Source organism: Hippopotamus amphibius, chromosome 13, assembly GCF_030028045.1.
Source record: "Hippopotamus amphibius kiboko isolate mHipAmp2 chromosome 13, mHipAmp2.hap2, whole genome shotgun sequence".
Classification (NCBI taxonomy): domain Eukaryota; kingdom Metazoa; phylum Chordata; class Mammalia; order Artiodactyla; family Hippopotamidae; genus Hippopotamus; species Hippopotamus amphibius.
This window is the reverse complement of record NC_080198.1, coordinates 6,738,170-7,003,257: the sequence shown is the minus strand read 5'-3', so window position 1 is coordinate 7,003,257 and position 265,088 is coordinate 6,738,170. Positions and strand designations below refer to the sequence as shown.

At 49.0% G+C, this 265,088-nt stretch overlaps 15 protein-coding genes across 69 annotated transcripts; 10 read left to right on the top strand and 5 right to left on the bottom strand.

Annotated features, from left to right (window-relative positions):
* The first annotated feature begins 25,873 nt into the window (after positions 1-25,873).
* MTMR14 (myotubularin related protein 14) lies at positions 25,874-69,200 on the top strand. Of its 7 annotated transcripts, none has more exons than XM_057705891.1 (19): positions 25,874-26,171; positions 27,945-28,093; positions 33,377-33,485; positions 39,163-39,238; positions 39,544-39,604; positions 41,132-41,251; positions 42,236-42,309; positions 46,804-46,874; positions 47,472-47,546; positions 52,198-52,264; positions 53,142-53,227; positions 53,500-53,576; positions 53,835-53,871; positions 56,295-56,365; positions 57,054-57,112; positions 57,281-57,419; positions 58,119-58,298; positions 65,518-65,673; positions 68,603-69,200. In XM_057705891.1, the coding sequence occupies exons 1-19, from the start codon at positions 26,016-26,018 to the stop codon at positions 68,784-68,786; spliced, it is 1,947 nt and encodes a 648-aa protein (XP_057561874.1). In that variant the 5' UTR covers positions 25,874-26,015; the 3' UTR covers positions 68,787-69,200. The 7 variants fall into 7 exon arrangements, with proteins under 7 accessions (XP_057561874.1, XP_057561873.1, XP_057561878.1 ...); XM_057705890.1 differs by having other exon boundaries at positions 41,129-41,251; XM_057705895.1 differs by having other exon boundaries at positions 41,129-41,251; positions 65,559-65,673; positions 68,603-68,740.
* A 1,773-nt stretch (positions 69,201-70,973) lies between these two features.
* On the top strand, positions 70,974-90,315 carry CPNE9 (copine family member 9). Of its 2 annotated transcripts, XM_057705579.1 has the most exons (21): positions 70,974-71,091; positions 71,617-71,657; positions 71,776-71,822; positions 71,916-72,019; positions 72,481-72,517; positions 72,739-72,741; positions 73,303-73,379; positions 77,011-77,074; positions 77,191-77,294; positions 77,492-77,596; positions 79,130-79,171; positions 79,498-79,573; positions 79,682-79,735; positions 80,141-80,202; positions 80,930-80,976; positions 81,922-82,103; positions 82,343-82,470; positions 86,841-86,943; positions 87,669-87,726; positions 88,104-88,177; positions 89,931-90,315. In XM_057705579.1, exons 1-21 carry the CDS (start codon positions 71,024-71,026, stop codon positions 90,114-90,116), a joined length of 1,662 nt encoding a protein of 553 aa, XP_057561562.1. In that variant the 5' UTR covers positions 70,974-71,023; the 3' UTR covers positions 90,117-90,315. The 2 variants fall into 2 exon arrangements, with proteins under 2 accessions (XP_057561562.1, XP_057561561.1); XM_057705578.1 differs by lacking the exons at positions 70,974-71,091; positions 71,617-71,657; positions 71,776-71,822; positions 77,011-77,074 and having other exon boundaries at positions 71,999-72,017; positions 72,686-72,741.
* Positions 90,316-92,480: 2,165 nt separating this feature from the next.
* On the top strand, positions 92,481-108,249 carry BRPF1 (bromodomain and PHD finger containing 1). 11 transcript variants are annotated; one of them, XM_057705575.1, is made up of 14 exons: positions 92,482-92,891; positions 94,762-95,370; positions 98,831-99,790; positions 100,689-100,851; positions 101,401-101,532; positions 101,928-102,056; positions 103,065-103,374; positions 103,703-104,023; positions 104,329-104,613; positions 105,108-105,255; positions 105,824-105,960; positions 106,063-106,181; positions 106,517-106,671; positions 107,400-108,249. In XM_057705575.1, the coding sequence occupies exons 2-14, from the start codon at positions 94,772-94,774 to the stop codon at positions 107,581-107,583; spliced, it is 3,642 nt and encodes a 1,213-aa protein (XP_057561558.1). In that variant the 5' UTR covers positions 92,482-92,891; positions 94,762-94,771; the 3' UTR covers positions 107,584-108,249. The 11 variants fall into 11 exon arrangements, with proteins under 11 accessions (XP_057561551.1, XP_057561554.1, XP_057561553.1 ...); XM_057705574.1 differs by having other exon boundaries at positions 103,700-104,023; XM_057705573.1 differs by having other exon boundaries at positions 101,928-102,074.
* Positions 108,250-110,153: 1,904 nt separating this feature from the next.
* OGG1 (8-oxoguanine DNA glycosylase) lies at positions 110,154-138,978 on the top strand. 8 transcript variants are annotated; one of them, XR_009048875.1, is made up of 9 exons: positions 110,154-110,538; positions 110,851-111,098; positions 111,666-111,845; positions 113,306-113,487; positions 114,283-114,433; positions 121,228-121,333; positions 122,813-122,998; positions 125,577-127,545; positions 138,585-138,978. XR_009048875.1 is itself a non-coding variant. In XM_057706933.1 (7 exons), the coding sequence occupies exons 1-7, from the start codon at positions 110,432-110,434 to the stop codon at positions 114,957-114,959; spliced, it is 1,008 nt and encodes a 335-aa protein (XP_057562916.1). In that variant the 5' UTR covers positions 110,154-110,431; the 3' UTR covers positions 114,960-115,168. The 8 variants fall into 8 exon arrangements, 3 of the variants coding, with proteins under 3 accessions (XP_057562916.1, XP_057562917.1, XP_057562918.1); XR_009048874.1 differs by lacking the exons at positions 125,577-127,545; positions 138,585-138,978 and adding exons at positions 114,568-114,617; positions 114,870-114,961 and having other exon boundaries at positions 114,314-114,433; positions 122,813-122,823; XR_009048873.1 differs by lacking the exons at positions 125,577-127,545; positions 138,585-138,978 and adding exons at positions 114,568-114,617; positions 114,870-114,961 and having other exon boundaries at positions 122,813-122,823.
* Positions 115,145-125,381, bottom strand: CAMK1 (calcium/calmodulin dependent protein kinase I). Of its 2 annotated transcripts, XM_057706930.1 has the most exons (12): positions 125,246-125,381; positions 123,068-123,182; positions 121,178-121,309; positions 119,853-119,927; positions 119,606-119,744; positions 118,737-118,863; positions 118,567-118,642; positions 117,781-117,893; positions 117,131-117,209; positions 116,948-117,035; positions 115,534-115,651; positions 115,145-115,425 (listed from the first exon to the last, which is right to left on the bottom strand). In XM_057706930.1, the coding sequence occupies exons 2-12, from the start codon at positions 123,148-123,150 to the stop codon at positions 115,343-115,345; spliced, it is 1,113 nt and encodes a 370-aa protein (XP_057562913.1). In that variant the 5' UTR covers positions 123,151-123,182; positions 125,246-125,381; the 3' UTR covers positions 115,145-115,342. The 2 variants fall into 2 exon arrangements, with proteins under 2 accessions (XP_057562913.1, XP_057562912.1); XM_057706929.1 differs by having other exon boundaries at positions 115,145-115,651.
* On the bottom strand, positions 136,715-146,734 carry TADA3 (transcriptional adaptor 3). Its single transcript, XM_057706928.1, has 10 exons — positions 146,386-146,734; positions 146,209-146,266; positions 145,127-145,360; positions 143,140-143,390; positions 142,915-143,020; positions 141,488-141,629; positions 141,293-141,396; positions 139,996-140,105; positions 138,973-139,158; positions 136,715-137,280 (listed from the first exon to the last, which is right to left on the bottom strand). Exons 3-10 carry the CDS (start codon positions 145,331-145,333, stop codon positions 137,088-137,090), a joined length of 1,299 nt encoding a protein of 432 aa, XP_057562911.1. The 5' UTR covers positions 145,334-145,360; positions 146,209-146,266; positions 146,386-146,734; the 3' UTR covers positions 136,715-137,087.
* A 235-nt stretch (positions 146,735-146,969) lies between these two features.
* On the top strand, positions 146,970-156,677 carry ARPC4 (actin related protein 2/3 complex subunit 4). The gene is made up of 6 exons (XM_057706940.1): positions 146,970-147,123; positions 149,586-149,704; positions 150,966-151,077; positions 152,435-152,530; positions 153,510-153,680; positions 155,786-156,677. The coding sequence occupies exons 1-6, from the start codon at positions 147,121-147,123 to the stop codon at positions 155,789-155,791; spliced, it is 507 nt and encodes a 168-aa protein (XP_057562923.1). The 5' UTR covers positions 146,970-147,120; the 3' UTR covers positions 155,792-156,677.
* A 2,783-nt stretch (positions 156,678-159,460) lies between these two features.
* TTLL3 (tubulin tyrosine ligase like 3) lies at positions 159,461-181,506 on the top strand. Its single transcript, XM_057706941.1, is given in 16 exon segments — positions 159,461-159,730; positions 159,903-159,994; positions 161,620-161,788; positions 161,923-162,020; positions 163,075-163,203; positions 163,913-164,027; positions 164,840-164,938; positions 166,158-166,353; positions 169,392-169,540; positions 172,628-172,871; positions 173,885-174,320; positions 178,647-178,791; positions 179,784-180,024; positions 180,217-180,328; positions 180,331-180,454; positions 180,457-181,506. Coding segments are annotated over 15 exon segments (2,397 nt in total). The 5' UTR covers positions 159,461-159,730; positions 159,903-159,946; the 3' UTR covers positions 180,549-181,506.
* Positions 181,507-182,497: 991 nt separating this feature from the next.
* RPUSD3 (RNA pseudouridine synthase D3) lies at positions 182,498-189,064 on the bottom strand. Its single transcript, XM_057706932.1, has 9 exons — positions 188,925-189,064; positions 188,467-188,606; positions 187,557-187,601; positions 187,329-187,428; positions 186,502-186,609; positions 186,337-186,421; positions 185,980-186,103; positions 183,692-183,831; positions 182,498-182,918 (listed from the first exon to the last, which is right to left on the bottom strand). The coding sequence occupies exons 1-9, from the start codon at positions 189,023-189,025 to the stop codon at positions 182,727-182,729; spliced, it is 1,035 nt and encodes a 344-aa protein (XP_057562915.1). The 5' UTR covers positions 189,026-189,064; the 3' UTR covers positions 182,498-182,726.
* Positions 189,065-192,750: 3,686 nt separating this feature from the next.
* CIDEC (cell death inducing DFFA like effector c) lies at positions 192,751-201,815 on the bottom strand. 2 transcript variants are annotated; one of them, XM_057706937.1, is made up of 6 exons: positions 201,686-201,815; positions 200,323-200,400; positions 199,332-199,485; positions 196,296-196,454; positions 196,024-196,211; positions 192,751-193,278 (listed from the first exon to the last, which is right to left on the bottom strand). In XM_057706937.1, exons 2-6 carry the CDS (start codon positions 200,361-200,363, stop codon positions 193,116-193,118), a joined length of 705 nt encoding a protein of 234 aa, XP_057562920.1. In that variant the 5' UTR covers positions 200,364-200,400; positions 201,686-201,815; the 3' UTR covers positions 192,751-193,115. The 2 variants fall into 2 exon arrangements, with proteins under 2 accessions (XP_057562920.1, XP_057562919.1); XM_057706936.1 differs by lacking the exon at positions 201,686-201,815 and adding an exon at positions 200,675-200,936.
* Positions 201,816-206,463: 4,648 nt separating this feature from the next.
* On the top strand, positions 206,464-209,443 carry JAGN1 (jagunal homolog 1). Of its 2 annotated transcripts, none has more exons than XM_057706939.1 (2): positions 206,464-206,757; positions 208,365-209,443. In XM_057706939.1, exon 2 carries the CDS (start codon positions 208,456-208,458, stop codon positions 208,951-208,953), a length of 498 nt encoding a protein of 165 aa, XP_057562922.1. In that variant the 5' UTR covers positions 206,464-206,757; positions 208,365-208,455; the 3' UTR covers positions 208,954-209,443. The 2 variants fall into 2 exon arrangements, with proteins under 2 accessions (XP_057562922.1, XP_057562921.1); XM_057706938.1 differs by having other exon boundaries at positions 206,469-206,757; positions 208,491-209,443.
* A 4,983-nt stretch (positions 209,444-214,426) lies between these two features.
* Positions 214,427-227,087, top strand: IL17RE (interleukin 17 receptor E). Of its 6 annotated transcripts, none has more exons than XR_009048704.1 (16): positions 214,427-214,854; positions 215,202-215,217; positions 215,777-215,899; positions 217,347-217,444; positions 217,702-217,861; positions 217,956-218,095; positions 218,998-219,066; positions 219,959-220,025; positions 220,985-221,160; positions 221,242-221,289; positions 221,372-221,420; positions 221,580-221,728; positions 223,626-223,694; positions 224,537-224,588; positions 224,679-224,767; positions 225,252-225,390. XR_009048704.1 is itself a non-coding variant. In XM_057704915.1 (16 exons), the coding sequence occupies exons 1-16, from the start codon at positions 214,723-214,725 to the stop codon at positions 225,806-225,808; spliced, it is 1,941 nt and encodes a 646-aa protein (XP_057560898.1). In that variant the 5' UTR covers positions 214,427-214,722; the 3' UTR covers positions 225,809-227,087. The 6 variants fall into 6 exon arrangements, 5 of the variants coding, with proteins under 5 accessions (XP_057560898.1, XP_057560897.1, XP_057560901.1 ...); XM_057704915.1 differs by having other exon boundaries at positions 218,019-218,095; positions 224,669-224,767; positions 225,252-227,087; XM_057704914.1 differs by having other exon boundaries at positions 224,669-224,767; positions 225,252-227,087.
* A 77-nt stretch (positions 227,088-227,164) lies between these two features.
* Positions 227,165-239,026, top strand: IL17RC (interleukin 17 receptor C). 19 transcript variants are annotated; one of them, XM_057704897.1, is made up of 19 exons: positions 227,166-227,534; positions 227,830-227,851; positions 228,051-228,203; positions 228,488-228,562; positions 228,653-228,762; positions 229,860-229,971; positions 230,282-230,326; positions 231,922-232,061; positions 232,286-232,345; positions 234,348-234,402; positions 234,491-234,672; positions 234,768-234,818; positions 235,763-235,808; positions 235,968-236,089; positions 236,356-236,418; positions 236,927-236,975; positions 238,028-238,123; positions 238,240-238,278; positions 238,374-239,026. In XM_057704897.1, the coding sequence occupies exons 1-19, from the start codon at positions 227,430-227,432 to the stop codon at positions 239,000-239,002; spliced, it is 2,154 nt and encodes a 717-aa protein (XP_057560880.1). In that variant the 5' UTR covers positions 227,166-227,429; the 3' UTR covers positions 239,003-239,026. The 19 variants fall into 19 exon arrangements, with proteins under 19 accessions (XP_057560892.1, XP_057560880.1, XP_057560888.1 ...); XM_057704893.1 differs by having other exon boundaries at positions 227,279-227,534; positions 236,359-236,418; XM_057704909.1 differs by lacking the exon at positions 227,830-227,851 and having other exon boundaries at positions 227,165-227,534; positions 228,653-228,751.
* A 32-nt stretch (positions 239,027-239,058) lies between these two features.
* CRELD1 (cysteine rich with EGF like domains 1) lies at positions 239,059-247,816 on the top strand. 5 transcript variants are annotated; one of them, XM_057704920.1, is made up of 11 exons: positions 239,059-239,306; positions 239,827-240,019; positions 240,255-240,337; positions 243,134-243,244; positions 243,546-243,637; positions 244,290-244,466; positions 244,550-244,645; positions 245,635-245,718; positions 245,903-245,998; positions 246,206-246,340; positions 247,139-247,816. In XM_057704920.1, exons 2-11 carry the CDS (start codon positions 239,846-239,848, stop codon positions 247,351-247,353), a joined length of 1,263 nt encoding a protein of 420 aa, XP_057560903.1. In that variant the 5' UTR covers positions 239,059-239,306; positions 239,827-239,845; the 3' UTR covers positions 247,354-247,816. The 5 variants fall into 5 exon arrangements, with proteins under 5 accessions (XP_057560903.1, XP_057560905.1, XP_057560904.1 ...); XM_057704922.1 differs by lacking the exon at positions 239,059-239,306 and having other exon boundaries at positions 239,327-240,019; positions 245,805-245,998; positions 247,060-247,176; XM_057704921.1 differs by lacking the exon at positions 239,059-239,306 and having other exon boundaries at positions 239,329-240,019; positions 245,805-245,998; positions 247,139-247,272.
* Positions 247,817-248,730: 914 nt separating this feature from the next.
* On the bottom strand, positions 248,731-252,439 carry PRRT3 (proline rich transmembrane protein 3). The gene is made up of 3 exons (XM_057706719.1): positions 251,443-252,439; positions 251,077-251,232; positions 248,731-250,478 (listed from the first exon to the last, which is right to left on the bottom strand). Exons 1-3 carry the CDS (start codon positions 252,437-252,439, stop codon positions 248,731-248,733), a joined length of 2,901 nt encoding a protein of 966 aa, XP_057562702.1.
* Positions 252,440-265,088: the final 12,649 nt, after the last annotated feature.

Sequence of the window (265,088 nt, the reverse complement as noted above, 5' to 3'; positions counted from 1 at the left end):
CCGGGGGGGTGCCCCAGCTGGAGCAGTACGCCCCCTCCGCTGGAAAGACTTCTAAGCCGGGGGGCCCTCCCCTCTTGCAGCCTGAGCTGTGGGGTCGTGGGTCCACGCAAAGCCCTTGCTCCCGAGTGACCTCAGGTACAGCGTACCGCAGTGCCTCGAGTTGTACCTTTACGTTTCCAAGTCCTTTGGGTCTTGGAGGCGTTGAAGGTTCCCAGAGTCTCCTAGGAAACTGCCAACACCTCTGGGAGAGGGAACCCCCTAAACTGTCAGCAGCCCATGCCCGCGGTTCGTTGGCCGCCAGTGTGTGGAACTGGGCCTGAAGAACAGGACCCAGGGTGAGTATGGCGAACAGCAGACAAGGAGGCTGGGAACGTGTTGGATTCTCTCCCGACACTCTCCCAGTGCCTGGCCTGAAGTGGACACATCATGAGGGTGTGTTAAAGAACAAAGCCTCCAAGTCCAGGCTCGCGGTTAGGCCTAAGAACACGAGGGGGGGACTCCAAGGGAGCCAGTGCAGGCTATTTCTTCCCTGCAGTGAAATACCTTTTGGCTTAGGATCTGCCAAGATGATCTGAGTTGGCATCCAGAAAACTCTGACTACTGCTTATTATCTCGGTGACCTAGCACTTGCTCTCTGAACCTCTGTTTCCCCATCTGTAAAGTGGGCAGAGTAAGCTCCACTTCACAGGTGTTGAAGAGTGGTGAAATAATCTCTGTTAGTAGGTTCCAAATGCTGGACCATACACAGGGATCAGTCTGATGAAATTTAGATCTATCTACAAAAAAATAATAATTATCATCATTTGAGGTTGCCACCTGTCTATTTTCCAGGGGGAGAGGGACTGTTGTTTTTTTTTTTTGGTTTTTAGTTTTTGTTTTTCTGAGATGCTGTACTTCCTGCCTTCTTGATGTAAAAAAATCCATTTTTTAAAGAAATGGTGATGATAGTTAATGGCAGTTGTTGGGGTTTTTTTCTTTTTCTGTGTCCTTATTTGGCATAATAAGAAATAGACCATCTTATTTCCTTCCCAAATTAAAAAAAAAAAATTATGTGTGGTCCCCCACAATTTGGGAACCACAGACCCATGTGAAGTCATCTCACTGGAGACAGTTTGCTCAATCAGTTTGGTTTCCCCTTCTGTTGGTTCCTTGAAGAGGCATCCAGGTTGTCTCCTGAGAACCCTAAGATCCCAGAAGCACAAGCTGCTAGGGGCTGTGAAGAGAGTCTCATTCTACACCTTCTCCCACTTGATAGGTGGAGAACAGAGGCCAGAGGGATTGGTTTGTACACAGAGGTGAGTCCATCCTGCCAACTGAACTGATCAACCTGATTGATTAATTTTTTCATCCACGCAATAAATATGTGATAGGCTCCTGCATTGTGCTAGCACAGCACTATGCTAGGCCCTGGGAGAAGTTGGTGGGTAAAACAGATGTGGTCTCTGCCCTCCTGGAGCTCACAGCTTTATGGGGAGACAGAAGGTGCTGGGAGGAAGGGGGAGGGAGCTCAACCTCAAAGGGCACCTCAAAGTCTCCTTCCGTGGGTGCTCCTGATGTGGGTACTGTTCTGAATATAAGTTACTGGAGCCAGAAGCTCCATCTTTTCTCCTTATTCTGCCGTGAATTATTGATTTTTTTTTTCTATCCTGCTGAGCCAAGCTAGGCGCTCCAGAAAAAAAAATCACAGAAGTCCACTTACTACTCTCTCTCCAGGCAAGAACTCAGAGTTCTTCCTAAGATGGGCACCCAGCTCTTCACTGGTCGGTCTATTCTAGCTCTGCAGAGCAATGACACCCTGGAGAGAGCTGCCTGCCACCCACACCACTTCTGACATCAGTACTTTGTCTTTAAAGAAACTTCTTTCCCCCTCACTCAGGCCCTGGATTTAGTGAGACTGGCCCTACTCTTCTCTGGAGCGGGGCAAATGATCAGGCCTGGACAATGAGCGTACTCCATTGTTCTAGACACAATGATTGGCTTGGGGTGGGCCCATAAGCCAATCCAGATAGTTGAGAATGATATCCACGTCATTTGTTGCAGTTTCCAAGGAAGAGATTATTCCCCTTCTACTGAGTTTGTTGAGCTGGGGCTTCAGCTTCAACCACAGAGGGGCAGCTTTTGATACCCCAAGCGGAGAGATTGTCTAAGAATAAAATGAACAGAGAGAGAAGCTAAGAAATGGAGAGACAGTTCTGGTAACATAGTTTGAGCACCTGGATCCGTCCATGCCTGAAGACCTGCTTCTGGATTGTTCTGTTAGGTAAACCAATGAATTCAGTTTTTGCTGAAGGCAGTTTGATTTGGATTTTTGTCACTTCCAATCGAAATAGTCCCAAATAATTTACCTACATCTTCCCCAAGAAGGGGTGGTATACTGGACTATTTATATTGTAGAAAAATGCCTGAAAGAGTGAGCTACTCCTGACATATTGGAACCAAAAGACAAGAATTTGAGGTGAGTCTCTGCCACTGTGTGACCCAGGATGATCATGCCACTCCTCACAGCCTTGTTTTCTTCATTTAGAAAATAGAGAAAAACAACTCCGTCCTACAGATGTTATGCAGATTAGGAGAGAGGATGCGTGGAAAAGAGCTTTATAAACTGAAAATGGCTTTATAAATGTGTTATTGTCATTAAATGTTAATACGTGTCTTGCTCAGGGAGTAGAAGTAACAGTACTATTGGAAAGGCACTCACAGAGCTATAAGTTGCTGGGACAGTATGTCGTCTCATTTTCTAGACTAACCTTGGAGTAGTTACAGAAAAGAAGTCTGAGAACTCTCCACAGGAAGACAGAACGGAACAGTTGTAGGCTCAAGTTGGGGACTATACACCATGAGGCAAAGATGATCCTGGACTGAGCACCTGGATGACAGAAGCCCCCAGGGCACTTCCAGCCAATATCCTAGCAGAGAAAGAGTTATGACTTGCCAGATACCCTTGTGCCTAAAGTAAGTGTTCAGTTACATTGAACAGTTATTCAGCTCTTACAACATTCTAGGTCCCCTGATCTTTGCTTTAGATATATTGTCTCCTTAATCTTCACAGTAACCCTGTGAGGTAGTGTTATGGGCTGAATTGTATCCCTCTCCCCTGCCCCCAAATCCATAGTTCAAGTCCTAACTTCCAGTACCTCAGAATGTGCCTGTTTGGAGATAGGGCCTTTAAAGAGGTGATGAAGGTAAAGTGAGGGGATATGGGTGGGTCTTATCCCTGGTATCCTGGTACCCTTATCGGAAGAGGAGATTAGGACAGAGACTAGATGATAACCATGGGGGACATAGCAAGAAAGCAGCCATCTTCTGAGAGGCCTCAGGAGAAACCAAACTTGCTGACACTTTCGTCTTGAACCTCTAGCCTCCAGAACTGTGAGAAAATAAATTTCTGTTGTTGAAGCCACCCAGCTTGTAGTATTTTATAATGGCAGCCCTAGCAAACTGATACAGATAGGTACTGTTTTACAAATGAGGACAATGAGGTGTGCCCCTTTTATAGACAAGGACACAGAAGATAAATGACTTCCCCAAAGTCACACCTCTACCAAGTGGACCAGCTGGTATTGATCCCTAGGTAGAGCCCACATTCTTATTTACCACGCCATAGGGACTTCCCTGGTTGTCCAGTGGCTAAGACTCGTCGCTCCCAATGCAGGGTGCCCGGGTTCGATCCCTGGTCAGGAAACTAGAGCGCACGTGCCACAACTAAGAGTTAGCATGCCGCAACTGAAAAAGATTCCACAGGCTACAACTAAAAGATCTCATATGCTGCAACTGAAGATTCTACATGCCGCAACAAAGACTGGCGATCCCGCGTGCTGCAACTAAGACTCGGGACAGCCAAATAAATAAATAAATAAATATTGTAAAAAAAATTACCATGCCATATAGATCATTCTGTAGAATGGATTAAATTCTTCTCAACCGCCCAGGTTTCCTTTTTATTTCCATAACATTTCGTTACTGGCATCAGACCCTCTGGGTTCAAGTCTTAGCTCTTCATTCCTTAGATCATAATCTGTGAGGATGCTACATTTAGGTTGTAGATGGTAATGTTCACTGTCCCATGGCAAAGCCCAGGAGAATAGGCCAACATGTCCTCAGAGAGACGGAAAGGTTCTTAATACTTTGGCAAAAGTTATGCCTGTCTTTCCATGGTTTTCTTAAATCCGCCTCTTTTCTTTACAATGGTTTGAATTAGTTTTCTGTCTCACGTCCCTGAAAGCGTTCTAACGAAGGCCGTTTCTTTCTCTTTCCTCCCTCAAACTCCCACTTTAAATCTTGCTCTTTGACTTGAGAATCAAGTCATTCATTCCTTCAACCACCCAGCTAATAAATATCAGCGGCACCTTGTTTGGCATGTCCTTTGCTAGGCAGTAGGGACACAAAGATGAGGAAGACATGGTCCCTGCCCTGAAAGAGCTCACTGTCTAGTGTAGGAACAAGGAAACAGATGGAGTAGAATTAGAATGACAGAGGTTCACTCAGAGATTATCAGAGCCATGTGAAGGGGCTTTCCGGAGCTGTGACCTTGAATGAGTCACTTCAAGTTTTGGAATCTCAGTTGTTTCATCTATAATGATGCCATCATTAAAAAATAAATAAATAATTTTAAAATCTCTGTCATGGATGATTAAATAATGTGCTTTGTACTTGAAGAAAACTAAAAGTATGAAGAATTGTTCATTCAATAACAAGATGCCTTCATACCATGTCTCTCCTGGGAAGTATCTGTTTTATTCAGGACTCTTGGGTTGCAAACGACAGAGACCCAATAAAAACTGACATAACTAGGAATAGGTTCCAGTAGGATCCAGCAGCTCATGTGATAGGGTTGGGAATCACAGTCTCCCCATGGACCCTGCTTTCCCATCCATGGTTGGCTCCCTGCTCAGGTAACATCTTCCCAAGCCACAGAAAGATGGGTTTGCTAACTTTATGGTCAGAGAATGCGGTCTGTCTGATACTCATATTTTGGAATTTGTGGAATATCTCTTTGAGGCCTAGTACATGGTTCATTTTCATAAATATGCTTTCAAACAATGTGCTTTCCCTGTTAATGAAAGGAATTTTTTTTCTGTGTTTATTAGCTCACACCTGTTAATTGCATTGTTTACATTTTGTAGATCATTACTCTTTTCTTTTCTGTCTGCTTGATCCATCCATTTCTGAGAAAAGTGTGTTAAAATTTCCCATTATGATTGACTGTGAAGGGAGATGAGAGAATTTTATGGAGTGATGGTAATGTTCTCTATCTTGTCTGGAGTTGAGGTTACACAGGTATATGCATTCATCGAAACTCAACAAATATACACTTAAGATTTGTGCATTTCGTTATATAAGTCCATTTCAAAAGAAAAAAGTGCAGATATTCAACCTTATTTAATGAAGTATTTAAGGAAAAAGGAACTGACTCTGCAATTTACTTTGAAATGCATACAAAATAAGATGGCTTAATAAATGGGTAGAAAGATGGAGAGTTTGATAGACGTGAAAAAGCAAATACAGAGTCAAAGTGTTATTGGTAGAATTAGACAGTAAGTATTTGGATGTATGCTCTCAGGTTCTTCCAGCTTGTGGTACATTTGAAATTTTTTATTTAAAAATGTTGGAGAGTAAAAATCTCCCATTACGATTGCTGATTTGCCAATTTCTCCTTGTGAATCTATTGATTTTTTGCTACGTCTATTGAGATTAAGTTATTAGATGCATACTAGCATTCTTTTAACTAGTATTTCCCTGATATACATTCTTTTATCTTTAGTCTTTCTGTCATTATGTTTTTGGAGCGTCTTTTGTAAAAAAAAAAAAAAAAGTTTCATTAAAAAAATTCAAAATGAATGTCTCTGTCTTACAATAAGTAAACATTGATCTGTTTACATTTACTGTGATTATTGATCAATTTGAACTTATTTCTACCATCTAATTCTGTTTTACATTTACTATCCTTTCCCTATGCATCTTTTTTCTCCTTTCAAGCCTTCTATTTTAATGGTTTAGTTTTCTTTTTTTTAAATATTTATCTATTTATTTACTTATTTTGACTGCACTGAGTTTTAGTTGTGGCACGTGGGGATCTTTTTTTTCTTTTTTTTCTTTTTCTTTTGTGGCATGCAAGATCCTTTAGTTGCTGCATGTGGGCTCTTTAGTTGAGGCATGCATGCAGGATCTAGTTCCCCAGCAAGCCCAGGCCCCCTGCGTTGGGAGCACAGAGTGTTACCCACTGGACCACCAGGCAAGTCCTTGGTTTAGTTTTCTTTATTCTTGGTTTTGCTTCTTCTGGTTTGGGAGATCCGTCATTTGTACTTTGTGAGACATTTCCCAGGAGAATCCTCTTGGTTTTCAATACCAGAACATCACACAGATTTCTTCTCTCTCAGTGCAACATTTTCTGGCCAATATTTAGATAAGAAAATTTTATATGCACATCCCTAAAACTCAGCACAATGTTTTAAACAAAACCTGGTGTAGAAAATAGCTTAAGCTATATTCCAACTACTGTTGGTAGAATATCAGAATTGTGTGTTTTGTAAATTGTGCCTGCACACCAGGGGTGTATATCTCAGATGTCATTGGTGCTAAGAGAGTTATCACAGCATCAGGCTATTGCACACAAAGCTGTCATTTGCTAACAGCAGTATCAATTGTTTGGTGGTTAGGAAGCAGTGGTTTTTGGTTTTGCTTTTTGAGTGTAGTAAAATATACATAACAAAGCTTACTCTTTAAACCATATTTAAGTGTACATTCAGTGGCATCAAGTACAGTCACAATGTGCAACCATCACCACTTCCATTTCCAAAACTTTTTCATCATCTCAAACAAACTCTGTACCTATTAAACAATAACTCCCTGTTTCTTCTGTGTCTGCTAGTCCCTGGTAACCTCTGTTCTACTTTCTGTCTATGAATTGGCCTATTCTAGGTACCTTATCTAAGTGGAATCATACAATATTTGTCCTTTTGTGTCTGGCTTATTTTACTTAGCATAATGTTTCCAAGGTTCATCCATGTTGTAGCATATATCAAAATTGTATTCTTTTTTAAGGTTACTACTTCATTGTATGTATATATTGTATTTTGTTTATCCACTTATCTATTGGTGGACATTTATATTGTTTCCACCTTTTGACTGTTAGGAATAATGCTGCTGTGAACATTGGTGTACAAATAACAATTTGAGTCTCCACTTTCAATTGTTTGGGCTATATACCTCAAAGTGAAATTTCTAGGTCATATGGTAATCCTATGTTTATCTTCTTGAGACACTACCAAACTGTTTTCCCAGCAGCTGCACCCTTTTACATATCCACCAGCAATGCTTAGTGTTCCAATTTCTCCACATCCTTGCCAACACTTGTTATTTTCTGTTTTGTTTTGCTTTGTTTTGTTAAATTGTCATCCTACTTGGTATGAAGTGGTTTTAATTTGCATTTCCCTAATGACTAAGGATGTTAAACATCTTTTCATGTGCTTATTGACCATTCATACATCTTCTTTGGAGAAATGTCTATTCACATTCTTTCCTCATTTTTGGATTGGGTTGCTTGTTTGTTGTTGAGTAGTAGGAGTTCTTTATGTTCTCAGAATATTAATCTCTTATCAGATATCTGATTTGTAAATATTTTCTCCCATTCAGTGCATTGTCCTTTCACTCTCTTGATAGTGTTCTTTGATGCACGAATGTTTTAAATTTTGATGAAGTCAGATTTATCATTTTTTTCTTTCGTTACCTGTGCTTTTGTGTCATATGTAAGAAATTATTGCCAAATACAATGACATGAAGCTTTTCCTCTGTGCTTTTTTTTTTCCTAACAGTTTTATAGTTTTAGTTCTTATGTTTAGGTCTTTGATCTATGTGAGTTAATTTTTGTATATGGAGTAAGATCAGAGTCCAACTTAATTCTTTTGCATGTGGCTATCCAGTTGTCCCAGTACCATTTATCGAAAAGACTGTCCTTTCCACCTTGTTGAAAATCAATTGACCATATATGTGAGGATTTATTTCTGGGCTTTCTAGCCTATAGTCTATTCTGTTGGTCTGTATGTCTATCTTTATGCTAGTACTACACTGAAGGAAACAGTGGTTTTAATCATATTAAATCTTAATAAAATAGACTGTTGCTTGTGTGCAGTTTTTCACTGTATTTTATTTATGTGTTAGGAAATTATTTGGGGTTTGGTGTTGACACATCATGCATTATAATTTTTCTCATTAAAAATAATGGTAACCACACTTCCTTCTGGTCTGTGTTTTCACACAGAACATCTGATTTCTAACACAGCTTAGTGATGTTAAGCAAGAGATTCCTGTATTTTATTTCTACCCTTTATTGGTTACCCCTACATTTTTCAACAGAAATATGTAACATAATATCTAAAGTGAATTAAGATTTCTATACTCCTCCTATGCGGAAGCGGATCTTAGAATGTTTTAACTTAGAATCATATTCTTCCATCTTTGTTGTTGTTGTTGCCTATGTATTTTTAGTTCTTTCTTCTAGTTAAAGCTCCCCAAAGTATAATTTTTTAAAGTCAGTTTTATCAAGGTATAGTTTATTTTTTCAATTTTTATTTTTGTGCATGCAGGATCTTAGTTTCTGGGCCCACACAAGGGATTGAACCACTGCAGTGGAAGAGCGGAGTCTTTTTTTTTTTTTTTGGCTGTGTTGGGTCTCCATTGCTGCTCAGAGGCTTTCTCTAGTTGTGGTGAGTGGGGGCTACTGTTCGTTGCGGTGCTCAGTCTTCTCATTGCGGTGCCTTCTCTTGTTGCATAGCATGGGCCCTAGAGCGTGCAGGCCTCAGTAGTTGTGGCACACGGGCTCAGTAGTTGTGGCTCTCGGGCTCTAGAGCACAGGCTCGGTAGCTGTGGTGCACAGGCTTAGTTGCTCCATGGACCAGGATCTTCCCAGACCAGGGCTCAGACCCATGTCCCCTGCATTGGCAGGCCGAGTCTTGACCACTGTGCCACCTGGGAAGTCCCAGGGGCAGGGTCTTAAACCGCTGGACTGCGGGAAACCTCAGAGGTATAATTTAGATACAATAAAATTCACTCATTTCAGTAGTGACAGACACATAGAGTTGTGCAACCGCTGCCACAATGAAAATACAGAACAGTTCCATCACCCCCCCTAATTCCCTACTCTCCCTCTGACGTTGACCCGTCACCATACCCTGAACCCTGGGCAACCACTCGTTTGTTTTCTTTTTTTTCCTTATTTGTTTGTTTGTTTGTTTACTTTTCATTTTATATTGGACTATAGTTGATTTACAATTTTGTGTTAGTTTCAGGCGTACGGCAAAGTGATTCAGTTACATGTATATATACATATGTCTATTCTTTTTCAAATTATTTGCCCACTTCGGTTATTACAGAATATTGAGCAGAGTTCCCTGTGCTATACAATAGGTCCTTGTTGGTTACCTATTTTAAATATAATAAGTATATGTCAATCCCAAACTCCCACCATTTGTTTGTTTTCTTTCCCTGTGAGTTTCGCCTTTTCATGCAGTATGTACCCTTTCCAGTCTTACTTCTTTAAGTTGGCATTATGCATTTGCAATTCTACCTCGTTGTTGGGTATATCAGTAGTTGGTTTCTTTTAGTTGCTGAGTAGGGATCCATTGTATAGATGAACCATAGTTTATCTGTTCACCAATTGAGGGCCATTTCGATTGTTTCCACATTTTGGCAATTATAAATAAGGCTACTCTAAACATTCACATATAGGCTTGTGTATGAATATAAGTTGTCACTTCTCTAAGGTAAGTACCTAGGAGGGAGATTGCTGAGTCATATGATAAGTATTTAATATTTAACTTTATAAGAAACTGACAAACAGTTTTCTAGAGTGGCTGTACCACACTGCATTCCCACCAGCAATGTGTGAGTGTTCTAGTTGCTCCTCATCTTCACTAGAACTTGGTTTTTTATTTTTTTTAATTTGAGCCATCCGAGTGGCTTTCAATTTACATTTCCCTAATGACTATTGAGGCTGAGCATGTTTTCGTGTACTTAGTTGCTTCTCTGGTGAAGTGTCTGTTCACATCTTTTGCCCGTTTTCTATTGGGCTGTTTGTTATCTCATTATAAAGTTTTGAGAGTTCTTCATATATTATGGATACCAATCCTTTATTAGATATGTGTTTTATGAATATTTCCTCCTAATTTGTGGCTCATCTTTTCATTCTTTTAACAGTATCTTTTGAAGAGCAAAAGTTCTTAATTTTGATGAAAGCCAGTTTATCGTTTTTTATTTTATGGGTTATATTTTTTGTATAATATCTAAGAAATTTGTGCTTGATCTAGGTAATAAAAATTTTCCTCTTAGTTTCCTTTCAGAAGTTTTATAGTTTTAATCTTTATACAGAAGTCTATAATCCATTTTGATTATAGTTAATTTTTCTTTATGATGAGAAGTTAGGGTTGAGGTTCATCTTTTGCATATGCATATCCAGTTGTCCTGACCCTATTTGTTGAAAAGACCATCTTTTCTCCTTTGAATAGCCTTTGCACCATTGTCAGAAATCAAGTGAATCACATTGAGATACCTCTTCACAATCACTAGGGTGGCTACAATTAAAAAGACAGATAATAACAAGTGTTGATGAGGATGGAGACATTGGAACCCTCATACATGGATAGTAGGAATACAAAATGGAGGGAACTCCTAGGCGGTCCAGTGGTTAGGACTCCACAATTCCACTACAGAGGGCACAGGTTGCATCCCTAGTTGGGGAACTAAGATCCCGCAAGCCGAGTAGTGTGGCAAAAAACAAAAAAGGAAAGCAACTTGGAAGTTTCTCAAAATGTTACACATAGTATTACCCTATGGCCCAGCAATTCCACTCACTTAGGAGAACAAACAGTGACTTGGTTACAGCCTCAGATCTGGGACACAGGCAGGCTATAAGAAGCAGAGGTGATTGCTCCTGGGAAACTCTCAAAGACTAGCAGATTGCGTAGGAACTCATTCCCACATTTGTTCTAACCTGACCATCTGGAGCTTTACATACCTTAAACACACATAGTTTAACTTAATTTGGGGGCAAGTGAGTGCTCTCCATATGTTCCAAGCTCAAGGTCTTCCTAAGAGAAATGAAAACATATGTACACACAAAAAACTTGTGCATGAATGTTTATAGTGGCACTATTCATATTTTTGGCACAGTAGCCAAAAAGGGGAAACAACCCAAATGGCCATCAGCTGATGACTAGATACATAAAATGTGGTGTTGCCATACAGTGAATACTACTCAGCCATAAAAAGGAATTAAGTAATAATACATGCTACAACATGAACAGACCTTGAAAACAGTATGCTAAGTGGAAAAAAGCCAGTCACAAAAGACCACATATTGTATGGTTCCTTTTATATGAAGTGTCCAGAATAGGCAAATCTAAGGAGAAAAGTAGATTAGTGGTTGCCTAAGGCTGGAGGAGTGGGAGAGTGAGGAGTGATGGTTAATGAGCATGGAGTTTCTTTTTGAGATGATGAAAATATTCTTTTTTTTTAAGAATTTGTAATTCTTTTTTAAATTTTTATTTATTTATATTTTTATTTTATTTTATTTTATTTATTTTTGGCTGCATTGGGTCTTTGTTGCTGTGCACAGTCTTTCTCTAGTTGCGGAGAGTGGGGGCTAATCTTACTGCCGCGTGCAGGCTTCTCATTGCAGTGGCTTCTCTTGTTGCAGAGCACAGGCTCTAGGTGCATGGGCTTCAATAGTTGTGGCACCTGCACTCAATAGTTGTGGCTCGCAGGCACTAGAGCACGGGCTCAATAGTTGTGGTGCATAGGCTTAGTTGCTCTGTGGTGTGTGGGGTCTTCCCAGACCAGGGCTCAAACCCATGTCCCCTGCATTGGCAGGTGGATTCTTAACCACTGTGCCACCAGGGAAGCCCCGAGATGATGAAAATATTGGTGGTTTGCACAACTCTGTGCATATACTAAAGCCATTGAATTGTATATGGGTGAATTTTATGGTATGTGAATTATATCTTAATAAAGATGCTTAAAAAATAAATTGGTCGTGTATGTTTGAATCTTTTTCTGGACTCTATTTTGTTCCATAGATCTGTGTGTATCCTTTCAACAATACCAGTTTACCTTGACTACTGTAGCTTCATAGTAAGGCTTGAAATTAGGTGGTACAAGTCCTCCAACTTTGTTCTTCTTCAAAATTATTTTGACTTTTCTAGTTCTTTTACTTTTCAATGTAATTCTTAGCATCAGATTATTGATGTCTACCAAAATTCCTGCTGGAATTTTGAAATGGATTGGATTGAATTTATAGAACTATTTAGGGATAATTGACATCTTAACAACATTGAATCTTCTAATCCATGAACAAGGTATATCTTGCCATTTTTCTGTTTTCTTTGATTTCTTTCATCAGTGTTTTGTAGTTTGCAGCATACAAATCTTGCACAACTTTTGTTAAATTTATACCTATTGTGTGTGGGGTTTTTTGGTGCTCATGTAAATGGTACTGTTTATTACATTTCCATTTCTGATTGCTCATTGCTACTGTATAGAAATACAGTTGGTTTTTGCACATTGACCATCTATCCAGTCACCTTGCTAAATTGCTTATTAAGTCTAGTAGTTGTATTTTTTTTTTGTAGATTTGTTGGGATTTCAACGACCATTGGGTCAAAGATGAAATCAAAAGGGAAATATTTTTTTAATCTTGAAAAAGATGAAATGGAAGCATGACATACCAAAATTATTAGATGCAGCAAAAGCAGTCCTAAGAGGGAGATTATAGTGATAAATGCCTACATTAAAGGTAAAGAAAGAGCTAAACAACCTAACTTCACACCTCAAGGAACTAGAAAAATGAGAAGCAACTAGCCCAGAGCTAACAGGAGGAAGGAGATGACAAAGATCAAAGTACGAGGGTGAGTCAGAAATTACCCGCACTCTGGCTATAGGATTTATTTTAATTAACTTTTAGAAAAGACAAATACATCATTTTTTTACATGACCTCCTTGCCTTTCAATATACTTTGTCCATCTATCAACAAGCTTTCATATTCCCTCATTAAAAAATGCTTTAGGCTAGGTTGCAAGCCATGAATGCACCACTGTCTTCACTTCTTCATCAGAAGTGAATCTTTGGGGACTCCCCTGGTGGCGCAGTGGTTAAGAATCCTCCTGCCAATGCAGGGGACACAGGTTCGATCCCTGGCCAGAAAAAATCCCACATGCCACGGAGCAACTAAGCCCGTGCACCACAACTACTGAGGCTGTACTCTAGAGCCCACAAGCGGCAACTATTGAGCCCTCGAGCCACAACTACTGAAGCCTGCTTGCCTAGAGCCTGTGCTCTGCAACAAGAAAAGCCACCGCAATGAGGAGCCCATGCACCGCAATGAAAAGTAGCCCCCGCTCACCGCAACTAGAGAGAGCCCACATGCAGCAACGAAAACCCAACGCAGCCAATAAGTAAATAAGTAAGTAAATAAATTTTTAAAAAATTAAAAAAAGAAAGAAGTAAATCTTCGTCCTTGTAGGGCTGCTTTCAGGGAACCAAACAGATGAAAGTCTGATGGAGCAAGATCAGGACTATAGGGAGGATGCTTTAACACTTCAAAACGAAGTTTTTGCAGAGTGTCAACAGTGTGGGCAGAAGTGTGTGGATGTGCATTGTCATGCAGGATCACAGTACCCTTGGGTAGCAGTCCTCTGCGTTTAATTTGAAGTTTAGATTTCAGCTCTTCAATAAGCATCTAACTGTAATGAGCACTGTTGATTGTTTAACCTTGGAGCCATGGCTGATTTGCAAATGATGTGCCACATAATCCACTGTCACCAGTCTCTTCAACACAATCATTTCACATGTATGTGGACGTGGACGGGTGTCCGGCTCCTTTTTGATGGCTGACACTCGTGTGACCTTCCTTGAACTTCTCTATCAATTCATACATATTTCTTTGCTACAAAACACTTTCTCCATACTGTGCATAAAGTCTTCAGTAAATAATGGCACCAGGTATACCCTCAGACCACAAAAAACGAATCACTGCACACTGCTCTTCTTTCGTGCAGATCACAAGTGGGGTATCCACTTTTGCTCACACCACAGTTACAAATGAACTGATGTAACATGTTCACACCTGCACAGCAGTGACTGGGGAGACAGTAGCCTTAAACAGAATAGTCTTAAACAGAAATGTGGCCAACAGAAGTTTTAATATAACTGGAGTGCGGATAATTTTTGACTCACTCTCGTAGAAATAAACCAAATAGAGAACAGAAAAACAATAGAAAAAAATCAATGAAACTAAGAGGGTTTTTTTTTTTGGAAAATATAAACAAAATTGACAAATCTTAGCTAAACTTACCAAGAGAAAAAGAGAGGACTCAAATAAATAAAATTAGAATGAAAGAGCAGATATTACAACTAATACTACAGAAATACAAAGGATCATAAGAGACTACTATGAACAATTATATGCCAACAAATTGGATAATCTAGAAATAATGGATAAATTCCTAGAAACAGACAACCTGCCAAGACTGAATGATGAAGAAATAGAAAACCTGAACAGACTGATAGTGAGTAAGGAGATTGAATAAGTAATCAAAAATGTCCCAACAAAGGAAAGCCCAGGACCAGGTGCCTTTATGGGTAAATTCTACCAAACATTTAAAGAAGAATCAATGCCCAACCTTTTGAAACTCTTCCAAAAAATTGAAAAACACTACCAAACTCATTATATGAGGAGGGTAGCATTACCCTAATACCAAAGCTAGATCAGGATACTACAAGAAAAGAAAATTACAGACCAATATCCCTGATGAATAGAGATGCAAATATTCTCAATAAAATGCTAGCAAACTGAGTTCAACAGCTCATGAAAAGGATCATATATCATGATCAAGAGGTATTTACCTCTGGGATGCAAGGATGGCTCAATATATTCAAACCAATAAGTATAATACATCATATTAATGGAATGAAAGATAAAAACCATATAATCATCTCAATAGATGCAGAAAAAACATTTGACAAAATTGAACACCCTTTCATTATGAAATCTCTCAACAGATTTGGTATAAAAGGAACATACCTCAACATTTGCCATATATGACAAATTCATAGCTAGCATAATACTCAGTGGTGAACGGTTGTAGCAAAGATTAAGGATTCTCAGATTAACTTTGTGACTCGACAGTGACAGCAAGGACCCAAGAACTTTCCATCTTTCCTCTCTGCAATCCATCTGCAATGTTCTTTATTATGGCCACAAGATGGCTGCAGCAGACGTGGCCGTGCCCAGAGTAAAGGAAGGGGGCTTTTCCTCTCATGCATCTCTTTCTGCTAGGGAGGAGACTCTTCCCCAGAGTCCCTTTGCAAACTTTCCCTCAGACCCCATTGGCCAGGACTCAGTAACCTGCCTACATCCACATTCTTTACAGTGGGAAGTGGGCTCTTCCAATGGTGAAGAAAGGGCAAGTTGGATTTGGAAATGTTTTTTCAGTAGGCAACATTTCCAAACATTTTTAGGAGTGTAGACTGGGAGAAAAGATAGTTTGTTACCAACTCAGTCTACCATATTGGCTGAAATTCAGTATTACTTTTATAATTAGAATAAAATAGGGCTAATTTACTTTTTAAAAACTCTGTCCCAAGAATACCAGCCATTTTACACGTGACCCCCTGCAAACTACCACTACTGCAGACCATGGTGTCCACCTTGACCTGTGAGTAGAGTCAGTCTTTAACTGAAGTGGGTTGAAACTTTCAGGTCATTAACCTCTTTTCAAAAAAATCAAAACTTCTATAAGCTTCTTTATAGCTGATACCTTACGAAAAAAAAGTGATAATTTATCTTAAAGAAAGATTGAGGTGTCAAAATAGTTATTTTTCTACTTAACAGCTATAGTTTGATTATGGATAAGGTAGACATTTCCAGTAAATGTGCTGTGATGAGTTCCCAGGCCTTGGTAACGTCACACTGCTTCTCTTCTGAATGTCCTTTCTACATCCTTATGTAGGATAATTCTTATCCCTATAAACAGCCAACGTTGGTTTTTCCTGAAGTGTCAAATATCATCCTGGCTTGAAAAGAAAAAAAAAAAAGGACCAAAGAGGTATAAACTATAAGAATGCCAAAGATAAAATTTGGTTTACTAATTTAAAAAGAAGGCGAAGGGGAAAGGCAAGAAGAAGAATCCCAGCCATTTTGACTAACCTCCCTGCCATCTTCTCTAGCAAGAAACCCAACCTGTTTAGAAAGCCCAGTAGGACTTCCCTGGTGGTCTGGTGGGTAAGACTCTGTGCTCCCAACGCAGGGGTCCTGGTTTGATCCCTGGTTGGGGAACTAGATCCCACATGCCACGACTAAGTGCTTGCATGCCTCAAATAAGAGTCCGTGGGCTGCACCTAGGACCTGCTGCAGCCGAAAGAAAGAAAGTCCAACTGATTTGAATATCATTTTGTGCAACAAGAAAAGGACAAAGAAAACCTTTGTTCTTTACTGCCATGTGTTTGCTCTTTATAATACGTATTGCCTTTAATTCTTTTGATGACCAATGAGATAGATGCCAGTGTCCCAATTTACAGATGAGGAACTGAGACTTAGAGAAGTGCCTTGCTCGGGAATTCCCTGGCAGTCCATTCACTGCTTTCATGGGTTCGGTCCCTGGTTGGGGAACTAAGATACCGCATGACACGGCCAGAAAAGAAAAAAAGAAGTGCCTTCCTCAAGGTTACACAACCTGGAAACCCAGCACAGCCAGGTCTGCCTGGCTTCAAAGTCCATACACTTTTCTTTGGAGAGTCTTCCTGCAGTCTCCCCATCCCAGTTATTTGTAAGCATAGACTCGAAGATCAGAAGTGTAATTTCCTGGACTTCAACTGGGCCAAAAAAAACCCATCTTGAAGTCAGAAATCATGAGAGTGGGGCTTGTTATTAAATAATCTACCAGACAGGCCCGTGATTAGCAATAGTGAAACTCTACCCAGAATCTCTCTGGGGATGCCATTTAGCAATATTAAACGGAGGGTGTAAATTAGTCTGGCTGAGGAGTTAATTCCCTCTCTGATTCAGGCAGCTGAGAGATGTCCACTGGGAACTCAGCCTCCTGCTTCAGATTTTCTGCAGATGAGATGCCAGAAGAGCAAACTCTCCCAGAGAGCATCTAAACTGCTTTTCCTCAGCACTCCACCCACTCGCTTGCTGTTTACCCTCTGACGGTGAACAGCAAAGCTCAAGGATCCACGTCAACTCCCAGGCCCTGCACAGTGCCTGGCACACAGTAGTACTCCACACAAACTTGGTTAATTAGTTGACTGATTAACAAATCACTGAAAGTACTAGCGTTCTCTTCCTACACTATTGGTGGGAATGGAAGTTGGTGTAGCCACTGTGGAAAACAGTATGGAGGTTCCTCAGAAAACTAAAAATATGGGACTTCCCCAGTGGTCCAGTGGTTAAAACTCCATGCTTCCACTGCAGGGGGCACCGTTTCAATCCCTGGTCAGGGAACTAAGGTCCCACATGCTGCATGGTGCAGCCAAAAAAAGAAAAGAAAACTAAAGATAGAATTACTATATAATCTAGCAATCTGGGCATATAATCAGACAAAAGTATAATTCAAAAAGATACATGCACTCCTATGTTCATAGCAGCACCATTCACAATAACCAAGAGTTGGAAACAACCTAAATGTCCATTGACAGATGAATGGGTAAAGAAGATGTGGTATATATATACAATGGAAAATATATACAATGGAATACTACTCAGGCATAAAAAAAGAACAAAATAACGCCATTTGCAGCAACATGGATGCAACTAGAGATTATCATACTAAATGAAGTAAGTCAGAAGGAGAAAGACAAATACCATATGATATCATTTATATGTGGAATCTAAAATATAACACAAATGAACTTATCTACAAAACAGATTCACAGACTTAGAGAAGAGACTTGTGGTCTGTGGGGTGGGGAGGGATGGAGTGGGAGTTTAGGGTTAGCAGATGTAAACTATTATACACGTATATAGAATGGATGAACAAGGTCCTCCTGTATACCACAGGGAACTATATTCAATATTCTGTATTAAACCATAATGGAGGGACTTCCCTGGTGGCGCAGTGGTTAAGAATCCCCCTGCCAGTGCAGGGGACACGGATTCAGTTTCGATCCCTGGGCTGGGAAGATCCCACACGCCACAGAGCAACTAAGCCCATGCCCCACAGCTACAGAGTCTGTGCTCTAGAGCCCATGAACCACAACTATTGAGCCCAAGTGCCACAACCACTGAAGCCCACGTGCCTAGAGCCTATGCTCCACAAGAGAAGCCACCACAATGAGAAACCCACACGTCGCAATGAAGAGTAGCCCTTGCTTGCCACAACTAGAGAAAGCCCGCATGCAGCAATGAAGACCCAATGCAGCCAATAAATAAATAAATAAATAAAATTTTAAAAATAGAAAAGAATATATATATAATTTAATCACTTTGCTGTACAGCAGAAATTAACACAACATTGTTAATCAACTATACTCCAATATAAAATAAATTTTTTTAAAAACCCACAACATTGTAAATCAACTATACTCCAATTAAAAGTAAATAGGCCTCCAAAAGTCTTCAAAATTCCAGAACAGCTTCACTGAAAGATTAACTGCAAAAGCTAATGAAAAATTAAAGACACAAGAGGTGTCTAAGAAAAAAGACTGTAAGACTGACATAACTCCTACTACTCCCCTCCAGCGTCATCTGAGTACTCACAGTCTACTAATTCTTAATCTGAATTGCCTTTCCACTCTGCAAAGACTACAAAACCAAACAATAGTCTTCCAAATTAGTGACCTTGTAACTGCAACAGCTCCAAGGCCAGAAATCTAAAACATACCCATTTTAGGGGTCCATCAACAAAACACCGGCCCAGAATTCTATGTCTCCTTTGCCATCAAGTGGGACACTGGGAGAATGTCCTTGAAAGTTTGTAAAATCCTTCCACACTAACTCAAATTCTCCCACATTTGCCCCTGAAGGAGGACCCCCACCTGGGCCACTCCCAGGGTTGATGAGACTCCAAGGGGTTCTCGGGTAAACTGCCACCTGTTATTTCCTTAAACAGCCAACGGGATGCTAAAATTAAAATTAATGTAAAACCTTGTCAGATTTTTGTAGGTACCAGGAGTGCACTCTCTACTTTAAACTCTACTTGCTCTGGAGCCTGTAGCTGGGATTCTGGGAAAACTGGCAGAAGCCTGAGAAAGGTGAGAATTCTTAGCATCTTTTCTGGATCTCTGTAGTGCCTGCTTGAGGAAGGAAGGTAAATTTTCATTGTTCTTTCCAAATCCAGGCTCTTGTGAATTTGCTTTGAGGATACCCATTGGTTATCAGTCCTTTCTTTCCCAGGGACAGCTCTTGCCTTCTTGTCTGTTTCATTCTGTGTCCTTAGATCTTGGTTCAGGTTTCTGTGTGCCTGGGGCATGCAGGTTGTCATTACTCACATGTGCAGGTTGGGGGCCCCAACATATGGCTGGGCCAGAAATGTGGGTCACAGCTAGGATCCTACTGACTGTTGCCAAAGTACATGAAAAATGTTGCCTGCCATATCAGTAAACGAAAGATGTAGCAGCCATCAAGCCAGCAGCCATGGCAGCCACCCCCACTTGTGCACCCTGAGAGGATTCAGGATGGGGAAAAGTGGGATACTGGCCTTAGATACTTATGGTGCAGATCAGAGGAATGATTTCAAGGAGCCCAGACTCTTGCATCTTCCCATAGGTAGAAAAGTACTAAATGCGTTAACTTGAGATGTCTGGTTTTCTTTAATTAACACGTGATCTTTTGATGTTCTGACTACCTAGCTTTTGTTACAAAACTCCTATATATCCTGGTTCCTCTCTTACCTCTTCAGAGCAGCCCCTCACACCTAGCAGAGAGGTGTGAGGGGCTACCTGACTTTCGGACTTAAGTCCTCAGAAATTCCACGGAATAAAACATAATTCTCAACTCTTAGGTTATGGTCTCTTTTTTTTTCAGTCAACATCAGCTCTCAAGGGAAGTGTCTAAGTCTTTGGCTACCTTTGGGAGTAGCTCTGGATCTTGGGATAGCAGTATCTTTTGCTGTCTCTCTGGGGACACCTCTTGCAACCATGGGATTGTTCAATACAGCCAGGAGTACTTACTATTTGTCCCAGATTAAGCCTGGCAAGATATTTGAAAGGATTTTTTTTTTTAAGTAGCTCTAGGGTTAGAAGTTGGCCAAATTGGAAGCTTATATTCAGAGTTGGTTAGGAACTTCTTTTTAGGGCCTCTCCCCTAAGCTAAAATGAACCCATGTATCCAGAGGAAGAAAAAAAAAATCCAAAAACAGCTCTAAATTTACAACATAGGAATTTTTGGATTTCCATCTTAGTTGAATGTCTTATCTCTGATATAAAGAAGCAGATGGGAAATAAAGTAGCTGGGTGGGTGGGTCAGCCTATGATGTCATTTGCGTTGCAACCAGATCTTAGAGAAATTAAAAACGACTGTCCATGATTTACAACAAGAACAGAAAAAAACCACCCATCCTTTTTACCAATCCCTAAACCTGCCTTATTCATTAGAGGAACTTACATTCTTTCTCCTGTCTTTGAGATTTAAGTATTCTTTTTGGTCTTCTCTATGCATTGAGGGCCATCAGTTGAAATGCACACTTCAAGGAAGTAACTCTTATCAGAAAGGGAAAGAAAGGGAAAGTCTATTTGGAAACTAGGCAAAGGAAAAATCTTAAGAGCCTTTCTCCTAAATACTACTAAAAAGTTTAAGCCGTCTGAATCTGAAGAAATGGTACTGATGAACCCAGTGACAGGGCAAGAGTGGAGATGCAGATGTAGAGAATGGACTTGAGGACATGGGGCTGGGGTGGCGGGTGGGGGACAAAGGGGAAGCTGGGATGAAGTGAGAGAGTAGCATAGACATAGATACACTACCAAATGTAAAATAGATAGCTAGTGGGAAGTTGCTGTATAGCAAAGGGAGATCAACTTGATGACGCTTTAGAGGGCCAGGACAGGGAGGGTGGGAGGGAGTCTTGGGAGGGAGGGGATATGGGGATATATGTATAAATACAGCTGATTCACTTTGGTGTACCTCAAAAACTGGTACAAGAGTGTAAAGCAATTATATTCCAATAAAGAGTTTATAAAAAAAAAAGTTTAAGCCCTCTGAACAGGTAATCTTTTCTTATTTTATCTGTCAGAAACACAGTTTGAATCCACACCCGTCTCATGGCTAAAATTTTAAATAAAAGTTATAAGATCTCTGTTTGCTTCTGTATGTTGATGTATATCTTTATATGTGTGTTATAGATGTGTGATATTTTTTCTACCTTCAGAGAAAAACCTGGTCTCTGTTCACCGATGCCAAATAGAAATACAGAGGCAGCTTTGGAGGAGTAGAAAGGAAAAGCTTTATTACTTTGCCAGGCAAAAGGGGAACACAGTGGCTAGCGCCTCAAGAACGGTGCCCCCCTCCCTGGGGAACAGGGAGAGGGCTTCTAGTCGGAGCTCGTGGTCAGGGGTGGGCAATAAGGATCAAGGCAGTAACAGTCCTGCATTCTTCCCATGGGCTGGGGGTGAGGTAGATAGAAGTCAGCATCATCAACCTTCAGGTCCAACTGGTCTGGGGTCTACATGCTTGTGGGCAGCATACCATCATTCATCATTAACTTCTCCCACCTGCAGAGGGTTTCAACTTCTGCAAAGTAGCTCAAAGATATTGTTGTATGGATTGTTGCTGGGGAAACAGGACCTGCCCCAAGGCTGCTTTTGACTGTTTCTCCCAGGTCTCTCGCGCCTTCCCCTCCCTTCATGAATGAACAACTGCTTGAATCTGCCCACTGGAACTCAGGGAAGGTCACGGAGGCTGAATGAAAGCTGTTACTCCTATAATCAAAGAAATAAGGGACACAGGAAAGCTTTGTGCCCGGGAGCCCCACTCGGTATCAATACCAGGGCCCTGCTCAGTATCAATGGTATTGCCAAAATTCATTTGTAAAGACTTCTATTTAATTGGCTTAAAGAAATTAAACATTTATATAAATCAAGTATATTCTCAGAAATATGGAAACATTTAAATGTCAGGGTAACATGATCTAGAATAATCTTGTGGGGGGGGGAAGCTAGTTTAAATTTGCTGACGTATTTAAAACAGGCATGTCTTTATAGTTATCTGCATTAAATACAACGCAGACATACAACTTTTATTCTACATAGGTTTACTAAAAGTCGAATAAACTCCTGTTATCTGTTTTAGAGTTTGTTAGCCAGAAAGATAACCAAAGATGATGGTTAGCTGTTTAATGTTTCATGAGATTTTCATGAATAATCCAAACATAATTGTTAAGAACAAGTAAATTAAATACATGTAAGTAAAAGTTTACAAATGAACTTTTTCTTTTCTTTCTTTCTTTTTTTTTTTTTTTTGGCCAAGCTGCGACGCTTACGGGATCTTAGTTCCCCTAGGGATTGAACCCCAGCCACGGCCTTGAAAGCACCAAGTCCTAACCACTGGACCTCCAGGGAAGTCCCTACAAATGAACTTTTCAACAAAAAGTATGCTTTATGGTATGTCCACTTAAAAATAGTTTCCAAAATCTTTTTGGCAACTTGAAACGCTAAAGTTATACCAAGATAAATTACATGATGGATATTCATTGAATATCTAGATCATTTTCAAATAGGATAAAGTGCTGAAACATTTTCTCATCATAGGTTTATCTGCTTTGGCTTCCTTTGCAGAGGAACTAAAGATACTTGGTTCTGTTAATAAATATGTTTTGTACCACATTGAAAAATTTTCTATGAGGAAGAATATACTTCCAGAAATTATGAAGTGTATTATAAATTTACCAGTCCACAAAATACTAGTGTAACAGATTATTTACTTCTTAGTTTTAAATAGGAATTAAGGATTTTAAGGGTAAGAATGCTACAACATATATATAATACATATATAATATGTTTTATATATATATAGCATATATATATGAAACTACTAGAAATAATATGGGGAACATCTCTATGTAAGGAATGTAGGATGTGTTTTTTGGTGAGAAAAGGTGACTTTTAAGCAATCACCTGGAAAGCAAAGATTTTGTGTCTTACCAAAATAATTTACTTTGTGTTATGTTTATCAGGTCTTTGATTAATTAAGAAAACCATGAATCTTTTGTTTTTTTAATGAAAATTTTTGTTTGTTTAGATCAAATAAAGTCAGACACGGAGCCCATTGTTGTTTTTTGGTTTGTTTGTTTCTATAAATTTATTTATTTATTTATTGGCTGCATTGGGTCATTGTTGCTGCTCACAGGCTTTCTGTAGTTGCGGTGAGCGGAGGCTACTCTTCATTGTGGTGCGCAGGCTCCTCATTTTGGTGGCTTCTCTTGTTGTGGAGCACAGGCTCTAGGCTCACGGGCTCAATAGTTGTGGCTCACGGGCTCTAGAGCGCAGGATCAATAGTTGTGGCACACGGGTTTAGTTGCTCCGCGGCATGTGGGATCTTCTTGGAGCAGGGCTCGAACTCGTGTCCCCTGCATTGGCAGGAGATTCTTAACCACTGCACCACCTAGGAAGTCCTGGAGCCCATTGTTGGTTGAACCAAACTAGCATGGTGTTATCAGCTACAAGAGGGCTTTTTCAGTTTTTCATTTTTCCATTTGCTTGACAATCCAGTGAAATTATTAAAATAAAACCTAACGTTTCTTTATCAAACCACAAAAAATTCATTACCCTATTCCATATTGTAACTGAAACTTATTTAACACTATCCATCCCCTTTCCCCAAATGTACAAAAATTTTAACTTATTGCCAAATGCTAAGCTTTATTTATGCAATACGTACTTAGATTATAACATTTTGGTCACTTGTGTTATCATACTTAAATTTGAAAAATTTTAACAACACGGCAAAAATATTGAAGAATGATGGGCATTAGAGGCCAATTATTTTAGATTATGCTTCTGATGAAGAGAAAGGGGAACTCTATGTGTAATTCCAAAAAATAAACACTTCTAATATGTTGCAGTTTTCAAGATTTTCGTTTTTATTTTTTGACTGAAAATGTTTTAGTCAAGTGTGTAACTTTCTGTACTTGCCTTTGAAGTAGTTACTTGTCACTTTGGTTAAATGGATTTTTTTTTTCATGGTTTGTAGCTTTATTGAATGTGCAACATTCCCTTTTGAAAGTCCATGGGATGTTTTCACTTTAGAGAATAATTTGCACATCCCGTTCGACACCAAGAAATGGGTAATTATTATATCACTTGGTGGTTATTTATCACAGTTTGAATGGAAATAAATTGCTTCAAAGTGAAATCATGCTATGTGGTTACCTGTCTACCCTATTAATCTTTTTTTTTTAAGAACTTTTATTGAGATACAGTTAACAGACAATAAACTGCATATATTTAGAATGTACAATTTGGTATTTTTTTCTTATTAGTAATGTATATATGGCAATATTTATTTGTTTTGACTGCTCTGGGTCTTAATTATGGCATGCAGGATCTCCCCTGAGGCACGCGGACTCCTAGTTGCGGCACGTGTGTGAGATCTAGTTCCCTGACCAGGGATTGAAACTGGGCCCTCATCAGTGAAAGCGCAGAGTCCTAACCACTGGAACTCCAAGGAATTCCCATCTTTTCCTTGTTCCTTATTCTTTATCCTGTAAAAGTGTTCTGCCTTCGGTCCCATTTTGTAGTTCTTTGGACCCTTGAGGACAAACACTGGTGGCTTCATGAAGTATTAAAGTATGTTTAACACCTAAATTCTCTTTCTTAATCATTTTTTAACAGTACTAATCCATGAGAAGATTAATACGGAAGTATTCACAGTTAAATAATGAGATGTGCTTTAAAATAATTCTGTTGGATGGGGAAAAGATTGATTAAACAAGATAGATTGATGTATGTTGATTATTATTGAAACAAGCTAATGAACACAGAAGGGTTCATTATACTATTCTCTCCATTTCTGTGAATGTTTGAAAAACTCCATTAAGAAAAAAAGCAAGGGGCTCCCTGGTGGCGAGGTGGTTAAGAATCCCCCTGCCAATGCAGGGGACACAGGTTTGACCCCTTTTTGGCGGCGGGTAAGATCCCACATGCCGGGGAGCAACTAAGCCCGTGTGCCACAACTACTGAGCCCACATGCCACAACTACTGAAGCCCGCACCTACGCCACCGCAATGAGAAGGCTGCCCATAGCAATGAAGAGTAGCTCCCACTCTCTGCAACTAGAGAAAGCCCTTGTGCAGCAACGGAGACCCAAAGCAGCCCACAAACGAACAAATAAATAAATAATTTTAATACAGCCAGTAAGTGAATTAATGAATTAATTTAAAAAAAGAAAACTAATATGGGGCTTTTTAATCACAGAATTTCAAGCCAGTCGCGACTGGTGGCTACTTCTTCAACAAAGCGGGTTGACTATTGCAGCACTGTAATCAGAGGGACAGGTGTGAGGAGCAATGCGCGCAAAGTGCCTTAGGGAAAGCTGTTTTATTATTACTTATTCTCATTACTATGATTGCCAACACTAATTACGTGCTCCTAAGAGTTCCCTCCTCCTCTCTCTGTAACGGTTTATTCCACCCTTCCGCTTGGTTCCTTCCTCCAGGTTCCCGCGCTGTCCCCCGCCCCCCCCCCGCAGCCCTAATGGTTTAGCCTGGCTTCTCAGGGGAAACCCCGTGGGGCGGAGCACAAGCTTTCTGTGAGTGGCCGCGGTCCTCTCCCTGGGGAGCACTTGGACCGCTCCTCGTCGGGAGTGGGCGGGTCATTGTGGGGCAGGGCGCAAGTCCGGGGCTCCGATTGGCCAGCGCAGGAGTAAACATCCGGCTGGGTGGGGCGGGGCCGGAAGTGGAAGGCGAAGGCGGCGGCTGAGGCGGCTCGGGAGGTGCTGGGTTCGGAGTCGGTGCCTTCAGGTGCCTTCAGGTGCCATGGGCCGGGCTGACCCGCGCTGAGGGGGACGTGGGACGCCGAAGGGGACGCGGTTTGGGCCATGGCCGGCGCTCGGGCCGCCGCCGCCGCCTCGGCGGGGTCCTCAGCTTCTTCGGGCAACCCGCAGCCACAGGAGCCAGGGCTCGGGGAGCTGCTGGAGGAGTTCTCCCGGACCCAGTACCGGGCCAAGGACTGCAGCGGGACGGGCGGCTCTAAGGTGAGTCCGGAGGGGCAATGAGCAGAAGGAGAAGGTCCCTGGCTTGGCAAGTTACTGAGGGAAGGCTGAGGTCGGGTCAGAGGACGGAGAGAGAGGGAAGTTCCAAGGGTCTAGACCCGGAGAGTAAGATTCCGGTGTAAAAACCGAAAAGGAGGAACTGGAGTCAGATTGAGCGAAGGAAGGACGACCTTTTGGTTTGAGAGAAAAGGGTTTGGAGGTCAAAGATCAGCGCTGAGTGGCCATGTTCAGAGATTAGAGAGGAGGAGCTGAGGAGGGTTATTCCCTTGCATTAGGTATGGGGACAGAACCCCTCAAGTCTAAATGTTGAAAAGTCTAGAGGATTTCTCCAGGTCAGAGATCAGAGTGAAGGGGCTAGAGGGGTGGGGCAGAATGGAGCCAAGACATGAACCGAGTTGCCTCCTTATACAGTCTCAGCATTACTTTAGAATTAGGCCTATCCCTTTCCTTCCACCATAGAGCAGAAAGGCAACTTATACTCCCTCTATTCCTTTTTTAAAAGCCAGTCTTAGTTTCTCTTTTTTCCTATCCTTGGTATTCCCTTCAGTCTCCTTATTGGCAGACCTGGAAGGCTTCCAGATTGGTCAGGCCATTCCCATCTTAGGCATTGTCTGGCAGTCTGAAGGGAATCTTGCTGACCCTACCATCTTTGATTCCCCATGTGGTTTTGGCAAGTTTAGCATCAGGTTTTCCAGTGGAATTCTGTTCCATCCTGGGCTGTGAAACTCTGGTTTGGCTTCAGGGGTCACCTGTGCTGGGACATACTGCAGTTGACATCTGCTAGTCTCTGGAGTAATGCGGGGAAGATTTTAGTAATAATTGGTCTTCCCCACTCTCCAAATGATCGAGTATTTTTCAGAACTGAGCCTGAGGACCACCTGTTTCAGCATCATCTGGGGTGTTTGTTAAAAATAAAGGTTCCTTGATCCCACCCAGTCCTACTGAGTTAGAATTTCTGAGGGTGTGTACCTGGAATTTGTATTTTTTAATAGGCCTCTTAATGATACTCATGTGCCTTGAAATTTGAGAATTTCTAATTCCTGTGAGTTTTTCCCTCCCCATTGGTCTTTGGGGTGCTAGAAGTTCAGGGGTTTTGCTGGGCCCCCCTTGCATCTTACACACCCCTGAAGATTATCAGGGTTGTAAAAAGTTATGCTTGACTTTCACTCCAGCTGGCTCTAAACTTCTGATGTTTTGCAGCCTTCTTGAGATGTTACAGGTTTTATGTCGTTCTTCTAGTGGGCCTTTCCCTGAACTGAGCAAAACAAGAGCAATTTTAAGGGAGCTGTTTTTCCTATTTAACAAGTAAATTGTGTGTAAGGAGACAGCTTTGTCTGCAGCTTTTACTCATTACATTAAGTAGAGCTTCTAGGTACTGCTCTATGGCTGGAGAATGGGGAAGAATCTGGAGCCAAAGGAAGATAATGGATTTGTGGCAGTTAAAATACCTAGAGCAAGGGTTCTTAATATTTTATGCATTGTGGACCCTTTGAGAATCTAACGAAAGGTGTAAGTGTCTCTTCAAATGCTTAACATATACACTTTTGCTGCACCATTGAGGGGTTCGGAGTCCCTCCCAAAGTTTACCTTACATGGGTTCGTGAACTACATGTTTAGGGCCTGTGACCTAGCAACATGTCTCCTCCTGGTATTGAATTATAATCACAGAGGCACGTGTGATTCCTCTCCAGGTCAGGAATTGCCTAATTCTCAGAACCCCAGAATCTTTGTTATGCTCCGATCTCCTCTGTGCAGGTTGAGCGCATTGAGAAGAGGTGTCTGGAGCTGTTTGGCCGAGACTACTGTTACAGCGTGATCCAAAATGTGAATGGGGATATCTGCGGCCACTACCCCCAACACATCGTGTTCCTGGAGTATGAGAGTTCTGAGAAGGAGAAAGACACGTGAGCATCATGTAACCGTAGCGTGCCCATGTGGGAAAGCCTTGACAGCTCATCCCCAGGGTCAGGAAAGTCTGCAGCTGAGCAGGGCAGACTCACATCTCCTAGGTGTTAAGCCTTTTTGGCATCTTTGTTTTCTTCAGGGTTTGACATCTTGCATGTGCAGAGTAGCACAGCATAGAAGGAGGGGTTGGGAGTCACAGCCCTGGACTCCTGTTTTACTCCTACCCTATACCTCTGTCCTGAGGCAGTTGACTTCACGCCTCACCTCTCTGAACCTCAGGGTTTTGTTTTATTTTTTTAAGAGAGTGAGTGGGAGGTATGCTTTGTTGACATGCTTAAGGGCACATACCGTATGTAGAGCTTAAGAGCCTGAGGTCAGTGTACGTGCTGGCTGCCCTGCTTGCTGGCTGTGTAACTAACTTGGGCAAGTTATTGAACCTCTTTGTTTCTTAGTTTCCTCATCAGTCTCTGCCTCTGTTTAGAAAAGTGGCTAGTGCAGTCCCTGCTGATTAACAGGACTATTCCAAGCTTGACATGTGTGCTGTAAGAATTAGAAATAAGAGCTGCCATTTATTGAGGGCCTACCAAGGCTTGAGTGCTTTCTGTGCGGTAACAGTTCACACGAGCACAGACACAGAGCACCCGGCACAGGATGCAGCCCATAGGCAGGCAGTAAAGGTAGCAGTTGTTTGACACTGATACATAATCACAGCACTAAAGCTCTAGGAAGTGCTTTATGTTTATCTCAAATTTGTTCTCCTAGGCTTCCTGCTTGCTGTTGATTTTAAGGGAATTCCAAGAGCTGTTGCCAACAATATCTGAAAGTCTGGCCCCATGGAAGCACTGTTGTTGTGAGTGCCAGAGTGGAGTTGCACTGCAAAGTGCCGTGGGCTGTCACTGCTCACATTGCACCCAGGAACTGGCTAGAGATTCTGAGTCTTGGGGTCCAGAGCCACTCAGTCAAAATCACAGCATAACAAGATAGCCGAGTGATTCGTACGCACTTGGAGGTTTGAGAAGCGCTGCTGTAGACAAACTGGGAAGGTGGATTCTGCCTGGTGAAGATGCCTTTCAGCTGGAGTTGGAAGGATGAGGGGTGTCACTGAAATGTCCTTAGTTAGGGACCAGCTTTGTTTAGGGACTTGATCATTAGGCCAAGAAGTGTGGGCCTGTGGGTGTTAGTGGTTATTGGGCTAGTACCCCCTGAGCACTCGTTGAAATCATAGATTCCAGGGCCCTGAATCAGAATTTCCAGAATCTGCATCTCAAAGAGCTCCTTAGATGAGTCTAACCTTTCTATAGCCTGAGAGCTTCAGGGAGCTAGAGAAGGCTTTCAAGCCAAGGAATTTCCTCCCATCTGTAAAATGGGAGTTCTGTAAGTGTGCCCTTTAATGAGGTCGTGGTGGGGTCCACTGAGAAAAAGGAATGTATTGGGAAAACGAATTGTATGTAGATCATAGCACTTGTATGCCTGCCGCTTCTTTCTGTCACCACCACGGCACTCCCACCTTGCCTCACCTTCAGGCCAGGGCAGGATATCTCTAACCACAAAGGAATTACGGAGTTTGTTTTTACTTTTCACTTCTTGCAAGGCCTTGAAGTGATACTGTGTGGGTGATGCCTGTTGAAGAGAAGGGAGTATGTGCATGTTTAGATGGGAAGAAGTAGAACTTTTTGCTTCTTTACATGCCTGGACTTGCTGTTCATGTGACACTAATTATACTGAGTTACACAGAGTAGAACTGGTTTCAGGAAGTGGTTTGGTCCTGTTAACCCACCTCCCCAGTTTAGCGCATCATCTAGGAATAGAAGCCTGGATGGAGATCTCTGAACAGCCAAGACATGTGTTTGTCAACAAGACAAACTGCTTCTGTGGGGCAGACTCCAGGGGTCTTGTTGGAGGCCCTACCAGAGAGATGAAGTCCCTACCTTTAGGTCTAGTGGGTAACACAGACCAGTAAATGAGAATGACAGTGTAACAAAGGCCAGAATTTGGGCAAGTACAGGTGAGGCACTGGGAGACAGTGGTTAAAATTCTGCATTTGCTAATTCCAGCTCGTGTGTGAGCGTGGGGTGGGGGGTGGGGGGTTCTCCCGTACCACTAATGTTCAGACACCAGCTGTGAGTTCTACAGTTCAACTCAGTTCTGACACTGTCCACCTGCAGATAGCATCAGATCCCATAGGTTAAGGGCTCCGTCCCACAAGACAGACATAAATACACAAGCCCACTTTCATTCATTCAAATATGAGTATCATGTGCCAGACACAGCCCAGTGCTTAGCACAGTAAGAGAAAGATCATAAGGCCAAGAGATAATAAAAATAAAAACAGGAACCACTGAGAACAGAAACTGAATATAAGCCATCAGCTAGCCTAACAAGAAAAAATGTGCCTTCTTCCACATGATAAGACTGCCCAGAGCCCCTAAGAGGGAAATGCTGGCATGTTCTCTCCCTCAGTTTTGTGGAGAGTTTGCTACATGGAAAGATTCAACCTGGGAGAATCAAATGCAGTTTCAAGGCATTTAGAGCTGCTGATGTGAGCTCTGTGAGTCAGTTAAAACAGATGGTGCTGACCACATCTGTGCAAATGGCCTGGGGCCACCAAAATGTGGTTAGAAGACTGCTGTGAGCAATATTGTGTGTGCTCTGTTTTACATTCTCTTGGCATCTGAGTTTAATTAGGCGATTGTTTTGTACTGAGGTGCCTTTTCATTTCATAGATAAAGTGAGTGAGGGGAAAGTGACAGAACTTGGTTTCCAGTGAGCCATGTTTTTCCTAGGGCCTGGCTGGCTGGTTGGCTCATGCCACCCTATAGGCACCTTGAAGAGGCAGTCTAGACTTCCTCCTTCCTTCAAAAAAGGAAAAAATCTTGATCATAAAAGTAATATCTTAGGTAGTCACTTCTCTGTTATTTGAATTGGTTATAGTAAGGATGTAATAATTTTGTGATTTAAAACAAAACATTTAATAAAAATGAAAAAAAAAAAAAACCATCTTAAATCATACCTTACAAAAAAATATGCCGTGGGAAGTGTAAGTCCTCTTCCTTTACCCCCTTTTTCTCTCTCCACCATCACCAAACTGTTGGTCCAGGCTTTTATTTGAAGACCGCTTTTTAACTTCAATTTCAAATCCTCACTTGATAGTAGTTATTTTTTTAAAGGTTAAATTTTATTTCATTACCCAAATTCTGTTTCCCAGGAACTGTTGTTGTTGTTTTTTTTAAATAAATTTATTTATGTATTGGCTGTGTTGGGTCTTTGTTGCTGCAAGCGGGCTTTCTTTAGTTGCAATGAGCAGGGGCTACTCTTTGTTGTCATGCACTGGCTCCTCATTGCGGGGTCTTCAAATAAAAGCCTGTACCAACAGTTTGGTGATGGTGGAGAGAGAAAAAGGGGATACAGGAAGAGGACTTACACTTCCCATGGCTTCTCCTGTTGCTGAGCAAGGGCTCTAGGCATATGGGCTTCAGTAGTTGCGGCACATGGGCTCAATAGTTGTGGCTCACAGGCTGTAAAGTGCAGGCTCAATAGTTGTGGTGCATGGGTTTAGTTGCTCTGTGGCATGTGGGATCTTCCTGGAGCAGGGATCAAACCCATGTCACCTGCATTGGCAGGCACATTCTTAACCACTGCGCCACCTAGGAGGCCACAGTAGTTATTTTAATTAGTAACTGGCTTGGGAATACATCTATGAAGGCTACAAAAAAATCAGTAGTGGGTTTTTTTTTTTGGTTTTGGAGTTTGTTTTTTTTGTTTTGTTTTGTTTTGTTTTTTTAGTATTTATTTATTTGGTTGCTCTGGGTCTTAGTTGTGGCAGGTGGAGTCCTTAGTTGTGGCTCGATGGCTATGTAGTTGCGGCACGTGGACTTATTAGTTGCAGCTTGCCAGCTCCTTAGTTGTGGCTTGCCAGCACCTTAGTTGTGGCATGCACATGGAACCTAGTTCCCTGACCAGGGATTGAACCCAGGCCCCCTGCATTGGGAGTGTGGAGTCTTATCCACTGCGCCACCAGGGAAGTCCCCATGAGCAGTGTTTTTAAAAGACTATTTTTATTGATGCCAACAGCATCCAGATATGCTTAGAAAGGTACCACAGATATGTAGGAGTCGCTGAACTTACTCATTTGGAAACAGTTATTTGTGTGCAGGTGCCATGCAGTGATGTGGGAGCACGCAGGACTGGACATTAGAAGGATTGAACACCCTCTTGGACTTGGCCTGGAAGCTCAGCCCTTGTAAGGAGGGAACTTGAGTGTCTTCCCTCCCTTCTTCTCCGTCATTCTGCATTATTCTGCATAGCGGGAATAGCTTCCCACTCTTGAACTTTCCTGCCTCCTGTTCCTCTTGCAACCAGAAGCTCTGACTGGCTGATGTGGAGCCTTTTGTTAAGAATTGATGGGTGGGGACTTCCATAGCGGTCCAGGGGTTAAGACTCTGCACTTCCACTGCAGGGGGTGTGGGTTCAAATCCTGGTCGAGGAACTGAGATCCTGCATGCCTTGCAGCTCAGCCAAGAAATTTAAAAAAAAAAAAAAAAAAAAAAAGGAAAGGAAAAAAAGAAAGAATTCATGGGTGAAGCTATGACAGTAGACCCTTATTTTAGGGGTTTGCTGATTTGGTCTCTAATATAAGTGTGACTTGCTTAAGCTCATTTCTAAATGTATTTTTTTCATGTTCTAGAATCTCCCTTACCAAACCCAGTGCATTAACTTCTGTGCTTCTCAAGGCCGCAAATAGCTTCCTTTTCACCACCTTTGCTGCAGCATTCCCCGCCCTGTTGGCTTTTTGAACTGTTAGAGGTAGTTGGAATGTTGGTGAGGTATCAGAGGCTCATAGCCCTGTGGAAAGTGAACCTTCATCTTATCCTGCCCTCTGAAAGATCACAAAAATGGCCCCGTGATTTCCAAAGGGTCCCCAACACATCTGTTGTCTTACTTTTGGAGTAAAAAACTGAACACCCTAGACATAATCAACATTCAGTTTGCTATATATGTTTCTGAATTTTAAATACCATGTCTTCAGAGTAGCTCACTTTGTTTTTTTTAATCTTCAAGGTTTTGAAATCAGGTTGACTTCAATTTTAGTATCTATAATACAGCATTTTTTTCTTTTCTTGAAAAGCTTAAAATGTCAATGATCTAGAGTTTAGGAATCTTAGCATTTATTAAATGTGAAATGAATACACACACGCATATGCACACGCACACACACACCCTTGTATGGGGTACACAGTACTCACGCAGAAGCAGCCTGACCTACCTCTCTTGCCTCGTGTTAGGTTTCAGAGCACCGTGCAGGTGAGCAAGTTGCAGGACCTCGTCAACCGCAGCAAGATGGCCAGGTGCAGAGGACGGTTTGTCTGCCCAGTGATCTTGTTCAAGGGCAAGGTAAGACCACGCTGTATACCTCACACTCTCTGAGACCATCTCATGGGGTGTCTGGCTTAATGCAAAGTGTACAGTCATCTTGTTCTTGGCTTTTGCCAGCCCAATTTGGGTGATTACTGGGTGCCTGGTGCAGTGGGAAGCAGGCCAGAGAAAGAGACCAATTCTGATACCACTTTTTTCGAGGGTGAGTCTAGGTGGGAAAGGGATAGTTGCAGCAGAGGACCCCACCTTGTGTCCTGGAGCCAGACTGCCTAAGTTCTGATCCTGACTTTTACTTCCTGCCTGTGCAAAGCCTCTGTTTCCTCCTCTAGAAAATGGGAGAAATAATCATGCTTATATCAGAAGTTTATGAATAGATTAGATCAGATGAGTTAATACATTGTTGTTTGTTCATTCTTTCAGTCATGTAATTTATTTATTGAACGTGTATCATGTTCAGACCTTAAGGTACATCAGCATATAAGGTAGACAAAAATCCTCACCCTTATCAAGCTTATATTCTAGTGACTGTTGTTAATTCGGCTCCCCAATATGGTCTCATTTCACCTCTTTTTATAATCCTTTGGTATATTTGATATTCCCATTTTGCAGATGAAATGCAGGTTCAAAGTGGTTAAATAACTTCCCCCAGTTTACGGTACACAACTGAAGCGCTCAGGTTTAAACCTACTGCAAAACACCCTCAAGTTACCACACTGCAGCTTAGGGGCGCGTAGTGTGGTGTGGGAGGAAGCAACTTAAGACGGGCAGCTGTGTGGACTGACAGATATGGCCTCATTAAGCGAGCTTTGGGGGAAGGGTGGGAGCGTGTTCCAGGCAGATGCTGGCATGGGGCGAGCATGAAGGCAGGTGCGAGAGAGGCTGGGAGACGCCCTGACGGGAGCGGAAGGTGTGTGGCAGAGCTGAGGATGGAGGAGACTGAACGCAGACGGCCAGATGCTGGCCACGGTGTTGACATTTGCCGGGAGAGCCACTGTGATTTCTGAGCAGGGAAATACAGGATGCAAATAGCATTTTGAGAAAGAATTATCCAGAACAAATACACTAACAGAGAGCCCGGAGGAGGGCAGAGGAGAAGGGGACTAGGCTCTCTATTCTATTTATCTAGGTACCTGAGTGCACTGTGGTCCTGGTGCCGCTGGGACTATGGTCCCGTCTCCCATCGCAGGCGAGGGCCAGGCAGGGCAGTGGGGAGGAGAGACCCGAGGCCTGTATCCATCCCTTTGTGCCTTTCTTTCCTAAAATGGGGGAAAGGTGAATGTGAAAGGGGAGGTAGGAAAGGAGACTTGGCTATAGGCTTTGGTGGGCAGGTTGATTTTAGGGGAAAGTATGCCTGGAAGTTAAGTTCCAGTAATTGATCATCTTAAAGCTATTTATTCCTCTTTCCCCTTTGGAAAGTTTCATGTTGCTTAAGCTCTGGGAACTCCAGTTTAGATAATTGGACTATAACACACTGCTCTGTGGGGGCATAGTGCTTGTCGCTAGAAATTACATAGGAAATACTCAAACCAGTGCTTCCCGTAGTGTGTTCCATAGAACAGTAGTTTAAGGAAATGCTTGTGCAAAACATTCGCTATCAAACAAGGGCGAGAGAGAGCATATACTAGATTCGCCCTGACCCCCCGACCTCCAGATTCAAGAGGTACATCGGTGAGTGTGCACTGATATAGGAAAGGCTCTGAGAATTCTGAAGCAGGGGGACCTGTGTAGCGTTGTCAGGTCTGCTCTTCCTCACTCTGCAGACCTTGAGGAAGGGACTTTCCAGAATGCACTTGGGAGATATTGGCAAGCCTGGGAGAAAGAGCCCCAAGGCAGCTGATTTCAGAGGGAGGGCGAAGAGTTGAAGGATTTTTTTTTTTTTTGCCATGCTGTGCGGCTTGTGGGATCTTAGTTCCCAACCAGGGATCGAACCCAAGCCATTGGCAGTGAGAACGTCGAGTGCTAACCACCAGACTGTCAGGGAATTCTGTGTGTGTGTGTGTGTGTGTGTGTGTGTGTGTGTGTGTGTGTGTGTGTGTGTGTGTGTGTGTGTGTGTGTGTGTGTGTGTGTGTGTGTGTGTTTTTTATTCTGAGGAGGCTTTGGCATTTAGATGTTCTGGAGGGCTTTGCCGTTAATCCAGCTTTCTTCTCCCTTTGCACCGTCTTGTCCAGGCGGTGTGATTCCGTGTTGTTCCCTGCAGCTTCCCCTGACTCAGTCCTATTCACTGGCTTAATCTGCTTTATTCCTATTGTGTTTGCAAGTCTGCTGTCTCCTCTCTGCAGTAATCCGTTTGAGGGCAGAGGCCTTGTCTTGCTGCTGTCCTCCCAGCGCCTAGCAAGTGCCTACCCAGCTTGTACTTCCAAGTTCAGTAGGAAGACATTGCTCTTGGGTAAAGCAGTAGTGGGCTCTGTGCTGGGTTCTAGGGGGACAGGACTAAAACAGTCCTGTCCCTGTGGAGCTCAGTGAGTAGGGAAGGCAGACCCATGAACTAGCAGTTGAGAGAGAGATGGGGAAGGGCAGGAGAGGGTCTTCTGTTGTGAGGTGGGGATCTTGTCCTCAGAGATGGGGCTCCCGGCAGGCCCTCGCCAGTGCAGTGCCGGCAGCATTTGCTACCAGCTCGGCCTGCTGGGCTGGGGAGGGGAGGTACGTTCAGGGGTGCCCACTTCTCTCTTCCTTCCAGACTCAGTCCATTGTGGCTCGTGCAGCTGAGGAACTAAATATCTGATTCTATTTCATTTGAATTAATTTCCATTTTATAGCTGAAGCAATGTAGAATATTTTTGGTTAAACACAACTTTATTTTGGGGCAGGACTACATTTGCCTTTAAGTGCTAAAAATAAAGCATTCTAGTTGAGATGTGCTGTAAGTATAAAATATGTATTGGATTTTGAAGACAGTCCAAAAAATAAAATATTAATAATTTAAAAAGTGATTATATGTTGACATAATATTTTGGATATATTGGCTTAAATAAGCTGTTTTAGTGAACTTTTCAAACTCAGTTCAAGCATTTAAGGGTAAGCTGTTCTCCCATGCCATTTTCTCCCCAACACTTGTATCTTGCTTTTAGGCAATTAAAATTGGAACAGGGCATCTTTCTCTGTTTCCTCCTTTATGAGATGGGGAGCAGAGGTCAGCTGCTTTTATTCTGTGTGCCAGAGTTGGTTACTATGGAGCCATATTCCTCTTGCAGAGTTAGAGGCCACTCGTAATTAGGTAAATGGAGAGCATTCAGAGTACATCCTGCTTTTTCAGTCAAGAGCTGAGCCTAAAGTACAGAAATGGCAGGTTGTGCATGGGAGCCGTGAAGCCAGGGAGCAAGGTCAGGTGTTAGACTCTGCTGTGGGGTACAGCTTCCCCCAGGTGCCAGCTCAGACACCTCAGCTCCATCGGTGCTTCACTTAGGGAGCTGGCCAGCTTGTCCATTCTCCTCCATCTGACGTGTCTTCTGGGCCAGGTGTAGCTGCCTCTGTTACCAAAAAGACAGGGACAGGTCGAAGGGATATAGGAGAACTGGGAGCAGAAGGGAGGATCTGAACCTTGGAAAGAACTCAGTGCTCAACAACTAAAGAAGGGATGCTTGTCCACTCTGAAAAGATTTAACAGAAATAATGCAAAGAAGAGTGAGATTTGGTGCCAGCAGCTTGGATAATGGGGAGCAGCTTGGATAATGGGGGAGGGTGGGCATGATAACACATGCCAGTCAAACCCAAACCATACGTGCCCCCTCCACCCCCCGTTGTCTTGCTCTCAGGAATCAAACCTCCCTTCTTATCATTGGAGTCTTGGGGGTTCTTAGCCTGAGGATTGACACTCCCCTGCTGCGGCTCCTAATCACTGGGCTGGTCTCTTCAGAGGAGGAGCTCTTTTTTTTTTTTCAAATTTTTGGCACACGGGCTTAGTTGCTCCGTGGCATGTGGGATCTTCCTGGAGCTGGGATCCAACCCGTGACCTCTGCATTGGCAGGCGGATTCTTAACCACTGCGCCACGTAGGAAGCCCAGAGGAGGAGCTCTTATCGGGGGCTGGAGATGGGTCCATGGATGGGCTTGAGAGCCCAGGATCCCCTGGAGATGTAGGTAAACTCCGGGGTGTACATTTTTATCTGGAGACATTTTTTCATTTTCATCAGATTTTCAAAATACTTTTGGACCCAGAAAAAGGGAAGCAGCCCCCGCAGAGTGAGTCCTGCTCAGGCAGGCCAGCAGGACTCTGCCTGAGCCCTTCTTCATGGGCTTCCAGGACAACCCTCCCTTGAATACATTCTTGCCTTCAGCTGCTCCAGACTGCCACTGCCTCAGAAAGCTGGGTCACGGCCTGCCAGTTCCCAGCATACCCCTTCCCTGTAGCAGCAAAACCATTTCTTCCCCGCCGTCTTACAGGTAATGAAGGAGACGCTCTCAGGCAGTATTCTGCAGTCCTCCAGGGACCCTCCTTACACTGGCAGGCTGTGTGACTCATTCAGAAATGCCTTGCCCACCCCTCTCTCTAGTGTAATCTCCCAGCCACCCTCACTGCCTCCCCCAGCCTGTAGCTAAACCCTGGGGTCACCAGATACCGCCTCCCATTCCTCCAACCCTCCTGGATCTCATCAAACACAATTTATAAAAATTCAGCCTTAAATTTAGATAGTGAAGTTCATGCCCATTGCCTGGCTTCTAGAATTCTAGCTCTTAAAATGCTCCTTCAGTGATGAGGGAAGAGTAAAATGGTAGTTAAGCACAGTTACAGCTCCTGCATTTCCTAGATACAGAGGAAAGAGAAGATAAAATTTCTTTAAAAAAAAAAAAAAAGCCCCAAACATTTCTCCTTTAATTGGCCCTCTTGCTCCAAAGGTTGCCCTCCCCTGTGCTAAACAGTTCCAGTGACGGTCGGTACGAAGGCTCTGGAGGGAGGTGGGCTCGATCAGATCCCACCTCACTCCTCACTGTGGGACCTTCGGTATCACTTCACCTCCCTGCACTGTCCCCCTTTTCGTCTGTGAAGCAGGAGCAGTGCGTGCCGCCTGCCACATCTACCTCATGGGCTTGTGGAAGTTCAGTGAGAAGGTGGTGTACACGTTTCAGTCCTGTGCTCACATGTACAAGTGATAACCTCCAGATCTTACCCAAGTACGTGCATGATGACCACTGAATCTACTCGTGACTGTTAGTGGCACTCTGGTGCCTCTCGTCTGAGAGAGAGAACCCCTTGACAGAAGCTGCAGGTTAAATTCTAGGCATACTTCGGAGTGACTGCTGTGAAGACTTTGGGTAGCACTCCTGCACCCATTTTGTTGACCTGGAATAATTAGAGGGGTCCCAGAGGTTCCCCTCACTGTGTGCACTTCAGAAAACCACCTGACTGTTGGTCAGAGGGTACAAACTTCCAGTTGTAAGATGAATAACTTCTGTGAATCTAATGAACAGCATGGCCATTATAGTTAACACTACTGTATCATATATGTGGAAGTTGCACATAGAGATGATCTTGAATGTTTTCAGCACAGAAAAGAAATGGTAATTATGTGACATGGTGCAGGTGTTCGGTAACGCTACGATGGTAATGATTTTGTACCATGTAAGTACATTAAATCAACATGTACACCTTAAACATATACAATGTCATATGTCAATTATATCTCAAGAAAGGCTGGGAAAAACAGAACCAAAAAAACTCCAGAAAACCATCTAACCCTGAAAATGTGTTCTCTCCCAGCACATATGCAGGTCAGCCACGCTGGCTGGCTGGGGGGAGCTGTATGGACGCACTGGCTACAACTACATTTTCTCAGGTGAGTGTTGAGCTGCACCCTCTGTGACTAAGAACAGGAGCCGAATCGTGGAGAGTAGCCACCGAGGCTGCAGTGGTGTAGGTGGAGGGGGTAGCAAGCTGGGGGGCAGGGGTTCAGGGGCCCTCCTTTTGTCACCTGAGGAGATGCTTGGGATGAAGAAGACTGCCAGGCGTGTGGGGCATAGGGTGCTGAGAGAGGCAGGAACTCGGTCCTTGGGGTGGAGTCCTTGGGGGCAAACTGGCTGGGAAGCCCCTGGGTGGAGTCCCTGCTGAGGCCTTGGTGCTGACCACAGGTTCCTCCCACAGGGGGTGCAGACGATGCCTGGGCAGATGTGGAGGACGTCACGGAGGAGGACTGTGCGCCTCGGTCAGTTCCAGGTGGTCATGGGTCTGGGCTTGGGTTGCGGGTGGGTGTCTGACTGGTGGTGGACGTTTCCCTACTGATGGTTGTTCATCATTAGTGGTTCAGGTGAGTGACCTGGCTCCCTTCCTCCTGCTGCCAAGTCCACGCCCCTGAAACAGGGGTGTTGAAGTCCGTCCCGTAGCTTCACCTGAAGCTGACTTTGTGAACTGCTTGAGCAGTCTGCCTGTATCCTGACTGCTCACTAGGACCCCAGAGAGCATGCCCCATTCCTGGAGTTCCTGGCACCGCAGGTCCAAGACACGGCCCAGACATCTGTGTGTCTTCAAGCCCCACAGTTTCCAGGGTGCTGATGTCGGGCCTGCCAGGCAATGCCCAGCACACCCAGCCTGAGGCACAAGGCAAGGGCTGAAGTCCCCACCTGGGAGTTGTGGGCACTAGAAGCTCCACAGCTGTGTGGCAGGTGCCGTAAGGAGCTTGATACAGAGGAGTGTTTTAGGCCCCCTTAACTGGAGGGAGGGGCTTGCTCCCACTCTTCCTACCTCCTTTCCAAATATTCTTAGAAAACGGCAGTAATGGATATCGTGGAAGAGCTCCTTTGCATGGTGTGTACCACATGGGAGTCTTTAACTGGTGTCAAGCGTCTCTGGAATGCACACCAGCACCCTAGTCAGATCAGCTGCCCCAAATCAGGGCTCAGTGCATGAAAAGGCATCTTGCTATGCCCGGCTTCTGCCCATTAGTTCCGAGAGCAGCGGCTCTGGCTTGTGCTCAAAAATGTTTGGCTCTTCCCTGAGATCGGATGACCTCTGCTCCAGCCAGCCCATCTTCCACGGTGCGCACTGTTCTTGGCAAGGAGTCTGCTGGCGACAGCAAAGCAGTGGGCATTAAAAAAAAAAATTAATGGTGACTGTTTACTCATTCTATCTACTTTTGCCTTTATCTGTGTGACTGATCAAAAGGCAGCCTGGGGATTAGGAAAATTTTATCTTTCTCCTTGCTTCAGAGGCCTTCTAAGCAGAGGGAATTCACTTGCTAGTATTTCACAATCAGTTGATAAAATAGTTCTAAAAAGTCCATCTTCCAATGAGAATTTCAGTCTGTTGTTTTGAGCAAGCCAATGGCTAAAAATGGTCGTAAATGGGGGAAAGGGAGGGGGGTGGAGAGAGATAAACTCTCATGGAAGCTCAGAGACTCTATCAGCCACCAGCCTGCTGCTTTTTAGAACTTGGAGATTATCTTGAGTCTTCTGGCTTAATGTCAGGCAGTGCCAAAAAACTCTTTTCCGCCCCAGCTGCAGATTGCTCCTCTTTGAAATGCGTCCCAGAGCTCAGGATAATCTCTTAGAAAGTCACCTTCCCTGCACCTTCCCTGAGACGGGTTGTCCTGTCTTGGCCCTCCCTCCGTCTTCTGGAGAAGGGAAACAGAAGTTCTTTTATAGAATCTAGACTTCTTGGACGTGTCCCCCACCCCCCAGACGTCTGTGGATGCACGTGCGGTGCAACTTCTCCCTCTGGCTCTTTGTTTCAGAAGTTCCGACACGCATCTTTTTGATAAGGTCAGAGGCTATGACATCAAGCTGCTCCGGTACCTGTCAGTCAAATACATCTGTGACCTGATGGTAGAGAACAAGAAGGTGAAGTTTGGCATGAAGTGAGTGCAGGGCACCCCCCTCGACATGGGTGGAGGCCGTGTGTTCACTGGCTCGTGGGGTCAGGGATGGCGCAGAGCAGTTACAAGGGCGCACTGGGCATCCTCTCCCAGTATCCTCACACAGCCCTCCCTGCAAGGAGGTTCTAGTGTTCCCCTCTTGCAGGGGAGAAACTGAAGCCAGAGAGGTTATGTCACTTGCTCGGGGTGGTGCAGAGAGCACCAGGGGAGCCGTGAATCTCTTAACATGTGCTCTGCTGCCACTACGCCATCTCTGGTAGATTAGAGTCTCTTTTTAAAAAAGTGGATCAAAAAAAAAATCAGTATTTACTCAATTTTTACGTCCTGTATGGACCAAATCTTCATACAATAAGACAAACTTAGAAAAAAATGGAAGCTGGTTAAGGTGATGAAATTTGGGGAATTTTTCCAAAGTGTTGCTTATTTTTTATAATATTGACTTTTAATTATGCCGAGTTTGCCTTAGAAAATAAGCCACACTGAGGCCAAGTTACAGCTCAGCTGTCTGCAGGCACTTGAATGTCCGCCTGCCCTTCCGTCGTCTGCCCCAGTAGTCCTGCATTTCTCAGATGCCGTTTGAGAGGATGGTGGAGGCGAGAGTCCACCTCAGAGCCCCTTTTGGACAGTGTCTCGGTTGCTTTGCTCTTTGCTCGGTGTGCCGGCCAGGTCAGGGAGGCTGTGCTGCCTTCATTTGTGAGGCTTAGACAGAAGGTTATTCTGCAGCTATAGGTCCCATTGTGGGTGCTGTGGTGTCAGGGCGAGTCAGCACTCTCACCTGGTGACTTAGGGTAGGTGTCAGAGGAGTTACATTTCTTAATTATTCAAAGTAAACGCCACTGAAGGGCTTCACTCCTAACTCTGAAGAGTAGTCTCTGTAGCAGGAGGATTGTTTGAGCTGTGGTGACGCTTGTGGGGGATGGTGTGCATGTGTTGTGATGCCGTAACACGTTGTGTCCTGTCTTGTAGTGTTACCTCCTCCGAGAAGGTGGACAAAGCCCAGCGCTATGCCGACTTCACTCTCCTCTCCATTCCGTATCCAGGTAGGGGCTCTTTCCAGGGTCTGGTCACGGGACAGGCGTCCCAGGACTGGGGCTCTTGAGGCCGTCTGCAGGCCCTCACCACTTAGGCATACAGTGCCCTGCAGCTTTCGGGCAGGAGCTGCTGCTGCTCAGCACAGGACAGAGGGGCTCCTGGGCCTCAGCTCTAGGCTGAGGGTAGGACACTGTGCTGGGAGGGCTTCCCCTGAGAGGGGTCCGGAGATGGAGTCCTGGCTCAGGTCTTCCCTCCTGCAGCCTTGAGTGAGTTACTTCACCTTGCCCAGCCTCAGGTGTCACTGGAACTTGGTGAGGCTTAGCTCAGGGTCTTGTTGTGTGGATTAGGTGAGGTCATGTTTGTCAGAGTGCTCTGTGCAGCTAACGTGCTGTTTCAGTGTGAAATGACATCGTTAGTCCTCCGTGTCAGCAGTCCGCTGTGCTGCACTGGCTGTTGCCGTGGTGAGGATGTAAGTGCTCTGTCCCCAGTTGCACATGGTTGGTGGCCTCACCACATCGCAGAGCACTGTGGTGAGCACACAGCTGGCTGCATTTGTCTCTGGCACAGACTGTATGCAACCTATGGCCAGGGCAGTGTTCTCTGACACTGTGTTGGCCCATTTGTCAGCATTTAAGCTTTCTTTCTGGCAACACCTGCTTGTTCACGGAGGTATTAGAGCCCTAACATCAGTGCCAAATTTTGTCAACAGATAGCAGGAAATGGACTCTTTCTCCTTGAAACCTCTCTCCTGCTCCTCAGCACTAGCACCTGCCTTCAGTCCTGTGCTGGATCTTGTCTCCTCATCTTGGAGCCATGTGGCCAATAGCGAGAGCAGGCTGGTGACCCCAGGATACTGTAGAGCCAGGAGGCCTTCTCATTAGAACCGCAGGTTCATCCAATGCCTGGTGGGCAGAGGGTATCCTCATCAGTGTGAGCTGGTGGTATCCAAACCACAACCCCTGTGGCCTGGCTCTCTTACTCTGGCCTCCATCAGGGTCTCTCCTCATTCTGCTCTGCCAGCTTAGCATTTGGTGGCATGTGGGGCTGGGCGTGTGTCCTAGTCCCAGCAATGTGTCCTTGAACAAGTCCCTTAGCCCTTTTGAGCATCAGTTTCATCCTGCATAAAATGAGGATAATGGTGCTTATTTCTGGGTGAAGTGCCAGGCCTGTCCCTGACAGGTGCTCGCCGACACTAGGCTAAGTGACGGGTGCGTGGGAGGAAAGGCTCACTTTGGTGATGCCATGGGCTCGGCAGCGTCGGGGTTGTGTCGAGACAGGGACGTCCCCTGGGGGGTCTGCACGGGAGCTTTGCTCAGGTAGCTCTCAAAAGCTGGTTTTCAGACCAGGCTCTCAACTCTCAGGAGATGCTTTGGGGGTCCCCAGACTGAAGTACTCTCTGCCAAATGAACGGGAAAGGTCTGAATTGGCTGAGGAAGCAGACGCTAGCTTTCTTTATTTGTATTCAGCTTCTCAGTAAAACTTGGTTTGGAAAAAATTGTTTTGTAGGACTTGCTTGGCAGTCCGGTGGTTAGGACTTGGAGCTTCCACTGCAGGGGACATGGGTTTGATCCCTGATCAGGGAACTTAGGATCCCACATTCCACATGACAGTGGCAAAAAAAAAAAAACCCCACCACACTTGGGGTAGCTTCTTAAAAGACTCCTGAAATATTAACACCCTTTGACCCAGTTATTCATTAGGCCATAATCCAGCCAGCTTGGGCCCGAAGATGTTCATCATGTCTGTTTATACCAGCCAAACACGGGGTAATGATTATGTAGATGATGGTACAGCCATCAGTGTAGAATGAGATATTACATAGTTATAGAAAAATGCTTTAAGTGCTAATGAGCAAGATACAAAATTAAATAGTACAGTCTCAACTACGTAAGAGAAAAAGTGCTTACACAAAAGGGTAAGAAAATAATATGCCAAAATAGTAGGATGATACCATCTATCTGTGAATGTTTTTCCCTGTTCTTCCCAAAATATTGTGTACTGCATCTGATAGTTGTGTGTGGTATTGAGGGTATGGGAGAAACACCTTTCACTTCCTGTGCTTATGTTCTTGAATTTCTTTACATGCCTGTGTTATTATACTTCATAACAAAATTGCCGTGATCCAGAACAAGTCCTGAAATGCACTTTGCTGCCATTTCAGGGGTCTCCCTTGAGCCCTCTGATGACTTTGAAGCCCAGACAGGAACTGTGGTGGTATCAGTTCTCTGTCAGACTAACTTAGGCTTAGACGAGCCCTTGAAAATGAGAAGTGTTCTGGGAGCACTTCCTCCAGGGCACCAAAATAGACAGGGCCGAAAACTCCCCAGCATGAGTCTAATTTGTTTCCCTTTTGAGTGAGCGGCTGTTCCCACTTCATTTTTGGTCCCATCCCTTTGCCTCTCAACAGGCTCAGAAGCCCATTCAGGTAATGAATGTCAAGGCATTGCCGTGGGTACCGAGGCTGTTTTAATTCTCTCCCATTTCTCACAGTCAGTTGCTCCTGCCTCATGTGCTGCTCAGAGCTCAGCCCGGAGCCTGCGGTGTGGATTCAAGTGCTCGAGTTTGAGAAAACAGAGCACTTCATGGGAGCTCTGAGGAGTGATTGCTATCTCTTCTAAACTTGGGCTTATAAGCTCAGGGCCTCTGTCTGATATTTATATTTATTCTCTCTCCCATTGAGGGACCCAAGAATAGCCTGCAGTGTTAGAGCTGAGGATTGTTTCCTGACTTCCCCGTTCGCAGTGAGGCTTGGAGGATTAGAATGCAGGAGTGTTGGGGGGCGGGGGGTGAGAGCCAAGCCTACAGAACACATGGGCTCAGTCTCAGACCTTCCTCCACAAAGAAACTTTTCCTTTCTTCCCTGGGGTGGCCCCAGACAGGAGCGTGGCCCAGGAATAGCTGGCGAGTTCTGTGTGAATGTTTATGGCCTGTGGCTACTTTGACAGAATTCAGGCAGCTGTTTCGTTGCTTTTGGGGACTTCACCAGATTTGGACCTGTGGTGCCGTGTGCTCTTCAGAGTTTGTGTTGGCCCTGGTGGAGGAACTGAGGGGAGTGCAAGCCTTGTTGTTCCCCCTGGGCCAAGCTGCAGGGATGCAGGAGCAGCGTGAGGATGGCAGCAGTATGCTGTCACCTGAGTGCCACTGTACCAGTGCTCTGCCAGGTGCTTTATACATATTATTTCATTTTGTCCTTAGCTACTTTACAAATGAGAAAATCAAGGCTTAGAGAAGAAGTTAGCTTGTTCGCAGTCACAGAGCTAAGTGAAAGGCTGAGGTTTGAAGCTGGGAACATTGCCAAGTCCCATTTCTCTCCACCCTTCCTTTCTCTGTTCCTGAGGTCTTACCCTGGTGGTGTATCTTATAGTTTTTCTAGTGAATGATACAGAAAGCACATCTTGGGGAGGTTTGTTGGAGATGGATGTGTCTCTCCAGCACCTGTCACGTTTTAGGCGCTGTCCATGGTCCTGTCTCTCATGTTCCGATATTCAGCCCTCTCGGAAAGCCTGCGAAGCTGATACAGGCAGGCCTCGTTTTACTGCTCTTCGCTTTGTTACTCTTCACTTGTTGCATTTTTTACAAATTGAACATTTGTGGCAACCCTTTGTCAAGTCTTTTGGAGCCATTTTTCCAGTATTTGTTCACTTCACGTCTCTGTGTCATTTTGATAGTTCTCACAATACTTCAGACTTTTTCATTTATTATATGACTGCATTTGTTATGGTGACTTGTGATCACTGATCTTTGATGTTACTACTCCAACTCACTGTAGGCTCAGATTATGGTGATCATTCTTTAGCAATGAAGTTTTTGTTTATTTTTGGTTTTTTGGTCGTTCTGCGTGGCTTGTAGGATCTTAGTACCCTGACCAGGGATCAAACCAGGGCCCACAGCAGTGTACTGAGTTCTAACCGCTGCCCTACCAGAGAATTCCCTAAAGTATTTTTTATTTAAGGTATTTTTAAAATTTAAGGTGTGTTGTTTTTTTAGACATAATGCTATCACACACTTAATAGACTATAAAATAGTGTAAACATAACTTTAAGGTGCATTGGGAAACCAAAAAATTCCTGTGGCTTGCTTTATTGCGGTGGTCTGGAACCAAACCCTCAATGTCTCTGAAGTATGCCTGTGTCAGGAGGGAGGGTGGTCCCCCGTAACTAGGTAAGTTGCTGAGAAGTGCTGCCAGGGCTCAAATTGTAAGCCATGCTTTCGTTCGCTGGCTGTTGGCACTTCAGGGAATGTGGGACAAAGGGACCTGAGATGAGAGGGAAGTGACCAGCAGCCAGTGAACACAGATGGAGAGCGATACAGAGGTGTGCAGGCAGGTGGTGCCTCATCGGGAAGGTCTGTGACGAGAAACACAAGGAGTGTCAGGCTCCTGCCCACCCGGTCCAGTCCCCACTTGTGTCAGCTCATGGCCACCTCTGTCTGCCAGCACCCAGGGGCGTCTCAGGACACGTGGCCAGGAAGGGTGGTGTCATAACTCTGCCCTTCTCTTCCAGGCTGTGAGTTTTTCAAGGAATATAAGGATCGGGATTACATTGCTGAAGGGCTCATTTTTAACTGGAAGCAGGTATGAGCAATGACATTCGTCAGCTTGGCTCTTCAGTTTCTTTGTGAAGGGAAACCAACTAGTAATCTTTTGGGGGAAAACAGCTACCCTTTTCCTTTCTTTTCTTTTCCCTGAATGAGTCCCATTATTTTTTTCCCTCTCTTCTCCTTGTATGTACGTGTTTAAATTCTCATCATATGTACTTTCCTCTCCCCCTTTAATTTCTCCCTTTCTTTAAAGGAGTTTTCAGGGACAAGGTAGGAAAAGGCCTTTTGCTCCACCATCTGTGTGAAGAGTGGCAGCTGCGTTCTGCTCCTCCTCAGTGGGTGGGAGCAGTCCAGGAGGTGTCGGAGGCAGAATATGGTTGATCACCTCTGTCTCAGCAGCAGACACTCAAATGGCCAGCTGAAAAGTTCTGCTTGGCAGCAATATCTGGTTCCTTTGATTTTTAAGCTGTCACTCCCAGGGTGGCACAGGCACCTGGCCCGGAGAAGGCGAGCACTGTGGGGGGACATCTGCCTGCCCATGGTAGCCACAGCTTCAGGGCCTTGACCTGCCCGGTCACCATGGCTTTTCCTGGTGCCCAGCCCAGCTCTCACGGTGTCTTTCTGTCCCCAGGACTACGTCGATGCCCCTCTGAGCATCCCCGACTTCCTGACTTGCTCTCTGAACATTGACTGGAGCCGGTATCAGGTGAGGGGACCCCTGGCAGGCACCTGAAGGCCTGGCTCATGACTTCTGACCTCTGACAGCCTAGGAAAGGAGAAGCTGTTATCTGTTTAACTCTCTCTCCTGATTTGCTCTTGGCCCAGAAAATCAAAGCTTTGAACATGACTCACTGAAAGATTTGCATCCACCAGGGGGTTCTGTTTCCAGAGGAGGACCTCACGGAGTTTGCCTTTCCAGCTCTGGGATTTAGTGACTTTTTCATTTTACCTTTTAAATGCATGTTCCATCAGAGAAAGTGCAGAGCTACCTGACCTGATTTGGTTATAGAAACCTTAAAATTATTCCCATTGTGCTTCTCTCCTCTTGTCGCCATCTGCCGTGGAAGGGGCCCCAGTCTTACTGGATGGCTCCATCTCTCTGCTGTGTTTAGCCCACTGCACAAGCCCACAACCGTTAGCAGTCTCCTGCCACTTGCCTCAGGCAGGACAAGTAGCCTCATTCTTCCTGCTGCTTCCCCACATCTGCTCCCTCTGCCTGGCTGGCCGTCCCAGCCTCCTCACGTCTGGCTAACTCTGCCGTCAGGATTTGGCTTGAGTGTCCGCTCCAAGAAGACTTCCCTGATGTACCTCCTCTCCCCATCCCTGGCCGGGGTTGGATGCTTGCATCTACGTTCCCATTAATCCCTGGACATGTCTATCTTGGAATTTTCTACTGAGCTGTAGTCACAGATTTATAGATCTGCTTCCCCATCTTCTGTAGACTGAGCACCGGGAGGTTAGGAAACCACAGCTTGTGCATCCCAGAACCGACACTGGCCCAGAGCCAGAGAGGCTGAGCCACTGAATACCTAGAAAACACCCTGTTTCCCTCTTTTCGTCTGCCCTCAGGCCTGGACAATTCCCTTCCAGCCTCAAGATCTCCCTCTATCCCAGAGACCTGGCCTACCTGTTAGGCAGCTTTGTGTTCCAGTCTGTAAAGGCAGAGACCATGCTTGTCCTGTTTTATATTGCATATCCAGCCCCTGGTCACAAGGTAGATGCTTCATAACTATTTGAGTAGTGGTGGCTCTTCCCTATGCAGGTGTTTTTCCAAGAGAGGGAGCCTTTGGAAGGAGAGTGGGCAAGTTGTTTGTTGTGTCCCAGAAGCCTGGCGGAGGCTGGGGGGCCCTGTCCCCTGCTCTCAAGTTCCAGGCTGCCCCTAGACAGGTGGTGTGGCCAGAGGAACCGGCAGCCTCCTGAATTTGCTGTGTGCAGAGCCCTTGAGGAGGCCCCACCCAGCCACCACCACTCTCCCTTCAGGCACCATTCTTTCCCCTTATGCAACAGACAGACTGGATCTGAGAACCACGTACTCACTAAATACCCTGCAACTGTAGCGCTGTGTTGCCAGTGTTGATGTTTCGATGCTGTCCAGGATGTTTGTCTCTGGGAGGGTCCCGTGCGTGGAAAGAGTTCTGCCTCGTGGATAGAGGCCCTGGGTGTGGGCTTGCTTGGCTTTTCTTACAGGGCTCTGTGGCCTTGAGCAAGTGACGTTACTTCCCTTTGGAAGTGGAGTTGACAGCACCTATTTCAGAGTTGTGACGAGGTTCAGCATGATCACTGCATGAAAGTGTTGTCTTAACTGAAATGCCAGACTGTTTTGACGACGACGATTGGGAAGGAGGCGCCTGGGTCACTGACTCAGGGCCATGAGCACTAGTAAAGCTCCGGGCGTGCGAGCAGAAGGGCAGGGCCCTCCTGTGCTGCCTGCCTCTCTGGTGTTGCTCAGCCAGTTGGTCTCCCTGGGCTCCTACCATCCTCTTCTTCAGCCAGGTATGGGCTCAGCCCTTTCTGCCCCTTCAGTACAGGGTCCTTCTCCTGCTCCAGGGCCATCCATCATCCATTCCCTTAGCTGATGGCTGGGCCGCCCAGGCCCAGGGCTCTGGGCCAGGCAATCCACACCTACATCCTTTTCCAGGTGTCCCATCATGCAAGCACCTCAAACTCAAGCTGCCCAGAATGGAATTGGTCACAACCCGCAGCACCCCCAGGCCTGCCACCATTTACCCAGATGCTCAGACTCCAAATGTGGGGGGCTCTTCTCCGCTACATCCATGGCTGGGTGCCATCAGTTCTCTAAGTCCCTGTGCCAGGAAATTCCCCAGCCCTTCTTGCCTCCGTTACTTATGTCACTGGCCTAATGCAGGCCCCCATCATCTCATGGCTGAGCGTGGAAGGGGCAGCTGACTGGGAATAGTGGACACAAAGCATGTGAATGGGGTCTGGCAGAGCGCAATGCTCAGATGATGGGGCGAGGTTCTCATTGTCACTCCTTCCCTGAGAGCTGCCACTGACTTTCTTGTTTCCCTCAGGATAAGTCCAAGGACGCTTACGTGGTCCACCCTGTTCCACATGGTCCAGGCTTGTTCTTGTGACTCACTGGCCGTCCCCTCCCTCTCCTCCAGCCACCTGGCTGCCCGTCCACCCTTAGGGAAGATGCTCTCCAGGTTTGCACATGCTGTTCTCTCTGCGACAAACACTTGTGTGCTTTCCCTCGCCTTTTCTTACACTCACGTCACCGTCTCCAAGAAGCCTTCTCTCAGGGTCCCCATGGATCAGGCTAGGCTCACCTCCCCAATTATGTGGTCCTGCAGCACCTTAGAGGGCTGCTTTTAGTCAGCACACCTGCAGCAGTTCACTTTGCCTTCCTTTCCCGGCAGCCCCAAAGGCTGGGGTCATTGTATTCACTGCTGTGTCGCAGGGCCAGGCCCACAGTGATGTTCACAGCAGTGCTCCCCAGTGCAGGGACAGCAGTGCAAGTGTCCGTGTTGCCGCCCTCCATGTAGCCAAATGGAATTCCATAGAGCTCTGCTCTTTCATTTTTTGCCCAAGACCCCTTCCAGTGGCTGCTGCTCCTCAAGCTGGCCCCTGACCACGAACAGGCAGTGAAAGAACATTCTACAGGTACCTCCTAGTCCCTAAGCACTAAGCCTTACAGATGCAGAGGTGCCAGAATGGCCTCCGTCCTCACTGGGCTCAATCTAGGAAAAGAGGCAACAGCATAACCAACGCCTGCATAGTAGGGTTATAGACGAGTGGCCACAGAAGACTCTGTAGAGAAGATAATGGGGCTGGGCCTTTGAAGGATGAGTAGGAGTTTGCCAGCCAGGGGAAGAGTGCTCCAGGCATAGAAACGTTAAGCCAGATGCGTGGTACTCAGCTCTGTACCCAAGGGCTTTTTCACGGCGCATGTAGAATGAGAAAGTCAGAGGTGAGCCTAGATGTTTTGTGCAATTCCCAGGTCCTCTTCGCATTCTGCACTCTTCTTAGACTTTTGTTTCTCGCTCTGGTGTCTGAGGAAATGTTCCTGCAGTGTGTGTGACCACAGGCCTGGGTCCAGACCCTAGCTCAGCTTAGCTGTGTGACCTTGGGCCTCTGCCAACCCAGTGCTCCCTAGGCTGTGGTTCCTGCCCCGGCCCTGGGCGCAGTGGCCAGCTGTGTCTGCTGCCGCTCCTTGGTCATTTGTGTCACCTTCGAACAGCTGCCGTTGTGGGGCCCTGCAGGCTTGTCCTTGGTCGCCTCCTGCCCTCTCCTGGCCGCTGCAGCCCTGCCCCCGCCCGCCTGACCTCCCTGCGCATCTGCTGCGTAGCTCGCAGCTCTCCTGCTTTTCCTCACCCACGGGAGTCACAGCACAGAGGAAATCTGTTGGCAGTGGTGTGTCTGACACGTTGAAGCAGATGAGTGGAGAGACCCCCGAGCTGCCGTGGGTAATAAGTTCATCAGTACGGCACTGCAGCGGCTTTCTCTGGAGCTGCTGAAAGTGGGTCAGGACTCTCCAGGGCCCGTGGGAGGGTCAGGTAAATGAGCCTGTTTTAAATTCCTGGGAAAACCATTCCAATTACAGGTGCTGTGTTCACCCTCCCCATGGGAGTGCTCTCGCTGGCATTCACCACCCTCCCTGCACAGCCCCAGACACTGAGAAGCAGTCGTGTTGAGAGACTGTCCGCCACCAGGGGGAGCGGGCCACAGAACTGGGTCAGGCCCCTCCGTGGAGTTCCGCATTCCACAGTGGACTGTTTCTCAGAGTGGCTAGTCTAGACCTTTTGCTTGGGCTAGAACAGAGGTTCCTATCCCTATGGCTTTTGCTTATTTTTGATCGCCCACCTCACAGAACTCTTGTTTTAAAAGATTTTTGTCTGCCAAACAGATTGCATCTGTTATTCATCAAAGGACAGTATGCAATGAGTAGCAATAAAAAACACATGAAACGTGATTGATGAGAAGGTTGATATTTTCCTTAGTTTCTATGATGTGATGGCTCTTTCCATTTGGTGACAGTGGCCACAGGCTCAAGGCTCTTTGTTGGCTCCTGTTAACTCCCTGGACAGCCATGCCCGGAGCCCAGGGCTCAGAGGGGCCTCACGTCTGGCTGCTGCTAGTGGCTGTGTAGCTGTGGGTTGCCCGGGCCTCTGCACGGCTTCCCTCACCCACACGTTGGGTGAGAGCACACTGAGAGAGGGGCCCATGGGTGAGGGTACAGGGAGAGGTGGGGAGTGAAGTCTGTGGCCTGTGACCATCAGCCTGGGGTACTTGTTGCCCCAGAATAACTCTTAGCATTTTATTTTAAAAATGCTTTAAATTCCCATTCTGAGTTAAATACCTATTCCTAGAATCCTTTTATTTTTCTTTTCCAACAGAGTTGGGATCTGGTGCAACAAACACAAAACTACCTGAAACTGCTGCTTTCCATAATTAACAGTGACGGTGAGTCTGCCTCTGCCTGCCTCAAGCCATTAGTTCCTATGGGTGTTCGCAGGTCTTGACGTTGCAAATGTGTGTTTTTTGGGACCTTTTGCTGTACGGAAGAAGGATTTGGGGGTTTCCTTGTCATTGGCAGATTTGTTCCATGTCCTCAAACCCTAGAAAACAAAATTATGAACTTGTCACCGTCGGAACCACACACAGGGTGTTTCTGTACTGGGTCAGCTGTCCTTTGAGCTTTGAGCATCAGCCTTTTGTATGGGGCCGCGGTAGCCTCTTTTGGTTCAGAAAGGTGAGAGAAAGTCAGTCCTGGCTTCTTCTTGGGCACACACAAAAGCCCGTGGAGGGCCTGTTCTCCTGGTGGTTCTCTAGACAGTGTGACTGCTTTGATTGGATGAGCCCATAACACTCAGTGTCCTAGGGTGGCTGAGTCTGACTCCTGCATATCAATCAGCACTTGTGTGGGGTTGCACTTGCTTGAATGAGTGGAAATGTATTCGTCTGTATAACCAAGGAGGCCCAAGAGCAGAGCCAAGTGCCAAATACCACAAAGAATCTCTCCTTGTCTCATGCCCACTGTTTAGTTAGCTTCATGGCCGGCAATCATTCCAGACTTGTTTCCTGCCATCTTAACTCCTCCAGGAGAGAAAGACAGCCTCTGTCCCAGAGCTCGCGCTCATTGCCTCAGTTTGGGTGAAGTGTCCATCCTTAAACCAGTCACTGTGACCAGGCTGGCAGGAACATCACGTGCGTGCCCCGGAGCTAAGCTGTGGTCCTGGGGGTCCTGGCTCTCCCCCCAGGCCAGGGCGGTGGCACATCCCCGTCTTATCAGCCTGTGTTTGCTTCCCTCCTGGGCCTCCTGTTCGGTGTTCCTGAGTAGATGACAGCGGACTGCTGGTACACTGTATCTCAGGCTGGGACCGGACGCCCCTCTTCATCTCTCTCCTGCGCCTTTCCTTGTGGGCTGTGAGTATGGATGGGCTGGGCCGTGGGGTCAGGGAGCATTCAGAGGCCCTTCCAAGATCTGCCGTTTGGGAGCGCTAGGACTGTCTCCAGAAAGCAGAGAGGATTTCGAGTGAGGGCCCTCAAGTGTCCAGAGCAGGTGCTGTGTTTAACCCTGCTCTTGGGGCTGTCGGGCAGCGTGGTTATCACTGGGGCTGTGGTTGTGATTCAGACCCTGAGGCCAGGAGAGGGTGTCATGGGGAGGCTTCATTCTGATCTGGGAACGTCTCTTCCAGGACGGGCTCATCCACACGTCCCTGAAGCCCGCTGAGATCCTCTACCTGACAGTGGCCTACGACTGGTTCCTCTTCGGGTGAGCCTTCGGGGAATGTCAGGTTGTGGGGTGGAAGCAGTGCCTTGGGAACCACGTTTTTGTGCGCGTGGGTGTGGTGGCTCCTGTGACAGGGTAGAAGGTGAAGGCAGTCCCACCCGCATGGAAAGACAGAAGGTGCTGGTCAGGCCCACCTGAGGCTGTGGTGCCAAAGCCATGGGCTGTCCCTGTGGCTCTGGTTCCCCTTCGTCCTCCTGTCTGGGCACTGCTCGCTTTGACCTCCTTGCCTTCTTGTTGCAGGCACATGTTGGTAGATCGACTCAGCAAAGGAGAGGAGGTGGGTACTGCTCACAGCCCGCGAGCACACATCAGGGCTCTGTGAGCTCGGGCTCTTTTACTCCCGAGAGGGACAGGATGATGGTCTGTTTGGTGTCCACACTTTGGGGGCTGTTCCTTGCCTGGTGTGTGCTGGGATTGGGCAGCCTGGTGGGGAGAAAAAACCAACACAGCAGCCCCCGTTCTGAGCCTCAGTCTCCCTTTCTCGTGGAGAAGACATTGATCTTCGTGTGTCAGTCCTCTTCCTCTCCTTCTGTGCCAGCCTTTTTATGGGTGACCTTGTTTTCTGCACTCAGCTCTGGAACCAATTTACAAGTCCTTTCCTGTTTCCCGCATCCTTACAGCTAAAACCCAGAAGCTCTTCCATGTCCTCCCTTCTCTCATCACATCCACTCAGCACCTTTTAAGCCCCTGGGCCATCCATGCAAGCAGGGTCCTGCCCACACCCACCACCAGCCCAGCCCCAGACCAGGCCCAGCCAGGGAGCCCTGGGTCCCCTTCCTGTCTGGGTGCTGTCCCTCCTTCCTCCTCTGCCATGTCCACACCTCATCCTTTTTGCTGCTTTTAGCAGTCTTTGTCTTTTTGATGCTCTTGTTTTCATCCTGTTATCCCTACACACAGGCCTGGAGTCAGACCTGAGTGTGAACCCTCGTTGTGCCACTTATTACCTGAGTGACCTTGGGTAATGTGATTAACCTTGAGTCTCCCCGTGTTGATCCTGCTGCCTCACAAAGAGAATGAGTCCAGGTGCCCAGTGTGGGAGCTGCACGCGGTGTTGGCTCCCCCTACCCCCCATTTTCCTGAAGCATCTTTCTCACCCTCCTGAGGCCACCTCTTTCTGGGCATCTTATCTTGCGCGTTCTTTTGTTCCACCCTCTTAGCTGCTCCTCTGCCCTTCCAAATCTCTTCTGAGCACTTATCGCATCTGCCAGGACTGCAGAGCTCATAAGCCTGTTCCTCAGAGGCCTCCGTGAACTCTGTGAGAGGCGGTGACTGTGGCACTGAAATCTGCACGTAAAGCCCCTTTGCAGCCTCTCATTTTGAGACTTGCGCGCACTGGCACTCCAGGGCCTGTCCCCCCCATGCTGTCTCCCCATCCCCGGACCAGGCCAAGTTCCACCTTCAGAGACTGGGCCCAGGGGGTTCTGGATTCAAACCCTGGCCATGTCTCCGCATAAACAAGGGGGTCTCCTCAGCTGGGAAGGTTGGCAGGATGTGGGTTTTTCTCTTAGCCCTCCCTTGCCTCTCCCCACACACTCTAGATGCTGATACTTAAAAAACATGCAAAAAGCTGGGGCCTGTTAAACAGCGCTCTGTACCCCTGCTTTGCCATTGAGGCTCTCAGAGCACATTAGCATATTAAAGACTAAAAAGTCTGTGGTGAAGACACCTATTTAATTTTATGTAACAGGGAATCCCCTGGTGGTCCAGTGCTTAGGGCTCTGTACTCAGGACTCCGTCTTTCGCTGCCAAAGGCCCAAGTTCAATCTCTGGTCAGAGAATTAAAATCCCACAAGCCTTGTGGGGATGGCCACAGGAAAAAAAAAGTTATGTAACAAAGTTTTCATACTGGCCTCACTTGGGCACTCTCACTCTTTTTTTATTTTTTGAGGAAATCTTAGGAGGCTCTGGGATACCCTGTAGATATTTCTCCAAGTGGGGGGTTGATGGCCCACACCTTTCAGAATCACTGCAGAAACTATGCATTGTGTGCACTTCACAGAGGCCTGCTGGATGAGGGCACTGGCTGCAAGGGAGAAGAGAGAATTTGCTCACGGAGATGGGGATGCGGATGCGGGGCCAGAACTCGGGAGCCTCCTCCTGCCTTTGCCTGCCTCAGGCTTCGTTGTGCCCCTTACAGTTTCTGAGCACTGCAGGCTGTGGGCCAGGCAGTGGCTGCCCCTCACCCCTGACTCTCCTGGGCAAGTTTCTGGGTATTTCCCACTACAGAATCTGATGCCTTGCTCTTCCATTGTGTTCCTGTTGTGTCCATTAATCTTGCCCAGAAATTCTCTCTCCCGGCTGTCCTTGCCTGTTAGCCTCTCTCCCTAGGGTTCTTAGGAGAGGCTGAGGGGGAGAAGCTGCTGTTCTCTTCATCCTTTTCCATAGCTTGAGAGCATGTGTGTGGAATTTGAAGATGGTTTGAAACATCACTGGCTTACCCTCTTGCGTTCCCAGGAAGGAAACACAGTCCCTTCCTTCCTTGCCCCAGCCCAGGCACACCTGCCCGACCTGCTAAGCCCTCTCCGCCACCCGTACTATTTCTGCACCAGAATATCCAGTAGGATCCCCAGAGCAGGGCTGCTGTCCAGCAGGGGTTGACAGGGTCACTAGCCGCCCTCTCCTGGGAGTTCTGCCACCTATATTCTTCTCCCTGTAGATGGCTGTCTTCTCATGTGTGCTGCTTTTTGGTCTGTTTCTCAGATTTTCTTCTTCTGCTTCAATTTTTTGAAGCATATCATCTCTGAGGAGTTCTCTGCTCTGAAGACACAGAGGTGAGGAGAGACCCGCTCTCCCTGGGAGCAAGGTGCTCTGAGAGGGCCACACGAGGGCAGGTGGGGTCTAGCTCGCTGTCTTATCGCTGCCCAGCTTCCCTGCATGCTTGGCAGACTGGCCTCCTGTCCCTGCCTTCCCTCTGAGGGCAGGTGGGGGTACCTGGGGCAAGCCAGTGGGTGAAGAGGCTCATCTTGTGACTAGAAGAGCAGGGCGCATTGCTGCAGGGACAAGCCAGCCCCAGGATAGGGGGACTCCTCACGCCCCATGCCACCGCCGAGGCAGAAGATTCTCCTACCTGAGCTGATGGCCACCTTCCCTGCACTGCTGCAGAGGTGTGTCTGCGCAGCACACCACCACAGAGCAGTCTGCCTCCAGCCTGGCAAACACAGGGGCCTTGCCGGGTAGTTGCTTTAGGACCCCTGAGAGAGTGGGTGTCTCTGCTGTGTTCCATTGCTTTCCAAATCTGAACCCCTAGTGTGTTGCAGCAGACTTGAACTCTGAGGGGCTATGCTGACAGGGAGGAGGCAGGCTTTGCTGACCTCCCAGAAGTGGGCCTGGCCTTTTTGCAACAGTTTAGGTAGGACCTGTTTCCAGTGAGTTGGAGCTTCTTTCCCAAGTGAGCAGCGTAGGGGGGACAAAGGAGACCCCAGCCCAGTCTGGAATCCCTGTTCTGGCTTCTGCTTATAGGAGGAAGAGTTTGCCAGCCCGGGACGCAGGCTTCACTGTGGAGGATCTCTGCATGCTGAGTGAGTCATGGGCCCAGCAGACGTTTCCCTGTGTATCTTTCTTATTATAGACCACATGGGAACTGTTTGTTCTAGAAACTTCTCTTTCCAGCTGTATGGTGAAGAAGAGGTGGGGGACCCCTGGGAGGAGAAGATAATGTGCTGACTGATGGCACTGGCTTCTTGCAGGACGGAAGGACCGTGGCAGCACCACCAGCCTTGGCAGTGACTTCTCTCTGGTCATGGAGAGCTCCCCAGGAGCTGCCGGGAGCTTCACCTATGAGACCGTGGAGCTGGTCCCTGCAGGAGCACAGACGCAGGCAGCTTGGTGAGGGCCAGGCTGGAACTAAGCTTGCTAACAGCTGTGAGCTCCAGGGAGCCGCAGGAACAAAGGGGCCCCCAACAGTAGGTCTGAGAGCTGAGCTCCATGCCCTGCTGTCTCTACTGGGCCTCAGAGGCCAGCCATCTGGTTGGTGAGGGGCACTGCCTTGGTGGCCCAAGGGCATAAAGGGCCAGGCTTCCCTGTAGGATGAAGGAAGAAGCTGCTGGGCTGCGCAGACTGGGGGACTGGTGTTAAAGGGACTTCCTGGGGGTGCTCCCTTGTATCATTTGCCTGGGAGTTGGGGAGCAAGCTTAGAAAAAAGGAGTGAATACAAAATGACGATTGGGAATTGGGAGCTTGTTTGAGGGTCAGCTGCTTTGAGAATCAGATGGCTTTCTCCCTGGACAAAGGGCTCAAGATTTTGTGTAACATTTGGAGGGAGGGGCAGTTACTAAAGTGTTAATTAAGAATCTGTTTCCAGCATGTGCACTGAGGACAGTAGGTCAGTGTTGTTTAGATGCCACAATCCCTTGGTGAAGAACCGTCTCTCACTGCCTGTGGCCGAGCCCAAGGGAGTGCTAATGCCCACTCCCATGTGGCGTTTTTCCACTGGCAGTAAAAAGTGGCCTCTGAAATTCAGTACAAGTGGGCAGAGGGTTTGCCTGAGGTGGCCGCTTAGCCAGCAGCCCTGTCTTTCCCCTGCAGGAGGAAGAGCCACTCATCCTCTCCACAGAGTGTGCTCTGGAACCGGCCGCAGCCCTCGGAGGACCGCCTGCCTTCCCACCAGGGGCTGGTGGAAGCTAAGTCCTCCAGCTCCTCGTCCTCGAACCATTCTGACAACTTTTTCAGGCTGGGTAGCAGTCCCCTGGAGGTCCCCAAGCCCAGGTGAGGAACTCCAAAGTCCTAATGGTGGGGTGGCTAGCCCTTCCTTGTTAATAAGGCTGGAGAGTTCCAGGGCCTGCGGCCTGGTGAGCAGGAGGCCAGCGGAGAGTGACAGGCTTGCAGGCTCATGCACTGTTTGGAGGATGGGTTAGTGTTTAGACACAGAGCTAGAGCTGGTTCGCAGAGTGGTTTGAGACTCCTCCTTCCTGGAGCCCTGGCAGACGGGGAATCTTCCACCTGTTGCCTTTGCCAGGTCTCAGCCCCCTGCAGACTTCACATTCCGATTAAAGAGATGGAGCTAGATCCTCCGAGTTGCTTCTGGCTCTCCCATTCCTTGTCTGAGTTGGTGGGGCACTGAAGAGCCCTGACAGTAGGGAGCTAGGCTAGATGTGTGTGGCTGGGACAAACCTCGCAAGATTGCACATCTGGAAAGGGAGCAGCACAGCCAGGATGGACAGGTGTGGCAGGAGTGTGCTGTGGAAATGATGTTTCCTAGATGAGATTAAAGCTGAGCACTGGGCAGGGGCTTAGGATTGAGAGATGGCCTGGCATTGGCAGGGAAGCATTTCCTAGCTGACCCCATACCATGTCATAGAGCCAGGGAAGAAATCCTGTGAATTACTTTGTTTTCTAAAACCTTGAGAACGTCTGGCCCTTCTGAAGAGAACAAAGCAGGGTCGACTTAAGAGGTCCTTAATAAATTCCAGGGAGAGGAGACATTTAGCAGGAAGATCGTGAGCGTTGAAGTTCACTCCTGATTCAAGCCCGGCTCTGTCGGATGCTGCTCCAGAATCTCAGGTCTTTTCTTGTGGCAGGCACGTTACTAGAGAGGAAACTGAGCCCAAAGGTCACAACCTTATTACAAGGGAAGACCCAGAACTTTGAGAACTCTCCTCCCATCACCGTCCTCTGTTTTTTTCCTTTCTGGGCAAAAGCAGGCAATGGAGGAAGGTGGGGGAGGATACCCTCGCCACATAGGCTGAGCGGTCAGCTCTAGGTGAATAGCAGCTGCAGTGTCCAGAGGCGTCCTGTGTGCTCACCCCTGAAGGTGTGCTCACCCCTTCAGCTCGGAGCTCTGCTTTGTCCGCCAGTGCTGTAGCTGAGTCTATTAAACGAAGGCCACAACCCCGCTGTCCCCACAGGTTTGGTGGAGGCTGCTGAGCAGGGAAGGTGCCGAGCAGACCAGCCCATGTGCCGTGCTCGTTCGCATCCTCTGTGCCACCCCCTTGTCTGTGTGACAGCTTTCCTCAGGGTCCTGTGGGGCTGCTGGAGCACTGCATGCCCCTCGCTGTTCTAGGTTGGAGCACTTGCTCCTCATCCCTGCCAGCTTCTCTGCCTGTGCAACATTGCTGGGCAACTGGGAAGGAAACCAGAAGATTCCTCTTGTCCCCTGGGTCCTCCCTGGTCTTAATTGTCCAACTCCTGAGGGCTCCCCTACTGAGACAGCACCCCATCGTACCCCTTAGCTTTTTATCATTCGCTTCTTCCTGATAAAAGATCCTAGTTCCAATCTTGTGATGGTTTCCCTCTGTCTCGCCAGTGGTCATCCCCCTGCATCATGGGCTCAGATGTTTATGGCTGATTTAGGGTGGTCCAGGAGGCTGAGGAGGACTGGGGGTGTCCTCCTGATCGCGCAGCCCTGTGAGCTGGGACCTGGTGGAAGAGGCCGGGATAACTGGACCAAAATGGGGCACAAGGCCTTGGAGAGGCGTGGGGTGGACTGCGGTGAGGTGTTTGATGGCTCTGCTGGTCTATTCTGGGAGTGCCTGCTTGTAGCCAGGCTGGGCTGGCCAGGAGACAAGGTTCTGAATTGGATGCTTGTTTGCCAGAGGTTTTGAAAGACTAGATTATTCAGATTTGGAGCATTCTAATTATAATTATGCATTTCCATTAACATTAAAATTAATTTAGTTTCTCTTAAAGTGCCTGAGGGAATCCTGTCATTAGCTTTCCTGCTTTTCTTAGCCAATCAGCTTTTTAAGGCAGCAGGGGGACCGTGGGCAGCAGGGGGACCGTGTAGAAAGAAACCCTTCAGTAAAGCTATCTGTGACAGCTGAAATTCCCCTTATAATGTGAATTCTCTGGGTTTCCTATGCTCCAGCTTCCTAAATTCTACAAGCAGATCTCTTTTAAGGTAGGACTTCCCTGTGAAAGGAATTGGTGAAGCTTTTGTTCTGAGTTAAGAGGTAGGTGTTAAGAGGTAGGTGTCGGGTTAGGAAGAAAGTTCTGTGCGGTGCTGATTCTTATCCAGTCCCAGCCCCATACCCCTCACTGGCAAGACTGATGGCCCGTTTGCGTCATTAGCTGCCACTGCAGCAGCTTCGGAGTTGCGTTTCTGGACCGTTGTCAAGTCTCTCATCATCGGCAGGGCTGGGCGGCTGGGAAGAAGCAGGACCAGGGCTCACAGGCCTCCTCAAGCCCCGGTCAGTGAGGTGTCCCGCTGCATGTGGTCTTGGTCTCTGCTCCAGAGTCAGACACCTTTAGGGGTGGGGGTTGCTAGCATAGCACTGTCCATGCCTGAGGAACGATGGTGCTACCGCTGAGCCCAGCTGGAAGCCAAGCTGCCTAAAGAGCAGATGAACTTGGCTGAGGGACATCCAGCAGCCTGATTGAATAGCTAAGTGACATCATAGGCACCAACTTTGCTGCCCAGATAGCTGCTCTCCCCCTTCCTTCACCACCTACTAACTGCTTGTTATAAGCAATGAGTTCTGTCCCAGGCTGTGTTTAATGAGGCAGAGAAACCAGATTGCTTTCTGTAACACATAGGGTTCCTGTCCTATGTTTGATGTGTCCTATGTATGACGTGGGCCATAGCTCCAGACAAGAGATGAGTGGTGAGAAACCTAAAGGCATTGCCAGCTTGAGACCCACAAGAGAACACTTAGAGCCCCAAAAGACTTCTCCTTGGACTGCTGCAGGAATTCAGAGGTCCGGGGTGTACACACACACACACACACACACACACACACACACACACACACACACACACACACACACACACACACACACACACACACACACACACACACACACACACACACACACACACACACACACACACACACACACACACACACACACACACACACACACACACACACACACACACACACACACACACACACACACACACACACACACACACACACACACACACACACACACACACCACTGCTTGAAGTCCAGGCTAGGGGAAACTGATGATTTTTCGAATCTGATAAATCTTGTCCTAGCCATTTCTGAAGTCAGTTCTTCTGTGGGGTCAGGCCCTTGTTAAACTGAAGGATTCTTCCCTAAGGCCCCATTCCTGAAGGTGTTCACTTGGGCAGAGGCTGTGGGACCATCATCTGGAAGCCTGGGAGTCGGGGAGTGGGGTAAGGGCCCTGGGGATGTGGACAGATGACTTTGGAAGCACTGTCAGCTCCACAGTTGTCCTGTTTGAGGGTGGCTTGGCTCTGCATTTCTTCCAAGCTCTCTGAAAGGCTAGGATTCTGGGTCTTGGCTCAAACGTTCATATCCTGCATGACTTTAGACGTGTCACTTGATAGCTTTAGGTTTCTGTTTTCGCATCAGGGGCTTAGATGGGCAACTCCCCAGGTCCTTGCTAACTGTTATCCTTCAAGCCCTCTCTGTCAGCTGTCAGATCACGTGCTTTTAGATGCAAGTAACAGAAAACCCATCTCAAAAGAGTTTAAACAGGAAAGGAAAAGTGTTGGTTTATATTGGAAAAATGCAGCCTTCAGGCATAGCCTCATCAAGGCCTCAGCTCCGTTTCCCTGTGGTTCTTACCTCTTGCCTCCTTCTACATGCTAGCTTTGTCTTCTGGTCAGCTTCCCTAATGGTGGCCAGCTACTCCATGTGCTTCCTTTCTCACATCCAGGGATCACATGAAGGCCTCTTTTCCAACCACAGATCAGAAACTCTGTGCTTTATTCCAGTTGGAAGTCATGTGTCCATCCCTGAGCCAATCCCTGAGGCCTCCACCATCTCTTATCAGAAAGGAAGATCAGTGTATCATGTGGCTAGCATGGGTTTTCAACCCCAGCTTTGACACTTTTAGCTGTGTGACTTGGAAAAAACACTTCCCTTCTGAGCTCAGTTTTTTCATCCCATCCTTAAAGTGCAGGTAATGATCCTGGTCTCCGTAAGTTTGGGTTTAAGTGAGTTAATGGAGCAAAGTACCTGGCACATAGTGAATACGCATCTTTTCCATGAGTATTAGAAATGCTCAGTAAACTGTAGTTGTGGTTAAGACCTGTCCTTATCAGTCTCATTTCTGAGGTACTATGGCCTGTGTCAGGGCACTGGGCAGCTAGGTAAAAGGCCAGGTCAGGGACCTCAGGCCAGAGCTTTTTCTCCTCACCTCAGCTGTGTGGATTGGGCCACTCTGCTTGCATGGGTATTCCTGTACCCCCTCCCAAAAGGACCAGCTAAAACGTAGTTGCCTGAGCTGGCCCACATCAGGTGCCTGGCAGGTGTGGGAGAGAGCGGGGGTTTCAGCTCTGTTGGTGCTATGAAGAGGGGCTTAGGCCATATCCATCTAAGGAAGTGAAACGTTGCCAAGAAGCCAACCTCCCGTGCAGAGGTCTGGGCCCTGGGGATGTGGACAGATGACCTTGGAAGCACTGTCAGCTCCACAGTTGTCCTGTTTGGGGGTGGCTTGGCCCCACGTTTTCTCCAGTCCTGTAGGTAGATCCATGGAGGTGGATGCTGTGTTTGTACTTGAAAAAGGGTATACGGCGGAAGAGCATGGGGGCTTATTAAAAATGGGTGCATTACCTGTGTAGCAGTGCAAGGCTCACTTGAAGGTTTTCCTTCCTTCTTTCACTGGGCAGGTGCAGGTGCAGGTGCTTCCTTCTCATGAGTGTTTCCTGTCATCTTTAGGTGTCCCCTCTAGCCAGATAATCAAGACTTGCCCTTACAAGTACCTCTCTGCTTAGCATAGCCCCTAGCTCTCAAACCCAGGAACTCAACAGTTGCTTTGCAACCCTTTCTTTGACAAAAGCCTCAAATAGCAAGATTCATTTGGAACCTGTGTGCTCACTCTTCAAAAAAGATGCAAAAGATGGTTGGCTGCTTGCTGAGAGTTCTTTGTGACCCTTGGGATCATGTGCCCTGTTGCTTTCTGTGCTGCCTACTCCATACCACAGCTGTCCCCTGGCTGCTTCAAACATGGTTCTTGCCTGGTGGTACTACCTGCTGGACACAGGAAGTACAGGGAAGGGACAAGCCTGGGAGACCAAGAGTCCTTGCTGAGAACCTCTCTGTAACCATATTCCATCTCTCTGTCATTTTCCCATTGGAAGTGTGAATCTCTGATAGCCCTGGGGGAGTGGGGTTAGGAGCATAAGAAACCCCCATGGTTCCTGCCCCAGAAGTCCCTCATCCTACAAGCCTCGTCTAATTCACATTACTTTCATTCCCTCAACACTCTGCTGTTTAGCAATTGTTTCCCCAAAAACTGGAAAAGAAACTCTACCTTAAAGTTTGAGCAATAGGTGAGATTTGTGGAGCCAGGCTGACCTCAAGAGGGGCTGCATTAACTGAAGACCCTAGCATGACCCAGAGGAAGCACAGGGCAGGCACCAGATGGTGGCGTGTAGCTTGCTCCTGCATGTAGGCGGCTGTCTCTGATTTATAGACACGTACGGATCACCAGAGTTAGTGTCTGGCCTGAATCCTACCGAGTTTCTCCACCTAGGAATAAGGAAGCCCTGCTTTGTCAGTCCCTGGGGCTTCCACCAGGTAGCAGACCATGACCTGTCCTCATCCCCAGTGCTGCTGTTGTACGCCTTCCAGAGTAAAGCAGGAGCAGTGAATATGGCAGGTCTCTCTGTTGCAGGGGGGTCCCATTCATGGCTGCTTTAACGTAGAAAGCCATCTGTTTTCCCTGGTCTCAAGGTGGTTCTGTTGTAAGACAAATCTGTAATCAATCTTGGCTTTAAAAATTTCTTCTTGTACTCACTAACCGTGGAACCTTGGGCAAGTGTCTTCACCTGCCTGGGCTGCCATTTCCCTGTCTCTAAGATGGAGATGGTTTAGGATCAGCGGAGATGCAGCACTGGCCAGAGCTGTACTCAGCTTGGCAACTGCTTGAGGATAAGGCTGGCCTGGGGACCCATGGGGACTGTTGCCTCAGCCTAGAAGCCCTTGACTTCAGCTAACCGGGTGGGCCAAAGTCAGTTAATTTCTCGGTTCCCTACCCCCGGTACCACTATTCATGTTTCTGCTCTGTTTCTGGGTCCCTACAGGAGCACCTTCTGCTATTCTTGAATTAGAGAATAAAGGGTCAAGCATCAAAGATGATGCACCTCTGCGGACAGGGACCTTGGGTAGCTGATGGAAGGGCCATGTTTGATGTTTCCCTATCTCCTCCTCTCCCTCTCCCCCCCCCCCCCCCACCAGCTGGGCTACTGTCCAGAGACAGCAGAGGAGGCTTGGCTGTGAGTGGGGAGGTGGTGGCAGTGCTAGATTCCCAGTACAGCTTTCCTCTTCCCCCACCCCCAAACCTCTATTTGAAAAAGGCCTGATGAAGCTGTCAAGTTGGCTGCCTGATTCATCCCTTCCCTCTGGGCATAGCCAGTGAGTTTGCTGGGCTGATGCTTATGAATACAAACTTTGGCTCCTGGAAGGCGCTGCAGAGGAATAGGGCGGGGCTCGGGGCTCCGGTCACCTTCCTCTTCAATCTAGGTCACCACCCCCACCACCCCCAAGAGGCTTGTTCTCCCCTCTCTCCAAGAGGACCTCAGTGGCCCTGGGTTCTGCATTGCCCAGCCTGCCAGTCTGCATGACAGGGAGTGGGGTGATCCTGCCTCCCTGGTTTCTGAGGCAGTTAGCCTTGCTCCCCTCCTTTTGGTGCTGCTGAGATTTTACTCGCTTTATCAGCCAGAGCAGGCATGCCCTGATCCAGGCTCTGGTTGCTGGCTCACCTTTGTTACCATGCTTTGCTCTTGTTCTTTTGCTCCTGTAAGTCTTTGCATGAAGCATTGCCTCACAGCTGAGCCTGACTTACGGTCTTTGCTCTTCTTTCTTGGTCGTAACCTATCCAGCTGTTTTTGCACTTTCGGAGAAAGTGATTAACTTTACAGATGCTCTACCAACAGACCCTTGTGGCCAGGTCCCAGGGCCACCATAGCCCCCCACCCCACTCTTCCAGGGCCTCCCCTGTCAGGCATATGACTGACGGCATCATCTTCCCTCTCTCTCCTCTCTGCCCCAGATCAGTGGACCATCCCCTGCCCGGATCCTCTCTCTCCACAGACTTTGGCAGCTGGCAGATGGTAACAGGCTGTGGCAGTATTCAGGAACGGGCTGTCCTGCACACAGACTCCTCTCTCCCTTTCAGCTTCCCGGATGAGCTCCCTAACAATTGTCTGTAAGTGCCTTGCTGGAGAAGACAGGATGCCCCTCTTACCCCGCCCATATCAAAAGCTGATGAGCAGTCGCGTACTGGCCAGGAATCAGGCAGCAGCCGGCCCCAGGGAGCTGGCCGGGGCTCCTTGCCCCTCCGGAGTGTCTCAGCTAAGTATACCTCACTGCTCCTGGACCCTGAGGTATGAAGGAGGCCTGATGGGCCGCTCAGGAAGTGCACTGGAGTGTGTTCACTCTCCCTGGCCTCTAAAACCCATCCATGGGTGTCTTGGGGCACACCCTTAGGGAAAGCTGGCTGGACTCTAACTATAGAAGATTCTATTTTTGTCCAAGGCTTTGCCTGACATGAGAATCCTTTGAAAGCAGAACAGTGGGGTAGTGAAGGTAGGTGTATGGTGGAGACCAGAGCCAGAATGGAGCTGGGTTAGCCCAAGGGCTGTGCTCCCAAACAGAACCGAGGGTTCCTTGCTGTCCCCTCCCCCCTTTTGTCATCTGCTCTTGCCTCTGCTCAGGAAAGAAAATTGGATGGGGATACGAAAGCCCAAGCCTGTAAAATCCTCTCCCTCCCAGACTCCAGTACTGGACTTCCAGCTCTAGCAGAGCAGCTGCCTCTGGCTGCCGCCTGCCCTCCGCCTGCACTGCTGCTTCACAGGTGTCAGATGGGGAGAGCGTCCAGTGGCCTGGGGAGCAGGATCTGCTCCTGGGCCGGGGCTGCCTGAGGCCCTTTACCTCCCCACCGTGGGCTGAATGAACCCCAGGTGCTGGGTATTCATCATCACCACCAGAATCCAGCTCATACCCTCCAGTGCCAACAGGTTGGAGACAAGATGCCCTTGGGAGTTGAGAAAGATTCCAGCTGAGGGCAGGCAGGGGCCAGACCCTGGGATTCCTGGATGGTGCTCACAGGCCCTGGCCCTGTAGCTAGGGAGTAGCTCAAGGACTTCAGAGGCCACTAATGCCTGGCATAGCCTTCTCTATAGCCAAGCCCTTAAGCCAGAAACAAGATCTGTTGTTAGATTTTTGAAGGAGTGAGGAAATAGTTGTCTGCACGGTTCTGTAGGCTCTTCCTACTTCAACCAGAGAGCCATCTCTGGAGGAAGCAGACACCTCTAGCCCTTGCTGAATAGCATCCCTCACTTAACAGGCACTAGTCACCGAAATGGGCAACTCCAGTCCCAGATCCTACAATTTATGCCTTGGGTAGCATTCTGTGCTCTCAGCCAGCCCTCAAGTTCCGGATAGTTCCCAGAGGAGGACAAGATTCTCCGTGATCTCATGGCCTCACAGTCTGCAGGGTGGGCATGGGTTCAGGGTTGCTCCTGGTGAGATCACATAGTATGTGGGTTCAGTGCTTTGGCTTTGGTGTCAGAGAAATTTAATCCAAATCCTAGCTGTTATGTTTACCAGCTCTGGGGACTTCCCTGGCAGTCCAGTGGTTAAGACTCTGCACTTCCACTGCAGGGGGCAAGTGTTCAGTCCTTGGTTTGGAACTAAGATCCTGCATGCCATGCAACATGGCAGAAAAAAAAAAAAAAAAGAATTTGTTTACCAACTCTGTCTTGGGATATCAGCCTTGACTTCTCTGAGCCTGCTAGCTCATCTCTTGGGAGGGAATGGCACTATGGTAGCTCCAGTCTCTGCCTGCCATGTGTCCTCAAGTGGATCACATACCCTCTCTGGACTGCAGTTATCTTGTTTCTAAATAGATTGTGATCTCCCCTTTCTGCCTCCTAAAAATAGGGGGCAATGAGAATGCACACATGTGCACATGTGGACCTCTAAATATTCCCTGTGAATATGAACTACTTTCTGAATTTCTTCTGGTTATATGCTCTAAGGAAAAACTAAAGAGGCACACAAGGCCTCCAGCCTATGTGAAACCTAATTAGGAAGCAAAGAAGATCTAGGGCCACAGATCTCCCCCACATGCCAAGGGAGACTTTGGAGTTGTTCATGGTATTGCAGGAATCCAGTATCAGCCCCATTTTCTTAGTGCTGCTGCTAGAGCTGTTTGACTTTCCTTCACCCTAGAACCTGCTGCAGCTTCTGCTGCTGCTGCTTTTTTTCTTGTCTGTCTGTCTGTCTGTCTGTCTGTGTCTGTCTGTCTCTCTCTCTCACACACACACACACACACACACACCCCACTCCCACCAGTCTACTTTCCCTGGTCTGTTCTCCCCATACTCACCCCTGGACTGTCATTTATCCTCGTATCTCCATGTGCTCCCCCAGGACCTAGGTGCAAGTCATTTGGGCTTGGGAATTGGGGATATTGCTGCTGCTTCTGACAGATTCACATGAGGGGTTACCCAGGGATTGGGCTCTTAAGGGGAAATTTTGGGGTGAGTTAGTGGTCAGGGCTGGTCTTGGTGCTTAGGTGAATAGGAACATGAGGGCTCATCTCATGTAGGTCTGTGACCTTTCCTCTAGTTCTGTGTCCCTCCTACCCTTAGATTTAGTAACTTTGAGTCCAGAGTTTGCGCGTGGCTGGTACCTCAGGCCTTTTCTATTAGAGACTCTTCAAGTTATCAAACAGCCGCATGTGGAATTCACACTTCTAGTTCCCCTTCTTGACTTGTGATAAGTGCCAGCAGAGGTTCGGGAAGGAAAAGCAGATAGAATCAGAACAGAAATCCTGCTGGAAAAGCCAGCACCTTCCTAGTTGTTTACCTGGGGACTGCAGTGACTGAAGGTGAGGACTCTGGCCTCTCCAGGTAGGAACAGCAGCCTGATAGCTGAGAGAGAGTTTAAGAGGGGAACAGGGCCAAATGTCTGGGGCCTGAACCACAAGGGTAGCATGGCCACGGGGCAGATGCTGGCCTTGTACTGGCGAATGCAGAATGATAGGCAGTGTGGCGTAAGGCTGAGAATGTTGGATCCTGCCCCAGGGTAATGCATCAATTCTCTCTCTTTCCCTCCTTCCCTCCCCACAGGCTTACAGCCGTGAGTGAACGGGAGACTCGGCTACAGGAGGTGCGCTCAGCCTTCCTGGCTGCCTACAGCAGCACAGTGGGGCTTCGGGCAGCAGCCCCCAGTCCCTCTGGTGCCATCGGGGGTCTGCTGGAGCAGTTTGTCCGTGGTGTTGGACTCCGGGGCACCAGTAGCAGCACCTTATGAAGCAGCCAGCTCATGACAGCTTCCTGTTCCTCTGTCACCTGAGCCCTAAGCGGAATCAAAGCCATGCCCAGCCAAGGGGTGCTTCAAGGTTGGGGGAAGTCTCCCCTTCTCCATCATGCACATGGCAACCCCAAAGCTGAGCAGGGCCAAGGACAGGGTTCTCCCATCCTCAGCTTCCTGACTGGTCTCCACCACCCCACTCGTCACTGCCTCCCACCCACCTTAGTCTTTGCCAGGATTCCTGTCAGCTCTCAGAACTGTGTGGGGCTTCTCTGGGGCCTTGTGGAGGCCAAGACTTCACAAAAGACCCCCACTTTCCATTCTTGTCTCCTGGGGAGGAGGGGTCACCTGCACTGAGAATGAGGCAGTTTGACACAGATCACAAAATGAAATCAAAGTCTTTTTGAACAGCTACTCTCTCGCATCATCATTCGGCTGCTGTCTTTGTGGAGTTATTTGGAAGGTTCTCACTTTCCTTCCTTTTGCTGGAAGAAGGGCTTTTCATAGGGGAAGGAGTACAGATGAAGCAGAAGGAGAACTGGAAACTTGGGTGTGCCTCTTAATTCCTGAGCCAGGAGAGTCTTCAATGAAATGGGGACATGTAGTCACAGGCTAAGGTGGGAGCAGTGGTCCTCAGGCCTGAGTGGGCCCTAGTCACCTAGGGAGTCTTTTTAATCCATGCAGATTTTCAGGGCTGCCTGAAATTTAGACTTGAAGTTGCTGAGATCTTCATTTACCTGGGAAGAGGGTGGGGAGAATCTTCATTTTTAACAAGTTTAGCAGACAGTCTGCTCCTGGTACAGGTGACCTGCAGCCCCTGCGTTCGGTGAGGGATTGACTTCCAGGGCTTTGGAGGCAGTGGGTGATGTGGGGAACATGGACCTGGCTGACCACCATGCTCACCTACTGTGTGACCTGGAGTGGGTTGCATCCTCAGAGTGTGTCTGCATCTCTAACACAATGAAGTCATGAGGGTTTAAAGACATGGACAGGGCTTCCTAGGTGGGGCAGTGGTTAAGAATCCGCCTGCCAATGCAGAGGACATGGGTTCGATCCCTGCTCCAGGAAGATCCCACATGCTGCGCAGCAACTAAGCCCGTGTGCCCAAAAAAAATAAAATAAAAAATAAAAATAAATAAAGACATGGACAAAAGGTTTTGCACAGTGCTGTAACAGCCACCATTTATTGACCTCTGACTGTAAACACAAAAGAGGTCATCAGTGTGAATGCCCAGAAGCAGGAATTAATAGCTGTGAACATTTCTTGAGTATTTACTCTGTACAATCTCCTATGCAAAATCCTTTGTATGGATTTTTTTTTAAGATTGATTGATTGATTGATTGATTGATTGATTTTGGCTGTGTTGGGTCTTCGTTGCTGCACACTGGCTTTCTCTAGTTGTGGAGAGCAGGGGCTACTCTGCATTGCCGGGTGCCGGTTTCTCATTGCTCTTGGGTTCTGGAGCTCAAGCTTAGTAGTTGTGGCACAGGGGCTTAGTTGCTCCACGACATGTGGGATCTTCCCTGACCAGGGATGGAACCCATGTCCCCTGCATGGGCAGGCGGATTCTCAACCCCCGCGCCGCCAGGGAAGCCCCTCTGGATTATCTTGATGAAATTTTACAACACCCCAAGTAGGTGCTATTATGGCCATTCTACTAATGAACTGACTGAGCCACAGAGATGTTAAGTAAATTGTCCAGGGTCACACAGCTAGTAAGAACAAGTGTGTACTTTCCTATTTAGAGACTGAGGGAGGACGGGAGTGGGAAGAGGGAGAAGCAGATTGTTGAGCGAACGAACGGCTCAGGAACAGGAATTGACCCCAGTGCCCACCAGGTATCTGGAACCGTTCAGCTTCGGGGGACGGCTCTCGCACAGAGGTTGCGGGGTAGGGTCGCCTAGGTTTCGCCTCAGGGAAACGCGCTGGAAGAACTCTCCCACCTTGTGGGCTGGAGTTCGGATCTGTGTAAGGTTCCTGGCCTGCTTGTGGCTGCTCCAATGGGATGGGGGCCACCCGCAGGGCCGGGCGGGGCTGTGTTGCCATCTGGAGCCGCTGCGCAGCCGGCCACAGTGAAGGCGGGAGCAGCAAGAGCGCACGCAGGGCTGGAGGGAGTACAGCCTCCGCCACCACCGCCGTAGCGGCACATGGGCCTGCCCCGCCGCTGCCGCCGCCCCTAGCAGCTCCGGAGGCCCCCGTCTCGCAGCCTCCCGCAGCTCCGGCCACCCAACCAGCCATGTCTCTCAGCGGAGCCTCTGAGCGCAGCGTCCCGGCCACCAAGATTGAAATTACCGTGTCCTGCCGGTGAGCGGGCCACGCTGGGGAGGGCTTAGGCATTGCCCCAGCACCATCCAGCTCCGGGGCTCGGTGCGGACAGGGTCTAGACTCCTGGGGAAGCAGCATTCAGGGCCGGAAAATCGCAGATGCAGACTCGCGGGGGAGCCGCTAGCGGACTCGGGGAGGGGGTTTCCTTGAACAGCCCCAACCACAAAAGAGGGTTCAGCCTGCGGCTTCAAGGGATGGATCGCGGGGATCCAGTAGGATCTGCACCCCAGGAGGGCAAAGTTATGGGGGCTCACCCTCTTTCCTGGGCTCTTGGAGGCAGCGCGGACGCCTACGAGTCCAGTCCGCAGAGAAATGGTTCTTGGGCGGAGATTTCCGGTGTTGTCCAGGGTGCTGACAACGCGGACCCCGGCCGGTTGTAGTAATGGGGGAGGGAGGGATGATATGAGACCCATGCCTCCTCAGGTGCCCATCCCTGGGCAGGGTCGAGGCGATGGGCTCCAGAATGATCCACCCCCCTGTCCGTCTGTCTGTCGCTTTCTTTAGGAACCTGCTGGACCTCGACACCTTCTCCAAGTCCGACCCCAGTAGGCGGCACCAGGGCCAGGAGGGAGGGAACTTGGGGTCCGGGAGCGACTGAGGGGCGGGGAGGGGGTGCGGGCCGACCTGACGTCCTTCCCTCCCCGCCCCCGCTCCTGCCTGCAGTGGCGGTGCTTTACACCCAGAGCCGGGCCAGCCAGGAGTGGCGGGAGGTAAGTCCTAGAACCCTCGCCCAGCCCAGAGCCGCCACTGGGAATCACCTGCCCCCTTACAGACCCCGCGCTGACTCTCCGTTCCCCATTCAGTTCGGACGGACAGAGGTGATCGACAACACGCTGAACCCAGACTTCCTGCGCAAATTCGTCCTCGACTACTTCTTTGAGGAAAAGCAAAACCTGCGCTTCGATGTGTGAGCCCCGCCCAAAATCTGGCTTGGACCGCCCCCCATCTGGATCCGCCCGAAGTTCCGGCTGGCCCCACCCCCGCCTGGCTCCTGCCCCAGGCGCAGTTCCGTGGCACTCTGAAGGGCTCCGCTCTAGCCATACTTCCGCCCCCAAGTCTAGGTTGGCCCTGCCCTTAGGTCAGATCCAACCCAGATCACTCCCCAGGGCTAAGCCTTTCTCCTTAATATGGCTCCGCTCCTTCCCAAGCCCCACCTCTGATGTGACCCGGCCCCTAGCAGACCCTCGGACTTGGCCTCGGCCCAGGCCTGACTCTGGCCGCGACTCCTGCCCAAAGGAGACCCAGGTTGAATTCGGGTCCAAGGCCGCCCCTCCCTTCACCCACAATTTTAACCAGGACTCGAAATCCGACCCATTTTCCAGGCTCTCCCAGCAGCCCCGCCCCATGTTGGCCCCACTCTCTTCCCAGGTACAACGTCGACTCCAAAACCAACATCTCCAAACCGGTGAGCGACCATTCCCTCACGGGCTGACTGGGCACACAGGCGGCGCTCAGTGTGTGTTAAACGACCCTCCTTAGAACCCTCCTACCCCTCAAACCCGACTCGAACTTCTTCGGCCCCGAACCTGCCCTCCCTGCCCTCCTCTCCTGCTCCTGCCTCGGTTTCCCGCAGGTGCCTCTTACTCACTGCTACTCTTCCTTCTCGACTGCTGCTGGGATCCTCAGAAGGTGAGGCTGAACAGGGCTGGGTGGGGGCGGCCTATGTGGTGTGTGAAAGGTGAGGGGTGGGTTGGTATCTTGGCTTAAAGCCATGGCAGGACCAAGAAGGGCAGCTTGCCTGGGGACCCAGCCCCTCCTTTATTTTTCTGTATGTATGTATGTATTTATTTATTTGGTTGGCTAGGTTTTAGTTGCGGTAGGTGGGCTCCTTATTTGCAGTTCACCTGCTCCTTAGTTGCGGCTCACCTGCTCCTTAGTTGCAGCATGTGCGCTCCTTAGTTGTGGCTCACGGGCTGACTCCTTAGTTGTGGCATGCAAACTCTTAGTTGTGGCATGCATGTGGGATCTAGTTCCCTGACCAGGGATCTACCTGGCCCCCTGCATTGGGAGCTCAGAGTCTTAATCACCGCGCCACCAGAGAAGTACCTCCCAACCCCTCCTTTAAAGCGCTAGCTGGGTGGTTCCGCTGCCTCCAATCACAGTGGTCAGTGCAGCAGCATCACCAGGGCCGGGCTGGGACTCTGCGCCACCAGCCAGTCCTGGCCTCGCTGACTCTGTATCCTGGCACAGGATTTCCTGGGACAAGCATTCCTGGCCCTGGGAGAGGTGATTGGAGGCCAGGGCAGCCGAGTAGAGCGACCCCTCACGTGAGCTGAACCTGAAGGGGAGCGAGGGAAGGGTGGGCCTCCAAATTCTCCTAAAGACACAGCTGACCCTATATCGATGGAGGCTGGGATTCCCCTGGTCAGGGGCCTTCAATGGCTCCCATCACCCTCCTGGGAAAATCTAATCTCCAGAGCTTTGTTCAAGTCAGTCTCAGGCCTGACATGTCCTCCCTCCCTCTCTCCCTCTCTCTCTCTCTCTCCCCCTCTTCTCACTCTTTTTCTAAGTCTGATTCAACCTTTAAGGTCCACTTCCAAGCCTTTTTCCTCCAGGAAGCTTTCCTCACTAAATCAAGTTCTCTGGAATTTACATTACATTCACTCACTAAATATTTATTAGCACGTTTTGTATGCTATACCCTGTGCTAGGCACCAGGGATTTATCCATTCCACAAACACTACTGGGCATATAATCTATGTCAGCCACTCTTCAAGGGGCTTGGGTTGCAATGGTGAACAAAACAAAGGTTCCTGCCCTCGGGGAGCTTATGTAACAGAAGGGGGAGAGAAACAGTGCAAAACTGACAAATAAGTAAATTACATAATATCTTAGAAGACCTTAAGTGCTGTGGAATAGAGACAAAGTAGAGCAGAATTAGGGAGACTGGAAATGCTGGGTGGGTAGGTGCTGCAGTGTCAACAGAATGGCTGAGTAGGCCTCATGGAGAGGTAACTTCGGAGCAATGACCTGAAGGGAGTAAGGGAGTGAGCTGTGCAGATATCTGGAGGAGGAATATTCCAGGCTGAGGAAACTGCCAGTGCAAAAGTCTGATGTGTTCAAAGAACAGCAAGGAGGCCAGTGTGGGTGGAACTGGGTGAGTAGGGGGAAGAAAGGAGGAGGTGAGGTTGGAGCATGAACAGTTAGAGCCTTATAGCCACTGAAAGGACTTTAGTTTTTACTCTGAGTTGGGAGTGGGATGCTGCTGGGTTGAGACTAAACCTTGGACAAGGCTAGAAGTAATCCACAGTGCTAGCAGTGAAGGAGGGAGAATTGCTCAGATTCTGGATGCATCTTGAAGGTGGAGCCAACAGATTCCTGACAGATTGACTATGGATGTGAGAGGATAAGAGGAGTCGGGTGACACCAAGGCCTTTGGCCTGAGAGAATGGAAGGATGGAGTTGCCATAAACAGAGATGATTTTTTTTTTTAAGTGAGGGAGAGGTCAGTTTTGGGAGGAAATCAATCAGGATTTCAGTTCTAACATGTTGAATTTCAAAATTTTTATTAGACGTCTGAGTGGACATGTGAAATAGGCACTAAGAAACGTGAATCTTAGGTGCTCTTTAAGGACATGAGATTAGATGAGATCACTAAGGGTTCGGGGAGAGAGAGGGGAGATAAAAGACCAAGACTCCACGAGTTGGAGCTAGAAAGGGGGACTGAGGAGCATTAGTGAAATAGGAGGATAACTGAGAGCAGGTGGTGCTGTCCTGGAAGCAAAGTGAAGGATGTGTATCAAGGACAAGAGAGTGGACAACCATGTCAAATGCTGCTGCAGGTCAAGTAGGGTGAGGATTGGGAACTGGCCATTGGACTTAGCAAGATGGAGGTCGCTGGTGACTCTGACAAGCAGAGTTTTGAAGGAGAGGTGGGAGTGACGGCCTGGTTGGGGAGGTTTAGAAGAGAATGGAAAAGGGGAATGGGAATTAGGAATCTTTCAAGGAGTTTTGTTGCAAAGAAGAGAAGAGAAAACGATAGGTGGCTGGAGAGGGAAATGAGATCAAGAATAGGTTTGTAATATTTTAACATGAAAACAATTATACCACATTTGTATGCTAATGGGAATGATCCAGTAGAAACTGAAAATTTGACATAAAGAGAGGGGAGGGACTTCCCTGGCAGTCCAATGGTTAAGACTCCGCACTTCCAATACCGGGGGTGCGGGTTCAATCCCTCTTTGGGGAGCTAATATCCTACATGCTGCTTGGTGTGGTCAACAACCACAAACAACAACCACAACAACAACAGCAACAAAAAGGTGGGGGAGGGGAGAGCTGCTGGAGTGATGTCCCTGTGCAGGCAAGAGGGACGGTGTGGAATGTGGCCCACGGTGGAGGGATAAATAGGCACATGGATAGACATTTATAGCAGCAGTAGGAAGGCCTCGTGTGGGAGAAGATACTGGAGGCAGGGTAGGTGTGGTGGGTCTGTGGACATTCTCTTCTGGTTGCTTCAGTGTCGTTAGTGAAGTAGGAAACAAGGTCATTGGCTGAGAGTGAGGACGGAGGAGGAGGCTTTTCAGGTTGACGAGAGAGGAGGAGGAGTGAAACTGCCACCTCACAGAACTGGAGAGTGAAGGCACTCAGGATGTATAGTATGATTAAGGACCCTCTTGAGGTTTGTGGTCACACATTTAAAATGAAACCAGTTAGCATGAATGTGTGTTTTCCTCTGGCCGCATTCAGTTGCGCAGGTGTGGTATGGGTCAGGCAGAGAAATGGATTTAACTAGGGCTGTGGTTCTGCCAAATAAATATGTAGAAGTGAGAGAAGGGCAAGGGAAAAGGAGTAGGATGCAAGGGAGTGATGATCATAGTCCAGAGTGACTGGAACTCACACTGGGTGAGGAGATAAGGGAGAACATTAGGGAGGCAAAGAACAGTGAGAAGTCAGTAGGATCAGCGACTCGGTTCTGGATGTGCCAGTGAAGAGTCCCTGTACTCATTACACTCTGTCTTTTTAAAGCACAGAGAGTCAGAGATCAAAGGAGCCAAAGAAATGGTTCAAATTCTCCTTTTAAAGATGGGGAAAATCACATAGCAAGTTGGAGTCAAAACTTGAACCGAGAATACTCCTAACCTAGCTTCCTCTCTGCCACACTTTGGATCCCTTGGGGGTTAGGGTTTTCAGGCCCATATCAACAAGGTCCCTGCCTGTTTGGAGACCCAAGGCAAGCTGGGGGTGGGTATCCTGGTATGCACCCTTCAGGCACATGGAAGTGTCCCTTCTTAAGTCAGAAGGGGATAAGGCTGCCCTGGTCTTTTTGATCTCACTCTTCACAGTCTTCAGAAAGCACAGCATCTTTAACCTAATAAACCAGCTCTTTTGCCCCAGATCTGGGTAGAAATTCCTCCCCCTTGTTTCGGCTTGCTACATCATGCTCTACTTGCCTATTGGCTTTGATATCCCACCTCGTCCTGGAAGCTCCCTGAAGGCAGGGTCTAGCAGAGCTGGAAAGTGCCAAGTGGCCAATTCATACTTAGAACAGTACCTTCATATCTACCAAATTTACCATCTGCTTTTCCTTCTATGCATTCATTCTGATCTCTTCACAACCCTGAGAGGCAGGCAAGATTCCCATTATATAAAGAGAAAACTAGGGCCCAAAGAAAGGGAAAATAACTTACCCAGAACTCTAAATCCTATGTCTTTCCCATGCTACCATTATGAGATATCCATGTAGGCTAGGTTAACCCCTTCCTTCCAGAGCAGAGACCCTCCCCAGTCAAAGTCAGGTCCTTCCCCACCAGGAGCCACCTAGGACAGAGGTGGACACACTTGGGACTGTCAGTAAATGACAAATTGAATCCCCTGGCCTTCCCAATCCTAGATTGGCCACCCCAATCCTTGTTTCCTACTCTCCCCTCCTCACAAAGAGGCTTTTTCTGCTTCCAGGGGTGTACCAGGCAAGAAGTGTGGGACCATATTGCTGACCGCAGAGGAGCTTAGCAATTGTCGGGTCAGTAAGGGCCACATGCTAGACCCAGGAGGCTCTCTTCTCTCCCCAAACTCCCTGTAGTGCGCTCTCTGAGTCTGTGGGCAATGTGAGTGTCAATAGCCCAATTTCATCCATAGGACATTGCCACCATGCAGCTGTGTGCAAACAAGCTGGACAAGAAGGACTTCTTTGGGAAATCAGACCCCTTCCTTGTCTTCTATAGGAGCAATGAGGATGGCACGTGAGTCACTGCCCCCGCTGTGACCATGGGCCCATTAGGGCTCTTAGGCTGGGACGTCTTAGACTCCACCAGGACCTGAGCCCAGAATTCACTCAAGGAAGCACCCAATTTGTGCTTGAATCTCCAAGAGTATCAGGCCCTGTCTCTGGGCTCAGTCCTATCCCAAAGGCAGGTTCCAATCCTCTTGTCCTCTCTAGGTTCACCATCTGCCACAAAACAGAGGTTGTGAAAAACACGCTGAATCCTGTGTGGCAGCCCTTCAGCATCCCTGTGCGGGCATTGTGCAATGGAGACTATGACAGGTCTGCTTTAGCATAAGCTAAGGAGTAAGGGGACAAGGGCATGAAAATGGGGTTCCTGGGCCCAAGAATGAAGGTAGAAATGTCATAATAGCATTGGCGTATCCTACTCAGTGAGACAGAGTTTTGGACATGGAGATGGGTGCATGGGGAAGCAGATGGATAGCCACATAGATGAATAGGTGGGTGGATGGATGGATGAAAGGGCAAATGAACAAATGAATGAGCAGATACATGAGTGAATGGTCATATAAATGGATAAACTGGTGAATGAACAGATGGGTATGTGGATGGGTGTATAAGAGGACGGGTAGGTGGGTAGAGGGGGAGATGGATGAATAGATAACAGATGCATGGATGAGTGGACTGATGGGTGTATTAGTGGATGGACAGGTGGTGGATGGATTATGGGATGGATGACTCAATGGTTGAGAGGGTGGATGGATATATGAGAGATTGGTTGGAGAGATTGGTTGGAGAGACAGAGGGATGACTGAAAAAGTAAGAGGATAAACAGGTGGAATGACAGGTAGATTGATGGATAGACAGATGAATGGATGGTAGAGGGAATGGATCAACAGTGGATGAATTAGTTGATGGATATGTGTAAAGTAGATGGATAGGCTGACCATATGAACTAACAAATGGGCAGTATGAAGATGCGGGAGTGGGTAGAAGGATGGGTGGGCATGTAAGTGGATTGTTACGTAGATGAATGGATGACCAGGTGGACAAATGTCAGATGGTTAGGTGTTTGGTTGGCTAGATGAATGGAGAGACACTTGCACGTATCAGTGAGTCAGTGAAGGGCTGGATGTATAGTTATATGGGTGATAGAGTTTAATAGGTAATTAATTCCCAATTTTATGGGTAAATGGGTGGCTAGATGGACAGATGGATGGTTGAATGAACTGCCACATAGATCAATGGACATTAGAGATGACTTAGGCATAGTAGTTAAGAACATAGTCTTTGGAACCAGGATGTCGGAGTTTAAATCTCAGCTCAATCATTTACTAGTCCTTAGTCAAGTTACTGTTTTTTGTGCTGCAGTTTCCTTATTCAAAAATAATAATAGTACTAACTTTATGGAGTGATTGATAAATTAAATTAGCCTACAATTGTGCTGAGAACAATGCCTGGAATATAGTAAAACTCAATAAGTAGTAGGGAATTCCCTGGCAGTCCAGTGGCTAGGACTCTGCCCTTTCACTGCTGAGGGCCTGGGTTCAATCCCTAGTCCAGGAAATAAGATCCCACAAGCCATGTGTCACGCCTGCCCCCCCCCCCCAAAACAAATCAGTTGTAAAGGATAGTAATAGTAGTATAAATAGCAGTAGTAATGGTAGTAATAGTGGCAGTGGCAGTAGATAGCTGGGTATGTGCATGGACTGATGAATGGATAGGACAGATGGGAGGAAGGTTGATAGAAGCACAGATGGGTGGATGGGAGGATGATTTGTGTATAGTTAAGTGGGTGGGTGTGTCTCGGATTTATCATACACACCCAGCCTATGTTTATCTCTTGCATTTCAGAACGGTGAAGATTGACGTGTACGACTGGGACCGGGATGGAAGGTAGCACTGCCCCACATAGTACTGCTGTTTCCTATAATTAACGCAGACAGTTCCCTGAAATATGTAGCACATTGACTAGGAACCCCAGTGTAGCCTTGGGAGCCAGAAAGGGTGATGACAGACACCAGGACCTCGGGTACCACTGATCCCCTCAGTTGTCTCTCTGGTACACTCTCTCTTCCCTTCTCTTCCCCTCAGCTTGGTCCCAAGCCCCAGTGCCCTGCAGCCCAAGTAGAGGCAGGGGATAGTAGGAATAAAGGACGGATTTCAGGGATGGCTCCAACCCAGCAGTCCTTGTCACTTACCCACCCCTGGCCTCATTGCAGCCACGACTTCATCGGTGAGTTTACCACCAGCTACAGAGAGCTGAGCAAGGCCCAGAACCAGTTCACAGTGTATGAGGTGAGAGCTCCAGCCCTGCCCGGGTTGCCCAGGCCCTCCATCCTAGTGTGCTCAGTCTGTGGTTCCCCCCCTCTGTTTCCCACCGTCACTGTTATCTTCTTCACGTAGGTACTTAACCCTCGGAAGAAATGTAAGAAGAAGAAATATGTCAACTCGGGAACTGTGAGTGCTCCCTAGAGCTCTGGCCCTCCCTGCATCCTTCTGTCTCTATCCCCGCTGACACAGCATGACATGACAAGGTTGAGGGTACGGGAAAGCAGATCACCTGGAGGTCGTAATGTTGGATACCAGGTGGCAACACTCAAGCTTGGTTTTGTTTTGTTTTTTCCTCTCCCCTAAGGAAATTGTTTTAAAATGTACTCTTTTGCAGATTTTTGGGGAAAACCTAAGTTTTATTCCCCAACTTAATATACTTTTGGAAATCCAAATACGTTTCTCACAGCTCCCCCTTTTTGCCCTTTCAGAAATTGGACAGGGTGGGGCAGGGGGTGGAATCAAGTGCCTCTTTCCCTTTTCCTACCCAACTACTCTCTCCAAAGTAGCGGGGCTGCTTCTTCCATCCCACAGGTGACGCTGCTCTCCTTTTCTGTGGACTCTGAATTCACTTTTGTCGATTACATCAAGGGAGGGTGAGTCACAGGCCAAATTCTGGGCTGAAAGCCCAGCAATGAGTTACTCCCAGTTCTGAGCCTCAGTTTTATTCTTCATTAATAGTCAGGGTCCAATGAGACCATGAAGATAAACTTTAAAACACTTGGCAGACTATAAAGTGCTGGCTAAAGTGCAGAGTGCTGCCCATCTTGCTTTTCTCCATGGGGCTGCCTTTCATCCCTAGCTTCCGGCCCCCCTGGGAAGATGACAGACCAGTGGTCTTCAAAGGTGTCCCCGGTAACCTTACCGGGGCCCAGACAGAAGATATGGCCAGGCAAGAGGGAGAAGCCAAGAGAGAGGGGAAAGACAAGCAGACTACAGGCGACATTCTGCTTGGTTTAGTGGACGGAGGCAGACCTTGGAAAGACACTTTTCTTCTCTAAACCTCACTTTTCTCCAGTGTAAAATGGAGATGTTAATTACTACTTCAGGACTATAGTAAGAGTTAAATTAAATTATATCGTGCATATTATGTCATGTAGTAGGCATTTAATTCTTCTACCCAAAGTGTGTTCAATGCACCAGCAGCATCTGACTTACTTGGGAGTTTGTTAGAAATGCAGAATCTCGGGCTCCACTCAGACCATCCAGATCATAATTTGCATTTTAACACAATTCCCAGGTGATTCGTAGGCATACTGGTGTTTGAGAAATCCTGGTATGGTAAGCATTAGTCCCTCACTTCTCAATCTATTTCCCCAACAGGACGCAGCTGAACTTCACAGTAGCCATTGACTTCACAGCTTCCAATGGTGAGGCATGGATGGGAGGATGGGGTGCGGAGGAATTCTGAAGAAGTCATTAGGGATTGGCCTGGATTCCAACCTGGGAATAAGAGTTAACCCACCCAGGGAGCCCAGGCTTGAGGCAAGGCCCAGTCAGGCTGATTCTGGGTCAGGAATGTTGTGAGGAGATTACTGGGTGTAATGGTGGGAGAGGGTACAGGAAAATAAGTGGGTAAATGGATGAAAGGAAATTGAAAGGATAGCTAGCACTAGATAGCTCAAGAAGTGGATGAGTACATAAATGAATGGGAGGGAACAGGAGTGTAATGAGAGACGAACAGGTAAACGGGTGGATGACTGGATGGGTAGATAGATTTATAAACAGTGGGCAATGGGTCATGAGTGAGTACAGTAGGTTGGACAGGTGGATGCATGAACTGGTCTGTGCGTGGACAAATAGGAAAATGTTTAAATTGGGGAAACGGATGAGTGGAGAGGTAGATGGATCCATATGAGGATGGACAGACAGGTGGATGGATGGGATGGATAGGGATGGCTGAATGGCTGGATAGATGGACAACAGAATATGGCTGTATGCATGGACAGGAAAGAAAGAGAAATGGCAGGTGAGCAATGAATGGCTGGATAGATGGATGGATGGATAGGTGGGTGAGTAGTTGGGTAAGAGAATGGAGAAGCAGATGGATAGAGATGAGTGGGTAGACTGAAAGATTTATGGCCAGTGGGTGGGTGAATGGATGTATGAGTAGGTGGATGAACTGATAGCTACATATAGGGGTTGGTGGAGGGATAGATGGACAAATGAGCATTTGGATGACTGGGTAAAATAGTGAGGGAGTGCGTGGGTAAAGAGTGGAGGAGAGGATAGGTGGGCAGATGCACACAAGGATAGGCCGGGAAATAGATGGATGACCAAGACAACCATGAGGCGGGGCTCCTGTTTCCCCACAGGGAATCCCTTGCAGCCCACCTCCCTGCACTACATGAGTCCTTATCAGCTCAGCGCCTATGCCATGGCCCTCAAGGCAGTGGGAGAAATCATCCAGGACTATGACAGTGACAAGCTCTTCCCAGCTTATGGCTTTGGGGCCAAGCTGCCTCCAGAGGGACGGATCTCCCACCAGTTCCCCCTGGTATGGGATAGGCCAGAGCCCAGACTCCATGCCCTGGCATCTGGCTCACCCAAGTTGACAAAATTCTTCTACTTGTGTTTCCTCTGAGGGTCAAGGACCTGCCGAGGAGCAGGAGCTAGGAGAAGGTGGCAGAGCAGGGAGGGGAGCAGGGTTGCAGTTTGGAAGGGAGTATGAAAGAGAGCAATGGAAAAAGGAAAGAGTGAGCTGGGATCAGCCCAGCAGGGCATCTTCCCTGACAGAACAACAACGATGAGGACCCCAACTGTGCGGGCATTGAGGGCGTGTTGGAGAGCTACTTCCAGAGCCTGCGCACAGTGCAGCTTTACGGGCCCACCTACTTCGCCCCTGTCATCAACCAGGTGGCCAGGTAAGGAAACTGGGTGGGGCGGGGGGGGGGGAATTAAGGGGACCCAGACAGGGGACTGACTTCCCAATGATAGTTAGGACCACTCTTGGGTGAATTTGGGCTCTGGGAAGAGGGTGAACGTTTCAGTGTTGGCCAGGCTCTGGTATAAAGAGGTTACATAATACCTTATCCTGAAGTAGAAAGGGTGTCAACAAACTAACCCAACCCCACTCCCTGAGAACAACAACCCAGGCCTCAAGTTTGGGGAAGAGAGAAGGGCCTACAGAACAGTGCATAAGGCACGAGACTTGGCATCAGACCTGGGATTGCTCCCAGATCCACCATGTGACCTGAAGCAACTTAGCTTCGCTAAGCTTCCATTTCATCCCTGTAAAGAGGTGTAATAATGGATAACCACAGCACCTTCTTTATAGGGGTATTGGGAATTTAAAATTAGATAACAATATAAGAATGATTAGCAGAGTGTCTGGCCCATACTAAGTGCTCACGGTAGCTTAAAAATGAGCTCAGGTCGTAGATTAAACTATAGAAGAGTAACTTCTAAAAATAGACGAGTAACTCCAAAATTTCAGAATAGAAACATACAAAGCAAAGAAAATCCAGCTCACATATCAAATGGTTTTTTAAATGCAAATAAAATGACAACTAAAACAAAACGTATGTCAGTGAACTGAAATTGGATAAATTCCCCTCTTAAAAGAAAAAGTTTCTCTGACTGAATAAAAAATAATAAGTAAACTCTACTATATGTTAAATAGAAGAGACCCATCTAAAACAAAGTGCCTCAGAAGGCTTGAAAGTAAAAAGATGAAAAAAAAAGAGAATAAAAGTGGAAGGATTTCAGGGAGATTTATATGTCCAAAGACTCCCTTTTTCTCTAATAAAGACTGGTTTATTTTCTAATTCATAGTGAGATAATAGTTTCTTTAATTACAAAAGTAATGTAACATTGCCATAGGAAATTTCAGGATAGAGAAATTAATAAGAAATCACCCAGAATACGGCCCGTGGGAATGTGGATACACGTAGAGTTATTGACAGTCTTTTCCTTATGCAACCATAATGGCAGTAAAATTACATGTAACATTTCACTGCTGATTTTTTCACCTAATAATGGAAGCTGAGCACACTTTTTTCGTTGTTATTTAACAGACTTCGTAAATATTATCTTGGGCAAGTTCACTCATTCATTCATTCAGTGAACCTTCCGTAAAGGAAAATGTAGCATGAATGTGGACTGTGGGACAAGACTAGCTAAGTTAGCGTATCCACTCCACCACTTACTAGCTGTATCACTTTGGGCAAGATTCTTAACCCCTCTGTGCCTGTTTCCTCAGCTGTGGATAGGGATAATAATACCCACATCATAGGGCTGTCCTTAGGACCGAGTTAATGTTTGTCAGGCACTTAGAACAGTGCCTGCCGCACTGTAAGTGCTCTAGGTGTTAGCTGTTACTGTTGCTATTATTACCATTATTACTATTCAAAGGATATGTGCGTGTGCTCAGTTCTCTGCTGGGGCACTAGAGACTCACAGATGAATCAGATCTAGTCTCTGCCCTTGAGATCTCCCGCCTTGGTGCAGGAGACAGAAATATAAATAAATCATTACCTTCTGTAGGCCAGAGCTTCCCAGACTTTTCCAGCAAGTCGCCTGTTGGCAAAGGCAAACAACCACTTCTCCTAGGGGAGACTGGGGGCACAGCTGAAAGAAGCCAAGCTAAAAATGTCTTTGAAATCCCCATATTTTATCTTAAAAATTCATGCAAATTTACATTCTTCTGATATTGTCTCCATGTTTGCTATAATTTGCGGGGGGGGGGGGTGGGGAGGGAAGGCGTTTTAGGTATACTTAGAGTCATCTAGCGTTATCCACCAGATCATATAGTATAATGGGTACTGCAGGTATCCTGTGACCTTGGGTTCCCCTTGGCACACATGCTGGTACCCTCAGCGGTGGGAGAACCCATTTGGAAGGGCAGACAGCCCATCTTGATGGACGGCATTCTAGAAGGCAGAGGGAGAAGGAGAGTCTGAGAGACCCAAGGGCAGCCTAGTTGTGGAACAGACTGACTGCTTGGCTGGGTGCAGGGGGACAACTGGACTTTATCAGAGGAAGCTGCGCAGAGCAGCCCTGGCAGCAGGAACCTCGTGTGAAAAGCACATAGGCATGAAGGGGCAAGCTCGGTAAACAGTGAACGGTACACTCTGACCAGAATGTGCAGTGTGTACGGAGGAGTATCCAAAAAGCAGGCTGGGAGGAGGACTGGAGGAATCAAGAGCTCAAGCTTTAGGCTCAGTTGGTCAAGTGTGGGCTTGGACCCCAGCTGCACCACCCTTTGGGTTGCTACTTAATGTCTCTGAACTTCACTTTTCTTATTTTAAAAATTGGAATAAAAAAGGTGCCTACCTCATAGAATGGTGGTGAGGATTAAATTAGATCATGTGTGTCAAGTGTGCAGCTGTGATTCTGATGATCACAGACGACTCTTCGTTGTTTCCCACCCTACAGCCAAGTGGGGCACAGACTGGCCTTCCCCAGCCAGTCACCCAGCTCCAGGTCTAAATGGCCTTGGGAATGTCAGGCATCTGCAGGGAGCCAAAGCTGTACATCCCACGCCCCCAAGCCCTCCCATGCCCCCAATGCCCTGGCTCACAAATCCCTTCATGAGGGGGCCCCTGCCCACTGCTCCAGCCTCATCTCTCTTCTGTAGTCCTACATGCACCTCCTAGAACACACTCTCTTGGTTTGCACATGCTATTCCTTCTCTCTGGAACACTGTCCCTTTGCCCTCCCATCCTCCCCCTACCCCAACACCACCACCACCTCCACCTGGCTGACTCCTACTTATTTTTCAGGTCTTAGGTTAGATGTCATGTCCTCAGAGCCAAAACCTCACTGCATCTCAGTGATATAAGCACCCATCTACCCCCAGGACAGTGTCCGGTTCTCTCTGCAGGCTCAGCACCAAACTTGGTGCCTGACACGTAGCAGGTGTGCAATGATTATCTGCAAAATGAGTGAGTGACGGGAATCGGTACCAGCCCAAGCCTATGAGGAGGCTGCAGCTAGAATTCAGGAATGGAGCAGGGGCTGCTAAGGAGGTTCATGGTCCACTCCCACCCTGGGCCCTGGGCAAAATGAACTGTAGCTATTTGAATTCTCCACTCTCACCATGCTTTCCTCTGATTTTTTTTGTATCAAGCTTAAATACCAGCACTGTCCAATAGAACTCTCTGCAATGGTGGAAGTGTTCTGTATCAGTGATGTCCTATGTGGTAGCTACCAGACGCATACAGATAGAGAGCATTTGAAATGTTGCTAGGGTGAACAAGGAACTGAATGTTTAATTTTATTTAACTTAATATAAATTTCAATAGGGGCTACCTTACTGGAGAGCACAGCTCCATCCTTTCCAATCCACACAGGGCCTGAGACTGGAAGTCAAGAGACCACATCCGCCATGGACTTTGTGCTCTCTGAGGTCTCGTTTTTCTTATGTGTAAAACAAGAGACTGCACTCAATGACTTCTGAAGTCCTTTCCAGGTCGAAAAACCTTGGATTCAAAGACTGATACTGAAAGAAGGAAAAGGAGCAGTGGGAGCAGCTGTTAGACTGGCTGAGGACCCAGAAGCCTAGGCAATGGAATGTGGTCAGCAGAGGGAAGGGAGAGAGGAAAAGTGGCTGAGAGAGGGCGGAAAGGAGGCCTTCAGTCTTCGGTCTTGTTCTTGTATAAACACCAAAATCTTCTCAGGGCCAGGGAAGCCCTGTGTGGTCTGGGCCCTGCCCCATTTCAGCCACATGGTCCACTCTGCTTCCCCCACTCTCTGGTTCCAGACAGGGTAGGCTTCCTCCAGTCCCATTATGGGGCCTTTGTCCTTGCTGTTCCTTCTACCTGGAATGATCCTCCCCCTTCACTTAGCCTCTTGTCCCTCCTCCTCTCCTTCATCCTCAAACATTGTTTCCTTAAAAAAGCCTTCAGTGACCTGGGCCACATCAAGATCCCCTACAGCACACTGTCATAGCAGTGTCTCTTTCTGTCCCAACTCTCATCCCACATGCAATTCTATAGCTATTGCTGTGATTCTTGGATCAGCATCCCCTCTCAAGAGGACTGGGATGGATTTGTTTTTTCTCACCGTGTACCTCCAACGCCTAACACAGTACCTACTATAGTAAGTGCTCTATAAATGTTACCAGAGGGATGGTAGGCAGGGCAGGCAGTCAGGTCTGAGGAAGGAGCATGAGCTTCAGAAGCCCCAGTCCTTGTCCACTGCTTACATGCTGGCTGTGGAAGTTTTAGGGACAGGACATTCCTTCGGACTCTCTGGGCTTTCGGCTGAATTCTGCTCTTGGCCTCTCACCCAGGACTGCAGCCCAGATCTCTGACGGCTCCCAGTACTATGTGCTGCTCATCATCACTGACGGGGTCATCTCCGACATGACACAGACCAAGGAGGCCATTGTCAGTGTAAGTCTGAGGAGGAGGGCTTGGCAGGGAGGGGTCCCTGTTAATAACCGTGAAGGGGTAGAGATTTTACCCTACATGCAAGCTAAGAAGCCAGCCTGCCAATTTCATGGATGCTGGCAGCAGACACAAGACTTCTGGATCAAAAGCAAAGGCCTGTGGGACTTCCCCAGTGGTCCAGTGGTTAAGACTCTGCGCTTCCGCTGCAGGGGGTATGGGTTCAATCCCTGGTTGGGGAACTAAGATCCCACATGCTGCACCGTGGACCAAAAGAAAAAAGCAAAGGACTTTGCTATTCCCAGCAATAGCAGTAGCTCAACTATCAGCACTGGCTCTGATTCACTAAGTCCCACTTCCCACAAGATAGTGTGCAGAGGGCCAGATGACACCTGTACCCACAGTGGGTTGCATTATAGAACAGAAACCCTGAGTGTAGAGAACCCGAGTCTTTTATAATGGGCAGTAAGCATGCCTGCCCTTTGTTCCAGTGTGAGATATTTTATTACACTGGTCAGTAAACAAAGCTGCCCTTTGCTTTACAGGAAGACACTGTATCTTTCAAGGCAGTTACATATGCAGACATCCTTGAAAAGATAGTCTGGCACAAAGGGAATCAGTGCCTCTGCTTGTAAGCTGTGTAGAACATCACACACACAGAACTGTCTCCCAGCAGTCACTCCCCTTGTTATGGCTGCTCACCCCAGCCATTTACCCTCTTTCCCTCACAGGCCTCCTCACTGCCCATGTCTATCATAATTGTCGGCGTGGGACCGGCCATGTTTGAGGGTAAGATGGAGGGAGGGGTGTTCATGAGTGGGACCAAGAACTGGGGAAAATAGGGGAGGATCTGGGCACCCAGGCCTGCCTCATAGAAAAGATAGGATGGGTGCCTGTGTTGGACCTTGGCCAAGTCACAGACCTTCTCTGAACCTGTTTCCTCATCATAACCGAGGCTATTGATACAGATATTTCCCTCCTGGGGTTCCTGGGATAATGGAATGTGTGGGAGGGCATAATAATAACTCCATTACAATGCCTAATATTTATAGGACTTTGATACAACCATTAGGCATTCTCATGACGACTCCAAAGGGGAGCTAAGAGGGAGGGGGCAGCGAGTTGCTGTGGGAAAGGCCAATCAGCTGAGGGTGTCTCTTCTGCAGCAATGGAAGAGTTGGATGGTGATGACGTGCGCGTGTCCTCTAGGGGACGCTACGCAGAGCGGGACATCGTTCAGGTAGACGTGACCAGGGAGATGAAGTCATGGAGTCAAAAGGCATGGTGGGAAGAAGAGGCTTAGTTAGCGGCCATTCTCCTTTACTGCCTTCTTAATCACCTACCTTTCTTCCCCTCACTCTTTCAGCCTTCCTACATTCATTCCACAAATTCTTTTTGAGAAACAGGCAGATTGCTGCAGCCATTGTGGATTCATAGTGTAGGAGATCCCCAAGGGTCCTGCCCTCTAGTGGAGGCAACCAATAATAATCTCACATCTCATTAGACTGATAAGTTCTCCAGAGGGACAGTGCATGCCACAGTGAGAGCCTATAACAGGAACCTGATTAGGCAGGGAGTCAGGGAAGGCTACTATGAGGAAATGACATTTGAGCTGAAATCTAAAGGAGGGTATAAGCATTACAGGTAGAGAAGCAGCATGTGAGAGGTCCCTCAGGCTCAAAAAAGCTGGCCCAATCATGGAGAAGGCAAGAGGCCAGGGTGGCAGGATCACAAGGAGTGAGAGGAAGACAAAGCCAAGGCCTTGCCAGTCATGGTGAAGTTTGGGGCTTTGTTCTAAAAGAATTGGAAAGCTCTTGAAGGATTTTATGTAGAGAAGTGAGATGGGTAGACTTGCAGTTTAACACATGCAGAGATGCTGCTGGAAGGTGGACTACAGCAGGGCAAGAGAGAAGGCAGGTAGACCTGTTAGTGAGGAAGCCTCTGAAGTAGTACCTGAGATTTGGATGGAGAGAAGAAGCAGGTTTGAAAGATTATTTAAGAAAAATTTACAAGTTGAAGATTTGATTAAATGATGGCAGGGAGTGAGGGGGGCTTCAAGGATGATTCTCAGTTTTCTAGACTGAGCCACTGGGTGAGTGATTGTCCCATTTACTGAGAAAAGGAAAGCTGGAGGAGGAGCAGATTTGGCAGAAAAGCCTAGAATTCAGTTGTAAACACATTGGGCTTGAAGTATCTAAGACAGATGTGATATGGGCAACCAAATATGGGGCTCTGGGCCTTAAAAAGAGGACAGGGATGGATGTATAAATTTGGGAGTCATCAGGGAACAGGTTTTTTTTCAGTTGAAGTATAGTTGATTTACAATATTACGTTAGTTTCAGGTATAACAGCATAGTGATTCAGTGTTTTTAGTTCATACTCCATTAAAAGTTATTACAAGAGAAAAGCTATAATTCCCTGTGTTATACAATATATCCCTCTTGCTCATCTATTTTATATGTAGTAGTTTGTATCTCTTTATCTGGGGAACAGTTTGTAAAGTCATAGAAGTATATGAAATCACCCACGAAGAGACTTGAGAGGGAAAAGTCACCAGATTTAGAAACTAGGTAGACCCAGAGGACCGGGGGCGGGGGGGGGGGGATCCAGAAAGGTAGGAGAATCTAGAAGAATGTAATGTATCAAGAGTGGGAAGTGTTCAGGAAGGTTATGGTCAAATGGTATGGAAAGCTAAAAAGTCAGCAAGATGAGGACTGACAGTCATTGCCCACTGGACTGGTTTGGGAAAATGGTGCTGTTGACATTGTTAGCAAGAGCAGTTTCAGTAGACTGCATGAAGCCAAATTAGAGTGGGTTGAGGATGAATAGAACATGAAAAAAAAAAAAAGTGGGTGGGGAGAAAGCAAATGTAGAAAGCAGCACAAGATAGGAGGAAAGAGATGTTAGGGGTCAAACAGGAAGCCTCCCTACTGCTGCCTTCCCCCACTACCTCTTGGCCACCACCCACATCTGATTATCTGTGCCTGTCCCAGTTTGTCCCATTCCGAGACTATGTTGACCGGTCGGGGAACCAGGTGCTGAGCATGGCCCGACTAGCCAAGGATGTGCTGGCCGAGATCCCAGAGCAACTACTGTCCTATATGCGCACCAGGGACATCCAGCCTCGCCCTCCACCCCCTGCCAACCCCAGCCCAATGCCAGCTCCAGAGCATCCCTGAATAGCCCACCTATCCAATGCCTAGAAGCCTGCCTACCTACCCACGCACTGGTTCTGCTAAAAGCCAGAGGCACCTAGAACCCTCGACCTCACTGGGAGGCCATCTTGGAGGATCAGTACTGGCTGGTCGAGCCCTCTGCCCCCTCACCCACAGAAGGGCCTGGCACTGTCACCACCTCCCTGCCAATAATAAAGCTGATCTTTACTCCATTTCTGTCTCATGGGTCTTGGGGAGGGAGGCTGGGGGACCCAGGATCTGGGGCCACACCAAGAGGAGGGAGCAAGGACAGTTTCAGCTAGTGTTCATCCCCATCCCGACACACATTTACCTAACACTTCCTCAGACATTCTTCAAATACTTTAAGAAACAAGTGAATTCTTTATGTGTGTACATTTTTTTCTGAGAAGAGAGGCCCTTAGCTTTTATCAGATTCTAAAAGAGGTTCTTGATCTCAAAAGGGGTCAGCTTTGGGACTTCCCTAGTGGTGCAGAGGTTAAGAATCTGCCTGCTAATGCAGGGGACACGGGTTCGATCCCTAGTCCAGGAAGATCCCACCTGCCACGGAGCAACTAAGCCGGTGCGTCACAACTACTGAGCCTGCGTTCTAGAGCCCGCAAGCCACAGCTACTGAGCCTGCGTACTGCAACTTCCGAAGCCCGCGCCTAGAGCCGGTGCTCTGCAACAAGAGAAGCCCCCGCAATGAGAAGCCCACGCACTGCAAGAGTAGCCCCCACTCACGGCAACTAGAGAAAGCCTGTGCACAGCAACGAAGACCCAAAGCAGTCCCCCTACCCCCAAAAAGGGGGGGGGGGGTCAGCTTTAAGATGATTCTGTATAACTCTGCTTTAATCCATCTAGTCCAAGTTTTTTGAGTGAGGATAATAAAAGAGCTGATTTTTTTTTGAGTATTCACTACATATCAGACACAATGCTAGGTGATTTACAAGCATATCTTATTTAATCCTCACAACAATCCTGTGAGGTAAGCACTATTTCATCTCCATTTTTACACATGGAGAAACGGAGGCTCACAGAGGTTAAGTGACTTACTGAAGAGAACCCAACAGTTTGACTCCAGATCCCAAGATCTCAATCAGCAAACCTCTTCCTGGAGTGTCAATTTTATTAGGATGTTTGCAGGAAGACATTGTATATGAAAACACATACTTTATAGTGAGTCAAATGCAAGGTCTGTATTAAGATAAAATAGAAGTATCCAGATGCTTTGGGCTTTGCCCCAGAATCCTGGCAGACCCTTTCACACTACCCGTTGATAGCAAAACTGGACAGGCTCAGCAACAAGTATCGTTTAATAAGTGGACTCTTCCTGGCGCCCACGTTCTCCGAAGCCCCCAAGAACTGACAATAGAGTTGTCGAGCTCTTTACAAATAAGTGATATGAGTTAGGAAGAATTTAACATCTTGCCCAAGTTCACATAGCTACTAAGTGGCCCAGTCACATTAAAAGCAGCTGTTTTGACACCATCTTCCAACCGCAACCCACAGCGATGACGCATTTCCCCGCCTAGCTACAGGGTTCCATCATCTGAATCTCATTTTACTTCACACAACCCCTTTCACACCCCACCAGTCTTCTGCACCGCCCCCAATCAGGACGCTACTTTCAGATCCACACCTTTCCTCCAGCCCCGCCCCTTTACGTTTTCTAAGCCCCGCCCTTTCACTCAGTCTCGCACCGTTTTTCCCAGCTCTATCCTTTCTCCCTAGCCCAGCTCCAAGTTCCAGGTCCATCCAAAGCCCCGCCCTTCCTTTCCTGAGGCCCACTCTTCTGTTTAGTCCCACCCTTCGCCCCCATCCGTCCAGCCCCTATTTTCCTTACTGGGGCCTGCTTTACTGATGGCCCCGCCCACTCTCCGTAAGCCACGCCCATAGGCTGGTTTGTTCTCGTCCAACCCCGCCCACCCCTACCCATAACTCCGGGTCCGCCTTAGGCTCCAGTCCGCTTCCCTCTTGCTCCTGGCCCTGCCCCCAGCCCCGCCCCGTGGCTCCGGCCCCGCCTCGCCTTCCTCGGAGACCAAGGCCAGGTCCCTACCGCAGCCGCGGCGCCAGCAGGAGGGAGGGAGGAGGGGGGGAGAGGCAGAGGGGGAAGGGAGAAGGGCGGGCTCCTCACGCCCAGTCCCGCGCTCGCCGTCCGTAGCCGCAGATTCGCAACAAACGGCCCGACCACTCCGGATCCGAATACCGCAACTTCAGTCTCCAAAAACTCAACTCTAAGATGGAGGTGCTAGAAAAGCCATGTAGGGTGTCCGGGGGCCCCTCCGAATCCCGGAAAATGGCCTCTCGAGCCTCGCGGGCGGGCGGGGATCTGTGGCGAAAGTGCAGCTCGGCAGCGCCGCGGCGCCGCGTTTACCCTGCGCAGACGCCGTCGCCGCCGCTGCCGCCGCCGCCGCTGCCACTGCCTTTGCCGCCACCGTCTCCGCCGCCGCCGTCGTCCCTGCGCTGCCTCCGAGAGCCTCCATTGTTCCGGCGGCGCCGGGTCCTGAGACCAGGCAACCTAGGGGCTTTCGAAAGGGGCGGCGGCCGCCGTAATTGAGACACCGGGGCGCCGGCGGGACTGGGAGCCGCAGGGGTCAGCGCGGGAATCCCAGGGAGCCGGGCCAGAGTGTGGGGCGGCAGGGGGTCGGGGTGGCGAGGTCTGCAGTGTCCGGAATTGGGGCTCTCCCTCCCCGGCCCGTCTTTCCCCGCCGGCCTCCCCAAGTGGGGTCGGAGCCCCGGCGGGCGCCCCCGGCGATGAGCCCGGACTCGAGGTGGCCGGTGAGTGCGGGCCAGGGACCAGGGCGGGAGTGGCCAGCCGGGAAGGGATAGGCTACTTTCGTGGGGCGCGCACTGAGCTGCCCGGCCCAAGTACCCTCGGGGCACTCCAGCCCGGAGAAGTGACAGTGCATGCGCTCCCAGCCCGCATACCGGGGCAACAGTGTATCTTTCGAGGCTGCCTGGGCCCGTGGCTGGAGGGGAGCCTTGTTTAACTTGCTACACTTCGACAAAGGGGAAACGTCGCCGCATCCGGGAGAAGGCTGCGGGCACCGCCTGGGCCTGGCCTGATCCCTCTGGCCTCCGCCCCCTACTTCCTCCAGCCCCCTGAGCTCCGGGGGCAGATGTCACCGCCATACCCCTGGGCCTGGGGCCCTCCCCAAGGGCTTTCGCGTCTAGGTTCCCGTGTCTCCCCTCTGCTGCTGCTGCTGCTAAGTCCCAGCGGGACATTCTCCGCGGGCTCTGTGTTGCTTAGGGAGCCAGGGCAGCAGAGCTGCGACGTTCACTAGGGATTCATCATTGAAAGTTTGTTTGTGCTTCTGATTGGTTTGTTTAAAGACAGCTGCAGGTAGGAAGTAGGGGAGAGTCTGAGTAGTTTTACTGATTTGGTAATCTGGGGTTTTGACAGAGAGGCTGGAGCAGCTCACTAGCTTGGTTAAGTCGCAGGAGAGGAGCCAAGAGGGGCTGTTGTCAGTCAGGGAGCTCAGGGTGGCTTTGTTTGGAATGGTGCCAAGCCCATAGTTAAATTGTTGAACTCAGCTAGGCCTGGAGAAATTGGGGCAGTCTCTCTGACCAGGCTGGGCTTCCTGGGGGCTGGTGCCATCTGCTGTCTCCAGTCACCCAGGAACACTGAAGAGGCGGAAGGGAGGGCTCTGAGGACCAGCATGGAGCTGAGTGTGCCTGGATTGTCGTGTTCCTGTTTGTACCCTCAGGGCCTGGTACCACTCTCAGGGCCAGGGCATAGGCTTATCCTAAAGGCCTCAGAAATTAACTAATTCTTTTTCTAAACCAGTGATTTCTGCTGGAGTCCAGGACCAAATCATTGGCTACCTATTCAAGCTTCTACATGGGCTGACACTTGCCTTCATCCCTCTCAGCTCCAGATCTGGTGATCCTCTCATTTAGCTATTCATGCAACAGATTCATTTGCCAAAACAACACTACATGCCAGGCACTGGGGACACAGAGGTGGGTAGGCTCTGGAGTCTGCACTGCACAGCTCCCAGTCTTGTGGGAGGAGACAGAGAACTTCCAGTGTGGTGAGTGCCATGGTGGAGGTGAGAATGAAATGCTGTGGAAACAGCTCTCCATGGGAGAGACAAAGAAGTCATAACAGAATTGACATTTGAGCCACGTTTTGAAGAATGAGTAAGAGCTCACTAGTCAGGGAGGATGGGAGGCATTCTAAATAGAGATCATCTTGCAGAAATGACAGGTTGTGACATTCAGGGAATGGCAAGTTGCCCTGGGTAGACAGAAATACAGCTATAACTGGTGAAAAGAATCTAGAAAGGAGGACTAAGGCCAAACAGTGAAAGGAGCACCTTGAATGTCATCATAAGGAATTTGGATATCATCCTGAAGTAAGTGGGGAACATCAGGAAGCTTTTAATCAAGAGACTGACATGATCATTGCTACTTGGTAGAAAGATCATTCTGGGCACATGGGAGATTAGGCTAGAAGAACTGAGACATAGGGCAGGATGATCAGGCAAGAGGTGATAAGGCCAAGACTATGGCCATGGTGTGGAGGAGATGGCCTTTGGAGCTGCTGTAGAGTTTGGCTGGCCAGGACCCTTGGGGAGAGGGCGGGCTGGAGAGGGTGGCTGAGAACTCTTCCCTGGGCCTGTGCTAACTGATCTGTACATTCTAGATGTGACAGCATGGGGGTGGACTTTGACGTGAAGACTTTCTGCCACAACTTGCGGGCAACTAAACCACCCTATGAGTGCCCCGTGGAGACCTGCCGCAAGGTCTACAAGAGTTACAGTGGTATTGAGTACCACCTGTACCACTATGACCATGACAACCCACCACCCCCACAGCAGACTCCGCTCCGAAAGCACAAGAAGAAGGGGCGCCAGTCACGCCCAGCCAACAAGCAGTCGCCCAGCCCCTCAGAGGTATCCCAGTCACCCAGCCGTGAGGTGATGAGTTACGCACAGGCCCAGCGCATGGTGGAGGTGGACCTGCACGGCCGTGTCCACCGCATCAGCATCTTTGACAACCTGGATGTGGTGTCAGAGGATGAGGAGGCCCCCGAAGAGGCCCCTGAGAATGGCAGCAATAAGGAGAACACTGAGACGCCAGCTGCTACTCCCAAATCAGGCAAGCATAAGAACAAGGAGAAGCGCAAGGACTCCAACCATCACCACCACCACAATGCTTCTGCGAGCACCATTCCCAAGCTGCCAGAGGTGGTATATCGGGAGTTAGAGCAGGATACCCCTGATGCCCCGCCCCGGCCGACTTCCTATTACCGGTAAGGCCACCTCCATCTCCCAACTCTGGAAAACTGATCAAGCAGGGCTTAGGAGTTAAAGATAGGTGATAGGACGTGGCAGGGGTAAAGCACAGCAGAAGCACGCTGGTCCTGCCAAGGTAGGAAAAGTGCCCCAGCTAATGATGATGGCACGGCCACATGCCGGGCCCTGCACTGGGTGCTTTATAGCCATTCCCTTATTTTATTTTCACAGTTCAGGTAGGTATTGTTCTCATTTCACAGATGAGGAAACCACGGTCCAGAAAAAGGGCCAGACTTATGAGCAGTCATGTGCCAGTAGATAGCTGAACTGGAATTCAAACCCAGGTTCCTCTGACTCCAAAGTTATACTATTTCCACAGTATCAAAATGTCCCATTTTTTGTTCCTGAGCCTTTGTACTCCATTACTGTGTGACCTTGGGGGAGGCATCCCGCTTTTGGTGTTCCAGTGACCCTGTCTGCATAGTAGGTGTAATATTCCTCTGCTGGCCTAAAGGTAGACGACTAGGGACACTGATTTCATAAGGTCCTAAGAGCAGTTTGTAAATCTACAGAAGTAATTTTCCCATTATTTGTTCTGTTATTATAACCCATCCTTTAGCATGCATAAGCAGGATTTTCATCACCTATGTTTTGTACTCCTCCAAGGACCCTTTTATTTATTTCATTTAACTTTCTTGGTATTCCACTTCCTTCCAAAAATTAGTCACAGTGGCTGCCAATAAAGTCACAGGCATAAGGCTAAATTCCTTTAACGTGAGGTAAAAAATGGAGTAGGGCAAGTGTGGTGGTGAAACTACATACAGAAACCTTAGCTGAAGGTTGGAATAAAAACCAAGTGTAAAGCTTCTTTCTGAGAGCCTTGGCATCTGAGTCAAAGAGAGCATTTGGGTGAGTTAGTTAAGGAGCCATCTTTGGTATCCGCTAATCAGAAGGCCTGATCTCTGACAAGGACTTGTAAAGGTTTTTACGTGAAAGATAGTTTTTACCAAAAGTGCAACCCATGTGATGTTACAGTAAATCTCAGTTCTTTAAAAGCAAACCTCTGGGAACTCGAGTGATTTGGCCCAGTGTGTCGCTTTCCTCTCACCGCTGTTCACATGCTAGCCAGTCTCTTCTTCCTCTCTGCCATTCTTTCATCTGTCCAGCCCAGCTCCATTTCCTTCTGGCTTTCCACTGTCTCTCTTCTGTTGGTACTGACTGCCATACCCACCTTCCAACACACAGACCCCTCTCTGGGCCTGCCCTCTTTCCTAATGGCTCTTCAGCGCTCTCAGCTGCAATGGGCAGCCCAGCCCAGCCCCTTCTGCTCCTTTTCTTCATCCCTCCACTCAGATTCACTCTTTCCTCCTGGGGATCAGATCTGTTCTCCAGGCAGCAGCTCTCAGCTGGTGCACTGCAATCAGTTGGAAGGTGTGTTGCATGTAATTTGTTACTACTGTTAGCAGAACTGCCTGTTTTGGAAATGATTTACTTTTTATATAAATGCAAGAGGATCTGAGGTCATCTCTCTAATAACAGCACTTGCTCTTGCTCACATCTGATATGCTTTCTTGAGGGGGAGAGAGGGTGGAGTCTCAGTTGGTGTGTCAGGAATTGAACATGACATGCAGCCTACCTTATCTGCGCCACAGCCTGTAATGTGGGTGCATCGTGGGAGTGTGTTATGCACCATCACATAATGTCACGTGTGTCATGGCAGAGAAAAGGTTGAAAGCTGGTGCCAAGGCCTGGAAGGGGCCAGATGGTTCATGCTAGCCCTGAGCCACACCCTTTTTCAAGGATGAAGACATTGCAGTCACCTTGGGGAAGGGATAAAGGGCTAAGAAAGAAATTGCTTCTGATAGATATAGCATGTTAGTCTCTCCTCCCTAACACCCCCAAACTGTCTTTCAAATGAACAACACTGAGTGCCTCTTTCTGTGTGGTGAATCAGACATGGTCCTTGCCTCTATCCAGTAGTGGAGGAGTTAAGACACAAAAACAGTTATAATGCAAGACAGGGTGGGGCAGAGCTATACAAAAGCTAATAATAAAGCTGACATTTATTGAGTAGTTGCCCTGTGCTAAATACTGTTCTAAGCACTTTACCTGTGTTAACTCATTTAATGTTCACAACAGCAGTGTGAAATAGGTTCAAGTTAGCATCACAACTTTACAGATGTGGAAACCAAGGCCCAGAGAAGTTAGGTCACTTGCCTGCTGTCATCCAGAGCATGGCTCCGGAGCCTGTGCTTGCCTGGCCTGCTCTAGCCCCCAGAGCCATGTTTCCCTTGTGGAGAGGAGAGAGGAGGCACGGGAACTAACATTTATCTAGGACTTGCTGTGTGCCACTTGATTTCACCCTTTTGTTTTTGTAATTCCACTTAATCCTGACATCTTTGGGAGTAAGTAGTATTATCCTCATTCTATCATCAATAAAACTGAGGTTCAGAAAAGAGCAGTGATGTCCTGAATGTCACAAAGTAACAGAGCCGGGTTCTAAATCCAGGTTTGTTAGAGGCCAAAGCCTTGTTCTTTCCATTGTAGCTCCCTGTAGCTTTACAACACCAGTGTCAGGCCACCTTGAGCGTTCGTGGCAAGGGGGTGGGGAGCCTGTTTTGTATCCCAGGCACCTGGAGCAATCCTAAGCTGCAGTCCTGCTGGCCCAGTGAGGGCTGTGAAGTGGAGTTTGAATCCTGGCTCTGCCACTTCCTGGTTGTGTGAACTATCTGTGTCAGGCAGTTAATTAACTTCTCAAAGCTACCAGTTTCCTCATCTATAAAGTGAGGGCAATAAAAACACTGACCCTATGGCTGTGGGGAAAATAAATGGGATAACCTAGCACAATACCTAGCTCATCGTAAACGCTCAGTAAATCGTAGCTATTCTGACTGTTATCTCCCGAGGCTATCCAGAGAACAAAGAGTACCCAGAGTCTGAGGGAGCTCTGAGCTGATGCTGGCCCCAGCTGACAGAAGACCTACAGCAGCTCCATTCAGGACACAGCCAGCTGATGCTAAAACAACTTCTGTATAATTTGCAAGTGAAAACTGAGGACTTTCCTTCCCCTGACTCTTTGTACCATCACCCAGACCATCCCAGTAATGGGTCCTAGCTGCCCCATCCTTCTCCCTTAAGGACTCTGGCTGAGCCTCTGCACCTCAAAGGAGGCAGTGTAGCAGCTGGGACATGAGCTTTGAAATCGGCATGCTTGGGTTCATATCCCAACTCTACACTTTCTCACAGGAGGGCCAAGGAGGGTGAATTAACCTCTCCAAACATTAGGTTTCCTTTTCTGCAAAACAAGAATGATTATAGAACTTAGAGTGCCTGGGATAAAGGTGAGGATAGAATGAGACAACATGTATGTAAAGGCACAGGCCTGGAATAGGGTAAGTGCTTGGCAAATGTAACCCACGGTCTCTAAGGGAGGGAAATCTCAACCTTCTGGTGCTGAGCTGCCTGTGTGCACTGCAGGTACATCGAGAAGTCGGCGGAGGAGCTGGATGAGGAAGTAGAGTATGACATGGATGAGGAGGACTACATCTGGCTGGATATCATGAATGAGCGGCGGAAGACGGAGGGTGTGAGTCCCATTCCGCAGGAAATCTTTGAATACTTAATGGACCGGCTGGAGAAAGAGTCCTACTTTGAGAGCCACAATAAAGGCGACCCCAATGCGCTGGTGGATGAGGACGCTGTGTGCTGTATCTGCAATGACGGTGAGTGCCAGAACAGCAATGTCATCCTCTTCTGTGACATGTGCAACCTGGCTGTGCACCAGGAGTGCTACGGTGTCCCCTACATCCCTGAGGGCCAGTGGCTGTGCCGCCGCTGCCTACAGTCACCCTCCCGTGCTGTGGACTGCGCCCTGTGCCCCAACAAGGGTGGTGCCTTCAAGCAGACAGATGATGGGCGCTGGGCCCACGTGGTGTGTGCCCTGTGGATCCCTGAGGTCTGCTTTGCCAACACGGTCTTCCTGGAGCCTATCGACAGCATCGAGCACATCCCGCCCGCTCGTTGGAAGCTGACCTGCTACATTTGCAAACAGCGGGGCTCGGGGGCCTGCATCCAGTGCCACAAGGCCAACTGCTACACAGCCTTCCATGTGACATGTGCCCAGCAGGCCGGCCTCTACATGAAGATGGAGCCCGTGCGGGAGACGGGTGCCAATGGCACCTCCTTCAGCGTCCGCAAGACTGCCTATTGCGACATCCACACACCCCCAGGTTCAGCACGCCGCCTGCCTGCCCTGTCCCACAGTGAGGGTGAGGAGGATGAAGAGGAGGAGGAGGAGGAGGGTAAGAGTTGGAGCTCAGAGAAGGTCAAGAAGGCCAAGGCCAAGTCCCGGATCAAGATGAAGAAGGCGCGCAAGATCCTGGCAGAGAAACGGGCAGCAGCACCTGTGGTGTCTGTGCCCTGCATCCCACCACACAGGTATGAGGGGAGCAGGTGGACAGGCTGTTGAGGGAAGAAGGCCTGTTGGAGACTGACAGCCCTCTGAGTGGAGTGACAGGGTTGGGTTATCTTCTTCCTATCAGGAGCTACATAGAAGTTTTTGGGTTTGTCTTTTTTTCTAATACCAAAAGAGATTAGCTCTAGCAGGTCACCTGACTTTTACATTAGGAACCAGAAACTACAACTTTTATCTGACAGACCTTACAGGTGTTTTAAACTGCCCTCCATTTTGATGGGGTGGTTTAAGTTAGGAAGAAAGAGGATGGAATAGTCACCAGCCACAATGGAAGAAATGGTCTGACTCTGAAGGGAGAATGGAATGAAAAAGGGGGAAGGAAACACTGAAGGAATTGTGATATGGTTACTGCCACAAATAAGTCCAAATGAGGGCTGCGATCCTCAGTTATTTTTTACTCTCTCTTGTGCTATCTAGTCAGTTTCCAATCGTTTACTACGGTACAGTAGTACTGCATCTTAAAACCTTCCCAGGCTCAGTCTAAGTTGGGTATCCCAAGGTCAAATAGTATTCTGGGCTGTAGTGACAAGAGCAGTCTTAGGGGCCAGGCTCCTTGACCCCCTGGTGGACGGGATTATGGATCTGCCTTAGAGCTGGGAGCTTGGCTTCCTGTCTGCCGAGGTGCCATTGACAGTTCTGTTTTCTCTTCTTTGCCTCAGCCCAGTGTCACAGACCTTTTTTTTTTTTTTTTTGGGGGGGGGGGTACACCAGGTTCAATCAACTGTTTTTATACACAACACAGACCTTTTTGACAATAGATTTATTCCTGTTCAGCCCCACTCAGAAACTCTCATTGACCACTTTTCTGCGTAAGAAAATCAAGGCCCAAGAAGTTTTTCTCTTTGCTCTCCTGCTTCCCAGGCTCAGTAAAATCACTAACCGCCTGACCATCCAGAGGAAGAGCCAGTTCATGCAGAGGCTGCACAGCTACTGGACGCTGAAGAGGCAGTCACGGAATGGGGTCCCGCTGCTGCGGCGCCTGCAGACACACCTGCAGTCTCAGAGGAACTGTGACCAAGTTGGGGTACTGTGTCCAATTCCCTGTGGGCTCTAGGAGCTAGTGCCGGGGGACAAGGACAGAGATTTGTTGTTTGTGTTTGGGTTTTTTTGGCCGCACCACCTGGCATTATGGGATCTTAGTTCCCCAAGCAGGGATCAAACCTGTGCCCCCTGCATTGGAAGCGTGGAGTCTTAACCATTGGACCACCAGGGAAGTCCTCAAGGACACAGATTTGTGACTGTAGTTTCCAGTGTCTGAGGGCTTGGACTGATTCCTCCTTTAAACTAGGCCTCAGAGCAAGCTCAGGATGAAATCCTTTCAGATTGTTTTTAACGCGTTTTTCCTATGCGTTCATCCATTCATTCACAACAAACATCTACCAAGCACTGACTCTGTGCTGGGCCTAGAGGACACGTGGATTGAGAAGCTAGCTTCCACTTTAGTTAGTTAGCGAGCCTATCAGTGAATCACTGTGCTTCCTCCTTTGGCATTACCTGCCCTAGACTCAAGTTTCTTGGGCTCTCGTCCCCTCTGGCTCTCTCATGATTTTCTGACCCCTCTTTGCCTCTTCAGAGAGATTCTGAGGATAAGAACTGGGCCCTCAAAGAACAGCTTAAGTCCTGGCAGCGGCTTCGGCATGACCTGGAGCGAGCACGGCTGCTGGTAGAGCTGATCCGCAAGCGGGAGAAACTCAAAAGGGAGACGGTGAGTGCTTCTGGGCCAGCTCTCTTTCACAGTGGAAAAAACAGACCCAGGAAAACAGAAAACATGGAAAAGTATGTGTCCTGTGGCCAGGAAGCAACAGGGCTGATGTAGGAGTCAGGTCTCTTGAGCTCAATTTGCTCTCAGGCCCATTGGAAGCAGAATGTCACAGGAGGGTATGAATGGAATCCTAAATTATGTGATGCGGGTGGCTGGTGCTGGGAGCTTAAGGAAGGGAAAGTCCAGAGTAGTCAAGTATATCCAGCTGTTGGGGGGATGGGTGGGGGGAGTGCGGTGGGAAGGAAGGTGAGTTCCCAAACGAGCTACAACCATCTCCTCAGACCTCTCTGCCAAGAGACTGGCCTAGGCCTGGCTGATTGGGCCTTTATGTGTGTCAGATCAAGGTCCAGCAGATTGCCATGGAGATGCAGCTGACCCCTTTCCTCATCCTCCTTCGAAAAACCTTGGAGCAGCTCCAAGAGAAGGACACAGGCAACATCTTCAGCGAGCCGGTCCCTCTGTCTGAGGTAACCGAATTGGACGAAGTAAGAATCCCTTCCCCTCACTCCACCTTCTTTCTGTTCCTCTCCCAGATGGACCCCTGCTGCAGGTCTGGGCCAGGGACTAGGAGGGGACCTTGAAGAGAGGGGCTGGTGGCTCTGGGGCTCCAGGATGAACTGGAGCCACATGCGTCACCTGGACTCTGTCTTGTCCCTGTCATACCCCAAGGGCCCAGAATGGGAGGCAATCTGCACTCCTTCCCCAGAGGCAGGGACTGAGTCTGCCAAATGAATAATCCCAGGGCAGGAAGACACTTTCCGGGTGCTGAACCCTAGAACGGAGAATTTAGAAGGCTCAGCACCTAAAGAACCATCTCTGAAGCCCTAGGTCCTGACTGGCAGACTCTTCTCTCTGAAAGGTATAAAATGAGAGGCCTGAGGCAGCAGCCCCCTTATAAGTCTTAATAATTAAAAAGAGCTATAGGAATGCAAGGTGGTGTTATTTCCAGAGGATTCCCCTAACTTTTCTTACTAAAGCCTCACATGGCTCTAGGAGGTAGATTTGGCCGTAATTTCATTACTGTTTTCCAGGCGAGGAAAAGAAGGCCCAGAGAGGTTAAGAGGCTTGCCAAGGTCACACAACTTGTGACTAGTAAAGTCAAAACTAGAATCCAGGGACTTCCCTGGTGGTCCAGTGGTTTAAGAATCCGCCTTCCAATGCAGCGGACATGGGTTCGATCCCTGGTCGGGGAACTAAGATCCCACATGCTGCGGAGCTACTGAGCCCGCGCCACAACTGGACAGAAATACGCGGCCGCAAGGAAAGAGCCCGTGTGCCACAACTAAGACCCGACACAGCCAAAAAAAAAAAAAAAGACTAGAATCCAGCTTTCTTTTCCCTTGTGCTGTATGCCTGCCTCTAACTGTGGTGGGAGGAGGTTGCCGGATGCATTTCAAGGGAGGTTGTTAGGAACAGGGGTTCAGGGGGCATGAGGAACATATCTCCACTTAGCTCTACCTACCATGTTCTCCCAGGTACCTGACTACCTAGACCACATCAAAAAGCCTATGGACTTTTTCACCATGAAGCAGAACTTGGAGGCTTACCGCTACCTGAACTTTGATGATTTTGAGGAGGACTTCAACCTCATCGTCAGCAACTGCCTCAAGTATAATGCCAAGGATACCATCTTCTACCGGGCAGCAGTGCGGCTCCGTGAGCAGGGTGGTGCTGTGCTCCGCCAGGCCCGGCGCCAGGCAGAAAAAATGGGCATTGACTTTGAGACGGGCATGCATATCCCCCACAGCCTGGCTGGAGACGAGGCCCCACACCACACCGAAGATGGTGGGTGATAAGTCACACATACACATAGAGGCCAATGCCAGGGATGAACAGCTTTCCAAAAGTCCCCTCCTGGGAGCAGGCAGTGTAGGCAGGAAGCAGCTAGGCTGAGCAGTGGCAAGCTATCCCCAGGAATGCTCTCCAAGAAGCCAGACTGGGTGAATGGATAGCAGTCCCCGCCATTCCACATCTTGGTGCTACTATTTTACAGCTGTTCCTGGTGAGACGCAGAGGGGAGAAGAGTGGGTTTCTTGTTGCCTGCCCAGGTTCACGGGGCCCAGAGAACTACCTTGAGTCTGACCTTGTCCTCGCTAATTCCCACCCCCAGCAGCAGAGGAAGAGCGGTTGGTCCTGCTGGAGAACCAGAAGCACTTGCCAGTGGAAGAGCAGCTGAAGTTGTTGCTCGAGAGGCTGGATGAGGTGAATGCCAGCAAGCAGAGCGTGGGCCGCTCACGGCGTGCAAAGATGATCAAGAAAGAGATGACGGCGCTGCGGCGGAAGCTTGCCAACCAGCGGGAGACTGGACGGGATGGGCCTGAGCGGCATGGCCCCTCCAGCCGGGGCAGCCTGACACCCCACCCGGCAGCCTGTGACAAGGACGGACAGACAGACAGTGCCGCTGAGGAGAGCAGCAGCCAGGAGACAAGCAAAGGTCTGAAGCCCGTAGCATGGTGCACCCCAAGGCCAGCCAGACTTTGACTCTGCAGCACACACTCAGCCCCTGCCATCCCCCAGGCAGCGGTCCCTCCTGCACAGCTGGCTGCACTTTCTCCCTCCTTCCCCAGTCAAGGGCCTCTTAGCTGCCTCTCTGGCTATTTTTATAAGAGACAGTGTTCCCAACTCCTTGCCCCCCAGATTATCTCCCCTACCCTAGCTGGAGTTATGGCCTACCCTGGACATATGCCCTTCCTACATCAGGCCCCTCACCGACTCTCCTTCTCTCTTTCTCTGCTCCAGGCCTGGGTCCCAACATGTCCTCAACCCCCGCACATGAGGTGGGCAGGAGAACCTCAGTTCTGTTCTCCAAAAAGAACCCGAAGACAGCTGGACCGCCCAAGAGGCCGGGCCGGCCCCCCAAAAACCGGGAGAGCCAGATGACCCCCAGCCACGGAGGCAGTCCTGTGGGGCCCCCCCAGCTCCCCATCATGGGCTCCCTGCGTCAGCGCAAGCGGGGTAGGAGCCCTCGGCCCAGTTCGAGTTCAGACAGCGACAGTGATAAATCCACAGAAGACCCCCCAATGGGTGAGCTTCACCATCACCCAGCCCCCCAGTAGAGTAGAGCAAAGCTGCCATCCTTCCCAATATAACTCCCACCTATCCCTTCATTTGCCCATAATATGTCAGAGCTAGAAGGGCCCTCAGGAATCCTTTAATTCAATCCCCTCATTTTACAGTTGGGGAAACTGAAGCCCAGAGACACTGACCCAGCTAGATTCCCATCCAGGGCCCCCTCCATTGTATCACTTCACCTCTTCTCTTCTTATCCTCCTTGGGGAATCTCCTTTAAGCCATTTGCGTCCTAAGGCCAGTAACTGCCAAGGCAAGTGCAAGGGGTGGGGCAGGGCTGTGGCCAACCGTGGTGGACACTGCCCAGAGCTAGCTCTGCTGGCCAAGGTTGTAGGAATTTTCCAGCAGAGAAGGGAAAGCCAAGCCCTGAATCCCTCTTACCCCCAGTAGATCTCTGATCTACATCTTCCTGACTGATTCCTTCCCTCCCCCTCCTCCCCCCAACCAAGACTTACCAGCCAATGGCTTCAGCGGTGGAAACCAGCCAGTAAAGAAGAGTTTCTTGGTATATCGTAATGACTGCAGCCTTCCTCGGAGCAGCTCAGACTCTGAGTCCAGCAGCAGTAGCAGCAGCAGTGCTGCCTCAGACCGGACCAGGTACCAGCCCTCCAGATCAAGACCTGCCTCTGGGATGGCCTTCCAGATTTCTGTACGGGGAGTGGGGTGGCAGCCATCTTAGCCTAGATGAGGATGGCTCAAACCAAAGGTTCTCTGCAAAATAAATGGAATAGATGAGACTGTCACCATAATGAAACAGAGGGGCCCATCCTGTGTTAACCTGATGCTTTAGAACAGAGGGCATAAACTGATTCCTTGTGGCCTGGATTCGACCTGAAGACATATTTTGTTTGGCCAGCACGGTATTTTAAAAAAAAAAAAAGATCTAGATAAAATTCCCAGTTTCTGTATTATGTTTATAAATCAGACCTGGTAATTCTGGCCACTGTTGCCTTAAGACAGGGTATGCACTTATCACTACTGCTATATCCAGCTTGCTTCAGTCAAATCACCCCTAAGTCCCTGAGGGCGTTTGAGTTTGAAATTCTTCAAGAAGCCTCTGCTTTCCAAAAACCTTAGACCCTAGGGGCTTAAAGAAGAGAGGATACCCACCATGCCATTCCCCACTCCTCCCCTTCTTTGAATTGAGCTTCCCTCTTGTCCACAGCACAACGCCTTCAAAACAAGGCCGGGGCAAGCCCTCCTTCTCTCGGGGCACATTCCCGGAGGACAGCAGTGAAGATACCTCAGGCACTGAGAACGAGGCCTACTCCGTGGGCACTGGCCGCGGCGTGGGCCACAGCAGTAAGTACGCCTGCCTGAAGCCAGGGATGCCGGGAGCCCAGTGTCAGGGCCTTGCCAGACCCCTGGCTGCTGATCCGCCCCCTCTCTCCCATTCCTGTGAAGTGGTAAGGAAGAGTCTGGGCCGGGGAGCTGGCTGGCTGTCAGAGGATGAGGACTCCCCGCTGGATGCTCTGGACCTGGTGTGGGCCAAATGCCGAGGGTATCCATCGTACCCAGCTCTGGTAGGCTTCTGTTTTTCTTGTCACACCCTTTGTCTTCCAACCCCAAAACACAGACTCAGAAGTAGCAGATTTTTCCTCCTCTCTGCTGAGCTGCAGAGCACAGGAGTCTTTGGCAGATAGACACTTAAAAGTCCCTGGTTAGTCTCTCCATCTCTCCCTTTTTCTTCCCTTTGCCCCTTGGGCATGGGAAGAAAGCCAGGGGTTAGCATTGCAGCCCTAGTAGTGTGATAACCTTTTCCTGTTCCCACTTTAGTTGTAGTCTCCAAATTCTTGGATAGGGTAAGCCTCGGGGAAGGAGGAGACTGAACTAAACCAAGATTTTATTACACCCTTAGATCATTGATCCAAAGATGCCCCGGGAAGGTATGTTCCACCATGGGGTTCCCATCCCTGTGCCCCCACTGGAGGTGCTAAAACTTGGGGAACAGATGACCCAGGAAGCCCGAGAGCATCTCTACCTCGTCCTCTTCTTTGACAACAAGCGAACCTGGTAAGGGAGGAGGGAAGCATTTGATGTGACTCATAGCCACAGATGTAACCCTCAGTATGGGGGCAGGCTGCCAGGGAGCTCCAGCAACTGACAGCCTGGGCTATCATAAATCAGTGGGGGAGGGACTTAGGTCTTTGAGCAAAAGGGTTGTGTTGACCAAAAGTCTGAGGGACTGAGTGGGCAGCAGCTGACAAACAGCTATAGCTAGAAATCAAAGGACTGTGAGTGACTATGACAAATGTGGGTGTGGCTCCCCACCCAGATGAAGGTGGCTTCTAGACTTAGTTTTCCCACCTCTGCCTCCATGGTGGCAAGATGGGGATAAAGTAGGCATAATCATTCAAGCTCTGAATCCCTGCTCCGTCACATTTACATGTGTAGTCTTTTGTTGATGTTAATTGTCTGCAGAGGATATTTAATGTCAGTTAAGGCTGCCTGGAGCCCATGGGACAAGGTAGCTATTTCAGGTTTGGTCTTTTTGCACCCATAAATACCCTGTGGTTTTCCCCTGGTGTGACTGTTGACTGGGCTTTTTTCATCACTAGCCTGTGAGCAGTTCCTTGGAGGCAGGGACTGTATCTCTTGGTTTCTTTAACTCCCACAAGAGCCTGGCCCAGAGTGGGCACTCAGGAGGAGTTTTTGAAGGAATGAACAAGTGAGGAAAGGTGGTACTTGTTGCTCCCCCAGAGAAAAGAGAGGACTTATTTGATCCTCACCTTGTCCTACAGGCAGTGGCTGCCCAGGACTAAGCTGGTTCCTCTGGGCGTGAACCAGGACCTTGACAAGGAGAAGATGCTGGAGGGCCGGAAATCCAACATCCGCAAGTCAGTACAGATTGCCTACCACAGGGCTCTGCAGCACCGCAGCAAGGTGCAGGGCGAGCAGAGCAGCGAGACCAGCGATAGTGACTGATACGGTCCAGCACAGCCCAACCTACAGTGCCCTGCCACCTCTCTCCTCCCCTTTGCTCACTGTCCTGGAGTGGCACCGGCCTCTGCACTGACTCATTCCTGGTCTTGGGGCCAGTCTCAGGGGAAGCTGGGTGGGGGAGGTCCCTCCCGCCCTGAGTGCAGCTGGACTGTACAGAACACTCCAAGGGCCCATGGGGGCTCTGCGCAGTGAGAGGGGAGGTCCCACAGGCCAGAAAACTCCAGAGACCTCACGGCATTGTAGCGCAAGGTGGTGGGCCAAGGTTAGGACACTGCATAAAACAGGCCATCGCACCGCCTGTGCCTATTTGTGCCAGGAGAATCCCTAACTGCCTAGTGGCCTGAGGCCCCCGAGGTGGTGAGGTGAGCGGGCATCTGCCCAGCCTAGCAGTGGGATTGATGTCTGTCCAGCCCGGAAGAGGGGCACTAGGTGACCCCCTCCCCTGCTGTTGTAAATACTGTAATTAGCGGAGAATTTAAATTATTCTCATTTGTAACTGCGTTTCCGGGTCGCGCCAGAGTCATTTGGTACTAAAAAAAAAGACTGGGGCCTGTCCCCACTTCCCTTCTTCCCATAGATTCCCCCACCTTTCAAACTGGTTTGTATTTATTTCAAAGGAAGAAAATATATTGATTCTTAGAAAATAAATGGTCTGTTTGGAATTCTTGGTTCTTGCCTTCTGCCAGTGCAAAGGGATAAAAAGGGAGGCTCTTTCCCTCAGGGATGGTAAGTAATTGGGCCCAGGTGGTTGCTGGCTGCTGTGCCTGCTGCATTTCTAAGACAACAGCAAAGATAACGTTGGGTTGGCCAAAAAGTTTGTTCAGGCTTTTGTGTAACATCTTACAGAAAAACCCAAACGAACTTTTTGGCTAACCCAATATGACAGCTCCCATTCCCCATGTACTCCACTGAGTGGCAGACCCTGTGCTGAAGCACCTTTGGTTACAGTTTTGTATAATCCTTGCAATAACTATGGGGAAAGCTAATCATAGGATAGTTATCTCCACAAAGATCTCCACAAGGTTTAGAAACATTAACTTGCCTAAGTTCCCACACCTAGGAAGTCGCAGAGCTAGGATATGAATAAAAGCCTGTTTGCAAAGCTGGCTCTTTAACCAGTATGCCGAACTGCAGGAAGGGAAGAGTCTAGTGCCCGTTCCTTCGTGAACTGCAGATGCTTCCAGTCCTTTGCCAGTTGGATGGTCCAAGTGTTTCTGCAGAGTCACTATAGCTCTGACTTTCCCCTGTTCAGCTGGGGACTGAGCAGGAAAGTAGAGTGGCTCTTCATTCATTCCCCACCTTAACCACCTCTTTCAATTTAAACATTTACTGGAGGAATGTCCTCCAAGCACGAGGCACCTGTGGGCTGTCGCGCCTACACGAGAGACAAACACAGGAAGCAGCTGCCCCAGGGCCTTGGGGCTACTGCGCAGTGGAACTGAGACGCTGCCAGGCTCACAGCCTCCCCGCTAGGTACTATGGCAGGAGGGGCTGAGAGAAATCAGCTGCCAGTCTCACCCTAAGGAATCTGCAGGCTAATCATTCAAATACAGTAACCAATAATCGGTATGCTAGAAGGGGAGAAACAGCCCAGATGCAGCTCTCCTCTCCGTGCTTTCTGCGTCTTTCTCCAAAAGGGAAGTAGTTACATGATACACCTCTCTGGGCCAGGCAGCCGGCCCTGGCAACGGGGCTGCCCCGAGGCCCACGCTTGGTGGCCCTGCGGCCTCTCTGGGCTGCTGGGCACAGTCCCGCTCCGCAGGGCTGCCGCGGAGGAAGGCCCCAGGTGGAGGCAGCCGCCGTGGCGGCCAGCGGGCGCGCCCGGCGGGACAGTCCCGGGACACAGTCCTAGGAGGCAGGCCTCTGACGGGGAAGTCTGCGAAGAGCCCGAGGCTGCGAGGTCGAGGCTCAGGGACAAGCCCTTGGAAGGGAGCAGCTCAGCGGGTGAGCGCGAAGGCAGAATCCTCGGGAGCCAGACGCTGTGGGGACACCTCAGGCGCTCGGCGGGCCCAGAGCTGCGTTCCGGCGCGATTCTCAGTGAGGGGGGTTCGGGGGAGGCGGACTGAGGGGGGCGAGGATCAGCCCAGAGAGGCCCGGTGGGAAGGGCTCGCTGAGGACGGCGGGGGCTAGGACTTGGTTCTGTAGGCGGTCAGGCCCTGAGGAACCGCAGGGCTCTCTGAGAAGTTCCGGCAGTGAGGACTGGCGCCTGAGGGCGCGCTGTGCTCCCGGGCCGTGGGGCGTGGGGCGCGGGGATGCGACACGCCGGCGGGCCGAGTGCAGGGCCCACAGAAGAAAGGCCAGGAGCGGGCAGCGAGCCCAGCGCGCGCCAACCGCTACCGCGCCACGGAAAGGTCCGCCCACCCGCCGTCACGCCCGGTTCTCATTGGCTCCTCTTAACTGTCCGCGGATTGGCTATCTCTGGATCCAATTAGCCGGGCTTGACCCTTACTTCCTGTGAGAGTGAGGTCGGCCCCCGGAGAAACCGGAAGAGGGCGCTTGCGCGCGCGTGCCAGAGTCGCGGCAGCTGGGGAGACAGTGGTACGCAACCCGAGGCTGTGGAGGGCGGGGGAGGAAGGGCGGGAGGGTCAGGACAGAGTGGGAGAGACGGAGCCTCGGTGGACTGCAAGGAGCGGGACCTGCGGGGAGTCGAGAAATCAAATAAAACGGGGCGGACCTTAACAAATTAGGAGGATTTGGTGGGCAAGGCCTTGAGAGGCGTGACCGTTGGGGCCTGGTCTCGGCTGCGAGTAGCACTGCTTTGAGTGGGCGGGGCCACCATGGGGCGGAGCCTGACGTGGACAGATTAGTTCTCTCCCTTCTGCCCATTAGCATGGGGCACCGCACTCTAGCCTCCGTCCCGGCCCTGTGGGCCTCCATCCCCTGTCCGCGCTCTGAGCTGCGCCTGGACCTGGTTCTGGCTTCTGGACAGTCCTTCCGGTGAGTGACCCAGCCTCTTGGCACCTCAGCACTGCAGATCCTGGGGTGCAAAGGAACGTCAGGGGATGGAAGAAACTTTAGAGTACAAAAGAGGAGACTGAGGCACGGGTGGTGACCCTGTTACGTCCTTTATAAGGAGGAGGTAATAAGCCTGCGCGATGTTCTTGCGGGGATTACATGATATAATTGATGTAAAAGAAAGCACTTTTACTTTGCAATTCGTAAGTCAGTTCTGTATATAGGATGGGAGGGCCGCAAAGGGTGCAGGAAGGGAAACTGAGTGCTAGGGCTGCCGTGTGCCTGGGGACTCAGGTGGAGGGAGCAAAGCCCTGCACACTGGAGCGGCGTGCTGGCCGACCAGGTATGGACACTGACCCAGACTGAGGAACATCTTTACTGCACTGTGTACCGAGAGGATAAGGGCCGGGTTGGCAGGCCCACGCTGGAAGAGCTAAAGGCCGTGCGACAGTACTTCCAGCTGGATGTCAGCCTTGCTCAGCTGTATCAACACTGGAGTTCTGTGGACCCGCACTTTCAAGAGGTGGCTCAGAAATTCCAAGGTGAGTACAGAGCCTGAGGCAGGGGTTGGAATGCTTGTGATTTGGTTAAGTTACTCAATTTCACCATCTGTAAAATGGGGATTATATCCACTTCATAGGATTTGATGAGGTTTAAAGAAGCTAATACATGTAAAGTGCCTAAAATAGTGCCTGACACATAGTAATTATTATTACTGTTATTATTGTCCTGCTGACCACCATAGTGGAGTGACAAAGATACTGAACCAAATCCTGGCTGTGTGATCTGGGGCTGGTGAATTCATTCATTCTATAAATGTTCACAGAGCATCAGTTATGTGACTGGGGGTACCGCATTGAACAAAACAGAAACAGATCCCCACCCTCAGAGTGCTTACATTGTGACTTCTTCATCTGTGGAATGGAATGATAACCCAGACCTCACAAGATGCTATGAGGAATGAGAGCTGTGGTGTTGTTTTCTCTGACAACGCTGTCCCTCATTCCCTTGGGATCCCCCGGGAGCCTTGGTGCCTAGGATCTGATGGTGAGAAGAGGCCACTTCCAACAGCAAATGAATTTTGGTTCCCCTGCCTTTTTGTTCCCCAGGTGTGCGACTCCTGCAACAGGACCCCACTGAGTGCCTTTTCTCCTTCATCTGTTCCTCCAACAACAACATCGCCCGCATCACTAGCATGGTGGAGCGGCTCTGCCAGACCTTCGGACCTCGGCTCATCCAGCTTGATGATGTCACCTACCATGGTTTCCCCAGCTTGCAGGCCCTGGCTGGTGAGTAGGTGGGTCCCTGCCTCCAGGCCTTCCAACACCTTTCAGGGTCTGTTCAGTTCTCCCCTGGTGCCTTTCTCCCATCTCAAAGCTTCCTGCCTTTCTAAATACTGCCCTCATCTAGAACCACCCTGCCTGGTCTGATCAGCCCCAGTTATACCTCATCTTCCCTCTCTGTCCCTGAAATGTCAGTACCTCACTAGTCTGTGCTTTTTGCCCCACGGGTTCAATAGCTCATCCGAAGACATCTGTATACGGTGTACAGCAGTTTGGGCTTAAGAGCACACGTTCTAGAGATAGCCTTCCTAGGTCTGAAATCTCAACTCTGGCACTTGGTTTCTAGGTTTATGACCTTAAGCACATTATTTAGTCTCTTTGTGCCTGAGTTTCTTAATCCATTGAACGGGATAATAATAGCACCTACCTATCAGAGTTGTCACGAGGGTTGAGTAAAGGAGTACACATACTGCACCTAGCACAGTGTTTGGCATATGGGAAGTAAGCAGAAAACTCAAGTTGTCATCTCTGCAGTGAACCCAACAATTCTGCATCCAGAAACACATGTGTTCTTCATGGCAGCCGTGTGAGGCAAGTATTTTACAGAGGCAAGTACATCAGCTGGCAGATGTGAGAACCAAGCAACAGGAAGTGTTTGGTGACTGTGTAGCAAGGAGACAGCCCCCTCTGGAGAAAACAGAATGTTTTGGGTGCTTAGAAACCCAGTCGTGAGTCTCAGCTTCCAGCTGAGTGGTCATAAGACCTCAAGTAATTCATTCACCTCTCCAAGCTTCTCTTGTTTGTGGAATGGGAATAACAGCTTCTATCCAGAAGGGTTTGAGGGATGAATAAGGCAGTCATGAGGCAGGGTAGTGTAATGGGTTAAGAGCACAGGCTTGGTGTCCCAGACCTCAGTGCGAGGTTCCATCTTCTACCATGTCCTTTCTTGAGCAAGTTACTTAACCTCTTCTAAGCCCTCATTTTCTCCATCCATAAAGTAGGAAGAACAGTAGTATTGTCATCAGGGTCCTTGAGAAAAGTAAGCATGAAAATGTACCTAAAGCACTTTGCCAGTGCATGATGCCCAGCACTTGATAACAGAAGCTGTTACGATTATTATGACTTTTTTTAGATCATGAATGTGAACACCCTTTGGAAAGATTAAGGAACTCAACTGGGGAGTTCCTCCAGGGCAGCAAGTCCTTCTCAGTCCCTGCTCCACTGCTCAGCACATAGTCAGTGCTCAGAAAACATTTGCAGAGGGGCAGAACCCAGGCCTTAACCCTTTCCTTTGTACATGCAGGTATCCTGGGGTCTCCCAGAGGGTGGCAAGGGAGGAGAGGGGTGCTTAGGGAAAGCATTCCTGTGGGGTGCAGGGCTCACACACTAGCCTGATGACAGGAAGGATTTGAGAATGCCTGACCCCTGCCCCCCCCCCAACTCCCCCCCCCCCCCCCCCCCCACAGGGCCAGCGGTGGAGGCTCAGCTCAGGAAGCTGGGCCTGGGGTACCGTGCCCGCTACGTGAGTGCCAGCGCCCGAGCCATCCTGGAAGAATGGGGCGGACTTCCCTGGTTGCAGCAGCTGCGCAAGGCCCCCTATGAGGAGGCCCACAAGGCCCTCTGTACCCTGCCTGGGGTAGGCACCAAGGTGAGGCCCCAGGGGGCTAGAAGCTGCCCTCACTACCCATGTAGAGAGTAGCAGAGGAGGAGACAGGGCAGGCCTGAGAGCTGGATGCAGGCTTGGCTTCTGGAGGCAGCGTGGGAAGGAGAAAAGATACCAGCAGATGTTTTGTTAGAGAAAATGTAGCAGAAAGGGTATAAAAGACATTGCTCTTTGCATTTTTAGAAAAACCATTTGTTCAGGTACATATATATACTGCTCTGTGTATGCATAAATTTCCAGAAGGAATCACAGGAAACTTAACAGTGGTTACCTTTGTCTTCACTATTAAATTCACTTTGTTCTTCTCTTAAAATTATAGGTACTTACAGAACTTCCTGTTTAAATATCAAAAGGGTTAGCTATCAAAAAGATGATTGGGAATTTGGGATTTACTGGGTTTTTTTTTTATATTTCTCTGTACTTTAAAAATGAATTTTTGTTTAAAGAACTCTTTTTATTGGGCTTTGAACTCCAGCCTAACATTAAATCTTGGTTCTGCGTCTCCCTAGCTGTGTAACTTGGCCAAATCACGTCACCTTTCAGAACTTCAGTTTTCTTGTTTGCAAAAACCTTCTTTTCAGGTTATGATGAGAACCTGGCACATGTAAGATGTTTACCCAGTAACACTCTCATCATAGCTGTTTTTTAAATTATTAATAGAATGTACAGTAATAGTAATCTCAGAGTGGAGAAGGAAGCAGCTGGCTTTGGGGCTAGAAGGCAGGTTGCTGGCTGGTCCCTGCCATTCCTCCTCTGTGGCTCACTCTGTGTCTGTCAAAGGTGGCCGACTGCATCTGCTTGATGGCCCTAGACAAGCCTCAGGCTGTGCCTGTGGACGTCCATGTGTGGCAGATCGCCCAACGTGACTACAGCTGGCACCCCACCACCACTCAGGCCAAGGGTCCGAGCCCCCAGGCCAACAAGGAACTGGGTGAGGAGAGAGAGTGGGATGTCGGGGCTGGCAGTGGGCTGAGGTGGTGGAAATTTCCCACACTCCTCCCTAAAACCCCACACCTCTCCCTAAAACCCCACACAGTTAATGTCGACTCACCACTTCTGGTTTAGGAAACTTCTTCCGGAGCCTGTGGGGACCTTATGCTGGCTGGGCCCAAGCAGTGAGTGTACCTAGGCTTCCCCTCCTCCAGCCCAGACCCCCTAGGACTTCACCAGCCCTGACCAACTTTCTTCTACCCCTGCCACTGCCCCAGGTGACCCTCAGGACTCTCCACTCACCACAGCCCTGACTCTGGTGGACTCTCCTTGCCACAGCCCTGCCCTCCATGAACCCTTCCAGCTCCCTACACTGCCCCACCAGTCCTGACCCCAGTGTACCCTCTCCCCGCTCAGGCTCCTCCCCCTCCCCCCAGGTGCTGTTCAGCGCTGACCTGCGCCAGCCCTGCCGAGCTCAGGAGCCACCAGCAAAGCGCAGAAAGAGATGCACAGCGCCAGAAGGCTAAGTGTGGGCACTGGACAAAAGGATTCCCCAGATACCTCTCCCCACCATTCCCTCCCTCCTCCATCCAGTCTCACTCATGTTGGAGAGGGGGCTCCCTGCAGCTACCTCAGGGGCCAGACACCCTCTGATCAAGTAGTTTGCACAACAGTGTGGGGTGGGGGTTGTCTGGGGAGACAGAGCTACCTGTGGTTTTAACCTCTTCCCTTTATTATAAGAAGGAACAATAAAATAGAAACATTTGTATGGAAAATGCAGTGGAGGTGCTCTAGGGAAAGGGGTTGCTGAGGGAGTGGAGCAGGGTAACTCCCCAGTTCAGGGGAGGAAGGGGAGCAGGCTGCCCCCAAACCCTCCTACACAGGGGATCCTCACCCTGGATCCAGGCCCCTAGAGCTGGGGGGGCAGTGTGGGAGGCAGTTCCGGGCCTGGATCCACGCAGCAGTCTCTACAGCAGCAGCCAGCCGCTGGCCCTGCATGGAAAGAGAGAGCAGAGTTGGCCAGAGGAGCAGATCCTCCACTCCAGCCTGGGTGCCTCTCTGTGGACCACCCCTGCCTTCCCACAGATCCCTGAGCCTCACCCCCAGCTGCTGGTGTCAGCAGCTCCCCGTGGCTCGCCGTCTGTCCCTGCCCCTCCTGGCTGGTGCCCAGCTGTAGCTTCCTCATGTGCCGCACCACGGCCGTGGCATTGAAGGCTTGCTGTGGAGAGAGGCGGAAGAAGGGACTTGGAGAGAGTGGGAGCTCATGGGTGGCAGTAGAATTCTTGCAGCAGTTGTGTTATTCTCATTCAGGCGATATTGGTTGATCCCCCAAAAGCTCTACAAGGCTTTATAAAATTATATTCAGTCATATTATATGTTATACACACATGCATAAAATGTATATATATAGATAGATGTGTATGACTATATATAATTAATTCATATTCACATAATAGTAAACACTTAACATAGCATTATGTGTCAGCCGCTGGTCTAAGCACTTTACGTAGTGGTTCATTTAATCTTCATGAAAATCTTTGAGGCGGGCACTATTAAGGTCACCACTCTCAAAGGAGGAAACCAAGGCACAGAGTTTAAGTAACTTGCCCAGGTGTGTGTGTATCATTCTCTATTCAACTGATCCTATTTGAGGTGTCCTTCAAATTTACCATGTCCAAACCCTATTCCTCCCCTAAAACAAGTTTCTGCCCCTGGATCTCCATCTTAGTGACGGTACGACCATCCACCTTGTCCCCAACCAAAATCTTGGGCCAGCCCTGGACATCTCCTCCTCTCTCCCCCAATATCCATTCTACCATCACTTCTTGTCAGTTCTGCCTCCCAAATGACTCCTGGACAGTGTTCTCTGTTCCTGTTGCCACTGCTCTTGTCCAAGCCGTCACCATCTTGACTGCATCTCTGCCACAGCCCCGTAAAGAGTCTCCCAGCCTTCACTCTGTGCCTTTCTGCGTCCTGAGAGCCCTTTCTAAAGGGCACGTCCCTGCTGAAAATCCTTCTGGGGCTCCTCAGGACAGAGTCACTGTGGCACTCGAGCCCACGAGCAGCGTGGCCCCCACCTGTGTCTGCACCCTGTCCAGCCTGGCTTAGCACTTGCACTCCCTGAATGGACACACTCTTTCTTCTGGCCCTTTTCAGCCCAGTTCCGTCTACCTCAGACGTTATTTTGCTGTGCCCAGCTAATTCCTGCTGTCAGGCCTGACAGATCTGTCAGGCCAATACCACTTTATGCCACTTCCAGGACCCTGTCACTTGGATTAGACGTCTCCTTAAAAAGTATACACTGTTGTCCCTCTAGACTTGGAGATCAGGGACCATCACTGGAATAGAGTAGGTGTCACGGAACATTGAATGAGTGAGTGAGGTTCTTCTAAGCACCCCTGAGCATTTACAGTGTGCGCCACTCGGTGCGAGCTGCTGTGTGAACTGAGGGCTGTGTGCAGGTGGGGAGGAGACCTGGGGAGGCTGAGACCCAGGACTAGGGACATGGGCTTACCTTCCACTTGCTCTTGGCAAAGTTCTTCTTGATCTGCTCACTCACTGACTGGTGAATGTTCTTATCTAGAGCTGTATCTCCTGCAATCCTAGATGGGTGTGTGTGGAGGGTTGTCAGTGAAGGTAGAGGCAGGCCTGGGGGCCTCAGACCCCACCCCAACCCGCAGCTTGTGGGAGCTCTCACCAGGGGTGCTGCAAGGCCTGCTCACACGTGAACCTCTTATCTGGATCCTTCTCCATCAAGTGCCGGATGAAGTCTTTGGCTGAACCCCCAAGATAAGAGCAAAGACGATATGCATGGTAGTGCCTGAGAACACCCTAAGATAGAGCCCACCCCCACAGGTCTGGCCTGGCATCGAAGCCAGATCTGCCCATGCACTGCTCCACCCCACCTGTATTCTTTTCCTAAGCCCCCCAACCCACCCCAGCCCTCCAGCTTTCTCCCTTAAGAATAACTTAAGAGAAGATTCTACTCGGTGTATTCACACTGATGTGTAAATGATTGATAATGGCTTCACAGCTTTGCCTCCTAATTGGAGGCACAAAAGGACAGATAAAAACGTTAATTGCTATTTGAGGCATTAGGGAGTCAGTTGGGGGAGGTATTTTCAAAAATACTATGTTTGAAGACTGAATGAATGAGAGCCTACAGTTTCTCAGACCAGGAGCCAGGCAAAGAGAAGCACCCGGGGTGGTGGGATGTCTGGTCTTGAAGACAGCTCTTAGTCTGGGGCTGGGGAATCTGGCAAAAGGAAGGCAGTGAAGAGACCCCTAAAGCAGATGAGGAAGGCACTGGGGGTAGGACCCAGGGGAAGAAAGCAAAGCCCCAAATACCGGAGTCAGAGATGTCGTCCCAATAAGGAGAGTCAAACTCGTACTCGGCCTTCAAAATCTGTTCAAAGAGTTTGGCATCATTCTCGTCATAGAAGGGGGGGTAACCACAGAGCCTGGGCAGGGAGAAACTCATTCTCATTTCCACTTGCAGTGCACCCACTGGCTCCAGGGTTGAGCTGTGGGGCAGTCTCGGGGATCAGGCAGGAGTTTCCCCTTTTACGAAGAGGGGAAATCTACCCCTCTCTGCCTCGCTCACTCCTGTCTGGCTGCAGTGGCTGTTTCTTAATGTGCTACCATCTGTCCTTCCTCAGGGCCTTTGCACTTGCTGTACCCTCTGCCTAAACCACTCTCCCGCCACACCTCAAATGTCTGGCTCCCTCACTTCATTCAGGATGCCACTCATGCCACCTCTTCAGAGAGGTTCCTTGACTTCCTTTTCTAAAACAGCATCCATTCCCATCTCCCTACCCTGCTTGATTTTTCTTCTTAATATTTTTTACCACCTGCCATTATTTTACAGATTTATTTACTTGTGTATTTTCTGTCTCCCCTACTAGCATGTCTGCTCCCTGAGGGCAGGCACTTTGTTTTGTCCTCTGCTAAATCCCCAGTGTTTGGCGTGGTGCCAGAAACATAGTATCTATTTAGTAAAGTAATATTAGTCATTAATTGGTAGATATAAATATGGATGGCAGGAAGAAAGAAATAGCAGAGAGGAAGAAGAGAGCCAGGTAGGGGAGTGGAGAACTCTGGAGCCACATCCCCAGTGGCCAAGCCCCCACTCACAGGATATAGGCGATGACCCCAATGGACCAGCAATCCACTGCCTTGCTGTAGGGCTTCTGGGCCAGCACTTCAGGGGCTGTGGAGGGAAGGAGACATGGTGGTGACAAATCTCTGCCCTGCAGCTCCTGGTTCCTCCCCTGCCCTCAGTCCCAGCCCAGGGCCCTCCGCACCCACGTATCCCGGGGTCCCACAGGCTGTGGAGAGCACACTGCCAGGGTCTTCCATCTTGGAGAGGCCAAAATCGGAGATCATGATCTTGGAGTCTTCATCCAGGCTGTAATACAGCAGATTCTCCGGCTGGGAGGGTGGAGAAGGGGAGTCGGAGATGGCCAGAGGTCAGCAGAACCCTCTGCCTCCCCAAGCACCCCAACGAGCCCCCCAAAAGCCACTGTGGCTTCACAGCTGCCACCTTGGTTGGAGTCACAAGAAACTCAAGGAAGTTCTCAAGGAAGTTAGAAGTTCAAAAAAGGGCAAGGGCCTCAGGGATATGGGAGGGAATTTCCTATAAACCTCAGCTGTGTATTGTGAAGCCCTAAAGAATTTTTGAGCAGCTACTGTGCGCCAGATCCTGTGCTGTGCTTGACTTTACTTCCTCCTTACCACATCCCCCGCAGGCCACTCTGGATAACTGCACTTTACAGATGAGAAAACTGATGCCTTGAGAGGCAAAGTGACTTGCCTGAGAATCTACAGTTAGGGAGTGGCAGGGCTGGAATTCAAACCCAGATCTGTTTCACCCCAGTGCTCTTCTAGAGTAGAATGAAAGGTATTACAAAACGTGAACCTCATCATCATCTCTGAGGAGTAGGCTTTCAGGGGTTTCTGGCTTTCTTTGTGTTTTGCTGTCCCATCCAAGTTTTCTACAAAGAGCAAGGGGGACTTTTATTATCAGAAAAAGACATAAGATGTGACTGGGATAAAATAACAAACAGCACAATTCACTTTTGTGTCCATTTGAGTGTCGGAAATGGAATGGGGAAGAAGTAATTTCTCCCTCCACCCCTGGATGCCTCAGCTCCGCACACAGCCTCACACCCACCTTGAGGTCTCGGTGTACGATGCCTAGGTCGTGCAGGTACTTGACAGCATCCAGCACCTGGAAGATGAGGCGGCTGGCGTCCCGTTCTGTGTAGAAGCCTTTTTCCACAATTCGGTCAAACAGCTCCCCGCCTGACACCCTGCAGCCAGGGACAGGGCAGTCTGGCCCAAGAGCAGGGGAGGTGGAGAGGCCGGGGAGGGGGCAGCAGGGAGAGGTATGAGGACGGGGCAGAGGCAGGACCACTCACAGCTGCATGATGAGATAGAGGTGTCCCCCACTCTCATAAATGTCATCCAGGGCTACAATGTTGGGGTGCTTGATCCTGAAAGGAGAATTGAGGTGAACTGGTTCAGAGCTGAGGACAGTTCAGCCACCTCTCCACACTCATCTTGAAGAACCACCTCCTGCACACCTGGGCAGGACGAGCCAAAGATTTGGGTCCCAAAGGGAAAAGCAGATTTACTATGATGTATTACAGTGTCATGGGAGGCAGGAGAGGACGGGGGTTAACACTGGGCTTCGGCATCAGACAGACCTGGGTCCTCTTCTGCCTGTGCCACGTGCTATTTGGGGGCAAGTCTTCTCACCTCACAGAGCTGATCAGTATCTGGTTTTAACATGTCTGGGTTTATAAACTGGTCAGCCTCCCCCACCAGAACGTCATCTCCACGAGACCAGCAGCTTTATCTTGCTCCCCACTGTTCCTCCACACCTGGTGCAGAGTGGGTGCTCACTCACATTCACTGAATTGAGGGTAACCTCTCCGGGCCTCAGTTTCTTCATCTATAATGTGAAGCCAGTGATAGTACTTCCCTCAAAGTGTTGGGGTGAGGATCACGTGAGGAAATGTGGGCAAGAATCTTGGCACAGTACCTGGCACACAGTAAACACTCCAGAAATGAACTAACGATGGTGACTGAGTTTGATCGAAGATTGAGTGTCGGAGTGGAACGGAAGACTGGCTCTGCCACAAACTTGCTGTGTGACCTTGGGCAAGTCCTTTGTCCTCTCTGGGCGTCAGTCTTCCCGACCCAATAGTGGAAGTGATTATTTCGTACCTGCCCAGGATGGTTGGAAAGCTCAGTGGGGAGGCTGGAAGTGAAGATTCTACAAGCTTTCCAGTGAGAACAGCAGATTGCCCATCAGCAAGAGCAGTTCAGAGACCATTTGGTTGCTGAGTCAGGGCATCAGCAGATGGGCATTTTTAACTTTGCTCAGTGGTTTCTTATGTGGGGGGGACTTGAGGTAGGTCTAGGGATAACACCAGTTGAGATACACAGGTTTAAGATATGTTCAAGGATTGTCCATTAGATCTGATTGGACATTAAACCACTAGAAGCAGTGGCATCTCAGTCACTTCTTTCATGTTAGCTGTTGTGCCAGGCGCTTGAAATAAAGGACCTCTAATGTTACCCCACATCCCTACCAAGTGGAGATTATTACCCCATTTTACAAATGAGCAACTTGAGGTTCAGAGAGGTTAGATGATTTGCTCAAAGCAGAGACAGGAAGAGAATGGCTGGGGTCAAGGCAGGGTCAGCCCAGGGCAGGGACAGGATGTGGCCCACGCACTTGTGCAGGACAGCGATCTCATTCTCCATGCTTTCCTCTTTGCCCTCCAGAGCCTTCCTGGCGATGCATTTGATGGCCACCAGCTTCTGAGTCCTCTTATCTTCCGCCAGGATTACCTCCGAGAAGGCCCCTCTGCAGGGAGAGGGGATTCATGAGGTATGGAACTCAGCTTCCCTCCAGCCTCTCCTCCATCCCATGTATGGGTTATGTGACCACCCTCAGACCAAGGAGGTGGGATGAGCCTCCCTCCATCACTCATTCACCTCCCTGGTGCCAGAGGTGACCCAGCCTGGCCAATCAGAGTAGTCTATCCCCTGGCCACAGTAATTGGGTCCTGTGATGTAAGCCAGGTTACTGGCACTTTGAGAATGAGGTGCTCTTTCCTGCTAAGGTGGTAGGATGTAAGCCTGGAGCTAATGGTGATCATCTTTGCCATCACTTGGAGAGAGCCTGCTTGAGAATGAAGCCAACACAAAGGAAATCAGAGCTGAGAAGCGGTCAAAGACAATTTCCTGATAACATTGTGTGAGCCTCTGCATCTCATGCCTCAAGTTTCCCCCCTAGGCTTTTTGATTATGTGCATGGTTGATTCATTCCTTTTTCTGCAAAAGCCAGATTGAGTCATGGCTTATTTAACACCTCTTAGAACCATAAAGAACCATCAGCATCACCTGGGAACTTTTCAGAAGTGTGGAATCTCAGGCCCCACCCTAGACCTACTAAATCAGAATCTGCATTTTAACAAGATCCTCAGGTGATGTGTATGCTCACTGAGGTTTGATAGGCAATGCTTTCTAACAGGCTCTTCGAAAGGAACACACTCATTTTCATTAAAGTTCACTGATTAAGGAGGGTTTACTAGAGTGTTCTTTCTAGGACTATTTGCTTTCCCTGGGATAATAAGAAGTCCAAGTCAAAGAAAAGCATCTCTCATGGTGAGAGCTCAATCATCAGGATAACTAGTGACTGTGATAGCTTCATTGCTAGTTTCCAGTCTTGTCCCTCTCCAGTTTACCCTTTATACTGTGGCCAGAGTGACCATCCTGAAATGCAGATCTGCCACAAAGTCTTAAATGTCTTTCTGTGGCTCATGGGATTAAGTCCAGCCACCATAGCTTGGCTTTCAGGCCTTACATGACCTGTTCCTCTCCTCAGCCTCTTCCACTCTTTCCCCAGCCTCTGATTATAAGCTCCACCAGATTTTATCTCTTTCCACAGATAACATACCTCGGAGCCTTTGCTTATGCTATTCCTTCTGCCTGGAATGCCTCCTCCCTCTCTGACAAGTACACTCCCATCCATCCTTCAGTCCCCAGCTCTAATGCCCCCTTCTCCAGAAAGTTCTTCCCCACACAGAAGCCACTGCTCGCTCTGGGCTCAACAAAGTCCTCATTCCCGAATTTAGCTAGAGCACAGCACACACCCTGTTGTCATTTTCCATAAGTCTGTCTCCCTCACATGTTTGGGATCAACTTGAGGAGCAGAGATCAGGTTTGAGTTATTTCTGGATTCCCACCACTGAGAGCAGAGCCATGCTCAACTTCAGTTCCAAAACCTAGGCCAGAACCCCTGGTTCTTGGCAGCCAGTTTGAAAAACTGGCTCCTTCATTCTTTCCTACTTTCTTCTTGTCACAGGAACCCAGAGCTGTGGCAAGAGCAGCCTCTGTTCCACCCACTGTCAGCCAGAAGTGAAAAGCCTGGGCCAGTCAGGCCATACAAGGCTACCATGGGGCCAGGGCTGTAGGAAACAGGAAGCGGTGATCAACTGGCCAGAGGAAGCACCACCCTGGACTCGGCCTCCCCAGCCAGTCAGGCCCAGGAGTAAGGACCTTCCCAACCCCACTGCCCAGCTCAGGGACAGCTCCCCTTCTCTCCTGCCCTGAGACTCACGTTCCCAGAACATCACGGAAGTCGTAAATGTTCCTAATGTCCTCCGCCTGCTTCCAGCTGGGGCCTTCCACTGCCCCCGGCATGGCCCACTGCCCCCCGGCCACAGCCAGGGCTCCTGGGAAAGAGGATGGAAGGAGAAGACTCAGCAGGGCCCAGCCCTCTTTGTGGGAACTTACTAGGGGCCCCGCTCAGCCTGCATTTATTCATTCCTTGATTCACTCATTTGACAGAATCACTCAACATTCATTCACAGGTCATTTGTTCATTCAGCAACATCTATTCCATGTATCCTTATGCTGAGGGGAACATCTTTCAGAGTGGCAACAAAATTCTTTTTTCAACAAAGTCACTCATTCATTCATTTATTCAGCCCATCTCCCGTTTTCTCCCTCTCTAAGTCCAAATGCTCAGGGGGACACTGACCTCTGGGAGGACAGCAGAGAAGACCTCAGAGCAGCCTGTAGAAACACACAGCCCCAGAGGATCCCCTGTGCCCAGAACCAGCCATGTCCCAGCCCCACCCTGGGAATTTGCTGGGGTGCCTCCTCTCCCTCCTCCTTCTCCCTGCCAGGCCTCTCGGAAATCAGGTTTCCGGCAGCCTGGGCTTCCAGCAATATCTCAGCCACGTTTTTAAATAGCTCCTTCTGCAGTGTTACCACAGCAACAGCAGCCACCGCTGGAGCTCCCCAGACCTCCTGTTACCCCCTCTCACTCCTGACTCCCCATCTGGATCCCAGCAGCCTGAGAAATGGTCCCACCCAACCTGCCCCTCCTGGCTTCATCTCACCCTGATCCAGCCTATACTTTTTGCCATTGAGACCTCTGTCTCAACCAGCAGAAGACGGTGAGCATTCTCTCCCCATTTATCAGATGGAGAATGGGGAGACTGAGGTTGGCGATGGATAGGGTCTGGATCCAGAGTTGCCCAATGACACCTAGCTGGGGCCCCAGGTAAGCTTGCTGAAGGCAAAGGCCTTGGAGGGGGCTGCAGCCAGACTAGGACACATCCAGAGGACACAGCCTCTCAATCCTATCCCAGGCCCACAGAAAGAGGCCAAAACAGAGCCCAGTGTGCTGTGTGACCTCAGGGAAGGTACTTTCCTTCCCTGTTTCTTTTGTGGGAAAATGAGAGGAAGGTGCCCTGACTAGAGCCCCTGGTGTGAGAGCCCACTCTTTGGATGGGACTTTGTTCCCAAGGGGGCCTGGCCACCCATCACAGGGGCAGAAACTTCTAGGAAAGGAGACTTGCTGGTAAGCTCTAGAGGCAGAATTTTTAAACGCACCTGGAGGCCTGGCAAATACGAACCTCACCATTCCACACATATCCCTACACCCAGATACACCACACCAAGACCCACCCACACCCCTGAACCCAAACACCTGCCCCCAGACCCAGCATACTCCATCTCCAGATGATATTCTGACACCTGATCATACATGTACACCCAGACATCAGCACACATGTCCAAACACACACTCCCCCAGACATCCCCACACCCAGACATCCTCAGATCCCTCTCACACCACCCACACACACCTGGACACACACACACACCCCCCTCACCTGTATACCAGACATCCCAGATTCATTGACACCCTTCACCCTGCAGCTCCTACACACCCTAGAAGCTCTTAAACTCCAAACCCTTATACATCTAACTCCAAGCAGCCTCAGTACACAGCTGTATACCCCTCAACTCTGACTTACTACCCTTTGAGACAGATTCCAGCACACACAACACCTGGATACACATCTGCAACACAAACACTGATTCCCAGACATTCCCACCCATATGGATACCCTTACACACCAACATGCTGCAACTTCATATCTGATCCACTTGCCTGTGCTAAGACATTCGCATACCCCAACTCGGCCCCCACACATCTATACCGCCAAATGCCCAGACCTTCCACGTTCAGGCCCAGCTGAAGGCAGACACACACAAACAAACACACACACACCCCTCCCCACCTTCCTCTTACCCACTCAGTTTCCCACCGGCCTCCTGGCACCTGCTGGGCCAGAGGTGGGGGAGAAAGGCCCAGCCCTGCCCATGTAGAGTCCAGCACGCCCAGGCGCCCCCGCCCATCCTTGGGGGAGGGTATCCAGCGGCTGAGGGGTCCCGCCGCCCGTCGGCGCCCAGGGTGGCGGGCGGGGCGGCTCCCGGGCCGTACCTGCGGCTGCCCCGCCGCGGGGCTGGCTGGGGAGGCCCGAGTTGGCCGGTGCCGAGCTCCGTCCGCCGTCCGCCGTCCGCCGCTGCCGCGCTCCTGGCCCGCCCGCCCTCTCTCTCGCTGGGGCTCGGTTCGGGCTCCGCTGGCTCCCTCCGCCCGCCTGCGGCTCTGATGTCAGTGGAGGAGGAGCCTGCGGCGGAGGGACTAGGGACGGGGAGGTGAGGCTCCGCTCCCGGGCCGGGGAAGGGGCGCCGGCGGCGAGGGTGGGCAGGGGAACCCCTCGGTTCAGGTCAGAGCCTCCGCTGGACTCTTTCTATCGTTCGTCTCCCGGCAGGGGCCCCGTTTCGCAGAAGGAACAACTGAGGCACAGAGAGATGAAGGGTTCAGAATCAGCGGTTGGTCAGAAGCAGAGTCGAATTCGAACCCAAGTCTGTCTGATGCCGGAAGCTGGCCATTTTCACCGCCTCTTGGGGTTTCTTTCAGACCAGTTCCATGAGCTCCCTTAGAGTTGGGCTCTGTTCCCTCCTCCCCACCCCCCACACCTCCACCCCCGGGAACTAAGCCCTGGGAAGGGCTCACGAGATTGGTGGGGGTGGAGGGATGGGGCTATAGGGAAAGGACAAGGCAAGAGTAGGCAATAAAGAGAACTGAGGCAGTCGTAGGGTAGGGGCCCCATTTGACCGGCGGGAAAGCTAAGGCCCGAGGTCCCTCTCCGAGGCAGAGCTGATGCTCTCATTCCCTACACCTGCCGAGCAGAACAGGTGTGGTGCCCAGAGGGCCTAGGGCGGGGAAGGAAGAGAGAGGAGGGAGAGTTAAATCAGGATCCTTGAGGGAAGTCGGCCAAAGAGGACCACGTGACTGGGCAGACGCCAGGGGCCGGTGGCTCCGGGCCAGGTTGAGGAGGGGAAGCCGGAAACCGCTCGGGGGCAACAGGCAGGGGACTGAGGGACCTGCCTGACGTCCTCTTGCGCAAGGCCTTGCTTGGGAAGATGGAGGGGGAGCAACTCCCAGGAAGTAAGGGTGGGGACTGGACTGGAGCCACCCAGAGGAGGCTCGTGGCTGAGGACTCCCACTCCACCTCCATCACCACCCAGTGCAGCCCCCCACTCCTGAATTCCTGCATTTTCCAGCTGAAGATGGGGAGAGTACAGTGTTTACTCCCAACTCAATTTCTACTGGCTTTTCCCTCTCTTATCCCACTGTGTCGGAGGGTGATCAGTTTATTATGCCCATTTTACAGTGAGCCAGGAAGATGGCTGAGGTTCCTAGAAAGGCTTTTGAGACTGACTTAGAATCTGAGTCATACTTTGCCTCGCTGAGTCAGTTTCTTCATCTGGAATATGGGAATATTGATGTCTGACTCAGAATTCTCCTGAGAATTGAGATGATGGATGTGGAGTACCTGGACTACCATTGGGGTTAAAAATATGTCAGTTAGGGCTTCCCTGGTGGCACAGTGGTTAAGAATCCGCCTGCCAAAGCAGGGGACAGAGGTTTGAGCCCTGGTCCGGGAAGATCCCACATGCTGCGGAGCAACGAAGCCTGTGTGACGCAACTACTGAGTCTGCGTACTAGAACCCGCGAGCCACAACTACTGAGCCCGTGTGCCACAACTACTGAAGCCCACACACATAGAGACTGTGCTCTGCAACAAGAGAAGCCACTGCAATGAGAAGCCCGCACACCTCAATGAAGAGCAGCCCCGCTCGCCACAACTAGGGAAGCCCTGTGTGCAGCAACGAAGATCCAACGCAGCCAAAAATAAATGTTTTAAAAAGTACATAACAGCTAGAATTTACTTTTACTTTAGTGTAAACTGAGGCTCAGAGAAGGGACCTGATTTGTCTGGGGATAGAGGGCTAAGGGCCAATTTCCCTCCCCCAAATCTCCTTGCCACTGGTTAGATTCTTTCACTTGTCAAGTAATAGAATCCCAAACTAGGCCACCTTCACCAAAGAGGAACCCTCAATAGCTGAGGCAAGACTGAAGGAAGAACACCATGGATCACGGTCTGAGACTGGAACTGGAGACACACTACTCACAGGATTTGCTTTCTCTCATCTCTCCTTGTCTTGATTTTTCTTTACACTTCAGCTTCCTTTCCTCTACAGAGTGATCTCCTCTATCTGGCAGGAAGCATGGTGTGAAGCAACCCCACCTTTCCAACTGAACCCAGCAAAAGAGGAGCTATACCCAGTTTCGTGTATCAGTCTCAGAGAAGGACTCTGATGGGCTCTGCTGGAGTGACGTGCCTACGCCTTTACCCTCTAAACTGTTGCCCGAGGAATAAGGTACTATACAGGGTAAGTGTACTGTCATAGGCAGCCGCATCTAAGTCACAAGGAATGAAGACGGCTGTTTTGCCCAAAGGAAAGAGCAGTGCTAGGCAGGCGCAAATCCTTCCCAGCCCTGTTCCCATCAGTCAGAAAAAAACCAACAAACACAAAACAGTTTTAATATGTTTTGGTACATATTCTTCCAGACTTTCTTTTTTTGACATGTGTACATATACACATTTCCTCCTACAGCCCCCACATCCAGTGAGCATATTTCAAGGTACTAAAACAAAAAGTGATTCAAGGAAAGTCAAATATAGGAAAAGAGAAGAAAAAAGTAAAAGAAATAATCCTCTTCTCTCCGTTATTAAAAAGTGACAAAACAATTCGGACGTCTCCATCAAGTCTTGAATCTAACAGAAAATTATCCATTAGATGAGTGAATGATCTTTTAAGATTAGAGAAAACTAGAAGAAATCACAATGAAAGGATGGACAGGTTTATTTACAAACATAAAAACATTCTTTTTTTAATTGAAGTATAATTGATTTACGTGTTAATTTCTGCTGTATAGCAAAGCGATTCCATTTTATATATATGTGTATATATATTCTTTTTTATCTTTTTAATATTCTCTTCTATTATGGGTTATCATAGGATGCTAAATATAATTCTCTGTGCTGTACAGTAGGACCTTGTTGTTTATCCATCCCATGTATAATAGCTTGCATCTGCTAACCCCAACCTCCACTCCATCCCTCTCCCAACCCCTCCCAGACCTTGGCAACCAAAAGTCTGCCCTCTACTTCCGTGAGTCTGTTTCTGTTCCGTAGATAGGTTCATTTGTGTCATATTTTACTTTATTTTTTTGGCTGTGCTGTGCAGCTTGCAGAATCTTACTTCCCTGACCAGAGAGTGAATCTGAGCCACAGCAGTGAAAGTGCCGAGTCCTAACCACTGGACAACCAGGGAATTCCCTATGTCATATTTTAGATTCCACACATATAAGTGATACCATATGGTACTTGTCTTTCTTTTTCTTAGTTGATTTAGTATGATAATCTCTAGTTGCATCCATGTTGCTGCAAGTGGCATTATTTCGTTCTTTTTTATGGCTGAGTAGTATTCCATTGTAAGTATGCCATTCTTTATCCAGTTGTCTGTAGATGGACATTTAGGTTGTTTCCATGTCCTGGCTATTGTGAGTAGTGCTGCTATGAATATAGGGGTGCAGGTATCTTTTTGGATTAGAGTTTTGTCTGGATATATGCTCAGGAGTGGGATTGCTGGATCATATGGTAATTCTATTTTTAGTTTCCTGAGGAATCTCCATACTGTTTTCCATAGTGGCTGCACCAACTTACATTCCCACCAGCAGTGTGGGAGGGTTCCCTTTCCTCTACATCCTCTCCAGCCTGTTATTTGTAGAGTTTTAGTGATGACCATTCTGACGGGTGTGAGGTGGTGCCTCATTGTACTTTTGATTTGTATTTCTCTAATAATAAGTGATGTTGAGCATCTTTTCCTGTGCCTATTGGCCATTTGTATTTCTTCTTTGGAGAAATGTCTATTTAGATCTTCTGCTCATTTTTCAACTGGGTTGTTTGTTTTTTTGTTGTTGAGTTGTGTGAGCTGTTTGTACATTTTGGAAATTAATCCCTTGTTGGTTGCATCACAAACATAAAAACATTCTTCTGTTGTTGGGGAAAAAAAAAAAAACCACAAACCCTACCTTATTCCAAAATCATAGCTAACAGTAAAAGGCAACTTAAGACTGGGGAAATGTTTTACAGACAATGGGTTAATATTTCCATGATGTAAAGAACACATAAAATTGACAACCCAATAAATGGTTAAATGAGACAGATGAAACACAATGAATATGGAATATTCTGTACCTCCCAAATATTCAAGGAAGTACAAGCTAAAAGAAAAAGCCATTTATAGCCTCTCAAATTTAAAGTTTAAAAAAACTGGTAACCCCCAAAGCTGGTGTTAGTGTGAGCAATGGATACTTCTACATTTCTGGTGGGAAAATGACTTGCTAAAATCTTTCTTTTGGAAAGCAGTTTGGCAGTATGCATCAAAGTCTTAAATAATGTCCAGGCCTTTTGACCTAGGAATTTCTCTTCTGGGAATCAATTTCAGGGAAATAATTCTAAGTTAGGACAAACCTATACACTCCAAGATGTTTGAAGGGATATTTTTATAACAGCAAAATTTAGAAGAAATCCCCAAGAAGGGAATGATTAAAGAACATAAGGCACATCTACCAGATATAATATTTCACAGCTTGTAAACTGATGGTAATGCAACCAACAAAAACAGGAACAAAATGCTTATACTGTTAAGCAGGTATGCAGTTGGATAACTTCAATGTAAAATGACTGTGGTGGGTCTTTTTTTTTTTTTTTTTTTTTGCTGTGTGTGGGTTTTCCTTAGTTGCGGTGAGTGGGGGCTACTCTTCATTGTGGTGCGCTGGCTCCTCATTGCTGTGGCTTCTCTTGTTGAGGAGCACAGGCTCTACTCAATAGCTGTGGCTCCCGGGCTCTAACACGCAGGCTCAGTAGTTCTGGCGCGCAGGCTTAGTTGCTCTGCGGCATGTGGGATCTTCCTAGAGCAGGGATACGAACCCGTGTCGCCTGCATTGGCAGGCAGATTCTCAACCACTGCGCCACCTAGGAAGCCCCTTCAATGTAAAATGCAAACTACGAATTATTCACAGCAAAGAGCGGAGAGGAACACCACAAATTTTTGTTTGTGTTTTTTGGTTGTTTTTTTAAGAAACCAGAACTCTCATTTGTCAGATTCCACAAAAGTTAATGGTCAAAGAATTATCTGATTCAGTTTTGTTTCTTTGACTTCTCTCTACATGTCTATATTCTCCAAACATTTTTTTTTGTTGAGTAATATTAACTTTACAATCAAAAAGTCACTTTAAAAAAATTATGCCGAAAGATGGTGGGTGTGTACCAGTTTGCTGTTCAGTTATTTAAATTGTATTTTAACAACAATAACAACGTGGAAATAGAATGGATTTAAGTGTTGAATTCATCACACCTTTTCTCTCCCTGCTAATAAAACAGTGATGGTGCATTAAAAGATTTGGAATCAGACAGACCTAGGTTCAAACTCCACCTCTACTCCTTACCAGCTGTGGGATCTTGGGCAAATCATTTAACAGCTCAGAGCCTCAGTTTCCTCGTCTAGAACATGGCATAATCACACCCATAATCATACCTCCATAGGGTTATTTTGAGAATGAGACAACTTAGAAAATGCCTTTCACCCAGAAGGCTAGTTCCCTTGTTGTCACTTGGGTTTCTAGCACATACCTGGTACTTACTGAGTGGGTTCTCAGTAAGAAATGAGACAGAGTTTTCTTCTTTTCTACACATTAGCTGCCCTAGGACAGTGCTTTCAGTATTATTTCTCCTTCCATTCTTTTGTTTTAACATTTATTTATTTATTTATTGGCTGCATTGGGTCTTTGTTGCTGCGTGCAGGCTTTCTCTAGTTGTGGCAAGCCAGGCTACTCTTCGTTGTGGTGTGTGGGCTTCTCATTGTGGTGGCTTCTCTTGTTGCGGAGCACAGGCTCTAGGCATGCAGGCTTCAGTAGTTGTGGCATGTGGGCTCAATAGATGTGGCTCGCAGGCTCTAGAGCGCAGGCTCACTACTTGTGGTGCGTGGGCTTAGCTGCTCCACGGCATGTGGAATCTTCCTGGAGCAGGGATCGAACCTGTGTCCCCTGCATTGGCAGACAGATTCTTAACCACTGTGCCACCAGGGAAGTCCATCTCCTTCCATTCTTGAAGCCCCATAAGTTCTAGGCAAGCTCCAAATTTGGGGTTTCCCCTCTGCCTCCATAGTACCTACCCCTACATTCTCACCCTATCAGGAGAAGCCTATCTTAAGAGGCTCAGAGGTCCCTCTAATCTTTATCAGATTTCACTCATTTCTCTCGGCTAACACAGGCATATTCTGGGGCAATGATTTTTGTGCTTTTCTCTGATTTTCAACCCATAATACCTACAATTTCGTATGTAATGGTGCTGGCAGGCCTGGAGAGGAACGTTTAGAAAGGGCCTCTAAAAAGTCTAAGACCTGGCTTACAAAACTGGCTCACCACTAGTTATCTGATCTGGCCCTTCTCCTTTCTATATCCTAGTTTCCTCATCTGTAAAATAGGGGTAATAGTATTACCTACTTTGACATAGGGTTGTTAAGAGGAGCAAATTCATGCATAGTACTTAGCACCACCCTAGCTTGGTCCCTTGCATAACCATCCTCCCAGAGCTGTTTTAACAATATGCTGTGAGCTTTCATCAAAGATTGTGATAAGAAATCACCCTGTGAAACTCAATCTCCTTTTGCTGTCACATTTTTGGCGAATATTATCAATATATGACTCCAGTTGAAAAATTTCTCAAGCAGGACAAATTACTAGAATTTTTGTCAGGAAAACTGGGAGATGCCCTTTACTCTGAAATCAAATGTTCTGAGACTGATTCATCATGTTTCCATTTTTCGCCTTAGCTTCCAGGAAGCTTAGAGCTAAATCTAAAGCTTAATAACAGCGACTCCATTAAACCAGATGGGCTTAACTTTATATTTGTATTTTATGAAACTCATTAGACATGCCCTCAATTATAAGTTTTCTCACATTCTTTCGAAAAAGAAAGAGGAGAAGGGAAGAGAAGGAAGCAAGTATAGTTTGAAGAGAGGGCTTGGCGTGCCACTTATTCAGTGTATCAACTAGAATGTAGGTTTGGTTTCTCTAAGAGACACCCAAAATAATTGTGATTTAATAAAATAGAAGTGTATAACAATCTGGCCACAGCCGTGTCAGGCTGGTAGGATGACTATAAGGTAAGAGGGACCATAGCTTCTTATTGTTGAGTTGTTCCTATGGTATCTTTGACTGTATGTTTCGATGTGAGTGGCTACCGTGCCTCATCCCAGCCAGGGAGAGAGGGGGACATGGAGGGCACACCCCTTGGGACTCAAGACCTCATGACACACATCTCTTCCACTCACATCCTGTCAGCCAAAACTCAGTCACATTCAGAGGCACACGTCCAGATAAAAATCAGGAGTTCTATTACTATAGAAGAAAGGGAGGACATCTACCAGTTTCTGCCATATCCACCATCTCAGATGTATTTCTCTGCACATGATTGCACTCCCATCTGCCCCAATTTCACCCTCACCTCCTCTATTCAGTTCAGCCTCCATGCTGCTATCAGAGTACTTTCCATTTCAGAGTGCTATTATGTCACTCCCCTGCTCACAAACCACCCCTGGCTCCCTGCTACCTAGGAAAGTGATGCCCAAACTGTAAAATGCATCAAGAATCACCTGGAGGGCATGCTGAAACAGAGACAGCTGGGCCGCACCTGTAGCCCTATTGATTGGGTAGGTCTGGGCCCTGAGAATTTGCATCTTTATTAAGTTCCCAGGTGATGCTGATGTTGCTGGTTCAGGAACCACAGTTTGAGAACCCTTGACCTCAAGAATAAAACCAGTGCTCCTTAACCTGCCATTCAAAGCCTGTCCCAGCCTCGTCTCAACCTACTTTCTGCCTCATCTCTCATCCTTCGCTCCCCCTCCACACACCCAAGGCTCCAGTCACACTGAAGTTCTCACCTCTCTCTAAGCAGGCAAGCTGTTCTCACCTCTGTGCCTTGCTGTTCCTTTTGTCTGAAATGTCTTCTGACCGGCAACCTCCTTTCCCCATCCTAGCTGAAGGCTTTCCTGACCCTCTAAGCTGTTGTTAAACCATTCTCTGTCCCAGGTCCCTGCAGATTTTGTACATTCTTCTATTATTGCTTTTATTGCCTGTGTTTTGGTTGTCTGCTCAGCTGCCTCCCCATCTCTGAGGCCTTAATCACCTATATAGCTCTCACTCATGGTAACAGGGTCACTGAGTAAGGAAACAAAAGTATGAATGAGGAAATGGAGGCAAGTAGATGGATTTGAATAAGTGAATGAGGTGAGTGAAGAGAAGAAATGATGAGCGAGTTAATACATGAACAAGTAAATTATGGTCCATTTGTGCCTAATTCTCCCCTTTGATTCCTGAGCCACAGATCAGGGAAGGAATTTACTCTCTGACCATTTTTCCACAAAGTTCCAGCCATTGCTTCCTTTCTTTTCTTTTCTTTTTTTTTTCCTTGCCACACTTCATGGCTTGTGGGATCTCAGTTGTCCCACCAGGGGTTGAACCCAGGCCACCGCAGTGAAAGCCCAGAATCCTAACCACTAGGCAACCAGGGAACTCCCCATTACTTCTTGCTTAGCAGAAGTCACCTGGGACCCAGCATCCCCCAGTCTCTTCTCCAGAACTGGCCTGGGGACCCATACTGGGTCATGTTCACTGTGCCAGGGATTAACCTGTACCCAATCCTGTTCTCACTCACCCTGGTGTTTCTGAAAGTCAGTTGTAAGGCGTTTGGGAGTCAGGATAAACAATGTTGGTGGATGATTTTTCAGGGCCAAGACACAAAAGACTCTTTCACCAAACTGGTGACAAAGTGTCAGTATTGTTTCAAACTAAAATTGGAGTGTAGGGAATTCCCTGGCGGTCCAGTGGTTAGGACTCCGCACTTTCCACTGCTGGGGCCTGGGTTCAATCCCTGGTCAGGGAACTAGGATTCTGCAAGCTGCGTGGTGCAGCCGAAAAATAAAATAAAGAATAAACAAATAAAATTGAAGCCTTGAGGTGCTGGAACTAATCTCCCCCTCCTCACAGGGAAGCCAGCTTTTCCCAAACCCCATAAAGGAGGCCTTCGTTGGCTCCAGCGGACATGGGTATGGGCATAAGAAAGGACTCTCTGTCCCGCTGTGGTTGTCAGCTCTGTCAGGGGTGGTGCTGTCAGAATGGTAATTGTTCCTACACCAAGGCTGTGTAGCCCCAGAAGGCAATGTGCCTTTTTGAGCCTTGATGTTGCCTCTGCAGGGCAGGAATGTTACTACTTGCCTTGTAGGTGTGGTGAGCATCAAATAAGACATGGCAGTGAAGGGCCCAGCACAGTACCAGGCAGATAGTAGGTGTGCAGTGGAGGATAGAATTCTCACAACTGATCCTTGAAAGTTAACGTTTTTTTCCCCTAATGAACTGGGCCTGGTCAGTCTTCTAGGGTTTTTCCTTCTATTTATAATATCTATCTTCCTCTCTCACAATTCTAACTAATTTGGGGACCTCAGCTGCCATCCTACCTCCTCCAGAAAACTGTCTCTGTTCCTGGAACACTCTAACAACGCCTACCATACTTATGGTCTGGTGTAATGGACATGGAAATGAATAGTTAATTAAGGACAGGGGGTCTGTAGGCAGGGCTGCCACGTGTAGCTGCACAGGTTGTGCACTGCCTAAGCCTAGAAGTACCATTCACAGACTGTAAGGAAGTGGGGCCCTCATGTGTTGTGTAATAAAGAGGCTCTGTGTGCAAGTCAGATGGACTGAGCTTGAGACGTGGCTCAACGACTAATCAATTGTTTGCGCAAGCAAGGTATGCAAACTCCTGACTTAGTTTCCTCATCTGTGAATAGGATGTTATTAGTACCTACCATGAGGGGTAGCTGAGAAGATTCAATAGCTTAATGAGTTTAACCATGCCTTGTACAGGACTGAATTTACTGAGCACTTAATTTTAGAAATTAGTGTGGGTGTTTTTCCTCTGAGAAGGCAGTACACAAGCTGGGGTCAGTGAGTCACTGAAAATCTGCAGCAGCAGCCCCCGTTCCCCCGCTGCCACATAGCTGGAGGCAGAGCTTCACACTGTCCTTTCTTTCAGGACCATACTCCACCCTTCTTTTTGCCCAAATCCACTTTTATTAGTCAGATCTTTTTCAGCTGACAAATGACAAAGCTCCAAAGTAAACTAGCTTAAGCCAAAAGAAGCATTTGGAGGTGGATATAACTGAACTCCAGTGGAGTATCCAGGGCTCCAGCTACATCATCAGAGCTCTGTCTTCTTCTCCATCTCCTGGCTCTGCTTCTCTGAATTGGCTTTATTCTCAGGCAGACTCTTCCATGTGGCAGGAAAATGGGTTACTGGGCAGCTCAAGCTTATATTCTATGTTTTTTTTCATACACAAGAAGAGAAATCCTCCTTTCTTTCAGCATCCAGAGTAATCTTACGGAAAGCCTCTGACTGGCCCAGCTTGGGTCACAGGCCCACTCTTTGGACCGATTGTTGTGGCTAGAGGGATGGTGGACTGAGATTGGCAAGGCTGGGGTCATGTGTCCCCCCTAGTTTGACAGCCCCACAGAGCCACATGGATCAGGGAAGGGTCAGTTCTCCAACAGAAGTGTTGCCGGGCATATGAGAATGTTGGCCATCCTGGCCATCCTTCTTTATGGCTCAATTCATAGGTCACTTTCTCAGAGACCCTTCTGCTCCCCTCCTCCATGTGGACTTCAACCTTCCCACAGTAAATTGCAAATTATTCTATGACTCTCTGACACCACAGTTTGGGAACAACTGGAGGCAGGGACGAGAGTGTATTTATTCATCTGTGACTCCCAGGCCTAGCTTCCCGCCCGAGGCTGTGGAAAGGGATGCTTTTGGTGGCCTATCCAGCATCCATTTCCCCTTCCTCTTCAGATCTTTGTTGGGTTCCACACTGTCTCCCCACTGCCTTAGGCTTAGTGGGGGAGCAGACTCCTTTCTCATGGAGACTGGTTTAAACCCATTAGAGTCATCCCTTGTCAGTGACTGGTTCAAGAATGGGCATGTAGGACCTAGTTTGGGCTGGTGAGACATAAGGGTGTCTGGGAAAGGCTTCTTACTCTTTTGGGTGGGCCATGGAAGCCAGCTGGCACCTTCCTGCCCTCTCTCGTGCTGGACAGAAATGAGGAAGCATTTGGCCTCCATCAGCTGCTACTAGCTGCCACTGCACAGCTGGAAGGGAACCTACTTTAGGTGAAAGCTGGATTGGCCAACCCTGGATGCTACCCTGCCCCAGGGCCACCAAACCCCTAGCTAACACATTTTCTTGCTGTTAAACCACCCTGAGCCGGGGTGTTATGTTACCTGCAGCCACAAGTATCTATCTTCAGAAAGTCCTCCCTGAATGAATGACCTAGGCGAGTGGGCCACAGACTGAGAGCCATCAAGCATGCCCTCCTAGACTTTGCCACCCACATCAGTTCCTTTCTACCCCACAGTAACAGACATTCACAGATTCTGGATGCTTTTTAAAAAACCACATCAGTCACTTTATTCTTAAGTTTGCACTTTACAAAACCACAAGGGAGAAGTCCTTGAGGGTGAAAGGGGTGGGGGAGTGGGGGATGGTGAAGAGGGGAATGAGGACGACCCAGAAATGAAGCCTCCGCATCTTGGGGACCAAGCAGAGACTGGGCCCCAGGCCCAGCAGGGCCTCCATGTCCTGGCTGTACAGAGCTAGGCCAAAAGACCTCAGGAAAGGGCCACGGCCTCGACAGACTGTCACCATTTGACATGAGACAGGCAGCTACAGGTCGAGGCTTCTGGCAGCGCAAAGAAGGAAGTGGGCCTCCCCCTCCCAAGCCATGGGGAGGCAACCTGAGGCAGGGATGAGAACTACCCGTCCAACAGCTTTAGGATGCTCTCACGCTCCTTCAGAGTCTTCCAGGCCTGGTCCTTCTCCTTCTTGGTGGGGGTCCGCTTCTTCTGCCGGGCAGCCATGATCTTGCGGAAGGCATCCATGACCTCATTGTCTGCCATGCGGACCCGCTGCCTCAGCTCCTGCCGGCTCACCTCCTCCTTTGCCAACCTGTGGGGACCAGCCAGTCAGGTGCCATGGGAAGCCCACCAGAGTATGGCTCCTCCCTCGTCAGACTGAGCCCACCCCAGTACCCAGGGCTGCCACTCCTGTGGACCATCTCATCCAAAAAGCAAAGTTATTGAGCCACAATTACAGGGTGCCCTGTGCCAGGTACTACCTCTTCAAAAATATTAGCTCAATTAATCCTCATACCTCAATTAATACCTTGTGAGATAGGTACCAGTGAGGAAACTGAGGCTCAAGGAGGATAAGAAATCCCCAAGATCTCACAACTAGTGAGGAGATCTGAGTCAAGGCAGGCTGGCTCCAAACAATCTTCTTTAAAAGATGTTCTGGTGCCAGTATAAGACCTGCTTACTTGAGCATCCAAATTCCAGAACAACCTAAGGGTCTAGGCAGCCTGAGGTCTACAGGCAGTGAGAGAGATACCAAACTGACCCCTCTGAATGGGACCTGACCCATAAATTCAATTGATGGTAGAGCTGGAAGGTCACTTAGAGATCTATCTAGTCTAACCTGTTAATTTTTCAGAAGGGGAAGCTGCTGCTCAGGGCAGGAGATGCCTTGCTTAAGGCCCTGCAGCTAGTCCATGCAGGGCTGAGGGCTGCACGCTGGCCTTCTGATAGCCAAGCGAGTTCCTTCACTGCCCATTACTTCTGGAGCTTCACATCCCCACTTCTCTCTCTCTCCCCCCTCCCCCTCCCTTCCTCAGTACTCTTTCATCTGTATTTTCCTCTTCTTGTCCTTGAGAGGGAACTGGAAAGAGGCTTTGGATTCAGCCTTGGGCTCGAGTCACAACTTGGCTGTTTATTGGCTGTGTGACCGTCAGCAGAGAACTAATTTCACTGGGCCTTTATTTCCTCATTTGATAAACAGGAAAAACTACCCCCTCCTCTCTGGGCTGTAGTGGAGATTAAATAAGAGGGTGTACATAAAGCCCCTGGTACATGGGAGACACTCAATATACCCTCATCCTTAAATACCCCAGCAGCCTGTTAGCAACTTCCTCTCCTTCTAATGTTGCATGTCTTTACCAATCACTCAAGTGGTGACTGCAAGCCCTTTGCCCTGCCTCTCTTCCTAACCCCTGGCACAAAGTCTAAGAAACAGGCAGAGCTGGCCAAATGAACAGGTGTGCCCTGCTCTGCTGGGGCTCTGTGAGGTGAAGACACAGCAACTGCTTATGAGAAGCAAGGGGACTTAGTTGGGCTGTTTCTCTATCTCCCCAATAAAAAGCCACTACCATGATCTCCCTGCAAGTATCACCTGCACCCTTGTTGTGACCAATGCAGGACACGATGGATGGGAGTGAACAGAAGATGAATGACACTACACTAAAACACTGGCCAATTCCTGGTGAGGGGCGGATGATAATCACAGCTGCCCAGCAAAATGTTAACAGCTGACAAACCGAGGTGGAGAGTCTACAGGTGTTCACTGTACTGTTCCATCAGGTTTTCTGTGTGTATGAAAATCTGAGCTCTAGTCTGTGAAATTAGAAGCTGTCTGAGACGTAACCACTAGGGTGGTGCCCGACACTGACATTTTTTTCAAAGCCCTCCAGATGATTCAGAGGCCCTGCCAGGTCTGGAAAGCCTGTCGTAAAGCTCCCGCAAGGTGACCAGCGTGACCAAGGCCTCGCCAGCCAGCCTTTGGCCCGGGCGTCCTGTCCACACTCACCTCAGCAGGTCGTGCTTCTTGGTGCGGTTGTGGGCACTGAGTGCTTTCAGCTCGGCCTGCCGTTTGCGCAGCTCTGCCAGGACCTCATCCTCTGAGTCCTCTGCGGGGCGGTCCTCAGACTCCAGCAGGCCATGGGCGATCAGCTCCTCCTTGATGCGGCTCTCCAGGGACTTGGTATGCGGCACGCTGCAGGGGAAGGCAGTGCTCAGCTAAAGGGCCAGCCTGCAGGGGGGACCCCTCTGAGGCGCCCAAGGTTAGCGAACACCTTCCTCTCTCTTTGGGCACCCAGTCTGTATCTATCTATGCATAAAAATATAGAGACAGACACACCTGGTCTTGTTTCAAATATAAGCAACAGATATCAATGTGTAATGCAATATAAAACACAGAAAAACCTATAATGTCAACAGCCCAGAGAGAATCACTATTATTTTGTTATGTTATTATTACATATGTTACCATTTCTTGCCATATGTTGTATTATATACACAAAAATATGTATTTATGTTATTATATAAATACTGTACATGTTCCAGATTTTGTTACATACTCTTTGCACTTTTATTACGTATTATTCTAGCTTTTCTTCCCCCTGTGTAACACACATTTAAATATACTTTAAGTAAAAACGAGATCATATTGTCTGTATTGTGCTACAACTGACATTTTCCCCTTATCGCTCTATTGTTTACAAGTTCTCGTGGCAATTAACTATATTTCTCTAATGTGATCACTAGTTGCAAGTTATTTCATCATATGGAGTTACGACAGTTTAGCCAACCAGTCCTCTCCAGTTGGACATTTGGGTTGTTTACAGTAAGAACAGTGCCATAATGAAAAGCCTATACTAAGTCTGTGCATGTGGAAATGCTGGGCCTGCATGCCCATCTGACATCTGTTGGGTTTTATCAAAATGTCTCAGTCTCTCTATCAATAAAGACCACCCCATGCTGGGATGGACAGAAGTCAACAGAAGCAGAGGCCAGACTGTGGACTGTGGACTGTGGACAGGATGTCACTCACCTGAAGGGCTTGTTCTGATTGCGGGGAGAGGTGCTTGCCCCGTCAGCCCCCGATTCTTTCCCAGACATGTCCGGGATAGGAGAGTCCTCCATGGGGGAAATGATGTTTTCCTAGAGGAGCACAGAAATGGATGGAGGGAGAAAGAGCTGTAGTATGACTGTTTTCCTGCTCCCCTCTGACCTACATGGACAGTCTTCACATACCAGAAATATTGTCTTCTCTTTCTCATCCCACCCACTCTGGGAAGTCTTCTCAAACCGACTCCAAAAAGCTTTGATCATTTGTAAAATTCTTTTTTTGGGTACTGATATCAAAAGAAGGGAGCATAAAAGAATGAGGGTAACGTTCAAGAGCAGCACTGAGCGGAGCAGAGGTCCGTTAGGCGTCTGCGGTGCCCCAGGGCGGTGCTCAGCACGCTGCGGGAGAGCCTGCCCGCCCTTCCACAGCAGCTGGGCCGTGGCTGCCCAGGTGCACCACACCTCCCCGCCTCCCGTGCAGTCAGGGGTGATCACGTGACGAGTCCTCTCCAGTGGAAAGTGCTAAGAAGAGATAGGAGCCACAGCCAGTTATGACCTTCACACACTCCTCCTTGTTCTTTTCTGTGTGCCTGGAGTGGCAATCACACTTAAAGTGACCTGGTACAGCGTGCATGTTTAAGATGGCAAAGCCAGCATACCTGGGGCCCCTGTCTGATGGTGTGGAATGGAAATCTCCCCCAACTGCCACCTCAGCCAACCTGGAAAGTGTGCCCGGAACGTCACGTGGGAGAGAGAGATGCTATTGTGTTTGAGCCAGAGGGGAAACTGAGGCTCACAAGGTGAAGAGAAGTGCCGAAGAGCAGCCAGCAGGCGTAAAGAAAGGGACCCTGAACCTGGGGTGGGTCCCGCTTCTATTTACTAGCTATGTGACCTCAAACAAACAGTTCCCTTTTTTAAGCCTCAACCTTCTTGGGTGTAACATGGGGTCAACCACTGTCTTTGCCTCTAACAGGAGAATATGTAGAAAGCTCCTTGCACAGGGCCTTTAGCCAGTGCTCAGGAAAAATAACTGTGGAGTAGTGCCTATCTTGGGGGGAGATTAAAAACTGGGAGGGGTGAGAGAGGGGCTTCGAGGATACTGATGTTTCATTCTGTGATCTTGGGGCTAGTTGTACAAGTGTGCTCGTTTGTGAAAACTGATCAAGCTATACATGTATGATCTATGTACCTTTCTAAATGTATAATACTCTCAATAAAAAATAAAAATTAAACATTGAAACAGAGTGAAGGTAGCTCCTTTTTTGAGTTGGGGTGCTCACCTCCACCAAGGCCTGCAGGAGGCGCTGCGTCAGGGCACCAAAGGGGCACCCGTCTTCCGGCTGCTCATGCTGGGCCTCAGACTTCTTCAGCAGGGCATCCACATCTGAATCGGGCCGAGAAGTGGTGGACAGGTGGACTAAAGTTCTGGGAACTCAAGTCCTGGCCTGGGGTGGACAGGGAGGTGAGGGGCCTACCTTTAGTGTCCAGTTCAGTCAGCGGCCCCATGAGGCCTTTCTTCTTGTCAGCCACGGCTGCTGCCCGGGCCCCATCCTTCTGCTCCTCCAGCAGGTCCTCCTGTGCCCAGCGTTGGGAGTAGTGCTTCCCCAGGGGCGGGATCTGTGGGAGACATCCCATCCAGCCCCAAAGGGGTAAATACAGGCCAGCCATGCCTGAGGTGTGTTGGGGGCTCTCTGTGCAATTGGGACGGCCAACAGGCTCTTTGTTCATCCCTCATTCCTTCATTTATCTGTCTCCCAAGTACCTAGTCCAGGGCCAAGGCCTGAGCGTGGTACAGGTGAGAAGAGATAAAGGAGATAAAATCTCTATGCTCACAGTCTAGTAAGGAAGCCAGGTACATACAGAACTAAAACACACACAGAGGCAATATGGAACAATTTCCAAGCTATAAGGTGCAGAATGATGTGTGTACATGGACCATTTCCGTAGACAGCTATTATCTCTAGAGAGAACTAAAGGCCTTAGGGTCAGAAGTGAGAGGGAAGAGTCTTTTGCATTGCTTGAACTTGTATGGATTACCTTTCCAAATAAGTTTTTTAAAAATTCAGACAAGTGAAGTGACGGACGTAGGTCACTTCACTTGTCAATTGTGGCAGTATAAAAGACAGACCAACCTTCTGCTGGGGAATCTGCAAAGCCATTTTGGTGGAGGCAACGTGCCATCAGGGGCTTGTAGGGTGGTAGTTTGCCAAAGGGAGAAGAGCATGTACAGAGGCCCAGAGATCAACAAGGACCCCGTGTGGGCCTGGAGTGAGGGCAAGGTACTTGGAGGGGCTGGTACATCCAGCAGTGAAGAGAGGGTGTGGCCAAGGAAACTGGAGAGGGGCAGTTTCCAGTTTTCCAGGGGCTGTGCCACCAAGGACTGAGACACTTGGACTCGATTCTGTGGGTAACGGGAGCCAGGGGAGGGGCCCAGAGAGAAGGGCCGTGTCATGAGCACATCTGATCATGACCGCTGACTTATGGGAGAATTCCCCTCCAACACTTTTCTGTATTTTCTACATTGTCTTTAATGGGATCTCTTTTATTTTCATTGTAAAAAAATAAACTTTTATACATTAAAAAAAAGAGACTCCCTCTAGAGAGAAGAAAGTGTTAAGAGGCTGTTAAGGTAAAAGCTGATGAAGGCTTGAGCCAAAGGAGAGGCAATGAGAGAAAAAAGGAGGATCTCATTGAAGAAGATACCTTAGGATGTGGTGACCATCTGGATGGGGTAGAAGGGAGGAAGCTGAGAGTTAGAACTTGGGTGTCTGGGTGGGTTAACGGAGCGGACAGGAGGCTAGGCAGGGCAGGGAGATGACATATAGCTCTGCGACCTTTGATTCTGAGGCACCTCTGAGCCTTCTTGTTCACTATCGTGTCTATCTAGGCCTGGGGTCTCTACCTTGTAATGTTCAGCCTCATCTTCTGGGGGTTTCAGTAGCTCCTCTAGTGTGCGCACCTCCTCACTGGTGATATCGGCACAGTATGGCTCCACCGAAGCCCAGAATCTGCAGGGAGAAGCAGAGCCTGAGGGGGTGCCCCCTGCCCCACCAGCCTCAGCCCCAGGCCCCTCCACGGCCTCCAATGCCCAAATCCCAAGGCCCATCTACGTCCCCTGGCCCAGAACCTGTTGGGGGCATCATTCTTGGGGATACGTGGCACGTCGACTGGGTCATCAGTGAATTCATATTCCTGGATCTTGGGCTGAAGGTTTTTGGATTTGGGTCGCCCAGGGCCAGGGCCCGGCCCATGTCCCGCCTTCCCTTCCAGTTTCTGCTTCTTGGGCTTCCCATGTTTGGGGGGAGCTCCAAGCTCATGGTCTCGACCCAGTTTCAGGAATCGTCGGTCACCTTTCTTATCCTGCCAGTCAGTAAGGATCTGAAATTCAGAGAGACTGTCACTGAGGGGGAGAAGGGAAGACACAGGACAATGTTGTCTCCCAGTAAAAAATTAGGATCTGGAACTCAAGAAGGCTCCAAGCCTCTCCCCCTCCCCTTTTTATCTAGCAAACTCCTACTTATCCTGCAAAACTCAGCTCCTTTTCTGTGCCCATCTCACAAGATTTTATTCCTATACTTCTCATCATTCCATTCATTTGTCTGTCTGTATTGATTCACCTCTGTAGCAACCAAGCTGGTCACAGTGTTTTGCAGGTCATACAAGCAGATCACATCTCAGTGCACGTGAGCCCTCGGAATGTATGCTGGTGGTAACTTTGTGGTGAAGGCAAGCATGCCTCCCAGGAAACCTTCACTTCAAATGTCACCAGAGGACTTCCCTGGTAGCACAGTGGTTGGGAATCTGCCTGCCAAAGCAGGGGACACAGGTTCAATCCCTGGGCCGGGAAGATCCCACATGCTGTGGAGCAACTAAGCCCGTGTGCCACAACCACTGAGCCTGCACTCTGGGGCCCGAGAGCCACAACTACTGAGCCCGTGTGCTGCAACTACTAAAGCCTGTGCACCTACAGCCCATGCTCTGCAACAAGAGAAGCCACTGCAATAAGAAGCCTGTGCACTGCAACGAAGAGTAGCCCTCACTCGCTGCAACTAGAGAAAGCTCACGCAGCAACAAAGATGCAATGCAGTCAATAATAAACAAATGAATAAATAAGTTTAAAAAACAAACAAACAAATGTCACAACTGGGAAGCCTTTTCTGCATCAGTTCTTCAGCTTCTTAGTTGCTAAAATACAACTGACTGTGCCACAGCCCCACTCAAAAAGCTTCAGTGGATTCCCAGGGACCAGAAGTTAATTTGACTCAAATTCTGAGGTCCAATTAAAATGGCATCTTCTTCCTCTATGAGTCTCTGGTACTTCATACCTCCAGTATAGGCCCAATCGTGTTGTTTGGTCATAACTAGAATAAACAGAGTACCTTGTCTCTTCAACAAGATTGTAAACTGCTGGAGACCAGAAGTTCATCTTTACCATCTCCGTTCCCCAGGATCTGGCATAGCACCTGGCACACAGGGCTCAGAGAATATTTATGCCATAAATAGAAATAATGAGAGTCATACCAATAAATAACATTTGACATGCTTACTTAATGTCAGCCGTTGGGCTGAGCCTTTGCATAAAGTCTCTCTCTTAATCCTCACAAAAGCTCTGAGGTAGGTCCTATTATCCAGCCCATGGTGCAGATGGAGAACTGATCCTCAGAAGCAGGCGGTAACTTTTGCAAAGTCACATAGCTCGCAAACAGCAACGCTAGCAAGCGCTTAAGTCAGGATTCAAATCCAGGCCTCCCTATTCCAGTTCCCCCAGTACTCCCAACCACAACAGCACTTCACCTGGTACTTATCCGACCTCTCCCTCCCTTTAGTTGGCAAACTCCCCGAAGGCCAGAATTGTCCTAATGACCTCTCTCTAACACAGGACCCAGAACATCGTGCACAGTGGGGGTCATTAGATGCTTAGTGAATCAGAAATCTCACAATTTATGAGGATCATGTATATTCTTGCATATTTTACACGTCACACAAGTCCAGACTGAGCCTCTCTCTTCCCCCCTAAGCTCCTGTAACCCAGGCCTTAACAGATGAGGCTCAGTGACCCATCCCATAACGTGTCACACTACATCCCTGGTGGCGTCCCCTCTGTGGGTTATCACCTGGGTTTCGGCCTCAAGCACCCGCAGGCGTCGGCTGGCAGAGGAAAGCAGGGTCTCAAGTTCCAGCTGCAGAGTGTCCAGCTCCTCGATACCGATGCCATCATCCTCAGAGCGGGCCAACACTGCTGTGTAGCGGGGACAGACCTTCAGGTGGTCCACAGACTTGAAGTCGTGGAACTGCAAGGGGCAGTCCTTCAGCTCACTCATGGCCCAGGACAAGGGGACCCTGTGAAGCTGGAGAGGATAGGACCTTTGAGGGGGGAGGTAGCATGAGGAAAGCCCAAGAGCTTCTTCTGTCCAGGGACAGCCTCAAGGAGAAAGTCAGGCTTCATTACCTACTGAGAAGGTTGATGGCACAGCTCCTGTTCCTACTGTGTGCCAAGTGAGGTACAGACATTTCACTGGCTTCTCACTGAATTCCTCACCCAACCCCAAGAGCAGGGACCATGCTCATCTCCATTTTACAGATGAGGAAACTGAGACTCTAAGGGTGGGTACATGTCCAAGCTTACCAACACGCGATTTGTTATTTATTTTTATTTTTTTCCAGTCGTGCTGCGCAACATGTGGGATCTTAGTTCCCCTACCAGGGATCGAACCCATGCCCCCTGCATTGGGAACACGGAGTCTTAACCACTGGACCCCCAGGGAAGTCCCAACATGCATTTTGAAGGCAGGTAGTTTTGAGTCTGTGCCCCTAATCGCCATGATATACTATGCTTGTCCTCCTGATACTCCTCCCTTCAGTTCCACTCTTCCTAAGTTCTGCTAAGCCCCAGAGTTCCAAGCATCCCATATTTATCATGTTAATGTTCTTCGTTCCTCCTAGTCTCTCCTTGTCTCACCCTTCCCCACCTCTGCTCCTTCTCTTTGCCCCGATAGTAAAGAATGTGGGCTGGTAAGCCAGATATACCTGGATTCAAGCCCAGGCTTGACCAATCTCTATTTATGTAGCCCTGAACATGTTAGTTAACTCTCCTGAGTCTCGGTTTTTCCATCCGTAAAATGGGGACAAATGAAGCCTGGGTCTGTTTCCCCATAAGAAGTCTAAATCTGTAAAACGGGGTAACAATAATACCTACCTCCCTGGGATGTTCTGAGGATTAAGAGATGATGCCCGTCAAGAGCTCAGTTCAGTGCCTGGCACAGAAAAAGTGGGGCTGGTTAATGGCTGACCCCACCCATGGATCGCCCTCATGTCCCGCCTCTAAGGTCCCAGTCCACTAAGGATACCCTACCGCGGCCCCCGCCCCCTCTACCTCCTCCTTGCTGCCTCCTATGGCCCCGCGGCCGCGGGAGGGGGCGGGGAGTTCCGGTCGGTGCGAGCAACCGCCCCGGAACTGGCTATGTGCGGGCCCCCTGCAGTTGACGCGGGGGCGGGAAGACGCGACGGCCTGCCCCTGTGTCTTTCGCGGGGTGGGGGTTTGCGGGCAGCAAGCGAGCCCGCTGCAGGAGGGGTGGAGAGGGTATGCCTCGGGCGGACCCTAGGGAACAGCCCGGCCCCGGGGGGGCGGGGCTCGGCGGCCGGGTTCTCTGCTGGGCAGTTAGTCCTGCCGAGCCCCAAAAGCGGCAGGTAGGAGGGGCCCGGAGAAAGGATGCGGGCGCAGAACCGGAAGCATCGAGGGGCTCCACCGCCTCGCCTTGTCCTAATATGGTGCCCAACCTGAGGCCGGGCTGCACCATTGCATGACTGTGAGGGAAGACGGCGGCAAAAAGGACAAGAAGGCCAAAGTCACAAGCAAGAGCTCCATGGGTAACGGGAGACGCTTCAGCAGTGATTCTATACCTCAGGAGCCTAAAACTACCAAGACAGTCGCAGCGGGAAAACTTCCTAGGGGTCAAATGTTCTTAGCCTCCGCCTCCCCCGCTCGGAGCAGCCATGGTACGGTCCGGACGTCCGGGCGGAGACTGCGGCTGCGCTTCTCGCGAAAGGGCAGGAGTCGCGGGGCTGGCCACTTCCGCGCTTCCGCTTTCCGGCCCAGCCAGCGCCCGCGATGGTGAGAGAGCCGGGCCCCCGGCCAGGGACCCCCGCTGTTCTGCTTCAAGGCTCTGGGTCTGGGGGAGATGCGGCCTTGCAGCGGAGAGGCCCTGGGCCGAGGGGTGTTGGGGCTGTGGGGGCACCCTGAGGCTGGGAGAAAGAGGGCGGGGCGGGGGTCGAGGTGAGGAAGGGGCGAGCGGGGGACGCCCTCGTAAGAAGCAGGCCTTGCGGCTTCCTGATCTGGCCTTTGAAGCAAGTGGGGGATAATGAGGCGTGGAGGAAGCCGAAGCGGACGCTCCTAGGTTGGTGGTAGCGCCTGGAAGGCACGTAGTAGGCCTCATAGCCCGTAGTAGGGGCGCTGAGGCATGTAGTAGGGCCACCTCCCCACCCAGAGTAGACCTTCACTCAAGAGACTCCCCTGTTCTCTGTTGCCCGCTTGACCCCACAGTTCTCTGAGGGAAGCCTCCACACTTCCTTATCCCACTCTTCGTGTTGCCCCAGCCTTGCTTCCTCCTCACTGAAGGATCTCTTTTATGCTTCCTCCACGCGGACCCCTTCCTGGTCAGAGCTCAACCGTATCCGCCTTACTATAGAATGTAAGCTCTGATACCGCCGATCCGTCCCTTCCAGAAAGTCCTCCCCTTTGATAACTGGGTGTTCCTGGCAATTGAGACTTTGGCTCATTACTGCTACTTCTTAACACTCTCCCTGATGATACCTATTTAATGCACAGGTCTTCATGACATGTGATTTATGGTGACTCTTACATCTGCCTACCTAGCTCTCTTTCAGGGTTCACCTGGATATCTTGAAGGAAGACACCTTGAAATTAGACCTCTGGATCAAAACTCTTTCTCTCTCCCTGAACTTGCTCTTTCTCTTGTATTACTTTGGCTTTGTGCCCTCTTACCTCAGCTAGAAACCTGGGATATTCTTTTTTTTTTATAAATTGAGGCCATGTCTCTTGATTTCTTTTAAACATCAAACTTATTGAGGTATTACACGAGAATGTCTCTTCTGTTTGTGAAAGGGCAGGTGTCACAGGGCTGGCCACCTAAAATGCACCTTTTTCAGATTTGCTGTCTGTCAATATTGACGGACACAACCTTGCTTGTCCTCCATTGCCCCAGGCCAAGCTCTCCTTACCCTTCTTAAATAACCCTCTCTGCCTGCTGTCTCATTTCCCTCTCCTCTAATCCATTCTCCACAGAGTCGCCATGCAGCTGCAGTTGTGTAACTTCCTCCTCAGAAAGCCCCAGCCTTTCCTTACCACCTTAAAAGACGAGCTAAACTCAGTAGCTTGGCATTTAAGATTTCCCATGAGTCTCCAGGCTACCTTTGCATCCTTATCTATTGAATCTAAAATGCTTCCCAGCAACGTTGTACTCATTACTGCTTTTGGAACTCTTAATGCCCTTTTTTGTTACTCTAATCTTGCTTAAGTTATTTTTTCTTTCATTCATTTATTCTACAGAGGCTAAGCGTATGAGTAAGGTACTGACTGAGCTAGGTGCAGATATGTAAATTTGAATAAAATAGACATGGTCTGTTGACCATGGAGCTTACAGTTTCGTGAAGGAGAAATTACTTTATTAAAGATATACGGAGGGTGTGTCATTGTAAATTATAATAAGTGCTATGAAGAGGGAAGTCAAGAAATGCCTCTCTGAGGAAGGAAGAGGCCTTCCCTGAATAAGCCAAGATCTAACGGATGACTTAGGCCAAGAAGGCGGAGAAAAGCCTGCAGGTAGATGGTTTGGCTTATATGAAGGCCTGAGGTAAGAAAGAACTTGACTAATATGGGGAACTGAAGATAGGCCAGTGTAGCTAGGTGCTGTTCTCTACTGGGAATGTCATTCTACTTTTTTTCATTGTAAAATCTTCCTAATTTTATTTCCATCTTCAAATCAAAACCCATTTCTTCTGCAAATATAATTTGTAAATCTTAACTATTTCACGTTTTACCCCTTCTGTCTCCCTGACCCAGTTGAGCTATTTAATGGTGGAGATGGTCTTAGTCGTTGAATTCCCAGCGTCTAGTATGCGTGGCACACTGTAGATTTATATGTTTGTTGGCTCAAAAGGTAGATTTGAAGATAGTCATTCACCTGTATGCCTCTAGACCAGAATTTCAGCACTGTGTGGGGCTGAATGATTCTTTGCTGTGCATTGTAGGATATTTAGCAGTGTGCCTGACTTCTGTCTATTCAATGCCAGTAACCCCTAGCCCACTCCAAGTTGTGAGAATGAAAAATGTCTTGATGTTGCCAAATGTTCCCTGGCAGGCAAAATGGTCCCCTGTTGAGAACTACTGTTCTAGACTTAGAATGAAAGGTACCTTGAAGACCTAGTCTGTTCTGTTCACTGTAGTGTCTGAGAGCCAGGGACCTTTAGTACTGCCTGGCTCCTGTGTAGCTGGACTAGGGGACCAGTGGGTTTGGTGAGACAGGTTCTGATCCTCCCTCGGGGTTTTTCCTACAGACTGCCACTCTCCGCCCCTACCTGAGTGCCGTGCGGGCCACACTGCAGGCTGCCCTCTGCCTGGAGAATTTCTCCTCCCAGGTCGTGGAACGACACAACAAGCCGGAAGTGGAAGTCAGGTAGGGAAGGAAAAGGGGTGGGAGTGATGCATGCAGCACCCAGAAGTGGCTGTCGTCAGAGGGTGCTGTGAACGTCCATCCTGGAGTTGTCAGGACAACTACATTTTTTTGTCTTGTTGCCAGATGACAGTGGTTCCCAATTTGAAGTTCAGAAAATAGGGTCAGTGGGTTGACAGGACAAAACACAGGGGAGAGGCTTCTCTAGAGCCAAGATTTCTTGACACAATGTGTGATTTCTCAGCATAGGGCCATTTGAGAAGTATTTCCCATGGAGTTATTGAACACTCTGGCTGTTTAAGGAGAAGACTAAGAATTTAGTTACCTGAGATGCCATCTCTGTTCTTTTCTAATTTAAAGATCAGGGACCCCCCCCCCCCCCAAAAAAAAAAAAAACAAACAACAAAAACTGGACTCTCTCATCCCCTACTCCAAATATTCCATACTTTGGATTATTTTCTCTTATTTATGTTTTGTAAATAAATTATTCTTTTTCCCTTTAAAATTTAATCTGGGACATATACAAACGAAATAGGCAGTACTACCACACAAGTTGATACAATTTGAATTTAAGAAAACTGACAAGATATTAGGATGTGCCCTGTTCTTACCACTTAACATATATGGTTTCCGCTAGGCATTTTTGAAGGATAGCAGCTCACAGACACCACCACCATAGTTAACTACCATCACCAGACTCCACGGGCATCACGATGGGAACTGAGCTGAGAGGGGTCTTAATGCTGAATAAGTGAATCATTCTGGGCTGATCATTAAAGGAGGCCAAACTGCTCGATTTTAGCTTGTCTTTATCTCTAACGTGGGCTCTCTCCTCATTCCCTAAACAGTGTATGGGTTTGCCTGTAGTTACAGAAAGAAGAGCTGTCGTTTGTAAAGCTCCTACAATGTGCCAGGCACACTGTTAGACACTTGACACTTTTTGATCTCTCTCAGTCCTCAGCAGTGAAATAGGAATCAGAGTCATTTTACAAATGAGGAAATTGAGATTCCAACAGGGTAACTTGCCCAAGGAAAGTAACAGAGGAGGCTGGATTTCAAAACCTTTTCGCCCCGACTCCAGAGCCTGTGCTCTTTCTGCTGGAGAACACGCTCGCTGGCCCCCATCTTGGAGCACCCCTACTTGTGAGTCTCCTATTCCTTGGACTCTGTGGTCCCAGATAGTGATTCTAGGACCTGCCATGGGGTCTCCCTGACCATTCTGTTCTTTTATAGTACAGAGGCCTCTGTGATTTTGTGTTTTCAGGAGTAGCAAAGAGCTCCTCCTACAACCCGTGACCATCAGTAGGAATGAGAAGGAAAAGGTTCTGATTGAAGGCTCCATCAACTCTGTCCGGGTCAGCATTGCTGTGAAACAGGTGAGCTCACCACAGATCCCCTCCCTCCCTGGGAGGCCAGGGACCCCCATGTGACAGATCAGCATGCCAGATTCAAGGTGCAAAGAAACCCAGGTTCTATTTCTAGGAAATGATTTGCCGAATTCATCAGGTCAGTAGAATAAAGAGAGAGGTCAGCCCCATCTTCTAAGCTTTGCTCTGGATTAGAAGGCAGGAAATGTAGCAGCCAAGGCTATGGGCCAGTTTGGTGTCAGGTCATAAAACTCTTCTTAAGGAATGAAGAATAAGTACAGTTCAGAGAAATAAGTAGTAACAGTATCAATTTGATTGCCATAAACTCTGAAAGTGAGATTTAGAGTACAAAAGGAAGTGTAATTTCTTATGTTTCGTCAGAGTCTCACAAATGTCTGACCCTCCCACCACCCTCATAATTTCTGCCATACTTATGGACCACTTGGACACTTCTTTACTTAGTAGATTTCTTTCAGTCAACTTATTTTCTCTTACTTAAATTTGTATGAAAAAGAAACTTTATGCCATAAATGGAAAAACAATATCACTTGCTAAATTGAGGAAAACTCTAAAAAACAAGCACATTGAAAACAAAACAAGCTTATTAAGTTCAGACTAGACACTTTTTGCCTGTAGAAAGCTCTAACCCTAGGACCTGTTCTTTGTTAAAAAAGGGGAGATTAGCAGGTGTTGGGGACTGTTAAGGGCATGCTAGCCCTGTGCTGCAAAATTTTTCCTTCAGAAGTACTGAGAGTTCATCAGGCAGAACTTTGGAAATTGTTTGATGTTCATTGTTACTAATGTGGAGACCACCTAAGGTTATCCCTGCTATTCTTAATAGTATGTATCACAGACTGGAAAATGTAGCACTAGTGAGATGAGAAAGGAAAGGGCAGCTTTGAATATAGATGTGGACCCTGGAAGGAGCAGATAAAAGATTTGGGCTTCCCTGGGGGTTCAGTGGTTAAGGCTGCCCTTTCACTGCAGGGGCCATGGGTTCGCTCCCTGGTTGGGATTGAACTAAGGGAGCTAAGATCCTGCATGCCACGCAGTGCGGCCAAAAAATAAAAAAGATTTTAAAAAACAGAAAAAGATTTGGGCTTCCAGAATTACCTTTCTGGAATGGGTGAAGGCAAGATCATGGTAATGCCCCATTGCGTTGGAGGGCTGTAATATAGTAGACCCCCTTTCAGCTGGCAGCCAGTTACCCCATGATTCAGAGTTCAGGCGGTGATTGTTCCCAATACCCAACCCCACTGCCTCCAGGGAACCTGGGGGACGTTGGGGTCAGAAGCCCAGGCTGCAGATTTCTGTTGGCCTGGAGTGTCCACTTGAGGGAGACATATTTCTCCTTTGCTCTCACCAGGCTGATGAGATCGAGAAGATTTTATGTCACAAGTTCATGCGCTTCATGATGATGCGAGCAGAGAACTTCTTTATCCTCCGAAGGAAACCAGTGGAGGTGAGACTGTGTGATCCATGTGTTTGTAATACCCAGAATTCCACTACCGAATCCACTGTCCCTGCCCTGGGATTGTTTCTAGAACTGCAATTGATGCTTCCCCAGCTGTAGGGTAGGGGACCCACGGCCTGAGTTGAGAGTTGGCCTTCATTTCGGCTGGAGTGGGACTAAGAGGAGTCAGCTTAGGTTGGGTCTACCTCAACCATGGAAAACGCAAAAAAGATGAGACGCGTTTCTCACCTTCCCAGAGCCTGTAGTCTAGCGGCAGAAAGGGCGTGGTGAATCAGAAATCTAAACTCTGCCACTAATGGACTCATAGTCTCTCAAGGCCACAGTTGACATTGGGTTAATTGTTGCCTGACTTTGTACTTGAGTCCTCTCTACAGACTCCCTGCCAGTGGCTAAGCAGCTACCATGCAGAGCAGCAAACACCATTGTCAGACACATTAGACGTGTTGGCCAAGCTTGTCCTCATCCTGAGCTAGACTCTCCTGGTCCTAGATCTAACCTCCAGGGCCACCCAGAATAAATAAAATGGCTCTTCTACACATAGCCCCTCCAATAGTTAAAGACCTCAGTCCCATCCTTCTCCCACAGCATCTTCTCTTCTCTCTGGACTAAATGTTCCTGTTGTTTGATGAGATTCTTCTGCGACAAGATTTCAAGACCCTTCACTCTCCCTTGATTCATTCTGAATGCAACTGTTTCTGCCACAGATAGTCTGCCAGAGATGTCTGATAGACGCAGAATTCTCAACTGGGTTCAGTTGATCCAACTGTTAGTTCCTTGGATCCAACATGCATACCCCACCAGAGCAAGTGGGCTGTGGCCTGAAGGGCATATAGCTTGGGAGAAGGTCACAGGCAGCTGGAAGCATGTGGTTGAGTGGATGTAGAGGGCATGGCCAGCTAAGTGCCCCCAGGATGCTGATTCTCTCCTGTTTCTTCTCTCCCTATTCCCCACTGTCTTCCTTCCCTAGGGATATGACATCAGCTTTCTGATCACCAACTTCCACACAGAGCAGATGTATAAACACAAGTTGGTGGACTTTGTGATCCACTTCATGGAGGAAATAGACAAGGAGATCAGTGAGATGAAGCTGTCGGTCAATGCTCGTGCGCGCATCGTGGCCGAGGAGTTCCTCAAGAATGTGAGTGGAGGGGCCTTGCTGGTTTCCTTCCAGAAGTGAAAAGACCTTAGCATCTGGTGGGAAGGTGGTGCCAGCTGTGCGTGAATATTTCCTGAGGCCTGTAGGAACCCTGATGGGCAGCAGGTCAGCCCCGTGCCTTGGAGCAGGAGGGCATCTTCCATCTCCAGGGGCCTGGGGGGTGCCTTTCTTAGTCTCTCATTTCTCAATCTCAAAATGTACAGAGTCCTTCCCTGTATCTAGTTCAGTCCCTGAGTGAGGCGAGTTAAATCGCATGTGAATTTTCTAGGAATATAGGACAGGTAATCATAGTGTAATTCCACTTCTCAAACAGATTCAAATAGTTTCCTTCAGCGTCTGTCAGGCTTCAAGTCATGATTTCTTCAACCTGTTTTCCATCATTTTCATGGCTTAAGTCCCACAGATCCCTCTTCAGTTGTTTGTGCCTTCCTGATGGAAAGGACTACAGCCCTCTGAGGGGGACGAATTGTTTACACTGATGAACTGATGACACAGTTGTTCTTTTTTAGACATTCACAACATGCCTTCTTTTTTTTTTCTTCTTCTTTTTCCAAACAGTCTTTGGTTTGTTGGCATGTTCCACTCAGAGTTGACTGTGATCCCTAGATGGTAGAATTAGTGTTTACTCCTACCAGTGCATACACATCTAGCCCAGAAGGAGCTCAGATTCCTAAAAATGGAAATTACACCCACTTCCCCTGGGCTTTAATTATCCTGAGGGCAGCCAGTGTACAAAGTAGCTATACTGTGCACCCGGGGAGCGCACTTGTTCAGGTCACACAGGCTGTGGAGCTGGACCACCTGTGTGTGAGTCCAGCGCCACTGCCTTCTGGGGCATGTCACAGAACCTCTCGACTAAGCCTCAGATTCCTTGGCTATGAGATGAGACTGTTAGTTAATAAGTATCTTTCAGCGTGGTTGAGCATTAAATGAGGAAGTGTGTGTAGAGCATATCACCAGGTGCATAGGAAGCTTTCCCTGTCCTGTAGCACCACTGTTATATGGCCAGGGCACTGGGAGGCCTCTAAATTCAACTGAAGAAAAATAGTTCTTGTCCCAATTTAATATTTGGCTCATTCATTCAGTAATCATTTAGTTGTTACAGGAATTGCATTTCTACAGTAATACACCTAAAAAAGCACATTCAAGTACTTCATTTAATACCTAAAACAATCTTTGAATCAGGTGTCATCCCCATTTCATAGATGAATCAGCTGGGCTCTGGAAGTTAAATCGTATGGTCAAGGTGCCTCAGCCAGTAAGTGAAGGCACCAAGACTTTGAGTTTTCAGACACAAAGATCTAAGATAGTACTGTGGCATCCGGCAGGGGGGACACACTCAGGTGCGTGTCAGGGTCGGGCCGGTAATGCCCATGATTAAGGTGGGCTCTGTGGGCACCTGGTGAGCACATGCCTCACCTGAAAAGGGTCATGACCACACAGCTCTAGCCCTCTATGGCTTCATCAAAAGAATCTCAAAATGAGGATCTGTGTGCAGTGTCTTCTGTGTTTTCAAGGTTGGCTAATTCACTTTGTTTTACATATGTGCTCATCTTTGAGCTGAGTTCAGCCTGTGGGCCATTGGTCCACAACATCTGGTCTGTAAAATGTCCAGGGCTGGTCCAGGCACCATGGGGGATATACTTAAGGGGAGTAAGCATTTCAAGGGCCTGTCCTGCTTGGAGGACCACCCAGAGCTTGACACAGAGTACCAGATCCTAGGTCCGTCTCTGAGTCTTCAAGCATTTGCATGTGAGCCCCCCTCTCTAAAGAAGGCAACCTCAGTTCAGCTAAGCAAGGCCTGTGACAGGGCTTTTTTGGCAGCACATCTAAGGGGAGCTGTGGAAAAGCCCACATCACCGTTAATTTTTCTGCCTGTCAAGTGCTGGGTTTTAGGGCCAGTGCCTTAAAGGTCATTGCTGAATGCTGGCTAAATTAGAGAGTGCCCACAGGGTGTCCTGGGAGCCAACACTGCCCCTCAGAGAGCTGAGTACAGCTGCAGCTCTCACATCAGCCCACCTCCCCAGAGCAGATCTGCCGGGATACAGTAATAACCATCATTCACCGCCTCTTGGTTCTCTTGACAGTTTTAAACCATCTGGCTGGATCTTGTGGCCTTCCCCCCCAGACTCCCCCGTGTCTCTGCGAAGGCGTCCTGGAGTTACTCCCCAGAGCGGTGGCGACGGCAGCAGCAGAGTGGAGCTGGGTCGGGTGGGCATTACATGCGGGAGGGGGGGTGGTGTGCTTGCTAGCTGGGCAACAAAGCAGCAGTGGACCTGCCCCAAGGCCACATGTGCCTGGTCAGGCTGGCTTTTGATGTTCAGTCCCCTGGGCTGGGACAGATTTTTTTTTAATGTCTTGAAACTTAAAAACTCTGTGCTTGTAGGAGACTGTAACCTTTTTGTCTTTCTTTTTTTTTTTTTTAAACAACCTCCACCTCCAGTGGCTGTGACTGGTCCCAGTGATTGTACCTTATTGGTCGCTGTGGGTCTGGGCGGGCCTGGAGCCAGCCAGCGACTACTGTTCCTCCCTGGAGCCACCCCAGGTGGGGAGGGAGGGAGGTTTCAGACTCCATTTCCTCTCCCTTGTCCTCTTTATTTCCTTGGGCCCAGTAGAAGCGGTGCAGACCCTCTGCCAGCTTCCTGAGCTCTGCCTGAAAATGGCCACCCAGCACTGGTTGGGGACAAGGGCTGAACTGGTGGCCACCAGCCACACCTAGGAATTGGGGCTTGAACGCTAGGCAACCTCTGGCTGCAGGGGCCGCTTTGTGCCCTCCCAGTTGAGAGGGGCCACTGTTTCGCCTTGTCTGTCAGTGCAGTGCCTGTGCTAGAGGTGGAGAGGTGAGTCCTCCAGAGCTTCTCTGCCGGGGCCTCCTGCCTGCTCTGGCTCTTCTGCTCCCATGCTCGCTGTACCTTTTCTTATTCTGGTGGATCCTCCCTCCCCTAATTAAAGTCTTTTTGCCCTTCTGGGGCTGCATGAGGTCTGTGCTTTGTGTGTATGTGTGAAAGGAAGGGAGGGGAGGCTTTTTCTTCCCTAAAACCATGTGGCTGGCACTTTGGGCCTGGGGCTCCCGACCAGAGACAGTCTCGTGATTGGCCCCTGACGTTAGCCTTGCCAAGGGATCCCCATTGCAGTCCAGGCTCCATCCATTTCTGAAACTGCTCTCTCTGCCTATATAGAGCTTTGGTCCTTTTCACATAATGAGCTCATTTGGGCTAGAAGGTAACCTCAGGGAAATAATGATCGCACATCATGGCTAAGGAGACTGAGGCTCCACGAGATGCAGCAGCCTGCCCCGGGTCTCCAGCTAGTAAGCAAGAGGGGAGACTTCAAATCCAAGACTTCTACCTCTACCTGTGCTGAGACAGTAATCACTAGCTACAAGTGTCTGTTTAAATTGTTACAGTTAAAGAAGTTTAAAATTTACTGCCTCAGTCCTACCAGTGCTTAGTAGCTACAAGTTGCTAATGCCTACCATGTTACAAGGTAAGTAGATAGAACACTTCCATCACAGAAAGTTCTATTGGACAGCAGTAAACCTTCTTAGTGACACCTTGAAGTAAAAAAAAAGAAAAAAACACTGTGTTTGAGTCCTGATTCTTACTGGTGAATTTGAGCAAGTTATTTATATTCTGTGTCTCAGTTTCCTAGTCTATAACGTGGAGATAATGTAGATCTGACACAGTACCTGTCGTATAGGTACCAAATAAACAGTAACTGATCTTTCCACCAGCCCAGTATCCAGGCTGTTTGATGACTTACATTGTGCTGGGTGTGGAGGTTGATATCCCTGTCTCAGAGTGACTTGGGGGGCCAGTGAAAGGGCTGGGCGTGTAAATAGGAGCGTTGAAACATTTCATATTCACTAATGGACGTCTGTGGTGGCCCACAGGGGGTGTATTTATGGCAGAGGATGTCAAGAAAAGTTTCAGAAAGATTGGCCTTTGAGCTGAGTTTTCAAAAGAGTCTCTTCCATATGGCCAAAGGGGTCTCTTGAAACAGGACAAGCTGCTGTTAAGTGAAGGAGGGGCTGGGGGTGGGGACAACTTGGACATCCCCTTTATGACATTACCTCTGTGACCTCCTCCCCCTGCCTTGCAGAATTAGGTGTGCCCTTCTCTGGGGCACATGGCTATATCCTAGCTTTGCAGTGGATGTTGCTCATGTGAAGGTGCTCACGGTGAAGCTGATGTCCACTGGGGTATGGCAGCTGTTCACTCAACCCTCACAGGACAGCATTGCCTGGGTGAGCCAGCCAGAACTATCGTTTGTCACAGATCCATCTCCCAGGGTTCAGAGTCCCTAGAACCAAATTTGCTGGCTGATGAGAACAGACTGGATCGTTGCCAGTCAGCCAGTCCTCTCCTGAGGGTATGCCTTTGGGAAGCCCAGTCACCAGCCAAAGGGTTGGGATGGGTGATCTCAGTGGTTGGGGTTGGCTGGACAGCTCTGTGGAGGACCCACCTTCACTGTATGAGCAGATCTAAAGTTGAGTTCTCGGGCTCTGCTTGAGTGGGCATTGCTAGAGCTTGCCTCTCAAACTGCCTGTTTGGTGCTTGCATGACTGATAGGCAACCCTTCTGAGTGATGACGTGGACTTGTGTTTAATAGTATTTCTGTTGAAGAGTGGGGCTTTGGAGTCAGACTGGGTTCAAATGCTGTCTTTGGCATGCGATTTAAGGCAAATTATTCAACATCTTGGAGCCTTGTTTGACCTGTGATACTTGAGGGTAACACTTTCCTACAACCTCCAAAAAGGTTGCTTAGTCTTGTCTTGAAGTTGTTACATAAACTTTTTCTGCAGTTGATTCAAACAATTATACCTTTTTTCTATTTCCAAGTTATTTGGGGGAGGAGTGTGTTCTGCACTTTATCATTTTCCCCATAAAATCTACCCCCAAGGACCTTACCCTAGCCCCATCTGCTAGGCCCTGCAGATGTGATCAGGTCTCACCAGGACAGTGGCTTCCTTTTAGTTCCCCAGAAAGAGTCTTACCCTCTCAGGGCTGTTGCTGAGATTTTCCTCTCCCTGGAATGCTATTCCTCCCCTGGCCAGCTCCTTATCATCTTTGCATTCCATAGGCTTCAGCTTAAATGTCACCTCTTGAGAGATGACATCCTTGGTCACTGTAGCTAAAGTATGCCCCTTTCCTAGTTTCAGTTCGTTGCTTGTTCATTGCCCTTATCATACCTACACCTGTTTTATTCCTTTGTTGCTTGCTTTTTGTTTCCCCTCCACTGGGCTGTAAGCTCCATGAAATCAGGGACCATCTCTAGCTTGTTCTAATGGTCCCCAGCATCTAGCCCACCACCTAGCACGTGGTCCTCTATGAATACTGTGGAACAACTGAAGCCCCAGGAAGCGCTAGGTAAAGAATCAGGGTTCTTAGAAACTGGCCGGCCAGTGCTCTGTGCTTCCAATTTCAGTGCCCCGTTCATTAAGGGTCTGGAGCAGGTGAGGCCCGGAGTTCCGCCCGTTGGAAGTAGCCCTCACGAACCCACCACCCGGGGCCCGATTGTGCCCGGGGAATGGTTTCTAAGGCGACAAAAAACAGAGGGCGGGGCCTTAGAACGGAGAGCCCAGCTTGGGCCCCGAAGGGTCCTCCCGCGAGACACGGCTACGCGAAGGGGGGAGGCGGGTTCTGGGGCCCGGGGAACGCGCGCGCGCGCGCGCGCGCACGGCGAGGGGCACATGCCGGGCTCCGGCGCGGCGCTGCTCCTGAGGGCGGAGGAGCTGGGGGCCGCACACCGGGGCTCCACCGCCTGGTACCGCCAGGCGGGGAGCCCCGTGTGCAGCTGGCCGCGGAAGCCGCAGCCTCCCGAGCCCCGCACCGGTTCCCCCGCCCCGTGGCCCTGGGCGCGCCGCTCCGAGTTCCGGCTTCCCGAGGAGGCTCAGGCAGGCGGCCAACGCTGGGCTGGCGGCTGCGCCCTCGAGTCCTCGGTGCACGGCAGCCACGCCCCGGGCGCCGCGGATCCCCGCCCCCCCGGGCCCTCGCCCACCCCGGCCCGGGAGGACGACCCGCCGCAGGACGGTGAGGCCCCTTGCGACCCGCCCCTCCTGGACCGAGGTGGTTGCGGCCTGGACCAGAAGACATGGGGCGGATGTGGAGATCCGGGGAAGAGTGGTAGAGGATGGGCATCCGGATGAAGGATAGAGAGAGAGAAGGGGTGCCTGTCCTACAGCCACTCCGCATCTTTGTGCAGGTTCTCTTGTCCTTTGGCGAGGATTCTCCAAGGCGTCTCAACACATGGGCCGGCTCAGAAACGCCAAGATCCACGTGGAGAGAGCTGTCAAGGTCGGAGGGGACTGGGGGGGGGGGGGTCCAAAAAGAGCCCAGAGAGTGGCTCATCCTGCCTCTCTGCGCTGTTTTCTCCCAATAGAAAATAAACAAGAAAAAAAACCTTGATCCCACACCCACCTTCAAATAGGTCCCCATTTTTCAATACCCCGTTCACAGCAGACTTCTTGGCAGAATTGTCTACTTTTTTACCTGGGATTCACTCCTAGCTCCCACCAGTCTGGTTCCCTACCCTTCCCCACTCCCACCGGGAACCAGTCTAGTCAAGGTCTCTGGGGACCTCCAAGGAGCCAGATCCAGCAGTCAGTCCCTTTTCTGTCCTGACCTTGATTTGGCATCTTGTGTCATTCTGCAGTGACACCTCACACACCTTCCTTCTTGGCTGTCTGCACACTCCTAGTTTTCCTTTCTCCCTCGCTGGCAGCTGCTTTTGTTGCCTTTGGAGACTTCTTGTAACATTCCTGGTTCCCTGGATCCCTCTCCATGCCTGTCTCCTTGGCTGTGAGTCCAGTCAGTGTGCCATGCTCCCTCCATGCCCTTTCCAGCCCAGCCTGTCTTCTAACTGCAGCCTCCATAGAGCCAACCCCCCACTTGATGTCTCCACCCAGGGAACGTCAAAGCATTTCAGACCCATGTCCCAAACCATAGTCTCGATATTCCTGCCCAAACCTGTTCTCCTCCCTACTCTCTGGTCTTCTCCATCTCTCAGTTGCTTAAGCCAGAAATCTGATCTTTCTGTTTCCTCACCCACACATCTAATCCCATCAGCAAAACTAGTCTCTATTTCCAAAACGAATTTCAACTCTATCACCTTGTTCCCATCTCCACTGTAAGCACCTGCAGAAACCACAACAGCCTTCTGACTAGACTCCCAGCTTCCATCCTTGTCCCCTCCATCTATTTTCCATGTGACAGCAAGCCACACTTACAGCCTCCAACCATGTCACTGCCTCCCTTTGCCTTATTGCTTCACACTACTCTTAATATAAAATCCAAGTTTGTCCCAAGGCCTGCAGGCCCTTCTACAGTCTAGCCCTACATCTCAGGAGGTCTCCCCTCATTTTCCACACTCCATTCACCCTGGCTTCCTTCCAGTTCCTTCCTGCTTCTCCAGCCTCAAGACCTTTGCACACACGTTTCGCTTTCCCTGAACTGCCACTTGCCCAGCTCTGTACATTCCTGGCTCCTTCTCAGCCTCCCCGACTGTGTTTCTCCATGTCCCCATTATGATCCAGTTTCTCGAGCTAGCCAGCCTGGTTGTAAATTCCTGCTGTTTCGCTTAACCACTCTGTGCCCAAGCTATTCAATCTCTCTCTGTCTCTGTTTTATAACCAGTTAAGCGGGGATAATAGTATCTATTAAAAATACATATTATTGTTAGTAATGTATATAAGTGTTTAACACATAGTAGGTGCTCAATAAATGTTAGCAAATGAGTGTAGTTACTATCATGATTATTACTATGCAGACTATTTTTCTACTCGTTTATAGTGTCTCTCTCCTACTGGAATATAAAAATTTCTTGAAGGCAGAGACCATAACTGTCTGGTTCAACATTATATACCCTGTGGCTGGCACTTAAGCTATACTTACTGAACAAGTATTCTTCTGTCACCGTACAGCAGAAGAAGATTTTTATGATCCAAGGCCGCTACCCTGTGATCCGGTGCCTCTTGCGCCGGAGGGGCTGGGTGGAGAAGAAGATGGTCCATCACTTGGGCACCATCCTTCCACCACCGCACAAGGATCTGGATAGCTCAGTAATGAGTGACAGTGACACCACTGAGGATGGTGAGCAATCCCTCCCTTTCCACAAGCTGCCTGAGTCCCTTTCCTTTGGTTCCCACTGTCCCCGGGTCAAGGCTTTGATATGGGCCTGTGGGCGGGGACAGGGGCCTTACCAGGCCTGGGCTCTACATCCACAGAGGATGAAGATGAGGATGAGGCATTCCGGCCACCACAGCTGTACGACTTCGATGATTTACTGGAATTTGATGACCTACATGGGACACATGCTCTGATGGTGAGGGCCCAGCGGGCTGGACACGGGTCTGCTTTGTGGGAGGGCACTAGCGTCCAGCTGGGTGACCCCAGACAAGTCGTTTCCTTCTCTGGGCCTCAATTTCCCTATCTGTGGTAAAAACTGATTGGTTCTCTAAAGCCTAGGTGGGCCAGCAGCGTGGTGAGGGATACAGACGAGGCTGACCTGGGCTTAGAACTCTTTGCTAGGTTGTATCAGAAGCCGGCACAACCTCCAAGCCTGATAATTCCCCCTTCCAAATAAAAACCCCATGGTTCACCTTCCTCCGTCCTTGGCAAGCAAAGGCTGGAAGGAAGGACTTAAAAAGTTTTGAAAGAGGCTGACATGATGGCATCGAGGATATGTGTGTCAAGATGAGGACACTTGGCTTTGAATCTTGGCACCACCACTTACTGATTTAAACTATACAGAACTGCCATTTTTGCCTGTCAGGCGAGGTTAAGGACTGGCAGTTCCATATGGCCCAAGCTTGTAAGCCCTTGGATAGGTCATTTACCCTCTCTGTGCCTCAGTTCCCTCATCTGTGAAGTGGAGATAATGGTAGCACCTACCTCACAGGGTCATGGTGAGGATTAAATGACTTGACGTGGAAAGCTTAGAACAGGGCCCGGCATGTGGTGTTACTAGTTATCAATAATCCTGCCTCCCAGAGTTGTAGAAAGAATGGAGACAGGTGGAGTCCACGAGAGAGCCTTTGTCACATGCTCTGTGCCCATCAGCTTGGAGTCACCATCTTGCCACTGAGCAAGTCACTAGTGGCCAAGAGCCAGAACAGGATGTGATGTTCAGTTGTGGGGCTTAGTCATTGCCTAGGGGCACCTGGCCAAAGGAGCCGCAAGCCCGCCTGCTCTCTGCTCACCCAGTATGTGCCCCGGAGGAAGAGATGTCCTTTCTTAACTTATACAAAGATAGCGTGTGGCTAGAGGCCTCCTTAGGGGCATCCTCCCCTTCCACTCCCCCACCTTGCTCAGCAGGGCGGGGAGAAGCCTCCTCAGGCCGCGTGGTGCGTGCATCAGCCGCCTCTCCCTCTCCCTAGTCGCGCATGGTCCGGAACGAGATCCCCTACTTCATCTGGACCACTCGGCGGGATGTGCTGGACTGTCGCTTCCTCTCCAAGGATCAAATGATAAACCACTATGCCCGGGCGGGCTCCTTCACCACAAAGGTGGGCTCTCTAGCACGCGGGCATGGCAGCTTCCAACTCCCCAGCCCTTGGGCCGGCAACCCCACTCCCTGCTTCCTTGTCAGGAAGAGTTCTCAGGAGATGGGGAGGTATATGACTCAGTGGGATTTGGACACGCCTGAGTTCAAATCCAACCCCTGCATCAGGTCTGGCACGTGTAGACATGATGACTTAAATAGATTCCAGGATCCAGATGGGATCTGGAGCCAGAACAAACACCATGTCCAATGATTGTGAGCAGGAAGACCCTTCTAAACAGGGGATATCTGGCTGATGGGTCCATTATAACTTACCTGGGCTTCTTAACAAGTGACTTCATCCCTCTGAGCCTCAGGTTCCTTATCTTTAAATGAGAATACCAGTAAGACCTGTCTTCTAGGGTTATGGCAAGAATGATAGGCTTTATAATTGGGACCTGCTAGTATATTATTATTGTGGACCGGGAAGAATTCCCAGAAGAGGCAATTATTTAAGGATGTGAAAGGGTGGATAGGAAGGAAGTGGGTCATTCTCACCAGAGGAAACCACGTGGGCCACGCGTGGAGGTGGACCTGGGTGGGTCAAGCCTAGCAACTGGGGCAGAGGCTCTGAGCATGTCCAGGCAGGGTCCCCTTGAGCTGTCTGTGTGTGTGTGTCGAGTGTGGGGAGTCCCTTGGGGGCCACCCTGTCCCCTCAGCAGCTAACTCCACAGGTGGGTCTGTGTCTCAATCTCCGAAACTTGCCGTGGTTTGACGAGGCTGATGCTGACTCCTTCTTCCCGCGCTGCTACCGCCTGGGGGCTGAGGATGACAAAAAGGCCTTCATAGGTAAGGTGATGCCAGCTCCATGCCTGGACCCTCAAGCTGAAGAATGAGGGCTAAAGCCCTGGCTGGTGTTGGAGAGCAGAGGGCCTCTCTCCTCATGCCCTCGTCTATCCTAGCAGATTTCCTTCTCCGTTCCTAATCCTTCCTCTCCTTCACGTGCCTCCTGTAGAGAGCCTCCTACCTTGGTCAACTCAGACATCCAGAAGAGCTGACGTAGCTTATCTCATTTTCTAGAGCAGGTTCCAAAAGTTGGTCACTTGGTTGAGTTTGGAATCCAGAATAAGTTCCAACCCTATGTCGATTCCACTGGCTAGATCAGGTTTCAAATCTAGAAAAGGCTCTAGACTTTGGGACTCCCCGGCAGAATAGGCTTCAATTTCAGCACATGCTCTACATTCAGATCAGAATTTGGATCCAGATTAGTTGCTAGGTTTAAATTAGCCTCCAAATCTGATATAGATTTTGGGCTAAGGTCTGGTTCCCAGACTAGAATAAGTATCAAAAGTGGATCAGGAGATTGTAAATCAACTATACTTCAATTAAAAAAATAAAAAAAAGTGGATTAGATACAGAAGAGAGCGATCAGACAGCACAGATCCAGGCAAGGTTCTGAAGGTAGAATATGAGCCAGGTGAGGTCAGATTCTGGGTCTAGTTCCACAGTTGAAAGAGAAGCCAGGTTCTAATCCAGGTTCTAGGGTCAGAAATGGTAGTCAGGTTCCGGATCCAGAATGGGGCAGGTCATGATCAGGTTCCGGAACCAGAACAGGCCTGGAGCCTAGGAGCTGAGCAGGGTATCTACTGCCCCGGGAGCAGAGGACTTCTGGCTGACGGCTGCCCGCAACGTTCTCAAGCTGGTGGTAAAGTGCGAATGGGAGTCATGCTCTATCCAAGCGGAAGAGGAAGAGGCCCCAGGTAAGTACTGAGGTTACTTCCGCCCACAGCCGTTTATCCTCCCACTTAGCCACCCATCCATCCATCTGTTCTTCCACACATCTGTCTTTGTATTTTTCACATCCATCTGCCCATCCACCACCCCTTCCTACCAACCCATCCATGTATCTACCCACCCATCTGTCCACCATCTGTCCATCCATCTGCCTACCTGCTCGCCCACCCAGCCACCTGTCTCACATTCATCTGCCTGCTCATCCATGCATCCATTCATCTTTTCCTCGTCTGTGGTCCTGCTCATTCACCTGCTTCTCTGAGCTCCGCACTCCTTGTCCATCTGTCCACTCCCCCTTCCTCCCTGTTCTTGCCTCCCCCTCCATTTACCTCTTTTCCATCCTGCCATCCACCACCTCTCTGTCCTCCGGCCCATCCACTCATCATTCTTCTGTCCCAACCATCTACCCACGTGTCTTCCTATCCATTTGTTAATTGGCCCACTGCCTCATTCAGCCCTCCTGTGGGCCTCGCACGTGGCTGAGCGCTCTAGAGAGGACAGACTAAGAGGACGTGATCCCTGCCTGTGAGGAGCTCAGGTCTGTGAGGAGAGGAAGCAGTGAAACCGTGTAGTTTCACATGGTCCGAGGACCCCTTGTGCCTTGTGTTGAGCCAGTCTCTCGCTGCCTGCTGGCTCAACTCACTGCTTGCCCTTTCCCTCTCTGGACTTTGCTCCTACCTCACAGCCTCCATCCTGTAACTCAGGGGCCCATTACCCAGGGATTCAAGGAAGTGAGGGGCAGGTCTACTGGGAGGAGGAAAATCCCTGGCTTTTCCAGAGGGAGACCTCCTCATTGCTGTCTCCTGGGTGTGTCAGGTGCAAAGAAGACTGTCGTGTGTCAGGAGCAGGGGCACAAGGGCCTCAGGTGTGTCAGAGCTCCCAAGCACAGAGAGGCTGCACGTGTGTGCTGGGGCTATACGTGCTGAGTTGCTTTGGGGACATTTAGGGTGGAGCTTCAAATGAGTGACAGGTTCTGGGACAGTGGGGGCCAAGGGTGAGCACTGGAGTTGCAGGTGAATTTTGAACAAATCCCCAGGTGAGTGACAGGTTTCAGGGCAGTAGGGGATGCAGGTGTCTACTGGGCCTCGGGTGTATTTAGGGTGAAGTCTCAGGTAAGTGACAGGCCTTAGGGCAGTGGGGGCTGTGGCACGTGGGATAGTGACAGCCCCTTCCCTGTCTCTCCAGGAGACAAGCAGCCCAAGAAACAGGAGAAAAAGCCGATGACAGTGTCCCCAGAGTTCGTGGATGAGGCTCTGTGTGCCTGTGAGGAGCATCTCAGCAACCTGGCCCACATGGACATTGACAAGGACATGCAGGCCCCACTCTACCTGAGCCCTGAGGGCTGGTCCCTCTTCCTCCAGCGCTACTACCAAGTGGTCCAGTGAGTACTTCTGCAGCCCAGGCCATGGGGCATGGCAGGTGCCCCTTGCTCTCGGGCAGCTTCCATGTTCTCAGCTGATGTTCAGGGACAGAGCCTCTCTGTTGAGTGCTGCCCCCGTCTCCTGTCCAAGCCTCCCCATTTCGTTCACCCTACTCTTCTCCTCCAGAACCCTCAAGAGCTCCCACTGCCTTCATAATAGGGTCCAAACTACTCTACCCAGTTCTTGGCATAGCATAGTGACTCAGATCATGGCCTGTGCTGTCAGATAGACCTGAGTTCAAGTCCTGTCTTTGCCACTTGAAGCTCTGTGACCTTGGGAACATCACAGATCTTTTTGAGCTTTGCTTTTTCAAATGCAAAATAGGTTTAAAAATAATGTCTGCCTCCAGGGTAGGATTAGACAGGATAATTTGTATGATGTGCTCAGCACTGACTCATAGTATTCACTCACAAAGTAAGACTTTATTAAGTCGTTTAGATTTTACTCTGGAAGCCAACATTTCCCAGAATATATTACACCTGATGCTAGTTTTACGGGCTGTAAATAGAGTTTATGAAAAAAGGGCTTTTGTGGTCAATCGTATTTGGAAAACATTGGGTTAAACAAAGTGAGTTAAAATAGGTTGCCTTGATACAGGACTTTTCAGAACCTATTGGTGGTGTAAACTTCAAGAGAGACAGAAAGTGCAGTATATCCTGTACTTACGTGACCGCAGCCCCAGCCCCAGCCCTAAGCATCGTGAGTGGTCATGTTTGCAGAACACACTGTGGGAAAAGGTCTTGAGCAGAGGAAAGGAGTAGTGAGATGGCCCTGGGGCTGTTGTAGAGAGATTCTGTTCAGCAGTGTATGCAGGAGAGACTGGACAGAGGAGGACCCTAAAGGACGGAGAACATTCAGCATTTACGGAGTCCTTCCTATGTGCCAGGCACTGTGCCAGGCTCCAGAAATGGAGTGCATTCCCTGCCCTCAGGGGCACACAGTAGCAAGCCGGGGGAGGTGCTGAGGGCCTCCGCTGGTGTGGCATTAGCATAGATAGGAACAGACAGATTTAATGATTGATAGGGGAGACTGAAGAACTAATAAATGAACTTTGAACAAATGACTTACCAAGCAAACCCACATCACTGATGAATAATTCATTTGTATCTTTTTAAACATGGGAAACAAAAACTAGGTGACCCCGTGCTTTCCCCTTAGCTGCCAGAAAACAAAGCTGCCCTTCTTAAATTAAGAATCATCAGGACTGAGTTAGAACAGTTGGTGGAAAGAACGTTAGTCCTTTGCATTTCTAGATGTGGGGCAAGTTGAGGCCTGGAGGAACCTCTCAAAAGTCAGGATTACATAAAATATTACATCGTATAACATTGCATTGAATTGTTCAGTACAAGTCATTAGCAGTTATTAATTTATTCAGTATTACTGCTGCTTCTCAACTTTTTTTTTTTTACCTTTTTTTTTTTAAGCTCTTTATTGGAATATAATTGCTTTACGCTGTTGCGCCAGTTTTTGCTGTACAACAAAGTGAACCAACTGTATTTACACATATATCAACTTTTTAAAAAACAAATCCATGACTCACCAGCCAGGCTTTTTTTTTCCTCCCTCTCCCCACCAACCAGACTTTTATCAAGTTTCACTTTCCACAGAAACACTAGGGTTTTTTTTTTTTGCTAAATATACAATCATATGGTCATATTGAATATACTTTTTCCAATTGCACATGCCCCTGCCACCACCATGTGACACTTTCCTGGGCCAAATCACAGATTTGCTCGGCAGATTCTTTATGCCATGGCCACAGAAAAGTTTCCAGTGAACCTCGTGGAGACAGAAGAGCCAGGACTTATGTGCGAATGAGAGGCCTTGCCAGACCCCCTCCATCTGACTGTCCCTGTTCCTGGCCCTGCCCAGCTGCCACCGCTGCTCCTGCCATAGTAACAAAGAGAGAAGTTCTCCGCGGCTGGAGACATTCAAGAGGCTAAGATACTAAAGAGAAGTTACCATCTAGTGGTAGCTTCCTTCCTATTCAGTCAGAAGAAAAGAAATGGGAGAGTTTGGATGAGGCCTCCATCTGGGATATTCTGTGACTTGGTTTAGTTGAGGGCATTTTGTGTCCTGTAGGGAACAGGTCCCTCTTTGTCTACAGCCCAGTTGCTGAGGTCAGCTCCTGCCAGAGGACTTGCCTAACCAGTCACTCATTGAACAGACTTTTAGGGAGCGTCTAATAAATGCTGGGGTACTGCTTGGGAATGGGACTACAGAAGAGAATAACAACTGCAAAAAATGTTCCCGCTCTCACAGAGCTTACATTCCAGTAAGCAGAGACAGGCAGTAACCAGATAAGTGTAGGTGTCAGGTGGTGAGTGATGGGAAGAGAAATAAATCAAGGAGATGGATGATACAGATGTGGTAGAAAAGAATTAGACTAGGAAGGGGCCCACCTATCAACCAGTGTGAGATTCAGATTAGGAGCGGAATGAACCCCCAAAAGCACCTGTGGGTGAAAGAACCAGATGGAGTTTGCATCCTGGCTCAGCCACTGAACTCAGTGCATGGCCTTGGGAAAATCCCTAAACCCTTCAAGCTTCAGTTTATACTTCTCTAACATGGGACCAGTAACATCTCCCTGAAGATGGATTAGTGATAATATAGGTAAAGCCCTTGGCACAGTGCCTGGCATGTAGGGGTGCCTCATCATTTGCTGCTGGGATGATTAAATTCTGCCAAAGGCAGTTTTAATATAATACATAGGGAGGTGGCAGAAGGTGGAGTGTTGGAGTGGGAGGGGGTGCAGTGGGTAGAATGTCCCCATCGTCTCCCATTCCAGCAGTCTGGGACGGTGCCCTGGGGCAGGGTGGATTTGGGGGACAGCGTGAGGGTGGGGATGGAGGTTTGGGAGAGACCTATCTGGATCTCTAGGGGAAGGGCGTGACCAAAGCTGGTTGGACCATGGCCAGGGGGCTTGTTTCTCCCCTTGCCTTGTTCACTAGGATGCCCCCAGGCCCAGCCCTGCCCAAGTCCCATCATCTCCCCACAGCGAGGGGGCAGAACTCAGGTACCTCGACACTCAGGTCCAGCGCTGTGAGGACATCCTGCAGCAGCTGCGGGCCGTGGTGCCCCAGATGGACATGGAAGGAGATTGCAACATCTGGATCGTGAAGCCGGGAGCCAAGTCCCGCGGACGAGGTGGGGGTCAGCCCCTGCTTCCTGTACAAGCACCCACCTTCCCCAACTAGATGCCAGGAGGTTAAATAGAATAGGCTTTGTTGGAGCCACACGGTCTAGGTTCGATTCCCAGCTCTGCTACTTACATGCTGTGTGACCTTGAGCAAGTTAAATCACCTCTCTGCACCTCAGTTCCCTCCTCTGTGAGGGATGAGAACAATACCTCCTAGGAGGTGAGGATTAAATGAGGTAGTGCGTCTGCCACTCAGCATGGTGTCTGGCACAGTAGCCACCGCATCAGTGTTGGCTGCTCTCATGATGCCAGCTCCTCCTCTCCTGCCCTGAGAGTTTAGCTTAATGCTTTAGGCAGGTCTGGTGATACTCACGTGTAGTTGCTTGTCATCTAAGGGCTCTCAGATTTGACCAGTGCATCCTTGTGAGGTGTAGTACAGTGGTTAAGGGTATGGATGCTGGGAGCCAGACTTTCTGGGTTCAAACCCAAGCTCTGCCTCCTAATCCATAAGGCCTGGGGCAGGTTGGTTAACCGCTTCTGGGCCTCATTTTCATCATTGGTGAAAGGAAGCCAATAATACCTACCTGAGGATTACATGAGTATCATATATGGAAAGTGCTTAGATCCTGTGCTTTTACATAACTGCTATGTAAGTGCTATTATTTTTAGCTGTTCTGACTGCTCAGCATGAATGGCAGCCAGCAAGCTGGGATGGTGCATTAGCCCAGTCTTTAAAAGATGGTTAAGAACCTCTGAGATGTAAAAAGCAGACTTTTGTCAGCAGATCACTCCACGTACTGCCCTTGGGTGAATTCGTTCACGTCCAAGCGAAGCTGTTGCAGCTCCACACGCTGTGGGACACTCCTCTTGGGATGTCACTTCAAAACCAGCATCATAGTCTTTTCTTCTTCTACCTTGGAAATAGTTTTGTTGGTTTTTTCCAAACATGAAAATACATATTTGTTATTTTTTAAAAAATCAGAAAGTACAGAAAAGTGGAAGAGAGCAAAGGCACCCTTGATTTCACTGAGATAACTACCGTTCACCTTGTGATATGTTTCTTTCTATACTTTCATGTATCTGCAGAGTGTGTGCTTTATTTTATTTTAAATAAGAGCATGCTATTCAGTAGCTTCCTTTTTTCATTTATTATATCTTTTCACATCAGTGAGTATTACTCATTTATTTTTTGCACCTTTCTTTTTTCTTGACACTAGATCTTGGAGATCACTCCATTTCAGTATATCTAGATCTGCTCCCCGCCCCCCATTTTTAGCTTATTGTTATAGACACTTTCAAACATACACAAAACCAGAGAGAATAATACAGTGAATCCTAGTGTACTTCAACATTTTTCTCTCTTTTTTTAGAAAAACTTAATTGAAATATGTATACAATAGACTTTATTGAAAAGGGTACACGTTGTGAATATACAACTCAGTGAATTGTCACATAGTGAACACACTCGTGGAAACAGCACCCAGATCATGAAATAAAACATTACCTGCACCCTAGAGGGTCCCTCCCATGCCACCTCCTGTGTCTCCTCCCCGCAATGGGAACCCCTATTCTGACTTATAATACCATAGATTAGTGTTTGTTTTTGAATTTTATATGAGAATACAATATGTGCTTTCTTACCTCATTCTGTTTTATAGCTGCTTAGTCTGATCTTGTTTAGATGCACTCTCGTGGTTTTAGCTAATCCTTTTCTGGGGGATATTTAGATGGCCACCAGTTTTTTTCCTATTTATTTGATTATTGATTAATTACTATTACAAGGAACACTGTGATGAATATCCTGTGCAGATATCTTAGTAGCCTTTCCATTTATTTCCTCAGGATAAATTCCTAAAAGTGGAATTACTGGGTCAAAGGTCATGAACAGTCTCAATCTCTGGCTATACAAGGCATCATGTTATTGGGAATCTGAGTAATCATTCTGGCCCTTTGAGAAAGAATCTGGCTTGGGAACCAAACACAAGTTATTCTGTGCCATTGGCCGGCAATCAGGCTGTTTGGGGGGCCAAACAATGAAGAAATTAGATTGATGTATGCGTATGTGTGGGTGTGTGCGTGTGCGCATGTGTGCGTGTGCGCGTGTGTGTGTTTGCAGTGGAATTCTTACTGTAGACCCTTGAACAACATGGGTTTAAACTGTGAGGGTCCACATATATGCGGATTTCTTTCACTATACACGTACTCCAGTACTACATGATCTGTGGTTGGTTGAATCTGCGGATGCAGAACCATGGATACGACGGGCCTACTGTAAAGTTATGAGAATTTTTGACTGCTTAGAGGGTTAGTGCTCCTAATCCCTGCATCGTTCAAGGGTCAACTGTATTTATCAGCATTAAAATAATGCTTTATTAGCATAAGATACTTAACTTCAGTTGTTATAAAACAGATAACATTAAAATAAGGTACCGTTCTACCGAGGAGAATGGCAAAAATAAGTTAGCAGCAGTATTGGTAGGATGCGGGCAGACACACAGTCTCATGCACTCTTACTGGGAGTGCAGATTGGTAGAACATCTCTGGTGACATAAAATAAAAACCGGCAGACACCTTTTGAGCCAGCAGATCTACAGCTAGAGATGTATTTCACAGGTAACTAATAATAATGAGTTAACATTTACTGAATGCTCACTGAATGCCAAGCACAGTTCCAATTCCGTAACATGTTTAAATGCATAGAATCCTGTGAAACTGAGGCACACACAGATATTTTTTTAATTGTATACCCTTTTGTACTGCTTGCTTGTTGCTTCTGTTGTTTACTATTCTGCTAATTGTGAAAAGCTAATCAAAGTCATATATGCACCCCATTCTTTAAAAAGCCCAATACTGTTTGAATTCTCATCTGTGCATATATTGATTTTCATTAAACAAAACCGGTTAATTTTTTAAAAACATTTAAGTCCTTAGCAGATTCTCAGGTTTCCCAAAGGGAACAGAGGGAAAGGCAGGCTTACCCACTTGGGCCTATCAGTCCTGTGGGGATGAGAGCTTATGATGAGCTGTTCATGGTCCCCTGGCCCATCTCCCAGCCCAAGCCTGACCTGATCCCTGACCACCCCGTTTCCCCTAAGGCATCATGTGCATGGACCACCTGGAGGAGATGCTGAAGCTGGTGGACGGCAACCCCATGATGATGAAGGATGGCAAGTGGGTGGTGCAGAAGTATATTGAGCGGCCCCTGCTCATCTTTGGCACCAAGTTTGATCTGAGACAGTGGTTCCTGGTGACCAACTGGAACCCCCTTACTGTGTGGTTCTACCGTGACAGCTACATCCGCTTCTCCACACAGCCCTTCTCCCTGAAGAACCTGAACAAGTAAGCCTCCCACCCCTACCCTGCTCACTCCCATGAGCTCCCAGTCTAGTTGGGGAGCTGGCAAGGAGCAGTGGTTCCAGTATAATGCTGGGCTCCAAACACAGACTCTGCAGGCATGCAGGCTTCCATCCATCCAACCATCTTTCCATCCAGCAGATTGTTTTAGGCACTTGCGACACAGCAGTGAACAAAACAAGCCCAGCCCTCAAGAGTTCACATTGGAACAGGGAGAAACAGATAAGCCGTGAACATAATCAGTGACATCACCTAATGGGTTAAAAGTGAGACGTGTTATGGAAGAAAGGATGTAGACAGAGCAGGGTAAACGGGGATCAGGAGAAATGTGAGAGGAGAGGCAAATTGCAGCCTTCATTTGTGGGGAGAAGAAGCCTGTTGAGCCCTGGATTCAAATTCCGTCTCTGCAGTTTCCAAGCTCTGTGACTTGGGTCAAGTGAAACCCTATCAATATTTAAGCTTCAGTTGCCACATCTGAAGAATGGAGGCAGTAATGTGGAGCTCATAGCTGTCGGTTACTGAGTGCTTTGTATGTGACAGATGCTGAGCACTTCATGTATATTATCTCAGTCTTTCATGAAAACCTGATGAAGTGGGTACTGCTACTACCCCCATTTTACAGATGTTGAAAGGAGCATGTGGGTGAAATGACTTGTGTAAGATCTTACCAGCCAGCGATGAAGATAGGACTTGATCACATGTCTTGGTGACTACAGGGCCCAAGGTGCTCAACCACCTTCTTATCTTCTAGGCATTGGGAGGGTTAACTGTGACACTGTCACAAAGTACTTAACCCTGTGGCCCCTGAAGTTAGTGCCCTCAGAGAGGTCCTGAGCAAACACAGGCTGTGGCCCTAGAAGAATGGGATGAGGCCTGTGTCAACTCAAGTTGAACGGTCCAGGGTGTGCAGGGCTGGTTCTGGGGTTTGCCTGCCCTCCCCATGTTTGGGTGGGAGGGGCTCAGGGAGCCAGTCCTCAGCTTTCTGCTCTCTGTCGCAGCTCCGTGCACCTGTGCAACAACTCCATCCAGAAGCACCTGGAGAATTCGTGCCACCGGCATCCGCTGCTGCCCTCAGACAACATGTGGTCAAGCCAAAAGTTTCAGGCCCACCTGCAGGAGCTGGGGGCCCCAAACGCCTGGTCTACTGTCATTGTGCCTGGAATGAAGGCCGCGGTGATCCACGCCCTGCAGACCTCCCAGGACACCGTGCAGTGTCGGAAGGCCAGCTTCGAGCTCTATGGTGCTGACTTTGTGTTTGGTGAGGACTTCCAGCCCTGGCTGATCGAGATCAATGCCAGCCCCTCCATGGCGCCCTCCACGGCTGTCACTGCCCGGCTCTGTGCCGGTGTGCAGGCCGACACCCTGCGTGTGGTCATCGACCGGCGGCTGGACCGCAACTGTGACACGGGGGCCTTCGAGCTCATCTACAAGCAGGTGAGGTGGCCGGGCCCAGGCAGGACCCAGGGAGGCAGCCCCATAGTGAAGCTCAGGGCTCTGCGGTCACATAAACCTGGCTCAAGTCCTGGTCCTGCCACAGTGACTGGGTATAGCCACTTCACCCCCTTGAGCCTCCATTTTCCCATCTGTAAGATGGACATGCTATTACCATCTTTCTCCTGGGGTTTGGGAGATGAAATGAGTTAATGTGTGTGGATAGTATGTCTAGAGAGGCCAAAAGCTTAGCGTTAAAAGCATAGATTCTGAAACCTCCCGGGTTCAAATCCCTGCTCAAATTCCTAACCTCTAGGGGTCTCAGTTTCCTTATTTGTAGAGCAGGAATGAAAATGGTACCTACCTCATAGTCATGAAAATTTAATGGGTTGTTACAGGTAAAGCACTTTAGAAAGTGCCTGGAACCTAGTAAATGCTACACAGGTTTTAGCTATTGTTGTTAGTACCTACTAAGGTTGTTAGGTGTTCTGTGATAAATGCCATCACTGTAAAGTGCCTGACATATAGTAAGAGTCAATTCATGGAGGCTGCTGTTATTGTTGTTAGTATTGTTATTATTTTACCTTCTTCCAAAAAGAGATTTGAGTCCACTTATCGGAATAAGATTTAAAAAAAATCAGGAAACTGATTTCAAGGGTTTCTGAGCTCTGCAAGTAATTTCCTGCAGTTGTTAAATTATCCTCATCCTTCTCATTAGGATTAGGCTTCCATCAAAGCTAGGCCACAGGAAGAGAATGTACTGATTGCATGACCCAAGTGTCTTGGTCTTTGTCACAGTTGCTGATTGTATATTAAATTATTGTATTGGCATTTCGGCTTCGAAAAATATAAATGAGGAAATACAAGGACAGGAAGATAAGAAAAAGCGAAGGGGAAAGGGAATGTTTCAGCTTTGTGGTTCCCAAATGCTGGTTCACAGTCCAGAATCTCCTGGAAAGCCTTCCAAAGATACTGATGTCAGGAAGCCCCTTCCCCAGAGACTGACCTGAAATGACCAGTTTAGGGACTATGCATCTGCATTTTTCAAAAGCCCTAGTTATTTCCCAAATCTCTTATAGCTGAGTCTTTTTGTTTTCGTTTTGTAAACAAACATGTAATCAAGAGTCACACATTGCATTGGTTGTTTTGTCTCTTTCATTTCTGTTTTGTTTTAATAGATATTCCCACTCAAACAGGAGAGGCAGGGTGGGAAGTACATAGGAATCATTGGTCCATAGGAGTTGTGAAATCGAGGCTGGCACTTTTTTGGGGGTTACTTTCTAAAAAATTAATTAATTAGGCTGTGCCGGGCACGCGGGATCTTTGTTGCGGCATGCGAGATCTAGTTCCGTGACCAAGGATTGAACCTGGTCCCCCTGCATTGGGACTGCAGAGTCTTCTCCGCTGGCCCACCAAGGGAGTCCCCAGCCTGGCACTTAATTCTCCTTTTGCTCTTAGGACCCATTTTTACTTCCTAGGAGTTCCCTGTGGCTCTTGCTTCCATCCATTGGGCTGTCAGTTCAGCCCTGAGTCATCCTACCACCTTCCGTGAACATGCTCTTAGTCTGTTACTGGCTCAAAGAATTCGGGGGGTACAAAAGCTGCTTTCATTTCATGTTGCATCTGTCCCTTTAAGTCCAAGTTGATATTTTTAAAAACCTTGTGGGTTTCTTTGTTTTGGGGTTTGTTTTTTTTTTTTTTTGAATGTATGAATGTTACTGAGACACATTCTACCACCGTCGAATGTCCTATCTCTGTTAATCTTTTAACCATTTCCTTTATTTATTTTTTAATTAATATATTTATTTATTGGCTGTGTTGAGTCTTCATTGCTGCCCACAGGCTTTCTCTAGTTGTGGCAAGCGAGGGCTACTCTTTGTTATGGTGTGTGGGCGTCTCATTGCAGTGGCTTCTCTTGTTGGGGAGGGCAGGCTCTAGGCACACAGGCTTCAGTAATTGTGGTGCACAGGCTTAGTTGCTCCGTGGCATGTGGGATCTTCCCAGACCAGAGAGCGAACCCGTGTCCCCTGTGTGGGTTTGTTTCTGAGCTTTTAATTCTGTTCCATTAATATGTGTGTCTGTTTTTATGCCAATATCATACTGTTTTGATTACTATAGCTTTGTAATATAGTTTGAAATCAGGAAGTGTGGTGCCTCCAGCTTTGTTCTTTCTCAAGATTTCTTTGGCTATTTGGGGTCTTATGTGGTTCCATACATATTTGGGGATTGATTTTTCTATTTTTGTGAAAAATGTCATTGGAATTTTGATAGGGATTGCATTGAATCTATAGATTACTTTGGGTGGTATAGACATTTTAATAATATTAATTCCTCCAATCCATGAGTACAGAATATCTTTCCATTTATTTGTGTCATCTTCAGTTTCTTTCATCAGTGTCTTAAAGTTTTCAGTATACAGATCTTTCACCTCCTTGGTTAAATTTATTCCTAGGTATTTTATTCTCTTTGATGTTCTTTAATCTCTTTTAATCTAGAACAGCCCCACTGCTTTTTTTTCCCCCCATATTTGGATCTTTTGAAGGTACCAGGCTGGTTCTTTTATGGAACTGTCCCACATTCTAGATTTATCTGATTGTTTCCTCATGGTGGTGTTTAATTTGTTCTTCTGTTATCTGAATGTCCTATAAACTAGAAGTTAGGTCACACAGCTTGATGAGGTTCAGATTACACATTTTGGCAAGAATACTTGAGAGGTGCTGGGTACCTCATACAGTATCACAAGGCACACATTGTCAGAATGTCTCATGATTAGTGATGCTAAGTCTGACCATCGGGTTAAGGTCGTGGCTACCAGATCTCTCCATTGTAAGTTGCATCCTTCCCTTTGCAGTGATCAGTTTCTTTGTAAGTGATTCTTTGGCAGTGTGCAGATGACACATTTTCCTGTCATCCTTTTTACCTACTTGTTTTGCTATCCAGTTTTGATTCTTGCCTATTGTGTTGGAGTTGCAAAATGGTAGATTGCTAATTCTATCATCCCTTCTATATTTACTAGCTGAGATTCTTCCAAAAGATGAGCTTTGCCCCACCAAATGGACTTTCTGTGAGCTCTGATATCTGTATTTTTTTTAATTGAAGTATAGCTGATTTACAGTGTGGTATTAATTTCTGCTATACAGCAAAGTGATTCAGTTATACATATATATGCATTCTTTTTCATATTCTTTTCCATTATGGTTTATGCCAGGATATTGAATGTAATTCCCTGTGCTATATACAGTAGGACCTTGATATCTGTATTTTTAAAAATATTTTTAATTAATTTTTTTATTTTTTATTTTTTTGGCTGCATTGGATCTTCGTTGCTGCACACAGACCTTCTCTAGTTGTGGCAATTGGGGGCTACTCTTTGTTGCGGTGTGTAGGCTTTTCAGTGCAGTGGCTTCTCTTGTTGCAGAGCACAGGCTTCAGCATGTGGGCTTCAGTAGTTGTGGCACGCGAGCTCAGTAGATGTGGTTCATGGACTCTAGAGCGCAGGCTCAGTAGTTGTGGTGCAAGGGCTTAGTTGCTTCGAAGCATGTGGGATCTTCCTGGACCAGGGATCGAACCCGTGTCCCCTGCATCGGCAGGTGGATTCTCAACCACTACGCCACCTGGGAAAGTCCTGATAGCTGTGTTTTTAACAAGCTCTGAGTGACTCTGATGTCTAGGTAGATTCTAATCAGGATCCTTTGATGACATAGGAAATACCTCAAGCTAGCTCCAGGTTAAAAGGAAGGTTTCTAGCCTCTGGCTCTCCTGTGTCCAGCTACAGGAAGTACAGCTTGGCTTAATAGGAGTTGAAAATGATACAGGAGCTCCTTTCTTGGATCTTTTTGCTCTACCTCCCTCTGCATATTTGCTACTTCATTCTCTCCACAGAATGCCTTCTTTAAGCCTCCGCTTCCCCAAGTCTTGTGTTCAGACGAGGATTTAGGCAGGCTTCAGGCCTCTTATCTGTCTGGGCGTCACAACTCATATGCTCTGAGCAGAGACTCTGGCTCACCTCAGGAGGCTGTCCGTCAGCGGCAGCCTGTGGAGGAGAACACGCGTTCCAGCGGCGGCTGGGCAGTTTAGGAGAGCAAGGGGGCGGAGGGGTGCAGGTGGGGCATGGTTAAGACTCCCCCACTCCTCTCGGGTACTTATCTCAGTGCTCCAGGGCCAGACCCCTTAGAGGACACAGATGGGCTTTGCATTTCTCAGCCTAGATATATCTCCTGACCAGGTGCCCCAGAAGTTAATTCCATCTACATCTGCCCCAAGTCCTTCCGGGCCTACGATTCCAGCAGCACTGTCTGAGCAGGCCTTGTCTCCTTTTCTTCCCCACAGCCTGCTGTGGAGGTGCCCCAGTATGTGGGTATCCGGCTTCTAGTAGAGGGCTCCACCATCAAGAAGCCCCTGGCGGTGTGTCACCGGCGGGTAGCGGTCCGCCCAGCCCTCCCTCACCTGCTGACCCAGCGAGGCTCTGGGGAAGGCAAGGACTCGGAAACCCTTACCCACAGGTCAGCTTCTAGGAAAGTTGCTGGGGCCAGGAGCCTGGGGCACACTGAGAAGCCAGACTCCACTGCCACCACTTCGGCCCCTGGAAAGGGGAAGAAAGGCAAGGCGAAAAGTGCCACAGCCCTGGTCCGCCCCAATCTCCGGAAGTGGGACCCCCCCCAGCACAAGGATGGGCTGCATTTTCACCATGACCTTTGCTAGTGGTGACAGGCATCCCCACCCCCTGAACAGATTGCCATTGAGTCCGAAGAACCCCCAGGCCCTGGGTAAGACCATTCCTCCAAAACACCCCAGGGTCTCAAGGCAGTTTCTGCCTGCTCTCCAAGCCCCTCCTAATCACCTGGATTTGCCCCCACCCACAGCCCCACCAAAGAGCCACCAGTAGTAAGTAAAGCCACCACTCACAAAGTATTTTTTAAAAATACACAGCCAAATGAGTATTGTCCCCTCCAAAGTAGTCACTCAGCAAAGCAGTTGTACTAATTTCAGAGATGCCAGGACTCAATCCCAGGTCGATCTCTCTCCAGCGCCCAAGTTTTTCATGCTGCAGTATTCTGTCTTTGCCTCCATGCAAAGTTGCCTCTGGGGGAAAGGAACTAATATTTGTATAGCATTTAACAGTTTACATTCTGTTGCTACCTGACCAGTTCCTTTAGTCCTCACAACCTAGCGAGGTAGGTGCTATTATCCCAATTTTCCAGCCGAGGTATCAGGAAGTTTAAGGAAGTTGCTCGAGGTTGCACAGCTCAGAAGGGACAGAGCTGGGATGCAGACCCAGGTCTGTTGGACTCCAAACCCTGTGCTCTTCCCACGGCCTCTGGAGAAGGAACCGGGTGGGCTCCATCTGCTCTCACATGCCCCAGCCCTCATCTCCCCCTGCCTCCCTGCCCTCCATGCACACCTTGAGGGGCAACTGGTCAACCTTGGGCCCTCCCCAGGCCCTCAAGGCCCCTCTTGCTCCCACAGCCCCTTACCACTTCCCCAGCCTCCACTGCAAGGCCTGGCTGCCTTCTCCCTGTGTGCTCCGACCCCAGGGGCGGGTCCTCAGACTGCAGCACAGCAAGCTGGTGGGCTCTAAGGCCCTGTCGACCACAGGCAAAGCCTTGATGACTCTACCTACTGCCAAGGTTTTGATTTCCCTCCCACCTAACGCTGAGCTCAAGCTGGCACCCGACGCCCTGAAACCAAGAAAGGTGGGCCTCAAACTGTGACCTGTACACTGGTGGGCAATGCTGAGAACCGGGGTCAGGGCTGGAAGGGCACAGGTAGAGGGTAGCTCCCAGGCTGGCCTGAGCCCCAAGGGAAGGGCTTGTATCCCTCAGAACCCCCTTTCTGAACAGATCCCTGATCATCTCTCCCCCTCCTCCCCTCCTTTCGCACCGAGGCTCTTGCTGCCCAGCGTCTTCATGGGCCCCAACTTGGAAGCAACTTGTGGTCTCAACTGTTTGAAGTCGAAAATCTTCCTAGCACCCATAGGAAGATCAAGGCCAAAGGCAAGTTCAAGGCCAGACTCTGTGACAAACCCAAGGCTGAGACATGCCTCACGACGACACTGAGCCTTCTGGGACCCCTGCCCCTTGTCAGTGCACACCAGGGGCTGGGGGGCATGAGGGACGTGTGGCTACAGAAGCCCTCACTTCCATCGTCACTGCCCTTATCCTGGATGCAGCGCCAAATAAAAAAGAGCAAATGAAGTATTTGAGGCTTGGCTCCATTTGTGTTAGAAGGTGAAGAGAGGGGGTGTGGTTCTGTACGCCTAGGTCCAGAACAAGAGCTGGAGGCCGTCAGCAACTCCTCCACAAAGCAAGGCCCAGAATCCGCACCCAGTGACAGACGTGAGGCATCCTGTCCAGGGACCCCCTGGCATCTCTGATCTGTGGGTGGGGGGGATAAGTCTCATGTTACAGGTGAGGAAACTGAGTCTGCACAAGGCGATGTGGCTTGCTCAAGATCACATGGCAGTGAGCAGAAGGCTGGGACACATTGCCAGGACTGCTGAGCCCTGGGGGTCACCCCAATCCCCGAGCCCAGAGGAGGAGCTGGGCTGGCAGCAGAATGACATCTAATGGGCACAAGATTTACGACAAGAGACACAGCAGAGGAGCGGACCTTGCCTAAACCCCAGTCCTCCAAAGGGAGTGGGTCTGTCCCTTCCTCTCCAGGGGGCCAAGGTCACCTAAAAAGGAAATATCCAACAAGCCACACCCATCTGGAAAAGGTCAGTATTTCTTAATTGTAATGGGTTGAATGTTGATATGTCTTCCTGGAACCTGTGAATATGACTTTATTTGGAAAAGGGGTTCTCTGTAGATATAAGTTAAAGATTGTGAGAGGAGATCATCCTGGATTATCTGGATGGGGCCTAAATCTAATGACAAGTGTCCTTATAAGAGACAGAAGACAAAGAGAAAGCCGCGTGGAGACGGAGGCAGGGATTGGCTTGATGCAGCCACAAGTCAAGGGATGCTTGGAGCCACCAGGAGCTGCAAGAGGCAGGGAAGGATTCTTGCCTAGAGCCTCCGGGGAGACCACAACCCTGCCGACACCTTGATTTTGGACTTCTGGCCTCCAGAACTGGGAGAGCATCCATTTCTGTTGCTTTAAGCCACTCAGGTTGTGGTAATTTGTTGCAGCAGCCCTAGGGAATTAATACACTGGTCAAATGAAGATACATATACTCTGTATATTTATGCATTGGCAGGCGGATTCTTAACCACTGCGCCACCTAAGAAGCCCCTACTCTGTATATTTATGAATCCAGAAATTCTTGCACAGCTGAACCAGGAAATGCATTAAGTCAGATGGATAGACTGCAAGCTCTGACATTCCACCTGCTCGCCACACAGCAGATGCATTTCACAGGGTGGAGTGAGAACAAGTCACAAAAGAATGTATGCAGAATAATTCCATTCCACAAACTTCAGAAACAGGCAAAGTGAAAGATATCATTTAAGAATACGTGTGTATGTGGTGAAACTTTAGAAAACAAACAAGGAAAGAATTCTCCCAAATCAGGGCAGTGGTGCCAGGGTCTCCATGCCAGGTCGGTGAAAGCAGCATCTTTGGGGTGCAGTCATGGGAGGCATGGGGATTTTTTTTAAGCTTTCTGAGGTGGAAGGGTAGGGGGTTCTAATGTGGGGCCAGGGTGGAGAACTGCTGTTGTCTGAGAGAGGAGAGGGATGCTTCTATTTTGTGCCAAGTGGTGGTGATGTGGGTGTTACCTTATAGGTATTCTTTAAATCACAGAGATGTTTTATGCACTCTGCATGGTTGATATATTTCACAATTTTTTAAAGTGAAAGATCTAACATCTTCACTTAAATGAGTAGTCAAATTCATAGAGACAGAGAGTGGTGGCTACTGGGGCTGGGAGCGGGGGAGTTAGTGTTTAATGGGGACAGAATTCCAGTTGGGGAAGATGAGGAAGTTCTGGAGATGGATGGTGGTGATGGTTGTGCAACAGTGTGAATGTACTTAACGCCACTGAGCTTAAAAATGCTTCAGGTGGTAAATTTTATTAGGTGTATTTTACCACAATTTTTTTTTAAAAAAAGCTAACATTTCTCTCAGCTAGAATTGGGCCAGAAACAGCCAAATATAAAGACCACATACTGAACTCAGCAGAAAGCACGGTCCACAATAAACACTTTCTTTCTCAGCAAATCCTGAAAATGATATTATGAGGTAGGTACTTTTATTATCTCAGGTCCGGAGAGGTGACGTCATTTGCCCAACACCACACAGAAAGTGGCCTTAGGATGTTATCTTAGGTTTGTCCACCCACAGAGGACCTTACACTGTGGCCTTATTGCGTGTTGAGCACTGACCTCACTCTCTTCGGGCCTGACTGCAACCCATCCACCCTCCAACCCCCACTGCTTTCCAGTGGGAACAGCAGGACCAAAAGGACTATTGGTAGTGGAGGCCCAGGCACTGCAGGGTCCTGGAGAAATAAGAGGGCAAAGGTGCCAGAAGTTCGATGGGTGGGCCCCTGGGCCTGGCACCTGGGAGGTAGAGACAATGCAGGTGGAGGTGCAGGGGCAGCTGGGCAGCCTGGGAGGGGGTCAGGTGGAGGCGGCCGAGGAGGGCTTCGTCCAGGACCTGGGGTGGGAGAGACATGTCAGCATTCAGCCAGCTGAGTTCCAAGCAGCTCTAAGCAAAATGGGAGTGAGGCAAGCACGTCCTCCTCCCTCCGCGTCCGTGTTTTGCATGCCTCTCTACACATACACGCGTACACACACACGCTACAGCACAGACCGGCTAGGGGGTCACCAAGTCAGTTTCCTGGGCATTCAGCTAAACTATATTCCCCAGCCCCTCCTGCAGGTTGGTGAGGCCGTGTGACTGAGCTCCACTCAACGCAGCAGGAGTGCTGAGTATGTATCCCGCTTCCAGGCTTGACCCGAGAAAGCCTCCCCCACGAACCTGCCCTGTCTCCTCCTCCGCTGACTGGACAGCAACAGCCTAGATCCCTGAGTGACCCATGCTTGGAGCAAAGCCCATCCCTACCCCAAGCCCATTCATTGGACTTAACACGGAGGGAAATTATTGTGTTAAGACTCTGGTACTTGAGGTTATTCTGTTAAAGCAGGTAAGAGTTACCCAAATACACACACACAACCTCTTTTATTCCTTATACCAAAAATAATGGCAGACTTAGAAGGGCCTTTAGACATCAGCCAGTTTGACTTCCTTATTGAACAGATGGGCAGAAAGAGACCCAAGAGAGGGGGTGTCACTTGCTCAGGCCACACAGCAACATAGGGCTACCGGTAGCTTTGGAGGCCCAAGCTGCACAGCTAACGTCTGGAGATGCTGTCCACCCCCACCCCCAGCCCATCCCCAGAAGGCAGCAGGCAGGTGGGCTTGGGTACCTGTCTTTGGGGCTTGGTGCTCCCAGCTGGCAGCAGAAAGCGCTGGCCCAGGACAGTGCCCACGCAGGCAGAGTACGTGTGGTCCCCAAGCACAGGGCAGAGCTGTAGTGCCATGTGCACCTGTAGCTGGCTGGGAAATGCTAGATAACAGGAGAGAGAGGACAGATGGCAGGCAGTGGCTATTTCTGTCCCACTCGGTGCTGCCCTTCCCCCTTTCCTCTGGGGAGATGCAACCCCCATTCTCAGATGGTGTGGTTTCAGTGAGGTGGATGCTACCACCCCTGCAGCCAAAGTGGGGCAAGTGACCAGATCGGGACAGTCAGAGCTGTCAGTCCACCGGCCCCGCGGGATTCGTCCATGAAGAGGTGCAACCCTGAATGTGTTGTGAAGCTACTGGGAATGAAGAACGCTCTTTCCTGCTGCCCTGTGAGCCTGGAGCTGTGGGAGCACCTGCCGTCTCTGCCTCCACCGGGGTGGGGGTGGGGGTGGGGGAGGCCTGGGGCCCAAGAGGCGAAAAGAAAGAAACAGCTTCCTGATGACATCCTCCGAGCCTCCAGATGTTGCCAGGCCTGAACTGTAGGTTATGTGAGCCAGTAAATTCCCCTTTTGGCTGAGACCAACTTGAACTGGTTTTTGGAAACCTTAAATGGAATGAAACGGTTCACACGTGTCAACTCATGAATCCCCCTGACAACCCTATAAGATGGGTCCTGTCATTATTCCCACCTAATAGGAAAGCCGAAGCTCAAAAAGAAGTGACTGGCCTACAGTAAAGCTGGGATTCAAATCCAGGAGTGGTCCTCTGCTTTCATGTCTGGCAACATGGTGGACTGGATAATCTAAAAACTCACTTCTTATAAACCATCTAGAAACACTGCATCTTTTTTTTTAATACACAGCTGGACACAGTAAAGTAAGTTCCCCTAGAGGAAAATACAAAAGGAAAACAAATCCAGAGCACAGGAAAGCCAACATTTCTCCTCTTCTAGGGTTACTGCCAATCTTGGGACCCAGAGGGCTTGGTTTTAAGTAGCTACAAGGGGCCAGGAATGAGGCCTTGGTGCCCAAATGATATCTGAGAGGCTACACCTTCACTGAAAAGGTGGACTAGGAGAAAAAGCCAGCCACCAAGGAAGGGAGATGAGCACCTTAGGTATGGATGAGGGGAATGAAAAAGAATTCATGACTGCAAGCTGCTCTCACACAGGTTTGCCACTTGAGTAATCTGTGGACTTCCTACTGAGACATTAATATTTAGGTCCCAAAGCAGTGACATGCGGCACTCAGCAGAAACGAAGGCAGAACCTCTCCTGGAGTCCCCACCTCCAAGGAGGCAAGCTTAACCAGAATTCACAATCCTGAATCACAGAGCAAGAAGGAAACAATCCACCAAGGGGAGAGAGTCTGCAGGAAACACAACAAGATTAGACCCTCCGAATCTCAGACAATGGAACTCTAGAAACACAATATAAATATGTTTATGAAAAGAGTAGATTCCAGGGAAAACTTGCTCTCCTCTGAGAAGAGGAACTTAAGAATAGGAACTTTCAGAAAGAGGATACAATATATATTTTATGTTAAATATATATATGTTTTAAATGACTAAAGACAAAAAAGGACACGTACTTAGAAGAAGAAAACAGATGGCTTATTTTTTAGAAGGCCACTTGTATTCGTAAAAGAACCAACTAGAACTTCTAGAAGTGAAAAATACAATCAATGGGTAGGTTAAACTGGCAGGTTAGATCCACCTGAGAGAAAATTACTCAACTGGAAGGTAGATCTAAAGATAACCCAGAATGCAGCAGAGAAAAAGACATGAAAAACGTGAAAGAAAAGTTAAGGGACACGGCAGCAGAATGAGAATCTCAGACGTTGTCTGTTAGGTATCACAAGGGAGGATGCAAGAGGCACAACATTTGAAGAGGGAACTTTCCAGGATGGATGGATGAAACAGATTAATCTTCAGACTCAGGAAGCACACTGAATCCCAAGCAAGATGAATAAAACTAAACCCACACACCTGGACTCATCATAGTGAAACTACAAAACGTCAAAGGTAAAGATGCGAGATCAATAACCATGAGAAAAAAATAGGTGAGCTGCAAAGGGGTGACCATCAGGCTGATAAGAGAAGCACTGCCCCCTCCAGGTGGAGCTGCTCACTTACATCCTCACTGTCCATCAAATGCTCCCGCACTGCCAGTAAAACCACCACCTTACTCCCACCCCCTGCCTCCTCCAGCCAAGTAACACTTTGTCAAGCCTGGCTGGGGCTCCAGACCCACCTGTCAGTGGCTGCAGCTGGACCAGGGCACAGCCAGCGCCCGTGGCCACCACGCGGAAGTGGCTGAGGGTCCTCTTGACACCTTCCAAGATGTCATTTCGGGATGGGGACTTCACTGGAACTACCTGTGGTGTCAGTCCCCAAGAATGAACAAGCTTCACACACACCTGGGAGCTACCCCCAGACCCTCCTTGCTGCCAATAGACTCAGGACAGGGCCACAGTATAGGCAGTGGTCACTTGCCTGTATCAGGGGACTGGCGGGCCAGCCACCCCAAGTCTATACCTTTGACTCCTCTGTAGGGGTATTGTGTCTGGTAATATGTCCCCTCCTCTTCCCCACCCAGCCCCTGACTCACAAAATTGACCCCATCAATGTGTTCCAGTTTCAGAGCTGCTTGGATCTTCCCCTCAGAAGTAGCTGGGATCCCATCAGTGACAGCACTGAGAAAGAGGCAGGAGATGGTCACAGGGTGGCTTGCTGGGACCTCCCCACTGCCCGGGAGTCTCCCTGCCCCTCTCACCAGTAGGTGGCTGTGGGTCTCCTGGCTCTCTGTGAGTAAGTGAAGAACTTCTGGAGGCGGCTTGCTGTCTGGGGACAACTGGAGAGGAGTACAAGCCCAGAGGTCTCCCTGGAGGAAGGAGACAAATCACAGAAGTGAAAATCCCCTGGGCTCACCCACAAAAAAAGGAGACCCCTAGGAAGAAACACGGACCTGCTTAAGGCCAAAGGGTAACATCTGGACTATAACCCAGACCTTCTCCTGAGAAACAAGAAAGTCTTCCCTGTGTTTGATAATAGGAGTACATAGCTTAAATGCATCTCTCGTTTTGCCCTGGCTCCCAGGGAGCTCAGAGCCAAACATCATAACAGTTAGCACCAGCTGTTGACTGTCTACCACGTGCTAGGCACTATACTAGGAATTGTATATATATTAGCTATTAAATAATTAAATTCCCCACAAACAAGCCCAAGAGTTTGTGGAATTGCAGAAGCACTTCACCACAAGCACCATCTATAATCGATGGCAATTAGAGGAAAGAATATCACAGATTAATTAACAATGCCTGCCATGAATATGGGATTAGAGAAGTGACTGCACACTGAGCAGAGATATTATTAGCTCTAGTTTATGATTGAAGGAACTGAGGCTCAGTGATAGCTAAGATCACAGTTTGTGCATGAGGATTTGAACACAGATCTGTCCATTTCTTCCTCCTTTTCCTTGTATCCTACCTCCGTGATCCCAAACCAGCCCGTGGAAAATGTCTCAATTTATTCCCAAGTAGCTGTGCCCCCACCCCAGACGGATGCCTAGCCTCCTACCTCCCTATCACCCCCACCACTTACTTCCCAGATGCTCGGACAACCTGGAGCTCCCGCTCCCCGAGCCCCAGGGACTGGCTCAGCTCTGGCAGCACTGAGAGCAAAGTCAGCTCTCCTGGTTTTCCTGGGGGGAAGAAAGGAAGAGTACAACTTGCTTGAGGCAACTTTATCCCTCCATCCTTTCTTTTCACTATTTCCTCCCCTCAGAGACATCAAAATCCCTTTCATTGCCTCTCTTCTCCCTGCCCATACCTGTCACTGGCAGACCCTGTGGTTTGTTCAATGTCACCAGAGGTCCTGAAACATATAATACATAAACATTAGCAACAGCAAAAGCAGTTTACAAAGCACTTTCTCAATGCATATTATCATGTGGTCCCAGCACAACTCTAATACATGAGTTACCAACCACACCCTCAACTGAACTTCTTTTGGAACCTTGCATTTGCTAAGCTTGCTGCCTGCCATCTCAGGGCCTTTGCACTTACTGTTTCCTCTGTCTCAGACCTTCACATGGCTGGCTCCTTCATATCATCGTGACTCAAATGTCACCATCACAAAGAGGCCTGAGTCTCCAATCTAATGTCTGCTCCCTTCCTGCAGTTTCTCACCATCGCTGTTTTATTCATAGCACTGATCACTAGTAAGTACCTTTTTCATTTATTTTCTGGTTAATCAATTATCCTACTGAAATGTTGGCTCGCTGAGCGCAGAAACCATATTTATTTTGTTCAGCACTATATAGCCATGTCTAGAACAGTGCGTGGAACACAGCTTATGCTCAATAAATAGTTGAGAAAATTAATAAATCACTGGAGATTGAGGCTCAGAGAAACTGCTATTTTCCTAAAGCCACCCAGCAAGCTGATTATAGTGCCTAGATATGACTAGATATGACTCCAAAACCTGTTATTACAACAATGTCCTTTACGGAGAGTCTACCAGTGCAAAGCTCTCTAGTTATTTACACTCTCCCACCCCACAGCCCTATCCCCATGATGCTGAGGCACAGCGCGATTGTGTGTCTGGTCCTAGCTCCTGCGACTAGTGGGAGAATTTGACCCCACAGGCTTTAGAAGGGAAACCAGCCAGGTCCTCAGAAGGCTCAGGCGAAGACACCCCCCCTTCCGGCCGCTCTGCAGCTGTCCCTCCCACCCCTCACCTTTCTGGTCCACCACAGCAGCCCTCAAGACATCAACCAGCTCTTCCCGACTGAGGGTCTCTGGCCGCAGCAGCCCCGGGAAAAGCTGGTCACCCAGGGCCCCCGACCGTTTGCTGGAGCCTCGCCGTTGCAGCTGATGCCTGGAAAAGGTTCGATAAACAACCGGGGAATCATGGCTTCCCGAGGTGCAGCCCATTATTATCCCCACACACCTCTTCCCAAATCCTGCGGCTTCCTACGAAAGCTTCACAAAGCCTGGGTTGAACTTCCCGAAATCTCAGGTTCGACTGGCCCCAATGTACAGAAGAGAGAACTGAGGCTCAGAGAGGTCGACTGACTAGGGACACGCAGCAGACCAGCATTAGAACCCATATCTACCTACCTCAAGATCCCGCAAACACCCTCCCCCGGCCCCAGCCTCCCTCCTACACGAAGGGGGGCGGGGGTTGCGTAATCACCGGGCCTCGGTGCCAAAGCCTGCAGCCGTGGGCGCTGCGAGGACCCCCGGACCCTGCCGCCAGCCACCCCAGACCTGGCCCAAAACACGACAGCCACCCATCTCCGGAGCGACGACAGGGCGTATGTGTCCGGAAGGGCTGCCGGGGGATCGCCCCCAGCGCGCTGATTGGTCCGGTAGACTGTCAATCAGAATAGCGAGGCTCAGAGCGGTGAGAAGGCGGAGCTTCGCCTTTGCCCTGGAAGGAGATGCGCACATTCTGTGCTTTTGGGGAAACCGAGGCACAGAGCAGAGGAGGCATTTACTGGGAGTCAGAGGACCTGTCAGGACAAAACCATCACTGCAATTCTTAGGAGTCTTCTGACTTCAAATACAAAACAAGACACCCGCCATTGTGCACAGTTTGATAAGGCAAAGTGGGAAAAAAAATCCACACTCGTTGGTTCAGTGAACCTGCTTCAAAGAATACAGCTTGGTGCGTAATCCAGAAGGAAAGAAAGGCCAGAGGCAGAAAGAGGTTCACTACAGCATTATTTATAAAGGTAAAACAAATCTCAAAACTGGAAACATAAATTGTCCTGTGATTAGATCTATAGAGGAAATAAATCGTACAACACCCATTCAGCATTTTTGGAATGCTGTCTCTATGCTAGACCTTGGCATCTGTGAACTGGAAACAGATTAACAAGACTTGGCCTCACCCACAGGAGGTTCACCTTTTAAGATCACAACATCACCACCCACCTTGCGAAACTCTGTGGAGATGCTGAGGGAGAGAAAAGCAAGGAGCCCCAGAGCCCACTGAAATCAGAGAAAGCTCTGCAACGGGGTGGTGATTGACAGACTGTGAAGAACTGTTCACCGCCCACAGCTGGTGCAACTCCATTAATCTCCAAGCTTCCAAAAGAAAAGGAAGAAATCTTATTCTCTGTAGGCTGGGAGGGCTCAGTGCCAAGAGACAGTGACCAGCCACTCAAGACTCACGTGTGAAACTCAGAATGTCATGAGGAAGGCAAGTTGGGACAAATTCCAAGCTTCAGCCACCCCCAGCCCGACTCAGTTTATGACTAACTTCACGGAGGAGCAGGTAGGCCACAGCCTCAGCAAGAGTTGAATGGGAAAAGCTTCTGTGCTGATGTAAACATCATGCCTTCATGCCAGAAGGCCCACCCCAAGGACCCAGGACAGCACTGAGCCAGCCCTCTAACCATAACTGCAAGAGCAGGAAAGCCCAGAATGGAAATGTTCTTTGCCAGCTCTGGCAGCTCCTCCCACACATGGCTTAGGGTATGGGTCAGCTGCCAGAAATAACCCTCTAGACTTTAACTTTGGTAACATAGGCCTTTGTCTTAGGATTTAATAAGCCCAAATAGGCTTTATAGTTAGTCAGAAACGGCACATATTTGAATCTGAGAAGCACGCACTAAAGCACAGTCATCGGTAAACCTAGCCTTTCATGCTTGTCTTGTTTGAGTTGCCCAATATCGAAAAATGCCAGCTCACACTGATAAGAAACTAATACTTTGTGGCTACCCAACAGCTCATTTTGAAATCCTAAGACTGAGAGTTCTGAACAGGAAAGAAAGGCTGTCTAGCAAGCTAGGGAAGGCTTCAAAGGAGAGTTATATTACAGCTTGACTCCTACTTTCCTACCTACACACTTAAAAGGTTGTAATAAAATGTGACATTGAAAAATTGAAAGAGTACCTTAAATCCCACACTCCCAATCAAAGTCTTTTTTTTTAATTGAAATATAGTTGATTTACAGTGTTGTGTTAGTTTCTGGTGTACAGTAAAGTGATCCAGTTTTATTTATTTATTAATTTTCTTTTTCAGATTCTTTTCCATTGTAGGTTATTACAAAATATTGAGTATAGTTCCCTGTGCTATACAGTAGGACCTTGTTGTTTACCTATTTTATATATAGTAGCATGTATCTGTTACCGAATTCCTAATTTGTCCCTCTCTCCCCCCTTCCCCTTTGGTAACTGTAAGTTTGTTTTCTATGTCTGTGGGTCTGTTTCTATTTTGTAAACAGGTTATTTTATATCATGTATATATGTACCACATCTTCTTCACCCATTGGTCTGTTGATGGGTACTTGGATTGTTTCCATGTCTCAGCTATTATAAATAGTGCTGCTATGAACATTGGGGTGCATGTCTCTTTTTGAATTAGAGTTTTTGTCTTTTCCAGATATATGCCAAGGCGTAGGATTGCTGGATCATGTGGTAACTTTATTTTTAGTTTTTTAAGGAACCCCCATACTGCTCTCCATAGTGGCTGCACAATTTCCATTCCCACCAACAGTGTAGGAGGGTTCCCTTTTCTCCACACCCTCTCCAGCATTTATTATTTGTAGACTTTTTGATGACGGCCACTCTGACTGGTGTGAGGTGATACCTCTTAGTTTTGATTTGTATTTCTCTAATAATTAGTGATGCTGAGCACCTTTTCATGTGCCTATTGGCCATCTGTATGTCTTCTTTGGAGTAAATATCTGTTTAGGTCTTCTGCCCATTTTTTTATTGGGTTGTTTGTTTTTTATATTGAGCTATATGAGCTATTTATATGTTTTGGAAATTAAGCCCTTATCAGTTGCATCTTTTGCAAATATTTTCTCCCATTCCAGAGGTTGTCTTTTCGTTTTGTTTATGGTTTCCTTTGCTGTGCAAAAGCTTTTGAGTTTATTTAGGTCCCATTTGTTTATTTTTGCTTTTATTTCCATTTTTCTAGGAGACAGATCCAAAAAAAATATTGCTGTGATTTATGTCAAAGAGTGTTCTGCCTATGTTCTCCTCTAGGAGTTTTACAGTATCCGGGCTTACACTTAGGTCTTTAATCTATTTTGAGTTTACGTTTATATATGGTATTAGAGAATGTTCTAATTTCATTCTTTTACATGGAGCTGTCCAGTTTTCCCAGCACCACTTATTGAAGAGACTGTCTTTTCTCTGCTGCATATTCTTATCCCCTTTGTTGAAGATTAATTGACTATAGGTGTGTGGGGTTTATTTCTAGGGTCTCTATTTCCTTCCATTGATCCATATGTCTGTTTTTGTGCCAGTACCATGCTGTTTTTTTTTTAATTAATTAATTTATTTATTGGATTTATTTTTTCATTAGCTGTGTTGGGTTTTCGATGCTGCACATGAGCTTTCTCTCATTGCGGCAAGCGGGGGTTACTCTTCATTGGGGTGCATGGGCTCCTCATTGTGGTGACTTCTCTTGTTGTGGAGCATGGGCTCTAGGGGTATGGGCTTCAGTAGTTGCAGCACATGGGCTCAATAGTTGTGGCTCATGGGCTTAGTTGCTCCATGGCATGTGGTATCTTCCTAGGACACGGCTTGAATCTGTGTCCCCTGCATTGGCAGGCAGATTCTTAACCACTGCGCCACCTAGGAAGTCCCATACCATGCTGTTTTAATACAGTAGCTTTGTAGTATTGTTTGAAGTCTGGGAGGGTTATGCCTCCAGCTTTGTTCTTTTTCCTCAGGATTGCTTTGGCAGTTCTGGGTCTTTTGTGGTTCCCAATCAAAGCCTTTCTGGTAGGCAGGTTTATTTTGGAAATTGTCATTTACCATATTGATTACATGATCTGCTCAAGTCTCAAATTAAACAGACATTAGTTTCAGAATTAACTAATTTCTTTGTGTTTGTTTTCTTGGTAGAAAAAGTGTTGTTTCTATAATCCCACATTATGGAGAATGGTTTGACAACAGAGTTCTCTCTTCCCTTAGACCTTACCAACTTTCCAGATGGAACCCCACGCTCACCTTGCAAAGAACAGAAACAAAGATGTATCAGCATAAATACTTTATTGCAAATTCTCTAATATCATCCAAAAGTGGGTTGACAATTCACTCAGGAGTATTTGGGATGGGAAGCCAAGAGTTAGGTAGTATAATGAAAGTGTACCATGTGAAGACAGGTTGCTGAGGGGCAGCCTTGCTGCCGTAGCCTGCTGATGACCAGTCTTGGTCCGTTAAGCTACCTGGGGCAGGAAGGAGCCAGGCCAGGCCAAGAGCCCTCAGTTCTCCTTTGGCCAGCCCAGCCCAGGTTTCCGGCCCTTCCCCGGCTTCTTCATTCATGCTCCTGTGGGGCTGAGGGAGCTGTGGGAAGGTAAGAAGCTCTCTAACTGCCAGGCTACCAGCTGAGCGTGGGGTCCCCTGTGTAGTCCTTGGCTGGGTTTTCATTGCAGTATCTTCAGACAGGTGGGGATGAGGGACGGGGCTTTGCTCTTGGGGGGCTGCTCTCCCTCTGTGGCATCCAGGAGCTGCTGCAGGTAACAGGAGGTACCGAGCAGCACATGGCCCGTAGCCTGCATGCTGAAGAGGGCCCAGCGGAGAGCTTCTCTGAGTGGGATGAGAAGGCACCAGGGTCAAAACACAAAGAAAACCCCTTCTTGCATCCCCTAAATGCCTGCTCCCCCACGCTGCGTTCATAATTTCATAAACTGCAGAGTGCAAACAGAACAGATGCTGCCTTCCCTCAGCAAATGGGACAGGATCTACAGTGTTACCGCAATTGTACCTTAACTGAGATGTCTGCAACCTCCCTCTTCTCATGCAAAATTCAGGCTCATTTAATAAGGCCTTTTATTTTTCTAATACTACTTTGAACCAGCCAGACTGATCTACATCACATGACTCTGCCCTTCACAACCTCTGCTCTAGACAGAAGTGTTTCCAAGTCATTTGTCGTCTAGCTAATTTGCAGAGTGCTGGATGTGAAGATCTCCATGCCTCGTGTACTGAGAACAGAACTCCAGTCAGACAGGCCTGAGTTCTAATCCAGTTTCATTAGCTGCGGCAACCTTGGCAAACTGCTATAGCTCTGAGCTTTGGCACCCTCATGTGTAAAATGAGATCATCCCACTTTGATCCCACACAGGGTTAGGAGGATAAAATAACATAAATTACTTAACACAGGGCCTGATGTGTAGAAGAGCAGGGGAAACGTGGGGTCAAGACTAGCAGGTTGAATGCTTGACTACTATAACCAAATTCTTATCCAAATATGTTTGAAAGAGGTAGGTGAGGGTCACTAGGGGTGACTCGTCCTAGAGGGGATCAGGGAGAAGAAAACGAAAGGAAAACAAATTCTTCCTGGCTGATATTAAAACTTGTCTTCTATTAACCTTCATTCAATAAATGAACTTATGGTGGAGGGAGGCAAAAAAACAGAACCACAAGCACCTGTACGTGAAAATATTTTAAAAACTTAAAGGCTATATCTGAGAACTATACCCATTTCTCAGATTAGAGAACTGAGGATTCAAACCAGCTGACCGGACATAAATAGGAATGAAATTCTGACACATGCTACAATATGGATGAACTTTGAAAACATTATGCCAAGTGAAATAAGCCAGACACAAAAGGGTAAGTATTGTATGATTCCACTTACATGAGTTACCTAGAGTAGGAAAATTAATGGAGACAGAAAGTAGAACAGAAGTTAGCAGAGATGGGGGGGAGGGGGGTTTGGAGAGTTAGTGTTTAATTGGTACATAGTTACAGTTTGGGATGATGAAAAAGTGCTGGAAATTGATGGACAAATGACCATTGCACAACATTGTGAATGTACTTAGTGTCACTGAATTTTATACTTTAAAAAAAGTGGTTAAAATGGTAAATTTTAAGGTATGTGTATTTTACTACCATTAAAGGAAAAAACACTTGCTGACACCACTAAGTTATTCCACTGATTCCAGCTTGCTATTGTGCTTTTGTGTCTGTGTGTTTTTGGTACCAATATGTCTACTGTGTTTAGGTCTGAGAGTCCCACTTCCCCTAGTTGGGCTGAGTTTAAAGCCTGAAACTTGCTCTAGATTTTGAAATCTGCAAACTGCTGGCAGCAAGCCCAGATCAAGAGGGGCATGGTATGGTACAGGCGGAAAGTGGAACTTCTTGCCATAGAACCAGGCTCAAGCCTGCCGCTGAGTATCGTCTGTGGCAGGCAGAACCACGCAGCCTCAGGTCCCTCACCTGCAGACTGGGAATGCAGAGAACAAACTCAGAGAGCCAAGGTCAGGGATGCTCAAGCTACATAGACTCTGGCAGAACTCTGGGGATCCAGTGTATGATTTCTCAGAAACCCACTGGGACTGAGGATCATATGAATCTTCATTCATTCTACAATTATTTGAATTGCTGCTGTGTAGCAGCATTCGCCAAGGTACTGGAGGCAACAGAAGTTCTTCCCCTCACGGAGCTTGTTCTGCCATCTCGTTTATCTCTGTGTCTCTAGTTCACAGCATAGGGCCAGGCACAGAGAGAGTGCTCAGGAAACACTAAATGAAGCAATTGGGGAGAAGTATCATCTGTCAGAAGTAACTGGCAAGAGGCCAGCTTTGTGGTTTTGGACTAGTTGGATGTCTCTCCTTCAGTGGCTACATCCACCTCATGGGGTAAGAATTCTCTAGAGCACCACTGGAGCAGCTGCATTTGGGAACCACTACCATAACAGTACTTGTCTTATGATTTAACATATTTCCATGCTTTCTGTGATACTTGATTAGACTTTCAAAAGTAAACTAAAAAGTTCTTAAAGTTCATTAGATGATACAGATGTCTATTGTGCATAGACTCACAAATTAATTCTGGTCTATGGAACGACAATTATTTCATCCCTCCCACCCCCATGGAAAAATCCAATTTTGTATTCATAAATTTAGCTCAGCATTCTTGATGAATCTATACATGGGTGGGATATTGAACCGACTGTAACGTCTTGCTTGTTCTCTCCTTAACTGAGTTCAGTAAAATTTTTGACACATTCATTTTTTTAAGTTGATTAGAAGACTACTTAGGAAAACTTACTACTTTAGGTGAAAAATAATTTGCTGTTATAGTGGAAGGTAATTAGAAAAGCTAAATGTACCCAGGTTCCACCAGCAGGAGTATCTGTGCCCCTTTGGCACACACTGTAAACTAAAACACGAATGTAGCCATAAAGTCCTAGACGGTTGCTAACTGTCACACTTTGTCAGCATCCAAACCAGTCCCAGGCCCCGAGAAGGCAGAGCTTGGGAGAAGATAGGGCCTCTCCCATTGCTGTGTACCCACCCCGTCCCCAGCTAATCCCAGTTCACTCACTTCATGATGCGCTCGGCCCTGTAGCAGCACAGATCATAGGAAAGGGAATATGTGCCATAGAGAGTCGCCTTCACGTTCAGGCAACCGATGACGTCCTGTGGGTTCACCTTGTACAGGTCGAAGGTTACTCGGGCCACATCGATCTTCTTGGCAGGCTTACGGGAGAGGGAGAGTTGGTACCTAGTGCCCTGCATCAAGACAAGCATGTGGTTGGCATCCCTCAAAGATTTCTCCTAAGCTCCCAATATTCTCCCACACAGGTGGGATGTCACCTGCTCTGATGGGGGCTGCCATTTCTGCCCCTTAAGGAGGACCATGAACACGGTGTCATCTGCCAGTGATCGGAAATACTCTTCTGTCTCTACAGTTGTGCCATCTTCCTCCAGCACCAGGAATATAGCCTTGTCTGCCAGCATCAGGGTATCCCGTACCTGGAGAATAAGGTAAGTGTTGCTTTTGCCATCACATGTAGCCCCAGAGCTGGTATGGGGAAGACCCACATCACACACCTCAGCTGCCAAGGAAAGAACAAGTGGGCCAGGATTTATGGGATGGGACTGGAAACCAAGGCTCTTGCTGTGGGATCACCATCCAAAGAACCTTTATAATAGTATCCCTTGGTATCTGACTTCATGGTTAGTATTCTAGGATACTGCTGTCCAGTAAAAATATAATAGGAGTCACATATGTAATTTTTAATTGACATGTAATTCACATGCCATAAAATTCACTCTTTTAAAGTATACAATCGAGTGTTTTTTAGTATATTCACAAAGTTGTGCAACTACCACCAATATCTAATTTCAAAACATTTTCAACCCCATTTTGATGCCAAGGAGAAACCTAGTGCCCATTAGCAGTCACTTCTCATTTCCGAGCCCTTGGCAACCTCTCCTATTCTGTCTCTATGGGTCTGCCTATTTTGAACATTTATAAATGGAATCACACAATATGTGGCCTTTTTAGACTGGCTTCTTTTCACTTAGCAAGTTTTCAAATTTCATCTATGTTGCAGCATGATTATTTAGTTTTTAATGGCTGAATAATATCCCACTAAATAGAATATCACATTTTTAATCCATTCTTCAATTGATAGACATGTGGGTTTTTTCTGTTTTTTGAATATTATGAATAATGGTGTTATGCACATTCACGTACAAATTTTTGTGTGACATATCTTTTCAGTTTTCTTGAATATACACCTAGGAGTGGAATTGCTGAGTCACATAATAACTGTATATTTAACTTTTTAAGGAACTACCAAAATGTTTTCCAAAGCAGTTGCATGATTTTATATTCCCACCAGCAATTTCTCCACATCCTTACCAACACTTGTTATTGTCTGTCTTTCATTTCAGCCATGCTAGTGGTATGCAGTGTTTTTGATTTGCATTTCCCTGATGGCGAATGATGTTGAGCATCTTTTCATGCTTTATCAGCCATTTGTACCTCTTCTTTAGAGAAACATGTACTCAAATTCTTTGCCCATTTTCAGTTGAGATATCTTTTAATTGAATTTTAAGAGTTCTCTCTCTCTATATTTTTTGGTTTAGTTTTTTGGCCATGCCTCGTGGCATGTGGAATCTTAGTTGGCCGACCAGGGATCAAACCTGCATACGCTGCAGTGGAAGCACGGAGTCTTAACCACTGGGACACCAGCGAAGTCCCCTTTACATATTCTTGATACTAGACCCTTATCAGATATGTGGTTTGCAAATATTTTCTCCCATTCTGTGAGTTATCTTCTCATTTTTTTGATAGTGTCCTCTGATGCATGAAAGCTTGTTTGTTTTTGTTTTGTTTTCTTTGGCCGTGGCACACGGCCTGTGGGATCCTAGCTCCCCAGCCAGGGATCAGACCCAGGCCCCCTGCATTGGTAGTGTGGAGTCTCAACCACTGGACCACCAGAGAAGTCCCTGCACAAAAGTTTTTAATGTTGATAAAGTCCAATTTTTTTTTCCCTTTGGTTAACTTGTGCTTTGGTGCCATATCTAAGAAACCAAGGTTATGAACACTTATACCTATGTCTTCTTCTAAGGGTTTTATAGTTTTAGCTCTACATTTAGGTCTTTGATCCACTTTGAACTAATTTTATACTTAGTATGAGGGAGGGATCCAGCTTCATTCTTTTGCATTTGGATAGCCTGTGGTCTCAGCATCATTTGTTGAAAAGACTGTTCTTTCTCCATTGCATAGTCTTGGCATCCTGTCAAAAATCAACTGACCACAGGTTTATTTCTGGACTCTCAGATCTATTCAGTTGATCTGCATATATTTGTGGGCTGACTGGTATCTCCCCCAAATTCATATTTTGAAGTCCTAATCCCAGGACCTCAGAATGTGACTGTATTTAGAGATGGAGTCTTTAAAGAAGTTAACTACATTAAAATGAGGGCATTAGAGTGGGCCCTAATCCAATATGAATTATAAGAAGGAAAGGTGTCTTTATAAGGAGGAAAGATTAGGACAAGTTACTCCCAACCAAGTGGAGGGGGCACATGGAAGTGCTCACTGTTACCACCACCCACAAGAGCTGTGTGTCTTTGGTTCCCTCTCTGGAACCTTACCTGATCAATAGTTTGAAGAAAGTCTTCCACAGCTGTTAACAGAGCTTTGCATGGAAGGCCAAGGTAGGAGACAGACTGAAGGAGAACTGCCCTGGCTGGAGGTAAAGGAAGGAGATGGGGAAGGGAATCTCTAAAATCTTGCTCAATACCCCAACTTCCAAACACTTCTACAAGTTTAAGTACTGCTGGAAAAGGGAACCCAAGGGTCCCTCCAGTAAGCAAAATATGCTCCGGGGAATTCCCTGGCAGTCCAGTGGTTAGAACTGTGAGCTTCCACTGCAGGGGGCACAGATTCGACCCCTGGTCGGGCAACCAAGATCCCGCCCATGGTGTGGCCAGAAAGAAAGAAAGAGAGAGAGAGAGAGAGAGAGACAGGAAGGAAGGAAGGAAGGAAGGAAGGAAGGAAGGAAGGAAGGAAGGAAGAAGAGGGAAGAATGAAAAGAAAGGGAAAAAAAGAAAAGAAAAAAAAGAAAAGAAACATATGCTTTAAAAACATCACTGACATATTGTTAATATCAAGTATCAGACAGTAACGTACTGCCCTCCTCCTGTCACCAGACAGACAGGACTTCAGGCGGACACTACCAGCCCACTGGAGCTGCCACAAGAAAGGAGTTCTGAGCCGTGAACTCCATCCCTGCTGAACTCCTAGCTCATGACACGAGACCAGAGGCAGCTGTCAGGGCCAGCTCTCAACCAAGGTCCCTGTGGTGCACTGTGCGGAGACAGGCCCATCCCTACCTTGAAGAGGAGGTCCTCAAGACAGTGCGCCATGATACCCTTCCGCACACTCCGGTCAGCACTGCTTACTCTGCAGGGCCGGGCCCTGGGGGCCTCCAGGCTGGGCTCCGACAGCAGCTGCTGGGTCACCACTGAGGTGCTTACTGCTACATACCTGCGGAAGGTTAGGAGCCTCCGAATGAGCTGTCTGCTGCCTCCCAGCCCTCATGCCTCAACAGGGTAACTCACTCCCCAAATTCTCTAGGCTGAGCTTATCGTGTTCCTCCTCCCCTACCACCTACCAAGCCTGCTCTGGATAAGTCTTCCTTAAAAGCCTGCTGGGTCAGGGCATCTTAAAATTTAGTGGACATAGAAGTCCCTTGGAGATCTTATTAAAGTGCAAGTTCTGATTCAGTACATCTGGGTGGGTTCCCAAGTGATATTGACGCTGCTGTGTCTCAGACCATGACAAGTAGCCCGGGACAGAAGACCACCCCGCATATGCCCAGTGACCACCATCCTGTCTTGTCCTCATTCTCTTCACCTGTAATGTGAGAGGAAGTGGCAAAGCTGAGGTCAGTATATGACACGGATATAGAACCAAAGGACTGCAGGGAATGTAGGCTTTGGAGTCAGGCAGACCCAAGTTTGAATCCTGGCTCCCTGCCCATTTGCTAGGGTAGACTGTGAGACGCCCACCCTACGCCTCGGTTTCCCCATCTATTAATTTGGCATAAAAATCCCCACTTCCCAAAGTTGTGGTGAGGTTTAAATACGATCAAGAAGGAAAGCACCAAGCAGTGACTACCTCTTTCTACTCAATGTGTGATAAGGGGGGGTGCGGGGGAGGGGGCAGCAGCAGTAACATCTCCTGGGGGCTTGTGGGAGACCTCCTAAATCAGCATCTGCGCTTGAGCAAGATGCCCAAGGGACTTATGTGCAGGAAGTCCGAGACGGTCTGCCCTACAGCTCATGGTAGTTCCTCTTCCCTTCCACCCTTAGCTCTCCTCACCTGGAGAGGGACTTGGGGTAGAGAAGGCTCAGGGACTTCATGGCGTATTCTATCCTCGCCAGCTGGACAGTGCTGGGCCTGGGAAGGAAGCAGAGACAGCTCGCTGGGGGGGACGGGAGGGTTCCCTCTCTCGCATCTTTTGACACAGTGCAATTCCACCTCCATCCAACAAGCCTCCGCTCTGGTCTCCCCTCACAAGTCACACACACATCTCCCCCAGCCCTTTTCCTGTCCAACTCCATGTGCACCACCGTGACCAAGCTGGAGACCGCCCCCCCCCACCCCGATCCCACCCCCGTGCCCAGGCTCAGCCCCCCTCAGCAGCCGCTCCTCCCTCCCCAGCACCACTTACGCCATGTTTCTCTCACCCTGGCTCTGGTCACACTGATCAGGGATCCCAGGATGGGACTGAAGAGGCCCTGCTAGGTTAGTTCCTGCCCCTGGGGGCAGAGTCCACTTTACGGTGGCAGGAAGCAAGTCACACCACCTCGCACTGCTGGGGACCTTCCCTCACCTGTCGTCCAGAGGCCTCCCAGGCCAGGCAGCCCAGTCTAAGCCTCCTCTCTCCAGTGGGTCCTTGAGCAATCGGAACCCCTCCTGAGGCTTCCCGCTGGCCAAAGTGACTTTCCACCACAATGGAACCATTCTACGTCTGTTCTCTCCAACATCAGAGCTGCGAGCCCCACAGGACTGCTGAGCACTTGAATTGTGGCTAATACGACTGAGGCGCTGGATTTTTAATTTTACTGAATGTTAACTAATTTAAAAGGACACAGCCCCTGTGGCTCAGGGCTGCTGGCAGCCATCCTGGGCAGACGGCTCTAGTCAATGGCCCTAGGCTTACCCGCCAGCCCTTCTCTCCTGAGCCTGCTCGATCCAGCTCTGCTGGCTCCAAGCCCTCCCGCAGGCTGTTCCTCCACATGTAATGCTTCCCTCTGGCCCAGAACTAAACATTTGCAGCCTTGAAGCGGAGTTTCACTGCTTTCCACTGCTTGGAAAGCCTTCTCAGTCAGCTCACAGACCTCCCCCTTCATCTTGCCCTTCCTCCTTCCTGGCCAAGTGTGCTTCTCTGTCTGTTTCTGCCATAGCCTCCCCACTCCCTGGGTGCCTCGCCCTGAGATGTTCTCCCTTTCCCAGCCCCAGTGCAGACAGGGCCTAGCACAGAGCAAAGGGCTAAAGGAGTCCATGGCACACGGCCCCCTCCCCAGTCTTTCCTTCTGACACTGCGGGGTCTCCCCAGGCCCCCACATCAGCTTGCTTCAGCCTCACTCCCAGTCTCAAAACTCCGCCCAGCCCCACCTCACCTGTTCTCTAGGAGCCCAAACCAAACCGAACCAAAAAACCCAGATAAAAAACTTCTTACCTCCTGCTCCCAGCCTTCTAACCTTCCAGTACTGCCCTGCTCAGCTCAGCCCACCCTTCATTTTATTTCCAGTCCCCAGGGCAGCCCCTCCCCTGGCCTTCAGCCCCAGCTGGAAAAGAGCGCGGGCACTGTGTGCAGCTCTCACCCTTGGGATGTCAAGCCAGCCTCACAGAAAAAGCCAGAAAGGAGGAGTGGAGGCGTGTTTCTAAAGCTTTGGGGCAGGGTATGGCCCAGGACATGGTATTGGGCACAGAGGGCACAGGACACAGGCAGATGTGGAGGGTGGGCCCAACAGTACCCATGTTAGCTGTTTGAGTGTAGACAAGCTGCCTTAACCTCCTGAGCCCCAGTTTCTCTCACCTATTCAACAGAGAGAATGATTCCTGTCTTAAAGGATTCAGGTAACAATTTGTAATAATAAAAGTAAAGGGCTTTGCAATGGAGATACTTAACAGATAGAAACAAATATTGGTGTTATTGATAATATAATTACTTAATAATAGCAGAGAATTTAATAATAATAATTAAGACTAGCTAAAATGTGTAGTGGTTAAGAGCATAAGATCTATGACCCCACAGTTCTACATATACACAATATTTGGAGTTATATACATATCTCCAAGGGAAATGAAAATCTATGTCCACACCAAAATTCATACATGAGAAAGTCAATAGTGTTATTCATAACAGGCAAAATGTAGAAACAACTCAAATGTTCATCAATTGATGAATGGATTAAAAAAATGTGGTATATCCATAAATGGAATATTATTTGTCAATCAAAATGATATATGCTACTGTAGTACATGGACAAACGTTGAAAACATTATGCAAAGTGAAATCACAAGAGAATTATTATGCAAACATTATGCAAGCCAGCCACATGAGATCACATCCATCATTCCACGTTTATGAAATGTCCAGAATAGACAAAACTATAAAGATATAAAGACAAAAAAATTAATTAGTGGTTGTTTAGAGGTGCTGGGGAGTAGAAGGAGAATGGGGACTTCTAGTGGGTACGGGATTTCTTTTAGGTGAGACCAAAAAAAAAGTTCTAATTTATTAATCTAATCACAGTCTATTTTGATGATTGCACCAAAGCTATCTGGAGATTGCACAACCCTGCAAATATACTAAAAACCATTGGATTGTACATCTAAGTGTGTATGATATCTGAATTATATCTCAATAAAGCTATTTTTAAGAAAAGAGTTCAACCTCACCTTTCTTTTAGCGTTGAATTTTTCACACTAGTGCATTAGAATCACATGGAAGGCTTGTTAAAAATCAGACCGCAGAGTTTCTGACTCAATATGTCTGTGGTGGGGTCTAAGAAAGTGTATTTCTAACAGGTTCCAAGGTAATGCTGACACTGTGGCTACTTAGGGACCCTATTTTGAAAACCAGCAGTCTAGCACTAGTCGTGTGAGGTAACTCTTCTAAGCTTCAGTTGGATCTGACGAATGGGGGTTAAAAATAGTTCCTACCCCACTGGGTTGTCGTGAAGATTAAATGAGATAGTCGTGAAAAGTACTCGCTGTAAAGCTCAGCGCACCCTCTGGGCTCAGTGATAGCTATAATCGTCCTCAGCAGCGTCTTATTACTTACAACTGAAGCCTTTCCTAGAGAACCCTGCAGGCAACCACCATTCATTCACTCAACAAACACTTACTAGGCACTGACTGTGCACCTGCCCTCCTAGGGGCTGAGAATACGGCAGGAAACCAGACAGCCTTGTCCCACACTTCAAGGAGCTGACATTCCTGGAGGAAGGGGAAGCTCAGACCATGAACAAATATGCAAATAATCAAGATAATTTCAGATAATGATGTTCTGGGAAGAAAACAACACAAGGTGATATGATAGCACATGGCTGGAGAGCCAGATTGGCCTGTAGGCTTAAGAAGGGCCTCAGATCTAGTTGTGACTCCTCTTACTAAATAAATAAATAAATAAATAAATAAATAAATAAATAAATAAATAAATAAAAAAGAAGGGCCTCAGAGAGGGCCTTCCCTGGTGCCACAGTGGTTAAGAATCTGCTTGCCAATGCAGGGAACATGAGTTCCATCCCTGGTCCAGGAAGATCCCACATGCTGCAGAGCAACTAAGCCCAGGCGCCACAACAAGAGAAGCCACTGCAATGAGAAGCTCGTGCACCACAGCAAAGAGTTGTCGCAACTAGAGAAAGCTTGTGTGCAGCAACGAAGACCCAATGCAGCCAAAAAGATAAATTAAAAATTTTAAAAAAAGCTATATATAGTCTGAGAAGACTTTAAAAAATTAAAAAAAAGAAAGGCCTCAGAAGGACTTCCCTGGTGGCACAGTGGTTGAGAATAAGCCTGTCAATGCAAGGGATAAGGGCTCAATCCCTGGTCCGGGAAGATCCCCCAATGCCATGGAGCAACTAAGCCTGCCTGCTGCAACTACTGAAGCCCTCGTGCTTAGAGCAACGAGAAGCCACTGCGCTGAGAAGCCAGAGCACAGCAACGAAGAGTAGCCCCCACGCACCGCAATTAGAGAAGGCCCAAGCGCATCAACGGAGACCCAATGCAGGCAAAAAATAAATAAATAAATAAAAGAGAAAAATAAAGGCCTCAGAGGTGAGCTTTCAGCTAAATCCTGACTGGTGAGAAGTCAGTCTTTTGAAGACCTGGAGTGTCTTGGTCTGTTTTGGCTGCTCTACAGAATACCGCCAACTGGTGGCTTATAAACATCAGAAATTTATTTCTCATAGTTCTGGGGACTGACAAGTCCAAGATCAAAGTGCCGGTAGATCTGGTCTCTGATGAAGACCCTCTTCCTGGTTCTCAGACAGCTGTCCTCTCTCTGTGCCCTCACACAGTAGAAGGAGCAAGGAAATCTCTTTTGTTTTTCTTTTTTTCTAAATTTAATTTAATTTTTTGGAAATCTATTCTATAAGTACATTAATCCCACCTCCCCAAAATCCCCTCTCCAAATACCATCACATGGGGGATTAGGTTTCAACACACGAATGGGGCGGAGGGGGAGACACTAACATTCATTCTGTAGTGTTCCACCTGGGACTGAGCCAGTCTGGAAGAACTGGGGTGGAGTGGGTTGGGGGCATTCAAGGCAAAGGAAACATCACTGCAAAGGATTTAAGAAGGGAATGAGCAGGGTGAGGAGACAGGAACACAAATCACTAAACTTTAAGGCAGACCAACAGCCATTAGAAAAGTACCAATACTTCAGGGAGGAAGTGCTCAGGGCCCCTCCCTTGGACATTCATGCCTCAAATATTTATTGAACATCCAACATGCGCTTAGTGTCTCATGATAAGCCAATGGATGACTCAGAAGCAGTCTGACCCTGACGAACATAATGGAAATCACACACAGAAAAGACGAAGATCAGCACAAGCCTAAGCCAGAGAGTGTCTGCAGGGGGCGGAGGATTGCTCGGTGAACCTAAGGATTCTTCACAGTGCTTAGGAGAAGAGAATGGTTTTGGCTTATGTGGAATTTATGTATTCAGCAAGCATTTCTTGAGCTTTCGCTCTGTGCCACACACATGGGCTGATGACTCCATTCTTAGCCCTGTCTTTGCGGAGCTCACCTCTAGTCTGGGAGGCAGAGCTCTGAGCATGGTTCTCAAATGCTGAAATGCATAAAATCATTTGAGCGTCTTGGAGTGGAGAAGATTCTAGTTATGAATCAAAATTGAGAAGCCAAAAAAGAAAAGACTATATATTCAACCTTATGAAAAAATTATTCTGCATGTTAAACTTGTAACACCACGAGTAAAGTCAAAAGACATACAATAAATAGGAAAAAATACGGCAACTAATATAGGCAAGAGGTCATCTCTCTGTGCTGTGTATAAATGGACAAGACCAAAAATGCAGTAGAAAAATGGACAAAGAACATGAACACAGTTCAGGGAAATGAAATACAAATGACTCTTAAACATATAAAAAGATACTTCAGTTTTTTCCAGCGAATGTAATTTTGAAATTTTATTTTATGTATTTTTCTATTGTGGTAAAATGTACATAACATAGATTTAACGATTTTTAAGTGTACAGCTCAGTGGCATGAAGTATATTCACACAGTTGTGCAACCATCACCACATTCATTTCCAGAACCTTTTTCATCTTCCTTCGCATCTCTGGGGTGGGGGTGGGAAGAAGGAATGGGGACATTCATTCCTTCTCCCCACCCCCATCCCAGTCCTTGGCAACCACTACTCTGCTGCCTTTACCTAATTTCTTTTTCTTTCATGGCCTTGACATTTTTTAAAAGTATAGTCCAGTTATTTTGTAGAATGTCCCTCAATTTGAATTTATCTGTCATCTCTTCATGACTAGACTCAGCTTAAGTATTTGGGGCAAGAACATCACAAGTTATGCTGTGTCCTCAATAGTAGCAGGAGGCATAAGGAGTCAGTCTGTCTCACTCATGGGCAAGTTAACTTGATTACTTAGTTAAGGCGGTACGTGCCAGGTTTCTCCACTGTAAAGTTACGTTTTCTTCTTGCAGAGATTAATCTGTGGGGACATATTTTTGAGACAGTGTGAAAGATGCACGCTCTTGAGAAAGTCGCAGATCCCTTCCAGGCATCAGTTTCCCCACCTGCGAAGTTGGGGACAGAGACGTCTTCAACTCGAATTAGAATTTAAGAAAGTGAAAGCGCTCGAGAGGCTGGAGAATCAGCTCCCAAGCTTAGCAAAGAGAAACAAGCGCCACACGTTGACTTTCCGCGTGCTCAAAACAGTGGGGAGAGACGGCCGGGGCGGGGCCGAGAAGGAAAGCGCGCGCGTACGTGTGCGCGTGCGCACGGACGTGACCACAGAGTCGGTCTTCCAGAGACAGAGAGGACGGAAGTCGTCCTCACAGACGCGCTCGGCTGGTGGATGGGCGGAGCTGAGGCGGCGCGAACAGGGTCCGCAAGCCGCCTGAAGCCGTCGTCGCGGCGGCCGGTCGGCGTGAGGGGCTCTCGGCTTCCGGGCGGCGAAGATGGCGTCTCGGGTAGGCCCGCGAGCGGCCGGCACCGACGGCAGCGACTTTCAGCACCGGGAGCGCGTCGCCACGCACTACCAGATGAGGTATGAAGTGACAGGACGCGGGCCCGGCCTCAGGGTCTCGCTCCCCAGCCCGCTCTCGGGCACCTGCCAAGTCCCCTCCTCCTGGGCCGGCGCAGGGCGGGTCCCCAGTCCCGGGAAGCCCCGTCGCTCGTGCGAGCTCCACCCCTTCACCCCCTGTGCCTGGAAGGGTCCGGCCCAGCCTGGGCTCCGGAGTCGCGGCGATGCTGACCCCGCCCTCCGACCTCGGGAACCTGATTTCTGATTGAGCCTCAGTGTTCTCATCTGGCAAGGGAAGATTAATCTACCTTTTCGGTCTTGGTGAGGAATGAGTGAGCCAATGATCGCGTAAAGAACGTAGCGTAAGATCTATCGCGTAAGTCTGCCCACTACGCGGTAGCTGTTATGTTTTGGGCTCTTTGGGGGAGGTGGACCCTAAAGTCCAGACTTTCTCTGCCTCAAATGAATTTTATTAAACCCCTCACGGAAGAGATATTTATACATTCGTGTATCCATTCAACAAATATTTATTGAGCTGCTACCCATCACGAATTGTGCTAGGCACTAAGCATATAATAGCGAAAGCAGCCCTGGTCTTTGTATTCATGTTATACCTTAAATAAAAAAGTTTATTGACAAACGAAATGGGTCCCTGCCTTCATGGTGCTTGAAGTCTACAGCTGACTGATCTCTACCCCCACCCCTACCTTTCTGCACTTTCTATAATGAATATTCTAAAAAATAAAAAAGTTTTTAGAGGTTTTCTTTCTTTAAATCCATTGAAGTTTCCCAGAATCTTTCCCACATCTTTTTCTCTAGAGGTTTAAAGAATGACAAGCTCTTTGGCACCTCACTTTATTCTTATCCTTAGACTCTTGTCTAAGGGAACCCCACAACCCAAACCAGTGTTTTCATGCCTGTCTAGAGCAGAAACTCTGCCCTCTGGAGATGTGAAGGAGATATATTTAGGACCTGAGAGAATTCAAATAAGAGAAAAATGTGCTTACTTTAAATGAAACATGTAGTGTAGCTGGAGAAGGATGGGCAGCCTGAGTTTGTTTCCGTGCTACCAGCAACTCCTCCCATAGGCTATACATGTTACAGTCAGAGCCCTCCCTCCCGCCCTCCCTTCCTTCCTTCCCTCCCATGCAGCTTGCAGGATCTTAGTACCCGCACCAGGGATTGAACCCATGTCCTTGGCAATGAAAGTGCAGAGTTGTAACCACTAGACCGCCAGGGAATTCCCCAGAGCTCTCTTTCTAAACACAGCCCTGAGTTACTCTTCTGTCTTTAAAATGACCCAATCATAGTCTTTGCAACCTCGTATCCCACTACTCCCCTCGCCACCACAATGTAGTCCTTCCACACCCAACCATTTGCTCTCCTGGAACACAAATGCTTATGCCTTTTTGCCTGCATGCTGTTACCTCTGCTTGGAATGTCCATCTCTACCCACCTCTTAGAGCCTAGCTCAGGTATCACCCTTGTCCAGACAGCCTTCTCAGTTAGCTCATCTCAGTCAGAATTGATTACTCCTTCCTATGATCGCATTTATTTTGCAACATAGATGAGAGTTTTTCCAGTTCGTTTTCTAATTATTTTTTTCTTCCTCTGTACCTTGTTGTTCCCAGCCTCCAGGCAGGAACTATACCTTCATTCATGTCTGTTTCCCAGTGTCCAGTACAGTTGCCTGACATATAGTTGGTGGTCAGAAAATTTTGAATGAAAGGTACTTCTCCTTCTGCTCTGCCCCACAGTGTGACCCTCAAGTATGAAATCAAGAAGCTGATCTACGTGCATCTGGTCATATGGCTGCTGCTGGTTGCCAAGATGAGCGTGGGACACCTGAGGCTCTTGTCGCATGATCAGGTGGCCATGCCCTATCAGTGGGAGTACCCCTATTTGCTGAGCATTGTGCCCTCCCTCTTGGGCCTCCTCTCCTTCCCCCGCAACAACATTAGCTACCTGGTGCTCTCCATGATCAGCATGGGGCTCTTTTCCATCGCTCCCCTCATTTATGGCAGCATGGAGATGTTCCCTGCTGCACAGCAGCTCTACCGTCATGGCAAGGCCTACCGCTTCCTCTTTGGTTTTTCTGCCGTCTCCGTCATGTATCTGGTGTTGGTACTGGCGGTCCAGGTGCATGCCTGGCAGTTATACTACAGCAAGAAGCTCCTAGACTCTTGGTTCACCAGCACACAGGAGAAGAAGCGTAAATGAAGCCTGCTTAATTGGACTGCTGTGTGAGGTGAAGTCTGAGCCTCCCATCCAGTGGAGTGAGAGGCTAGAGGAGCTGCTCTAAAATCTCCTTCGGTGATTTTGGCAGCTGCGATGTTGGCAACTAGTGCAAACTGGGCCCAAGTTCTGCAAAGCCCCTTCTGCTGCCATCAGCTGGTGGCAAAACTATGTTTAATTTATTCCTGTTGGTGGAACTGGGTGATCAACAGCTGTGAAACAAACTTCAGCTGGTTGAAGCTGAGATTCTTCCGAGTTTTTCATCATTGCCCCTTCTTGGTCATTCTCTCTGCTTCCGTCCATCACCCCTTAGCCACCGAGACTGAAGGAGGTAGAGAATAAGTCAAAGTCTACGTCAGTCTGTGGGTCATGGGGCAGGAAGCATTTGGGAGGCTGCTCCCACTGCAGGCTGTGGTGTCTACTGTGAAGTGTTTTAATTAAAAAGAACCTCAATAAAGTTACAACTGCCTTGTCCCTGCTGTGCCTTGTGTTCGGGATTTGATAGAGTGTGAAAAGTGTGTTGTTTGAGTGGCCTTAGATACTAGGAGATGGGTAGAGACCCCCGATAAACCTGGCCGTGGCTGCGGGGAAGTGAACCTAAATAGGGAACCTAAATCTTAGTTACAGCCCTGCAGCTGATCGCCAGGAACTGCGGTGTGCCACACATTTAACCTCCACCTATAAAATGGTCCCTTCTCAATGATCCAGCTCGGGTTACAGGTTAGTCTTTTGGTAGGATATTCATGTTTATAATTCCCTGTTGACAGCATTAGTTATGTGTCTAATACTGTTTCAGAGTATCCAAAAGGATTTTAAAGTATCCTGCATATAGGAAATTTGCAGTCTAGGTGCAACATAATATCCATGTCAAGCAACTAATGAAGGCAGTACATAATGGTGTGGAGCAGATAAGTTAAAAAAAAATAGAGGTGGGAAAGAGGTCTGGGAACTAAAGGCCCTTTCACACCTAGAAGTCTGCCACACAGTAAACATTTATTGCATGAAAGATGTGTGTCCCTTTGCTCTTACTCACTTGACTTCATTGTGGCTGGATGATGCCCAGATCTCTAACTGTGGATCTCTGCCCTTTCCAGAGTTATAGTCATTCTGTTCTATAGACATTAGGTATGTACTCAGTCTCTGTTAGGTACTGGCAGTACTTCTAGGTGCACAACCTTTAGATGTCCTGATTATCATTTCAAACTCAGTGTGTCCTATACGTAACTCTTTGCCTTCTACTTCATATCCATTCCTCTTCCTGCATCCTTGTGTGCAAGTGAGTATACCAAGAGCACAGCTTGGATCATCATCATTAAGGCCCCACTATGTGCCATTAAAAAAAAATTATTTATTTGGTTGTGCCAGGTCTTAGTTGCGACTTGCTGGTTCCTTAGTTGCAGCATGCAAACTCTTAGTTGAGGCATGCATGTGGGATCTAGTTCCCTAACCAGGGATCAAACCCGGGCACCCTGCATTGGGAGCTCAGAGTCATAACCACTGCACCACCAGGGAAGTCCCTGTGCCATTATTTTTTGAACAACCAAAATTCCTTAATCCCTTTCAGACACTTCCAAAGTGTGGTCCCAGTGACCACTCCTGATTGATCTCCTGATGCTCTCACCCACACATTGTCTAGCTCAGTCAGGAGGGCCTCTTATGAATCCCCATATTGGTTCCATGTTTTCTGTTTCCTTAAAAATTTTCCTTTTCTGCTTTTATACTTCTTTACTACTTATCTTTCAAGACCTAGTTTATATGGTAACTCTGGAGCCTTCTGGTTACTTCAGTTCAAGGAGTAAGGGTTCTTTCTTTGAATTCACATGGCATTTAAAATTTTATCTCTTCTACTGACAATTACTAGTTTATATGTCGTTTCCTCACTCCTTGCTCAGTACCTAAAGTGCAGCATGCACTCTGAATTTATTGAATGAAGTAACTTCTCCCATTGTAAACTAAAGTCAGAGCAAAGAACTACACTGAAGCAAGGGTAGGATTTGGAGAGCAGAGAGATGTAGACGGAGATGAGTTGATAATGGAGTTATGTGCACCAGGCACAGATTGCTAATTTTTGAAGAACTAGGATGTAAATAATTATTAGTTAAAAGAGCTTAAAATTTATTTGATTATTAGAATGGTACTTTACAGTCTTGTAGTGCTTTTCAATACCCATTATGAAAATTATTGTTAACACCAAAAAAAAAGCCATTTGGTTCATTTTAGTTTTCTGCTTGTTGGGCTTGTTGAGATTCTGCTTTTCTGGGCTTTCCAAACATTTTTTTCTCTCTGCTCTGTGGTCGTAATGTTCCCTGAAGTAAACAAGATCCCCTTCGAAAGGGATCTTGATTTAGCAGGAAGAGCACTGTATTTGGATCAGAAGATAGGTTCAAGTAGCAAGATCAGCCCTGCCTAATTCACAGGATTGTTTTGAAGGTCAAATAAAGTTTTGTGAAGGTGTTTTAAGAGCTCTGTAACACTATATAAATGTGAGGAGTGGTTATTAATCCCTGATGTTTACAGAGCTAGAGGGTGTAGGCCCTGGAAGAACCCTTAGTGAGCATCTAGTCTATGGGAAAGGCAGTGTGGTGTAGTGGAAAGAACACAGTTTCTGATATTACACTGACTCAGGTTAGAAATCTAGCCAGGCATTTTGCAAACTTTTGCCTTGAGCAAGATATTTGAGCCTCTTTTTTTGACCTAACATACGGGGATCATAGCATCTACCACCCAGGGTTGTTGTGAGGATTAAATAAAATAATGTATATAAACCGTATAGTATTTACATAATAGGTGCTTAATAAATATCAAAATCCCTTCCCTTGATGGGCGGTATTGGTGTTCCCCTCTCTGGTTGGGAGTCCCTACCTCTTCCCCTAAGCATAATTTCTTGCCTCAGTATTCTAAAGGTTGATCCCTTCTGGAAGAGCAGGAATAAGAAAGGGACCCTTGTGTATTGTTTGGTTTTGTTGCCTAAATGGTTGGAGCTTCTTGCCCAGGGTGTCTTAATAGTAGGCACAGTTGCCCTAACCGACCTTGGGAATTTGCCATTATGGGAAGAGCCTGGAGACACTGCTGCATCGTCTGACCAAAGTCCATGCGCGGGTAAGGCTTTGTCAGGAAAAACGGCTGCCTAAGGCCCCCACAGTGTACTCTGTACCTGAGCACGCACAGGGGCCTCCTGAGCGCCTGCCTTGGACCATGAAGTCTGGATCACGTCATTCAGACAAACCACAGGTGAGACAGGCCTTGGCCACCTTCCAAAAGGACAGGGCCTGAGTGCTGCAGGCCTGCCACACACCTCTGTTGCCCTTACTCCAGTTGGCCACCTCCTATTCCCGCCACAGAAGTGCTCCTCCCTTGTTGACACTTGCCAAACAATCCCTGCTCTCCTAGAAATGTGATCACTGATAATAACGCACTCCCATGAGACCTACTATCCTTGTTCTTTCCAACTATTATAATTTCTTCCTGCATGTTGTTAATCCTACCAACACATCACGTTCTTGTGTGGACTACAGGGCCCAGAAACCACAGCTCTCCCCAAGCAGTGTGTTCTGACAGAAAGAGCTGGAAAGTCTTGGGAGTGAGTCCCAGCTCTCCATTCTGTGTTTGGACAAGTTACATAATCTTCCCAGTGTTTCCAAGTCTGTAAGATAGTTTAGTGAGACTGACCTCAAGGGTTGCAGTACCAATGATATGAGATAATGTGGGCAAAGCACGTGGCCCAGAGCCTGATACTAGGAATTCAGCGAATTGTGATCTGACCCCTCCCCCCTCCCCAGGATGTGCTGGAATTCACCCACTGTGCTTTTCAGGTAAAATCCTTTTTGGAACAGGCTCCACAATAAAATAAAGTAGCAAAACAATAAAATACAGGCCTCCTTTTCTCTCTTCTTTCCCCCTTTCTTCTTTCTTCCTCCTCCTTTTCTACATGCTCCTTTTCTTCCTGTTCTATTCTTTCTTTCTTTTGTATGTTTATGTGTCTGGTATTTCTTTTCTGCTGCTCCTACCATAGCTTAGCCAGGGTCAGGGAGCGATTAACCAAATGTTTTTACTGTGAGAATCAGATCAGAAGATAAAAGAAGTCAAAAGAGGAAAGTGTTCTAGAATGGAGCCAGGTTTCTCACTTCGTGCCCCCAGCATTAGAAAATACATTATCGGTATAGATCTGAACCATCGTGGGCTAGGTGAAATTTAAGGGGAAGACTCTCTAACCTATCTTTAGTATGGCCAGACCACCCTTGTCTCCCTTCACATCTTACTGATTTGTTTGCAGCGATGGACTCCAAGGCCAAAGGACAGAACTGTGTTTGTCAGGCAAACCCTTTTGGGTTCCCAGGAGCAGAGGTGAATGAGGCAGTGGGAGGAGAGGCCATAAGGATGATAGAAAGAGAAATGTACTGTGAGAGGGTGGCAGGATTGGAGCTCCTTGAGCTAGAGATCTTGACCAAATGATTCTCCTTTCTGATTCCTTATTTCTCTATTTATGAAATGAATAATTCTCACTTGTAAGGTGGTTAGGAGGTTCAAATATGAGAGTACTTATGAAATGTGAAATAAACTTGCTTAGAAGAAGCATATCATAATTTACATTTATCCAACTACAAAGCACCTATTTCATGACATCCACTGCTAGGCACTGGAGAAACATAAACAGTAAGAAAGGGTCTTTCTAAGGAACTCAAAAGCTAGAGGGTATTTTTAGGATAATGGTTCGATGGGGTCTTCAGACAGTGGACCTGAAGACTTAAGAACTAGAACTGGCCTAAAGACAGGTATGGTCAAGCTACTGAAAGGTGTAGAGGGATAATAACAGTCTCCAGATATCTTCACCCGATAGGTGTGCCCCAAACTTTCTTTCTGCTGTGTGTGTCACCAAGGTGAGGGCTGAAGCAGTTCAAATGCTCCATGAGCAGGAGGAAGCTGTGGGACGATGGGGAGGGTCCCTGCAGAGAATGGAGCCTCATCAGCGTCGGAAACCACAGGAAACCAGGTCAGTGCATGGGGCCCACTCCCTTAGCTCCAGGGCTCAGCTGTGAGCTCTAGGGCTTCCTGAGCACACTATACTGATGAGTGGATCCTTGAAGCTGGAGGCCCTTTGGCAGAAGAACTGGAACTGGCCAGAGGGTAGAGAGAGAAAGCTAGGCGATAGTCCTAAACGTCAGCTAGGTGGGAGGCAGGATGCATAGGGGGCCATGAGAGGTTTACATGCATCCTATAGTGCTTTTTTGTTCTGCGTAGCTCTAAATGGTGCATCAGTCACCTCTGTCTCCAGCACCCACTGCAGAGAAGTGCTTGATAGCTCTGTCAGTCCTCTAAGTGAGAGGATGAAGCATGTGTCCAGGGGAGATCCAAGTGCAGGAGTGTGCTAAGGGGCGGGTCGAATCTGCAGGGTGTTGCAGGAGTAGGAGGGGTTAAGAAATGGGTGCAGCCTGCCATCCATCCCCCTAACCCCGTCTCTGCCTCTTTCCTGTTATTTCTCTGCCAGACCAGGAGTCCCCTTGCCCTCCAGGTAGGGGAGCAGGGTTTTCTGAGGGGCAAGTGTCCTTCAATCCCTCCACTTGGAGAAGAAGGAATGTAGCCTGGCCGGCTGGTTGGGATCAAGGAAGAGCTTTGAGACAGGGCGGGGCAGGGGCAGGCTGAGGCGAGGGCTCCTGCTGGCACCTCGCTCCCAGCTGCTGCTACATGGCAAGGCCCTGCGGCCCACCTTCAGGAGGTGCAGCCATGTTCTGGGCACCCTGACCCCACAGAAAGCCCATGGGGAGCCCCGGACTGGCAGCCCTGCTCCTGCCTCTCCTCCAGCTGTCCATTGGCCTGTCTGCCTCTGCTGGGATTGGCTGCCCCTACCTTCCCCTGTGGAGCACCCGCTGTCTGCCGGCTTCTCACATGGTAAGGTGCGCCTGCCGCTGCCGGGTGGGGACACCTGGCTGGCACAGGCTGGGAAAGCTCCCCACTCTCCTGCTTGTCCTCTCGTAACCCCCAAGTTTCTGAGCTCTGATGGCGGCTTCAGTGTGCTCTCTACACAGTTTTGAAGGGATAGTCAAGGCCCTGGAGCACTGAGGGCCTGGGCAGGGTGGAGCTGGGAAGAAAAGTGCTGGAGTGGATGGGCTGTTAGCTTACGCGGGCTTTGAAATTAGGTGATGTGAAGCAAAGACCCAGACAGAATGCTCCTCATGGGAATCCCTACTAATTATACTTCTGTCCTTTCTTTTCCTTACTGGGCCCTGTGCCTTCAGGATGACAGTTTCACTGGTGAGTCTCATTCCCTGCCCTGCTCCTCTTCCCCATTCCTCCATTCTAATTTTTGGTTCTCAACCTGGGAAGTAGCATAGTATCAAGGAAAAAGCACAGAACAAGCCTGGATTTGCGTTGTAATTCTGCCACATACTCCACGTGTGGCTTCAGGCAGTGCACAGTTTCTGAGGGGTATAGCAGCACAGGAGAAATGATTGTACAATGAAAACTGTTGTCCCTGAGCTGTGGAAAGGATTGAATGAGAGCCAGGTAAATCTCCAGACACTCCCACTTAGCTGGTCCCTCACCAGTCAGTAATCACAGCAATGAAACTTCCTATTTTACAGTACATTCTACTGAATATTTTATAAGGCATTTTCCCATACATTATGTTACTTGATCTTGACAGCAGCCCCACTTTATGAATGAGGAAGTTGAGACTTAGAGGAGTCTGTAACTTGCCCCTGGTCACTTGGCCAGGATGTAAGTGGCAGAGCTCAGCCTCAAGTCCAACTGGTCTGAGGCAGAAGGGACCTCCTGGGACCTTACCATTTTATTTCCTTTTCATCTTTCACAGGAAAGTCTGCCCAGATTACTCGCCATACCTGGTCGACCCTTGCCCTCTTCCCAAAGCCTTGGTGTGCTTGGATCTGCCACTGTCCCTGCTGTTGGTGCCTGTATCTGGTGTCAGGTCCCTCAGGTATGAGGAACAGCCTTTTGTGCCATTCTTAGTGGAGATGGGAATCAGGGGAATCTGGGGGGCCCCTAGGCTGAGGTGAGTAAAAGTTATCATACTAGATGTTTGTCCTGTTGTCAACCTCCGCAGAGACTCAGGCCCTCCTAAAATAGCACACCATGATTGATATTTGTGAGTTCAGTTGTATCATTTTGTGAAGGTGTTTCTCCTTTCAGCTGGTAACAATTCTTGGGATTAAAATGTCTTAGTTCTGGAGCTTCCTAGGTGGCACAGTGGTTAAGAATCCACCTGCCAATGCAGAGGTCATGGGTTTGATCCCAGCTCCAGGAAGATCCCACATGCTGTGAAGCAACTAAGCCTGTGTGCCAACAAAAAAAAATGTTTTAGTTCTGTGAATTTAGTATTATTACCTTCTTTTTAAAAAATTAATTTATTTTATTGGCTGTGTTGGGTCTTCATTGCTGCACTCAGGCTTTCTCTAGTTGTGGTGAGCAGGGGCTACTCTTCATTGTGGTGCATGGGCTTCTCATTGTGGTGGCTTCTCTTGTTGTGGCATAGGCTCTAGGTGCGTGGGCTTCAATAGTTGCAGCACATGGGCTCAATAGTTGTGGCTCTCGGGCTCTAGAGCACAGGCTCAGTAGTTGTGGTGCACAGACTTAGTTGCTCCACGGCATGGGGGATCTTCCCAGACCAGGGATCTAACCCGTGTCCCCTGCATTCACAGGCGATTCCTAAACACTGCACCACCAGGAAAGTCCCTTGTTTTTTTTCTTTTGGCTGCACTGGGTCTTCGTTGCTGTGCACGGACTTTCTCTAGTTGTGGCGAGCAGGGGCAACTCTTCATTGCAGTGTGAGGGCTTCTTAGTGTGGTGAACTCTCTTGCTGCAGAGCATGGGCTCTAGGTGCATGGGCTTCAGTGGTTGTAGCATGCAGGCTCAATAGTTGTGGCACATGGGCCCTAGAACACTCGGGCTTCAGTAGTTGTGGTGCACGAGTTTAGTTGCTCTGAGACATGTGGGATCTTTCCAGACCAGGGATCGAACCTGTGTCCCCTGCATTGGCAGGCGGATTCTTAACCACTGTGCCACCAGGCAAGTCCTGTTACCTTCCATCTGTAAAGTAAGATCTGTCTTATTCAACTCTACATTTTCATTGCCTAGCTCAGTACCTGAGGCATACTAAATGCCCACACACTGCTTAAGAATGAACAGTTTCTAATTGTGCACTATTATAAATAATGCTACCATGAACATCTTTGTATATATGTAGCTTTTTCTCTACTTAAGAAATTAATCCTTTTTTGACTGTATCATAACTTTTAGGACTAAAGAAGTTTGAGATCATTACCCTCCCTGATCTAAAATGACTGACTGTCCAACACTGGGTCACTTCTCCAGATAGGGGAGGGGCCTTGAAGGGCTGGATAGTAAATATATCATTCCCTGTACAGGTCTTCAGTGGGGCTGGCTCCATCTCCTGGTACAGAAATCCAAAAAGTCTTACAAGTTCCTGTTCTGTAGGAGACAGGGGATGCCAGCATCTGCTCAGGTACTCTCCCAACCAGTTCCAGCCCTGCCCTATACCCCACAGCCCTTCCCTTTCTGGCCTCTTATTCTGTTCTCCAGCCGCATAAGAGAGATAGAAAGCGTGGAGCTCAAGAAGACTGTTCTGTCCATTACATAGTTAGGCACACTGAGGCTTAAAGTTTGAGCAGCTCACCTATGGTGCCCTGCGTCCCAGAAACAGGAATAGAAGCCAGAGTTCCTGATTCCTGGCCTGAGGCCAACCTTGCTCTCTGCCTGCAGATGAAGCTGCTAAGTAGCCGTTGCCTGTCTGAGAAGGGCCATCACATCTCCGTCCCCTCCCCAGACACCTCCCATAAGGGGCTGCGCTCCAAAAGAACCCAGCCTACGGATCCAGAGGCAGGGGAAGGTCTCTCCAAACCTGGCTCACAAAGGCTTGGAGGTAAGCACATTGTGTAACTGGAGATGGTGGAGTCAAGTAGTCGTGCCTGTGCTAAAGCCAAAAGACAAGGCCACCAAGTACCCCTTTTCACCAGGGCCTGAGTTCTCTTTTGACTTGCTGCCTGAGGCACGGATTATTCAAGTGACCATTCCTCCAGGCCCTGAGGTCAGTGTGCGTCTTTGCCACCAGTGGGCACTAGAATGTGAGGAGCTGAGCCGTCCCTTCGATGCCCAGGTATGAAGTACCATCTGCCTGTAAATGCCAGATCACACAGGGCTGGAGTGAAAGGACCTACCCACTGTACAGATGGGGAGACTGAGGCTCAGAGAGAGATGGTAATTGTCCAAGACTTCCTTACAAGTCTGAAGTGCCTAGCATGAAGACCTTTTTGAACTAGGCAGAGAACACAGTGGGCCTTGGCTCCTGGCAGGAGAGGAAGGAAAGGGCAGGTCAAGACCTGGGGCAACCATGAATGCCTAGCAGAGAAGTTAATATGGCACTTACCCCCCATGAGAGGACACTCAGTGAAATTCAGGTTGCCTTAAGAGGTCTTTTCAGTTCCCCCAAGAAGCTGTTCTCTCTGTGAAAATAACAAAGTGGTCACATCTGCCTTCCATCTCCCTCCCTTTTTTCACTGTCCCTCAGAGAATGAGATGTCCCCTATTCTCCCAGCCTAGGCTCTGACACCCCACCTCAACCTCCAGTTGTCACGGATGCCCTTGTATACAGCTGGTACCATTTGCAGGGACTGATGCCGTACCCGAGTCCCTCAGTTCTCTGCATTTAAAATGGCAATGATGCCTCCCAAGATCACTGTGATGCTAGTATTTAATTAATTGAGTTGGTACTTCTAGCTCCTCGCACTCTCCCTTGCATACAGTAAGGGCTCAATAAATGTATATTCCTTTCCCCATCTCCTTCCTACCCCCATTCCATATATCGAGACACCTAGAGCAGATGGCCAGACTACAGGGCAGAGCCCCCCTGAGAAGAAATTTCTCAGTGAAAGAAATGTCTCAGATAAGAGGAAAAGTAGGGTGTGTGGTGGCTGAGGAACTTCCTCCTGCCCTTTTCCAGGGTGCCTCTGCTCTTTCTCAGGCCCCTCTTCTTCTCTCCTTTTGCTGCTTTGTCCACAGAAAATTGTGTCTGGGACACGCACTGTAGACCTGCCTTATGAATTCCTTCTGCCCTGTCTGTGCATCGAGGTGAGCAGAGGAAAAGATGTGGGTGGTCCATGGCTCCACTCCCAGGTCAGCCAGATAGCACAGTTGGTCAAGCATATCTCCACTAAGTCAGGTTTGAAAAGGGCTGGTGTTAACAAGATGCTAGGGAAGGCTGGTGCCAGCCTGACGGTGAGCTGCAGACTGAGTCAGGGATGGAGTGTCCTGCTGACCGTGGGACATTCCTGGGGGTGATTCCAACCTCAGCCCCACCCAAACCCAGCTTGCCTTTGTTGAGACCCGGCCTCAGCCCACAGAGGCAGAGTAGACAGCTGCCTTCACTGGGTGTTCTGAGCCATCACAGTGGAGGCTCATGGCCACTGTAAGGTTCCACGTAGCCCCAGAAGTCTCATCCCCACTAGCCCTGCATGGAAGTCCTCCTTCTCTCCTTGTAAGATTGCGGTACCTAGCATTAAGCTCCTTTGGACTAGACAGGAAAGGCAGGGGGCCTTGTCACCCAGGAGGAGACAAAAGGGAGGGTGCAGGCAGAGACCTGGAGCAGGGAGCACCTGCCAGGGGGACAACATTGGATGTTGGGCTGTCGAAGGGAGGGGCCCCATAGGGCACTGGGCACCTTGGGAATCCCTGAGAGTGGAGGCCAGGGAAGGCAAAAGTTGAGGAACGTGGACCTCATGATTTACCTCTTTCTGGCGATAGGTTCTCCTCTCTGGGAGAAGAGGACTCAGCCCCTCACTCACTGATCTCGCTCCTATAGTGTGCGGTTCCTCCCTGAGTGCCAAGCGCCACCCACCCTTGCCCACACCCCGCACTTCTCTGCCTCCTTGGAGCAAGATCAAGCCAGAATGAGTTTCAAGTCTGAGTGATGCAGGGAAAGCCATTCCTCTGACCCTCCTTCCCTGCTCCCCTGTCCCCACAGGCATCCTATCTGCAAGAGGACACTGTGAGGCGCAAAAAATGTCCCTTCCAGAGCTGGCCTGAAGCCTGTGAGTGCTGCTCATGTGACTCTTGTACATGCACAGCTTCTCTCTATCTCCCCCCCACGCACACGAATATATACATGTACACACACACACACACACACACGCACACCCTCTACACCTGTGCTGGAGGAAGTCCCCAGAGGCATGTAGGCACTTTCTCTGGAGTCAGTGGGGGCAAGTCATGGGCTACCATGTCTACCAATCAGCCTGCCAATAAATCAGAGTATTGAACATTGTATTAGGCACTGTGGGAGGGTCAGAAACATCCACCCCAGGAGGTAGTGTCCTAAGAGGGTGGACCAGAAGACCTGGACTCACATCCCAGCTCTGCCACTTATTCTTCTCTGAGCCTCAGTTTCCTCAGCTGTAAAATAATGATACTTGACCTTCACTTTGCAACTCCTGAGGCTGGAATTCAATGTTATGTGTGAAAGTGGTTGGTGACATCTGTGCGTCTTTTTGAGTCCAAATTACGGAGACAGGATACTCAAACATGACAAATGAATAGCACAAAGCAGCCTATGGTCCAGGGCAGGGTTATAATTAAGGAACAGACTGTAGGGCATGAACACAGGGGAGGGAGAAGCCCATGACGGTTGCCATGAGTAGAAAAGGTCTCCTAAAGGAAGTGGCACTTGAGCTGGGCTCAGAAAATGGGCAGGATTTAGAAAGGAGAGGAGGGAGAGGAAAGCATTCTTGGTTCTGAGAGGAACATAAGCAAAGATATGAAGATTTCGAGTTTGGGGAGCAGCAAGGAGTTGGCCAGAATGGAGGTTCAGGAAGGAGAGGAAACAGCTAAGTAGAAGAGGTAACAGGAGAGGCTGGAGGAGGCTTGCTCATTTATCAGGCATCTAGGCAGACCAGGGCTGTGCCAAGCTCCTTCACAGATGTCATCTCCTGCTGCCCCGGGGATAGGGCTCAGGCCTCCCAGGTCTCACCCTCTGCCCCTGCTGCCTGCACAGATGGCTCAGACTTCTGGGAGTCAGTGAAGTTTACTGATCACAGCCAGCACAGTCAGATGGTCATGGCCCTGACACTCCGCTGCCCGCTGAAGCTGGAGGCCTCCCTCTGCCAGAGGCAGGACTGGCACACCCTCTGCGAAGACCTCCCCAACGCCACGGCTCAAGAGTCAGAGGGGGTGAGACAGGCCTCCCTAGGACCTGGGTGGGCAGGGCTGGGGTCTGGAGCCCTGCTCCCTAACTCTCTTCACCCACCACAGTGGTATTTCTTGGAGAAGGTGGACTTGCACCCCCAGCTCTGCTTCAAGGTACAGACATGGGCAGCAGGGGCTGGGGAAGGGTGTGCCTGGCGCCTGGAGCTTGCTGACTTGCCATTCTTGGGTTTCTCAGTTCTCTTTCGGAAACAGCAGCCACGTTGAATGCCCCCACCGGACATTCGGTGAGCCAATAAGTGACCCTGGCTGGGACCCCTTCCCCCCATTTCACCCTCACGCCAAACTCTATCCCTGTCCTGACTTCTCTATCAACTGCAGCCCAGCTCCTTTCACCTCCCACAAGACATCATCTCTCACATGATGCCCTTCCCCACCCCTGGCAGCCCCATCCTGGACTGTGAGCATGGACACCCAGGCCCAGCAGCTGGTCCTTCACTTCTCTTCAAGGACGCACGCCACCTTCAGTGCTGCCTGGAGCCACCCAGGCTTGGGGCAGGACGACATGGTGCCGCCTGTGTACAGCGTCAGCCAGGTATGGCCTAGCCAGGGCTTGGCCCCCACTACGACCTGCTGATTAGAGCACAGCGGGTGGAGGCAAGCAACTCTCTCATTTACAGCATCAGGTTATTTATATTCCTGATCAGCCCTTGTTCCTCTGCCAGTCAGTGGGATCATCAGTGGACTGGTTTCTAATCCTTTTCGATTCTGAACCTACAGGGATATACAGAGGCAAGAGACTGGCCCTCCCACACCCAGCTGTTCTCTGGCCCACTTGAACTGCCACCATATTTTATATCAATGCCCTCTCTTGAACCATGTGACCTCTACCACTGCTCTCCTGCCTGCCTCCACAAGGCACCTGGCAGAAGTTCTCTATCTTTGGGAGGCAGAGCCCCAGGAAGCTGCAGTGCTCTTTGCAGAATACTGTAAACCACTGACAGATTTAACTCTATCATGTGAACTAAAAACAGTTTGACTAGCAGACTCTCTTCTGTGTATCTGACATAAAAACCACCATCAAATATATCCTCAAAACCACAGCACCAAGCTGACTAAGCATGGCTAGCTCGTTTTGGTTGTTTCTTACATGCAGCTTGTTTATTTTTTTTGTATTCTGTGAGGACTCCCAAGCAGACAGGTGGTAGCCAATGTTTAAGATTTAAGATGAAACCATGCTTAAGATGTACGATGAAGTCCTGTGGGATAACCTAAAGTTGAGAGCTAAATCTGTGCACTCAGTTATTTCTGTGAGCTGGGGACTTCACTGAGTCTAACCATGATTTGAGAGCCACTGTGTCAGCACCTGCTCACAGCTGGCTCGAGAATGGGGTCTGGGGCTAGGCTGGGGTAGGGGGTGGAGGGTGTTCCCAAAGGATAGAGACTGATCAGCTCTCTAACCAGCACCCAGAACACAGGGTGAAGCCAATCCTGCCTGTAGACAGATGGCAATAAGTTCAGCATACATTTATTGAGTGCCTACTCTGTTCCCATTCTGTTTTAGGTCCTGGGAGATCCCAGAAAAGTATATAACAGTCTTAGCCCCTAAAGAGTCCCTGGTGTAATAATAGCTACTACTACTAAATGAATACACACTGTACTATGTGTTTTAAAAAAATATTTATTTATTTATTTTGGCTGTGCTCTGTCCTAGTTGCAGCACTTGGGATCTTTTAGTTGCAGCATGCAGACTCTTAGTTGCAGCATGCAGGGTCTAGTTCCTCAACCAGGGATCAAACCCAGGCCCCCTGCCTTGGGAGCTCGGAGTCTTGCCCACTGGACCACCAGGGAAGTCCCCACACTGTGTGTTATAAAGGGTGTTCACCTGCATATTCCCATGTGATGCTTTCAGTAACCCAGTAAAGTAAGGATTATTGTCTGTCATACACAAATGAAGAAACTGAGGCTTAAGGAAGAAGGCAGTCTATCTCCACACAAAGATCCCACAGCTAGGAACCACAAACAATAGTTAAGCCTGACTTTGTTAGCTGTGGCCTCCTGACTCTACAACTTACGTTCTTTCCAGTGGACAAGCTGCCCCTTCAGGTGCACAGGACAGAGAAGACAGGCAGCCTGTAGTTAGCCTCCTAGTTTGTGAGCTGCATGAGGACAGAGACAGTGTCCATGCCTGCCTTGTCTCCGCAGGGCCTGGCACAGAGTAGGCACCCAGAGTATGTTTGTTGGCGAGTGTCTGATTGCCTGGTTAATGTGTATCTGTGCAGCAGTTGAGATCTGCGAATGATCAGTGGGATCTGGGAATGAAGCCTGGGAAGGCTTCTTGTCAGAGGTGGCACTTGGCCCTAAGCCTGGGTTGGATTTGGGTGGGGGTGGTGGGTAGAAAGGAGGAACACAGCAGTGGGCAAAGACTCGGGGGCTGGACAGAGCCATATTTACCTCTATGGGGATAGTCATTCTGCTCTTTGTTCCCACAGACTCAGGGCTCAAGCCCAGTGACACTAGACCTCATCATTCCCTTCCTGAGGCCAGGGGACTGTGTCCTGGTAAGGAATCCTGCCCTCACGCTGCATACACTCCCCTGGCATCTACGCCACAGGTGACACATGGGGCAAATCCAGTCTGTAAAAAAGTTTGATTTGGCCAGCATGGTGTTCAAAATTGGAATTAGTTGCCACCATTTTAATATTGGGAAGTGTCATTTTTTTTTTTTTTTGGGCACACGGGCTTAGTTGCTCCGCGGCATGTGGGATCTTCCTGGAGCTGGGATCGAACCCGTGACTTCTGCATTGGCAGGCGGATTCTTAACCACTGCACCACCTAGGAAGCCCCAGTGTCATATTTTTAAAAGTTGATTTCTGTTATCTTTTGAAAAAATCAGAAAACCTGGTGCTTTGCATCCACATTCAGGCATGGTGATCATGGGCTGGAGCTCATTGGTGTCTGATTACTTCAGTCAGTGCCTGTGCCCTCCAGGTCTTCATGGATGCCCTGGTCAACGTTGGGTTTACTTTTTTTTTTTTTAAAGGTATTTTGTTTTTTGTTTTTGATGTGGGCCATTTTTTAAGTCTTTATTATAGAGTTCGTAACAATATTGCTTCTGTTTTATGTTTTGATTTTTTGGCCCTGAGGCACGTGGGATCTTAGGTCCCTGACCAGGGATTGAACTCGCACCGCCTGCATTAGAAGGCGAAATCTTAACCATTGGAAGTCCCTGGGTTTACTTTCTGAGTTTGCCACTCTTGATTTTGTTATGTGCCCAGCCAGAGGTGGGCCAATCACAAACCCTGTGCTGGAGGAATTCCCTATCTACTCCGTGCCTTATTCAACTTCCGCTTGGAGGAGGATTTACTCTGGCTTACAGGGGTGGGGGTCTCTGTGCCCTCAGGTGTGGAGGTCAGATGTCCAGTTTGCCTGGAAGCACCTCTTGTGTCCAGATGGTGAGCTCTTGGGGGTGGGGGGAGTGAGAGGGAGGTTGGGCACTGAGGAGCCAGACTTGGCCTCACCCTGCTTGACTCAGTCTCTCATAGACGCCTGGGGCTCTTGATCCTGGCACTGCTGGCCTTCACCACCCTACTGGGCGTTGTTCTGGCCCTCGCCTGCCGGCGCCCACTGTCGGGTAAACTCACTGGGGTAACCTGGGGATTCAGACTTGCTTGGCTCCTAGGCTAGTTGTCCCCCATTCCTCTCCCGCCCAGGCTCCCTTCCCAAAGAGCCTCTTCCCTGCCGCTGCACCCAGCTCTCTGGGACCCAAGGCGGTGAGCCTCAGGCCCCCTAGTGGGCAGGAATGGTTAAGGCAGGGCAAAGGTCCCTCTGCAGGTGGTTCACTGCGCCAGTCTCTAGGCAGGAGGCTAGTGGGGCGGAAATCCCGTCTGTGCTGCACCTGGCGCCCTGGCCCGCGCGTCTTTCGGAGCACCTTTATCTAATTAGCCCAAAGGTGCCCTATAGGTCTATAGGGTAAAGCTACCTTGGGTGCCCACCCCCAACGCAGATGAGGAAGTGGGGGTGGGGGGAGTTAACTCTATCATGTAGCCCCGAAGCCCGGGAGGGCTGTGCTGTCCCTTAGCCCCCTGAGCCTGTTCGTCTGTCGCTCCCTCCTCCAGGCCCAGTTCGAGCGCGGCCGGTGCTGCTCCTGCACGTGGCTGACTCCGAGGCTCAGCGGCGCCTGGTGGGAGCGCTGGCTGAATTGCTGCGGGCCTCGCTGGGCGGCGGGCGCGACGTGATCGTGGACTTGTGGGAGGGCACGCGGGTAGCGCGCGTGGGCCCGCTGCCCTGGCTTTGGGCGGCGCGGGCGCGCGTGGCGCGGGAGCGGGGCACCGTGCTGCTGCTGTGGAGCGGCGCCAGCCCCAGCCCTGCCGGCGGCCCCGATCCCCGTGCAGCGCCCTTGCGCGCCCTGCTGCGCGCCGCCCCGCGCCCGCTGCTGCTGCTCGCTTACTTCAGTCGCCTCTGCGCCAAGGGCGACATTCCCCCGCCGCTGCGCGCCCTGCCCCGCTACCGCCTGCTGCACGACCTGCCGCGCCTGCTGCGGGCGCTGGGCGCGCGGACTTCTACCCAAGCCACCAGCTGGGGCCGCCTCGGGGCCCGGCAGTGCCTGCGGGGTCGCGTGGAGCTGTGCCGCCAGCTGGAACGCGAGGCCGCCAGACTTGCTGACCAAGGCTGAGCAGAACTCACCGCAGTCCAGATGTCTGTGGCCGCAGGCCCAGGGGAACTGGCTGGAACCCCCGAGTGAGGCTTCTACCCTGGAATCCTTGGAGTGCCTCCTTGGGGCTACTGGCCAAAGAGCCTTACTCTGCCTCCCAGCGCTGCAGTGGGACATCACACTCACTGTCCCTGCCCGTTCCTCACGTCCCCAGTCTCTTCCTCATGCTTCTGCTTCCTCAGAACTCCCAGGGAGAGAGTCATTCTTTACTGAGAACACGCCTGACCTCAGTCCTGTTGTGGGTGGGGGATTGTCCCACTTCCTCTCTCCAGAATTCCAGATAATAGCCTGCACGTGCTCCAGTCCAGGCCCGAGAGGTTGAGACAGGGGTTGGGGAGGCAGGAGCTATGGCAGTTCTGAGTGGGAGGCAGCTCCAGAGGGGGTGGGGGGACAGAAGACCCCTTTGGGAGCCATGTATTCCCCTTTTCCAGACCGGGGTCCTGCCCAGAGTGGGAGGGATGGAGGGCTCTGGACCCAGGGAAAGAGGCTTTGGCCCTGGGTGGTGGGGGCAAAGGTGGGACAGTGGAGATGGAGAGAGAGAAAGTTGAATAAATGTGAACATGATGGATACGCTAAGAAACACAAGGTGCTTCCCCAGTGTGCCCAGGGTGCTGAGTTGGGGGAAGGGTCAGCAAGACCCTGCCTGGGGGTTGTTATACATCATTTTCTGAACCCAAATCCGCATCCATGTCTGTCATGTTCTCACAAGTAATGCCTCTGAAAAGGCAAAGGAGGACCCAGAAATCTCCTTGATCCTCACTGATTCTTCAGAGAGAGGAGAGGAAAACACAGCTTCAGAACGGTGGTGTGGGTCCATGGTCATGCAGCCAGCCCATGGCAGCAGCGCAAACAGGACTCTGTCTTCCTGGCTCTGGGTCCTGGGTTCCTTGCCCCCACCCCTCACTTGAGCATAGGCCAGGAAGTGGTGAAAAGCCCACTTTCTGGTGCCCCTTGTCTCTGCCTTTAGATCTCCTGTCCCACAATGAGGCCCAAGGGAAATGTGTGAAGGGACCTGGGGTGCCCAGTAAGAGGGGCCCCGTGGACACCAAGATCCCAGAGTCACATAGGAAGTGAAAATGCCCCTGGATTGCCCAGGGCCTGGGCTGTCTCGAGGGAGGGAGCCTTCCTCCTTAAGGACTCCCAGAGTGAGTAAGAGCTCTTACTCAACCATTAGGCCACCACCCTCTCCAGGGGCCCCTCCCAGCCAGGTGTCAGCAGAGAAGAGGGAGGAGGAAGGGAAGGGGAGGAGAGGAAGGGAGGGAGGGAGGGAGGCCAACACTCCAGTCTGGGCTGCTGGCTCCCAGGCCTGGTGTTGGTGGGAGGGACAGGGCGGGGCGGGAACAGCGGGCTGCCTGCTGGGAGCCGAAACGAAAGCACTCTGGCTGGGACTGGACGGGAGTCAGGACTCCTGGGAGAGGGCGTGCACAAGCAGGCCAGCACCCGGGACCCCGACACTGGGGAGGGATTCCGGCCCCTCCTGCCCACAGGCACGCGGCTGAGTGGGAGAAGAGGTGTGGTGTCTGCCCCCCTTCGGGGGGGCAGGACAGGGCCTCAGGCCTGGGTGCTGCCTGGCACCTGGAAGATGCCTGTGCCCTGGTTCCTTCTGTCCTTGGCATTGGGCCGAAACCCTGTGGTCCTTTCTCTGGAGAGGGTTGTGGGGCCTGAGGACACTGCCCGCTGCTCTCCGGTGAGTCTGGGGCCCCGGGAGGGTTGAGAAAGGCTCAGGGCTCAGTCTGCGGCCATTGAGGCTGTAGCCTGGCTCCTGTCACTGCCATCGCTGTCAGAACCGCCCTGGCTGGTCTGTCGGGTGCTGATGGGGTAAGAGAATGATGGGGAGGGGGCAAGAGGTGGGTCTGAGTTCTTCTGTTGAGGACTTGGAAAAGGGAGCCCTAGAAAGAGGTAGGCGGGTGGGGGGCCTCAGGCAGGAAAAGATGGTTAGATTTGGAGGCATAAACTCTGACTTGTCTTTACATCCTTCCCAGGGCCTTTCCTGCCACCTTTGGGGTGAGTAGCCCGCCCTACCTTTAGAGAGGAAAGATCTTCCCAGGTTGGCAGATGGGAGGGGAGCTGTTTGGTCCCATGCCCTCACCACCTACCCTCAGCCCAGGCAGAGCCCAAAGCTCCTTGGCCCTCTGGGGATGTCAGGAGCAAGCAGATTCTGGGTCTGAGCAGTTTCAACTCCCACCCTGCCCTTCACGCACAGATGGTGACGTGCTCTGCCTGCCTGGGAGCCTCGTGTCTGCCCCAGGCCCCGTGCTGGTGCCCACACGCCTGCAGACAGAGCTGGTGCTAAGGTGCTACGAGGAGACCGACTGTGACCTCTGTGTGCGTGTGACCGTCCACTTGGCTGTGCACGGTGAGCCTGTCATCCCGTGACTGGGCACGGGTGCAGGTGAATGTGTCTGGGGTGGGCACGAAGACCTGGGGGGGGGGGGGCGGTCCGTCAGGCAGCACATGGCCTCCTCAGTATTCTCCTGAAGGACACTGGCCAATGGATCCCTCAGGTCAGACTGGTCTCCCCATCTACCCCCTAGGCCCCAGGCCTGGCCTCTGCTTCCTAGCACTGAGCTTCCTGGGAGGAAGCCAAACCCAAAGCCAGAGCTGGGGCCGGATCTGAGCCTCGCTCTTGGGTCCTTCCAGGGTACTGGGAAGAGCCTGAAGATGAAGCAAAGTTTGGAAGAGCAGCTGACCCAGAGTTTGTGGTGCCTACGAACGGTGAGGAGAAGCCAGCTGGCCCCACTGCCCCTTGCCAGAGCCTTGCCCAGGGCCCCTGGCCTGACCAACTCCCTGCCCTGTTGCTCACAGCCTCTCTCCAGGCCCACATCGTGCTCTCCTTCCAGGCCTACCCTACTGCCCGCTGCGTCCTACTGGAGGTGCAAGTGCCTGCTGCCCTCGTGCAGCCTGGTCAGTCTGTGGTATGCAAAACAATAATAATGCTAACCGCCTTCTAAAGATGAAATTAATGAAGTGCTTTCATGTGCATTATCTCTTTAAGTCCTGTTTCTGGCAGGGCTGTGGACAAGTCCTTTCAGTCTTTTTTGCCTCAGTTTTCCTGTTTGTAAAGTGGGAAAAAGAATAGTCCTACCTTGGGAATTCCCTGGCGGTACGGTGGTTGGAACTCCGCGCTTTCACTGCCTAGGGCCCTGGTTCGATCCTTGGTCGGGGAACTAAGATCCCATAAGCTATGCAGTGCTTCCAAAAAAAAAAAAAAAAAGAATAGACATACCTCACGTGGCTATTGTGAGAATTAAATAGATATGTTGATATGTATAAAACACATATGCCCAGCACAGACGAGCCTCAGAAAGCTTAATTTTTCCTTTCTTTTGTAATCCTCAAAACTACCCCTAGAAACGACATTATTATTGCCCTCATGCTCCGCATAGAGAAGCTGAGGCTTGCAGAGGGGAGGTCTGTGGGCTGAATCCACCTCTCCGGATTTCCTGCTGTACCGTGTCTGCCCCACACGTCTGTCTCTCCCATGGTGCAGGGTATTGGGGCTTCTTCCAACCCCAGGGGGCTGCTCATGGTTGAGAGATGTATCTCCACTTGGGCCAAGTCGCTCAAACTTTGACTTCCCCTCCCACCCCCAGCCCCCAGCCAATATCCTCTTACCTGGAAACTAATGGGAGATCACCTGCTGTCTCCCCTCACAGGGCAATCGTGAGGCCCACTGAGGCACTGGGTGTGAGAACCACTTCTGTGGGGAGGGCCTCCCACATTGTGCTGGGGTCTCTGATCGCCTTAGCTTTGGCACTTGACCTGGAACAGCAGGGATGGGGCAAGGACTAATAGAGTGAGGGCCCTTAGCCTGGCCCTGCTGCCACCCTCCTGAGGGCGTGTGCTTTAGAATTGGAGGCCTTTGAGGACACATGGATGGCAGAACTTGGGGCCATACAGTATGACCTGTCATTGGTTGGGAACAGGGCAGAGGGTGAGCGGAGCAGACCATGGACAGGAGCCTCGATTCTGAGCCCTATACCACCAGCCTTCTGCCACCCTCTCCTCACAGGGCTCTGTAGTATTTGACTGCTTCGGGGCTGCCCTGGGGGCTGAGGTGCGAATCTGGTCCTATACTCAGCCCAGGTACCAGAAGGAACTCAATCTCACACAGCAGCTGCCTGGTAAGTGGCCCCAGAGCCTGAAGGGCCCCAAGTGCTGGCCCCCTGTTCTCTCCCCCTACTGGCCACTGCCCTTCTGCTTTCACCCCCTTCCTCGTCCCAACTGCTCCCAGGCGCTCTCACTCCCAGCCTTCCCAGAGTCAGTCCCTCATGCCTCCTCTCCCCAGGTGACATTGCTTCACAGTGCCTGGGCAAGGTGCCTCGGGCACTGGAATAGATATGGGTGGTACTGAGGGGATCCATGGGTTGGATCGCCCCCCTTCTTTCTTTGGCCCCCAACCCCACTGGAGGCTTTTCTGTGATCTCTCCCCAGACTGCAAGGGTCTCGAAGTCCGGGACAGCATTCAGAGCTGCTGGGGTAGGAGCTAGGGCCAGTGGGGCTGGGAGGAGGGAGGGGCCTGTTCTGGAGCGTGAGGAACTCTTGAGTCAACTTCAGGTCTGGCTGCCACCCCGCAGAGGCTCACAGAGCTCATTCATTCATTCATTCATTCATTTATCACACATGGATTGCAGTAGCTCCTACTCAGTGCCAGGCGTTTAGAATATAAAGGTGAATCTCTCACTTCTTAGAACAAATATTTATTAGTACCAGGGACATCTAGAGGCCCAAAGCATTGTCAAGATTATGTGCATTGCCCCCCCATATATCAAAATAAAAATAGTACTAAACCATAAAACAAGGGCTAAGAAACTCAACGTTCTGATGATTTTTCTCATGCAGTATTTGGACTTTTTGTTTTGTTCATTTTTTTTTTTTGTATTTTTTTAATCATGGTATAACATACATACAGGAAAGTGTGTAAAGTGCACTAATTTTTTTTTTTAAGTGCACTAATTTTAATGTCCAGTTCAATTAATTTTTACATATGTGTACACTTGCATAACTACCAGGCACATCGAGATAGAAACACTGTGATGCTTTTTGAACTCAAATTATTTCAACTTCATTTTCTATTTGGTTTTTTTTTTTTTTTCTATTTGGTTTTTTAAACTTAAGCTTGATGCCTCTTGGGTAATTCATTAAAGACGATACCAGAGCTTTGAGGATACAGATACACATCATGGATTGCATGTCTTTATTCATTTGGTAGACATTGATTCACTTATTCAACAGATATTTATTGAGTAATTACTCTGCCCAAGGAATAGCCGTAGGCAATGGAGATAAACCACTAAAAAAAACCCCAAAAAAACCCTGACAAAAATCCCTGCCTTCACAGAGCTGATATTCTAGCTAGGAGTCAGGGTCAGGGTGGGGGTGATGGAGGACACAGTAAACACATGGAGATGTGAAATATGCAATAAGTTTGATGGTTATTACTGCTATGGAGAAAATTCAGGGAAGGGGGATATGGAGGTTGGAAGTTGCAGTGGTCAGTGAGCAAAAGACCTGAAGGAGGTGAGGTATGAACCATGTGGGTATCTAAGGGAAAAGAGTTCCATGTGGAGGTAATAGCCAGTGCAAAGGGCCTGAGGCAGGAGTATGTCTAGTGTCTTTAAGTATAGTAAGAAGGACAGCGTGTCTGCAGCAGGTTAATTAAGGACAAGAGTGCTAGGAAATGAGGGTAGAGCAGTCATAGCAGCCATACTGCGGAGGGACTTGCAAGCCATTGTAATGACTCTGGTTTTACTCTGGGAGTGATGTGGGGGGCCATCAGAAGGTTCTGAGCAGAGGAGAATGATGTATTTTACAGTGGTTACTGGTACTTCTGGCTGCAGAGGGAGAAGCAAGGAGAAGAGCCCTCTTCAGACCCCATACTGGGGCCTACATGGGCTCAGTCTTGGGCTGTGGCCAAAGTCTGGTCTGAGATAGAGACGCAGGCTCTGCCCTCCAGGGGCCTACTAGTCTAGGGGGTTTGAAGGAAACTCCAAAGGGTCAGTGGGTGGGTATGACGCCGGCTTGGGTGGGCAGAAGAGGTGAAGGAAGTCTCTATTTCTTTGCCTTCCCCGCAGCCCTGCCCTGGCTCAACGTGTCTGCAGATGGTGACGACGTGCGCCTGGTGCTGGACGTCTCTGAAGAGCAGCGCTTTGGCCTCTCCCTGTACTGGAACCAGGTCCAGGGCCCTGCAAAACCCTGGTGGCACAGAAACCTGGTGAGGCCTCCCCCTCCCCAAGTCCATTCCCACTGTAGGCCGATGCTCATGCTAAAGTTGCAAGTGCAATATCAAAGGGGACCCTTGAAAAGGACACAGCCACCCACACCCAAAGCAAGGAACGTTGGTGGGGGAACCGCTGCCTGCTTGGTGTCCTTAACTTTGGCTTCCAGCCTTCCTCCTCCTCATCTTCTCCAGCTTCTCCTCTTCTGCTTGTTCCACAGACTGGGCCGCAGACCATTACCTTGAACCACACAGACCTGGTTCCCTGCCTCTGTATTCAGGTAGGAGCTGAGTCCAGCTGGGGGCCCGGGGAAGGGGATCAGGGAATCGATGAGAGGGTTGGCCCTCACCCTCCTGGTCTCCCCACCCTCCACACTCCTCTTTGAGGTAGAAACTATGGCTCCCTATAGGGGCTGGCCCTCCCTTGCCCTTTGCTGTCCGATGTCTTCTGTTTGTACATGTCCTGAATGCTCTTCCTGATCCTCTATCCATGGCACTTCTACCTGTGCTTCATGGCCCCCTTCAGATTTCACCTCCCGCTTGAAGGGTTCCACTCCTCCTCCAGTTCCCTCTTTGTGCCCCCCTGGAGAGTAGAGCACGTGCTGTGAACTCAAACTCGTTTGAGTCCTGACTCTTGCCACTTGCTAGCTGTGTGACCTTGGACAAGTCACTTTACCTCTCTGAGCTTGTTTCCTACGTGTAAAATGGGAATAACAGTGCCAGACTCACAGGGCTGTTATAAGGAAGTGTGCCACTTCCAGCTTATGTACATTATAATAATATAATCTCCCTCTGATTGTACATGTAATTGGTCATCAGCTCCCATCTGTTTTGCCTCTGACATTAGTGTCTCTCATGCCCACTACCTGAAATGCCCTCACTTCTTTTCCATACACCCCAGTCCTTCCAGTTCAAATGTCACCTCTTTCTCAAAGTTTTTGGTCAACCTCCTGGCCTCTCCTATCTCCAAATCTTCTTGCATTTCTGTCTTTCCTTGTCCAGTTATCATTTATCACTTCTTATTTGGGCACCTGTCTCTTCTTGCACACCACAAATCCTCAGTAAATGAGCAACTGAGTTATTAATTTGTATACATGTTTTATCCATACTACAACTGTGAATTTGTAATTTCCTTGAAGGCAAGGAAATGAGAGCTATTCAAATTTAGTAAATTCCCCAGAGTCTTGCGTAATGCCTGGCATGTGTTGGTTAAGTGAATGAATGGATGAATGAATGAGTAAAACTTTACTGCCTAACACAGTGATAGGACATATAACAGACACTCATGAAATGTTTGCTGTGACATAATGTCCTCATAATGTCCTACTATGTCCTCATTGCTACATAGTAGGTGCTCTTAAAGGTTTGCTGAATAAATTAATATATTATCTCTAGTGCTTAGAACAGGGCTAATTAATGGGTGCACTTAAAAAGTCTATTGGGGCTTCCTAGGTGGCGCAGTGGTTAAGAATCCACCTGCCAATGCAGAGGTCACGGATTCAATCCCAGCTCCAGGAAGATCCCACATGCCGCGGAGCAACTAAGCCCGTGTGCCAAAATAAAATAAAAATAAAAATAAAATAAAAATAAAAAGTCTATTGGAAGAATAAATGGATGTGTCCTTAACACAGCACAGTGCCTGGCAAATAGTAGGTTCTCACAAAATGATTGTGGATTTAATTGTCAAATGTCCCTATGCCTACCATAGTGGTAAGACACATAGTAGGTACTCATTAAACATTTGTTAAGTGAAGGTGTTGCCAGATGTTGGCATAGGGTTGGCTGGAAGAATAATGTGTGCAATTCTAGGGCCTCGCAAAGGGCAAAAAGACTGGCAAACGTTTGTGAAATACATCTTCTCTCCATGTCCAGTATCCCAGAGGAATTAGTTCCAGGACCTCTGTGGATACCAAAATCCGCAGATGTTCAAGTCCCTTATATACTATAAAATGGTGTAGTATTTACATATAACCTATTCACATACCCCTGTATACTTTAAATCATTTCTAGATTGCTTATCATATCTAAGACAATGCAAATGCTATGTAAATAGTTGTAAATACAATGTAAATGCTATGTAAACAGTTTCCTGCAGGCAATTCAAGTTTTGCTTTCTTGCAACTTTCTGGAATTTTTTTCCAAATATTTTTGACCTGAGGATGTGGAACAGTGGATAAGGAAGGCCAAGCAGGACTGATGTATGGGCTGAATGAATGCATCCCCAGGGTTTAGCAGAGGGTTGGCTGGGTTGAACTGACCTGCGGAGTCTTGTTTCCTTTCTAGGTGTGGCCGCTGGAGCCCGACTCAGTCAGGACCAGCATTTGCCCCTTTAGGGAGGGTAAGTGGACCAGCCCGGCCAGGTTGGGAGTGGGCTGGGCAGGGCCTGCCAGTGCATGGTGCGCAGTGACCTGGCCTTCTCCCTGCAGACCCCCGTGCACACCGGAACCTCTGGCGTGCTGCCAGGCTGCAGCTGCTGCCCCCGCGGGGCTGGCGGCTGGAGGCACCATGCTCGCTGCCTGCGGAAGCCACACTGTGCTGGCAGGCACCCGATGGGGGCCCTTGCCAGCCACTGGTCCCGCCACTGCCCCGAGAAAATGTCACTGTGAATGTAAGTGCGGCAGCAGGAGGTTCTCAGGGTTGGGGAAGGAAGGGGAGTCCAGAAGCCCACCTTTCACGACCCCACCCGCTATCCTCTTTCTACAGAAGGCTCTTGAATTTCCGTTGCTGAAAGGCCACCCCAACGTCTGTGTCCAGGCAAGGAGGGGGTGCCAGAGAGCTGGGCTGGGGGCAGGACCCGCATGGACCCCCAGACGGTCACTGTCTTCTGGATCCTTTTTATCCTTGGGTCCCTGGAGCAAAGTGGTTACCGGCTTCCTCTTTGGAGTTCCACTAGTTACTTTAGCAGTGCATCGCATGGGACCCTGGGCAGTTCATCTCTCTGAACGTCAGTCTCCTCATCTATTTAAGAGGGATAATAATAGTAACTACTTCGAAGAGTGGTTATGAAGATTAAATAAGTGCTTCACCTTAGCAACTGGTACAAACTAAATGCCCCATAAAGGTTCCTGCTATAATTATCCTACTGCTCTACCTGTAGAAATGGGTTGCTTTACAATGTCAAAGGATAGTTACAAAAATGTGAACTCAAGGTTTATTGAGCAACCACTATGTGCCAGGCACTGTTCAGGCTCTTGAAATAGATATGTCAGTGAATAAAACCAATAAATGTTCCCATTCTTATACAGTTTACGTTCTAATGGAAAAAGGCAGACGGTAGACATAATGAGTGAATTATACAGTGTGTTAAAATTGTATATAAATGCTATAGGGAAAGGTGGGGAAGGATAAAGGCAGGTTGGAGTTGCAATTTCAAGAGGGACAGTCAGATGAGGCCTCTTTGAGAAGGTGGTTAGATGAGAAGCGGGTGTATAAAGTGCTCTGTTAGAAATGAAAAGAGCTAATTTAGGGCTGTAAGGCAGTTAGCACAGATGACCTCACAAGGCTGAGCCTGAGAAAGATGGAGTGATTCCTGATTTCTCAGCCTCAAACCCAGATCTGCCTAAGGTCAGGTCGAGTCCAGACCACCCCCCTCAACCTGACAGGCCTCCCTTTATCTATCTCTTCTCTTCTGATTTTTCTGGCCTCAGCGTTTGCTTTTCCTTTTCCTTGTGTCCCTAACCCTGGCCCCCTCTAAGCAGGTGAGCACCTGGGAGAAGCTGCAGCTGCAAGAATGCTTGTGGGCTGGTGAGTGGGACCTGGGGGAGGCTGGGGCAAGGCCACACTGCAATAGGAGTGGACTCGGGAAGTGCCAGCTCCTGGGGGTGAAGGTCACGCATGGGGCAGGGGAGTGGCAGCCCCCAACCAGGTTGGGTCTCACTCAGAGTGGGCTCTCACCCTTTCCAGCCTCCCTGGGGCCCCTCAAGGATGACGTGCTGCTGGTGGAGAAACGAGGACCCCAGGACAACAGATCACTCTGTGCCTTGGAACCCAGTGGCTGCACACCACTGCTCAGCAGAGCATCCACGGTGAGGGATGGGGGACCCTCCTCCACGTTCCTTTCCAGCTCCATCTCAAACCTGGCCCCCAGATTTCACTCTATTCAATTTCCCCTCCTCTGTGCCAGGCCCTGTGCTTGTCTCTGGGAACGTGGGGGTGACTCAGACCTGGGCCTGGTTCTCAGTGGCCTCTCAAAAGTCTCCCAGCCCCTCTCCCCTACTATTCTGTCCAGCTGTAGCCTGGTGGTCTCCTAGGTGTGGTGCCTCTAGGTGACAGCCCCCACCCCTTGGCTTAGCAGAGGGCAGCTCGCCTTGGAGAGCAGTTACTACAAGACGTGCAGTCAGGCCAGTGTCTACAGGTGAGTAGGTGGCAGGAGGGCCCTCCCCAACACTCAAAGGCAACAGGCTTCAAACCCTGTGTTCAACCTCTTCTACCTCTTCCTGTGCTGAGCAGGAAAACTCTCACTCTTCCGGGACAGGGGCTTCCTCACTGTCCCTCTAGCACCCACTTACCCACCATCTATGTGCCTATTTTGTGTCCAGCCCTGGGGAAGCTGAGTTGAAGAAGCATAGTTCCTGCCACCAAGTTGCTCACTGCTGGCTAGAAACAAGCAAACAGATAACCATTGAGTTAAGACAACCAATAACCAATGTGTTAAACTTTGGATTCCACAGAGAGCTTCAAGGAAGGCTCTCTGGGAAGGCAAGAAATAGGCACAGCATAAGCAAAGGCAGAGCAGCATGTGGCAACCTGCTGTGTGTGGGGGGAAATATGCATAGTTGAGGCTGGAAATTTGGGACCAGAACTTGGTGGGTGTTGAACACCAAGCTGGGGGCTCTGGATTTGCTTTTGTTGGTGTCTTACAGCTCTGGGACGATGACCTGGGAGCACTATGGGCCTGCCCCATGGACAAGTGTGAGTATTACAAGAACTGCCCTTCTTCTCTGTACCAGGAGCTGGAATCTTGACAGGGACCATTCCTGGGGGGAGCACACACAATGGTCTTGTCCTTCCCTGTCTAAGATCAATCAGAGGGTCATTCCTTCATTAATTCACAAACCACAAAGAGCACTTGCAGGGATCCCAGCATCACTGAAGAGACAAAATCCCTGCCCCCATGCCAGCCATAGAAGCTAGAAAGACATTAGCTAACCAGTCATCTAGGAAGTGTGAGCTACTGAAGGAGTCACTATAAAGTAAAAGTGTCCAAAGCCCTGAATTCATATAATGGGGAGCTGACCTAGGTCAGGTGAGGAGTTCAGGGGAAAGGTTGGAGGTGAACTCTGAAGGCTGAGCTAGGTGAAGGGGGGTAGAGATGCATTCTTGTGAAGACTCTGGGGTGCTCTTCTGAGAAACTCCAAGGTGACCAGTGTGCCTGGAGGGTCTTGAGAGGCAGGCCTCTGTCATGAGATGAGGATGCAAGGGCCATGTAGGGCCTTGGGAGCCAATGTAAGCAATTTGCATATTATGTTAAGAATAGCAGGAGCTTCCTGAAAAGCTATAATCAAATTTGTATTTTAAAAAGATCTCTGGGGCTGCCATGTGATAATGACTTAGAGGCAAAAAAGAGGTCAGGGCCACCAGTTAGAAGGCTCTTACAGTCATCCAAGAGAGTGAGGTCAAGGTCTAGTAACCCTAGGCTTAGGGGGCAATAATCTTAGCTGACATTTGAGCACCTACTATGCCCGGCACTGTGTTCAGTGTTGTGTATTAATACACACAGTCCTCACAACCATACTATGAAGTAGATACTATTCTTATCCCAATTTTACAGAGATGAAAACTGAGGCAGAACGTGAAGTCACTTATCCAAGTCACCCAAGCAAATGGAACTATGTTCATACACTGGCTCTGACCCTATGAACTGTGGACTTTGGGCAGATCGCTTCATTTCTCTGAGCCTTAGTTTTGTCCCTTCGTGAAGCAGGGGTCTCTAACGAGCCTTTCTTCTCCCCTGGGTCTCCTAGATATCCACCAGCGCTGGGCCCTGGTCTGGCTGGCCTGCTTACTCTTCGGCGCTGTGCTTTTCCTCCTCCTCCTCCTCAAAAAGAACCACGTGAAAGGTGAGCGTTTCCTGGCTCCCCATTCCCCAGGGGCAGGACGCGCGTGGACCTGGGCACGGGCCAGGAGAAGGCGGCAGCTGGGCTCACCGGCTGCCTCCGCTCCTCTCACCTCACAGGGTGGCTGAGGCTCTTGAAGGAGGACGTCCGCGCGGGGGGTGAGTGTGAGCCAGCGCCGGGCGGGGGGCCGCCCGCAGCGGGCCGGGCCTCGGGCCAGCTCACGTCTCTCCTCCCGCTCTGTTCTCTCCCGCAGCGGCTGCCAGGAGCCGCGCGGCTCTGCTCCTCTACTCCGCCGACGACGCTGCCTTCGAGCGCCTCGTGGGCGCCCTGGCATCGGCGCTGTGCCAGCTGCCGCTGCGCGTGGCCGTGGACCTGTGGAGCCGCCGCGCACTGAGCGCGCAGGGGCCCCTGGCCTGGTTCCACGCGCAGCGGCGCCAGACCCTGCAGGACGGCGGCGTGGTGGTCCTGCTCTTCTCGCCCGGCGCCGTGGCGCTGTGCCGCGAGTGGCTGCAGGACGCGACCTCGGCGCCCGGGGCGCACGGCCCGCACGACGCCTTCGCCGCCTCGCTCAGCTGCGTGCTGCCCGACTTCCTGCAGGGCCGAGCGCCCGGCCGCTACGTCGGGGCCTACTTCGACAGACTGCTGTCCCCGGACGCCGTGCCCGCCCTGTTCCGCTGCGTGCCGGTCTTCTCCCTGCCCTCACAGATGCCCGACTTCCTGGGGACCCTGCAGGGGCCCGCCGCCCCCCGCCCCCGGAGGCTCGCGGAGAGAGCCCAGCAAGTATCCCGGGCCCTGCAGCCCGCCGTGGACGGCTGCTTACGGGCCCCGGGGGCCCCGGGGCTGGGACGCAGGGTGGGGCCTGAGGCAGGGGACAGGACTTGAATAAAGGCAGACGCTATTTTTCTACCCGTGTCTCCCACGTGTGTCTCCGTGACCCAGCAGCGGGCCCAAACCGCCGCCGGCATCCGGTATCCCCGCGCCCCTTTAACACCCAGACAGGTGCAGTCCAGCGGCGCCTCTGGTTGGCTGGCGTGTGGTGACGCAACGGCACATGGCCCGCTACCATTGGCTGTGGCTCGGGCTCCGCCCCACCCCGGATTGCTGAGCAGGCGGAGGGTGGACGTCTTACGCAGCCCGCGGCAGCGGTGGCGTTGAGGAGGCTGACCTGTTCGCACCCGCGGGCTGGGTGGGTCGCCGCTTCTCCCGCGGCCTGCGTGGATCTGGATTCTTCCCTGCCCGCTCGTGGGCCGTGCGTTTCCCGCCTGCAGGCCCCGAACCCGACACCGTCTCTTCATATCCGGAAACCGGCTCCTCCCCCCTCCCCCAGGCCGGGGTTCCGGACTCCTCCCCCCAAGACCTTCAGTCCGGCGTTTTCTCCCTCAGTATTTAGGAATCTGACCCATTCTCCCTAATTCCGCTGATTCAGCCCCTAAAACTGTATTCCGACCCTACAACAATGAGTTGACTCCTACCCCCTTGCCGAGGATCCGCGCCACCTCCCCGCAGTGACGAGGATAACTTATTCCCGTGCTGGAATTGCAGAATAGGCTCCTTTCCCCAACTATCTCCCTTCGGCCTTACCCCAGTCTAGCCGTCTTTTCTTATAACACAGATCTGGGCTCCCAGACCCGCGACACCTCAGAACCCACCCTTTTCTTTCCCACTTGGCTCCTCCAGCGAACTCTCCCCATGTCCTCTCTGTGCAGGTCCCCAGCCTGGGAAAAGATGGCCCCACGGCCTCCTCGGGGCCTAGCCCCGTCTCTGCTGTGGGGCCTGAGCTTCTTCCTTGGCCTCCCAGGGCCGGTCTGGGTCCAGCTTTCTCCACCTCCGAAGTCTTCTTTCCCCACTGAGCCCCATCCGTGTCACACCTGCCGGGGACTCGTCGACAGCTTCAACAAGGTGGGTGCACTAGCAGTGTAAGAGGAGGGGAGCTAGCTACCATAGCACAGGGGTCGAGAGCTGGGAACTCTGGGATACAAGTCTGCATGGGCCCAAGTCCCAACTTGGTTACTTACTGATTGTATGGCCTTGGGCAGCTTGCCTCTCTGTGCCTCAGTTTCCTGGTCAGTGAAATACAAGTGCTAGAATGTGCCAGGCACTGTACTTAGTTATTACTAATTTTCTCCATTTCCAGGGCCTGGAGAGAACCATCCGGGATAACTTTGGAGGTGGAAACACTGCCTGGGAGGAAGAGAAGTTGTCCAAATACAAAGACAGGTAAGGAAGAGGCTGGAGGGGTGGGTCTGTATATCTAACATCCCAATCTCTGCTCTGCTGGTGGAGGTCTAGAGACACTTGGGGAGCACTTATTCAACAAATGTCACTGAATGGTCTATAGGACAGCAAAACAAGCCACGTAGAATCCCTTCTTCATGGAGTTTATATTGTAGTAGAGGAGAGAGTGAATAAGTAAATAAATAATGTCATATCAGGTGAAGAACAGTAAAGCAGAATGGTGGGAGGCATGGCATTCAACATATGACATTTGAACAGACAGCTGAGATTCAGAAGCAAACTTTGGGACAGTCGGGAAAGGGATTTGGACAAAGCAGGACTGAGCTTGGTGTATTTGAGAAGTGGCTGGATTTGGAGTGAGCAGAAGGAAGAGTGGTGGAAGGTGAAGGCAGAAGGCCTTGAAGGCCACAGAAAGGCATTCAGATTTTGTTCAGAGTAGCGGGAAGTCCTTGGAAGGTTTGGAGCAGGGAAGTGATGTGTGGTTTTATTTATACCTATAAAAGGTCACTTACACAGACAGGCTATAGGGGGCTGAGGTGGAGGAGCAGGAAGATGAGTTGGGAGGCTAGTGCACAGTCTAGGCACGACGGTAGCGGTGGACCTGGTGAGACGGGGTCAGATTCTGGGTATATTTTGCAGATAGACTGATAGGACGTGATGATGGAATCATTATGGGGTGTGAGAGGAAAAGTAGAATGAAAGATGCACACTAGGTTTTGGGCCTGAGCAACTGGGTGAATCGTGGGACTGTTTTCTGAGATGGGAGACACAGGTGTAGGGGAGGCATGGAATCAGGCATTCTCACTGAACATGTTGGACTGAGATGTCTGTTAAACAGTCAAGTGGAGTTAGATTTAGGAGTTAGGAGTTCGGGGTAGAAGTAGGGCTGGAAACACCAATTTGACAGTCATTAGCATATAGTCAGTTAATAAAGCCAGGGAACAAGATGAGATTATATTCAGAGGAGAGGCCTGAGTCCTAGGCCCTGCAGCTTTTCACTCAGTTTGGGGAGAAGGGATCAGCAAGTCTTGGAATTAGACCAGGGGCATTTCTGACCCTTTGTACCCTAGGGCAGGTCACTTTACCTCTCTGATCCTCAATTTCCTTATCTGTAAAACGGGAGTACTAATGCCAATCCTGTTTCATAGGATTGTGGTAAGGATGCCCACTAGAAATAAAAGTTTTGTGGTTATGTAATACTGGTCATTTTCCTTTCCCTCAGTGGGCCTCAGTTTCTTCATTTGGGAATGACGGGATTGACCAAGATAACCCTAGGGCACTTCTAGCTCTATAATAGTCCCAACCTTTTTTTTTTTTTTTTAAACCACCTCTTCCTATATGTCAGACCGCTGTGCCAAACCTTTTAAATGTATACTATAATACATTTTCTGTGTATATATATTTTTTAAAATTTTTTATTGTGGTAGAATGCAATAACATAAAATTTACCATTAGAGACATTTAGTATATTCAGTGTTTTGCAGCTATTACCATTATCTAGTTCCAGACCAGTTTCATCCCCGCGAAAAGAACCTCCATCCCTACTGACCAGTCAGTCATTCTCCCTCCACCCAGCCCCTAGCAATCACTAATCTGCTTTCTGTCTCTATGGATTTGCTGATTCTGTTGGAATCATACAATATGGCCTTTTATGTAGGGCTTCTTTCACTTAGCATAACGTTTTGTTTGTTTGTTTTAAACCTTTTATTTTTAAAGAGAACTTTATTATTGTTATTGTTATTAGGCTGCGTTGGGTCTTCATTGCTGTACACAGGCTTTCTCTAGTAGTGGCGAGCGAGGGCTACTCTATATTGTGGTGCCGGGGCTTCTCATTGTGGGGGCTTCTCATTGTGGTGGCTTCTCATTGTGGTGGCTTCTCTTGTTGCAGAGCACGGGCTCTAGGCACACAGGCTTCAGTAGTTGCAGCTCGAGGGCTTAGTCGCTCCATGGCATGTGGGATCTTCCCGGACCGGGGATCGAACCTGTGTCCCCTGTGTTGGCAGGTGGATTCATAACCACTGTGCCACCAGGGAAGTCCCAGCATAATGTTTTCAAGGTTCATCCATCTTGTAGCAAATATCAGTATTTCCTTCCTTTTTAAGGCTTAGTAATATTCCATTGTATGAATAGACCACATTTGTGTATTCTTTTATCAATTGATGGACATTTGGGTTGTTTCTGCCATTTGGCTACTGTGTATATAGTATTGCTATGAACATTTGTGTACAAGTTTTTGTTTGAACACCTGTTTTGCATTCTTTTGGCTATGTATCCAGCAGTGGAATTACCAAGTCATATGGTGATTCCGAGTCATATGCTGATTCCACGTTTAACTTATGGAGGAACTGCCAAACCGCTTTCCACAGTGGCTGCACCATTTTTCATTCCCACCTACAATGTAGGAGGGTTCCAGTTTCTCCACATCCTTGCCAACACTTGTTACATGATATGTTTTTAACCACATCTACCCAGCAAGGGTATTATATTCTGTCGTGCAGATGCAGGGACTGAACTATCTTCCAGCCAACCTGCAGGAGAGCCATTGTCTCCATTTTACAGATGAGAAAATAGGTTCAGAAGAGGTTAAGTGACTTGCCCAAGGTTACATCACTAGATTGGAACCTAGGTGTGTCTGACTCCCAAAACCAAATCCCCTTCCATTATGGCCTGTGGCCTTTGACATTGTCTGGCATGAGGTGGGGTCGGGGGACGGGAGATTGTAAGGAGGGTGGTGGGTGGGCTGGAGTGTGTTCCTACCACTCTTCCCTGTCTGGTCAGTGAGACCCGGCTGGTAGAGGTGCTTGAGAGCGTGTGCAGCAAGTCGGATTTTGAGTGCCACCGCCTGCTGGAGCTGAGTGAGGAGCTGGTGGAGAGCTGGTGGTTTCACAAGTAAGTAGTGGAGGCCTTCCCGGAAGGGCCTCAGGCAGGGCCGGCTGGTAAAGCAGGGGTGGCGAGTGAGGGGCTGTGTCCTCTTTCAGCTCCTTCCTCCAAACCCACGTGTGCTAAGGACTTAATGGGGGAACCAGGCTCTCACTCTGAGCTGCAGTCTGCCCCTCTGCCAGATGGGGAAAGGGCAGCCTTATGGGTCTTATGCGCAAGATGGGCTGTATCACAGATTCTGTGGGAGGCTGGGGGTGGCGGGCAGCACCTCTGCCACTGTCTCAGCCCCCTCGCAATCCCCCCGCCTCAGGCAGCAGGAAGCCCCGGACCTCTTCCAGTGGCTCTGCTCAGATTCCCTGAAGCTCTGCTGCCCCTCAGGCACCTTCGGGCCCTCCTGCCTCCGTGAGTTTTTCAAGTTCCTCTTGGGGGATGAGAGGGGACTTCTGGAGCCGGGGATCCAGTCCTGGCTCTGCCCCTGGCTGGCTCTATGAGCTCAGGCTGTTCATTTCATTTCTTTGGACCTCTCTTCTTGCCTGCCTCCAGGGCTGGTGAGATGAACAGATCAATGGGGAACGGCTCTGAAAAAAGATATGGGGATAGACCGAGTTAGTTGCGGCCGTGGTTTCTATCATGCATGTGAGAAATGCACACCCCCCCACCCCCACCCTGCATTTCCCATGCCTGGACTAAGCTGACCTTGCTAGGGACAGGCAGGTGCTGCCCTGGAGTCCCTGTTGTCACCACCTTTTTCTGCACACAGTCCTGATGCAGGATCTTAACTACCAGCCCCTTTTAGAAGAATCTCTCTTGAAGCTGCAGATATAAGGAGTTAGCAACCAAACTAGCCTATTCAGTCTTTATAAAAGAAAAGATTGGTAAATAACCTAAGTGTTCGACAATGGGGTATTAAGTAAATTTCATACAATTTTATGAAAAGATATTAGGGTGTCGTTAAAATTGTTTACTCTCCAAAAGTGTTTACTGATATGGGGAAAATGTTCTCTACGTACAAGGTTGTAATTACGATCCCATCTGCTTTGGTGTCTGCCCACAGCCTGTCCTGGGGGTGCAGAGCGGCCCTGCGGTGGCTACGGGCAGTGTGAAGGGGAAGGGACTCGAGGGGGCAGCGGGCACTGTGACTGCCAAGCCGGCTACGGGGGTGAGGCCTGTGGCCAGTGTGGCCTCGGCTACTTTGAGGCAGAGCGCAATGCCAGCCATCTGGTATGTTCGGGTAGGTAGCCAAGAGGTGCGACTTTGGGCAGGGCTGTATGGGGTACCTGTCTGCCCACCCTCATGCTTCCCCCTTCCACCCAGCTTGTTTTGGCCCCTGTGCCCGCTGCTCAGGACCTGAGGAATCAAATTGTCTACAGTGCAAGAAGGGCTGGGCCCTGCATCACCTCAAGTGTGTAGGTGAGTGGGGCCCTGCCCGAGGTCTTGGAGGGGTGGGCAAGGTCTTGGGCTTGGTCCCCCATCAACAACCACATCTCTGGGCTAGACCAGTCCAGTCCCCATCTTCATAGAGATATCAACTTGGTTGGGAAGGTAGAAAAGTAACCAGGCACTTACAGTATAGACTTACCATTGCTCAGTGAGAAATGTCTCTCATCCAATTTGGTGGTAGTGGGGAATCAGGAAAGGCTTCTTGGAGGAGGTGCCACTTGGCTCAAGTCTTGAAAATTGAAGAAGGGTTAGCCAAGGAAATGAGGATACTAAACTTGGGGTCAGGAAACCTGTGTTTGGGATGTAGTTTGGTCCCTGCCTAGTCATTTATATAGACGAGGGTAAAGGCTAAGCTTTATGTAAAGGCTTTTCATAAAGGCTAAGCTTTACAAGGGTAAAGGCTAAGCTTTCTGCTGTAACAGAAAGATCCCCAAAGACTGTGGCATAGTGAACACGGAGGTTTATTTTCATCTCATATCACAGTCTTGAAGCCAGTAGTCCAGGCTGGCAGAAAAGCTCTGCTTGTCACAGTCATTAAGGATCTAGATTCCTTCTACCTTACGGTGCAGCCATGCTCTTGGGTGTTGAGGCTGGGTCATGGGCACCTCCATGTTTCATGACCTGGTATTCAGGAAGTGAGAAAGAGAAAAAAGTGCACAGAGGATTCAAGTCTTTTGTTTTAAGGCCAAGCGAAAAGTGCAGCACGTCACTTCTGTTTACATCCTGTTGGCCAGAACGCAATCACAAGGCCACATTTAGCTGCAAGGCAGATTGAAGAACATAGTCTCTAGCTGGACAGCCCTGAGTCCAGCTGCACCTCTGTATCTGTGTTGGTGGACAGCCTGCGGTCTCAGCCACACTGTTTGAGCCTGGGCAAGTCCATTCCCAGCAACCCTGGCCTCAGCTTCCCTGTTAGTGAAATAGGGATTGAAATGCCCGCCCTCCTGGCCTCTTTGCAGACATTGATGAGTGTGGCACAGAGCGAGCCAACTGTGGAGCGGACCAGTTCTGCGTGAACACAGAGGGCTCCTATGAGTGCCGAGGTAAATGTTTGCTCCTGCGGGGTTGGGTGTGGGGAGGGTACGAGGAACTGTTCCATGCCTTCCCCCACAAACTGCCGCCTTCCCAGGTGCTGGAACCCCCCCCCACCCTAGGCCTCTTCTGGAGCAGGGCCTCCGCCAGGCCTACAGGCAGCTCGCACCCTTATTTGTCCTCTCCCTTCTCCAGACTGTGCCAAGGCCTGCCTGGGCTGCATGGGGGCAGGGCCTGGCCGCTGTAAGAAGTGTAGCCCTGGCTACCAGCAGGTGGGCTCCAAGTGTCTCGGTGAGTGTCCTGCCACCTGGGAGTGCCTTGCCCACCACGAATTGACAGGGGCTGGAATGTGGATGGGGCATGAGAAGGAAGGGTGGAATGTTGCCTGGGCCAGCGCAGAGGGGCGTCAGGATGTGAGTGAGATGGAGATGGAGTCAGGGGTGCTGCCTGTGGGACTCTGGTAATCGGGGCTCTCACCGCTCCTTGGCCTCCCTCAAGACGTGGACGAGTGTGAGACAGTGGTATGTCCAGGAGAGAACGAGCAGTGTGAGAACACCGAGGGCAGTTACCGCTGCGTCTGTGCCGAGGGCTACAAACAGATTGAGGGCATCTGTGTGAAGGAGCAGATCCCAGGTGAGCCCCAGCCCCAGGCTGGCCCCAGAAACCTGGGGAGGGGAGGTCCTCATCCAGGGGGAGGGCAGGCAAGCCTCTCCTTCAGGCAGCTGCAGACCCTGCCCCACCCTCACTGCCACCCAGCCCTCATGAGGCTGCACTGGGCCCCAAACCCCACCTCTGACCCCTAGGCTGGCTTTTGGTGGCCTCACCTCTCCCAGGGTAGAAAGAAAACTTGGCGTCAAATCATTCTGCCTTCCTGAGCCTCTTTCTTCATCTGTCCTTGCCCTGCCGCTGAGGGCTGTTGTAGGCCGTGGGTCAGATGAGATGAAGGACCGTCATGGTGATGTCGATAGTGACCACTTCCACAGTTTCTAACTGTCTGTTACACGCTGTTCCAGGCATATTGCACGTATTAACTTATTTCACCCCTAAAACAGCCAGTGCTGTAGCTATTATTCTCATCCCCGTTTTGCATAGTGGAAGCAGGGATGCAGAGAGATGAAACAACTTGCCTAGGGCCCTGTGGCAAGCAGGCGGCAGAGCTGGGTGTCGAATCCAGGCATTGTGGCTCTGGAGCGGGGCTAGTTCACATGCTCTGACCCAGCTCTCCCACATGGCCTTGGGCAAACCTCTTCACCTCTCTGCACCTTAGCTTCTCATTTAGTAAGACAGGGATAACAACGGTGTGTCTCAGAGTTGTTCTCAGCAGTAAATGACACGTTGTGCTGGTGTGCCAGGCAGGCTCGTGGCAGTGATGGTCAGGTGCTTGGGAGGCTCCAGGAATGGAGATGACTGACAGGCGCTTCTCTTGCCCAGAGTCAGCGGGCTTCTTCTCGGAGATGACAGAGGACGAGCTGGTGGTGCTGCAGCAGATGTTCTTTGGCGTCATTATCTGTGCACTGGCCACGCTGGCCGCCAAGGGTGACTTGGTCTTCACCGCCATCTTCATTGGGGCTGTGGCGGCCATGACCGGCTACTGGTTGTCAGAGCGCAGTGACCGTGTGCTGGAGGGCTTCATCAAGGGCAGATAATCCCTGCCACACCTGCAGCATCTCCTCCCGCCCAGGCTACCCCCAAGGTTGGGACTCTCCCACCTGGATGTTTGAGGCACTTGCTTTATTTTTGAGAGTGGGGTAAGCACCCCTTACCCACCTTATGGAGCAGCCCAGACACCTAGGCCTGGGCATGTGAGGCCCCTGGGGTGAAAAAGTAGCCCTAAAGGTGGGTGTCATGAGATCTTGGCCTTGGGGCACTGGGCAGGCCTCACAATGTGTGTGAATTTTTTAAAAAAGTATCTCTTCGTTGTGGCTGCTAGTGAGATTTGGCCCCTGCCCACGATGGGGAGGGGGGGCTCCCTGCAGGAGTGGGCCCTTCACAGCCCCCTCCTGCCAGCTGCATGCTGCCAGCTCCTGTTCTGTATTCACCCCCTTGCCCCTCCCAGCCACTGATTTATTTATTCATCTCAGGAAATAAAGAAAAGCCTTGGAAAATGGAGAAGCTTGTCTTACTACCTGTCCCTACCCACCATGGGTTGGCTTAAGCTACTGAGAGCCCCTCCACCCTTGGGGAAGTTTCCTAAAACCCTGGGAAACGGAGGGCTATCCTGATGGAGGAGCAGTAGAGGGAGGACAAAGGAGAGGGTTGGCCCTGAAGTAGTGTTAAGACAAGGCGGGTGGAGGAACCAGGCTTAGGAGTGGAACTTTCTCAGTTCAGTACCGGCTATCATTTGCCAAAGACAGATGACTTTCATCTCTGAACCTTACTCTTCTCATCTATAAAATGGGCATGATAATGCTTCCCCCTCAGGCTTAATGTGAGAATTAAGGTAATGGATGTGAAGAGCTGAAGACAGTGTACAGCAGATAGATGTTCCATGAAATATTGATAGCCATTATTTCTAAAGCCTCCAAGGGGTTGAGTGCCCTTTCCTTTGGAAGTCCTCCCATCCGCAATAAACACAGGAGTTGGAATCACTGGGGAATGGGCATCTCCTCTAAACAGGATCCTGGTGTGGCAGGAGGGAGGTGTGAGCCAAGTCCTAAGGGTTTATTTCTTTGGCACAAAGAGGACAGTCTGGACAAGCGAGCCTCATCTCTACACTGGAGGGGAGTCTGGAGGGGATGTTTTGGGCGCCTGGACCCTGTTCCCCATCCCCAGATCCGTGCATGTCCACCCTGTATTCCGCATAAGTCACGGCCTCTGTGCAAAATACCCGCTGAAAAAAACAGAGGTATTAAAAAAAAAAAAAAAAATCCGGGGGTGGGGGTGGGTTCATGTCCAGTTCATGTTCGTGTCTCCGGAGGCTGCAATCATTTGAAGGTCCCAGGAATACTGGTATGTTTTTCAAATGCTTAATGTCCCAGAAGGTCATGCTGCAGGAGCGCCCTGGTCCTGAGTTTCTGGACCCCTCAGAGCTCGATGGTGTCACTGGAGGCGCTGCGGGAGTCCCCGGGCTTGCAGTGAGGCTGGGCCCCACTCGGGGGCTCCCCGGGCCGGGCAGGAGCCGGGGCAGACAGTAGCTGCACCGTGCTGGGCAGCTCATCCAGGGGCAGACTGTCCACCGACGACAGCCCGTGGCGCCACGGGTTCCAGCTGATCTTGAGGGAGCCCCGGGAGAAGCTGTCCGCGGAGCTGCCGGAAGCCGCCGCGTCAGGCTCGTCCACTACGTGTGGTGGGACTGCGCCGCGCACGCGCACGTCGCTGAGCGACCGGCAGCGGCCGCGGAGGAGCGAAGAACCCGCGCCGTCGGGCTCGCCGTCGGGGTGGCTGCCCCGGCGGGGCCGCAGCGCGCCCCCGGGCGGCGGGGAGGCCAGGCCGCGGAGGCCGCAGCGCCGGAAGACGCTATCGCGCACCAAGTGCTCTCGGAAGAGCGCGGCGTCGATGCTGCGGCTCAGGTTGATGGGTGACGGCGGCCGCAGGTCCAGCTCGCTCATCGACGGCGCCGGCCCCACGCTGCTGCGGGACAGTCCCGGGCCATCCAGGGGACCGCGGCTCAGCGACGCAGCCGAACCCCAGGCCCCTGAATTGGGCGTGGCTGGAGGCCCACCCTCCGCTGGGTTGCGGATGAGGCTCTTGCTGATGTCCAGCGTACCTGTGCCGACGCCGCTGGGCCCCGCATAGCAGTTGTTGGGCCGCTCGGGCACCTCGCTCTTGCCGGAGGGCGTGGGGCACGCCAGGCGCAGCAGCTTAGCCCAGCAAGCGTGCTCGGTGGGCGGCCTGGGTCGCGCGGCGGCCAGAGCGGCCAGCGCCATTGTGAGTGCCCACGTCAGCTCCAGCAGGCGCAGCCAGAAGTGGACGCCCCACCAGGCCCACGAGAAGCGGCCCACCCGGCCCGGGCCCGGGTACAGCCAGAGCGCAGCCGCCAGCTGCAAGCCACTGGCCAGCAGCCCCAGCGCGCCCGCCACGGCCAGCAGCCTCGGGCCGGGGCTGGCATCCCACCCCCTCGGCCCGTCCAGCAGGCGGCGGCGGCACAGGCAAAGCGTGCCCAGAGCCACGGCCGCGCCCCAGGCGCACGATAAGCCCTGAACCAGGAGGTTGAGCGCAGGCCTCGCCGACAGTAGGTCTGTGGCGAGCAGCCCCACGCCGTGTGCCAACGCCAGCGCTCCCAGGAGGAGCGGGTTCTGCAGCTGCTGTGGCAGCCCCGCGCCCAAGCCGAGCAGGGTCAGGGCCGCCAGCGCGGTGAGTAGCAAGGGGAAGGGCAGATTGTAGAGCACCAGGCCGGCGCGTAAACCCAGCCGTGCCTGCGAGCCATAAGGGTCGGTGAGCATGTAGGCGGATCGCAGCCCCGACGCCACCAGCACCAGCACCGCCGCCACCAGTGCCAGCCGGGGCCCCGCAGGGCCGGCTGCCAGCGAGGCCAGTGCCAACAATGCAGGCAGCAGGAAGAGCAACCCCACCCCGTAGACGTGCAGCTCCCAGGAAAAGCTCAGCACCCGCCGCAGGGGACCCCAGCGCAGGGGTGGTGCGGTGGCGTTGGCTGGGGGGCTGGAGGCTGGGACTGATGCCATGGAGCTGGCTGAGGGCTCCGGAGGGGGTGGCTGGCCCAGGGCGCGCTGCGTGGTGACCCGAATGAGGCCGCGGCGTGACGTCGAGGGGGCCTGGACAGGGGGTGCTGGGGGATGGCTTTGGGGGCGCCCCGGCCACTCCTCGGCTTCATCTGCAATAATAACAATATTAAAATAGCCCTTTGAAAAGTGCTTTTGATTTTCCATCATGCTTTGGTGTGGTGAGCAAGTTGTTTAAGTTTTCGGAGCACATCTGTAAAGTGGGGATGGTAACAGCACCCCCCTCATTGGGTCGTGGTGAGGATTAAAGGTTTAGCATAGTCCCCAGCACCCAATAAGTGTTAAGTGGATGTGACCGATCATTTTTTTTAACCTTCTAGCAGTTCCCAACAGGGGTTGCTTAGTAGAATCACCTGGAGATCCACTCAATCAGAATTCCTTGTGCTGGGGCCTGAGCATTGGAATTTTTTGAAAGCTCCTCCAGTGAATTGTGGGAGTTGGAGAATCACTGCACCAAATATACCCATATTACATTTAAGAATTTTCTAGCCCCCAAAGTGCAAACGACTTCTCCCAGAGTACCTAGTGAGCAGTAGTTTATTACCCTAAGTTGTTTGAAGTTGTTGGCCAATTCCTTTAAGGAGGGGTTTGTCCCCATTCACTCCCCAGCCCTCGCGTATATACCTCACACGGGTTCTTCATTATTAGACAGAGTACCCACTCTCCCCAACCCCCCAGCCATTCCCTCACCTGGCTGCAGGGCTCCCACAGGGCTCTCTGTTCGGTTTGTAGTTGGGCCAGGGTCCGAGGGGCCAGGGATGAGGGACTTGGGGGTACCTGGGGCCTCCACTGCTCCTCTCACCCGCTGGGGGGAGATGGGGTCTGCTCCATTCATTGCTGCTATCTCTGAAATAACAAAAGCAGTCATCGCTTTGCCTGATCCGCTGGCATTCCCCAAAATCTAGTCCCCAGGGGGGAGGCACAATCACCCTCATTTGCCAGAATGAGGAAAACAGGACCCAGAGGGACCAGAGGTCACACAGAAACTGGGGCATCCAGCTGCCCTGGAACACTGCCCCTCCCAGCCCTGCTCGGCACCCTCACTTTGATACCCACCTGGCTTGGGCTGCCCATCAGGAGTCTCTGAGGCTGGGAGACCTGAGGGCTGGGGTCCTGGTGAGCCCCTACCATCAGGGAGGTCAGTCTGTTTGGGTGAGGGACTTGAAACACTGACTTCCCAGGTCTCCCCACCTCCAGCCTTTTTGGGGAGCTCCATGGGCAGCTCCTCAGCAGGAGGAAGGCTCCTGGCCAACGCCAGGTCTGGCTGGGACCCAGGCTCCTGAGAGGATGCCCCCTCAGCTGGTGATACTGAGCTCACATCAGGGGCTGCTGGATCCTGCTGGGTGAAGAGGGGGCCTTGAGCTGCCTCCTGGAAGTCCTCCTCACCCCCACCCTGTTCTTCCAGCCCTGGCCTCATGATAGTGCCTGGGTGGGGCACAAGAGTATGGGGAGGGCCCTTGTGGTTCCAGGGGGATGTCTCTGAGACCCTGATCTCGGCTTTGGCCATCAGACCCTCATCTCTAGGTGGCCGCTGTCCCACTTGGCCTCCAGGCTCCCCTGGGGTGGGAAGAACCGTGGCTAGCCCCAGTTGGAGTCTGGGAGTTGTGGGGATGAAAGGGAGGTGGGGGGGCCCCACTGGATAGAGGGCTGGTGCTTCCTGCTCCTGTGAGTCAGGAGGTCCTGTCCAGCCCTGAGAACTTGGCCCTCGAGACACCTGGAGGTCATCAGTTACTGGGAGTCCTTCTCTCTGTGCCCCATGGGCTGCTTTAGGTCCATGCAGGGCTGGGCCAAGGGAGTCTGCAGGCCTCTCAGGCATCTCCTCAGCTGGGACCTGGGGGACATTGGAGTTCCAGGGGCTCTCGTCTCTGGGCTTCTCCCAGAAGAAGTCAAAGGCCTGGGGCTCTGTGCCAACAGGGCCCTTGGGGTGGGTTCCTGGGATCAAGTGTGGTTCCAAGTCCTCAAGTTGCCTGGGAAGGCCCCGGCCCAGGGCAGAGCCAGCCCACAGAGACAGAAGCAGGAGGCCATACACACAGCCCCAGGGGCTGGGGGCCATGGTCCACTCCGATGCCTGGGCCTGCAGCCCTCAGCTTCCAGTCTTCACGGGATGAGCCTAAAATAAAAGTGAGGCAGATGGCACATAAGGGTCGGTTCTCCTGGGGCTGCCCAAAGGGGGCTGGTGAGAAAGAAGCAGCCACCTCATTCTGCCCGCCCCTTCCTGTTCAACCTCTTCGTGCTGCCCAGAGTGACCTTTTAAAACTGCATCTCTGGTCATGCCACTTGCCCTAATTCAAAACCTTCAATGGCTCCCCATCACCCTCAGGAGAGAATATAAGCTCCTCTCCCGGCCTTCCAAGGCCACACCAGGCTGTTCACCTATCCCTCAACACCCACGGAACTGCCTGCCACCCAGGCCTGTGCTCCTGCTCTCCCCTCAGCCTGGAATGCCCACTCCCTTCGCCTTCACTTGCTGAAGTCCTGTTCTTTCTTTCCCTCCCTCCCTTCCTCCCTCCTTCCCTCCCTCCCTTCCTTCCTTCCTTCCTTCCTCCCTCTCTCTCTTTTTAAATCCTGTTCTTGAAGGCCCAGCTCAAATATCAGAGAGGTGGAGAGGAAGAGGAATACGCCCCTGCCTTTGAAGAGGAACCTGGGTTTGAATCCCAGATTCACCATTTCCTGGGTGAGTTACTTTACCCCTCTGCATCATGGCCTTCCCATCAGTAAAATGGGTATAATAATAGTACCTAGCTCAAAGGAGCTTTTATAAGACTTATATAACAAAACACATGATGGGCCAGGCCCATAATAGGAGCTTAATAAGCATTAGAGCCCTTTTACTTTTCCCTTTGTCCAGAAAGCTTTCTTTCTCACCAGCCCCCTTAACTATGTCAACAAATAATTGGAGCACATACTGTTTGCCAGAGCCTTGGGGATAAAGCAGTAAACAAGATTGACAGGATGCCTGCCCTCATGGAGCTGGTGTTCTAGGTAAGAGACAATAATCTTAAAGAAGGCGAGCTATGGAGAACATAAAACAGGGGTAAGAGATAGAAGGATGGGGGGGGGGCTACTTTACACAGGGGTGCAAGAAAGGCCACTCAGGTGACATTTAAGCTAAATGCTGAATGGGAAGGAGTCAGCCATTTGATAATATCCAGAAAAAAGCATTTGGAGGAGGGAACAGAAAGTGCAAAGGCCCCTCAGCAGGAATGTGGAGCACAGCAGATGCAGGAGAAAGGAGCAGAGGGAGATGAAATCAGGAAGGCAGGGCGTTCTCAAAAGCCACGAAGAGGCACCAGGACTTTATTCTAAGTGTCCCAGGAAGCCAGTGTAGACGTTAAGCATGGAGTGACGAGATCTGAGAAGTGTTTTAAAAGGCAGAGAGAGGCCAGTGCAGAAATCTAGGTAGGATATGACCGGGGCTTGTTTCGGCTTGGGCATTTCTTTCCCTGACACCTCCTCCACCCGTTCCCGTCACACTGGTCAAACAGCACCATAATCTCCCGTCTCCCCCACCTGCCTGGGGCTTCTCAAGGGCTGCATCTGCGTCTTTTCTTTCTTGTCTCCAGCCACTGCACATGCATGGCCCACGTGGATATTCTTACAGTTCCCCTTCCTGCAAGTCCCTAATGGAGCTGGGAGGCAGGAAGGGACCCCATGGCCAGGAGAGGGGGGACAGCGGCTATGAGAGCCAGTGCCTGGGTGTGTGTAGGGGCAGTGCTCCCTTCCTCTCCGGGGAGCAGTTGTGCTCAAAGCTCGCTGGTTCCTAATCCTTGGTGGTTTGCAGACACCTTGATAAGCTGAAGAAAACTCCAGGTGCTCTCCCCAGGGAAATGCCCAGGTTCAGCAAAGCTTGTGGGTAATTTTAGGGGGAATCAAAGACCCCTTAAACCCATCCCCCAAACTGAGTTTAGTCTCTGCCTTCTTAGTTCATTCCTCAAACATTCACCGAGCCCATGCTCTGCTCCTGACCCAGGCTAGGTGCTGGGGACCCAAAGAGAAGCCTCAGTTCCAGTGTCGGGAGTGGGGGTGAACTGAGAGGGAAGGACTGGAAGGCCACTAACACAGGCACTGGTTAATAATAGTACTCCTGTGTTGAGCTCTTACCCACTTAGGCTCCTGTGCTAAGCTTAGCTGCTTGTCCTGGATTTCATCCACCTCTCCCAACACAAGCAGGTGTGGGTTTACCCATTTCACAGGAGAAGAACGTGAGGTTCAGAGAGGTTGAGCAACTCGCCCAAGGTCACACAGGCTGCAAATGGCCATACTAGAGGCTCTGAAATCCGCATTGGCTCATTTTACACAGGGGGTCCGAAAAGCTTTGCAGAGGAGGAGGCAGCAGAGTTGGGCCTTCAACGATAAGCCTATACCATCTGCTTACCACCCCCAGTCCAAGAGATGTAGTCATCTCTGCACGAGGAGGGGGCTGCCCAGCCCTGGTTTCCAGCTGTTGAAGAGATCTGTGTGTGTGCCTGTGTGTGTGTGTGGGGGGGGGGGGGGGGGGGGGATTGTTCTCCCTGCCTTAGGGACTGGGGAGAGGCCGGCCTGGGGGTAGGGCGAGGGCCACCGCAGGGCAGCCTCCAGGAGCCGGTCTATCTCAGGTTACCTATCCTTTTCCTCCATCTCCTCTCCCCTGGCTCCGCGCCTTCCCGCAGTGTCCTGGGTGGGGGTGGGCGCTGGTGCAGGCCTGCCGCTCGCACCTGCAAGGGGGGCTACAGGCCATGCTCCCTGCCTGGGCCCTGCCATCGCCCCCTCCCTCACCCAGCTCCTCACCTGGGCGCCGAGCCGGCAGCCCCCACGTTCACCTTGCGCGCGTCCCAGAAGCCGCTCGCCGCGCCGCATCCTCTGAGATGCTCAGACTTGGCTAACAGAGCCCGGCGCTGCTGATCGCGGAGCCCGCCCACAGGAGCGCCATCCCCGTTTAACCCTTTCTCCTTAGAAGTGGATTCTTCTCCCAGTCCTGACCTCCCCTCTCTGAGAGATTCTCAGGGCCAAGAAGGGAACTGAGGTCACCTCCGAAGAGTGGAAATCACTTCCGCAGCATCCTTGAAAACGGGGCAGCGAATCTCTGTTTTTGCATACCTCCTGGGACAGGGAGCTCACTTCCTTTATGTCTTTAGACCTATATCCTTATAGGGACACATAGATACTACATACAGACCTACAGGTAAAGCCTACCTACAGTTTGATGTGTATCCTTCAGGTTTTTCAAGGCACAGCCATATATACATTTTAAATAGAAATGAGATCATACTGTACATATTGTTCTATAAATTGCCTTTTCCCCCTTCACTTTGAAATATATCCTGGCACATTTTCCATGTACATTTCTAAAGCTCCATCTCATTGCTTGTATTCAGCGTTGAGAATTGCAGCATATTATCAGCCTGTCATTTTTATCTACCTCATTGTTCCTGAGGTTGGATATGTAGGTTGTTCCTAGCCTTTTGCTGGCAGGAATAATGAGGCAGGGACATTCTTGCATAGACGTCTTCGTGCACATGCCCTAATGTGCGTATCAGATAATTTCCTACCTGAGGCATGGTTAGGTCAGTGGGTCTGCACATTTTCAGGTCCGTCTGTCAAATGCTCCAGGTCCCTCTCTGGACAGCTCCTGTGTACCAAATGTCCACCATTAGGTTCAACACATTAAGAGAAATCCACACAAGGAATACATGTGGTCATTAAATATGATGTAGAATCTTTAATGGTATGGAGACATGTCCAGAGTAGATTGTTGTTTATTTATTTAAATTTCAGTCATTTGAATTATAAAAATAATATATGCTGATTGTCCCAATTCAAGCAACATAGAATGTTCAAAGAGCACATGAACTGTCTTACCCTTGGTCTCTCCAACTCTGCACCCCAGATGTACCCACTGTTAACACCATACTGTTTTCTTTGCATCACAGAAAAGCACATGCATTTCTACAAAAATGGGATCATACCATGCCTCTTATTCTATAACTGTGTCTTGCCTTAGGCAGATATATGTTGGACACATTTTGAAGGCAGTACTCACTAGCTCTGCCCTTTCTTTCAATTAGCTGCGCAGTTTTGCATGATGTGGATGTTAGTTTCTCAGACATTCCCAGTATTCCCCTACTGATAAGTAATCAGGTGACTGACAGCTTTTTTTTTTTTCTCCTAGAAACAATACTTCAATAAGCATCCTTACATACTAATATATACATCATTATATGCTGATACTCTAAATTATCTCAGATAATTATTTGTATGATCCCATTTTTGTTAATGTCTGTCAACCAATCAAGCAATCAAGCAATCAATCATCTATCCTATCCCTAAATATTAGAAGGTAAATAGTGGTTGATACGATTTATATCTCATTTTGCTTTTCAGTTTACCAGTGTTTTATACAACCATGTATTTCTTTTGTGATCAGAGTAAGAATGGTAAATATCATTTTAAAAAGAAAGAATGAAAACCCTTCCTAGGGTTGAGCTGAAATCTCCCTCCCAGTGTTTTCCTACCCGTGGCTCTCACAGAAAAGCCATACTAAGTCCTTAGCTGTGTGTGACATGTTGCAACTTGAAGGGTGTTCAGTCCCTAGTAGCTGGTGAATGATGGAGCCTGAACCCAGCTTTTCTGACTCTAGGAGAGGGTGCAGGGTTTTCCATTTCACCATATCATCTGATCAGCTTTACTGTTTTTCTTGTGAGAACCCTTCAGGATTGTAAAGTCATCTCTCATTTCTCTAGAATTTTCTCCTTCCAGGCCCAACGCTCCCAGTTCTTTTAGCCTTTCCTCTAAGGACAGGGTTCTGGGATCTCACCACTGTGACATCTCTCCTCTCTTTGCTTTTTACCAGGTCAACGATGTCCTCTTTAAAGTATGACTCTTGGAGCTGAACCCAGTTGAGAATAAAGCTGAACTTTCACCTCCCCTTTCCTAGATTCTACTCATCTATTAATATGAGCTCACATTGAAGTCATGTTTCTGGCAGCCACATCACTTTATTGTCCAGTTTTGACTAGGTCTTCTCCATCTCCTTGTGTGCGGTTGGTTTCTTGACCCTTATGTTAGGATTCTACATTTGTTTGTTGTTTATTTTATCTTGTTAGATCTAGCCAGTGGTTCTGATTTTGTGGGAAGTTATCTAGATCTTGATTCTATATGTAATAGATAATTGGTATTTTCTGGCATTGTCCAAGATCTCTCTTCCTGATAGTATCCTTTGAGGGACCTCCTTCTTTTCCCCTGTGGGCTGTCTTGATGGGAGGGCAGTTCTAGGAGCCCACTACAGAAGCTGTGGGGTCCAGGGCCCTCCTCTCAGTGCCTCCTGTAAACTCTCTGCTAAGTCTCTTTTGGAGATGTCGAGATTCCCTCAGCAGGCTCGGAGCTGGCTTGATTGCCTTTCTCAGTTTCCCCCAAGGAGGGCAGGGTGTGTGTACGTGGACCACCCATTCATGTCCCTGCAGAGTCTCACTGGCTTGACAGTGACCAACCCCCCAAGCTCTGCAGGATCATTGGGATGCTCCCTGGCTGCCTCTTTGGAGCCAGGAGCCCCAATCCAATTGTGTTTCCAAACCATGGATTGGTAGGGGTGTTGAGATCCCAGACAAAGGCAAGAGAGATTATGATCCCTTTGGCCAGAGGCCAAGATGAAAGCTGATCCAATGGAAGGAGGAGACTGAATGGGAGTGGAGGTGAATGTAAGTGGGGAGCATGGGGTACCAGGTGTAGGTGGGGAGTATTCTGGCTCTAAAAGGAGCTCCTAGCATCGTCCTGGAGACTCTGGGATAGCAGGGATGGGCGGGGGATGATTCCAAGCATATGGGGTGTGGTTAGTAGCTCTGTTTACCAAGCACTTAGTCAGCCAGGAGCTGTGCTACACACCGTACACGCATTATTGTTTTTAAGTCCTGACAACAACCCTATATATTATTGTGCTCTTCATTTTACAGCCAGTATAAGTTCAAGCTCAGAGAAGTTAAGTAATTTGTCCAAGGTCACACAGCAAATAAGAAGCCAAATCACAAGAGCCACTGATCTTAAGAGTGATAACAGCATCCTGCCCCTCTGGAAAAATCTCAGAGAGAGAAGGGGAGATGAAAACCCCAGGCCTTCCAGGTGACCCCTACTGTGCTAGGAGTTTGAGTCTGAAAATAGGCCTCCAACTGAGATCTCTGTTGAAAGGACAGCAAGCCACCAGGGTTGGGAGTTGTTAGCAGCTCCTGCCCCAGAGTATCTTGGAAGCTCCCGAGGAGAGGGAGAGAGAAGGAAAAGGCAAAGGTGAGTGGCAGCAATGATGAGTCTCCTGCTTAGACAGGACAGTTGGCTGGCATTTCTGTCCTGGCTGGTCTCTCTGCTGGGAAGGAGGAGAGCAACAAAAGGTGGTGCGGGGGTTGGGGGGAGATGGTGCCGCTGGGAGGACCGTCTCTGTGCTCTGCCCGCTGTCCTAGCTCTGAGAGCAAGAACAGTTATACTCTTTCACTCAACTGGCCAAATTAAGCCTCAAGGGTTCCTGGAGCCTTAACTCATTCTTTCTCAGATTTTAGCCTCCGTGGATACCAGCTAAATGAACCCTATCTTTTAAAAAACATATATTTTTGTTGTTGTTGTTAATAAGTCTGACAATCCAGTACACACTTTAAAATCAACTGTTTCTTATTTCATTCCCTCTTACTCCCAATTCCTTTCAACTCTTTCTGGTATTTCTGATTATTTCTTCTGGTTTCCGCATGTATTTTATAAGCGTCAGACTTATACTGCTACTGTTAATTTTTTTTTTTCAGTTTTAGACTTTACCAAAATACTGCTACAAAGGAATGTGAAGATTTAGCTCTCATATCGCCTTCCACATTTTTCTGTGCCGCTTTTGTTTATATCATCATTACGCATTTACAATACTAGAACCATGAAACAAGTTGTTCAGGCTGAGTCAGGAGTGTACTGTGATTATAATTCCTTTGCTAGATGTTCTGTTTTTCTTGGGGTAAGAGTTGCTTGTTTTTTTATTTGCTTAATTTTCTATGCATCTATCACTAATTCATTCCCCCTTAATCTTTCCTTGAAGTGAAAAACAATCTAAAACTTTGGTTTCCCATCCAGATAAGGATACTTTCAAAAAGACTCACAGACTTCTATAACAAATACCTGGTTTCCTCAACAAAGAAACAGCTTGGAAAAGAGCAGGGGGAGGGGAAAATGTTATAAACTTGACACTTGAGACATAGCCGTCAAACGCCACGTGTGGGCCCTGTTGGGATCCTCATCCAATTGCACAAGGGCGTTTTAAGGTAATTGGGGTAATTTGAACATTGATTGGGCCTCTGCATATACTGAATAAGCATATCTGGAGTAGGTGAATAATGGCATTGAGGGTTATGTTTTAAAAACTCCTTATCTGTTAGAGCTACTTACTAAAATATTTATGTGTGAAATGATATCGTATCTGAGATTTACTTTCAAAACACTCCAGGAAAAAAGTGGGTTTGGAAGATACATGAAAGATTTGGCAAAACACGGATAATTATTCATTATGAATGAAGGGAGATGGGTTCGTCCTTATACTGTCCTCTCCACTCTTGTGTATGGTTGAAATTTTCCATAATAAAAAATTTAAGGAGATTTCCCTGATGGTCCAGTGGCTAAGACCGTGTGCTCCCAATGCAGGGGGCCCGGGTTCCATCCCTGGTTGGGAAACTAGACTCCACATGCCACAAATAAGCATTTGCATGCCACAACTACAGATCCTACATGCCACAACGAAGATCGAAGATTCTGCATGTTGCAACTAAGACCCAGCACAGCCAAATAAATAAATAAATATTTGTTTAAAAAGAAAATTTTATTTTTTTAAATTATTTATTAATGAATTAATTTATTTGGCTTCATCGGGTCTTAGTTGCAGCATGGGGGATCTTCGTTGCGGCACGCAGGTGCTTTGTTGTGGCACACAGGCTCTCTGGTTGTGGCCTGCAGGCTCCAGAGCACGAGGGCACAGTTGTTGCAGTGCAAGGGCTTAGTTGCCTTGTGGCATGTAGGATCATAGTTCCCCAACCAGGGATCGAACCCACGTCCCCTGCATTGGAAGGTGGATTCTTAACCACTGGCCTACCAGGGAAGTCCAAAAAAAAAGACAATTTTAGATTTAAAAAAAGTGTTTTTTAAATGAAAATGAAATTCACAAAGAAATGAAGAAAGGAAAAGATTGCACAGGGCTGGCTGTGCATTTTGTGAGCTGGTCGTAGAAATAAAACGTTTTATGTATTGAGTACTAGCCCATTTTGGTGGGGCACAGATACAGAACTCAGGTTTCTGAAGCCTGCTGATCTTCCCAGACTGCCCCAGAGCCCGGGAGATGGGGAGGTGGGACTGGGGTGAGAGCAGGATCAGCAGGAGGGGTGGCAGGGCTGGAGGTTAAAGCCCAGGAGAGGCTCAGGGACATGCTGGGGGACTCCTGACACCCCTGCGCACTCAGCAGTCACAGATGTCTCCTTGATGCCCTCCTTTTGCAGCCTGGATAGTCTGCAGGAGCCTCGCGTAGCCATGAACGTGAGAGATCCTCGTGTCAGCGGCCCGGAGCTTATGATCCCCTCCCCCGCTTAACAGTGACATAATTCACATACCATAAACGTCACCTGTTTAAGGTGTACTATTCAGTGGTTTTTATTATATTCACAGAATTGTGTAACTATCACAATTATAGAACATTTTTTAAATTATTATTTTTTAATTATTGAAGTATGGTTGATGTACAATGTTGTGTTAGTTTCAGGTGTACAGCAGTGATTCAGTTATGCATACATACATATGTATGTGTATATATATATTATTTATATATATAAATATATAAATATTTTTTAGATTATTTTCCCTTATAGGTTATTATAAAATATTGAGTATAGTTCCCTGTTGTATACAGCAGGTCCTTGTTGGTTATCTATTTTGTATATAGTAGTGTGTGGATGTTAATCCCAAACTCCTAACTTATCCCCCCCTTTCCCCTTTGGTAACCATAAGTTTGTTTTCTATATCTGTGGGTCTATTTCTGTTTTGTAAATAAGTTCGTTTGCGCCTTTTCTTTTTAGTATCCACAGATAAGTGATATCATATTGTCTCTCTCTACCTGGCTTACATCACTTAGTGTGATCATCTCTAGGTCCATCCATGGTGCTGCAAATGGCATTATTTCATTCTTTTTTATGGCTGAGTAATATTCTGTTATATATATATGTACCACATCTTCTTTATCCATTCATTTGTCGATGGACATTTAGGTTGCTTCCATGTCTTGGCTGTTGTAAATAGTGCTGCAGTGAACACTGGGGTACATGAATTTTTTGTGAATTATATATTTTTTTCCGGATGCCCAGGAGTGGGATTGTAGGATCATATGGTAACTATTTTTAGTTGTTTAAGGAAACTCATACTGTTCTCCATAGCAGCTGTACCAATTTACATTCCCACCAGATTTTCACCACCCCCAAAAGAAACCTGTACCTATTAGCAATTACTCCCCATTTTCCTCCTCACAAGCCCTGGAAACCACTAATCTATCTTTTGACCCTATGGATTTGCCTATTCTGGACATTTCACAAAAAATAGGATCATATATGTGATCTTTTGTGTTTGTCTTCCTCCTTTAGCGTGTTTCACAGTTCATCGCATCATAGCTTGTATCAGAACTTCATTCTTTTTATTACTGAATACGCCCCCATTGTGTGGATGTATCGTATTTTATATATTTATCTATTCATCAGTTGGTGGATAGCTGGGTTGTTTCCACTTTGTGGCTATTATGAGTAATGCTGCCGTGAGCCTTCCTGTACAAGTTTTTGTGTGGACGTATGTTCTAATTTCTCTTGGGATATCTATCTAGGAGTGGAATTGCTGGATCATATAGCAACTTTGTTTAAGCTTTTGAGGAACTGCCAGACTGTTTTCCAAAGTGGCTGCAGACCTCCTTTTGGCAGATGTGGAGACTGAGGCCCAGAGAGGGGAAGTGTCTTATGCAAAGCCACACAATGAATCAGAGCAGGAAAGCAGGAGCTGATTATCTAAATGGCTTCAACTCCACCCCACTCTGACCTCACTACCGTCTCACTCTCCACTTCGACCCCATCCATTCCTTTCCCTGCCCAGCAGCAAATCCCTTCCCATCAGTCCCTCCCAAAGCCTCCTGAAACCACATCAGGATAAAGTTTGCGTCTGAGGGGTGACTTACAAGCTCCCTGCCATCTGGCCTTGCCTTTGCCTCATTGCATCATGTCTTTTTTCTTCTTTTTTTTTTTTAAAGCAGATTTATTGAGATATAATTCACATGAATTACTATTCATTCATTTAAAGTAACCCAACACTCATCACATCTTTTTATTCTCTACACTTCAGGGTCACCCAAGTCTTGTTTCAGTTTTGTGAAACCACCATCTCACCTCTTGGGACCTTGCATACACTGTCCCCTCTGCCTGGGATAATCTTCCCTTATATCTTCCCCGGCTCTGTATCTATTTCCTTGTAATCCTTCACATCTTGAGATGATACTTTGCTGGGAAGCCTTCCCTGGCCTCCCAGGTTGGACGACCTGTAGGACATTCCCACAGCCGTCCTCAGATCATCCCCGTCACATGTGACAGTTTTCTGAGCTCTTAAGTTCTGAAGCGTGGCTTGCTCATGTGCACAGTGTTGAGCAGATGGTCAGTGACTCTCTTGTTTAGTGAATAGAAAGATCTGAAAATATCTAGCACAGCACTAGGCATGCTGTAGAAATCCAGTAAATATCTGCAGACTTCATGGCCTACTAGGACAGGGCAGTACCTCCTTTGGGGAACATTCCTGGTAATTAAAGAGCAAAACATGATTGTTTTTTCTTTCCTGGTACCCATGCCACTTTCTTCTGGCAGCAACACCCCTCTTTTCCTTTAGGGAATCATCCTTATCTCACTTTCAGTCTTTATAGTTTAGGTAGGGCTAAACATTTCCTGGAATTTGTACATGACCCAAATCAAGTATCCTGACTTTTACTAGAATTTTAAGGGGTGATTCTCACTGGGGTTACTAAGCTGGTGTCTCCATGAGAAGTCAAACTGCCTAAGAGTGGAAAATAGCAGACTTGAGAAAGCAACCAAGTCTTGATATCAGTGAGGCACTGGCTACAGTGACAATAACTCACCATTGGACATTTTAGTTATTGAGCCAACTTACATTCCTCTTAAAAAAAAAATTAAGCCAGATTGAGTTCCGTTTCTGTCACTTGCAACTGTAGTATCCCTCACACAGTTAGTAATCCCCCATGTCTCACACACCCGTGCCCATCACACTCCTTACAGACCAGACAGAGGAACCACACTGACTTTTGCCTCTAAGTGCACGTTTACCTACGGTCCTCAAATCTTAAGTCATCATTGTCTTTCTGAGTGGTATTGTGCAACTGACTGTCAATGTTTAGCCTTCTATGCAAGGTGCCTTCCATACCACAATCAGTAAGTGGACATTTCAGGTTGTCCTAAATGGTTTCAGGTTTCAGGTGCTAAGTCCAGGTTCGTGGAAATGGTAGAACACTCATCTAGTCTGACCCAAATTAAACTCCAAGAAGCACACATGATAAGGACTGTTCCCTGAGCATATGTGCTGGTTCTGGGCAGAGCCTGCTAAAACAACTTGGCTTTTCCCTTTGACTTGCTGGTGCCAAGGACATATGCATTTATCACCAGGGTCGAGAAAAGTCTCCATTTTACCCACCCAACTTAGCTACAGGGAAAAGGACAAACTGTGTGTGGGTCAAGAGGCAAACTGAAATGCTCTGAGGATGCCTTGCAGGAACGAGGGTGACATCACTCAATCACCAGTTACTGTTTCCATTCTGCTGCCCAACCTGGACCTTTTGGTATATACCATAAGACTCCCCACTTTGTCAGGGAGCAGTGAATTGTAGACATTTTAATCTGCAGGCCTTTGCTGGTTCTGTTCCCTCTGCTTGGGATGCCCTTCTACACTGCAGAACTCTTTCAAGGCCCAGGTCAAAGGTTAGCTCTCCTGGGAATCCTTGCTCCTTTAATATTTTGTTTTAGCAGCTCTTTTAAATATTAGCATTTCTTACCTTGGGTCAGTGGATCACTATGAATAGGCTTTGGAGGGTTTACCGATGCTCCTGGGGTTACCCGAGAGGTCTGTGTGTCTGTGCCCATGTGTGTTACTCTGGAGGGGAGGGTCAGAACTTCCATCAGATTCTCAAAGAGGTCCTGTGACCCAGTGGACGATTAAGAACCACCAATTTCTTATGTGTCTCTCCTATGAGTTCCTGAGGGCAAGAGTTGCATCTTTTCCATCTTAGACTCTCCAGCACTGGTCCATGATAGACACTCACAACTGCTGGCAGAAGGCTGTTAGTGACCCACAGAGGCAACATTTTTACAGGCAAACAAGAGAAAACAGATGGTTTAATTTGTAGAGTCGAGTTGTTTGTTCTTGATTACAGCGTCCAACATGTAAATTACATTCACCTCTTGGTACAGAAATGACCCTCTGCCACTTCCCTGGGACAGTTAATCCATACAGAATTCTTCCTGGGTGACCCTCACCTATGTGTCTGCCAGCAACCACCCTCTCTCCCTTCTTACAACCATACGTAAACTCTCTCTCATTCAGAATAACTCGGACATGGGGTCTTTCGTTCAACAGGATAGCCATACACAGTACAGCACCACTGATTTGTCAATGGATTTGATATATTCTGAACT

Bases quoted from the DNA above. Each gene is read 5' to 3' on its own strand.
- MTMR14 (XM_057705890.1), top strand. From the start codon at position 26,016: ATGGCCGGCGCTCGGGCCGCCGCCGCCGCCTCGGCGGGGTCCTCAGCT. The intron at 46,875-47,471 runs GTATGAGCAATG...TTCTGTCCCCAG, and splicing joins TCATTTTTAACTGGAAGCAG to GACTACGTCGATGCCCCTCT. The intron at 58,299-65,517 runs GTGAGGAACTCC...TCTCTGCCCCAG, and splicing joins CTGGAGGTCCCCAAGCCCAG to ATCAGTGGACCATCCCCTGC.
- CPNE9 (XM_057705579.1), top strand. From the start codon at position 71,024: ATGTCTCTCAGCGGAGCCTCTGAGCGCAGCGTCCCGGCCACCAAGATT. The intron at 82,104-82,342 runs GTATGGGATAGG...CTTCCCTGACAG, and splicing joins TCTCCCACCAGTTCCCCCTG to AACAACAACGATGAGGACCC. The intron at 88,178-89,930 runs GTAGACGTGACC...TGCCTGTCCCAG, and splicing joins CAGAGCGGGACATCGTTCAG to TTTGTCCCATTCCGAGACTA.
- BRPF1 (XM_057705568.1), top strand. From the start codon at position 94,772: ATGGGGGTGGACTTTGACGTGAAGACTTTCTGCCACAACTTGCGGGCA. The intron at 104,614-105,107 runs GTGAGCTTCACC...CCCCCAACCAAG, and splicing joins CACAGAAGACCCCCCAATGG to ACTTACCAGCCAATGGCTTC. The intron at 106,182-106,516 runs GTAGGCTTCTGT...TTACACCCTTAG, and splicing joins ATCCATCGTACCCAGCTCTG to ATCATTGATCCAAAGATGCC.
- OGG1 (XM_057706933.1), top strand. From the start codon at position 110,432: ATGGGGCACCGCACTCTAGCCTCCGTCCCGGCCCTGTGGGCCTCCATC. The intron at 111,846-113,305 runs GTGAGTAGGTGG...CCCCCCCCACAG, and splicing joins CAGCTTGCAGGCCCTGGCTG to GGCCAGCGGTGGAGGCTCAG. The intron at 114,434-114,567 runs GTGAGGAGAGAG...CTTCTGGTTTAG, and splicing joins CCAGGCCAACAAGGAACTGG to GAAACTTCTTCCGGAGCCTG.
- CAMK1 (XM_057706929.1), bottom strand. From the start codon at position 123,150: ATGCCGGGGGCAGTGGAAGGCCCCAGCTGGAAGCAGGCGGAGGACATT. The intron at 119,745-119,852 runs GTGAGTGGTCCT...CCCTGGCTGCAG, and splicing joins CTCTATCTCATCATGCAGCT to GGTGTCAGGCGGGGAGCTGT. The intron at 118,864-119,605 runs GTGGGTGTGAGG...CCACCCTCCCAG, and splicing joins TCGTACACCGAGACCTCAAG to CCGGAGAATCTGCTGTATTA.
- TADA3 (XM_057706928.1), bottom strand. From the start codon at position 145,333: ATGAGTGAGCTGAAGGACTGCCCCTTGCAGTTCCACGACTTCAAGTCT. The intron at 143,391-145,126 runs GTGATAACCCAC...TCTGAATTTCAG, and splicing joins TGCTTGAGGCCGAAACCCAG to ATCCTTACTGACTGGCAGGA. The intron at 137,281-138,972 runs GTGAGTGTGGAC...TGGTCCCCACAG, and splicing joins AAGAAGCACGACCTGCTGAG to GTTGGCAAAGGAGGAGGTGA.
- ARPC4 (XM_057706940.1), top strand. The intron at 151,078-152,434 runs GTGAGCTCACCA...TGCTCTCACCAG, and splicing joins TCAGCATTGCTGTGAAACAG to GCTGATGAGATCGAGAAGAT. The intron at 152,531-153,509 runs GTGAGACTGTGT...TTCCTTCCCTAG, and splicing joins TCCGAAGGAAACCAGTGGAG to GGATATGACATCAGCTTTCT.
- RPUSD3 (XM_057706932.1), bottom strand. From the start codon at position 189,025: ATGGGTGGCTGTCGTGTTTTGGGCCAGGTCTGGGGTGGCTGGCGGCAG. The intron at 188,607-188,924 runs GTGATTACGCAA...AACCTTTTCCAG, and splicing joins GGCTTTGGCACCGAGGCCCG to GCATCAGCTGCAACGGCGAG. The intron at 187,602-188,466 runs GTGAGGGGTGGG...TATATGTTTCAG, and splicing joins TGCTGTGGTGGACCAGAAAG to GACCTCTGGTGACATTGAAC.
- CIDEC (XM_057706936.1), bottom strand. The intron at 199,486-200,322 runs GTGAGGAGAGCT...AACCTTCCGCAG, and splicing joins TACCCCAAGTCCCTCTCCAG to GTATGTAGCAGTAAGCACCT. The intron at 196,212-196,295 runs GTGACATCCCAC...GTCTTGATGCAG, and splicing joins GGCAGCCCCCATCAGAGCAG to GGCACTAGGTACCAACTCTC.
- JAGN1 (XM_057706938.1), top strand. From the start codon at position 206,669: ATGGCGTCTCGGGTAGGCCCGCGAGCGGCCGGCACCGACGGCAGCGAC. The intron at 206,758-208,490 runs GTATGAAGTGAC...TCTGCCCCACAG, and splicing joins GCCACGCACTACCAGATGAG to TGTGACCCTCAAGTATGAAA.
- IL17RE (XM_057704914.1), top strand. From the start codon at position 214,723: ATGGGGAGCCCCGGACTGGCAGCCCTGCTCCTGCCTCTCCTCCAGCTG. The intron at 220,026-220,984 runs GTGAGTGCTGCT...CTGCCTGCACAG, and splicing joins CCAGAGCTGGCCTGAAGCCT to ATGGCTCAGACTTCTGGGAG. The intron at 223,695-224,536 runs GTAAGGAATCCT...CTGTGCCCTCAG, and splicing joins GGCCAGGGGACTGTGTCCTG to GTGTGGAGGTCAGATGTCCA.
- IL17RC (XM_057704895.1), top strand. From the start codon at position 227,674: ATGATGGGGAGGGGGCAAGAGGTGGGTCTGAGTTCTTCTGTTGAGGAC. The intron at 235,809-235,967 runs GTGAGTGGGACC...CACCCTTTCCAG, and splicing joins GCAAGAATGCTTGTGGGCTG to CCTCCCTGGGGCCCCTCAAG. The intron at 238,279-238,373 runs GTGAGTGTGAGC...TCTCTCCCGCAG, and splicing joins GGAGGACGTCCGCGCGGGGG to CGGCTGCCAGGAGCCGCGCG.
- CRELD1 (XM_057704919.1), top strand. From the start codon at position 239,810: ATGTCCTCTCTGTGCAGGTCCCCAGCCTGGGAAAAGATGGCCCCACGG. The intron at 243,638-244,289 runs GTGAGTTTTTCA...GTCTGCCCACAG, and splicing joins CTTCGGGCCCTCCTGCCTCC to CCTGTCCTGGGGGTGCAGAG. The intron at 244,467-244,549 runs GTAGGTAGCCAA...CCTTCCACCCAG, and splicing joins CAGCCATCTGGTATGTTCGG to CTTGTTTTGGCCCCTGTGCC.
- PRRT3 (XM_057706719.1), bottom strand. From the start codon at position 252,439: ATGGCCCCCAGCCCCTGGGGCTGTGTGTATGGCCTCCTGCTTCTGTCT. The intron at 251,233-251,442 runs GTGGGTATCAAA...TTGTTATTTCAG, and splicing joins TGATGGGCAGCCCAAGCCAG to AGATAGCAGCAATGAATGGA. The intron at 250,479-251,076 runs GTGAGGGAATGG...TTATTATTGCAG, and splicing joins TGTGGGAGCCCTGCAGCCAG to ATGAAGCCGAGGAGTGGCCG.